The sequence below is a fragment of the Rhinolophus hipposideros genome (assembly GCF_964194185.1).
Source record: "Rhinolophus hipposideros genome assembly, chromosome: 2".
In the NCBI taxonomy this organism is placed as follows: Eukaryota; Metazoa; Chordata; class Mammalia; order Chiroptera; family Rhinolophidae; genus Rhinolophus; species Rhinolophus hipposideros.
The window spans coordinates 85,589,594-85,877,951 of record NC_138048.1 but is presented as its reverse complement, the minus strand read 5'-3'; the positions used below and the strand labels follow the sequence as shown (position 1 = coordinate 85,877,951).

At 38.2% G+C, this 288,358-nt stretch overlaps 1 protein-coding gene and 1 pseudogene across 2 annotated transcripts; one reads left to right on the top strand and one right to left on the bottom strand.

Annotated features, from left to right (window-relative positions):
• Nucleotides 1-54,244: 54,244 nt before the first annotated feature.
• On the bottom strand, nt 54,245-54,651 carry LOC308505531 (large ribosomal subunit protein eL27-like; annotated as a pseudogene). The gene has a single exon. The product of its transcript is annotated as a large ribosomal subunit protein eL27-like (transcript).
• A 109,669-nt stretch (nt 54,652-164,320) lies between these two features.
• Nucleotides 164,321-285,397, top strand: ARHGEF26 (Rho guanine nucleotide exchange factor 26). Its single transcript, XM_081029770.1, has 15 exons — nt 164,321-164,708; nt 165,129-166,263; nt 167,646-167,685; nt 171,331-171,476; nt 190,481-190,537; nt 193,667-193,827; nt 226,416-226,568; nt 229,348-229,477; nt 232,701-232,775; nt 242,072-242,161; nt 251,230-251,384; nt 268,509-268,718; nt 280,199-280,266; nt 281,569-281,673; nt 282,161-285,397. The coding sequence occupies exons 2-15, from the start codon at nt 165,181-165,183 to the stop codon at nt 282,301-282,303; spliced, it is 2,616 nt and encodes an 871-aa protein (XP_080885896.1). The 5' UTR covers nt 164,321-164,708; nt 165,129-165,180; the 3' UTR covers nt 282,304-285,397.
• Nucleotides 285,398-288,358: the final 2,961 nt, after the last annotated feature.

Here is a 288,358-nt window from a genome sequence, read left to right as displayed (position 1 = left end):
CTACTCACATATGAAAAAAGTGTAAAAATTCTGCACAGATGCAAATAAGTTCAAGGGCCTCCTATTTCATACATTAAGTATGAGTTACAAAAACAAAACAAAACAAAACAAAAAAACTCTAACGGATAATATTCCCATCAATAGTAGGTAGAAGTTTCTGAACACTTATCTTGAAAAGGATACTCTGAAATGTCTAGATATACTTTGAAATTATAAAACTGTCCATAATAAAAAAAAGTAATTTTAACCAACATTATAGAGTAATGCCTTTTAAAATTCACCAAAAGTTAAATCTTGAACTACTTTGAAGTCAGGTGACTACAGCTTCAAAATTCATGCTTCATTGTGAATAATGTACTTTAAAAATATAATATTCTGGAGAGGTAAAGCACCTTTGAAATCACATAGGCCAATTTTACAGAAGAGGATATCAATCATCAAACCATGAGAAATATGCTGTTTTTAGTTTGTGTATGTTGGAAAATTTGTGAAATGACTGTGAGATCGATACCAAAAATTGTTTGATCAGAGGTTAGGGCAACTCCCTAATTCTGCTAAAAAGTAAAATCAGAAAAGTATCCAACTTTCCCTTGTATTATGCATTGTATTTGGTAGAAATTTATTGTTCTTTTTTTAATCATGAAGTCCAGGTCTGCTTATCTGTTGCATAACAAAGAATTTTCTCAACCATCTTAATTAATTCTTTAAAATCCTATTATTTTTTAGCTCTATCAATATATTACATAGATTTCTAAAAGGCATTACATTAGAAGCCTATAGGCCTAAATTATAGACCAATTTCTGTCAATAATACCCATAGGCAGGTGATTTAACAGCTCTGACTCAGTCTCCTTTTCTGTAAAGCGAAGGGATGAGTCTAAAGAACTCTGAGATCCCTTTCAACTTTAACATTCTATCACTCCGTTATTTTTATCTCTACTTTTTTAAAAAATCATATGAATGTGTCTGTCTATAAATAGCTCATCATTACTTTTTATGTTTTTTTCTTTCTGGAATTCTGCTGTTTATATAAAAAAAAAAGTAGCTATCATTTAAAGGAGAAAATCATCCCAAGTAAAAGAACTTAGATTCTACCGTGTTTCCCCAAAAATAAGACCTAACCGGAAAATGACCCCTAACATGATTTTTTAGGAGGACTTCCCCTGAACATAAGTCCTAATGCGTCTTTTGGAGCAAAAATTCATATAAGACCCTGTCTTATTTCCAGGGAAACATGGTAGGATATGTGATTTTGTAATTATGCTCTCTACTTGTTTTCACTTTCACATTAAACTGTTGAAATACAGCCAGCAGCAATGCCAGAACTAGAAAAGGAATTCAAAGAAATTAGGAAAATGTGCAATAGATTGAATGTCTTAAGCTATAAAAGTATGTTAAATCTCGAGAAAACTGTTATTTTTTTAATTTGATATTGCCTTGTTGCCATATGGTCTATCTCTGGCACTTAGTGATAGCAGGCAGCCCATTTCTTATCATTATTATTGTGAACAGCAGGATGTAAATGGCATGACCTAAACCAGCTGGACACGAAGGTGTTAAGTCCCTCAGTATTTAACTAGAATGCACACCATATGCATGTGTGTAATTAGCCTTATGCTTTTTGTGTCCCGACCTTGAGTCTCTTTCTTCTTTTTCAAAGATGTTATAATTTCGTTTTGTGTTTTTGCAATGATACCATTTTTTTTTCAATTGAGGAATCTTAGTTACTTTTTCCCCCCAGTCATCACCCTCTTATCTGAGTTCATCGCTAAGGAGAGAAAAATGACTCCACATTATCTTGAGTAACATTTGGATGAGCTATCCGTCATCGACTGAAATTAACCTGAACATGTCTCCAGTGAGATGAAGAACATTTAGGCATGCCAGCTGGAAGGCATTTACAGTTTCATTTTTCCAACTTCCTCAGAAAATCTTTCCAGTGCACATCTGTGAAGGTTTCATAATGATTAGAGTGATGCGAGCTTTGTGTGGCATTAGGGCACTCAGAGACATTTAAACCACCCTAAAGTGTCAGAAATGCACCCAAAAATTCAGAGCAAGAAGCTTTTCGGTTCATACATTGCAGCTCTGCCCTCTGGCTCACGATTGATTTAAAGGCTACTGCCGACTTCCTAAACAGCAGCTGAGAGCATGCAAAACCTCCTTAGTGTAGTGTTAGTTCTCTAGGATCCTTCATCATGATGATCACTAATTAGCCTTAGAACTGGAATGGCCCTGGAGATCACATGGTCCAACCGTATAATTTTATAAGTTTATGCACCCACCTTGTGACACATGAGGACAAAGCCCCGGCTTCCCTCCTCCAAGTACAATGCACTTCATACTACATCAGGGTGTTTTCCTTGTTCTTTCCAAATTATAAGTATATGAAACACGTTGATAGATTGTATTCACATGTGGAGGCTTTCATGAGTCATGAATATAAAACAAAAGTGATGGGCAAAGCAGTGTAAATATACATTTAACAACACAAGAAAATTATCTTTGGTCACTGTGAAAACTGCATTTATCTTGTAGCAGTTAGACTTTATACTACACATATAGCTAGATTATTGTAAGCAACGATTCACAATTTCTAATATCTTGTAAAGAAAATAAGAAAATGATTATGTCAATATTCCAAACAGATCTGTTCTGAAATTAGTTTCTGTTTAGGAAAAAGAGGAATTTAGCATCACCTATTAAAATCAGATTGTAAAGACTGCAAAGAGCCTCAAAGACTTAATGTATTCTTTCCCATGCTTCTAGGAATTCCCAAACTTAAACTATTCCAGATGCATAAGGATCTATGGTTTAAGGAATTTTTCTAAATAGTTTTCTTTTGGAATCTTTAAAACATAATGAAGCTTTATAACATGATGAAATCATATCTGGATTCAAATCCCACCTCTGTCATTTACTGGCCATGTGGTATGGGGGAAAACTCTCTAAGCTTCAATTTCCCCCCAAAGAATGAGAAAATATAAACAGCCAGTTCATAGAGTTATGATGAAGATTAACCGATAACCCCCTAGTTTGGAATTTAGCACAAGAGTTGCTCAAAAAATGGTAATTCCCTGTTCACTGCTCAAGATTCTTTTTTTTAAAAATACCAATCATTTGATTATTTACTGATCATACAGGAATCACAATACCAGAATACACACCTTGGGAAAGCAAAAGAAATATTACATTTTGTGCCGCCCTCAGAGTTAGGCAGACAGAGCAGAGCATCTACATTCATGAACAAACAACCAATATTAGATACCATAATTAAGACCAAATGGAGAGACCAGGCACAAGATGAATAAGGGTGGCATCTAACCAGAAACTGGATTATCCAGGAAAGACTCAGAAGACATCTAGGTTGAGCCTTACAGAACGAACAGAAATAAATAATATTCACAGCAGTCGAGCGAAGAAGACTGGGCAGGAGCAGAGACAGTGGACAGACCTAGAGAGATAATCCATGGAATTTAAACTGTTCCTATTCTCGACCTGACTAGATGGGAAGTTCATATACAATACACCATTACTGTTAGGTATCTTTACTGTGGAAAGCCCTAACAGTGGTGATGGGGAATGATTTCCTAGATATTACTAGATCATCCTGATTTCAAATAATTTCCCATTTTTACTCATACATTAGAAGATTTAAAAAAACTTGTCCTTAGCTACATTTCCCCCTTAAAATTTGTTCACCCTCAATATAAATCCTCACATATTGCTGGCAGGAATATTTCTGGTGCAAATGCTGCAGTCACTGAGGAAAGCAGTTAAATTGTTCCTAAAAAGGTGAAACAATTACCATGTGATCCATCAATTCCATTCCTCCGTGTATACCCAAGAGAATTGAAAACAATTTTTCATCTATATGAATGTTCATGGCAACGGCATTTCTAACAGCCAAAAGGTAGAAACAGCCTAAATGCCCATCAACTGATGACTGGATAAACAGAAGGCCATATAATCATATAATGGAGTATTCAGCCATAAAAAGAAACGAAGTACTGAGGGACAATGCAACATGGATGAATCTTGGAAACATTATACGAAGTGAAAGAAGCCAGACACAAAAGGCCACATATTGTATGATCTTGTTTTTATAAAATACCCAAAATAGGCAAATACATAGAGACAAAAAGTAGGTTAGTGGCTGCCAGGAGCTCCTGAGAAGGGAAAATGGAAATTGACTGAGAATTGACACAGGGTTTCATTTGGGGTTAATGAAAATGTTTCACAATTAGATAATGGCGATCAATGCACAACCTTGTGAAAATACTAAAATCCACTGAGTTGTGCACTTTAAAATTGTGAGTCTCTTATTATGTAAATTATATCTCAAATTTTAAAAATAGAATTCCAATACACAAGCAAATAAAGCTCATTTATTCTCACTGAAGACTGACAAGGAGGCCTAGCTCTCCTGGCCACGTGGCAGGCAACTCAACCCTTCTACCCTGTGTAGTACTTTCGGTGTTCCTGCCTTGGAGCCATAGCACTTCCCCCAAATAAGTTTGAAAACCGTTCCCATAAACCTTGAAAATACACTGTCTAAGGTGTGACTTCTGAGACTGCTCATCACACCTGGAAGCAAAATTTTCATCTAGTCATAATTACCAATTTTTGTTCGAATAATATGATCACCCTATCCAGGAGAAAAGAGGCTATTAAGGTCAGATTTTTTTAGAGCCTTTCAAAAGTGATTTCTTCACAAAGTCATTGAGAAGAAGAATAGATAGGGAGATGGGCAGTGAAAGTCTCCTGAAGAACTTGGTCTACACTGCCCAGCAACTAATTTTTTTTTAACTATTTTTAACTAAGTTTTTTTAAAAAACTAGTAAATTGCCTAATGTTTTCTTGGATGCTGGTCCGGAAATAAGCCTATAAATATGTGTACACACACAAGCTTGGTAAAATAAAATGGAACATATTTTTGAGGAAAGCTTGGAGGGCTGGGAAGGAGGCAGAGTGGTATCTACAAGTTTAGGTTGTCTGTCATACTCCGAAAAGTACAAAGAACGTGTGTTCACCACCAAGCCATTTTCCTTATCCAAATAAAATCATTTCTTTCCTTCATAATTTAAATGCAGCATGGAGAATTCACAAATGAATGTATCCTTTCAGCCATGAAGATACAATTTTATATTAGTGATTAAAGTAACATTATGAAGGCTGGCATTTAATGTGGAACTAAAGGCATGCATTATACCTAAAGACATATGATTCTAAAGATACTAGTTCCAAAAATATAATATGGGAGAGTTTTATATATTTTTTGTGATGTTGTTGCATTTGTGACTTCCTAAATAGCAATTCTTACCTCTATTTTGTGTGTGTATGCATGTGTGTATATTGAGTAGGCTAACCAATGCCATTGGCATTTGTTCACACACTTGCAAAGCTCCTACAGATTTATCTTTTCAGTAACTATTTTTCCTTATTATATTGGGGATATTTCAGCATGACTTCAGGGCCCACATTACACTTACCATTTTGGATACCTGTAAAGATCTACTCTCTATATCAACAAGTAGAGAAGATGTATGTAAGTAATTTAACACTTATTCTTACTTAGTACAAGCTGGTACTGTGCTGAGAACTTTTTATGCATTATCTTGTTTAATGTTCAAAGCCCTATAAGTTTTATAATGAGCATCATTTTACAGATGTAAAAAAAAAAAAAAATAGAAGCTCCCAAACAAAAACTAAGCTGTAGAACAGTTAAGTAACTTGTTCAAGGTCAGTAGTAATCATCAGAGCCAGAATTCTAACCCAAGTTTAATCTGACTGTGACACTAAAGTCAGTGACACTACAACCCTTCACTCTACATAGTCCATTCCAGAAATTTTAATGAAATTATTTTGCACACATATTCTCCTACAAAAGGAAAAGGCACACATAATGGACTATTTCTAGTGTGATAACTGCATTTTTGGCCTTCTTCATATCAGGATGGATAAGACTCAGAGGCATGAACGAACAGACACCAATTAAAAATTAGTCAAAAGTGAAAACAAAATATGAATATTTTGAAATATATATATATGAATATATATATGAATATATATATATGAATACATATATATTCATATATATATATATTCATATATATATATATATATAGTGCTGAGTGGACAAAAAGAAATGAAAGAGACCCATCAAGATGTAGGTTGATAAGACATATAGGAAAATTTCCATGTAAATGGTTTTAGCTTGAAAAAAAAAAATTTCAAAGTGCCTTGGGAAAATGCATTGTTGGGGAAGGGAGCAGCATGTGTGTGGGGCCTATCAACCCTGACCAGCTGATCATAATTCATTAGCTTTTCCAGAGGGAAAATAGGAGAAGCAAGCATTAGTTTGCCACCACACGAGATTCTCCGAGTGAGGGTATGAAGGAGATTTGTCCAGCGTTGTTTAAAGGAAGAGTGTTCTATGAGGAAGCCAAAATGTGCTACTGGAAATGTGGCCCAAATGCATCTGGAAAGTGCTTTAGCAACGACCAGCAATATCAAATTGATCGCCAGCAAGATTCAGAATGAAGACATTTGTGTGCATGCTGATATGATCACGCTAAGCCTGACAGATCAATATGAGTTTCAGTAATTTCAGTGGTGTAACATTTCTACGAGTTGTTAACTCAAGAAATGAATACCACGTGTCAACAGAGTGAAGTGAACAATGAAGTGGACTTGCAACCAGGGGTGGAATGTGTGCCGCTTACTATGCGTATGACACCTTCATCAAGGTCTTCATCTCTATGGGCCTCAATTTCAGCAATAGGAGTGAGGATCATCCAGAAAGTCTTTGTGGAACAACTACTAAGCACTCATTTCTATCGTTAGCATTACAGGATATTAAAGAAGAGTGAGACAGAGCCCATACCTCCTCCAGGATTTAGGATAATCTGTGTTCTTACTCCAGGAAATAAAAACGTCGGTTACCCATAACGTTAGCACCTCACTATTCTTTATGGAGCTGTCAGACCTCATCAATTATGCCCACCCCGTACAGTGGAGAAATATTTATTTATTACTCCTATCTTCATGAAGAATGCAAGGACTCAGTTCATTTGCTACATTCCCTCAGGAAAATCCATGAGAAAATTCTAGGAATTCAGGATGACAGTCTGATGGAATAACCTAAGTGTCATTCCCATCTTCCCATGCTTAATGATAATTAAGAACAGCCTCTGGAATCACACTATTTGGGTTCATATTCCAATTCTGCCACTTACTAACTATTGATTTGGGGCACATATGCCTTGATGTTCTTATCTCTAAAATGAAAATTATAACCACATTGTGAGAATTAATACATGTAAAATACTTTAGAAACATGTCCAACATATGTGTTAGCTATTATTAAAATTAGTGATCCACACAGATCACTAAGATGCAGAATCCAGTAGGTACTAAAATAGCTGTAGGCAGTTACGGATTTGTCTTTGCAACAACAATCTAAACACAAATCAGATAAATATCCAAGTTACAAGTTATCATTGATGCTAAGCCATGGAAATATACTTCTTACATGAGACAAAACCGAAAACAGAGGGCATTGTTATACATGACTAGGTGTTTCATAATATAATTACTACAGCTATATTTGTGCACGTGTGTATGTGAATGTGTGTGTGTGTGTGTGACTTTAGGAAAAGATAAATGGCATATGTGCTTAAGGTAAATATTAGTTTGCGCTCCTCTCAACAAAATGTAACAGTCCTTTCCTTCAATATTTAGTAGTAATAACTTCCCACTCAAATGACAAAATGACATCAAAACACTTGATTAAAATCAATAATATTCATCTAAAAATATACATTTTTAAGAACAAAGAGAGAAAGAAGTGGCAATCCAGGAGGAAAAAAAATGCCATTATTTGGCCTTTCTTTGTTTCTATTTGAAGCACTGAATTCGATTTAACCTTTAGTTTTATCTTCTCATTGAACTTGTCCAGAGAGCAGAAAGGAGTTCTGTTATTATATTTTATGGGTTCTAAATCTTGATATGTTACTCTTTTTAAATATATTAGCACTCAAAAACTTTAACCCTTTAGTTCTAAATAAGAAAAATGTCTTTCAATTAATGTCCTGAAGATTTGTACACTTGCCATCTATTATTTTCAAAGAACTATCTCTGGTACATAATTAGTTGAATACATACATAATTAGTTGAATACCTAAAGGATATTAATTTTATGTTCATTATAAATCACTTTACCATTTTACATTCATTTCTCCTCTAAGTTTTTAGGATGGAACTTATGTCATGCTTAAGATTTTTATTTCTATGTGCAACTCCCATGTGAACCTAGCAACTAAAAGTCATGACAAGATGTCACACAGTGTCCAGTGAAATTTTCCACCAAAGGGATTGCATGGACAGATAAAATCCACATTTGCCATATAACATGTTAAACACCTGGGGCTTTACAATTCCCATCAGTATATGAAAATCCCTATAAAGGCAGCTTTAACTTGTTACAGGTTTAAACTTTTTTAACCCACTGTCCTCAAACTCTTCAATCATAGAAGTTTTCTGGAGGCACCTATTAACATTTTATAGAGCTTGTGTTCTGTAGAACATATCTTTGAAAGTATAATGACAAACACAGAGCAGCACTTCACATACCTACCAAAGCTCACCTATAAAGTACAAAGCATAACCTAGAAGTGTAAGCAGGTCTCTGAAGAAGCTATAAAAAAAAATGGCTGGCACAAAGCAAATGCACCAGAGTCTGCAATGAGCTTCCCTCAGTTCCTCACCCACACTACTGTCTCCTGGAGGTGTACAGAGAGGAGAACAAATAACAATATGCAGGCAATCGCAAGAGCAGAGCACAGTAAAACTGTTTACAAACAGGAAAAATAGTCCTATACCTGCCAGTAGACTTCGAGGTATATTACTGTATTAGAAGCCACAAGAATTTATATTAATAGTGCTATCATTGATTTTTCCAGAGGAGGTCATGTTCAGTAGATAACATAATGTAAAATACACTTCAGAAAAATTTCTGTGAAAAATTACAATGTAAAACTTTTGATGCTAAAGGAAATTCATCTTTATGGGACACCTTAATCACAAATGATACGGGGAAAGTTCCTAAAGACTGTTATGGTGATTCTCTTACCCTGGGAGGTTGAACTGTGGGAATCATACTAAATATGTTTTGATTTAGACCCTGAATATAATTCGTTTAGAATGTACAGTTTCAAATAAATGAGTTAGAAAAAAACTCTGCACCCATCTGCAGATGCTAACCACAGAAATACGTTAGCTTCTCATGTTCTTAACCTAGATGGCTTACCCAATACAAAGCAGCTTTCCCCTTCCCTCACTTCTAGTGAGTTAGACAAAAAATATGGTTACCAGACTCCATTCAAAGCACATGATGCCCAGTTAAATTTGAATTTCTCTGAAATTCTCAGCAAGCCAAATTTAACTAGGTGTCATGTGTTTTTATCTGGTAACTCTACTCTAGATATAAAATATATTGGGGATATAAAAAAACCGTAAGGCAGCGAGTCTCCAAATTCATAGGGCAGCACAGAGAAAATGGCTAACTAAATAGTTGAACGTTTTAACACAGAAATAGGGAAATAGAGTGTCACCTTGTTAAACCCTGGTTACTGGTTAAGACTCAGCATAAATTTTTTCAGGCAACACCCTAAAACCAAGCTTCATTCTGTTATGTCCTCAGGACGGAAAATTTTTGCCAGATTCCCTGCAAAAGCTGAGCTGTGGTCCCAGAGAAATGACTACAAATTTCCATTGACAACCATCTTGAGAGAGAGAGTGTTTGGTTAGGAAAATCCCTGGGAATATAGGTGGGGATACAGTGCTGCTTTCTTCCTCATTACAATAAATATACTTCTGTTTTGAGAGCCTGGGTGTATGACCACTAAGTTTATCCACATAGATGTGTGGAGTTGAGTGGGAACAATTAGATGTTCCTACGAGCCTGGATATTAGGGACTGACTTAAACTGAGTAAACAATACCCAGCAAACCAAAGCCTGTGTCTGCAGTCTGGGTGAGAACAAATGACCACAGGGATTCCTGTGACACCCTGGACACCAAGATTCATGCCTAAGACTAGGCACTTGAACAGAATAGTGTTCTTGGGGAAATTGCCTCAGCAACCTCATTTGTAAAATGGATGTAATAATGGCACTTACTTCATAAAGTTGTCACGAAGACATAATGTGGACCTAGAACAGCGCCTGTCCATAACCGGCCTTCAATAAATGCCACCTATTTTCACAATAAGATTTTCCTCTGTTTTATTCTCTGTTCAACCTGGAGCTTCCCCAGAAAAGGGAGCAGACTGTCCAGAGCCAAAGTGACTTTCCTTTCTTAAAGCAACAAAGTCACCTCACTGAAATGTTTTCTATGCTCGTGACCTGAGGTATTTGGTAACTTCCGAAGAATCTTCACAGGCAATGAGTTAGGTTTCCAAACATATTTAAACCTCAGAAATTGAATTCAGTGTCCTGACTAAATGGAGGCTGGGTCTCTCCTTTAAGCCACATCGGTTAGCAAAATGGCCCCCGTATTCATAGAGGGCAAGGAGAGACCCAAGAAAAAAGCAGGCCACTCTAGACTGGTAGGTGAAAGTTTTAATAAGAAAAAAAATCTTAGGAGGCTTGTTTTAGGCGGCTAGATCTTCACACCTGCCCACAGAATCTTAAAAGTTTGTATAGAGTCCTTTACAGGGTTCAGTCATGTATACCATCTAGAAATTCTTAATAACCCCCGGTCTCTCAAGGTTGTTTCACTGAAACACCTCCTAATGTGGGAACAGTAGGAAGAACATACTTTCCTATTCCTGAAAAGCCTTTCATTAAACATTACCTGACAGTTTTTAAAAACTAATTAGGAATAGCTGAATGAGTTACTGGAGACCTTACTATCCTTTTCTTCCCCCTACCATACTCACATTATTCTGTAGTCAGAGTTCCAAAATTGGAACTCCTTTTTAATGCAGAAGGCCAAGCCCTTACCATGCTATTTCTAGCACACCATTATACATTTAGATTGGAAGTTCTCTTAATAAACACCTTGTTTGTATTTATTGCAAAAGTTCAGAGTTGGGAGCTAATGCCAAAAATGTAGTTTCTTTAATGTGAATTTGCCACATTCAAAGCAGAAATGATTTTATTTAAGATATCAGCTTAATAATGTCTTGAAAATGCACTGGGAAGTTATATTTTCTAAGTATTAATTATTGATCAACCACATTATACTAGGCAGAATAACTTTCTCATTTCTCATTGCTAGTCATTTACATAGGGAAAAAGGCAAATAAAGTAATACACGTGCAATGTTGTTAAAGCAAGAGGCCATAAAGGTAAGGTAGATGCTTATATTGTTTATAATTATAAGCTACCTAAATGAATATTCATGAATGCAGAAAGAGACTGCACGTTTAACATATTCTTCCAGTATAAAGGATATAACTGAGTAATTGAAATATTTATATGCTTTCCTTGAGCCACTAATACGATACATTTTATACTACATTATGTGACTAGCAGCCAGTGAGAAACCTACTGGAGAGACATTTTCTTCTATGCTGTTGGTTTCTGCCCTCGAGATACCGTGTTTCCCTGAAAATAAGACCTAGCTGACAATCAGCTCTAATGCGTTTTTTGGAGCAAAAATTAATATAAGACCCGGTATTATATTTATATTATATTATATTATATTATATTATATTATATTATATTATATTATATTATATTATATTATATATTATATTATACACCTGGTTTATATTATAGTAAAATAAGACTGGGTCTTATATTAATTTTTGCTCCAAAAGACGCATTAGAGCTGACGGTCCGGCTACGTCTTACTTTTGGGAAAACACGGTAGTCACAGCTCAGTACAGCCCCTTTAACTTTACAGTATTTATAACATGCCATGTGTCTCACTGGCACTGAGATAGTAACGGCTGTCTAACCCTCCTAATTAGCTTGACTGATTGGTGGAGGTCAGAGCAACATCAGGAGTCTGGCAAGGTTACTTGTAGACTGACATTCTATTGTTTTGTTTATCACTTATTAATTACTCTTAAGTATCATGTCAGAGTGATCTATTTCAAGAAAGTGGAACTACCATTAGGGTACTTTGCCTGTACGTGATTTTGTTTTCTTTTGTATTATTTTTTATTTACCCATATATAACACAACAGATTTTTGAGATCCAGTGACAAGAGTGTAGTTGTTTGGGAACATTTTTAAATTATAGAATAAATGTATTTTTTTGTTTGCAAGAAAATATATTGGTAACATTAAATCAAAGCAAAATGATGAAGGTGTTCTAGAATGGCCTTTCTTTGGTCCCATTCACTAGAACAGAAATTTTTCTGGTAAGGAATTAAAAGCACACTGTGTTTACAAACCTTGAAATAGATGCGAGTGTCATCTTCATCTTTTCTCAGAAGCAAGGAAAAGTCTTTTATGATTAAGCCATTTTACTGATTCGTGATTTTACTGAATCAAAAATTGATTTCTACTCTATAATTACTTGAGATAGTTGTCAAGAATCCTTCTTAACTGGAAAAAAAAAGGAGCAAATCAACTGTGTTTTACTTCAGTGATAAAAAGAGTAAAAATACCTGGAACAAAATGATTACTGGAAAATCACCCAGAATTTTCAGTTAGTTCCTGTGACTTGCTGGTAATTTTTCATAGGGTGACAGATATATCTGATTCCTTGTGTGAGATTGAATATGTATTAAAATAGAACCCTGACCTGCAACCTGCAGGAAACGACAACTTCTATAGACCCCAAATAGTCAAGACTTGGTCAATAACTGACAGCTTCCCTAATTTTTGCTCCCATTTCCAACTTAAGACCAATGGGATAAAGCAAAATATGCTTTTCTAACCAATCTCATAGGATGCCCTGCTTCTATAATAGTTAGCTGACATCCAGCTGCCCAGTGCAAATAGCCTTCGGTCAGGTATATCTGAAGTCTTCCCTTTTTCTCACTATAGAGATTTCTTACTCATCTGCCTAACGTAGAGTTTCTGCCAAAATGCAAACAATGGTAGCTGACTCTCTTGCTATATAGCAAGCTCTGAACAAGTAGTCCTTACTTGTTCTCATTTAAATGTTCCTAATTTATTTCCATACTTGGGAGTAGACCACATTTTTCTAAGCCATATTCTTAAAATTTGTCACCATTTTAATTAATATATTTTAATATGACTCTTGGGACAACCTCTATAAGTTAACTGCAACTTTCTGAAAAACAGGACCCAATGTTATCCATAATTTGCCAAACATAAGAGTGATTTTTTAACCCCAAAGTAATTAAAACTATTATTTTAGAAAGAATACACCTAGTTTGGTGGGTAAAACATACACATGAACATTCTAAAATAGAAGCAAGTAGTTATCTTACTTACATCTAAAAGGATGACTCAGATTAAAAATAATCTTTCCAGTGAAGTTTTTCAAAGACAGAATCAAAAAGTGGAATGACATATTCTGAATATTAAGGCTTTCATGAGCTTCATAGTTTTCTTAACTATGAAGAGAGCAAAGAGATGGATGTTAAGCCTAGTTTCAAACAACATAGAAATGTGTAAATTAAAAATAGATAAGGCAAAATTCCTAATAAGAGGTGGATCTAACTTATATACACAACTGCTTTGAGGTTTACTTGGTAATATTACCACGTTTCTCTGAAAATAAGACCTAACTGGAAAATAAGCCTTAGCATGATTTTTCAGGACATCCCTGAACATAAGCCCTAATGTGTCTTTTGGAGCAAAACTTAATACAAGACCCAGTCTTATTTTCCAGGCAACACAGTATTACATTCAGCAATTATTATAGTAAAGCCATAAATATATAACATAGCTTTACCTAAAATTAACATATGCAAAAATAACATTAAGAAAGAAGAAACCTACCAAGGCCACAAAGATTAAAGTTGAAGCCATCTGGCAGTCTCAAGAGCTCCATCTTTCTACTTGGTTCTGTATTTAAATAAACCACCAAGTATGTTAGTACAGAATACTGGAGCTCAAGAATATACTTAGTTCCTGTCTAATCCATTCATGCTGTGAACATGTGTCTTAAAAGATCTCCTGGGAAAACCAACACTCTCTTAAAAACACATTACAAACTAGGCTTCACTGGCATCATGAATACGGTATGTTTGCCTGTTGACTTTCCAACTGAATTGCCACAAAATTATTTTAAATTTAATATACTTTAGTTTAATATATTTAAAGTATTTGATTTTCTTATTTGTAGAAAATCAAATTCTTTAAAATACATTCAATACTATAATCAACAATTACTCTAAGTACTACAAACATACTTCAATTTGGTAAAATTAATTCTTTCTTAAGAAAGACCCAAAAATGCATAGCTAATCCCATCTGCTTAGGGGAAATATTTGTATGAAGCATCACTATTAATTCCCTGAAACTTCATAGCACAATTATAATATGGACCATTTAGTCTACCATTACAATGGGATTCACAGCGAAGGTCATTTTGGAGCTATCAGAGGTTTAAGAAAAGAACAAATCTCTGTTAGTATAATTCCACCCCACTTTTTATGCACTGCCATTTCCATAGTCCTTTTCAGAATTCCCTTTCCACCTCCTAGATGATTTTACTTGAAGAAATAAACTATAATGAGTCAATAGAGCATTGTAGTTACAAGTCCCAGACATATGTTTGACTCTGTTTCTTAATCTTATTAAAAATAATCAAAATAAAATAAAATGTTTCACATAAGACTTATTTAGCTTTTCTTAGTCAATTCTGACAAGTCCAATGGAAAGTATGGCTAAAAGCAAACAAAAAGTTTCAATATCATAGTCAATTCTTGGAAGACCGTGTGTTAAGAAAGTATTAGCATTATCTCCTACGAACTCTTTCTTTAAAAGCTTCTGGAAATATTTTCCAACAAAAATGAGGGAGTTGGCCAAGAAAAAGTAAAGATGTGGGATATAGGTAACTGAAGATTCAGCAAAAGAGGCAAAGGAAATCCACATAATGTTGATGAAAGAGACACCAGGATGGCATCTATGACACAGGTATAGAGAGCAACCTATAAGCCCCAATGAGAAATTTCCCTGGAGGAAAAAGAGAAAATTGAAGAACATCTGAAGCAACCGAACCTCTTGAGGGATGATTTAGACCCGAGGATGACAAACTGCAGCCCAGAGGTCAAACCTGTAACAGCAGAGTTGAGCAGTTGTGTCAGAGACCACAAGGTCTAAAGGACTAAAAGTCTATAAGATTTATAGCTTTTCATGGAAAAAATTTGCCAAAAAGATTTGAGGTTGAATTAGTGAGAAGTGCATTAGGAAATGAAGAAAAATAAAATAAGGAACAATAATTGACTTCAGTGAAAACAAATGATCATGTAGGAAAGGAAAAACTAATAGTTGGATACATGGCTCAGCTATGAACTGTATTTTATAGTTAAAATGATGCAAGTGTTGAATATTCATCTAAGCAAGATTACAATTTTGGGGGAAGATGGTGAGGACTAGGGGAGAGAACATAGCTCCATCCTTGTAATACATTAGGGAAATTGGACAAATAATGGCTAAAATTGAAAAATCAAGGAGTAACAATTGAAAGTATGTGTTTAATTGTATACATGATAACAAGAAAGTCAGCTAAAGCAGGTTAAAGTGGTTGCATATGGAAAAAGGAAAGAAAGAAAAATTTGACACTGCTGTTTTGGTAACAAAACTTATACAACTTTTTGACTCTTAAATTATGTGCATATACAATTTTGAAAAAATAAAAATAAAATACTTTGGGTCTGGCATCATATAAAAACCACTCATAAAATAATAGTCATGTCAGAAAGTTTTAGCCTTGGACAGTGTGTTGCCCATGTGCATTCAATTCTACCACTAATCCTCAGTAAGAACAATTATCCAAAATGACTAATTCACATGATCTTTGCACCCTAATGAAAAACATTTTCTGTTATATAATAATGGTTAAGTCCCACTGATTCCATGGGACTTTCAATATGATAGATATTCTGGGAATTATTTCTCCAAGAAGTTTCAGATAATGTTGGAAGTTATTTGTGTTGACACCATAAAGCTAATGTTCCTGTTCAATTTCCATGCCACTGAAATGGAAAAAAAAGAAAGGTACAGGAAAAAAAAGAAAAGAAGAGGGGTGGGGGAGAAAGAGAAAAAGAGAGAGAGAAAAGAAGAAGGAGAAGGAGAAGAAGGGAGAGAGAGAGAGAGAGAGAGAGAGAGAGAGAGAGAGAGAGAGAGAGAGAGAGAGAGAGAGAAGACACACGTACCCTAAGATTATTGAAATAAAAGATAAATAAGAATTCTTTGGTGCTAGGTAACAAGAAATTTGAAAATACTATATAAAAATAATATGTTCATTATAGACCAAGAAAAGCATTTCTGGAGCTATTCTCATTCTCTTCTGACATTTAACAGATTCATGCAGTATTCTACACAACTAGAATGAATGCCAAGCTATAACCAAAGCTTTCTTGTTTTCTGAAAAATACTTTGCAATTCAGACTGTTTTTTCCAATAATCTCTGCAGTTATTTGGCTTATACTTAATGCTTTTAATTTTTACTTTGATAAGTAAATAATATGTATACTGTTAAGACTGCCTTCAAGGAAAAGGAAAGACATTCCCATGTATGATCATCGATGTTGCACAAAATTGAGCTTTTCTTTTGTTTATGCATTTCTAATTCAAAATACCACTGACTTTTATGTTCCCTAATTCTTCTAGCAATAATCTGTCCTTTTCATATTATATCTAAGACTTGATTCTTCAACTATGAGATCATCATTATTTGGGTGCCGGCATTCTAGAATGTAAGAGTGACAGAATACAATGAGTGTTGTGTTGGAAAACTTTTACAAGCACCAAGGAATGCATATAATATGAAAAAAGCGATGAGCTCATGCATAAAATGTATTAGTGTGAACTGAAGTATTGAAAATTGGTATGCCTCAATGTCAAATAAAGATCTTTATCTCCCTTGACTCGTTGACTGTAAGGACTGCAAGATTGAATGATATAGTTACAATAATCTAAAGTCTAAATTTTATAACTTTTAATATCTTTTGTCCAAAGTGACTACTGTAGTCAAAAGAAAATGTAAGAAAACCGTGAATACTCTTTCAAGTACATTTTGTATTGTTTTCAGTGTATTTGTAAAAAATATCAAAACATCAGGGTGAAATTAAATTCAGTCACCCAGAAATGTTTGACTACATTATAACAAAAGTACAGAAGGAGGATAACAAAATATAAAACCTACAGATTCAGAGAAAACTTTTAATTTTTATTGCCTGTTGGCCTTACCCTGTCTGCCTCCGCAGGCTCCCACTTAATACTACTCCACTGAACGATTTTACTTTGTACCCTCTTTCTTTGGGGGTTCAGACTTTCTGAGTGAGAGACTGCATTTCCATTTATCTTGAGAAGTTTAACAAAATTCTTACTCTGCCTTTGTTTCTTCTTTCCAGTCTATCATTGCACTTACCCAGGTTGGGTTCATTGCTGAAATGTCTCCTCGTATCTTTTCTACTCACTCAAGGGACACACAATTTTCCTCCTTTCGATTAGTAAAGGAAAACCACCTAAAATAATGTAATTCAAACCAATCAGCACCCTTCTTTCAAGCAGAGAAGATTCACGACTTAATATATGAGTCTCCTAACTTGCTCCTGATACTGGAATTCTTATAATTTCAGTTATTTCAACGGGATCACCTAATGTTGAGCTTTAGTCCGAAGATCTCTTTTCCTTGGGGTTTTGTCTTTATTTGTTTGTTTATTGTGTTCTTTCGGATCCTACGTTTTGCTTTTAATCCATTACAAACGCATTTACTTATTTTATTTTATCTATGGCCCCTGTATGGCCCTTGGTTCCTCACTAGTCACCAAAACCTGTTGTATAATAATTTAATTATTCATTTAATAAATATTGATTGTCTTCTTTGAGCAAGGCACTATGCCAGCTGCAGTGAGGAATTAAAAAAACAATCAAACATAGATCGTTACAAAATCAAACATAGATCGTTATAAAGATCTCACAGTATAGTAAAGATAAAACTTGCACATATAAGACTAGAATACAAATATATATAGCAAGACAGATATGTAGAAAATGTGGATTCTAGGATAAAAGGGATTACTGGCATGGAAGGGAGCTTGGAACATAGCATGAGAAAATTTTTCCAAAGAAAAAGTGAAGATGGGAGAATTTCAAAACACAAGGTATGTTCAAGTTGGGGGTACGCAAGAGCACAGAGGGAAGGGGTTCAGAAAGGACAACATTCCAAGCAGAAGAAACAAGGTGAGTCATATCAGGCATAGACATCTGATATGAAACACGTTTGATTAGAGCTCAGTCTGAAGAAAAAGAAGAGCAATAACAATAAAAAGAGTAGCCACTCCCATTTCATTTCAGTGCTCTTAGTTTAAAAGAGTTAATAAGATACTTATCCACATAAGAATCAGGGACTTTTTCCATGTAAAATAACTATTAGTAAGAACTAGTATTTGGCTAGCACTTTAGGATGTGTTTGAAATCCACATGATAGTAATTAGGAAACAATTTAATAGCAATGCCCACTTCTACAGTCTCCTAGAAATGCTCAGTGGTGTTAACCAAGCAGGAGCCAGGGCTCTTCATAAATGAGGGATCCATGTTCAGTTGATTCCAAATAGGAAGAGATTCTTTTCCATGCGTAAAGGCCTTCTTAGCCTTTCGATCTTTTCATTCAATAAGAGTATTTCCAGAAGTAGTGATGTTCGTACTAACATGTAAAATATGACTAAGAACTAAATAAAGGGGTCATCTGTGGGGACCAGTGTGCCAGGGAGAGGGTTCAGGATGCACAAAGACCTAGTGGTGGGAGGAAGAGTGGCACTTTGAAGGAACTGAAAGTCTCTAGTTGACACAGAGAAGAAAGCAAGGGGCAGTGTGTGGCCAGATAAAACAGGAGATCAGAACAGGGCCTTGGCCAGGTTAAGGTTTCTGATCAATACCTGAAAATCCATGAGACACACAGAAGAGTTTCAAGTAAGAGAATAACATGATTAGAATTGACGTTTTTGAAGACAACCTTGGCTGCTATGAAGCATAGTGATTGGAGTGGAGCACAAGTGGATGCAAATCATTTAGGAGACTATTGCAATAATGGAGCAGAGAGGTGATGGTACTGGACCAGGGTGTTTGTGGTGGTAGAGGTAAAAAAAAAAAAAAGAGTAGATACATTAAAGAAGTAGTTGAAAGACAAAATGGACAGGACTCAGAAGTTGATAAAATATGGGTAATGGAGGTAAGGATTTGTCCAAAACCTTCCATGTTTCTAGGTTTCAGATAGATGGTAGAGCCATTATGGAGTAATGGGATAATGAAAGAATGTCAGGCTTGGAGGGGAAGATAAGTTTATTCTTGGATATGATGAGTCTCTAGTATTCTGAGGATATATGAGTGAGTTGCCTATATAACAAAGAGAATAGAGAGAGTAACTGAAGCCATGGGTGCAAATAGAACATTTAGGAAGAAAGTGTAAAACTGTAAGAGAAGGGAGCACAACACCAAGCCCTCAGGACTCTAGCATGTCAAGTCTGGTTCTGATGATAACCACAAAAGTGACATTCCAGAAATCAATAAAAGAAAATGCTTTGGTCACCAGTAGAAAATCTCTCTGAATGTGTAATGGTTGAAACAGTGTACCACCCAGATCTTCCTTTCAAGAAGGAGGTACTTCCTGCACAGCCCACATATAATGGTTGGTTAATTCCCAGGGACAAAAGAACAGCCCACTTGCCTGAATTAAGAATTTGGAAGGTACATTCCCAGCTCCAGAGTTCCCACTGAATCAGCTGAGACTTCTAGTGAAATTCCGTCACTGTTCAACTTCTTCCTTAGCCCAATTCTTAGGCTCACATTCCTTCACAGGTGTTGCTGGTCATAAGAACACACCCCAGTAAACTTCTTCCATTCAAAATGTTGTCTCAGAGTCTGTTTCCAATCCAACCTAATGCAATGAAAGCTAAGAGTGGTCCTAGAAATTTGATTCTAAAATGAGAGGTGACAGTAAGGATCTGTCTCTTGTGGCAGGTAGAACACAAGATAAATTATAGTGTGCAATTGTTAAAATAGTTAGCCATGGTGAACTGGGCTGGGATACTATGGAAGAGAGTGCATTGTGGGGTGTAATTCAGGTGTTTAAGAAGTTAAAGCAGTAATTTTAAGAACTATAAAATTGAATGACTATTATTGGAAGCTATTGATGCAATGAACAAAGACAATGAAAGGCTGAGGGTGAAAGGCTTAAATCACTAATTTAAGGCAAAGTGTGAATACCTGAGGCCTTCCTTGGTAGTATCTAAAGAGAGTCCCATTTCCTGCAGCTAGAGAGCAGAATAAGCTGAGTATCAGACCCAGGACTTAATTATATGGAGAAACTGCAGAGAAAGTTGAATTCTAAGTGTGCTATACCAATGTTAGGGCCACATTTTTGTTTGTTTGTTTGTTTGTCTGTTTAAGAGCAGGTTCCTGAAACTTGAAATAAGGTCATTTGGAAACATGCACTGGAAAATCTGGAATCTCTGAAGTAACCTTGAACTTGGTGGACCTACAGAATTGAGTGAGTTGTTTCTTTTGACGGCTACCAACGCCTCCTTTCTTAAAGGCGATGCCTGGTGTCTGCCTTCAAAGATGCATCAGAGTTCCACCAGAGAAACAACACCAGTAGGAAATATGTATTAAGAGATTTGTTGCAATTGTGGGTACTTGCTAGGCAAGTCCAAAATCCATAGGATAGGCTGCAAGGAAGGGCAGCCTGGGACTATTGAGCAATGACAACAGCTGCATGCAGTCCACAGGTGGAATTTCCTTTTCTGAGAAGTCTCAGTTCCGCTCTTATGACTTTTCAACTTGTTAATCAGACCCACTGTGGGGACAGAGCGAGGAGTACAGTTTCCAGGCTCTCGGCCTCACATGGAAAGGTGCTGGCTCAGGTAGTAAATGGCCATCAACTGTGACTGGATGGCCATCAGCTGTGGCTAGTCAGCCGTCAGCTGTAACCAGTGAGCCATTGGCCGCTAATATAACTGCTGTGTCTACGCTAACAGAAAATGGGGGCTAGCCAGAAGATGGTGGCTGAGCCAGCAAGCATGGATTGCAGTTAGCAAGTGGGGTTGGTTGGTTGGCAGAAAGTGGACAGCAGATTGCAGACTGTGTGGCTCCTGCTTCCTATGTCTCCAACCCAGCTTCCAGTGAGACTATAGCGGTATGACTCCCCTATCTGTGGCTCCATGGGTGTTACTTTTTGGCCTCACCATATCCTTCATTCTTACGTGGGGAACAGGAGCTGAGACCCCGCATGACATCCTGCATGACACCCACCCAGATTATGTGGGACCTTCTTCCTCACATAAAGCAAACTAAGTATAGATTTTAATCACAACCACAAAATACCTCCACAGCAAGACTTTGAGTAGAGTTTGTTTGAATAACTGGGACTACAGCCTATCCAACTTAACACCTAAAACTGACCATCACACAAGACAACATTGTGCGCCCATCAGGATTTAGCCCCATCTCTCCTCCTGGCCTCCACGCCAATAACTAGTGCTGATTCACAACATATCCAACAGGAACACTGAAAAAGATTATAAATCTAAAGAGTTCTAGGACCTAACCAACATGAACTGGTAAGAGTTAGCAGAGTATATTAGCAGAGGATCCTGAGGGTGTTGGATCCTGAGGGTGTTGGATTAAAGTAGGCATGAGAGAATAGAACATAAACGTGGATAAGAGAGAGTTTGCTGATATTGGATCAGCACTTTCCCATGATGTACAAATTTAAAACACTGACAAACAACCCAAAAGATAGTGCTAGAACAGTGAAGTAGTAATGCCAGCACTACCACAGCAGTCAGTGATAGAAGGGAACAAAAGGCTCAGAGAAGCTGTCATGACAAAATGTTGAGTCCAGAAAACCCGTCAGCTGACTGTGATCCATGAGAGTGCCCAGAGGACACTCATTTTGCGAAAGCATGGGAGGTACTGGTATGATTCAGAAGCTCAGTGGTGGTTATCCTATGGAACCTGGGGCTGACGATAGGAGATGTTGTTATAGAAACTGACATGGTACGACCCCAAAATAACCAAAGCTAGGTGATAGAACTTGGCCATCCAACACAGGCACAATTATTGGAATGAATGACAAGGTTGGAGACTCAGCCAGGGGATCCAGACCTTCAGAGGGCTATGGAGATTTTTAACAGAATGTGGTGTTCTAAGTGAAATATACATGGAAAGCCAGCAAAATATTGCTGAATTTATATAACCCCCCAAAAATCAAATGTGGTAATTAAGGCAGTTAAGGGCAAATGACCCAAAAAAGTCATGATTCCTTACCTAGTTTCCAGATGTAGGTTTGGAGTCTACTGACTGAAAAAGAGGTTTGGTTCTCATGATAAAGAACCCTTTAGTACCACAGCAAACATATAAGAAAAGGATTTTTCCTAGTCCTTCCTAAAGGGAACTAAGGCCATTTATTTGGGTAGCTACACCCCAGGGAAAATTAATGGCCAAATCTTTTGAGAATGTTAAGAGTCTGAATTGATATTGATATCCAGTGACCAGAACTATTATCTTGCCCCCCTTGTTAGAATGAGTATACATGGGAGTTTCTTGATCACAAGTCAATGCCCCCCGGGGAGCCATGGGAGAGGCACTAAACAACCAGGTAGACAGAATGTCTTGGCCAGCTGATGTCAGCCAGCCACTCTCAGTTACTTCCAAGAGCCTCTGCTAGCACAGTGGCTCATGAGAGCACAATGGAATAGCCATGGTAGCAGGGATAAAAACTATGCACATGGTTCCAACAGCATGGAGTTCAACTCACCAAGGACAATTTACATTATCCTGCTGCTGAAAGTTCAATCCACCAGCAATGGAAATCAACACTGAACCCCTGATACCGCTCTACCCCTTCAACCCTTGGTGGCAAGTTAGTTTAGACTCCATCTACTCTGAAAAGAGCAGACATTTCCTGGACTGGATTTGGCACCTATGTTGAGTATGGATTTGCCTGTTCTGTCCAGAGGACCTTGGCCAACACCGTTACCTAAGAGCTTACAGAGCACTAAGCCACTGACAATAAATACATATAACACCACCTCATACCAAGAGACCCACTTTCCAGAAAAGGAGATGTGCTGGTGACCATAACTTCCACTGATCCCACACCACGTTACTCTGACCAGAAGCTCCCAGCTTGATAGAACAACAGGACAATCTTTCCAAGGTGCAGCTGAAACAACAAATGGAGACTACACCTCGTGAGGATAGGGCACCATCCATCAGGACAGAAGATACACCCTATCACAATGAGCATTATATGGTGCTATGTCCTCAGGAGGCACATGGGTCCAGAAACCAAGAGTTAGAAAATAGAAGCGCTCTCACTATCTCTCCCAGTGACTCACTTGAGAAAAGGGCTGCCACAATTTTAGACATTGTAGGTGTAGAGGTCCTATTTCCTAAAGAGAAAATTCTTCCATGAAAAGACAGAGCAGGGCTTCCATTTATCTTTGAGTTATGGTACTATCTAGTCAGTTCTGGTCTATTGTACCAAGAGACGGCAGGTCAGGAAAGGAGTTACCACCTGACAATGGTAATTGATCTTGATCATCAAAAGGAGGCAGGGCTGCTGTGGTACAATGTGGACAGGGAAGACTATGTCCAGCACCCAGCTAATCCCCTGGGCCATATCTTGGTGCTCTCCTGCCCAATTTTGAATGGATGATGCAAATGGACAAGTGCAGCAACCATAGCCTGAGCACGGTGTGGTGACTTTGGTGGGGAAAATGGATATTAAAGAGGAAACAATGAGAATACTTTGTGGCCTCAAGACCAGCTACATAGTTGGAGCTGTAATTCATCCTATTAGGTTGGTGCAAAAGTGATTATGGTTTAAAGGGTTAAAAATAATTGCAAAAACTGCAATTACTTTTGCACTAACCTATTATTAACAATCATCTTGTAAATTTTCCCAAGAGACAAAAGGAATCCTGAAGCAACGGTACCGTGAACTTTGTATAGGAACCAAATGGGTCTGAGCAGTATAAGGGATATAGGTCCATTCAGATCCGCCCTTTCTGGAAGAGGCACACAATCCCCAACCTGCCTGAAAGGTTTGGAAGCTGCTGGGCCTCACAGCTGTATTACTCTCTGAGAAGTGCCAAAGGGAACCTCCTTGCCCCAGGTTTCTCCCTTTCCTGTTCAATGACTGGTCAATACAGTAAGCAAAGGACCTGCCCCCTCACCTCAATTTAGAACAGCTTGGCTCCAGAGCTCTCACTAGACGAGGTAAGGCCTCTGGTGCAAATGTATCACTGTAATACAATCTCTCCCTTCCTCATTCCTGTACAGTCACTCCTGAACACACTCTCCGATAAACTTCTTACACGCAAATTTGTCTCTAAAAGTCCATGTCCCAAAAACCCAAACTAAGATGGAAGGTTATTCTAAATAGCCACAGCTGTCTGCATAATGGGTGTAGATACCAGATGGGAATGCATTAAAGAGTGGGTAGGAAAGGAAGAAGTAAAATAAAATTTGGCTTAATAGAAGAAAGCACTACAGTAGCTGAAGGAGAAAGTTCTCCAAATTTCTCAGTTGTATAATGGGGATTAATAGTAATGCTCTGTCTCAAAGATATTTTATCCTTTTGTTAGGACTGGGAGGATAATGTTGCTATACCCCATATTTTTACCAATCATTATTCTACTAGTTAGGAAACTAAGTACAGAAAAGCTATGATTTGTCAAAATCATAGACATATTAATGGGCAGAACCAGGATAAAATCTCAAGCAGATCTAACGCGAAAGTCTACGCATAGACTCACAAGTCTTTATTGTTTCTTCAAAAAACAGAAAGGATTACCCAGTGATGTGCTGAGGTGACTTGTGCTGGTTTGCAAGAGCCTATGTGCACATCTCTTTCCATCCATCATTCAGAAATGTCATATTGGTACCTTGAAACCGTTAGAGTAGAAGTATGTATACCACAGAAATCAATAAATAATAGAAATCAGGACTTTATTCTTTCTTTTTCAAAAAGCAGGTTATTAAACATTTATCAGCATACTATTGGATTGGCCTCAAAAATAGGAACACATTCTCAACAATAATAGGAAGGAATAAGACATAATAAAATAATAGAAAGCAATAGGAAGAAATAAAAAGGAAGAGGGGTACAGGTTCACACAACCGTATAGGTTCAATGGTAGGAAACCAAGGTGGTTTTTATTTTCTCTGTGAGGAAGGTAGCAAGATCATCCACTAAGAGTGAGGGGACAGGTATGGTGTCAGGTGTTTGTGGAGAAGATCATTATCACTTAATATAATTCTTGCAATCACAAGGATTAACTGGATGATGGCTATTATAACTGTATGTACCGTTGACCATTCAGAGTTTGATTGTAATTATGAAATAGCATAGAATTCTTGTTACAGGGTATGAATTTATTCTCAACCAATCCTTTTCTTTTACAAGAAAGAACTAAAGATCTAGAATTAAAGATCTCCTTCAATTATCATTAACTATAAATTGCTTAATCAGATGGACACTATTTGATTATTAGATTTAAGGTTTTCATGCCCCAAATGGAATAACATAAGCAGTTTTCCTTTGGAAATTCATCAAGGCTTGTTTTTGTCTAGGTGCTTTGCAAGTTACTATTTCTTCTATTTTATCTCAATGGCTCGGATAAGTGTGTGTGTGTATGAGATTTCTGTTGCTATGTATCGCTTTCCTTTTACTAGTTACTGTACTTTGCCATGTATAATGCACACTTTTTTGCCCACATTTGTTGAGGGAAAAATAACAATGCACATTATACATGGGTAGTACTAATTCCATATCTATATAAATATTTTTAATTCTTTTATTTATGCTTATGAGTTAAAAGTATAACCCTAGTAATCAATAATGATATCCGGATGCAAAATAATACCCTGGAATACAATGAAGAGTTCTTGGCCTTCTATGACGTTTAAATATCGTCAATTTGTTACTGGTACACAAAATTTCTTGTACCTTGTATCTGTTCTTGGGTTTTGTAATTATTTGTTACATAAAATTTCTTGTACCATAATATGTAAAAAAGATGCTAATATTCCTTTAAAATACATAAAACAAGTAGTTAAATGTAAACAAATAAAAATTTGAATTCAAAAATTAAAATGAAAGATTTCTTTACCCTGAAAGTTTGGGCCAGAAATGTGGGTACACATTATACACAGGACCGCATTACACACGGCAAAATATGGTATCCCTCAGATTTTTAAAATGCAGGCTATCCTCTGCATTTTACAGTGGTGTAAAAAAGAAACAGAGAAGCGGGTAAGAGGCAAAAAGACTATGACTTCCTAACAGGCATATTTGGAGGGAAGAGAAAAATCTCAGGGATCTGAAGGTTTAAGAAAAAATTGAGCCAAGGTTAATCCCTGAAATATGTAGGACACTGAAAAGAGCGGAGTTGACACAAGCTGACTGTGGGGGGCTCAGTAGGCAGTAGCCAAAAATGGAGCCTTTTAATGGCTGTGATGGTGTGTCACCTACATAAGCACCTGTTTCTACATAAGTCACTGGTTTTAACATTCACTGGTGTCTGTGACTCTGTCTTTGGATTTTATGGGCTCAAAATAATCTTCTGACATATATGGCTTGTCAGAGACAGTGAAAAGAAAATGAAAATTTGCAAACCTATTAATGTCACCTACCATCACTTTAAAAAATAATTCAGTGTTTAAAAATTGTGTTAGACACATTTTGGGTTACTATTTTTAGCGAGAGCAGCAATTCTTGGCGAAAAAATCTTTATGTAGTTCTTAATCCTGTAAACACTTTATCAGTGAATTCCATAATCTTGTAAGCTAGGACAATCTTATTTTTCATAAAATAATGACTTAGCATTAGCTTCATCATTATAATTCAGAGAATTGAGCCCTAAGGAGAAAAAATAAGCTTTGTCCTCATAGGACTAAATTATCTCTAAGGTCTCCTCCACCTGCAAGTATAGAACATACCTGAGAGTTTAAATTCCTTTTTCCATACAGTTCTTTTAGAAAGAGGAAAGACCAAGCATTAATGATCACAATAGCTATTTTTAGAGTTTGGCAAATAATTAATCTGATTCAAAAATTGGACACGTTCTGAAAAGTCCGCTTCCATCCCAGTGGTAATACTGCTGCATTTTATAACCGTTTGCATAGAAATTTACAAACATTTACTGGTCTAACAATGCAGCAAAAGCCAGGACTTTGATTTGGTACAGAGAAATGTCTAGTATAGAAGTGAAATGAAGAGACGAGAAAGAACTATTAGGTTGGTTCAAAAGTAACTGCGGTTTTTGCAATGATTTTTAACCTTTTAAACCACAATTACTTTTGCACCAACCTAATAAAAGAAAATAATTCTGAGACCAATGGTACAACCGGTGGGTCAGGTCAGGAGTATTGCTGAACATTTCATCCTGTTACACCTTACATTTACTTTGTATGAGCTACTTTTCAATACAATTGTGCTCACTTATTCAGGAAGGACTTAGCAGGCCCCTTCTTTGTGCCAGTCACAAGAGTTGAGCTCTGTGGCTACAGCACCAAGTGGCAGAAATGGTCAGATATAGAAATAACTACAATGCAATTTCAAAGAGTGTTCCATTTCAGTACAATTCCTCTCCCATCACCAAGAGCAGCCTGTAGTCGAACAACGAGCCTTGGTGTGTCCCCTAATCTCCTCTGGAAATGTGGAAAATGACACATGCATGCTTATCTCATTCAGCTCAAATGCGTAACTTCTAAGTCTTCAATCATATAGTAGGAGGCAGTGTATGTCTTGATGCCCAATGTTACCAGTAGAATGAACCTGAGCTGATGCACTGAAGCAATCTAGAAGAGTACAGTCGCCATGGGCAGAGAGAACATGGATAAAGCTAGAGACACTGAACTGTGCATGTCTTGCCTGGGATTTGCTGCACTGGTTCCCTCCTCCCCTTCCTTCCCTCTTCTCTTTGTGTTCCCTTCCTTACACTATATAAACTGACCTGATCTTATTAAGGGGTTTGTAGGATAAACTAGTAGCAATCAACCCTTGCTCTAGATTGCTGTCAGTTCATTGCTTGTGTGACCTGTCTGACGTAAGTCCTCAGAAAAACCAGCTCACTTTGCACAGAATAAGGACTGAATCATTCAGCCACGAAGGTCGGCCTCATGGAGTCTGAGATGTACCATTTCTAACCTAATTCAGTCAACCAATTGGTTCATCCAACTCACAGCCTGTTGGTTCTGTACAAGTTCAAAAGACTATATGGTTCTCCAACCTCATCCTCACTGCACCTACAATCCTTTTGCTTGAGGTCTCACCTACCTCACTCCCACTACTTCCTCACATACATATGCCTCTGCAGCTTTATCTATTCTACAGCTACCCTTCACATCCTGACAAACCACCACATACATCCCTGCCTCCTCGGGATTGTTCTGGAATGAAGTGTGACTCAGCAAACCTTCCAGATCCATCCATGCCAAGCTGAAGGCCCTCATCAGGGATCCCCAGACCCATTACACTCTCCCATCACTTATTAGTTCTCCCTAGAATAGGCTTCATCTACTTTCAAATCCTGACTTGGAGTCTATATGACCTTGGGAAGATTGCCAATCAGCTTGTTTCCATTTCCTCCTCTGTAAAATAGAGATATTTTCACTTATCTATGGGGTAGTTGTAAGTATTAAATGAGATAAATGAAGTGCTAGGAGCAGTGCCCGGCATACTAAGTGCATAACTGTTGTCTTTTATTAGCAAAAATAACAATGACAAAAGTTATAATTAATTAAACACTTACTATCTGCCAGATGCTGTGCCCTGCAAAACCTTGCAAGGCAGATATTATTATAATCAGTTTGTTCATGAGGAAGATAAAGCCCTGAATGGTTAGGAAATTTACCAAAGGACACACACTGACTAACAGAGCTAAGACTTTAAGGTACTTCAGCCTAATTCCAAAGCTGGTAACTTTTGCTTGTTTGTTTTTAATTTCAGCACAGTGCCCTCAGTTATTAAAGTAAAAAAGAAGGGAAATGACGTTTTTAGAATGCTTTACTTTAGGCAGATCCTAACCTGGTCCCATTACTGTCCAATCAAATGGGTGCTTTTATGGGTAATACAGGTGGGAGCTGAGGTCACTCTACCCTTTGAGAAATAAATAAAAATTTCTAGAACTTTTTAGCCCACTCCTTACTGGAAGGACAGTGTCCCAAAACTGTAATTCCTCCAGGAGGGTTCTGGCTTGGAGTTCCAATGCCATGCCTTGGCTTCAACTTCTGGGTATTGCAGAAACTTTTGGTCTCATTCTTGTCTCTCCATCTTCACCTGTGGTGTCACTTCCATATTTACCCACATATTTTAACTCCTTGGTGTTCCCCTAAAACTAGGACATAAGAAGACTATACTTCATATTTGGAGAGGTGAAGGATGTTTAAATCACATAAACACAAACAACACTAAATGCTCAATTTCCTTGGTCTCAAAATACCTGTAGTCTTCCAGCCACTAAGAATCATTCATTTTCCCATTTTTCTCCAAGGTCTGTCATCTTGTCATGTGGCTTGACTACCTTTCTTTCCCTCAAAACTCTCCTAATATTCCCTTTCGTCTGAAAGACTTTTTAAAATTTCTGTCCTTTTATCCCTAAGAGATATCTAGACTCACTATATAAATTTTGTCATCATTTACTACCATTAGAAGGAGAGAAGTTTCTACAATTCATTTGCATTTCATACGTCAATGTTTTCCCACTATTACATAGACATTTAAGTGTACTATCAGCTAACACTTTTCACCTATAAATATCATGTAGTCCCACTTCAGTCTTAAACTCTTTGAAAGAGCCTTGTAATACTACTCTCTTTCCCCTATCGTATATAGAGCAGATTATAGATGATAAGAATGTGGTATTGACTGTTCTGTTAGATAATACCCAAAATGTTGTAGAGCTGTAAAAAATTATCCTTCTATCTGAAAATCTTTCTAGAAATCAGAAACATCATCAAAACTCGATGTCACCAGAAGTACACTATTAAGAATAATCTAAAGAAATGAACTGAGTCTTGGTGGTGAACACACAATGGGATTTATAGATGATGTAATACAGAATTGTACACCTGAAATCTATGTAATTTCACTAACAATTGTCACCCCAATAAATTAAAACCAATAAAATGAAATAAAATAAAGAAATGAGAAAGAAAGAGAAAATGGAGATGGTAGAGAAAAGGAGAAGAATAATGAAGATTAGAGAAAGGAAAAGAATGAGATGGAGGTGAGAAATCCTACCCAACATTCATTATGCTCTTTTTCCTTTTCAATAAAACTGTAGGTTTGTACAGGATGTCTCATAGGAATTTGGGGATGAATTTTGGTTATTTTAAACCAATTATTGTAGTCTCATTGCTCTTGCTAATTAACTAGTTAGGTAGCCACACCTGATGCCATTCTAGCCAGTAATATGTGAGAAGAATTATGCTGGCGAGTGAATCTTAGAAAGGTTTCATCAGACTTTAAAAATGAGAAGCACAAAGAAATATTTAGTTTCTCTGTCAGATGTTGTTATTTCCAGACAATATGGCTAGACTGAGACTGCCATCGATTTTGTGACCATTAAGAGATCCAACTTGAGGATGATAGAGTAAAACGTGAAAAGAAAATAGGTTCTCGAATCCATCACTGAACAACCAAATTAATCAGCCTTGGGACTACTCTACCTCCTAACTGCTGATTATTTAATATAAACATCATTTTTTAAGGCAGTATATCAAAGTTTCTATTACTTAAGTAATAAGTATGCTAATTGTAACATAAGAAGATAAAGGTACATTCATGCCTGTGTTTTAATGCAGTTAAGCTGGCTGAACTATATAGAATTCATCTGTTGGAAGAGGCAACAGAACCAGTGAAGAAGCATACTCATTTATTGAAGTAAAGTCAATGATGGTAAACATGATAATTCAGTGGGGATGGAAAGAAGGAAATGACTGAAAGTGATATTAGTAAAATCCATAAGACCTGACAACTGATTAAACATGTCAGAGCAAGAAAGAGAAAGAGGACAAGGAAAACTTAGAATTTCTGAAAATGGGGTGCCAAATAAGGAAGTTAAAAAAGGGAAATTTGTTCGTAGGGTCAAAAGAAGGTTTGTTTCAGACATACTAAGGTAGAAACTTTGGCATGGAATTTGAGTGGAGAAATCTATCAGACACCTGGAAATACAAAAATGAGGATCCCAAGAGAGATTAGAACCAATGTTGATGTTTACGCAGTGATAACAGTTAAGCTGAAGGGAAAATATGGGTATGAACAAAATAATTAGTATTGGAAAGGATAGATTATTCCTCCTAATTTTCCACATCTGTAAAACTGATAACAATACAGAGAAGTTCTAAGATGGATAAGAAATAAACAAAAATAGTAGAAGTTGGGATCATCTGTTAGGCTTAGGATAGAGGGAGGACTAGGCAGAGATTTGGAAAGAACAGAGAAAGTTTGGAGCAGCATTTTGAGAAATGCAATAAGAAGACTTCAGCTTAAAAACAGTGAACTGTACATGGGAAATTCCCACCTTGAATCTCACATACCAATAAAAACAAACAAACAAATAAATAAATAAAAGAACAAACTACTGCCATACATAACAACATGGAAGAATCTCACTGACACTGTTGGGCAAAAGAAACTAGATATAGAATACTTACCATATGACTCGATACATATGAAGTCTTTTTTTTAATTAAAATTTATTGGAGTGACAATGGTTTGTAAAATTACATAGGTTTATATGAAGTTTAAGAATAGGCAAAACTAAAACTAATCTCTGGTGACAGAAGACAGAATAGCGTTGCCTCAGTAAAAGCGTATGTAATGGGAAAGCCCTCAGGAATAGGCTTCTGGGCTCCTGAAAAAGTTCTGTCATGATTGGGGTGCTGGATAGTCTGAGTGTGTGTGTGTGTGTGTGTGTGTGTAAAACTTCACTGGGATATATTTATAATTATACTTCAGTGTAGCAAGAAAGAAAGGAAGAGAGTCAGGGAGAGAGGGATGGAGAAAACGGAAGGAGGAAGGAAGGAAGGAAGGAAGGAAGGAAGGAAGGAAGGAAGGAAGGAAGGAAGGAAGGAAGGAAGGAAGGAAAAGGAGGGAACGAGGGAGGGAAAGAGGGAGGGGTGAGGGAGGGAGAGAAGGAGGAAAAAGATGGATGGGAAAGAAATTGGGAAAGCAGAATAGCTGGAGTGGATCTTTTTGCTGGCAACCAGGAACCCTAACTAAAACAAGACTCAATAAAAAATGAATAATAGTTTAATGTATAATTAGATGGCAAGAAATTATAGTGGGCTTAAGTTTTTCTCCAGCAACACCATCAGATCCAGAGTAAAGTTCAAGGAGGAGGACTAGCATTGAGTACCTACAGTGTGTATTATTATGAGGGTGCTTTTCATGTGCCTTCTCATTTAAACCATATAATCATTCTGAGGAAGGTATTACTTTATTCATGTTTTGGAGTAGGAGATAGGTTCAGGAAAGTTAAAACATTTGTCTCAGAGTAAAGAGCTAGTTAATACTAGCATTGAAATTTGATTCCAATCTGCCTGACTTCAGTAACCATTCGCTCTCTGACTCTCTATTGGAAAAAGTAGGAAGCCTGGGCTTGGAGACGGAAAAAGTAGCTATGATGGAAGGTCAAAGGACCATAGTAGTTTAAGGGCAAACTCTCTACTGGGTCCAGTCTAGGAAGAAGTGAAAATGTCATCAGGAGATAAATTTTGAAAATAAAATTGTGTGAAAGGAGCAAAGGCCGTACTTAATGTGAAGAGCAGATGCAGTACGAGAGAAGGTAAAAAAAAAAACTTAGAATCTTGGAAATGGAAAAATCAAGAGTAATGAAACTGTTCAAGTGGTGGAGAGCAGCTGAATATATGAATACTCAAAATATATAGAATTTTACAAGCTTTTAAAACCAGATGTTGCAAATGTAGCACAGGCCTACACTTAGTCACAGTTCGTTGGCAATAAATCATGAGGAATATGCCAGAAATCACAGAGTATCTCATAGTTTCACAGCAATAAGGAACAGGCCTGGTTCAGTGAGCTCACGATGCCTCTGCAAGAGAACAATGTGGAATGGGAAGGATAGCTTATTGATGGTGTGGACAAGTAGATCTGTCTTTCAAACTCCATTTCTTTACATTTTAATTTATAAAACCACATACTTATTTGATTTGTGTGTTTTGTTTTGTTTTGCAAATAAAAAAGACCCCTTTTCTCAGATCAACTGGGTGTCTGACACCTAACATATATCTGTGGATATAAATCAAAGTGATGAAATATTTTAGTCTTTTGGCACATGCTCGAGTGTTATTTTTTACAACGACATAAGAGTTATATCATCAAATAGACACCCAGAAGAGACATCACTGATGGACACTGATGGATATGAGAGAGAACATTAGGCTGTTTGATTTTTTTTATACAATCGACTAGCAAATTATTCCAATTAGATTTCAGTAATAAAATATTCCATATTGAGTTTCCTCCACTCTTAAACACTGACAAAAAAATTTGAGTATCTGAATTTCTTGATTCAAGTCATAGCAGGTGAAGGCAGGAAAGACCCAGGGGAGTAATTAAACTGACCAACATTGAGTTGGCAGTTATACAAACTGCCCGAGGCAACCTGGGGTCATTCCTGGTGCCTGGGTCAGTTCCACACCTGCACTTAGGGCTTATTTCCAGGGGCTGTGGAAAGAGAACCGGGAACAGTGCTAGGAGTCCCCAAGGGTGACAATACAGAAAGAAATACTCGGGTCATCTCAGTTAGATTTAGCTAAACTGCAGAGTCTCTGTATTGGGAAGGTGTCCCTTTAATTGCCCAAATCACTGTGTCTTGGGTCCCCTCTGTACCAGCCCTGTGGAAGGAGTCTCTTAAGGGACACTGCAGAAGCCTAGTGGAAAACATCAAATTAGTCAAATTCATATTAAAACTTCAGATCTTTCACAAACCCATCTTTAACTTGGCTAAAAGAAGTTTGTGATATATTTTAATATTCGCACTTATTCAGATTCCTTAAAGTCAGAAACTGCATCTCATTCATTTTGTATCCTCAGTAACCAGCAGAGTCTAGCACAAAATAGGTGTTCCATCATCATCGTTTGTTGACAGCTGTTATTAGAGACATTTAACCAGATTCCTAAATATGACATTGTGCTGAATACCACTCTCCCATGTTTTTTTACTGAGTAATATATTAGGTGTAATCACAAAATATGGTGAATGTTTAAATTAAAAAAATATATTACAATAAAAGAAGCATTTCCAGTAATACCCCTCAAATATTCCTCCCTCGCTTTGCACATACTTATCCCATCGTTCTTGCCACTTTCTGAAGCAGTTCTGGAAGTCCTCTTTTGTGAGTGTCTTTAGTTGCGCTGTCGTGGCTGCCTCAATGTCCTGAATCACTTTGCCTTTGAGGAAGAGCCAGAAGTCACATGGTGCCAGATCTGGTGAATAAGGTGGATGAGGACACATCGTAATGTTTTTATTTGACAAAAATTGCTGTACCGGAAGCGATGTGTGACATGGAGCATTGTCACGGTGGAGGATGAAGTAAAGAGACTCACAAAAGGGGACTTCCAGAACTGCTTCAGAAAGTGGCAAGAACGATGGGATACATATGTTCAAAGAAAGAGGGAGTATTTTAAGGGGGATTAATGGCAATGTGTCTTTTACTGTAATAAATTTTTTTATTTAAACATTCACTGTATTTTTTTGATCACACCTCGTATCAATGCATATATAGTTCAGCAAATATATAATATCTCATTCTGATACACTCAAAAATCTAATTTATAAAATTGCCTATATTTGACCATTGTCACTTGTAAAAATGGATATTCCGTGTGGTTCAACTTCATAACTTAATCTGGCTTTAACAATGTTTCTATTTTTCAAGGCATTTTCTTCATAGAAAATGAAACAATTCTCCTCTACTCTCTTAGAGTCTCCAATTGAGCCAAAGAGATTCACAGTAGAAAAGCATACACATTTTATTAAATTTTTACATGTACAAGGGCACCTTATCAAGAAAATGAGACAAAGAAATAACCAGAACAGGAAGCTTTTATACCTTTTAGAAAAATACATCATAAACTTGTGAACAATTGAGAAGACAAAGGAGATTGAGCTAGGGGTAATAAATGATGAGTAAGTAACTAGGAAGATAGGGTTGGTTTAACAAGGTTTGTTTGTACAGATTTCTCAGCCCCAAAATCCCCATTTCTGGTGATAAGAATGTCTTCCTTCCTTCAGGTACAGGAAGGGTATCTTTCACTTGACAATTTTATCTCTTGCTTTCAGGAAGAAAAAAGAGAATCTTTCTTGCACCTGCTATTTCTTAAGTGCCTTGAATTCAATATAATCAATATGCCAAAGAGGCATATTTTAGGTTTCCTTCACCACATATATCTAGTTTTTACTATGAAGTCGGTTAAGAGGAGCATGCTTATTTCATGATGAAGCCCAGACAGGTAAATTGCCTTCCAAAGGTTTCCCAGCGTTACTGACAGAGTCAAGGTTAAAATCAGTTCTCTTGCCTCAGTTAGTGCATTCCACTATCCTTGCCAATAGTTCTAAAGGTAATAAAAAAGTATTTTTCTTTCTTTGCATATACAATTCTCATCTAAAGATGATCAGATTCTGTGTGTTCAAGTTGGAAAGGATACCTGTCATTTTAAGAGTTGATGGACTAATGTGCAGTTTGAACACTGAAAATGCATATTTTAATACAGAGCAATAGAGAACAAAGCATTATAACCAAATCACTATTCAAACCATTTAAAAGACTAAAAGCCTCAAATCCCAACAAATCTTACAATCACCCTTACTAAAACTTATAATCATTTTTAAAGAGATGACATGTTTTGTTATTATCCATCTACACACTTATTAGGTTTCAAAAATGACATTATAATAGATTTCCCACACCCATCCTCTGGGAAATTTTCAACTGCCCAATTTTATTTTTTACCCATAGGCAACTTGAATTAATTTACATAAAATATTCCTCCAAGCCATTAACTATTTAAGCATCTTATTCCAGAAGTAATTGTCTTAAGCTTTTCTGTTTTGTTTTGTGTTTAAGTATATTCATGGAACAATTAATTCCATCATTTTTTCAGGAAGAAATTTTGTTCTTGATAAAGGTAAAAGTTATTTTCATCTAAAAATCTGATTAAAGTGGAAAATATAGTCTGACATAGTGAAAAACAGAAACTAAATCAAATCTCTTAGGATCAAAATTCAGATAAGTCTAGAACTAATGAGCATTTCTTTGCATTTTACTTAAATTCTAAGCTATTTTTACCACCCAAAGATTTAAATTAGTAATTACTTGAACTAAATTCTCCAAACCTTAAGTTCAGATTTTAACTTATGTCTAACTATTGTCAAATTCTAACCTGATCAAAATTTCCAAAATTAAATTATTCTACAGATATTCAAAAACAAATGTTTATATTGTATTTTTAAAAACAAACTTGAAATATATATGAGTTTCTAAAAATACCCTACAGCTCATTACGGTTTTCTTCCCCAAAGTCTGAAAGTGCAACCTGTCTTCTGTGAAGGCAATCTCTGCTCGGCAATCTTAGTTCTAGCAGACAATCCTAGAGGTACGGTAACTCTTTTTAAAACAGTAGACAGGATCCTGGGGCTGTGCGTGGAAGAGGTCGGGAGGCAAGAACAAGAACATTCTGAGCAACCTTAAAGGCTTGATTCAGTGGTCATATTTGAATAAAAGATTGGCTTAAAATATGCCCTTGAAAGGAATTTCAGCTACGAAGAACAGCATCAAAAAAAGTGCTATGGCTTCCTCCTTTCTAAGGAAGAAAAGATGAGACTTGCGAAAACAGACGTTGCTGTCTGGACAAGTGGGCAGACAAACAGCAAGCCACTCCTGTGCACACTGTGACAATCCCTTGGTTTGGCCACCCTTTGGGGTCTGCCTTGTTGCTATAAAAGTGACTGTTTTCCTTGTTTAAACAAAAAGTGTTCTAATTAGCCTTTGCTTCACAGTCCAGCCTGTCCCATGCTGAAATCTTGCTGCTTCTGCACCTCCAGAAGTGGAGCCATTTCCGTGCACTCCTCATGGTGTCACCAAATTGTCAGCAGTACTCCAGATGGTACAACACACTAGTAACTACTATGAGCTCTCTGCCACTTTGTGATGCATGCCACTGTGGCATTAACATGATCCTAATTGGGGGAGGACAGGGGGTGTGCTAAAATCCCTCATCCATCTCATCCTTATTCTCTCAGGGTTTTCCTATTCCTATTCTCAGAATCCTGAGCAGGCATATATTACCTCCTAAATATAGAATACCTTGGAGTAACTAATTGTGTGTGTATGTGTGTGTGTATGTGTATGTGTGTGATTTACCAACAAATATTTGTCAAATATCTATTATAAATACACTAGACCCATTTTAGGCAATGGGGTACAAAAATATAAAAGAAAGACAAGGTCCCTACCTGCATAGAGCTTATATTCTAGAAGAAGACAGATAACAAGCAAGAGGAGAATAAGCAAGATGATTTCAGACTGCAATTAAGTCATTTAATTCACAATGAGCTATGCTTTCTAAACAACCATTTTACATGTGAAGAAGAAATCTAACCCATAAATTGTTTTCATATGTAATGAAATTTTTATGAATACTAAATTTTAAAATTGACAAGGCTGACCTGTTACAGTGTGTAGCCACTTCCTGAATTGGTTCTTTTCCATTTTACAGTTTCCTTTTCATATTTTAGGGCCATTAGTTGCTTTTTCTGGTCAAAAACATTTTTTGTAGCCTCTTACAAAGAATCTATACAACCTTGGCTTTGTGTTCATAGATCCCAATGAATAAGCCGATTCTCCTTGTAGGTAAAGGTCTGCATTTCATGCTGAGGGTGATACAAAGATTTACTACCAGAGTTGCTCAACCTTCTGCCCCAACACACAAGGACGCACACTGCCATTAGCACACTCCCAGGGGACATTTCTAACTAAGGGACTTATCAGAAATGTCAGGGTGGTTGCTGATTAAATAAATCAGAGAAGCACATGTAAGGAAAGCCCTCAATGGGATCTATTCCCACTTTGAAAATTATTGCAACATACATTTGTAGTGACTTGTTACAGTGCTTTTTTGCTTGCATGTTAATCAGTGTTGAAAGGTTAAATAGTAGCATCCTGAGCTGTCGCTTCAGGAAGGCTGGACAATTAATACTGTTGCACAGAAAATGGGATGGTTGGTTTGTCCTGGGACTGCCAATGGGCGGATTTGTTTTTAGTTGTCCCCTAATCAGGATGTTATATTTCTCACAAAAATTAGTTTTAACTCATGACTTCCTAAAGCAGAACTCAGAAAACAAAGAGGGAAGACCCCCAGGAAGAACATAGAAAGCTTAAAAGGTCACAGGTTAGTTCAGGAAAACAGCTCAGCTTTTTGGTTCTAGAATCAGACTAGTCACATCCTAGCTGTGAGACCCTGGACAAGTTACTCAACATCTCTGAGCCTCATTTGCATATCTTTAAATGGGATAATTATTGTACCTTATTCATAGATTTGTGATCATTAAGTAAAGTGACACAGGTTTGCACCAGTAGCTCAATAAATGTTAGCTGTTATCAGAGAGTGGCGCCACTAAGAAGAAAATGAAGTCTTTGGGGAACTAAAGAACATGTAGGTAGTTGGCATTTTGCAGAGTATATTATGTAGAAATTCCCATATCAAAACTTGGCATTTGGAGGAAATTTTTAGTAATAATGTAGGACCTGATAATTTTCTTATGAGTAGTAATGAAAATTGTAAAAAAAACAAATTTCCAAATATGCTACCTCATTTCAGAGGAACTTTGAATAACGCTTATTTTTGAGAAAAACGCTTAAGTTTGAGAAAAACAGGAAAAAGTGGAATACAGTTTCTTTTACATCAATTCTTTATAGAGGGGAAACTGAAAATGGTTATTGGAACTATCAAGGTGTCAGAATTCATAGAATTGTTACATGTTAATTAACAGAATTGTAACATGCACCTGGTCTCATTCATTCTCTACTAAGCCTTATGATGTATTTTTAAAGTTTTGATTGAAAGATTCCTTCAAGCTCTTGGCATTGACAGAAACTTGGCTTCCCTGGTGCCCAGATGGCTCTGGCATCAACCAGGCAAGTTTCTAGCTGACTATACTGCAATCACGTTATACATCCACACTTGTCATCCTGTTTCGTCTACTCATTTTACAATGAGGAAACTGACATCTAGTAGAAGACCACATTAAACATCCACCTAGTAGCACAGCCATGATAGAACTCCAGACTTAAGATGGGATCTGAGGATTCTACTCACCTGCCCTGATTAACTTCAGGATAGGGAGGCGATCCTGACCAAGGCAGCAATAGATTTCCCTATGGACACACCTGATTCCAGAAACAGGCTAGAACAAAACTTCAAGCTACACGGAAAAATCATGACTCTTGGGAAATAGACTGCAAAGCATCATAAACCGAACTTACCTGAAAACGGGTATGTGCTTTCAGAAAGTTTCCAGGAAACCATCCAGACATTCATGTACTGTTTTTTTTTTTTTTTTTTTTGAATGCATCAACTGCTGCATGGGTATTTTGAGAAGCACTTTGGGAAATCACAACAGGAATGTGACTGCGTTTCAAAAGTGCCAGCATTTTTGCAGCTCAAACAAAACTTAAAAAAGAAACAGCATCATTACCTGGCAGGTTTTTCAATGTGGTTCCAGCGGGGATTCTCGTTTTTCTATCTCCAACATGCTTACCTCCCCAGCCTTGTGAACAAGAATGGTTTTCTGGCAGAACCTGAACCAAATATGAAACATGGTTTCAACATTTCCGTGCCATTTTTACCAGGAAGTGCTTTCGTTGGAACATTTTGATTTACTAAGAACATATGTACCTCTTCTTTTGAGTAACCAAAGGTTCTTTTATTTGATGACCTCAAGAGCCTTTTTACTTTCAACTGCATGACGGGAGCAGAGAAATGAACTCCCATGGAAAGGTAATTGTACATCTCTGTCACGTGGTTTCTTGCTGAGCTACATAAAGGTTCATAAGCTCTTAACTGAGACTTATAAAATGCTCCCAATTGTTAGTTCAAGGTCTGTAGCTAGCTTAGAAATTGTTGAAATGTACAAAATAAATGAGAAAAAAACAGCAGGGAAAGAAATTCTAGGTCATGCTTTTAAAAGCTTCGTAACAAAAAGAAATGTTTCTTTCAGAGGATGGGAACAATTTCAATGGGAAAAATTTCAGTTTTCTGTACCATTGGTTTTGTTGGACACAATATGGGCATCTCTGGTGCAAATGAATTGATTGAAGAGGGTTTAATTCTAGGTCCTAAGAAATGCAAATACATTGAATGGTATGGAATCCTGCCAGATACCATGTTTCCCAGCAAATAAGACCTAGCTGGACAACCAGCTCTAATTCATCTTTTGGAGCAAAAATTTATAATATAATATAATATATAACATAATATAATATAATATAATATAATATAATATAATATAATATAATATAATACTGAGTCTTACATTAATTTTTGCTCCGAAAGACGCATTAGAGCTGATTGTCCGGCTAGGTCTTATTTTCGGGGAAACACAGTACCAGTAATCTGATTGTGTAGCTCAGTGAAACCTGCATTGCACTCTCTCATATGAGTGGTTGGAAAAAGAATTTTGAATGGAGGTAAGAGACAGGAGACAAAGTGATGGCACAGGAAGAGAATATTAAATTTTTAAGACAGTCCTAAAATATCTGAAAGAAACCTGAGAAAAAATACTACAGTGCCTGTAGGAAATGACCTGCATGAGTGAGCTGATGGGGCCAGATCAGGGCATTTTCTGGGCTGGGCACACAGTCATCATTAGCCCGGTGTGGCATAGTGGTTTTCCCATTACGGAATGCTGAGCCTAAGGTTTTCCCAAAGTGAAACATTCCTGTCTCTCTGCATCTCTTCCCTCCATTCCCTCTAATCATCCAACTTTAATTAATATATGGTTACCTCTCAGATTTCAGCTGAAACATCACTGCCTCTAAGAAGCCTTCCCTGACTTGGTTTTGAGTCTTCCTATAACATACTCTTTCTAGCCCTACATAGTACATGTCATAGTTGATTTGGGATTTGTATGAGTATGGATTAATGGCGTCTCCCATAGTCTCCTGAGAGATCAGCCCAGTGCCTGACTTGGCAGGTCTTCAACAAACATTAGTTAATGAATAAATAAATGTAGCAAGGAATAAGCAAACAAATTGAAAGAAGGATAGAATGGAGGCATTAGCAGAAATGCGTCTCCTACTGGGAGCGAGAAGAAGTCAGCAATGTTGACTATGTTTTTAGAAGCAAAACAGACCAGACTATCTTAACTTTCACAATTTATGCATAAAATCCAGTAAAATTATTTCCTCTTCTCCTTCCTCATAGAACTTTGGAGGCATGTTGCCACTTTTCTGCCCATTTTAACATTAAGCCCAGTTGCCCACCATCAAAATGCACCCATGCTGTATCAAAAAATTTAAGCCATATCTGATATGTGAAATAATTATTCTGTCATTGGGATTGATGGTCCCTGAGAAGGAGACTTCAGAGAACAGAGATTGCTCAGGCAGGCAGAGGGCCTCCCGGACTCCACACTTTATCCTGTGGTGTCTTGGACATAAGCAGTGATCACACAGCTTGTGCACTGAATATCCTGGTGAGCTACTGGGAAGGGGGGAATGCGAGGGTAGACAGAATTAAGTTACAGCCCCTCTTCCTGAACCTCTGTTAGCTCAATTTCTACTGTGCATTTTTTTAATGTCCTGACTATAGAAGAATAATGTGTATATTTTTGTGGTAATCGACTCACGGAAAAACTAATAATTGCCAAGGACTTAAAGTGAGATGCTAAACTCAGACTGTAAAACTTAATTCTGTCTACCCTCGCATTCCCCCCTTCCCAGTAGCTCAGGGCTTTCCCTCTACTACATAGCTGCCTAGAAGGAACTGCGATCTACAGGCAACTTCAATGACAATCATGGGGAGCAGTCAAATATCAGGGAATACCAGTGACACAAGTGAAAACAAACATGGCTGAAGTCACAAGTCAGCAGTGATAAGTATACATAATAATCTACCTCTTGAAATGGGAAACATTGCTGTACCACTTCTAATGGAGGTCTGATTCAAAGCTCATTTAAAAGATCCATTCAGTCCTAAGTTTTCTTTTGTGTCTCTTTTCAAAAATTTTGGAAAATAAAGGGCATACTTTCATAATTCCCAACTTTTTCAGACACAGGCAGCCTTTTTTTACAAATGATCATACAATTTACAGTAGTTAGCTATCAATAGCTTCAAGTTTGATTTCTCTTTTGGAGGGGTGTATGAACTTTAAAACAGAACTTAATTATCTCAGTAACTAAGTTTTATACTCTGTAGAACTAAAGGGTTAGACCAATGTCTTGTAAAGGTCCCTTCCAGTTTTGATAGTTAAGACTAAAGAATTATAATAATAGTTTACATTGATGAATGCCAGGCATTCATCTGCTTAGCATCTAACATTTTATTTTACTCAATCTTCCCAACCATTCTACAAGGTAGGCACTATTATTATTGACATTTTACAAATAAGGAAAGGAGGCACAGAGAGGTTATACAACTTTCCTAAGATCATTCAACAGAAAGTAATGGAGCTGGGATGGAAAATCCAAGTCTGACTTAAACTACAGTATTCTGCACAGTGTCGAAATCAGAGGTTAAGGAAGTGGAGATAAATTAACCCAAATGTTAATTTTAGTCACTTGAGAAAATCTCAGTGGTATCTCTAGTTATAAATTACTATGGATTATTATGAATTATTCAGTAACATAGAAACAAAGAAAAATATTTTATGTCTCCAACACTGTATGGCCCCCAAGCTGTATTCTATCAACACAGCTCCCCATAAACTCTTCTCTCACCACATAAATATACAGGCTTATGTGTGCCCATGCACTCAGACAAAATACTGGATGCAATATATCTACTTACTATAAGTCTATCTTAAGCCACACAATGCTTTTTGTAAAGCAACCCTTATATAATAAGATTAATGTGTTTGAAATTGGATTTTTATAGAGGTAATGGTATTTTCCATTTAATTTCCACAGAAATACCTATAAAAGTACACACATACAAAGCCACTGGTCTAAAATTATTTAACCCACTTTCTTATCACCAAAAAAATTTTTCTCATCAAATTACTTCCGCTTAGGGCAGCAACAGAGGAAAATAAAAAAAGACAAATTATTGTAACATGGAAATGATTTTGAGGACTTAGATTTGACACTCAACCATGTGACCATGAGCAGGTCCTTTTGTTATATCATGCCTCAGTTTCTCCATCTGTGACATGGGAACAATGATAATATTTACCCCAATCGGTTTGAGTCTTATTAATGAGTCTATGAGTCTTATTAATGTAGACAAATATGATATAAGAAAGGATATGTGAAAAGTTGCCAAGAGAGTAGATCTTAAAAGTTCTCATCACAAGAAAAAAAAAAGAAATAAAAAGTTCTTGATTAAGGGAATATATTTCATTTTGTTATTTAATCTATTTTTTAATTATTAAGGTGGTTTATCATAAAAATACTGCATGATATGACTATAAGTACATAATTAAGAAATTTTTTAAATTATTTCTATAGAGCCAACAAAAGTTTCAGGACAAGAACAATATATTTCCTTCTAGACCTAATCATCTGAAAAAGAGAGAGCCTTTTCAAGGGTATGCATTCAGTTTGGGCCTTACAAATGCCCAAGCACCCTCACCCAGAAGCAAATTAAGTAAGATTTTGCACCAGCATAATTTTTCTGTTTCTGCAACTCCTTTTAGGGGAATTGAATGTAATCACCTTTACATATAAAAAAAAAGACACCCAATTTGATAAAAATCAATTAAACAGGAAAGTGAGGTAAAATATGGATGATCCTTATTTTTATTCCTGGCTCGTCAATTTTGAAAACAGTATCTGTAGAGGTGTTTCAATACAACATGTTGTAATATTGTTTAGCAAGTTATTCCTTCATAAAACTGAAAAAGATGTGGGGGAAAAAAATGTGTATAAATTGCCAGTCACTAGCTTAAACAACTAACTCAACTATTAGAATGTGTATTTTCAATATATTCTGGTAATAATTCCTCAGTTAACTTAATAACACATTCTCATTTTATTTCAGTAATTTCAGATTTAATTAAAGAAAAACAAAGAATATTTGAGAGTTTAAGAGTGATAAATTTAGTTTTCCTTTAGGCAAATATGAGTAATTAAGAAAGAATTACATACCCAAATATTGATTAGAAATGGATTGAAAAAATAATATATATACAGAAATAGATGTAGATATATAAGGTCAATCAAGCATTTAAAAACAAATATTTTAGAAAACTGAGTATTTTTCAAATCTGTAGAGGAAAATGCTTTCTGAGTTTAAAATTCATGCAAAAAATCTCTGAAAATAAAAGTTGGGGAATTCCATTTTCGAAAACAATTGTGTTAGGTAACTTGGACCAGCCCTTCTACTGAGAAATAGAAAAGCTGAATAAAATACAAAACATATACTTGAAAGCCTAGAAAAGCTAAAATACAGTGAAGAATTGGCTGTCAAACATCCAGGGGAAAAGTGACATTCAGAGAGATGAGCCTGTCATTTAAGGCCACTTTTTGCCCTGGGTCATGCAGCTGAAAGGCTGAGCAGCACCTCTGAGAGCCTCATAAGGTGAAGAATTACAACAGCCAAGCATGAACTTCCTGACACATAATAAACGCTATCAAATGTTTATTAAATAAAATTAACATATTTAAATGTCTGGTATAACTAATCCTGCTTTGTTATGTATTATTCTCTAAATTTTCCTGGATACTCTTCTATGTTTATTTTCCACATGATCCTCAAAGATCAATACATTGCATTTTTATTGCAATTATCCATATTAAACTTATGGATTAACTTATGTAGTGTTGGTATTTGTATAATAATGTCTTTCTCTCCAAGAACGAGGTATGTAACATTACACTTGGTCAAATTTTCTGGGGCCCTGAGGGCAATTTAAAGTTATTTTTACATAGATCTGACAAAGTTCTATAAGGTTTATTCATACATATTTTATTTCATTGGTTGTTATTGTAAATGTAATCTTCCCGTTATGTTTTGTCAGTTTGGTTTTTTTTAAGTTGTACAACCATTACTTTTTGCATATTAATATTATAGTCAGCTGCTTTAAGGAGTTCTTACCTATTCTATTATTTTATCAGCAAATTATTTGGGGGAGATACACATATATATATGTGTGTGTGTGTATATATATGTGTGTATATATATACATATATACATATACATATACATATACATATACATATACATATATATATATATGTATATATATATATATATATATATGTTTTGGAGAAAATAGTATCCCCCTAAAATCCCTATGTTGAAATCCTAAGCACCAATGTGACAATATTTGGAGCTGGGGCCTTTGGGAGGTAATTAGGCTTAGATGAGATCATGAGGGTGGGGCCCTCGTGATGATATTAGTGTCCTTATAAGAGGAGACACCAGACAGCTTTCTTATTCTCTCTCTCTCTACACCATGTGAGGAAACAGCAAGAAGGCGGTCTGCCAGACAGGAAAAGAGTTCTCACAAGACCCTGACCATGTTGGCACCCTGATCTCAGACTTCCAACCTCCAGAAGTGTAAGAAAATATATTTTTCTTGTTTAAGCCACCCAATCTATATAGTATTTTGTTATGTCAGCCTGAATGGACAAAGACAATAGTCAAATCATCTGCAAATAATTGTCATCTGCCTCTTTCATCCCAATTTTTTATATTTCATCTTTTTTTCACTTAATTGTATTAGCAGGTACTTCCAGAAAATATTCAATATTAGTGATAATAGAGTGGCTCTAATAACTCACTATTAAACATGATGTTTGTTTTCAGTTTCTGTATAATGTAACTAATAATAACGATGATAATAGCTAATACTTACTGACTGCTTAGTGTGTTCTGTGCCTTTCATATACAGTGATTAAATTAATTGTCACATGAATTCTCTGAGGAGATTCTATTGTCTCCATTTTACAGATAAAGGAACGGGCACAGAGAAGTCATGCAAAACGTTCAAGTCACACATCCTCCTCTAGCTTCCCACTAACTATAACATTTTACTTATTGTTTTATGTATCTGTCTTCTCACTATTCTATACTTCTGGAAGGTTGGAGCTCTTAAGATAAAGCCTGGAATACATTAGACATTCAGTAAGTGTTTGCTTGGAGAAGGAATGAAGGAGCTGGTTTCTGAGAAAACAATGGATTCTATTTTGGATATGATGAAGTGAGTTGCCTGCAGAAATTCTGGGGGCAATGTCCTACATACAGTTGAATTAATACATCTTGAGCTGGGGAAACATCTTGGCTATATCTAAGATTTGGAGTTTAATTTCAGTTTAATTATGATTTTTGCTCACACTTCCTAACATTAATTTTACAGTTTGTTATCAAAGATGTAGAAATATTAGTCAATAGAGAATTCCATTTCATAAGGGCTTTCAAATCATGAGAGTGGTAGAGAGCACACACAGGACACGTAAAGTAAGCAAAAATGGTGAGGAAGGGGCACATCATATATTTCCTGCCAGTACTGAGGATATGGCTAAACAATATGCTTAGGAAACTGGGAGGGCAATTTCATGCCAACACATTCTTAATAGATTTTCTCAAGGGAAATTACATATATTTTTAAACTATTTTAGTCTGAACAAGAATAGATAGTCTGGAAAAGGAACTCTTTCTCAGCTCTGCAGGTATATTCTGTTCTCTTAATTCGTCCCATCAATGGCCCTTATTATTGTTTTTCCCACTGCTGATATTACTTTATCTACAGCAAATGCACTTACCTACTGCTTTATTTTTTACTGCATCACCTAAGTTTGCCCCCAGTGTCTTTAGTGCTCTTTCTTTGACACAGATAACCAATTCATATCTTAAAATCACTGATTTGTCAAAATAAAACATGTAAAAATCTGGCATGCCATACAGTTGCATGTTCACTGATGGGACCAATTTTAATAAGAGGAACCAATGCAAGGTGCAAACCAGGTATCAGGGCGTGGATAGTCAGGGGAGTAGAGATAAGGAAACCCGGCCAGATGACATAGTAAACTGGCAGGGCTCCAGGGCTCTGTATCAATTTCTGTTTCTCCCTTGTAATACTAAATTTCATCACCATGGCCTATCTCGAATTCCCAGAAAACACGTTTTTTTTCAGAGCTGAGTTTAAAAATAAGCTAGTGTTAAGAGAATTCCAATGTAAAATCTAAAATTAAAAAAAAAATAATCTTAACAAACTGACTTCTATGTTTTTACCCATAATGCCATTTGTTTGTTGTTTGTTTGGTGGATGGGTGGGAGGGAGATTTTTTTTGGGGGGTGAGTGTTTTGGGATTTTTGCTGAAAATAACAGAAACCCCAATTATGACTGGGTTAAGCAATAAGAAAAATTTCTGTTACATAAGGGGAAGTCTAGAGCTTGATGCAGTAGCCTGATGATATTAGCAAAGTTACAAGCTCTTTGCATTTTTTTGCTCTGCTGGCCTTGCTTTCTCCTTCTCTCTGAGGCTTAAACCACCTCTTGGTCAGCCCTGGTAGCCAGAAGGAACTGGGGCTTCCTTAATCACATACTGCAGGTGGCAAAGAAAACATCTCCCCCACTTAAAGAATATAAGATGCTCATTCTGTCGCATTGGGCAAACCTAAAACACATGCACCAATAAAAGCCATTAGTTGTATTCTATGTACTCATCCTCATTTAGAATAACCAAGATTCAGCTCTAGGGTTTTGGACAGGAAATATACATAAAAGAGGGGTTTCTTCGTGAAAAGATGAAAGAGGAAATTGAAGCTAAATAGGAAACAGATCAGGTCTTCTACATCCCATCAGAAAATCTGAGGTAACAATAATAGGCACAGAGGTTATTGTGATTTTTCTAATCAAGTATATTCTATCAATTCATTGCTATGAAAGCATTTTAGCTGTATAATAAAATGCCATAGTTTATTTGAATGTTCTTATGAAAATACTGATTTTCCTATAAAATCTTATTACATTTTAGAGCCATGTTGACCAGAAAAAAGTACTACTAATTTTCTAATGAAGTTCAATGTGAAATCCAGCAGAGATCTAGCAATCAAATACTTCTACATTATGGAAGGTAGAAAGATAGAGAAATCTTTAAAAGAATCACTATTTTCTGAGTCAATCAATGGCATCTTTTATTTATTTCAGTATTTCTTGTGGTATATATGCCCTTTACCAGTGGTTTTCAAAATGACATTGGCACAGGAACACTTTCATGTAATCTTGCATGAAATGCCAGTATATAAAACAAGCAAAAAGTGGAATTGCTCTGATTGAAACAAGAGTTCCATTTACTTTTCCTGTTTCTTTAGTCAAAACCCTACCATTATAGAGGAAGTGTGTGTGTGTGTGTGTGTAGGGTTTGTGAAGCACTTTGAAAAAAAATTGTCCTGCATTATTGTCAAATATCATGGGAGAAAAAAGTACAGTCCTCTTACTTGTAGAATTAAAATGACATTGCCCACAATGCTAATTTTTATATGAAGACTCAGATTCATTTTCTTCCTAATATTAATTTTTTATTGTATTATTAAAGATGTAGGGATACTAGACAATAGAGAATTCCATTTAATAGAATATCAGGTAGACATCAAGAGGACGCTGTACTGTGAGTGCTATGGAATAGTAAACGATGTTTGAGTATATGATAAAGAAATATGAATAAACCTAGTGTTAAAAAATAGTGATTCTTTTGCAAATGCATATTATATACTCTTTTGTATGTTAGGTTACGTTCTTATTACTTCATCATATCAGTTATGCACTGCAGATCAAATTCCATCCAGTTTAGTTATGATTTTGCTCACACACTTGCTGTTACCAAATCAATATAACAGAGCATAATGCATTATGTATAAACATGCCAGTGTGTGTTTAGTGCTCTAGGAAATTCCAAGGCATTTGTTGGAATTACGATAACTCTTCTTCAACATGATGAAGAGTGTAGTCTATCCTTGTGTTTAGGTACTACATGTGTGAAAGCTGGGATGGCCCTTCAGATTTGTAACGATTTAAGGAGAGCAGGTCAGGACTTTGTCCTCCCACATCCCAGTGACCAGTCTTTGGATGTGCCTGTCCCTAGGGAGCAAAAACGTGGATAGGCAGCTTCTTCTGCTTAGGCCACTGATAGGGATGGCTTAGCTGTGAGCCTGAAGCATCCACCCTTTCCCATATCTCGGGTAATGAGCACCTCAGTCCTGAAGGGATATCTGTGGTGTGCCACAGAATCAACTCCTCACTTCAACTCTTTCCCCTAAAAATTGATCATAAAGAGAAATAATTAGGCACTTATCCTGCCAATGAACTGGTAGAATAACCACATAACATTAATGAATAAGGGGAAGCTCTTCTGTAAAAAAGAATTTCAATTAACCAATGTAAAAGGAATGAGGAAGCTGGAAATTCAATATTTCATAACTCGTAACTAAAAATTTGATTCAGACAATGGTCACCACAGATGCCAAAATTATTAATGGTATATGGTGAAGGAAATTTTTATAGAGAACTCACAAATTCATCTTAGTATCATAAATTCATCTTAGCATCACAAAAGTGGGACATTATATGCCTCCTGACTTGGGCAAAATTGAGGCACACATGCCATTTGTGAAGTATTTTGGTGCAAAAGAAAAAATGGAATCTGACTTTAGATCTAACTTTAAGTGTATACAATAAGAAAAACAAGTTAAATTGCACCATAAAGAAGAAACAGCCAAATCCAGGAAGTGGGACTTTGAACAAGTCAAGAACCCAGTTTTGTCAATATGCCAAGGACTTGAAAAAATAAGTTGGGGGAAGACAGTAGTGAAGGGAGGAAGTCTTAAGAGAAATAACTATAAACAATGTGCAAACTATCTTGTTTAGATGCTGATTTAAACAATTTTTTAAAAGATATTTTAAAGAAAATTAAAGTTGAACATGGAATGGGTATTAAATAATATTAGAGAATGACTTACTAGTTTCATTAGGTATGTTATTGCCATTCTGGCAACATTACAAAATGTTCTTACTTTTTTGGAAATGAATGTTAAAGTATTTAGGAGTGAGATAACATGATATTTTGTATTTATTTTAAACTACTCCAGTACAAAAGAACAAATGGTAAAGTTAGATGGCAGGGGTGGGGAAAATAAATGAAATAAATATAGCTGAATATTGTGCAATCGGTATAGCGGTACATAGGATTTTGGCTCTACTTTTTGTATATTTAGAAATTTTTATAATACATTTTTAAAGGAAAAACTTACTTCCCAAGTTTTGTGATATTTTTTCTTTCTCATTCTGACAAGGAATGGAAATATTGGTGAATTTATAATGCATTTGAGAACATGTGTGCAGAATGGTTCCATTATAAATATAACGCACACCTCTGAATTTATTCATAATTACATAAGAAATATGTGGCAATTTAGAACTTTCATTATGTGAAAGGCAAGGAATGCTCATTATTTCTTCCTTGATGCATATGTCGACTATTCAATCATGCAAATATTGTGTAAACCCAGAGCAAATGATGGAAGAATATATTTCCTTTAATAAAACGCCATTATACTGTTTGTGAAGAAGGGATTATATCTCAGACTTCTAGCCCCAACATGAAACTGCTCCAAATCATTAACATTTTAGCCCAATCTGCTTTTTAACTGAAACTCCCATTAAAATGTGCAGGAGAAAATTGTACTTTCATAATCCACTTACTGCATGTCAATTTCCAAGAAGGAATCCTCTGACTTTATATTTGTACTCATTTCTACAAATCTAGAGGCATGGTCAAGTTGTAGACTGAAGTTAATTAATATATTTTTGAATCCTTTGATTGAATTTTTAGATATGGTAGCACAATGTTGACTAGAAAGAAGCATTATTGGTATCAAATTCGGGGAGAAATAATGGAAGATGAAGGATACTGAGTATGATTGGATTCACATGTTCGAGCAGAAGGAAGGTATCAGACTCCTGGCATCATAAGCCTTTAGACAGAATAGACTCCTGGCATCATGGGCCTTTAGACAATACCAAGGTGTCTTAATTATACCACTTGCGATAATTAATGAGGTTTTATGGGATAATCCTTAACCATTGTAGGGTTTCAGACCTCTTTGAGTATCTGTATCAGTCAGGGTTCTAGTTGCAAGCAACAAAAGCCAATTCTGCCAAATTTAAGCAGAACATTGATTCATTAAAGAGATATTGGTTAGTTCACAGATTAGCTGGGTATGGTGAACAATCATCTTTGGAGCTAGGCAAGCAGGAATTATGTCCACAATCCCTCCACAGACTCGGTGCCAGTGAGGACAGCACTGGTGTGGTCTCTGACTTTCTCCACAGCCTCAGGACTCTTGTGGTGGCTGCCACCACCATCGGAGAGTTCCCCACACCTCCTCTCCACCATGTTTGCAATTCTTTCTCCCAATTCCAATTCGGGAACAGAGGTAAAGGAGCAAGTTTCACAACCAACTGCACGGGAGGGTGGGAGAGCGTTGGTCTTGTAGTTTCATGTTCAACAGTGGGAGGTGAATGAGGCTATCAGTTCCTAGGCAGATAAAGGCAAATTAAAAGGATAAACATCCAATACAAAATCTCTAATGAATTTAGATTCTTTACAGAAAAGAAAATACACATGCACACGTTTTTAAAATTTATTACTGAAGGTTCTTGAACCTTCAAGACCCATCCATTGGACCGCTAGAGAGAAAATGGGTCCTGGGGTTGGTGGTAGTGGTGGTCATTATTGTTGTTTGAGAAAACAAATCCTGCTATACAATATAGAGCCTAAAGAGAATTAGTTCTAATTTTTCTAAATCAAATATTTAGACTTATTTATTGAATTCTAGATGACAAGTGTGGGTATGGCTATGTGTTTAAAATGAGAAAAATGTATATAAATAATCTCTTTCCTTATGAGTTTACGTCCATAAAAATCCTCAATTACCATCATGTTAATGAAAGGAAATTGTTATTATTACCCATGTAACTATAATATTAATCAGGGACCCATGTGCCCTGCCCTCAGCTGTGAGACATATATATGTGTGTGTGTGTATGTATGTATGTATGTATGCAATCAAACTATCAAAACCAATTTCAAATGAATTTCAAAATTTTAGTTGTACCTCTCAAGAAATATTAAGGAGGATATAATTCACAATCCATGCAATACTAATTAAAAATCTCCTCTCCTTTCCTTCCTTCCCTCAGTCTCTCAAATTCCTCAGATTCTCTAAAGTTGTGATCTCCAATAAAGTGGCCACTAGCAACATGGGGCTATTTAAATTTAAATTAAATAAAATTTAAAAGTGCCTCAGTCACACTAGCCATAGTCACGTGCTCAGTAGCCACATGCAGCTAGCGGCTACCATATTGGACAGTTCAGACATAGAACAATTCTGTAATTGCAGGAAGTTTTATTGGACAGTGCTGCTCTAGCCCCTCTACCTCCACAAACCACCAAACTCTTTTTGACACCCACCCAAGTAGCCATTTGTCACCCACAACTACCCCAGCTCTTTGAAATGAAAGGCTCTCTGCTTCTACCCTTTCTCTTTTCCCTCTACTTCTCAGGTTACCTCCATCTCTACTGTCTTTTTGTCTAATTTTACATCACAAATAGATGCAGGAACTGAGCTGCCAAAGATAGAAAGCTCTAGGGGAGATGTAAGAATGAAATCAGGCAGCAAATATTTACATGTGAAGATATGTTTCACAATCACATCGACATAATAATTGCTATTATTTACTAATGTCTTTTGATGTACTCATCACTTCTAATGATTATAATAACGCTTCAGAGTGAAAATTATTTTAATTTCATTAAAAAAGTACTGAGGCTCAATCAGCTTAATTCTTTTACTTACAGGTGTACAGCTATTATAGAGTTAAGGCCAGGGGTAGGTCCATTATTTCCTAACTGTAAGGCTCAAGTTCTCTCTGCTCTACCACCCTGAAAAACAATATCTCTCTGAAGATATAAAAATGGACATTCCCATGGCAACACAAGCAGACAAGGGTAAAATTCTCAAAGAACTCCCGTAGATACGCTAAATATGAAGCTTCTGTCATAAATACATTTTTGAATAAACTGTTTGAGGAAAGAAAAACCTACTTGATCATGTCCCAGGATAGTCTGGCCATGGGCATTTTAGAGATTCAAAATTCATTATAAAAATGACTAAGAAATGCTTTCTATTTCAGACTTTAACACTTTCCAACTCTTTTAGTTTGGCCTTGAAAATAACTACAAAACATATAATCAAATAAGCAGATGGATAAATGCCAGTTTTACCCTCATTACTGATAGCTTATGCAAAACCATCTGATTTTAATCTTCCCACTTGGTTTATCTCATGTTTTAAAAATTCACCCAGCCAGTGAGGAAGAAATGCAAGACAAGTATAGCGTTATGTTCTAGGATTTGCCAGAAATTCAAATATAGGCATTACCAGTTTGCTATAAAAATCCAGGTAAGAAATATTTTAATTCCACTAGGAGAAACAAAAATGTACTTATTTCCCCCTCAAAAATCACGTTAAGAAAAATATTTTCCTCTTCTGGAATTTAAAGAAAGCTTAGTGCTTTTTTTTATTTCGTTTTGTTTTGTTTTGCTGTTGTTGTTTTTCATTTTTAACAGCTTTATTGAGGTATAATTGACATACAATAAATTGCACATATTTACAGTATATAATTTATTAGTTATGACATATGTATACACTTGGGAAACCATCACTGCCCTGTCTTGACTATGCAGCTTTATATTAAGTCTTGAAATCAGGTAGGGTAAGTCCTCCAATTTGATTCCTCTTTTTCAAAGGAGTTCTGGCTAATCTAAGTCCTTTGAATTTCTTTTCTTTTCTTTTTTCTTTTTTTAACTGTTAATGACAAATAAGACCTAAAACTGCAGCTTCTGGAAAAACCCTTTGTTCTTGCCCGTCTTGTACCTCTCTTCAAACTTGACCTTGGCCTCCCATCAGGCCTTGCATTTCAGAGCAGGGTCTCTGAAGACGTCTTTGTTAACGACAGTTTTGTCCAAGGGGATATCCACAGAGAACCTTGTGGGCATGCGTTGATTGTAGTTATAAACTTTTACAAAAGATTTGATCTTTGACCTCTTTGCAATTGTCTTCGTGCCCATGGCAGTTGTCACTTTTCGGGGACAGCGATCAATTCCAGCCACCAGAGCATGGCTGTAGGGGCAGTCTGAGATGCCATCACCAATGTTCTTCCCGATGACCGCTTTGCGTCAGGAGTAGCACCCAGGACCAGCACCACTTTTCCAGGTTTCATAAACTTGCCCATTTTGACAGCAGCCACTGGGGCCTACAGCAGAAAGGGCTCCAAGTCCTTTAATTTCCATATACAATTTGCAATCAGTTTGTCTATCTCCATGTGCAAATAAAGATTGCTGGGGATTTTGATTGGGGTCTATTCAAGCTATAGATCAACTAGGGGATAATTAACTTCTTAGCAACTTTCAGTCTTCTTTACAAAATTTCTATTTTTCTATCAAGCATTGAGAGAGAGATATTAAAATCCATGAATTAAAATTGTGGATTTGCCTATTTATTGGAGTTCTATCAATTTCTAGTGTCATGTATTTTGGAGATCTGTTATTAGGTGCCTAAGCATTTAAAATTATTATGTCCGCTTGATAAATTAAACCTTCTATCATTATGAAATCACCTTTGTCTCTGGTAAGATTATTTTCTTTGAAATCAACTTTGTCTGATTTTAAAATAGTCACTCCAGATTTCTTTTGATCAGAGTTAGCATGGTATGTGTTTTTATTCTTTTACTACTAACCTATCCGTTACTTGATATTTCAAGTACATTTCTTGTAGGCAGTATACATAATGTCTTGCCTTTTTCTATAATCTAAAAAAACCTCTGCTTTTTACTTGGTGTATTATGAGTATTTACATCAAATCTGATTAATATGATTAGGTTTCCTTCTTCCTATTTTTTTCTATTAGTCTCATCTTTCATATTTCTTTTCCCTTTTTTTCTGCCTTCTTTATTATAAACTAAATATTTATCTGAATCTACTTTATCTCTTTTGTTGGTTTATTATTCATAATTCTTTGTCTTGTTCTTTCAGTGAGGATTTTTATTGCTTTAGGATTTATAGTACTCCTCTTTAATTTATCACAGTCTACTTTCAAGTGATATGCAATTCCTAAATAGCATAATATCCTTATAATAGTATATTTTCTATTCTCTGCTTCACCTTTATGCTATTGTTGTTATATGTTTTACCTTTACATATGTTATGAACCCACACTATGTTGTTCTTTTTGTTTGAACAGTCAATGATCTTTTGAAGTTATTTTTTGTTTTTTTAATTTTTTTTCAGTTACAAGTGACATTTAATATCATTTTATATTAGTTTCAAGTATACAATATAGTGGTTAGACATTTATGTAATTTGTGCAGAAAAAATAATAATACATTTAGAAGAGGACAGGGAAAAATGCACCTTGCTAATCTTTCTGCTTTCCTTTTCCCAATTCTTCATCACATTTCCATTTTGCCAACAATAAAATGGTTTTTTAGAGGGCAAATTGAACTAAATTCTAGGCTAGAATATTGGTATTTATCTCTTACTGGCTTAGGAAGTGTATGTGTACTCCAGACAGAATTTAATACATTATTTAATCAAGGAATACAACTGTTTTGCATGTAAAGTGAATTTGGGGAATTACATTCACTAGTGTCTGAGAATTCTTTACAAGCACCATATGTGGTTTCAAATATGAGCAAGAAGTGTTGAATGAGGATAATATGATTTCCAAATACTCTATCTTGTTTAGTGAAGAAAGTATAGATTAGACTTTACTGAATCTTGATAGACTAAAAAATGAATTTATCCCACTCTTAAACATGAATTATCATAGAGCCAAAATAAGTAAAAGAGACTTAAGAAGAGGCTGTCACAGCTACTTTCAGGGCAGATACAAACCTCTTCTATAGGCTGCCCCCACTGCCCTTTTTTCAGTTTTTTTCTCTCTTTTTTTGTTTTAACTAAGAACCTGAAATATTTTCCAACTCTACTGCCCTGGTTTGGCACTTAGCAAAGTATTAAATCCTCAGGATTTGTAAACAAGTTTTCTAGTTAGTTTACAAAGTACAGAAATGGTTCTAACAGTGTTTTAGAATTAAAGGTAACAGCATGTCACCAAACTGAAAGTCTGACTGTAGTTACCCTCACCTCTTTTCCAGATCCTACTCAAATGTCACCTTCTCTTCCCTGACACCCACATTCAAAGTGGCATCTCCTTCCCTGCTATCTGCCACCATCACGTGAGCTAAGGCTGATAAACTCATGAAGAAAAGGAATTTATTCCAAGATAAATTTGCATTGCAGTTTACCAGAAGGCTAGAGATTTCCTGGTTCAACAAATTCAACCAAAGCAACCAAGTTAGCCAGAGGGGTCAACAATTACTTCATCCACAATTTCAATACTTGAGTCACTCTGGAAGACAGTCCAGTAGGCATGACCTGGTTCAGAAGGTCGTTCCTTGACTAGTTAAATGCAGAGCACCTTGAGTACAGGCCCCTAAGACTGACAAGATAATTCCAAAACCAGAATTGGGTACTGTCTCGAAAGGACGGGGAATACTTAATGGACCAATGCCACTGCATCTTTTATTTGACAATTTCTCAGGTGTTGCCTACCAGTGCCCTCTGTTTTTTATCCTCAGATATTATTTAAGTTGCATTTTGTTATATAACTTTTGATGAATGTATTCATGTTTCATCTTTCCTACTAAACCGTTAGCACCTCCAAGGCGAAAATAACATGTCTTTAAATCACCTACATTGCCTTGTACAAAGGAAGTGCTCAAAAAATAACAAGAAATTCTAATTTCTTAAAGGTTTGTTTTACATTCAGTAAAATCACTTTCTAGGTTTTTCCATCACTTATTTTTGAAACCTCTTAAAAGCCAGGTTTTTAATATTTGCAGCTGCTTGTTCTTTCTGCAATATTTCATATTTCCTTGGCAAGAGAAGCTGCTGGAGTAGCTGCTGAGCACAGGAAAAATGTGTCAACAAATCAGGAGCTTAGCATTCACATAGGGCTTATTTTAATCTTAAATATTTACTTCACACTCTAAAGATACCAGCTATCACCAAGTAATGAAACTGTGCCCAACAAACTATGGGATCTGGTCTCCAAGAGTCAAGTTCTGTCTGGCCATTTTCGATTCTCCACGAAAAAAACCACACATTAGACCCAGGTTCTAACCATCTATACTGAACAAAAGGCTCTGTCCAAGTGGTTATCAAGCAGAACCCCAGAGGCATGTCTCTCACAGCTGCGCTGCACAGACAAACATTTGTCTGAAAGGCAAGCGATGTAAACATCACACCTGCCTTTTACACTAACTGGCTCTTTCACTCTGAGTATTGTTTACTACCTTTGGTCTTCAGTTTCCTCTCCTGTGAAATGAAGATACTATGCAGAGCAAAACATTTCTATGGTCCCTCTCAACTCTGGCCTCTGAATCTATGTTTCTATGGATCTCATCTTCAAACGTGCACCAAAGTATTCTTTATACCTAATAATTAAAATGTCTAACATTTACTTAGTTCACACTGAACTAGGCTGAAAGTTTTACATAGTTTCTGTTGTTATTTGCCACAATCTTATCATGTAGCTATTAATATTATATGTGAAATTTATATAAAATTAATTTCCTATGTGAAAAAAATGAAACTAAAATCTATTTATGAAAAAAACTGAGGTTGCAACTAAGTAGCAATTTACCTAAGATCACAATGCTAAAACGTTTCAGGGTCAGGATTCACATCCAAGTCCATCTCTAGAGCTTGAGCTATAATTGCTATATAATCTACAGCCTTGCAAATGTCCATGGTCCCCATACATTCAGCCATGTTAAATCAGTAGACGAGAGTAAATCAATAAATCAGTAAGTGCCTAAGCTGCTGACTAAAGACAGTGTTTAAGAGCATTGAGCAAAGGTCAATCAAATATCCACAAGTATTTTAATACCACAGCATGGATCTCTCTTTACTATAGCACATTATCATTTCCCCAAGCTATTTCACTCTTTACCATTATGTTCAAATGACTGGAGTGTGAAAGATAAGTAGGTGAGAAAGATAAGTAAGTGAGAAACCGTCATGAAGCCCACCATCGTCCACGAAATGTCTATTTCCATGGGTTGTATTTGTCTGGAATGAGGCAGGAGATTTCAATCTTAATTACTTAAAAGTAATAGTTGGTTTTTATAGGTGATATCTCTGGAAAGGAAGATCAAATCTGTGTTTGGTCATACTTTGGGCTGAAACAAGGCCTTATGTCAAACAAAATGGTACAAAAGTAATTGTCACCCTCATTTTCTCAATGCTGTGCACAGTTCCCTTTTTCAGTAGTGCTTCTTCTCCCTTCTCAGGCTTTATACTCTCATCTTTTGTCTTTTTAAAAATCTGTTCTTGAAAACCATTGAGACACATAAACATTTCATGGTATTCAAGAATGAAAACAATTAAAAGGTATTAGTGCTGAGACAGTCTGTGCTAACATGGATTAATTAGGAGTATAGACAAGCTGTGTCAACATGAATTAGTTGTTTGTTCCAGGAAACTTTACTTGTAGAAGGAAGGGAAGGAGGGAAGGGAGGAGAGGGGAGATGAAAGGAGAGGAGAGGAGAGGGGAGGGAAGGGGAGGGGAGGGGAGGGGAGGGGAGGGGAGGGGAGGGGAGGGGAGGGGAGGGGAGGGGAGGAGAAAAAAGAAACTTTGCTGTTTGCTTCAGGAAATTCCCTCATATCAATTATCAGGGACATGAGTCCACTCACCTTTGCAAACACTTGCTTATCACACCAAGTTTATTTATCAAGGCTGTTTCAATATCTTCACTTCACAGGGTCCACCAATTTTAAACTGTTATATCACAAACGTTGTCCAATGCAAAACAATTCATCTTGAAAGACCAACCTGAAACCACTTAAGCTCTGACCCCAAAGCCCTAAAATTATACCACTCTGGCTTCCTTCTTGTGAGACGCTGCTAGGACTGGCCAGATGGTGGTCTCCCTTACGACAGTAAGTTCCAATAAATGTAGCTTTGTTTTATTAATAGGGTTTCTGGTGATTTGGGGAAGAGTCCAACAATAGTACTACATGTAACATGATATTACTTGTTTTTCTAGGTCACAGAGGCCTGGGAATAAAACTTTCAAGGAATTATATACTCTGACTTCTTAGTGGCAAAAACTAGAATCAAATATGCCCATCTAGTCATAATTGAAGAACCTCGAGTTCTCCAAAAACTATTTCTAGAAGACCTGAGAGGTGTTTCATCAGTACTCCTGAACAAATCTCTTCACTGCTGAGCCTTCTGCTGTATGAGTATTCCAACTTAAATCAAAAAGTTGCACTATAACCAGAATCCCTTGTCAGGCTTCTCCTTTGGCTTCGGAAACTATTGGCACCCACTGAAGTCATTAAGTCTCCTGCCCACCAGTTAGGTCATTGCCATTTCAGCCTTCTGAAGCTGATCTTGTGCCCAATGCTGGCCAAAATTAGTGCTGTTAATATCATTGACTCCAGGGCTGAAGTTGGGGAGGATTCCCAGTGGGGGATATGTTCAAAACCACGAGTTCAACTGTATAAGCCAATACCTGCTCCACATATGTTATGACCAGTAGGAGGCCACACATCATCATTATTGATGCACATTTGGACAATCAGGAAAATAAAAAGAATATAAAGAATCAAAAAATATGTCCATTGATTCCATCTTTCATGTATACAACAAATATTTGAGTGTCTCCTGTCTATGACAAAAAAGGAATTTACTAATGGCGTTATAGTGTTGGTATTTATCCAGTAGTTTTGGCATCTGTTCATCATTCACCCCATATTTACTCGGCACCTTCCACGTGTCACAGACAGTGTAGCACTGGCAATAAAATGAATAAGACAGACAGTCTTCACCAAGCCAAAGGCAGAATAGAGAAATAGATAATGAAATAATGAGAATATAAAATGATAAATTGAATGCAGGGGGAGTAGAGAATGACATACGAGCAGAAAACAAGGTAAATAAATCAAAATTTAAAACCAAAGAAAGCTTCCTAGAATAAGTGATCTGTGAAGGTTCAGCAGCAAAAGAGAACATCAGTATTTAAGGAACAAAAGATCAGTATGGCCCAGCGTATCACGTGAGTCCAGGAGATAGGAAATAGGTGGAGCTACAGTCTGGGCAACAGACCATGGAAAGTCCTGTTGAGAAGTTTGAGATTTATTTTTTGGGAGGAAAAGGAAGACTATTGATGGCTTTAACCAGGGGCATAAATCTATCAAATTTTCACAATGGTTACTCTGATGACATTGTAGAGAATGAGAGGGAAGTAAATAGGAGGCAGGAAGACCTACTAAGAAGCTGTGGAAATGACTCAATGAAAAATTAAGGTCTCCTGAACTAATGTGGTGATAATGATGATGAAAAAAACGATGGGACAGATCTGAGAGATAGGGAGGAAAGAGAATTGATAGACCGTAGTGATTGGCTGATGGGAAGTCGATGTTCTCAACAGATAAGTCAAGTCACATAATCCTTGGCTTAAAACACTGCATTGACTCCCATATCACTCAAAATGAAAGCTGAAGTCTTTACAATGGGCTATAAGGCTGACAAAGTCTATACCACACACCCCTATCCTAACCCCATTGCCCCTCTGACTTCACCTCCTACTGCCCTCCTACGTGACCCACACCAATTTCCTTGTGTTGCTCAAACATTCTAAGCATGATCTTGCCTCACAACCTTTGCTCTTGCTATTTGTTCTTCCCAGATAGCCATATGGTTCACACTCTTGCCTTCTTCAAGTCTTTGTTTAAATACAAACTTTTCAGTGACACCTGCCCTGACCATATTAGTACAGATTTCAACCTCCCCGAAACTAGTCCCAAGTATTCTCCTTAATCACTATCACTTTTTGATTTACAGCCTACAATAATGTACTTATTTATTTTGGTTATTGTCTACCTCCCACTTCTAGTATGCAAGCTCCTTAAAGTCAGGGGTTTTTGTCTTGCTTTGTTCACTGCTGTATCCCAGTTCCTAGGACAGTTGGGATGTGGTAATCAATCAATATTTATTGGCTGAATTAATGAGCAAACCCCATGTCTGTAGTCTGATCACCCTGTCAGATGGTAGTTCAAATACTGAGATAGGAAGTACGACAGGTGGGAAAGGTTTGCATAGAGAAGGTTATGAGCTCAGTTTGGGATCATACGGTACCACAACTATAATATTATAAGCATGACACTTTCATATAAATGAAAACTATTAGTAAAATTTCAACTTTTCTTAGAACAACAGGAGCAATATACTCTTCTCTAAGAGAACAACATTCAGAATTCAGTTATTCTCATTGATGGGGCAACTGCACTGGTTTCCTGCAAGTCAACCAACATCAGTAAGACAGCGCATCAACAGACATTGAAAATATGCCAGTCTCTCTGCACTGTTCAATTTGGCACAGGGCACATTATAGTCAGAATAGAAATAAATACATTTGGGGGACTCTATTTGAGGTCTTGTATATCTAGACAAAGGATTAAATAATCATCAGATAATGTTGAGGTAATTTACTCAACTTCATCTAGCAAGGGTTAACACTTTTTTCCAAAATTCTAAGTCAGGTGTCAAATAAGAGATACATTAATAGAGAATATGATGGAGTATAAAGCAGATAAAATGCTACAGGTGCAATTAAATTCTTGGTACCTAAATCTGTTTTAATTTGGTAGCAATTTAGAAACCCCAATCAACTCTGTACAGTGTTTTGCAGCCCCAGCTAGGAACAAATTTTCATAAATACACACTTTTCAAATTTCAGCATGCACCACAGTCACCTGGCTAATCAGGCTCGTTATTGCTGGTCACCAAACTTAAAGTTTCTGATTCAGTAGGTCTTGCGTGGGCCCCAAGAATTTGCATTTCTCACAAGTTTGCAGGTATTATAAATGCTGCTCATCCAGGAAACACACCTTGAGAACCACTGTAGGTCGACAAGACTTTCCTTAGCCATTTTTTGACCAGTTTGACCATTTCCACTGGGCTCTTTGCTGACTCCCAACGGAAGTTGGTTGAATTGAATATCTAAATGTACAACCAAATGGTATAAAATCAATTCAAATTATTTTTTAAACTTTTATTTAATTTGATTTCATTCCGATATTTTTCACAGTATCGTCTGTCAGGCATTTGTTTTTCATTTTGTTTTGCAGTTAGGGGTTAAAATGGAAGTGAGCATTTACATTTGTATAAGTGGTCAATGTTCATTGCTGAGCTCAGTACTATACTAAGAGCATTACGCTTCCTCGCTTAGATGACTTGTTTTCTTCTAAAGTGAGTAATTGTCTCAGTTTCAATTTGCTTAGTTTTCTATGACCTATCACTAGGCCTTTCAAATACTTATTATAATATTTTAAAAATGATCAAACACATGAGATGATCAAATAGCACTTTTTCTTCCCCCTAAACACTCCACTCCATCTTCCTGGTCTAATCTGACAGGTAGTTTTCTGGGTTTGCTGCACAATTGTTATCCGAAAACTTCCTTTGTCATTTTCCTGCGTTGGGTCCACTATTTCCTAATCCCATGCCTTCCTATTTCTTGATTTGCTTTCCTACATTGTTTAAGCACATACTCCAGTGGCATCAAAAGAAAGGCGACAGGTGAAGTAAATTTTGAGTTGTTGCATGCCTGAAATATTCTGTACTCTTGATTAGCTGAATACAGTATTTTAGACTAAAATTGCTTTTCATTTCAATTTTTAAAGGCTGTGCTCTATTGTTTTCTAACTTCTGGTGTTGCTGGTGAGAATTCAGATGCTATTCTAATTTTCTTTTTCTTTTATGTAACTTTCAACTTTTCTTTCTTAAACTGTTAGTATCTTCTCTCACCAGCTGTTCGGAACCTTCACATTAGTGTCCCTTATTGTGAAACTTTTCTCATGGTCTGGGCACTGAGTGGGCTATTTCAGTCCAGGGACTCACATATTTCAACTCTGAGGAATTTTCTTATATTGTTTATTTGACAATTTCCTATATATGTCTGTGGAACTCCTGTTAAAGAGATTTTGGAGGTCTTATATTAATCCTTTAAATATCTTATCCTTTCCAATTTCCCATCTCTTTGTCTTTAAAAAAAAAAAAACCTTATAGGTGCTTTTTGCAACTTTGTCTTCCAACCCTTCTACTGATTTTTTATTTTAATTAATTAAATTTTATTTTACATACAATTTAATTAAATTAATTTAATTATTTTAATTAAATATTTGTTTTATGTTTAATTTCCAGGAGCCTTTCTTATTCCCTTTCAGAGCACTCTCTTAAATCTTTGGGATAATTAATTAGAGCTTTAGATAGTCTCTGCTGCTCCATGTATTATTCCTTTCTCATCCAGCTTCTTTTTCTTTTTTTTATAATTTGTTTATTTGGTTTATCTTTCACTTGGAAGCTATTTTTCTACATCAGCATATCTCACACATTACCCTGCATCAGAATCACCTGAAAAGCTTATTAAAGCATAGGTTACAAGGCCCCATACCCAGAGTTTCTGATTCAGTACGTATGGGGGAGGGGGACAAAAAATTTGTATTTCTAACAAGACCCCAGCGGCTGCTGATGCTACTTGTCCAGAGATCAATCTTTGAGAACTATTATTTGGGGTTATATGGGGTTGTATGCCTCAAAGAATGAAGATGCCTTATTTGCATAAAGATTAAAAACCTGCTGTTGGGTTCTCTGCCCAAACCCTTCCTCAGCACAAGCCCTGAGGCCTCAGTTTTAACCAACCCCAGAATTCAGTACTTTGAGGACTGGCATCAGGAAGGTAGTGATATAAAATTTTGCAACATATTCCACATCTTGAAAAACAAATTGCTGTGCAAATAAAATATGTAACATGCGATATTATAATGCTATGATAATTCCAAAATTTGTGCTTGTAAAATAGAATTTTCATAGAAAAAATCAGAGAATAAATTACCAAGAAGTTTCCAGAAAGTGTTCAGGATTTAGGATGTCATTCTGACTTTAGCTACTGTAATCTAAAAGAATGAGCAAATTGCATAATGCATCCTGATTATTCTTTATTAGCTATTGAAATCTTCCTGGTGATGAGTGGAAGTTTGAAAACTGAGTTTCAGCCTCCCGAGTGATGATGACACTGGGCAATCTGGAAATTATGTATTATCAGAAGAAAAAGGACACTAAGTGCATACTTTAAAAGTGTCTATCTCATAAAAGATACCATTTATACTTTTCTCTTTTCATTGGCTCCGATACTCGAAATCCCAAACGCTACAATGGTCAAAAACAAGACAAACAGCTCTGTCTAGTGGCAAATTTGATCATTGCAGCCAAAGTCAAAAATACTACTAAGTCAGACCCTTTTTAAAAAAAAATCTGTTTAAAACTTGGCAAGCAACCTTGACAGGAGGTGTCTGTTTTCTCCTAGCTCAGGAGACACAATGGATAAACCCTTAAAGCTATCAGTCAGGTCATCCCCTGAGATTTTCTCAGCAGTTAAGAGAGACAGGTGCAAAACCCAGCTCAGTAATTTACTTTAAAAGGAAAATATTTTTATTTGTGAAATTGTGCTTTTTAGATAACTGTGTCCAAAATATAAGTACACACCTTAGCCTCCTCTTATCGTTACTCTCTTTTCTTCCCCCCACCCCCCCGCCTTTAAGAGAAATCTGGAATTGAACTATAATTCAGAATCCTGTCATTCCTTATATGGCAGAGAACCACCCCATGCCAGCAGGGATGCCCTGCCTTTGACAGTTGTTTCCACAAAGCACTCCAGCAAGTGAATAGAACACCGCATGGAAAAATGAAGAACCGCAGCTATTTGCTCCTGGTTCCCCAATAAAGCATCCAGAAAACAACGGTCTTTTTCTTGCAACCACTCGTATATCGGGACAGAATCTTACTATTTTTCATACCTTTTCACTTCCAAAAATAATGGGAAGTATCTTGGAATAAATAAAAAAGAGTAAATAAAATCAGGTAAAAAAGATAAAAAACAAAAGATGAGGAATCCAACCATAGACTAAGACTGGGGCCCATGGTACTCCTGGGTGTGGAATGGAAAAGGTATTTGCTGAATTGAATTAAAATTGATTGGACATGGAGAATGAGGACTGGGTTGCTTTTTAATACATAACAGTTACAACATATTGAGCCTATAGTTGAATCCCCAAAGTAAAATGATCAAAGGGTTAAAATATCACGTGTTTTCTAAATATTCAAGAGTATAGCTAATATTGAAGAAGTCAATTAGAAAATTACAGTGTAACATATATTCAAGATATATTCCAGCATTAAAAGAACATTTACTTTCTGAAGATAAATGCTTGTTGTCAAAAAAATTACAGTACCAAAAATTATAAATAATATAAAAAACAGCCATAATACAAAATTTACCAACAAGTGCTATTAATATTTAGTGTAATTCTTTTAAGATTTTATTCCTATGGGGGAAAAAGCTATTTGCATTCTGAGGGGAGCAGTTATTCTTTTGTATGCATTAATATTATGCACATGGGCACAGACTCATGGTAAACATAAGCCTTTTGATTTAAAGTGCAATTTAAAACAGGTTATACTTGAAATATATCAAAAGGATGCATTGGTGGAGACAATCCACATTATGAGGTCAAAAATGTAAATGAGAGACCCCCAAAATGGCAATGATGCACACGCTGTCAATTTTGACATTACACTAAGACTGGAAGAAGAGATATGTTCTAACAAACTTCCCCTTAGTAGTAATATTCTAGGTGCTTAAGTTATGAAATGATGACAATATCACATAAGCAACAAACCATGAAGTCTAAGAACCCTGAGCATAATTTAGTGTTATAATCAAATAAAACCTACCACAAGGCTAATGTGACACGTATTTAATGGTATGCATAATCACTGTAGTATTACACAGCAATTTGGTATAAATGGCAAATGATTACATAAATGACTGAAATTAGCACGACTTTCACACAGCCAAATTAAGCATTTCTGGGGTCAGCTGGGGAGAGAATAACAAGACAGATTAAAAAGCTGCTTCGAGACCCTGCCAAAAAAAACCAGGCAGCTGGGTCTCCCTCCTTCTCTGATGACAGCACAGGGTTGAAGAGAAAAAAGGTGTGGGAGTCCTAGAAAGGAATCAGGGAAGTATGTATCTCCCAGCTACTTTCTCTTGTTTATTCTCATCTGAGGGTTTCTAGAAAATTCAAGACTATGATTTTTTTCCTGTCAGATAAATAATAGGACCCTCCAAGCTCCAGATCTGGATTTAAAGACAAAGAAGTCTTTAAAGCCAATACCTATCTTCACTTACTGTTATTGCCATGCTCATCAGAACCCCTATACAAGGTCTGAAATAGCATCATTTCTTCCAGTTAACACATAAACAGCCCTGGGATGGTTACTGGATGCACTGTTGGATGTTCAGGTTTGGAGACAGCAAGAGCCCTGTGAGTTTTGGTTTCTGGGAAGGTTATTACAAGGGGAAAGAATAAAGACAGCATAGAGAGTAAAAAAGAGAAGACAAAAATCTCACCTTCCTCAAAAATTTGCTTAGAGCTAACTCTGCCTATTAAGGCATCGGAAAATAAAAAAGAACATAAGACTTTGAAAAATCCAACTCGTGACTGTACAATAGCTGTGTGAGCTGGGATAAATTACTCAACCTCTCTGAGCCTCAGTTTCTTTACCTAAAATAAATAAGAGGAGTATACTCATCTAATTCACAGAAATGCTCAGAGAGTAAACTGGTTAGTATACATCTCCCTTCTCACATGCTCCCACCAAAGAATCTGTCTTGGCTTGGGCTGCTATCGCACAATACCATAGTCAAGGTGGCTTAGACAACAGACATTTATGTCTCATGGTTCCAGAGGCTGGAAAGTGCCAAGATCAGGGTGCCCGCAGATTCAGTGTCTGGTGAGAGCTCTCTTCCTGGTTTACAGGCGGCCATCTTCTCACTGTGTCCTCACATGGTAGAAACCAGAGAGGGAGAAAGCAAGTTCTCTCGTGTATCTTCTTTTTTTTTTTTTAACTTTTTTTTTTTTTTATTAGTTTCAGGTGTACAAGGGCATCGATACGATTCATGAAGACTCCACTCCATGACCTAATCACCACCCCAAGGCCCCCATCTCTAAACACCATCACACTGAGGATTAGGCTTCAACACATGAATTTTGAAGGGACACAAATATCCAATCCATAGAACCCAACAGCAGTTGAGAATATGTTCATAACTATGGGGATTCTGGGAGCAGAGCCAGTCCTAAGGGACCCAGCCCATGTGCAAAATTTATTTAAACTTTCATACTCTAACTTCACTATTTGTACACACGATATTTTCCTCTTTGTGCATGTGGTTTAATATAAAAATAAATGTTTTAAATATTCACATCATGTAAAATTGTATTTACCTTCTGATTTAGTGTAGCTCTGGCCCACACTCCAGTTTGGGAAAGTCCAAATGTATGTAAAAGTGCAAAAAGAATGCATCCAGTATACAACAAATGCACAGTAAGTGATCTTGTACCTGTTCCCTTCCTTCCCCTCTCGTCTCAGAAAACAGGAGCACCTATCTCACCTTCAATGAGGACAGGTTTCTCGGCTCCTCTTCCAGACCAAAATGCACAGATGAGAACAGAAAATGAACCAGCTACTGGGTAGTTCTCAATCAAGAGTGATTTTTACCACCAGGGGACATCTGGGAATGTCTGGAGGCATTTTTGGTTGTCATAACTGGGGAATGGGGGCACAGAACATGGCGCCTAATGATACAGAGCAGGGAGGCTGCTAAGCATCCTACAGTGCACAGGACAGCTCTCTCAGCCAAGAATTCTTTGGCCTAAAATGTCCATAGTGCGGAGGTTAAGACACGCTGAGTTCCAGGGAAGGGCCCACTCTGACCAGCAGAAACCCAGGCTGGCTGAGCCATGAAGGAGTATTTCATGCTTTGCCAGGCTGTGGCATGCCCATGAGTCCAGGGACCCAACTTTAAACTTGAGCTGTTAAAAAGTGATTCTGCATCTTTACTCGATTCTGATTTTGTTCAGACATGAAAAGTTCACATATCCATGAAATTTAAAACAGAACTTTGCCAAATAGAGGCAAAACTTGCTTCATCCTATATTTTATATTCCCCTGCAGAGTACTGAAAAACCTATAAGCTAATCCATGTATGTTCTAAGGGGGCTTGGCATTCTAAACTTAAGCTTTCTGCAAAAAGTGTGAAATATAAAAACACTTAGTTTGATGCCAATTCTTGATTCAGGAAGACACACACACACACACACACACACACACACACACACAGTCTCTTCAGGGAATTTAAATAATGTTCTTCACCCTCAGACACAAAGTGGGACGTGACATTTCACAATATGGTTGCTGAAGAATAAACTTCCAAGTGTATCTGCCCTTCTCATTCCCAGTTTCTCAGCTTGGCATTCGAGATCAGCTCATTGACATAATTCCCATGCTGTTCAGAAGCCCGTGCGTCAATCGGGCCTGAGCTCAGAAGTGTTTCAGAAATGAGACTGTCCTCAAAGGGAAAAAGAGATGTGAAAGCATCTCTTTAATGAGTAAGACAAGTCTAAATGGAAATTAAGCAAATAGACAGTTGCTTGATAAAAATGACAACATATGCATTCAATTCCCCAAATTACGGTTTTATATATTAAAGAGTGCCACACCCAGCTTCCATGTATGTCTGAGTATAGACGATTTCCTTTTCTAATAGCCTGGTTGACTTGTCTATGTTTGTCTCCTCTCACCTCTGGGCAAAACACTCAAACACTCAACCTAGTCAGTAAGAGCAAACCAAGAAAGAAACCTTCAGAACGCAATGTAAGCTAAAAATGGCCAGCAAAGTTGAGTCAATGAATGAAATACCTGCGCTTTCCATAAAAAAGCTTTGCTCTGACAGAAACTACTTGTTTTTCCTCTCAATGATAAGAACTCCTAGATTCATGTTACAGAGTTCAGAATCAACAACTACCTTAGGCCTGGGAAACGGCACAGTGTCCTAATCCCCATGCTCTAGAAGAATCCACCCTGGTCCTCCTCGGGTCATCCCCACTCTGAGAGGTGAGGAGTCAACAGGGCTGGAATTGCCCACCTGCCCACAGACCACCATCTGGATGCTCAGGATCCAGAATTCCTTGCTTGAACAGTCCTCACCATACTTCCAAGGATGACATAAGCCTTTCCTCAAGTCTGTTCTTTCATCCCAAGAAGCACCTCCTCCTGAGGAGTGAGCAAAGGGCATTATTTGAGAGGGCGTAGGGAATGAAACTTGGGTACACAAGCTAGGTTGCCCACAGTTAACAAGGTAGGCCCTCCAGGGCAGGACAAAACAAGAAATGGAAAAGAAGGGCTGGGTGGCAGGGTGAAAAGAGTATATGCCAAGGCCCTGGGGCCATGAATCAGCTCTCCAAATCCCTCCACATTCTGGTGAACTCCAAGAAGTCAAAGAATTCTAAAAACATAAACCGAGCCTTCATAGTCTTTCAGGAGGTCTTCTGTCAAGGTAGGCAGTGAGAACACTTCAACAGTTTGGTAGATGATTTGTAAATTTAAAAATATTTATCTGCATGGTATGTGGACTTGCATTTGATCTCTGGTCCCAGACTCCACATATAAAATGATGTGAGACTTGTTTTCACCCTGCTCCCCCTGGCCCTGTCCCACCTTCCATCAGAGCCTTTGCCTCGGCAGGTTCAGAGGGGATGGTTTTGTTCACAACTCCATTATAACTCAGCTATGTTTCCCCTGCCTCTGGGCATTTAAATGATGATATCTATTTCCATTTGTTGGGTGTTTTCATCCACAGTTTGCTCTCTGAAAATTTGCTAAGCAGCTCTGTCTCTAGGCGGCTTCTTCAACTAGCTTCAAACTTGTATTTTTGAAGCTGCTGTGTTTTGACCCTTTTCGTCCTCTTTCACCCTGTTCTGTCCAGGGTGCCCCTATGCACGCTTTATTTCTCCCTCCCTCATAACTCCTTTTATAAAGTCTGACTCATTTCAGGCCCTTTGTGTGTTCTTCTTTGGCCTCATCTATTGTAATTCCTTGCCAATTTCTAGCAATCTTTGTCTGCTCCTCTGCTCAGTGTACTTTCTGGCTGCTTCCCAATTCTCATTCTTTAGCAATTTCAATTGCTTTTCCCAGGGAGCATTTCCCTCCTCCCTTTGCTTCTTATACTTTTATAGGAAATAGGGAATTAATTGTTTTATTCCCAATTCTGGTCTTTTCCTTCTGTCTACCTCCCAGATACTGAGTCTCCACCCCACTGGAGAAAAAAAAAAAAAAAACTTACAATAAAACTGTTTTTAACTCCAAGACTGACTCAATTACAACTGGCTTTTAAAACTGGGGTATTGCCATATTCACCAGTGATTTTTCCAATCATTGCTCTACTTTCATTTCCTCTCAACTTCATTTTTTTTTTCTTTTAATGAAAGTTGCCAGTTATAAAGTCACTGGAAATATACCTAAATTACGGTAAGCTTTTGCCTCACACTACTTTACAAATCTAAATATGAGTTACAGAGATGACGAAGAGGCTTCCTTGCTCTTTGCGTTTATGTGTTTTATTTCACAGGTAAGATTATTGTTTATTTAGGTTGATGGGATGACATGAGACTTTTTTGAAATTTTATCTTAGAATTCCAAGACTGTGCAGGAAAGAACCTTAGAGATTACCCAGGTCCGATCGCTTCTTTACAACTAGAGAGATTTAGAACAGAGACTTTAAGTGGTTTAACAAATAATAAATAATAGCTATTATTTTTAACTTATATGCTATTTAATATTCAAAGCAAATCTGTTCTATAATAAATATACTATTTGGGGCGGAACTTTAGAAACATTTCCATTAAAATTAGGAATAAGGCAACGATCCTGTTATCACTGTCACCCTTTGATCCTGTTCTAGAGGGCCTAACCAACACAATAGAAAAATATTTTAATATATAAGAAGGAAACATCTAGAAAATAGTTTTTGATATCCAAAAAGTGAAAGATTGACAGATTTGAACCATATGAAAAAATAAAATTTTTATATTTAAAAACCTGACAACATCAAGTTAGGAAACAAATGGGAGATAGTGGGGTATATTTGGAGCTCATATGTAGACAAAACATTAATATCCACAACATATAAATTAGTTAAAAAGAATCAAATACCCAAGAGAAAAGTGAGCAAAAAATATAAGTAGTTAATATAACAGAGGAGAAAAATTCAAATGGTCAATAAATGTAAAGTGCTAAATTTCAGTTCTTTGTAAAACTTATCAATATTTATTTTCTCTCTCACTCACATGAGATTTTTAGGGTTTTTATGGGGGGTTGTTTTTTATGGGGGGTTGGTATTTTTGTTTGTTTTTAACTTGAAGTTGCCGGACTAATATGGTAATATTCTGACTGTGATCCCACTTCTGATAACCAACTAATGTTTCTGGGACCAATTTCAACATGCAGATGTGGGGAGTTTTCCACACCACCAAGCAACTCAATTCTTGCTCTATCTACCAAAATATAGCATTAGATTCCACAGGTTTAAGGGCTCAGCCTAATAAGACTGATACCCCGATACCCCTACCACTTCAGACACCAATCCCAAGTTCAGGTTGTTACCTGTGCTCGTTCTGGTCATTCTAAGTAACTGGCTATAGATGGGAAGTTCCAATGACAATACCACCCCCCCACACACCTTGGGTTTCATTAATTTGCTAGAGTAGCTCAAAGAAACATTTTACTTACTAGATCATCAGATCAGTTTGTTATAAAAGGATATACAAGACCTGACAATTAAGTTTGAGAACATGTTGTAATGATGTTGTAAACCTTTTTTTATATCAGAGGGATTATTCATTATGAATTTGTACCAACTGGATAAACAGTTAACCAAGTTTACTATTTGGAAATGCAGAAGAGGCTGCATGAAAAAGTTATACGACCTGAACTTTTCGCCAACAATTCATGGCTCTTGCATCACGACAATGCACCAGCTCACACGGCACTGTCTGAGGGAGATTTTAGCCAGTAAACAAATAACTGTATTGGAACACCCTCCCTACTCACCTGATCTGGCCTCCAATGACTTTTCTTTACCCAAAGAGAAAGGAAATATTGAAAGGAAGATATTTTGATGACATTCAGGAGATCAAGGGTAATGCTACGACAGCTCTGATGGCCATTCCAAAAAAAAAAAAGAGTTCCAAAATTGCTTTGAAGGGTGAACTAAGCAACTGCCGTTGGTACAAAGCTTCCCAAGGGGAGTACTTTGAAGGTGACCATAGTGATATTCAGCAATGAGGTATGTAGCACTTTTTCTAGGATGAGTTTGCAAACTTCCTTGTCCAGCCTCATAACTCAGGAACAGACAGATAGAAGAGATGCATGGGGAAAGGCAAAGGAAAGTGTGCAGAACTCCCATGCTCTCTCTGAGCGTGCCACTCTCCCCAAATCTCCATGTGTTCGCCAACCTAGAAGCTCCCAGAACTCTGTCCTTTTGAGTTTTTATGGAGGCTTCATTACATAGACAGGGTTAATTAAATCACCGGCAATCAATTCAACCTCTAGCCCCTCTCGTTTCCCTGGAGGTCATGGGGGTGGGAATGAAAGTTCCAAGTCTTTAATCACATGGTTAGTTCTTCTGGCCACCAGCCCCTCAGTCTGTACACTTTCCAAAAGTCACCTTATTAACAGAAACCCAGTTGTGGTGGAAAGGGGGTTGTTATGAATAACAAGACACTCATTTCAACTTTATGACTCTGAAGGGATTTCAAAAACAACAGACCAAGTATTATAACAAAAGATGTTCCCACTGCTCTTATCTCTGAGGGAATTCCATGTGTTTGGAGAGGTTTGAGGCAGAAACTATGGACAAAGACCCAATATATATAAGAAATATATACTGTTAGTATCTGAATGATTAAATATATATTTCTTCTAAATCCACAGTACTGGATATCAGAAGACGAAACTCTTGATCTAATCTTTTCCCTGAAGCTTTTTAGTTACCTAAAAGTTTTTCAAGGCCTTTGCTTCCAAATGCCTTGTTTAATGATCTCTTACAGTTAGGATCTCAAAGCATTTGGCTTTTCCGATAATGCAAGACCATGAATTCCCTCTATTCACCAGAACGCTTTACTCCGCTCATCTCTTTTTAATAATAACTTGCTGCTTGGAACCAATAGCACTCAGCCTGCACAATTCATGTTGTATTTTCCAGCCACTTCCTTACTTACTAGCCTTCTGTATTACCAAACATGGTAGCTTTAACATATTTGACACTGTAACACCATCTTTCCATCCTCCAATACAAATTTCTTTGCAAACTACTACCTGACAGTGCAGCCAATCACACATATTTTTGGTGTTGTTATGGCAACATCCTCCTTTCAATACCAAATTTTGTAGAGTCAGGGTAACAAGTTATGCTGTCTTAAGAAATTTACCTTGTGACCCTGAGAAAGGTATATTTCTCACTCAGACAGTGTCCACTGTGCATTTTGCAAATCTCAAGAGCAGTTTTCTCAGAGGTTGTATTCACCATCTGAACACAGAGCCCTGCTGAATGCCATGACGGGCAAAGAGGTGGAGCTGAAAGTTCACGCCCTGACTCATCTAAGGCTCAGCCCAGAAGTAACACAGGTCATCTATGCTCACCATCCGTAGGTTAGAGCTGGTTTTGTGGCATCTGGCCATTTGTAAGCTCTCAATGACTCTGCCAAACCCCTTTTATAACAAATGTTTCCTAATACCCTCTTAACTCACCTGAAAGAGATAATCATAGATCATTTCACCTGCCTACACATATCTGTATTAGTTTGCTAGAGCTGACGTAACAAAATACCACAGACAGGGTGGCTTAAACAACAGAACTTTATTTTCTCACAGCTCTGGAGGCTGGAAATCTAAGATCAAAGTGTGAGCAGGTTTGGTTTCTCCTGAGGCCTCTCTACTTGGCTTGCAGACAGCCCGTTGCTGCTGTGTCCTCATGTGGCCTTATCTCTGTGCATGTTCATCCCGGGTGTCACTTCCTCTTCTTATAAGAATACTAGTCTCACTGGATTAGGGGCCTACTCTTAACACTTCATTTAACTTTAACCACCTCTTTAAAGGCCCTAACCCCAAATATAACCATATTGGGGGTTGTACTGGGGCTTAGAACTTTAACATACGAATTTTAGGGGGACACAGTTCAGTCCAGAATAATATAAAAGTAATCAGTATAATATCCTAATGATAAGTGAAAGGAAAATAAAAGGAAGTAAATTCATATCTTTTTCAATGTCTAAATTCTTGACCATCACTACAATAAAAGATGTATTGAAGTAGTCAGATACTTGCATCTACTTATAATGAAAATATTTAGATTAAAGAAAATAAGATGATCAAAAGCTAACTCTATGAAGTAGTTGGAAGAAAAAAGAGCAGCAGCATTAGTAAGACTAGAGTAAAACCTATTAAGATAAATAGTAACAGACCAGAATTGTTTATATGAGGGAAAGAGGAAAATAACATTAGATGAAATAGGAATAAACGCCAAAATTAATTACAAACTGTCAAAGTATAAAAAAATGAGTAAATAAGATATTCTCACAAATGAGCTAGACCATATTTTTATTTGTAACTAAACACTAATTTATAAATGTAGTGTTAAAGTAATCCTTTTGTTATGACATGTGATGAAGTAGCACAAAATATCATCTCTCCTGAAATTTCCCCACATGTTGAAGCATACATTTAATCTCAGAATTTACAGACTCTAGAAACAATAGCAGAATAGATCACAGTTTTTAAAAAAGGAATTTACGTACAAAAGACTACAGAGAACTAATAGTAGGTCTCTAGAGACAGTATCAGAGGAATCTTGAAAAGCAACAGGCAGCCCCAAAACAATATTTCCAGTATGTAATCTTCAAAATATATATTTATCATTTTGCATACACACATACACACATGTGTGTATGTGTGTGTGTATATAATACTACAATATGCATCATTTAAAAAAAACTCTTAAAATTCAGTGAGATCCTCATGTTTCATGTGATTCCATTAGTTATATGATTATTTTAAGTCTGTTCAAAATTATCCCTTATTTATTATATTGAACACGAAAATCACAGATAACAAAATGGTCCAGATTTCTCACTTTGGAAATTTATATACCATTATCATTGTTACTGTCAGTAAATTGATTTTCTGAAATGGTGAATAATTCTTGGTGGTGTTACAAATACCACAAAGTATAATCTTCACTGAATTTAACATGGTAATTGTATTCTTGGAAATTTCAGTGTATAATAAAATTTTGTGGAAAAAAACAGTATTAATATGTAAAATAGGTTCTTCACTTACATAATTTTAAATAGGTGTTTCACCCACATGACTGTATGTCTGGGGTATTTAAAAGTCATTCAGGACATAGAATAGTTCTTCATTGTTCAAGACCGTTCTGCACATTCTAGGAAATTCGCCATGGCTGGCTCCTACCTACCAAATATCAGAAGCTTTCTCCTATCTGTGACAGCCAAAAATACTACCATCTATTTCCAAAATACCCCCTAGGGGGCAGTATAAACTTATTGAGAACCACTGTTACATCTGCACCCGGATACTGTTTTCTAAATCTCTGTAATGTATCTCTCCTCTATTATTCCTGTCACAGACCATTTTTTATTTTTTCCTTCTGGAATCCTCATGAATAGAACTCATGTCTCAAGCCTTAATGCCCTCTAATCCACTACACACTCATTTCAGATTTATATTTCTACAACATAAATCTGGACTTCCAGTCAAGATGGTGTGTGCGACTTTTACATGAAAGACCATCCTTTCCCCTCTAATCTCCATGCTAAAGTAACAAAGATATAATACAAGAAAATATGCAAACATATATGCATCCTCATAAACAAATGTCTCCACAGGGAGGGGGAAAAAATAGAACAAAAATTCAAGAAACTAAGCAGTGGCTCTGAGATCCAAAACAGGCAGAGAATTTTCACCTCTACTGTGGTAGTTGTGCTGGAAGTCCCCAGTCACTGTGGGAAAACAGAGCAGAGAGACGAACTCTGCCCAGCATGATTGTCGCGCCATGGGGTTTCCCCATGCATGAAACAAAGCTAGTGCTATTATCTCTGTAGAAGCCTTTCGGGAGTCGCTGCCTAAAGTGACCAGGAAGGAGCAACACGACCTGGGCCAAATTTCTTACTATCCAGGAAATTAATCTGCAGCATCTCTTCAAACAAAAATCCTGATCTACCAATATAAGACTATTTTTTAATGAAGGACCCTACTGAGATGAGTGGAAGTGATTGTAAATCTACCAGACACTAAGAGAGGGGAAGATGATGGGAAAATGGATAGGTGGAAAGGGAAACACAAGAAATTTCTACACAAGATAAACATGCAAACAAAAATTCTAGAGCACATAAACATAATACATTAAAACATAACTAAAATAAATTAAAACCACTCAGCAAATGGGAAGACTCAATTCCAAGTAAATGCAAAATCAGAAAAGTCTTCTAGAAAAATAAATGTCCTTAAAGTCCTCAAAGCAATTTTAAAGAAATAACATCCCACAAAAAGCCAAAATAAAAACTATATAACAAGTAGCTATGCATCAAGAATAGTAGAGATTTTGAAAATGCATTAGGGAGAAAGAAAAGGAGAAGGATATGAAGAGCAGAAGCAGCAGCACTTATAAATCCTAGAAACTAAAATTTTAATCATTATGATTAGAAAATTAATAAGTGATATAAATCCTAGCAAAAAAAAGAGTATTAATAAATTGGAAGAGAGTACAGGAAAATTGAACCAGAACTTCCACAAAAACATAAAGAGATTTTTATTTTAAGATGAAAAGGATTTAAGAGTCCTGGAAGACAAACTTAAATGCTCCCACCATAAGACTAATCAGAGTTCCAGACATGAAAAATAGTGAGAATCAATAACACGGACAGCTGAAAATAAAATGCTGATAATTTTCCTGAACTGCAGAAAAATGTAATCCTTATGTGTAATGTGCACAATGACTCTTGAGTAGTACAAATAAAAGTAAATCCACACCTGAACATATCTAGAATAAAGACAGACAAACAGAGCAGGGAAATAAATAGAGAGAGTCCCCAAAACAGTCCATTTTTATAAGAGAACTTGATAATGTGACATAGGGAGTGGTACAAGCCAGCCAATTATTTTTAGCTTTAAAAGTTTAGCAACAGTCTATGAAAAAAAGGAACTCCCACTCCATATTTTAATACATGTGTATTAGAGATTTTTGGAGAGTGAAAGGAGTGAAAATAAAATTGCCCTATCACTTTCCTATAGTCTCCCTGTAATACTATGAGAGCCTTTTAAATACTTTATGAAATAGCCATTCTCTAATTTTTCACATCAATGAAAGCCATTTGAGGAAATATCGCCCATTTTTCTAAGTGGTGATGGAATTGAGGGCATGATGTCTGGACACAACCGAGAGACTAGCAGAAGAATATTTTAACTCTGTAAAAAGGATAAAACCCACTCTAGGTTTTGTTAATGATTATTATAATTCCCAAAAAACAGAGAAAGATAATCTACATGGAGAAAATTAAAGTCCCAATTAAAATAAGTAGAGCATCAAATTAATCATGGTTTATTTCTTGTCTAATGAAAGGAATTTCAGCCAAACTCCTTCTTAGAAGAACAGAGACCCCAGCAATTTGCATTCCTGGAGATGTGTACTTGGTTTAGGTACTGGAAGACGGAGTATCCGACTTTCCATGGACAAAAATCTTACAGGGAAGAAGAGAAATTAGCGAAACATATAGATTATAGTATTAAAATTGATAAAGGAATCATATCCATGAAACAATTAAGAAATCCCAACTTGTAAGAAGTAAAAACACAATGCTACTTAAAAAAAGCAATTAAATTTTAAAAAGACATAGAGGTGAGAGTACGTCCAGTGTAAATCTCATCAGAATACAAGAAAACGATAGAAGAAACAATGTAGAAGTAACTTTTAAGACATGATTATCCAATAGGATAAATTCCTACTAAAACTGTAACCATCAAAGATGAAGGGTTAATTCTAAAAGCTAAAACAAATAAATTTCCTTTTAGTGGAACAAAAATTAAACTACCAGTGAGCACTGAAACAGTATTACTAAACTAGATAAAAGCAATGCACAAAAAGAAAAAGAGAAAATTATAGACCAATTACACTCATTAACAGAGATGCTAAAATCCTTTTAATATATAGCAAACAATTGAATTCAGCAGTACTTTTAAAAAACATCATGAACAAAAAGCTTTCAACCAAGGAGTACAAAATGGTTTATTTTCACGTGGTAAATTTAATATACCACATTAACAGAACAAAAGAGAATTAACACATAAACCTCTCAATAGTTATTCACATATGGCAACTCAAAACCGAAAAGTATTGATAAAATATAATGCTCACTCTGATATTAAGACAAAACAAAACAAATAAAACCATTAAGAAACTAGTGGATTGGAACTGTTATAACCTGATGTGTTAGTCAGGGTCCAGTCAGGAATACAGAGCAACCAAATAGTTCTACTGAAGGAATTTAATTTAGGGAACTAGTTACAGAGATGTGGAGAGAGCTACTAAAAGCCAAAAAGTTGACAGAAATTAGGGAAGCAGGAAGCTATCGCATCCCTAGTGGAGGGACAAAAAGAGAAGGTAGTGTAAATAGATTTCAAGACCTAAGGGCACCAAGCAGCTGCATCTACATGGAAACTCTCTGGTACACAAAATAAGGAACTGTCTAGTACAAGATGGTATCATGGCAGAGGTGGAGCTCTGGCACACCAAGAGAAGGAGAGAAACTCCCTGACTTCTTCATTCCTTCAACTCCAGTCTCCTGGCATTGCATTCCTTTGGCCAAAATTAGCCAAAAGCCAGTTGGGAGTGTCTGGGAGATGCAGTTTACAAGAAAAGGGCAGAGATCTAAAAGCAAAGACACACATGACCAACATACCTAATATCTACTGACAACCTAGACACTTTAACGTTGGAAGTAAGACAAGAAGAAGGTACCCTCATCACCACTTCTATTCAACATACTATTGAAATACCTAGAAAACCAAATGAAAGATAATAATAGAAAAGGAATCTGCAAAACAGTCCATATCTGCTGACAATATGATTGTCTCCATAAAATACTCAAGAGAATTCTTAGACCTATCATTCAAATTAATAAGAAAATTCAGAAGGGTTAACAAACAAAATCAACAAACAAAAATAGCCTTTCTATTGCCATTAATAAGGAGTTAGAAAATGCAATAGAAAGACAGAGCATTCTTTATTGCAATAAAATAAAAAGTATCCCAAAATAGAATGAACTGTCCAAGATCTTTGTGAAAAAATTGAGAAGCCATTATTGGAGATCTGAAGAAAAACATAGCAATACGCTATTTATGGATGGCAAGACTCACAACCTGAAAAATGTCAAATGTTCCCAAATTAATATATTAATTTAATGTAGTTCCGATCTAAATCCCAATAGGGCTTCTCATACAACTTAAAAAACTGATTCTAAAATCATATGAAAAGTCAAAAGGCAAAGACAAACTGCTGGAAATCATTGAAAGGACATGACTGCCAGTTGACCCGAGAGCTGGACCCTGGTGATAGGAGGCTCCTCACCTCTTACCTTGTCCTTGGAGTATATATTCTGCCCAATGTTCCAACAGCCAGAGCCAGTTCCAAGGATGCAGCCTTGAGAGAGCAATGTGTTGTTCAGATCCTCTGGACTGTATATGTGAATGAAACCAGTTAAGGCCTCTAAATAAACTATCAAGATTCTGGTGGGTGGGGGCAGAAATCTGCTCATCTTGAGGACTCCATGACAGACCTCGTATGTAAGTGTTCTTGCTTTTAACCTTACCACCCACCATGAGCAGTCTGCTCTTCCTTCAGTCTCTCCTTGCCCTACATGCACAGGGCTAATTTCAGAATTCACCCAGGAAGCTCCTGAGCTTGTGAACTAACAATAACAAAGAAAAAATTTAAAGAACAAGGACTAAAGAACAGATATTTATTTTAAAGTTTTATCATTTAACCTAGGAAAGTATTGACACAGGTAAAAGCTAATAGACCAGGAACAGAATAGAATCCAGAAACAGACATAGAAATATATGACTTGTTGTATGATAGAAGTGACATTGCAAGTAATTCAATAAATGGAACTAGGACAATTGGGGGAAAAATTAAATCACATGTCCACCCTATGCCACACACGAAAATAAATCCCAAAGGATTAAAAATCAAAATGTAAAAAAAAGAAACTTTTTAACACCAGAAAGATAATATATTTTTATGATCTGGTTGTAATAAAGAAGTCTTCAAACAAGACACAAATTACACACTTTATAAAGAAAGTTATTAATATATTTGACATTAACAAAAACTTCAACACAACAAAGGAGAAAGGACTAGGAAAAGATATTGGCAACACATGTACCTGAAAAATGACAGGTATGCAGAATAAATACAATAATTTCTAAAATTAATAATAATCGCATTAATAACCAAATTTAAAAATAAGTAAAGAATTGAAACAGGTATTAGTCACAGAATAGGAAATCTAAATGGCCAACAAACGTGAAAAGGTAACCACACTGATCAAAAATCGGAAGAACGCAAAATAAGCCAATCAGATACCATTTCCCACCTATCAAATCAATAAAAATGTTACAATCTACCAATACCGAGGTATGGTAAGTATGTTTGGAAGCAATCATAGGAATATAAAACTGGTACAAAGACCTTGAGGATCATTTGGGCAATATCTAATAAAACTGGTGTACATATCTCGTGTATCAGTTAGCTATTGTTATAATGATGCTGTATAACAAACCACCCCAATAGTCATTAGTGTAAAGCAATAATTATTCTCAGTCTCACAGCTCAGTGGGGGAGTGGATGAATGTTACAGTATTCATACAACGTCTTCCTATGTGGAAGTTTAAATGAGTGAACTAAAGCTCTATGTATCAACATAAATCAATGTATAACATATAATGTGGAGGGAAATGAGCAAGATACACAAGAATAACATTGAGTATTGTACCATTTATATTTAATGAAATTTTAAATTCCAGCTAAATACGGCAAAAGCATTTTCATGGCCCTGTGTGTTTATTACAATAGCCTTCCTGACAAATAGATTAGCTGACACAGAAACATCATTTCCAGAAAAATTTTTTTGAGAAAGCCCGTGGATATTCTTATGGTTTCAAATTCCACATGTCGTCCCTCTAGGCAGTTAATGTGCAACACATTTTATGTCGTTGCTGTAGGCAGCTGTCCTAGAACCTATAGGCAGCTAACAGTCTGTTAGCTTTTCTAAAGACCTAAGTAATAGTTTGAGGTCATGCTGGGAAAACTCAGAGCCAATAAATTACAGCCCACTGTACTTATGGCATGGCCTCCAGATGACTGTGCTGGCCTGAGGTGCCCATTTACTGTACAGCAGGCACATGAGAAAATAACACAGACCTAAAAATACCCATACTGTTACATGTTTTCTTATGACACAGCCACCACACTTGGAAGAATCAACCGTATTGCAAAGAGGAGGCTGCTTGGTTTGAGACAAGAATTGGGTGTGCCCAGCAGTGTCAGGCTACTGCCAGATGGGAAGCTGTGCTTGGCTTCAGGAAAACAATCTACCAGGAGTGAGCCGTGTCCCAGCCACAGACTGAGGTTCAGGGCAGAGCTCAAAGCCACAGTGATGATGGAGATGACAAGACACAAAAAGGCCAGGACACCAAAGAAGAAACTGAGCACCAGCCATTTTGTAAGACAGGACCTGGGGCACCAGGATCAAGGCATTTAGGCATCAGGCAGTTGTCCTGCAGTCTTTTACTGCGGGCCTACTATGTGCCAGGCTCGGTGCTGGGTATTGGGCACAAAGACCTGCTCTCTTTGTCCATTTGGGCCTAAGAATTCCTATATTTGCATATGAAGGTAACAGCATTGAAAGTCTACAAGTAAGAGAGATTATTACTAGTGAACAAAAGGTAAGAATTGGAGGTTAAAGAAACAAATATTTTACCTTTGCAGTTTTGGTACTACTTGACTTTATTACTACACGTTTTTATTACTTGAACATTAATTTATAATCACATTGCCTCTTAAAAATAAAGTAATAAAATTATTTACACATGTCAGCTTTACACATGTACGAAGTGAGGCACAGAGACATTAAGCAACTTATACAAATTCTTGTGTCAAATTAGTTCCGGAGCCAGTGGTAGAATTTAGGTCTCCTGTGTTCCAAAGTGTTTTTGTTTTGTTTTATGCTACACTTTCTTATCAAGGTATATGCTATAAATATAAATACATTCAATCAGATGTGGCCAGTATTCCAAGAAACATTATCTCCAATTTTGAGAGTTAATGAAAGAAACTATTTGATCTTTAAGTATGATAACTTCCTTTTAAGGCGTATTTCTCTGTTTGAGAGCCAAAAGTCTGCCTTGGTTTTAATAATCACATTTATATCTGAATTCTATAAGTATTCTAAAGTAATGGGAATAGCATGGAGCCAATATTATAGAAATGCACCGGTATTATTTAAGATTTGATAGACAGCTTTGACTTTATAAGAAAAAATTAAAACAACGTCAAACCTAATTCACTAAAAATTTTTCCAAGTTGCTTCAGAAATTGTCTCTAAAACATCAGAAACAAGTCTTGCTTACCAAGTTTTGATATCCAGCTGGGATTTCTAATCACTTATTCCTGTCTTATCCTTCCTGGGCCACATCCACCTTCACACTCTCCCACTCTGCTTTCCACTCCACTTCCTTTGCTGATCTCAGTCAATAACCATTACATTCAAGGGAACCTGCCCACATTAGCCTCTTAGTAATAGCTGTTGGTTTGCGATTCCCATTTCTGCTTTAGCTTTGTATCTTTAGTCTTAATTCATCGACTCTTTTATCTTTTATATCATCTTATTTCTTGATTATCACATTTAGTCAATGAGATTATAATTTTGATAATTTATATTTAACATCCAAAAATATACCACTGTATTTTTCTTTTATTTTAATATTGATCAAAATTAAATGGGGACACTGAAAATGATGAGAATGTACAATGGCATTCAGGGGAACCCCCAGCAGAGAACAAGAGATGACACCAAAGGAGCATGGCAGGAGGCAACAAGTGAGCTATTTGGTAAGGAGACAAAGTTCAGTATTAGGGTTTCAGTAGCAGAAAATAGAATGGGCAGAAGTCAAGAAAAGGCCGGGTGTCAGAGAGATCCGGTAGCACTTATACAAAGATGTAAGAGTATAATGTAAAGAATGATGATTGTCAGTGTCGGCTGCCTATTCAATATCCATTTGCACCTTTCTTTCCTCACAAAAAGGAGAGAAGGAAAAAGAAGCGGGAGGGGAACGAAGAAGAGAAGGAAGAGGAATGGAAAGAGAAGGAGAAAGAAGAGAAAAAAGAAAGAAGGAAAGAAATAGGGTTATTTCACTATCAGTGTCCCCAGCTAAATGCTTTTGTTGTCCAGCCTCCCTTATAGCTAGGAATGGCTATGTGGCATGGTCTGTCTATGAAAATCACATTAAAACTCCAACTCTTCACCCTTATTATGGCCATGTGGTTTGCCTGTACACCTGCTGTGCTCTCCTAATCAGAGTATGAGCTCATCCATGTGATTTGCTTTGGCCAATAGGATGGTCCTTGCCAATTCTTAGCCTTGATCTCAAAAGATCTTGCATGTTTCTGCTTTCTTCTCTTGCATTTGTGCTCTGCCTGAGATAGTTGACTAGTTCCAGGAGAAAATAAATCGACCATGCAGAGCTGCCTCAGCTAATAAGCCGGAGGCTTAGTCCAGCCTAGAGCAGAGCCTCCAGCGAACATGCAGATGCAAAAGGGAGCTCAGCAGAACTCAGCAGAACCACCCTAGAGAGCCCAGTTCTTACCAGCAGCACCTCATAGCATAATATACAGGTGGTCATTGTTGCACTCCACTGAGATTTTATAGTTGTTTGTTATGCACCAAGAACTGATACACTAATCAATGAGACATACATTCATATTTGATGGGAGGGAGAGAAAAAGCATCAAGAAGGCCTTTGTTTCCCTAAAACAGCTATACTCCATTTACCCTTTCTCCCTCTCCCTACCTTAAGCTCACCCTGAATGTATGAAAGTGTAACAGCCATCTTGTGAACAAATATATATACGTAAAGATGCTAAAAAGGATAGAGTCAAAAGATAGGAAAGTTCTGAATCTCTGATGGCACTGCTAAGCAATGTACCAGTCCTGGATCGTCTAACTCTGGATTTCTAGAGTTTTTGAAATATGCGGCATATAGTATAAACTTCCATTTTTTAAGCCATTGTATTCAGAACTTCACTATATGTAGCCAAAAGTATCCTTAATGCAAGAATGAAAGTATGACTCAATTTATAGACTTGGGTATATGGTAAGAGCAAATGGTGAGAGACCAGCGAGTGGAAATAAGAGCAAAGGCAGGATAGAAAGAGAAGCAGAGCTGACCTGACACCAGACCACTGCTACTGTCCTAGAATTCATCATTTCCAGTTTGTAGTGACCCGATTAAGCCCAGAGAAAGAAAGAAACTAAGTGAAAATGTTTAGAATCTCACAGAGATAGGGAACCAAACGAATAATTACAATGACATTATGAGGTGTAATCTGTCCCATTGGCCACATCTCTTAGGCCTCTAGGCTATTTGGGAGCTTCACACTTTTCTATTTCCTTTAAAAAATATTTAATTTCTCTTTTCTTTCTAACATTCTTCCTTTAATTATTTCTTTTGTTATCCATACCTCTTTATTTTGGTATTGTTTTCACAACATTCCATTTTTATCTCTCAGTCCAGTTAACATTCAGCAAACACATTCCTTTATGCCAAGAAGAAATATATATATATATATCTTCATATATATATATACATATATATATATATATCTTCATATATATATATATATATCTTCATGACATATATATGTATATAAAAGAAATATACACTTTTACAAGTGGGATTTTAAAGTAACACAGAAACGGCACAATATGGCTAATGATAAATGGTCAAAAGGGCATAATAACTTATAGTAATCAAAGAAAAAATAAATTCTATTTAAAATCAGCTGAAATTTCACATAAGCTTTTTTTTTAATTTATAGCATAAAAGTATGATTGTATTTCTAAGCAATCTTAAGAAACCACCAATATGGCATAAATGCGTGAAAATACAAGTCAAACATGGAGAAACATCTGAGAAATACCATAATATACACCTTGCGTGTCCCCTTTGCCAACATACTTTCCTGGAACTGGCTCGCTCTGGGCTACCGGACAATAGCTCCGACTCTCAAATGCTGTACTAGCGCTTCAACCTGCTGGAATATTTGTTATCCCCTCCAAATATGGCTAATGTACAAAAACAGGATTGATCTCCATGTCCTTTTATCGCTGTTCAAACATAGTGTTTGGGATTTCATGAATGCAAAAATGAACTGCATTGAATATCCTATGTGTTAGCATTTGAGCCACTGATCAGTGAAATCAAAACAACAGGGAAAAAGCTTGGCAAAGTCCCACCAAATTCTTCTTTACAGCCTTGAAACACTGGGGACTTTGCGGATAGTAACAGGATAAATATAGGATAACTTTAGTGGATATAGAATTGAAGTTATTTCTATACAGTTGCATGAACGTGTCATTTAGGTTTCTTTGGCTGCAGACAAAGGAAAAGAACTTGCTACCTTGAGGGGTGGGTGAGGAAGAAATATAGTGGAAGTCTATAGAGATAGTTCAAGGTATTGAAGGAAAAGCTGTAGGACAGGCTGCAGGAAGGACAGGAACCTGGGAAGCTCCAGGGATCTCAGTATCAGTAACAGGCTGTTTCTTGAGAGTATCAGTATAAAGAATAAATCAGCCTCAACTGGGTTTTGTCCAGGAAGAGAGCATTGGATGCCTAGGTGAGACTGAGGTACTAGCAAAGGGAGTATGGGAGTCCCCCAAAGGAAATTTAAGGGCTACGTGAAAGGAACAGGCCACAGATGTTGGACAAAGTCAAGAATTGTTCACCATAATTATAAAATTCAAAGTCCCAGGTGTCTTGGGAAGAACAAAACACCAATAAGGACAATTAAGTGCTACACAGAGACCCACAGTCAAAACAGAGCTTGCATTCTATTCAACAGATTCATCTATTTTATTCTTCCTAATATAAAGGATAAAAATTAAAATAGATAAAAGAATTTCCACTTTCTAAATTAGCATAAACTGTCTTTAGAATATGAAGAGCTAAAAGTTAAGTTTCTTCAATCTTTCTTTTCTGAAAGCAAAATACTGTTTTTTAAAACATTTTCCCTTGGACGCAGATAGCCACATAACTTTCATATTAGAAATGAATGTTACTAGTTATTATTACATCTGTATTATGAGACGATTTCAGAACTTTTATTTTCCATACGTATAAGGATAAATGCAAAGTGGGTTACATTTTATAAAAGCAAAGTTGTTATTTCATTACATTAAACTAGTGGGAGAAAATTAAATGCAGACATTAGCACAATTAACATCAACTAATAATTGTTTAATATCTTCTGGATACAATTCAATATTTTCATATAATAACAGTAGAATGCAAGTACAATCATGTATTAAATGTCAAGTCAATTAATTGTGTTAAAGGTGCTGATTAAAAGGCCAAAAGGATTAACATGACCTTTTCTTTATCAAAAACTGTGGATTTTTGATAAGGATTTAGGAAGTACTTTCCTGTGCATACTTTAAGACTTTCAGTAGCTGTCGTACGGGGTCTCCTGCGGGGTCTCTGCTCCCGCTCCCCACATAAGAACGCAGGACATGGTGAGGCCAAAAAGGAACACCCACCGAGCCATAAGTAGGGGAGTCATATCATTATATTCTCACTGGCGGCATCCGCCTCTCTGCAATCCGCTCTTGCTAGCTCAGCCACCATCTTCTTGCTAGCCCCCATTTTCCTGCTAGCGTAGTCACAGCAGTTATATTAGTGGCCAACGGCTCACTGGTTACAGCTGACAGCCAACTAGCCACAGCTGATGGCCATCCAATCACAGTTGATGGCCATTTACTACTTGAGTCAGCACCTTTCTATGTGAGGCCGAGAGCCTAGAAACTGCTTTCTGGGGCTTTGTCTCCACACCACAATTTTGATAACTGTTGGATATATTTAAAATGTTTATATGATAACTTGTATTTTCTCATGATAGCATATATTGATAGCATGTTTCCATATGATAATATACATGTTTAAATGCATATCACGTGGTAAGCATATAATTGAATTTAAAATTTCCAAATAAAAAACAATGGAAAACACGGAAGACCCAAAATAATATTTCTGAAAAACGAAGGTAGATAAGATTGAATTAGAACATGAAAGCACGATGCAAAGCCAGACAAAAGAGAGACCTGCTGCAAACAAAGTGGGAAAGCTTAAGAACTGCACCATTCTTCCCAATTGTGAACTAGCTCTCTGACAATGGTCAGAGCAATTGATGGGGAGACTGCTGAGGTGGCAGCCATCCAGTTTGCTAGATGCCACCCCCGCCCTCAACCAGCAGAAACCAGTTGGTTACCAAGATGTAGGAGGAAAAGGCAAATCTTTTTAACTCCTGACGTGTCATGCCCTTGCTATATGTGCTACCTCTACCCCATAATTACTCAAGATAGGCTGAAGTATACAGCATGGTGCTTACACTCACAGGGTAAAAAACATCTCAAATACAAAGATAAGCGATTTTTTTTTTTTAAAGAAAAGCTAACACTATTAAAGTGAGGTATCAAAAAACAAAGTAGAATAAGTAGCATCTGAGAAGTGAAGATAATAGAACAAAAGAGAAAGTGTTCAGTTAAGTATAACATTCTGAGATAAATACAAGATGATACCACTTCTGTGAAAACAGTAACAGAATCATTATAAAATATAATTATTCCAAAATAACAATAAAAATATTCTAATAATATTTCCATTTTTGTATAATTAAATATGCATACTAGGAAAAGTAAATAAGAAATTATGCTGTCATTAAATTAAGATTTTTAGTAGGATAGAAAATAAAATCAAAGAAATTAAGTAAAAGCTCTGCTATATTTTGCTAAAAAATCCAGTAAAAATTGCTTTGAATTGGAAATGTCAGTAGGTACATATTTATTAGGTCTGTCTGCTTAAAAGGCATGAAAGCAATAAAAATTCAGTAGAAATAAGTATCCCTGACACCAGATTGTGGTGTCTAAATATCTTTTCTCACCAAAAGGAACCAACGTTTCTTGGATAAGGCCCAGAAGGAAGCTGGGCAGAGAATGTATTAAATAAGCTTGGAACATCTTGTCATGCTACTGAAAGCAAGGAAGCTATCTGGGACTTTTAGTGACATTTCAGAAAAGACATAAAGCTAATTTTGACTCCATTAGCTGAAGAATAGAAATTTAAACACCCAAAAGGACTCGTGATTATAATGGATAGAAACACATCAAATATATAAAAATCCATGAGTTCATAATAAAACTCCAAAATTCTATGTCTAACAACCTTTGAAAGTTGTTAGGAAATCAGTTTTATTCTGAAAAAAAAATGCGAAATCAAGTAAAAAATAATTAGCATTTATCTTATATTTTCTGTACAAACTATTTCAGGGTAACTAAGAAGTTGATAAGGGAAAGTTCTCCTTTGTAGAATAATCATCTTTATGATTAGAAAACTCAACATTTTTCTGCCTTTAATAATACTTACTACAACATTATTAATGGCTGCTAAAAATAATAGATAAAAGGTTGATAGGGATCTTTGAATGAATGGATGAGGCAGACAATATCTGGACCCAATGATTGATCTTAACATCACTGAGAGAGAACAAACTATCTTTATTACACGTGTAGTACCACCTATGTATTAATCTTGCCAAAAATTGAATCTGAATCTCATCAAGCAGCTAGATCAAAATATTAGGTTACAGAAAATTCAGGTAACCGAAAAACATGTTAAGTGATACCACAAAGATACAATCAACAAAATCCAAAATACATAAAGTTCAATAAGACAAATGACTTCAGTTCTTCAATAAACAAGTAACCTTTTTTAAAATGAGTGGGAAATGCTGTAATGGAATATAGGGACTTATTCTTATTTGAACAAATCAGCTGATAATAGATACTCAGAGGAAACTGTTCATGAACTACATATTAAACGATATTAAGACCAAACTGGGTGGCTGGTTAAGTCAGTCGGTTAGAGAGTGGGGCTGATAACATAATGATGCCGGTTCGATCCCCACATGGGCCACTGGGAGCTGTGCCCTCCTTAAAAAAAAAAAAAAGGTGTTCTTGCTACTTCTCCTTAAGAGTGATAATGATGCTATAGTTATATTGAAAATAAAAATTCTTACCTAGTAAAAATATTTAAATGTGTACTGATAAAGTGATATAATGTCTTAAACTTGCTTTAAAACACTTCACAAAAAAAAAACACTATATGTGTATATATAGTACAGGTACAGGAAGAGATCAAACAAAGTGGAAAATGTTGAATGTCCTTGAGTTTGGTTGATAGGGTTTCATTATGCACATGCAGAAACACACACATTTACACACACACAGTTTTAATATCTTACTCAGAATGAAGCACCAAAGGACCAAGAAAGAAAACAGATCAAAAGGTTTTGAAAATCTCACTGGAAATGCAAATAGAAGGAACAAAGAAAATGGAAGGGGAAATTTTTGTTTTAATTTCAGAATTTTAAAAAGGCAGGAATATTTCAAGTACTTAGTAGAATAAATAAAAAAAGATCCATTCCCTGGATACATCATGGTAAAATTTCAGGACATCAAAAAAATGTGAAAATCCTTCAGAGAGAAAAGAGATGCGTACCTATTAAGGAGCAAGAATTGAAATGACATATAATTTCTCATTGGTATGAATGAATACATAGCAAAGAGAATGTATCTCCAATGGTTTAAGAGATAAATAATTATTTCAGCTTTATTGAGATGCAATTGACAACACTGTAAGATTTAAAGTGTAAAACATGATGATTTGGGGCCGGCCCGGTGGCTCAGGCAGTTAGAGCTCCATGCTCCTAACTCCCAAGGCTGCCAGTTCAAATCCCACATGGGCCAGTGGGCTCCCAACCACAAGGTTGCCAGTTCAATTATTGGACTCCCACAAGGAATGGTGGGCAGCGCCCCCTGCAACTAAGATTGAACAGGGCACTTTAAGCTGAGCTGCCTCCCGGATTGCTCAGTTGGTTGGAGCGCGTCCGTTCAACCACAAGGTTGCCTGTTGGACTCCCCCAAGGGATGGTGGGCTGCGCCCCCTGCAACTAGCAACGGCAACTGGACCTGGAGCTGAGCCGCGCCCTCCACAACTAAGAATGAAAGGACAACAACTTGAAGCTGAATGGCACCCTCCACAACTAAGATTGAAAAGACAACAACTTGACTTGGAAAAAAGTCCTGGAAGTACACACTGTTCCCCAATAAAGTCCTGTTCCCCTTCCCCAATAAAAAAGAAAAAAAAAACCCTTTAAAAAAATGATGATTTGATATCCATATAAATTGTAAAAGGATTCCACCCACCTACTTAATTAATACATCTATCACCCCACATATCTAACCCCCTTTTATTGTGAGAACACATAAGTTTTACTCTATTAGCAAATTTCCATTATACAATACAGTGTTGTCAACTATAGTCACCATGTCACATATTGAGGTCATTAACTACATTCATCTTATTACTGAAATTTCGTACCCTTTTGCAAAATTCTCCCTAAAGAAATAATTTTGAAGCTCGAATTTTGTATCATTTACATAAAAAGGCAAAACATAAGCATTTTTAGATATTAAAGTGTAATTCTCACAAACCCTCTGTAAGAGATTAACTAGGGCATTTACTAAGAAAAAAACCAGTAATAAAACAAAACCAGTAATAGTAATTAAGTCTTGATTTTAAGAAATAATAGGGAACTAAAATCCCAAATGATCTAAACATGGGAAGGAAGTGAAGAAGGAAAAAAATGTATTTGGGTGCTATGAATACGATTAACTCAACATTATTTATAAAACTATATTTAAATATGCATTAAAATTTTAAGCTTTAAAATGTAAGCGCTAAAATGAAAAAGACATGCAATGTGAAGTGTTTGTGAGGATGTGGAGCAGTTAGAATTCTTTGTACACTGTGGTGAGAGTTCAAGTTGGTACAATCACTTTGGGAAACTGGCAGTTGTCTACCAAAGTAGAACATACACATGCCGTATGACGGACTGATTTCATCTACAGAAATACAATCCACAAAAATGAGTACTAATGTGCATCAAAAGACTATTCTACTAGACTATTCATGACTACATTACATGGAATTGCTAAACACTGGAAACGACACATACTAATTAAGAGCAGAATAGGTAAAAAAAAATGGCATAGTGACACAATCAAGTACTATACAATAATGAGAATGAATAAACTACAACTACATGCAACGATGAGGATGAATCTCACAAACATAATGTTAAGAGCAAAAAAGACCGATACTGCATGATGCCTTTCATATACAGCTCAAAAACAGGCAAAACTTATGTTAGAAGTCAGGACAATGGCTGTTCTTGGAAAAGGGATAAATAAGAACTGGAGTAGGGCTCAAGGTACCTCTGGGATGCTAGTAACATTTGGTCTTGATCTGGATGTGAAAAGCATCAAGTTGAAGAACTCTTAACATTCAACAGTAAGAAAACAAACACCCAATTAAAAAATGAGCCAATGACCTTAACAGAAACATCACCAAAGATGATATACAGATGGCAAATAAGCATATGAAAAGATGCTCCACATCACAGGTCATCAGGGAATTGCAAATTAAAACAACAATGAGATATCACTACACACCTATTAGAATGGCCAAAATCCAGAACAATGCACTATGACCACTTTGAAAGATTGGAGGTTTCTTACAAAACTAAGCACATACTCACCATATGATTCAGCAATCACACTTCTTGCTATTTACTCAAAGGAGCTGAAAAGTTATGTCCACACAAAAACCTACACACGGATGTTTATAGTAACTTTGTTCAGAATGGCCAAAACTTTGAAGCAATCAAGCTCTTCTTCAGTAGGTAAATGAACAAATATGCTGTGGCAGAGGACCGGAGCAGACATTTCTCCCAAGAGGACATACAGATGGCCAACAGACATATGAAAAGATGGTCAAAATCAATAACCATCAGGGAAATGTGAATTAAAACCACAATGAGGTAGGACTATCATCAATCAATCAACAAACAACAAGTGCTGGCGAGGATGTGGAAAAAGGGAACCCTCGTGCACTGTTGGTGGGATTGCAAATTGGTGCAGCCATTGTGAAAAAGAGTATGGAAATTCCTCAAAAAACTGAAAATAGAGCTGCCATACAATCCAGAAATTCCACTTCTGGGTATTTATCTGCAGAAAACAAAAACACTAATTCGGAAAGATATATGCACCCCTATGTTCATTGTAGCATTACTAGTAATAGACAAAATATAGAAGCAACATAGATGTCCATCAATAGATAAATGGATAAAGAAGATGTGGTATATATACAATAGAATGCAATTCAGCAATTAAAAAGAACAAAATCTTGCCATTTGCAACAACATGGATGGACCTAAAGGGTATTACCCTAAGTGAAATAAGTCAGACTCAGAAAAACAAATACCATATGATCTCACTTATATGTGGAATCTAAAAACCAAAATAAATGAATAAACAAAACAAAACAGAAACAGAACCACAGATAAAGAGAACAAGCTGATGGTTGCTAAAGGGGAGGGGATGAGAGGATAGGAAAATGATTAAAAAAAAAAAAAAAAAGATGTACTTCAATAGGTGAATGGATAAATACACTGAGGTACATCCAGAGAATGGAATACTCAGCACTAGAAAGAAATGAGCTTTCAAGTCATGAAAAGATATCAAGAAATCTTAATGCATATTACTGAATGAAAGATGTCAATTTGAAAACACTACATACTGTATGATTTCAACTATATAAGAGTCTGAAAAAGACATAACTATGAAAACAATAAAAAAAAATCAGTGGTTGCTGGGGGTGGTGGATGAAATGGAGAGCACAGAGGAGTTCCAGGTCAGTGAAAACACTCTCTATGATGTTATAATGATGTATATTTGTTGTTACACTTTTGTCCAAACCCATAGAACATACAACACCAAGAGCAAAACCTAAAGTGAACTATGGACTTTGGGTGATTTTGTTGTGTCAATGTAGGTTCACACTTGGTAACAGTGTATCACTTTGGTCAGTGGTGTGCATAATGGGGGAGGCTGTGGAGTGGTGGGGGGCGGTACACATGGGAAATCTCTGCACCTTGCTCTCGGTTTTGTTGTAAAACTAAAACTGCTCTTAAAAAATAAAGTCATTTTAAAAAATAATCAAGTTGTATGTTTATAATTTCTTGCCTTGAAATCAATAAAATTTTCAACAATTTAGGGAATCCCTAAAAATAAAATTTATTTTATAAATATAGAACTTCCAAACTATGCATGGAGGTAAAAATAGAATAATTGATCAACCCAAAAATAAATAAAAAAGGAAACCCCAAGCAACAAAAAGGATGGTAAATAGCGTAAAAAACATGATGTGGAAAAAAATCAGTCCAAACTTACCAGTAATCCAAAAAAATGTGAATGGTTTAAATTAGTACAGGTTTAAACAATAAATTTCAAAATCATTTAAAGTAATATTTTGGAAAGAATATTGCTAAGCTGAGTTAACTAAAACTCTGAAGCTTTGAGTCATTATTGCATAAATATGAACATATGTTTTATGTTGAGGATGAATTTATATTTATTCATTATAGATGCTGCTTTCACTCTCTGCTTAATATAAAAAAATTACCATAAAAAGTGAACGTTTTAAATTTACCTTTTAAAACACAGAAATTCTCAGACATAGTTCAGTTTTAAATCTAGTTTATATGACTTAAAAAAGACCTTTTTTAAACAAAATGACACCAAATATTAAAACAGCAGATGAAAAATTTGTGATAGGTAAATGTTAACAAAAATAAATCTGAGGTATTGATATTTCATAGCCAAAAAGTAGATCTTAAAAAATGAAAAGGACAAAGACTTTAGATTTTAAGGAAATAATTCACCAAGAAGGATAAACAGTCAAAGTATATATATAAATCAGTAGAGAAATTGACAAGGCCATAATCATGTCAGGAAACTTTAATATGGGCTCTCTCAAACAGAAAATATGTATCTACTCCAAAACAAATGGGACATTTACAAAATGTAATTATATACTACAAAATTTTACTTCAAGTCCTATAAAAATGAAGTTAAAAAAACACTTTACTAAAGATAAAAACCCATATTATCATATAATTATAGATGTGTGTATGTATCAATCATGAGTGAACAATTCATCACTATAATAATTACATGTCATTTTTTCTGTCATAACTGCAGTCTGGTTTATTAAAGAATAAAATTATACAAGACCATGATAAAGCTCTTGTTATTATTGTCCAGGGCTGTCTGAGTGAATATATATATATATATATATATATATATATATATATATATATATATATATATACATATATATATATATAATTTCATTCATATATATATAATTTCATTCATATATATATATATAATTTCATTCAAATATATATATATTTCATTCATATATATATGTGTATATATATATATATATATATATATATATATATATATGATTAGAAATATGACCTCAGTCTCACAAGTTTTCTTATTAAGTAGCCTGTGAGAAAATGTTGGACTGTACTGGTCTGCATATCAATCTTAGAAATCTCTACACTCAAGAAGTTTTAACATGTGAACTCTGAGACGGAAGAGGGAAATCTCAGAGTTACATTTTTGAACCCTATTTAGGCACAATAGATGCTAATGTCAGCTATTCACACATTACCCAGTCTTGTTGCACATAATGGCTCAGGCAGTAAATGTGTACAACTCCTAGTACCACCACCAATATTGACTCCTTACTTTTCCTGTGCGTGTTACATTAGGAACAATAAAGGCCTTTGTAACTGGGAACAACGTAAGTAACAGTATTTAGAGCAGTGTGCCTTGAGGCTAACTCTATACTGGCGGAATAGCACTGCAATTCTCATACTTTGCCAAGAAACATAGCCTCACATTACATGGAAACGGAGTCTAAGTTTGGGCACCTTTTGGAGGCAAGAGGAAGAATCATATCAATTTCCCCTACAGAAGATAGTTGCTCAGTTATAAATGGAGCCCTTTTTTATTAAGATAATAAACCAGTTATTCATTTTCACTGAACATGTTTTCAATTGGAGAGAAACTCTAGAACTGCATGTTGTAAAGTTAATTTATACATTTCCTATAAGACATTCATCTTTTGTCTAGCCTTCATCTTTCTCTCCCAAGAATATAGTGTATTTGATTCACAACTTCACAGAGAATTTTAATTGCCAATTAATTATTAATCACTGAAAATTTCACTCCTACCCATGTGAATGTCACTGAGTGTGTGTGTGTGTGTGTGTGTGTGTGTGTGTGCATACACCACATGATAGTGGTATGCAGGTTAATATTTAAGAACTAGGCTCTTTGGAGAAAAGAAAAGGTGGTGACTTGTAGTGTTTGCTGGTTCTGTCGTATGAATACTGCCTCCACGACTGATTTCAAACTACCAGCGTGATTCCTAAAAATTTAATAATCAACTTTCACAAACTAGTGCAAGCCAGTTCCAGCACACCACTGGAGGGAAAATGCTCTTGAACCATCAACATTGAATTGGTGGCAGTATTTGCATCTTGCTATTCTGAGTATGTACTAGTTTAGGGTATATGGTTTATGGCAAATGTAACTTGATATTCTACTCAGTTATGTATTTTACTTAGGCCAACATTCAGCAGCACAACCTCAGCAAAGGACAGTTGAACATAACAGTACAATAAGAAAATCAAAGCTATAGTAGTAGGTAACTGCAGAATAAAAGCAGGTTAAAGAAACATTAAAGGGCTCTTTAAAGCAGAACCTAAAGACAGTAAGTAAGTCTTTGTGTTGGTTTATTTCTTCTTTATAAATGTGAGGTAGATAATAACCATTACCTCCATGCTCCATTCAGCCCTGAGAAGAGCTTTTCAAGCTGCATTTCAGATATGCAACATTAAAGTCATGCTGAGAGCTTTTCCTTTTAAAGCGGTGGACGTCTTTTATAGATGGGAGGAGATGGCATTCACTGCACTCTTGGCCTGTGTGACTCTGAAAAGCTTTGTATGATTTTCAAATAGGAGAAATGATCTTACTGACATTTTTTCCCAGCATAGAAATGGGCTCCCTTTAATTAGGAAACTAGAGGGCATGGAGACTCAGTTTTCCCCTAAGTTATTGTACCATCTAATTGCTATTCAAATTTTTGAAGTAAGATATCCTTTTCCAAACATTGGTAAATTTTGTTCTATTCAATTTCATGCATTATAACAAACAACACACACACACACACACACACACACACACACATACACACACACATACACATGTACAAAAAAACACTAGAACTATATGATTATTTTTTGCAGTTAGGAAGTATTCAATTCCTCTCCTTAAAAAATTTAGAAGGAACTAAATCTCTATCTATATCTTCTGTGTCTATATCGAGAAAGATTTTAGGAATTGTCTCACATCATGGTAGGGCCTGGAAGTCTGAAATGTATAAAGCTGGCTGACTGGCAGGATGGAAATTCAGGTAAGAGTTAGTGTGACAGTCCAGAATCCTCAATCTGCTGGACAGGACAGCAGGCTGGAAACTCAGGCAGTTTTTCCGTGTGGCAAGTCTGAAGGCAGAATTGCTTCTTGCGAAAACCTCCCTTTTTGTTCATAAGGCCTTCAACAGATCGGATGAGGCCCATCCAAATTGTAGAAGCAATCTGCCTTACTTAGGCTCAACTGATTATAAATGTTAACCATCTCCACAAATGCCTTCACAGTAAAATCTAGCCTTGTATCTGATCAAAAAACTGGGTACCAGAGTCTAGCCAAGTTAACACAAAGTTAACTGTCACAAAAATCATATATTAGTTTTTTCATATATCACTATATCACTCCAGAATTCAAAAACTTAATGATACTGTTGTTAACAAAACTTCCATGCCTATCAACTTATTTAAATAGACATAATCTTTCCATTTATAAATATGAAACTTAGAGCAGAATTGATGTCCAACCCTGCCTCATTCTAGCAATATATAGTATTCATCCATGTCTACATAAGGTAATTTATACAAAAAAATTCCATCTGTCTCTTTAAGAAATGCATTTCCTAAATAATTATGTATCAAAATTTAGAATATATTTATGCTAGTTAGTTCAATTTTGTACTAATAACTGTAAGGAGGACTCATTGCAAAAATTTTGAATAGTTAGACCCCTATAGATACCAATCTTTAAAAATTATTTCCAAACGTATATACATACTTTTATTACAGAGAAAATGATACTTAATAAAATATTTTAAGCATAAAAAATATAAAGATAAAATTTTCTGAGAGGAGTAGAATGTAAATACAAGTACAAAGCAAAATAAAAGTAAAATTTCTGGTTTGAAAAGTTTACTCACCAATTTCTGAATGGACTATAGTTAGTAACACAGTGCTTTGGTTTTCAGGTTATACTCAGTGCTTTTTAAAGGGTTTTATTTTAAAGGTCAATATTTACATTATACTAGAAATGACATCTGTTACAACTGTTTATAATTATGAGAAAATTTAATTGCATATTTAGATGGACAAGAGGATATACAGTTTTTCAAAATTCTTTTAGCATATATTTAAGAGAAAACTATTAGAAGACTAGTGTCATAAGTTATATGTCTTGGGAACACAGAAGATACTTCTATCTAAAAATAACTGTATTAAACCAAGGAAATGCTCAACTCCACAGAATATATGCTAAAATGGGTGGAAGCTTCGAGATCATCTAATTCAATTCCATTACTACAAATAAGGAAATTGGGCCCAAAGAGGGTAATAAGACGTTCTCTTCACCTATTCCAGTACCTTGGACTACATCATAATATACAGACGTCTTCACAAGGATTGGCACATCCTCTCACTATTCAGACAAAAATGTAAGAGGCAAATGCACAGCCTCATAATGTTAAATAGACATGAACAATATGAATATTATAGTAGTATCTCATTAAGAAATTTTATTTACTTATCACTTTCAAGATTATCATTTTTTTCTAAGGGAAATTTAGACTTCATCCTTGGACTTTCAGAATTTAACAGATATTAACCCGAACGTATTTGATTCTGACATATAAACTCCTGAAGTATACAAAAGAGCTGCTAATAATCATCCTTCTTAGATGTCAAATGCCCTGAGAGCCATTGGTTAAAGTGGGAGAGGAACCTGAGTTCTTTATCTGAGGTAAGGTGTTCAGTGCAATAATTATTAGACTTTTATTAAGCCAAAAAAAATAGTAGAGAGAGAAAAGAGCCAAAAGAATATAATATTCACTTGTAGCAATTTATACCAGGATAATATTATTGTAAGTGGTGTTTTCCTTTTTTTTCTTCTCAAATTTTACTATAATAAAATTAATGAATTTTACAATGGAAGACTTTTCAGGAATGTTCAGGGAATGTACACTGCTCTAGGTTCACAGCATTTTTAGAGTTTAGACAAAAGAGAAATATTGGGAAGGGGGAGATATCTGAGAGCTTTAAATAGAGATGTACTAAGGGATATAAGTATTGATAACAAATAAATGAGTATTACAGGCATTTACGTACGTCTTCACATTTTTAATAAATTTATTCCATGTAATCAGTGGAAGAAGAGATGAAGCCTAAGCCTGTTGGGTTGTAACCCAGCAGGTTTAGCCCCAGAGTAGCATCTGTCTAAGACACACAGTCCAAACTTTCAAAAAGAGATTTACATGAAATCCATTCCCTAGTTAAACTTCTGTAAAGACAGTAAATGGACTCCATTTCTAAGCACCAGCAAACATCACAGTTAACATGTCTCACTTTCCTCCCCCTTCCTCCCCAGCTCTCTCACATTCCATACCCATGTGAGACTTTTATTTGCCAAAACCAAGGGAAGAGAAAAAGGAAAACCAAACAAAAACAAAGAAACAATACTTTCTCTTCAAGCCCTGGTCTAGACCTGTTTCTCCGGGATCACACCACTGCCTGACACTGCTGCACAGGAGCAAAAAGGAAACCATTCTTACCTTGATTTAAAAAAAAGAAAAAACTCAAAGTAATGAATAAGCTTTAAAATACTTGTAGAACAATTCCATCATTATCTTTCAAATAAACGATCTATGTAAATAGATTCCGTTTTTTGTTTTGTTTTGTTTTGTTTTTTTATGGGAAGAAAGAGAATATATGAAAGGGGAAGTAGCTCTGGAGAGAGATACAGGCAAGACATTCTAGATTGGCCCAAAATATCGTCCTTCACTCTGCCTGACCTGTCTGATTTAATTAACCATATTACATAAAACTCCACTATTAGATATACTTTCAGGTCAACACGTATCTTCCTTTAAAATACAAACAATCTTGGAGTCTTACATTTAAATCAGATTATTTTTACACTAAAATGTAATTACAAAAAGTTTCATTTGAGAGGTGTGACGAGTCTGAATAGGGAACCATAGTGAAGCTAGGAGGCCTTCCGTGAGAAAGGCAAGGTAAAACAAGCTAAAGTTGACCCTTAAGTAATGCAGGGGTTAGGGGTGCCAATGCCTGCACAGTCAAAAATCCACATACAACTTTGACTCTCCCAAAACTTAGTTGTCCCTTGGTATCTGTGGGGTATTGGTTCCAAGTCCCTCATGGATACCATTTTCTGTGGATGCTTGAGTGCCCTACATAAAATGTCATAGATCAATACATACAGTCAGCTCTATGCATCTGTAGATTTCCAACTGTCGTGCAGGGTGTCAGGCGGAGTCTCAGCTCCCACTCCCCACATAAGAACACAGGATATGTTGAGGCCAAAAAGGAACATCCACGGAGCCATAGATAGGGGAGTCAAACCAATACATTCTCGCTGGTGGCTGGGCTGGAGACACAGGAAGCAGGATCTACATAATCTGCAACCCGCCGTTCTAACAGCAGTCCGAGCTTGCCAGCCACCATCTTCTTGCTAGCCCCCATTTTTTCTGCTAGCATAGCCACGGCAGTTATATTAGTGGTCAATGGCTCACTGGTGACAGCTGACGGCCAACTAGCCACAGCTGATGGCCATCCAGTCACAGTTGATGGCCAGGACCTGTGCTGTTCAAACCTGTGCTATTTGGGGGTCAGCTGTATAATTAGGAACCTAGGAAGGTACTAGAGAGAGGTCCTGCAGAGGTTGGAAAGGTGTATGAATAGGGAGGTAGGATACAAGGAGATTTGGTGAGCACCACAGCTTTGCCTATGGCCAGTGTTTTGCTAAGGAAAAGAGGAGAAAATACCCTTCAGGACTGAATATCACCCTCAGATTCTCTCTGTGGACAAACCCTCCTTCCTGACTAGCTTCTATTCAATTATTTGCTTTTGCATCGTTTATGAGTAGTCCTCTGTTTATACATTACAAGAGAGTTAAATAGCTATTTTATTTTATTTTTTTATTGGTTATTTAAGCAGGTAACCATCATTTACAGCTTTACTTTACAGGGAAATGTGTACCAAGTACCCCAAAGCATGAACTTGACTTGTTCTGAGAAATCCATATAAGAAAGAAAAAAACAAGTTTTAGAACCTTTATAGAGAACATGCAGAAAGAGGAAAAAAAAAGGATTTTAAATAGCTAAATAGAATGCATAAATTTCATTGTCCTTTCGAAACAACATATTCAATGAGTTGTTTATACAGTAATGCAAAGTAGTGAAATGTGATTAGTTTCCTCTTAATTCTTAGCTGATGACAGGAAAGGGATTTTTTCTTTGGTACTGAGACCTAGCAGAGAAAAATTTTGCAGCATGGATCACTTTGGGAGGCCTTAGAGGCAGAGACACAGACATGCGGGGGGAAAACAAGCAAACCCTAAAGATCTGCTAAAGACCTAGTAAGAACTCAATCATGTTTTTGGACAAATAGGCTATTTATGATTAACTCAGGATTTAAATATTAAGTAGTGAGATAAACCCCCTCATTTTTATTTATCAGGGACTACTCTACAGAAGAAGGGGGAACACATTTAAGAGAAGGAAGGATTGCTAGCTGGTTTGAGGAAGAGGTGCTGTGAAGTGGTATGGAAAAGGGCAGGCTGAGTATGTCTTACCCGATGCATTATCCCAGGCAGGGCAAAGGGAGCAGACAGAGGTGAGAGGACGTTTATGGGGTTATATTTCTTAAAGTAATTCAATACTAGCATTAAAGTTTTAAAGAAACTTATTTTTAAAAGGAATGAGAAACTGAGCCATAAAATGATTTAACAAAATATATTTCACACCCTGAACTAGGCCTCTTATTTTAGATAAGTTGTAGATCCCTTAGTTTATCTCCACGTATAGGCAGACGAACACACTAAATTAAGCCATTAATGAGACACACCCAACGCAGTGCCTTCTCATTATACAATACCATAAAAATTCTTTCTGAGAAAAGTAACACTGTCCTTCGATATTTCAGTTGTTGGATGTTGTGCCGGATTAGATTGCAAAGATTACACAATCTCTCTGAGGGTTGCAGGCCTTTCATCCTCTTTGCTGGCAGAAAAACAGCGAAACACTGTCAAAAAGAGCTGGAACAAATATATGGGTATATTCTATCGCTTCATTTATACCACAGATCTGTAGCTTTTAAAAAATGAACGTGATTGATCCTTCATCCAAGTAATGTTCTCTCATGATCCAAGATTGGGCGAAGTAAATTCTGATTTCAAAAATTTTTAATCTCTTGAAAGAAGAATTCTTCAACAGGATCAGGATTATAGAATATTAGAGTTGAACAAGTCTTAGGGTTTTTCCAATCTAAGCCTCGCTTTTTACAGATGAAACCACTGAAGACCAGAAAATTATTTGTCCGAGATCACACACCACACCTAGCTAATGGGAGAGACCAATTCTTAGCCTTTGGCATCTCAGGTTTACATACTTATACACTCAAATTGAAAGACTTAAACTCAAGTAGCAGTGTTATAGTTCTCATACCTGGCTATGCAATGGAATTACCAGAAGAAATTTTTTTTTATTTTAAAGTGAAGTCCCGGATCCCACCCTAGACAATTCAATCAAAATCTCTGGGTGGAGAGACCTATATATTATTTTTAAAGTTTCCCAGAAACATACAATGTGTAACCAGCTTGAAAACCACTAGTCTAGAAAAAGAGCCAACCATCTTTGGTTAGAATGCCTGTACATTCCTCTGTCCCCAGCACGTTTTTGGTGTGCATCTATTATCCCAGGTCTCATTATTAATAGAGGCCCTTTTCACTCTCAAAAGTGTCCCAGTGTGTGTATGACAAGATACTATATCTTTTAATCCACCTGACTTGTAAGCATTAAAATAACATCTCCAATGGCAAAGGCAAAATTCTTCTTAGAGTGTTCATAAGTGAAAATTAGAAATCATGATGCCCATAAAGAATGAACCCAGTTGGCTAATCTGAAACTCTTCCCTTAAGGATGAGAAATTCCATCTCCATAATGACTTTTGGCTTCCAAAGTTTAAGGTGACAATGTGGCCAGGTTATGAAAGAATTTGGGAAGGGATCTGCTTAAACTTAATATTATAATATTATAAGAGTTCCCTATTTCTCTAGTCAAGAAATCTCAATTTATTAATGTTGGATACATGAGTAATAAAGGAATCCTGACATAAAACCAAGGTGTAAAGGAAAATGACAAAGCCTGTGACTTACTCAAAAAATCCATTTACACAATTAAAGGGATTATTAAATTCCTGCATGTTTTTTACATTTCCATTTCTGTTTGTTGTTGTTACTGCTTATTTTTAGTCTGGACGTTTTTAGCTGCAAATAGCAGAAACCAAATTCAACTAACTTAGGTTAAAAAAGAAAAAAAGAAAGAAAATTATTGACTTATATAACTAGGAAGGGAAAGAGTGGACACAGTTTCAAGCATAAATATATCCAGCACCAGGTCATTAAAATCCTTTCTCTCATGTATCAACTCTGCTTCCATCTGAGACTGGGCCTTATTCTCTCCTATCGTTGGCAGACTCCGTTTATATCATGAGAATGATAGTTGCCAGTGATCTAAGATTCACATCCTTCCAGCAAGTGAACTGCAGAGGTAAGAGAAAATTTTCTCCTTTGTCCCACCAGAAATATCCCAAGGAGTGTGAGTAGTTGGATGATGTCATTAAGTTACTTCTAAACCAATTTATGTAGCCAGAGGGATGGGTGTTTTTATTGGACAAAACTTGAGTCTCATTCTTATCCACTAATATTGTGGTAGATAAAGAAAGAGTCCATTATATGAAATTTGGAGGTGCACATAGGAAAACTTAATATAGGGCTAAAAACAATAACTATCACATAACAATGCCACCATCCTCATAGATCTTTAAAAAGAAGAGGCTTCAATTCAATAGGTAAATAGAGGAACTCTCACAATAGTTTTGGGGGAAGTCTTGCTTATTTTAAAATTGAAAGTAAGAGGGGATGCTGGGTGGGAAGTATAAAGCTTATTCTCCTAAATGCATTATTCCAAATTAGAGATGTAGTGAGAATGAACTTTCTACACAAAAGCACCTGCACCTCTGTTGGGAAGCTGTTTTCAGAAATGCAGTTACATACCAATGAAAGAAAGCTACTGAAATCTCTCTTTTATTCTGGTAGAACCCTGAGTGCAGGTGGAAGAGCATAAAATTACACAGGAAGTCTAGAAAAGAATGAAATCCAGACCCAGAATGTCCTAACCCTTCCCTGACCCCTAAAAACAAAAATCTTTTCAATCAACACTTTAATGTTGTGTTATTAAAGTATCAAGTGGTAGCATGAGTTTGTGGATTACTGAAATGGGGCCTGAAGAAAATGGAACAAAGGTGTGAAGTTAAGTAGTTAACTCTCTCTCTCTGATCAATTTTAGAATATATCTCTTAGCCCTTTGTCTGGAAGTTGGGAATAGATTCAAATGTGAAAGACATAAATATTGATTGAACACAGATGGTGAGCATTTTAATATTGCAAGTCCAAGAGAACGAAGCACAAGCCCATGAGTTCCTCTCCAGTGTAATCTGTTTGTTATCAAATGTTTTAACGTATTCAATCCCATTCCAGGAACGCACTTTCAGCACTTTGTAAATAAATATGAAATAGTGTAAATCCATAATTAATTCACAGAGAAAAAAACGGAAGTATTAAGAAGTTGGGCTTTTTCTGGGAATTACATCAAATTATTATGGAGGTTAGAAACTGAACACTAAAGGAGGATATGCTCTGGTCAATGTCATCACAATGTTCAAAGAAGGACTCAACTGCTATCTACCCATTCCCAGTCTTCAAGGGGGCAGATCATGATTCTTCAGATTAAGATTTCTCCAAGTTTGAGATACTAGTATAAAATTCACATTACTGGCTATCACTCCATCTTTGCTGACAGGATCTCTTGAGAAAGTGACCACCCAGAAACCTTCATGTTATTAAGCACCCTCAGGTAATTCTTAAACAAGCTAAACTTTAATAATGACTTCTTTATTGTGTTTATTAATTATGAGTAAAATATTCACCAGTTCCGATATCATTTTTTCCTTTACACTTGAATATTGATAATAACATAATACGAGTATGTATATTCTAACCAAGATTCGTATCCAGAATATATTAAAAACTTCTACAAACCAATATAAGAGAGAGATGATCACACTAGAAAAAATGGACAAGAGACTTGAATTGGGGGGAAAAAAGAAAGAAAAGAGAAACATCCAAATGGTCAGCAAACAGAAAAGGTTCTCAACCTTGTTAGTAACTAGGGAAACGCAAATTAAAGACACAATGAGTTCTCAATACATGCTTATCAGAATGGCTAAAATGAAAACAATTAATTGGTCAACGATTTGGAAAATCATTTGGCATTAACTACCAAAGTTGAAACTACACATATTCTATCACTGAGCAATTCCACTCTTAGGTATGACCCCAACATGTGCTTCAGGAGACATGTGCCAAACATTCATAGTAACGTTATTCATATCAGCCAAATACTGAAAACAACTTGTCTCCGTAAAAAGGAAATGGATGAATAAATTGTAATACATTCATTCAACTGAATACCAAAAGCAATGAAAATAAAGAACTTTAGAAACAATTAGAATGAGATGAACTAAAATTCCAAAGATAGAAGAGTCCTTCCTAGTGAGATGTTGATCATTGCCACAGGCGATTTTCTTCTCTGGGGGCCTTTGCCAAATCTTGGTAGTTGCTGAGAACAAAGTCAGATTCAGTCAGAGACTCTGCTACCAAGATGCAAACAAAGAAAGAGAAACCAGCGAAAGTTTGGTGGTCTTGAGGGGTTCCTGCAGCACGTTAAACACTACATTAAACCCAATTTTTAGCACAGGATATGTTTTTTAGGATATATCCAACTTGAACATGTTTTGTATTTTTATACTATGTTTTTTGCTTTGCTAGATTCTATTTGCTAGTATTTTGTTTAGGAGTTTTTGAATATATGTTTTGGAATGAGATTGTCCTATAATTTTCTTTCATTATAATACCCCAGCCTGATTTTAGTTTCAAAATTCACGAGCCTCATAAAATCAATTGAAGAGTGTTCACTCATTTTATATTCTCTGGAAAAGTTTTAAAGCATTGCAATTAACTCCTCCATGAAGGACTGATAGAACTTGGTAGTAAAAGTGTCTGTGTCTGGTATTTTCTTTGTGAGGATTTTTTTAACTCCTGCTTTAATGTCTTAATAGTTATGTGAGTACTAAGATTTCTTATTCTTGATTGAGTTTTGCCAAGTTCTGTTTTTTGGGAAATTGTTCATTTTGTCTATGATTCTTTGTTCATTGGCACATATTTGTTCACAGAAATCTCTTACTACATGTTAAATATCTGTCACTTCTCCAATGGTATCCTTTGTTTTTGACATGTTTTTTTATTATAATATTTTGCACATACACAAAAGCAGAGAGATAGTGCAAACCGGAACGGTCACCTTAGAACTGTTTTTGTCTTTTCTTTTGTACCTTTTTGTGTCTTTTTGCTTTTGGGATTACTCTTGGACATAGCATACACTAGACCTTTTTTTTTTTTTTCTTTTTAACCCAAGATGACAACCTCTGTCTTCTAAAAGGAAAGGTTGGCCTCTTTTTCCCCTTTCCTTTTTTATAATTTTAACATTATAATTCCAATCTTTTACTTATATGGTTTTAAAAACTACATATGATATTTTCAACTCATTTAATTGTTAATTTTAAAATTTCAACATGCAAACTTATTTTAACATCTAATATTTTTCAATATTTTAAACCTCCTTCCCAATCTTTAACCTTTAACTCCTATCACCTCCCCCTCATCGTACATGTTACTTTTGCTGAATATTTTATTCTATCTTAATGTAACTACCCAAATAAAATATTAATATTTATATCATCAAATTATTTTTCGAGATTTACCTACATATGTCCTAGGTCCCTTGCTCAACAGTCCTTCTTGCATGTCAGAATTGCTTCTTGGGCAATTTATTTTCTTCCTCAGGAACATTATATACAGTACCAGTACATCAGCTTTAGTGAGACATAATTCACATAACTGTATTCGTTTCCTAAGGCTGTCATAACAAATTACTACAAACTTGGTGACTTAAAATATTAGAAATGCATTCTCTCATAGTTGCAGAAGCCAGCAGTCTGAAATCAAGGTGTTGGTTGGGCCACACTCGTTTCAAAGGCAGAAGGAGAGAATCCTTGCTTGCCTCTTTCAGCTTCTGAAGGTACCCAGCGTTCCTTGTCTTGTGGCTGCATAGCTCATTCTCTGCCTTCACATAAGCTTCTCTCTCTGTCTCTGTGTGTCTTCTCTTCTTATAAAGACACCAGTCACTATTTAAGGTTTGGGGCCCACCTTAAATTTTGAGATATTTATCTAATTTTCAGGCTGCAGAAACCCTATTTCCAAAATACGGTCACATTCTGAAGTTTCAGGTAGACATGAATTTCTGGGGATCACCTCAACCCTCTATATCTACCATACAATTCACTCATTTGTACATAATAAAGTATACAATACAATTGGTTTTAGGATCTTCAGAGTTGTGCAACCATCAATACAATCAACTTTTAGAACATTTTTTATCACCTCCTCCTCCAAAAGGAACACTGTATTCTCAAGCAAATAGTTTAAATTTTCCTTCAGTGAGGACCTAGTGGTTTTCTTCAGTCTTTTATGTTTGAAAGAGTCTTTATTTTGTATTCGTTCTTTAAAATTTAGCAAAGATTACAATTCTAGATTGACTTTTTTTCCTCCTCGACAGTTTAAATAAATTATTCCACCATTCTTTGCATATGGTATTGTTGTTAAGTCTGCTGTTAGTCTAATGGTCATTTCTTTGTAGCATCTGTCTTCTCTGTTTTTAAAATCTTTTTACTTTTAGACTTTTGGAGTTCCACCATATGGATCCAAGTATGATTGGAATTTGTTGTAGTTATTGAATCTTTACATTTGTGTATTTCATCACATGTAAGGAATGATCAGCCATTATCTTTTCACATATGGCTTCTTTTCCATTATTTCTACTCTGTCCTTTGGGTGATTTACATGAGGGAGAAAATTAACTTCTGGTTAGCTTAGCAGATTGCTGTGTTCTGGTCCCTTTTTTAGTGGAGGTGCTTTCTGAGACAGCACTAAGACTGACTGTCAGCCAACTCACAAGTACGTGCAATTAGTCACCAGGGAAGTGGTCTTGCAGAAACATGACTTCCTCAACATAAAGCCTTTCTTCCATGCCACTGAGGGAAAACGCAAAGCCTGTGCTTCACTGAGAATGGCAGATACATTAAGCCATTGTTTCATATTAAGGACTATATTGCTGTATCATAAATGAAGAGAAGTGTGTTCATTATTAAAGAGAACTAAAAATAATTGCTTAGTCTGTAGATAAATGTTAGAGTTTGGCAACTGATCTCTATTGATGATTTCCCTACATGTTCCAGAGAAAAGGAGCTACAGAAATCTCATCAATCATACTTTGCTGTTTTCAAAGAAAACACACGATGTTAATTGAGCAGTTATTGTAGCCAATATCCCAGTATATAATTCCAGTAATTACTGCCAGTTAATTATGGTTTTTGACAATATTTCGCTTTCAGTGAGCAAAACTCAGGCTCAGAATAAGACATTATCTTATTCATTATGCCAGAAGTGAATTCCTAAAATGGATGATTAAAATAAACTCCTATAAATCCAACTGCCTAAATGGAAGTTATGTCTTTGTCATAAACCTTACTCAGGATATGTGGAAACTGTAATTTGAAAAACAGAAATCAAATGCGTCCCAGGGCAATGGTACATTCATCAGAACATTTCTTTATTTTACATACATACTTTAATTTGCTCTCCCTAAGTAATAAAAGATATTTACATATGTTTGGCAGAGGTTATTGCTGTATTAATGTGTTTTTTCTTCTGTATTTTCCCTTCCCCCTTTCCAAGAAGGTAGACAGGCTCTTTTAATATCTTTCCCTTAGTGTGGTGGTCATTGCCAGGCCTGCCCACAGTAAGTCCCTAAGCAGACTTAAACGAGAAACTCAGATAAGGAGAGAAAGTCCCTGTGCTGGTAAAGCCACAATTGCAAGGCCTGGAACCCAGATTTTTGATCTGGGTCACATGGCTTTCTAAAGAGGCTTTTATGGTTATATGTGATTTCTGGGTGCTGATATGGCTGGAAATATAACAGACAGTTTTCCTACCTCCAACATGGCAGACACTTCTCTTTTCAGGGCCTACCAAGGCCCCAGAGACCGGGCATTGCATCTGTCAGACACAAGGGAGGTTGTGTCACAAGGAGCTGCACTTACACGTCTGTAACCCCATCTTTTTGTGTTTATGCTCTGCTTTACGAGTAAACAAAACCCAAGTTATCATCCTTACCTATCCTCATACCTGATGCAGACTCCATGGGGATATTTGTACAGCCAGAAGCAAAAGCTGCTGGAAGCTTTTGGGAAATCTTTAGGGAAATTCTATACTCATCAGATATATTATGCTAGCTCTCCTGGAGTCCCTTTGAACGTGTTTTTGTGAGTGTGTCTGTGATGTGGGGTGGGGAATGGATTTGGGGGATAGGTTTGGAAGGCAAGTGAGTTCTAGAAAATCTATCACCTGCTCCCTGGTAAAGTCGTAGGGCCAGTGACTAGTCCATATAGGAGTTTTGTTCAACACATGGCAATAAAGCACAGAACTACTGAATTTCAAGGGTCCCTGGGCGCTTGGGTCATGAGGATTTCAGCAACAACCACAGTGGACTAGAGATGGAAACCTGCGTAAGGCCCTGGATTCCTGTGTGATCCTAGAGAAGGGAGAGAGTCATAACCAGGATACAAACTGCATTTCTCAGCCACTTCTCGGAATGGAGAAACCAGGTTAAGGTTTAAGTTGATTTCAAGGAAACACAGTAATATATTATTTCTTAAACATCTGATTATGTGGCTTAAAATTAATACTTACTATATATGGTATATATTTAAATTCATCTTTCAAACTGACAAAGTTTCAAAAATATTATCTATCACTCTCTTATAAAACACACACACAAAGGCATATGTACATGCACACAGACATACATTTCCCTTATTCTGTTTATCTTTCATATATGTGTACATGTGTGTGTTTTTATATATTTTTCCTTTTTCACAATATCAGGTTTAGGATGATGTTCACCCTCCATATTGTGATTCTCCTGTCTACTTTGTCTCTCTTTCTTCAGAACAGAATCTATACGAACTCTCTGCAGACGCATTCTCTCCACTCTGTCCTTCATCTTCATCCCTTGAGCTACCAAGAGCCTTGATAACTGGCTCCACTGTTTCATCTTTAGCTGAGGGATAATGAGAATTGCGGTGTCTCCTCTTTTGCATGATTTTCGTTTCTTTTGAAATGATACACTTTTTCTTTCTTGCCTTAAAACTTTAAACATTTAACTCATGGATTGAAAAGATGAAGACTTTTTTTACAGGAAGCATAGCAGTGAAATGAAAGAAATAAAAATGTATGTTTCGTTGTAACAGCAAATGGGAGAACAAGGTATTTTCAGCACAGAAGAGACATGAAGAATGCTTCTCCTCAGGAGGAAAGAAGTCAAAAGAGTAGGAAGGACTGAATATGTAAGAAAGAAATAGATAATTAAAAAGCCAATTCTTACAGGAGGCAAGAAGGAGTGGAATCAAGGGCACCTTGAAAGAGAAGGGACATTTTAAAATTAGAATAAAGAAGAAGAGATAATTACTAAATAGACAATTTGATGTAAACTTGAAGTTAGTTAATGAAGTTCATATCCCTTACCTCGATGTTTTTAATAGAGTAGGAGTTATTGTCACTGCTGAAAATAAGATTATAGCTTAGAGACTGGAAAAGGTTTGAAGTAACTGCCCTGAGAAATTATATTGAAGTAGCAATAATATTAACAATAACCACAACACTAAAAATAATAATAATAATAGCATTGTAATATAATAATTGTAGTCTTCTCTTTTGCCGCTCCAATTCACCTTAGCTTCTGTCAGATCCTTCCACTTCCTCCAACTGTGCTCCTACTTAGGGCCTTTGTTCTGTCTGCCACAAGCCTGTTGGCCTCATGTATTTTGGTCTTTCCATACATTGGCTCCTCTCTACTTTTTTCTTCTTTTCCTTGTCTCCTCTAGTCACTAAGTGTCACTGTTTCCTTTTGCCTGCTAGAGCTTTCTTCTCATTTTCTGCTAAACGTCACATTCAATCCCACCTTCACTTTCCCCCATGTCCATTCCAAACTTCACAACGAGCGTGCGTTAATTCCTGAATATCAACTTACTGTTTTTCTCCTTTCTTTCAAGCTCCAAGTAGCTTCTCTTTATTCATTTGGTAGCTGTTACCATCTCAATTGTTTTAGTTTTCCTTTATATTCCTAAAGCTAGGCCAGCTCTTTCTACCTCCTCTTCTCTTCCCAGGGCAATCCTGAGCATTTACACAACAAGTCCTCTTTTCTCAGAGGTTGCCACAGTTTCATCTCTTAAAGAAGAACTGGAATATACTTTCCTTCCATAACAAAAGATCAATATTTGGCAACTACGTAATTTCTTGAGCCACAGTAAAAAAATATTTAACCTTAAACGTTTTCCACCCAAACCATATCTATCTTGCTCTATGCCCTCGCCATAGCTGTTATCCAAACTGGTCTCCCACTTCTCTTGAGACTAGTGATTTCTTTAAACAGGACTTAGCAGCTCCTATATTCAGCCTTTCCTGCCCAAAGACAAGGAACAATCTTCACAGTTGGTTGACTAAGTGAATCGCCTCATAAACGCCTGGCATACTGTAATTCTCTCACTCCTGAAAGCAGAGGGGGAGAATATAAATCTAGGCTGCAACCCATTCTGCTTGCTGCCTGAGCTGACAGACTTCTTTCTCAGATGAGTCTGTGGCAGATTTAAGATGGCCTCAAACTCTCTGATCTTCCTCTCATCAAAAGGTTGGATCTATGTCCATGTCCCTTGCATGTGGGTAGGTTCTGTGATTGCTTTGACTAATAGCGTATGGCAGGTAATGCTGTGTAAGGTTCTGGGTTCAGGCATAAGAGACTGATAGCTTCCACTCTCTCTCTCAGACGATGCACTCTTGCCATCCTGAGATACTAGTAAAAACGGTTGATGGAGAGACCAAGTAGAAAGGCCTGAGGCCAACTGAGGAGAAGGACCCAGCTAAATGTAGCCTTGCAGCCATACCTCCCAAAGCCCTAAGTGTTTGTAAAGCCTCTAGGCCACATCAGGCACCAGCTGCATGACACTGAGCACCCCCGCCAACACTACTGAAGCAGAAGCATCACCGAACTGAAGCTCGCTTACATTCCCGAAACACAAAGTCATGTAACATGTAACATTATTGTGTGAAGTCACAGAGTTTGGGGGTAATTTGTGATGCAGCAATAAGTAAAGGAATAGGATCTGTTTGGGCACACCCAAAGGAATATCGCATATGAGAAAATAGATGAGGCTCATTTGTTCTTCAGTGACCTTAGAATATAGTGTAATATTATCCCCATTGTACAGACAAAAAAAAATAGGAATCACACTGTTGGAGTCAGGATAGTCTGTAATTAAGAGTGTGAGCTTTGGAATCAGACTATCTGGTATCAAAACCCACTTTCGTCACTCACCAGTTATGTAACCTTCCTTCTGAAGCTGAACTGAGCTTTAGATAGTGTCGAAATGAGCATGTTACATTGAATGATAGACTATCAAATGTGGAAGGGATTTGGGACCATCTGTTCCAGTGGCTTTCAAAGCATGATTCTGGGAGCCCTTTCAAAGGGAGGAGGAGAGAAAGGTGGGTAGACTCAACCTCACCCCCACTCTGTTGGTCAGAGCAATTACCCCTTTGTGTGTTTTATATATTAGGCTTTCAGACAGAATTTCCTTTAAAAGACTGCTGCTGAGACAAAGTAAATTACTCAAATACACACATATTCTAAACTAGTCCCCAAACCCCTTAATTCAAAGATGTGGAAAATTACTTCTGCCTGGAACCCTCTTTCCAACTAACTTTCTTCCCAAACTTCTGCTCACCCTTCCGTTCTCAGAGCAGACCTCACTTCCTTCGGAAAGACTTCTCCACTTTGAACGACCATTTCTGTCTTTCCCAACTTCTTTATCAAAGTGCTTGCTGCTACTTTTCATGAATTCCAAGGTGCACATTTTTTCATATTTTTATATTTCTGAAATGAAGATGTGTCATATAATTGATAACATCTTATAGTTGTTGCCAGCCAGGTGGCAGTCATGACACAGTCGTGTGAAAACCTGCTAGAACTTCTAAGATGATCAGAAAAGCATCAAAGCATCTGAGATTCATTGAAATGCAGGTTCTTTGTCATATAATTGCATGTTCAAATATTTCCCCTACTGGATTAGAAGCAATAAAGATACAAACCATGTCTTTCTCATTCATGTTGTAGCTCCAATTCCTAACTACGTGCTTAGTGACTACTAGGGGAATTGTCCAAGTAGATTTTACCTTTGGTTCTAAGAATGAAGAAATTGATGACATGTTTAAATAGAAACAAAAATAACAATTTTATCTTTTTTACAGTTTAGGCTTGCATTTCCATTGGGTCAAAATATTTTTACAGATTAGATATTACTTTAAGGTTAGTTTCATACATGACAGAGAAAACTTCAAGATAGCACAGAAAAACTGGTATCTAAAAACAGTGCTCATGGTTTTGTAAATTGGTGCCAACTTTCAGAAAATAACTGCAAATTTTATTAATAAGAACCACTTGGATTGCAAGTATTGAAAACTGACCGATCAGCATGAGCAAAAAGAAAGACTGAAGTGATAACTGTTGAAGGAATACTTGAAGTACTGAGGGGTGATTCGGTGTGGGACTGAAGGTGTATGCCAGAGTCATCTAGAAGCAGATTCTGGAGCATAGGGCTATTCACAAAGAGTGGTGGGGAGGACGAGTCCTGTGATACTCAAAAAAGAATCCTTTTTGGTGAATGCCAGCTAATAGAGAAGGAATGAGATAATTAGAAAATCACAATTTTAAAACCCACAGTTTTTAAATTCCTTCAGGTTGTTACTAAAACCATTGCTTATAATCCTGTTGGAGATGACTATATTCATAAATCTCACGTATCAACCTCACCAATGACTGAAAAACTGTAGAAACAAGAATATTTTTACAATGGAGAAATCTGGCAGACACTATCTTAAGCAGGTAATCAAATTAGGTTCACAAACAACGGGATACCTGACATTTGTCTCTGACTATAATAGAATACGATATGTAAAACATCACCTATATAGTATTCTTGACAAAAATATTTTGTTTTTATTGTTGAAAAATTTTAAGCAGAAAAGACAAAAATGCATAGCTCTTTATTCTACTTTAAAGTATCACTAGTCACAACAATATAAACTATTTCAGTAATTTTGCATAACCCCTCCTTGAAAATACATTAACATCTGAAAATATGTCTTTTCATAGTTCTTTCTTTTCCTCTAAATTACTTTATTCATCATCATCTGCATATACGTTTGGAAAAAAATATCTGGAAAATGACAAATCCAGTAGGGACTGAACTAGCCACTTTCACTTTAATAAAAACAAATAACCAAATAATGGATATTAAATAGTTCTCTCAAATTACAGTATTTAATTTGAAATGATAAATGTATTCATTGCAAATTCAAAATTTGAACAGTTTAATAAAATAGTGTTCTTTTTCAAGTTCTATAACCGGCAATGAGTTACCAAGTTGTTTCTTATAAATCTAACCACTGAGAACAACTAGAAAAGCTCAATTAAACATAAAATATATTTTGTGAGGCATCATGTAACTAACGAAACAATGAGAAATTGAAGAGCTAAGATTTGGGGTTGGAAGAAAGCCCAGAGAGGTGAGTCTGGCATCTAAGGCTGCTTTTTTCTCACAGGAGACTGATGATTTTTAAAGCACCAGCTAAAAGTCTGGGAAGGTGAGCATTTCTTTGGACAGATTCCAGGAACTATGGGGACAAAAACTGGGACTCAGGGGTTCACCAAGGAAAAGAGGCCTTGACAGACATCTGGGTATTAACTGGGACATGTAAGGGCTATATCCTAGGAAAAAGGGTAGATAAGAAATAGACCAGTCCTCACAGGAACTGAAGCCCAGCTTTCAATCATCACTGTACCTGATGGAATGAAAGTTTATCTGGGACTGCTAATGTTCCTGCCATAGCTGCTTGTCAGAAGCAAAGGTAAATCTTCTCTGGAGAAAGGATACTAATATCATCCACAGATTTTTAAAATAATCTCAAAATTTTTTCACATATACTATCTGGCACACAATAAAATAAAATAAAACATAACAATATGAGTAAACAAAAAGTAATCATAAGAAACCAAGAGAAAGAAATGACAATAAGACAGATTCCAGATAATGGAGTTACCATATATAATTTAAAATATTAGTATTTTCAAAGAATTATAAAACAAGTTTAATAATTTCAGTAGAGATTTGAAAACTATCAAAGAGAATTTAATGGATAGATTCAAAAGCAAATTAGGCAAAGGTAAAAAGATAATTACTGAACTGTAAGGCAGATAAAATTATATATATACATAAATAATTATATATATGTTTTACATATATGCTTATACATAAATTACACACACACACACACACACACACACACACACACACCATTAGACAAACGTTCCAAGATACAGGGAAAAGTTTGAGAGACATATGGGATAGGAAAACAAGAACTAACTTATGATTATTTGTAATTCCAGAAAGATATGAAATAAATAATACAGCAGAAGCAATATTTGAAAACATAATGGCTAAGAATTTTCCAAAATTGACAAAACACTTAAGGCCACAGACTTAAGAATCTAACTAATCTCAAACAGAAAAAAATAAAAAGAAAACCACACTAATGTACATCAACATAAAGCTACTAGAAAATACATGTAACGTGAAAATCTTAAAAGCATTGAGAAAAAGATTATCTTCAAAGGAACAGTAATGACACTGATAAGTGACTTCTCTGTGAAAATAATGCTATCTTGAAGGAAATAAAATTATATCTTGAATTTTTTTTTAAATCTAACAACCTAGAATTCTATAGTCAACAAATATTTCCTTCAAAAATGAAAAAAATAAGGACTTTTCAAAGACATATACTAAGAGAATTTTCACCAGCAAAATCACCCAAAAGGAAATACCAAAGGAAGCTTTTCTTAAAGAAACATGATTCCAGATAGAAACCTAAAACTTCAGGAAGAAATAAGGAATAATGGAGAGAGTAAATATGTGAATATTTCTAAAAAATTCATTGAACAAAATAATAATGATAAAAATTAATAATGTTTTGTGAGGTTCAAAATGTATAGGGAGCTAAATATATACTGATCTCACTTATATGCGGAATCTAAAGAAAAGAATATGTGTATGAACTAATCAGAAACAGTTTTGGGGACACAAAAAACCGAGAGTTGTTAGATGGGTAGGGAGGAGGGGGTTGGGGATGGGGGGAAGGGTGAAGGGATTGGGGGGCGGCTGGTGACCACAGGATGGCCTCAGGGTTTTTTGAGAATTACTTTGGGGAACTTATTCAATAGTGTTTGGGGATTTTGTTGGGTGTCCGATGGACATGTGTCCTGTTTGGGAGACCACCTCAGGGACTCAGGGATGCTGTGGATGCCTGGTCATGGTATTGTACACCTGAGACTGGACATTAATGAATGCCAACTATAATTTTATGTGTATAATGTGATGGCTCGGTGTGAGGTCGGGGTGGTGGTGGATGGGGGGAGGGGGGTTCACGGTGTGAGGGATGTAAAAATAAAATAAAATAAAACTAAAAATATATATATATATATGAAAACAATAGCATATAAATTATGAATGGAGTAAATGAAGTTAGAGTATTCTAAGTTTCTTGCATTGACTCTAGAGTGGCAAAAATACTAATTTATAATGGACATTAATACTCAAGGATCCATGTTGTAATGTCTAAGGTAACCACCAACTGAATAGTAAAAGGATTTATAGCTACAAAGATGACAAAGGGGGAAATGGAATAATAAAACAATTCATCAAAGAAAAGGCAAAAAAATAAAAATAATAAAAAGGAAGATAGAACAGATGGGGGAGATGGGACAAAAACAAAGCAAATTGAAAGATGGTGGATTCCACCCCAAATGCTTCAGTAGTTACAATAAATGTAAACAAACCAAACATTTCAATTTAAAGACAAAGATTGTCAAAGTGGATTAAAAAGGGGAAAAAAAAAACACTGTAAGCTACCTACAAGAAACTCACTTTATATATATAAAGATACAGAAAGGTTAAAAGTAAAAGGATGGGAAAATATTAATGTATACCATGCACATACTAACCAAAAGGAAAATCTAGTGTATGTAGCCTTTAAAGCAAGAAGTGTTACAAGAGATAAAGAGGGAATTTCGGGCCGGCCCGGTGGCTCAGGCGGTTAGAGCTCCGTGCTCCTAACTCCGAAGGCTGCCGGTTCCAGAACGCATCCTCTCAACCACAAGGTTGCTGGTTTGACTCCCACAAGGAATGCCTGCAACTAGCAGGCAACTGGACCTGGAGCTGAGCTGCGCCCTCCACAACTAAGATTGAAAGAACAACAACTAGACTTGGAAAAAAGTCCTGGAAGTACACACTGTTCCCCAATAAAGTCCTGTACCCCTTCCCCAATAAAAAAAGAGGAAATTTCATAATGACAAAAGTTTCAATTAACCAAGAAAAGGTAATAATTCTAATTCTTATGCATCTGAAAAAGGCCTCAAAAATATATAAAACCACTAAACAACAAAAGTTTTGAGAAAATTCGATTTATTAAAATTGTTCAAACACTAACACCATTTACATTTCATTACTTTAGTAACCAGAAACAAATGAAATAAATCTCATTTAAACTACAGAAAAGAAGAAATCCAATTTCAAGATTTCACATCTTAAATTTGGAATTATATTGCAATCCATTCCCATTACACTGGTGCCTTGAAAGAAAAAAAATAATCCACAATTTGTCAAAATTGTCAAATGGCTACATATTTTTGTTTTGCTTAATTATAATGATGCACTCAAAGGCATATCTATCTTCATTTTCTTAAATTTGAAGAACGAATGTAGGTTTGTAGCCCATAATGTTTAGAATGAGGCCATCCTCACGAATTGAAAGAATGTGTTTCCTGTGTCTTCTACTTGCTATTTTTTAAGCCTTGGCTGAACCTCTTTAGACAGTGGCTTATGTTAATTTGCCTATAAGCTTTACACCTATAGGGATTATGACCATAAATGAGGATAGTAGAACTATATGTTAACTGTAATTAATAATCATGTGTTTGTTCGTTTATCACGTGCTGATGCACCCTACAATTTCATCCTAAATTCTGCCTTTCCATGACGTCAAATGATCTCACTAGTGCGATATAGGATGTGTCAATGGTTAGGATTGGCTACAAAGGGCCCAGACTGGGAACTTTGACAAACTAAAGGGGATACAATAGAGTTCTGGGTAGACAAGCGGTAGAATCTAGGGAGGTTCAGCTAATGCAGAGCAGTCAGGAAGCAGAGCAGGCTATGGGTGAGCAAGAATAGAACTACTAAACCAGGATGGTAATTTCTGATCCAAATTCACAGACTATTTTGTTCCCACTCTCCATAGGTGGCCTTGGGCCCACAGGCTTTCACCATCATACGAAGCCCTGACAGCATAAAATTTGCTAGGACTAGGTTATCCCCAAGTATAAAATATTTGGGGAACTGAAGAATTTGGAACTGGAATCTTTCAAATTTGAAGTCTAACCCAGCTTTAAACTTCATTCCTGCACCCTTACTTGTTGAAACTCCTTTTTATACATCTATAATTTTGGTATCTAAAAAACCCACATGGTTTAGTTCTAAAACAGTTAAACTCCTGCATCCAGAACAGATGTTTAACAGACTTAGGAATTGCTGTGGCATTACTGTTCTTGCTCAATGGGAGATATTTTTCAGCTCAGACTCAAACTGCAAATTACTTTCCCATCATAAAATAAGTGAAATTAATCCCCTCACATTGCAATATGCAGGTAAAACACAGAGGCAATAGTGAATATTTAAAAAGAAGCTAAAAGTTGCAATCCAACAAATGAAAAGGGATGCCATTTCCATGGGAAGAAGTAGAATTAGCAGAAGGTATTTAGCAGAAAGCCCTGGATAAAAGCCACCTTCTTTAAAGATAGTTAATAGTGTTTCTATACTTAAAGTGAACTCAGCAGTAATGTTTTTTCTTTAAACCTTCTGTAATTGGTAACTAAGGCCCAGATTCAAGGATATCCCTTTCTTAGCACAGAGAGGAGATTATGTCAGAACAACACAGACTATCGAAGAAAAGAAAACAAGATCGGAATAAATGAGTAACTTGGTTAAAAGTTTCTGCAGTAACTTTAAAAAGGAAGATATAAAAATTAATTTCAGAACTAGTTCATTATTCATGCTTCAGTATTATCTCCACAGAATACTATACATAGTTCTCATTCCAAAATAAAAGTGTAGTCATTTTCAATTAATTTCTCTTTTTGCTGCTGAAACTTTTTAAGTTAAGAACCCACCAGCCTTTGGTGTAGACAATTATTTGTACTAAATGGGCCTCCTTCTTGATTTTGGTCAAGACACTGCTGCCCAGAGAGGCGAACAAGGTAAGCACAGCAGGGACCTGATCATACATGTTTGGCCATCACGGTGAAGAACAGAGAACAGCAGCACATTTCAGGTTATTCGGGGCGGGGCGGGGGGTGCAAGGCTCTCCTATTGCACCTCAAACACTAGACCTATAGCAACTAAACCAATTCAAATCTCCACCTAATGTTCATCCTGAAACTATGAATATACCTCTTGCCTGATTAGGGATTTTTTTTTTTAACACTCCTTTGAAAATCTCTTAATCTTCAGATACTTTTCTATGACTCTTCTTTATGCAAAATATTGTTAAATTGCCAGGTTGGAGTAAGTTGAAGAATAAATAATATGGGAGATGCAGGAAAAGATAAAGAGAGAGTACAGACAAGTCTCACCAGACATTCTGTATGTAAGAGAATCTTAAACACAATCTGCTGTGCTATGATTTGACAGTGGCTGCATTACTCTGCTTAAGCCCTCCCCACCAAAAGAAACCTAAGACTTAATATATCCATTCTCTCTCTTTCTCTCTCTCTCTCTCTCTCTCTCTCTCAGCCACTGTAAATCCACAGCATAACAGGAAGGCAGCCAGGGAAATATATTTAATCTCTCTCTTTTCTCCTATTGGCCAAGCCCAACATCAAGCTAGGGGCAAGGGAGTCTGGATAATAGAAATAAGTTTCCCAGGGCACAGAGCAACATGGAGAATGGTGGAAAGACAAATGTAGATTATCAAGCATACTATTCTCTCCTGGTGTTCTCCTTATTTGTCTGGTAACTCTTCTCAATCTCTTTAATAATTTCATGTTCTTCTGTCTGACCATTAAACGTGGGAATGTCCTCATACCTAGGTCCTCTTGTCTTCTCATTCCACAGTCTCTCTTCTTACTGCTAATCCATACTTACGGATGCAATTACCACCTATACACCAATGATCCACAAAAGTATCACTCCATTCCAGATCACTACCCGGTGCCTGAGACCTAAATGGCCAAATACCTACTAGACATCTCCAGTTAAATATCTCAAACTCAAAATGTCTACAACTACCTTCCCAATTTTCTCCTTTGATGGGACCCTCTTCCAGTTCTCCTTCTCTTTGAATGACTACACGAGTCAAAAATTTCTGCAATCCCAGAATCCTCTCCTTCACAACCCATATGCAATACATTACTATGCCCAAGGACTTTACCGTGCAAACTCTCCGAAATCTGTCCACTACGGTTTATATGCACCACTACCATGGGCCGGGGATGTTTTCACCCATCTCACTCCTACCTCTACTCTAATCTGCTTTCAGTAGAGTAGCCAATGTGATCTTTAAAAGTCATCATAAGCCTGGCTATTCCACTGCCATGCTTTAAAGCCTTCAGTTATTTCTCTCAGTCTACTGATCAGAATCTTTATCATGATCTACAAGGTCTCCTCCAGATCGTCTCCCACCCTATTTCCTCTCACTCTCTGAGTTCTTGTCAAACCACCCTTACTTCAGTTCCTGGGAGATGCCAAGTGTCCTCCTGCCAGAGGAGCTTTGTGAATCACTCCCTCCCCTCACTCTCACGTCACTCCTTCAGCAACATAATTTCAACTCATCTCAGATAAGCTGGAATTGTTCTGGGAGAAAGCCTTCCTGCCCACGCCCACGCCCACGCCCCCAAACTGGTATGCTCTTTCACAGCACCATGTACCTTTTCTTCATACCTCATTCCTAATTAGAAATGTGTTCGGGGTGATGATCCTGTATCCTCAGTAGACTGTGAGACCCCCGTGAACAGGACTGTGCCTTCTTTGGCTTCTCACTGTATTCACAGTGCTGTGCCTTGTGTGTGGTACAAAGTTGTCCTCGTTCAGGCTGCTGTCACAGAATACCACAGACTGGGTGGCTTATAAACAACGAACATTCATTTCTCATAGCCTGGAGACTCAGAAGCCCAATATTAAGGTGCTGCCAGATTCAGCGTCTGGGGACAGCCCTCTTCCTGGTATACACACTTTAGCCTTCTTGCTGTGTCTTCACACAGTGGAAGGTGCTAAGGAGCTCTTTGGAGTCTTGTTTATAAGGAGACCAATCTCATTCATGATGGTTCTGCCCTTGTGCCCTAATCACCTCCCAAAGACATCACCTCCTAATATCATCATATTGGAAGTTAGGTTTTAACATATAAATTTGGCTGGTAGGGGACATTAACATTCAGTCAACAGACATACTTGTAAAATGACATTATGGATAGATAAGTGGATAAGTAGATAAATAAATGAATGAATGCAAGTAGTCCATGCCAATCCTACAGCTGGGAAGCCCTGTGATTCCAGCTGGGAGGTCTTGGGTGGAGACTAGTGGTATAAGACTGAGACATGAAATAGAATGTAGAAACTGAATGTTTAATGATTTCAAGATTTGTGTAAATTAGAAAGTCTATTGAAGCAATCCCTTGGGTGGGCCCTGCCTCAAGGCATCTGGGACCTCAGCACCCCAGGTCAGAAGCAAAGGGGAAGAACCCAGGGCCTGAGAGAATCTTGCCTTGCCTATAGTGCACATTAGTGTAGGGGCTGTTGGGAGGTGAGGAGCTCTGGAAACAGTCCAAGCTGCTTAGATTAACACTTGAGTGCTTAGAGTTGACGTAGAGGTTAACACAGAGCTCAGTTTCTGTTACAAAAACCTATCCTTCAAGGGTTTGCCATACTTGTCAGTCAGTTGCAAAGAACTTCCAATCAGATAACACACATGAGAGCCTGTGGAGCTGAGGGAAATAGAAACTGGTCAAACTGGCTGTCTTTACATGGCCGAATGCTCTCATGTCAAGGAAACCATTTTGTGCATTTTAATGCTCCCACATCGATGCCAACACCTTTTTTTCCACTTCCAAAATGTTTTGGACCTGTCATGTAAACCTAGCCTATAATTCAAAATAATCAGCAAAATTATTTCTAGAAAGAAAACACACTGTTCATGTAATGTAAAGTGAGTACAAATAATCAAGAAACATCTTTTGGAATAGTACCTTTCCTCTGCATTGGAAAATAACACAAATACCGTGGTGAGAAATAGAACCTGCAGCTAATAACTATAATACTACATAAGGTTGAATTGTTAGCCTGAGGAGCGACCAAGGATATATGGAATTAGTCATTTTTTAAATGTCATGCCAACTGGCATTCTCCAACATCAGACAAATTGTGTTTTACCTATCTTCAGGAAATATCAAGTCTCAGACCCCCTGGCAACTTGGATATTATCTGTTGTTTATTTGTTTAACTTTTAGAACTTGTTTTCATTTTTTTTTACTGTATGTGATAGTCCCTTCTGATGCAGCCATTTTCAGTTTTGTAGAGCCTGACTGGACATATGCAGCATGCATACAAAGAGTGAAGGAAAGAAAGAAAAGATCCAGGAAATGCTTTCCCTCAGAGCAATGATAATGCCAAGGCTCAGACTTGACTTTGCAGTTTTCCAAACTTGTCTCTGTTTCCAATGGCAACTGTGAAATACAACCAGCAGAGTGTTTCACATTTAGATTGCTTTTGTCAGTAGGTTGCATAATTAGATTGAATGTGCTTAAACTCTCTTAGAGCTAAAACATGAGAAGATTTAATTTGATGGGGGGAAAAAAATGTGGAAAGTATTTGAACCCCAAGCATTTGTGGATTTCCAACATCATTACATAAAGTCCTTTCCTGCTTTGGTTTCAAAGGTTGCAGACTGGGACTGCTACATCTAAATGATGAGGTTTGTAGAAAAATTTGTTGTGGTTGCTTCTTACAATCAATGCCAGAATGAAAAAGGATTGCACCATAATGTCTCTCATTACAGAGTTGGGGAAAAAAAACAAAGCTATTCCATTCACCAAAACTTTCTGGGGCACCTATGATGCTGAGGCATCATGTTTAGCCTGGTGAGAAGGACATGAACCAGACAAAGTCCTGCCTCCATGAGTTTGCAACCAATTAAGGAGAATTTTACTGTTAAAAATACTAAATGATATAGCAGTGACTATTTTCAATGTTTTAAGAATGTCAAATTCCTCTGTGCTGACAGGACAAGAGAAAACTTCTTAGGAGAAAATGTCATTGGAGCTGAGCCTTAAAAGAAATGAGCAAAGGCAGGGAAGCAGGAAGTCACACAGTTCCTGCCCTAGTCTAAAATTCTACTGGACCAATGATCAAAGTGCCCATTTTGAAAATAGCAAGCAGCTTTTCTGAGTATAAACTCCCAGGTTTATCTCCAAAGACTGAGTATAAACTCCCAGGTTTATCTCCTTCCTTCCTCCCTCCCTTCTTTCCTTTTTTCCTTTCTTCCTTCCTTCCTTCCCTCCTTCTTGTTTATTTATGTATTATGTTCAAGTAAGTTTAAATATATAGGCAGAATTGGTTCCAACAGAAATAACTCTGGAAAGCACCTAAACTAATACAGAGAGTCCCATCCTTCAAAGGGAGAGATTCTTTTGTTTTCTGTTAAAATTTCAGTCACATAGATATAGTTTTTACCTAGGTAAGATTTAGATCAAGCTTAAAAATGCTCGTTTTAAAACCTTGATTTGTCAAATTTTCATCTATCTCCACTATCCCAACACCTTAAATGCTACTCTTCCATATACCTAATATATAGCTACCTCCTACTAGGTAACATTTCTGCTAAGAAATTAAGAGGCCCTTCCTCCCTTAGATCTGTTCTTCCCCCACACATGGACTTTCCTACACACACACACTCACGCGCAAACGCACACTCTCAGACTGCATGGGAGGAAGATTCTGTCCCCAGATAGCTCCTCATTGTCATGAAACTATCCTGTGGAAGCCCAAAGAAAACATGCATTATCAAGAGGGAGGGTGTGTTAATATCACATGCTAATAATAAGTTCAGACTTACAAAATCAACCCCTGATGACAGACTCAAAAAAAAAATGCATACCTACATATACATTAATTAAATGGTTGCCCAATCTCTCTTCAACTGCCTGGCAATGGAGAAGTCAATGGATTCCAAATAACCTTTTTTGCAAGGACTAATTTATATAATTTTTTTAATAATTTATTTTTATACTTAGTTTCTTCATTTATATTTTACTTTTACCACTTTAGTATAAGTTTATTGGATATTTTAAAATATAGGACTAAGCAAAAAGAATAGAAATCTCCCGCAACCCGGCCATCATGCTCTGTTGTAAAATAGTTTGTAAGGTTTTTTTTTCTTCCAGATTATAATTCCCATGAGCACAAAGAACTTATTTTGCTTTTAAATATAAACACATAACTAGAAGTTTGTAAATATTTAAACCATGAATTTCAATCTGACTGGTAGGAGCATGCAGAGAATTACATGAGAAGCTCTTTTAAACCACACAGCCTGCCACAGATCTTTCATCCACCATGACACCCTTTCCTGGAAGATTCTGGAACAGTGATATGCAACCTTAGCTGCACATTGGAATCACCCGGCCAAATCCTACACCAGGATTCTCAGCCTTAACACTGCTGTCATTTTGCCGTGGTAACTCTTTATTGTGGGGGGCTGGGCTGTGCATTGTCCAGCAGCATCCCTGCTCTCTATCCACCAGATGCCAGAAGTACCCCACTTCCCAGCTATGATAATCAGAAATGTCTCTAGACATTTTGCCCCTGGGGGACAAAACTGCTCCAACTCATTTGAGAACCATGGCTCTAAATCAATTAAATCAGATTGTCTGGGTGTGAGATCTAGGGGTTTCAAGATTTCGAAGGCTTCCTTGGGTGATTACAATGGGCAATCCAAGCAGCTCCAAGAAAATGAGACCTGACCTGTCATTCCATGTAGTCACTGTTCTATCACCAGGCCCCAGCGCAATTCCTGGTCATGGTAGGCTCTTTAAAAAGCAAGTAATTAATTAATTAATTAATAGTGATTAATTGAATGGTACATGATTACCTAATAGTAATGAATAATTAACGTGACAAAAAAATCTCAATAGGGTAGAAAGAATCGTTTGAAATATTTCATAATGTGATTCTGATGACAAAACACACACACTCCTACTGAAACAGCTGAAAATCACTAGATTGGACCACACAATGTTAGAACTAGAAGGACCTTAAAAATGACTTAGTCACTGGCTTTCAGACTGTGCTCTGTCAAGCCCTGGATTTCCTTGGTGGGACCTCAAGTGTGGCTCAGGGGAATGAAGAGAAGGCCAAGTAAGTGGGGGTCCAGACTCCACATTATCCCCCCAAAAGAGTTCTGCTTTTATTCATTAATTAAGCAAATATTTGCTGAGTATGTACATTTTGCCAGACTTATAGTATTGCTAAAGATATAGGAATGAGAAAAACAATTACTTTTCTTGTAAGTCACAATTGTATGTATTTTATTTGTCAGGGTTCAACATAAGATTTCTTCAGAAAAAGGGTTCTGCTTCAATATATAGGCAGATAGATAAATAAATACACTGAAGACCCACTTCCCCATTTTACAGCTAGAGAAACTGAGATTAAGCAAGTTAGATAATTCACCTAATCAAAAAAATGTCAGAACCAAAACGAAAGCGTACTTCCTCTAACACCAAGCCCATTGGTCTATCCATAAAACAGCCTACATTTTAGAAGTAATGATTCCATGCAAGAGCTGAGATTCATGCAAGAACAGATCTCCTAGCCATTCTAATCACCACAGAGCTGAGACTCAAGTAAAAATGGAACACCCGTAGCTTGGTATATTTGTCAAGATGACTTTGGTTGCAAATAACTAAAAATCCATCTTAAACTGGATTAAACAACACAGGGAATTTACTCACTCAAATAACTGCAAAGTTCAAAGTAGGTTTTGTTTCAGAATAAACTTGACCCAGTGATTAAAACAATGTGACTGGAATGTAGTTGCTGCCCCCTCAGTCTTCAGCAATATTTCCTTAGTGGTCCTTCCATTTCCAACTGGCATTCCTCTTGAAGTTTTAGGAAGGTCTCCAGGCCACATGTTTCCAGGAGCAAAAAAGAAAGTCTGCTTCCCACAACCGGAATCCTAGAACATAGTTTTATTGGTCCTGATTGGCCTACCTCACCAGGGCCTATTTGAGCTAATATGTTGATTGGCTTAAGGTGACCATGGACCACAGCAATCCACATATGGATGGGACATTTGAAGCATTTTTAGAAAAGAGAAAGGGAGGAATGGAGGGAACAAGGCAACCAACAAGGAAACATACCAAACTGCCTTTTCTAAGGTATTGTACGTGAATCTAACTGAGTAGCCTGGTAAGCCAATGCTAATGAGAGATGTAAACTTCTATAGTTTATTAAATATTCAAATATGAACACCGAACATTAATGGTGATAGGGTTTCTGGTTTTCTCTTTGTTACAATGTTATATATAGTTCAAATTATTTATAAAGTAATATATAAATAACCCATGTAAAAAATGTGACAACGCACATTTGTTCTAGTTATGTAGTAGGTGGCAAATAAATATTTTTGACTTATTTACAACCTTGCCTCAAAAGTAAAATAAAATTGATCTATTCTCTCCTACATGCTAAATAACCACAAGCAAAATATAATGACTAAAGAATGTCTTTTATGATTTTTCCCTTCTGATGAATGAGTGACTGATTAAACTGTAGAATGTAGGAATGCTTGGGGAGGCCAAGCACAACCCATGGAAGAATGTATATAGGAATGTTTGTTCACTATTTGGTTGACTATGATGAAGATATAATTTAAAAAGTTAACATTGCAAACACACTATTCTTTGCATGTCTTAACACATTTACATTCTCACCAACAACCTTATGAAGTATTGTCTTAATTTTATGAAAGAGGATTACTTAACACAAAGAAATTAAGTGACTTTCCCACATGACTTTTCTAAATGTCAGTTCCTATTCTTATCTGTTTAGCATGATTCTCTCAGATTATAGAAAATTGGTTCTCAACCCTGATCCTCACGAGATACATGAAAGTTATTTTTTTGTTTTGTTTTTTATATTGATAATCCTAAAATTAAAAAGACATGATACCAACTGTTGGTGAGAATGTGGAGCAACTGGAATTCCCATACACTACAGGCAGGCATGTAAATTGGTACAACCACTTTGGGGAAAAAACAATTTAATCTAGCAAGTTATTTGTTATGTTGTAAGTAACTGGTAGATTGCCTTCATCATTTTGCTTTTCTGTTATATAATTTGTAGATAATGTCTGGTTTTCTGAATGGCTCCTTTGAGCTATCCAATTCATTCCTGCTGGCATCCCAGAAAAGCTGGCCTTTAATTCTTTGCACAGTTAACACTCACTCTCTTGATTCAACTTCTTCCCAATCCTCCCTGCTCTCATCTCCAAACTCATTTCCTGTTTGCTGCCCTGAGCTCCTCCAGACCTGGTGCTCAGCCATGCTATGACGTCCCTTTCCCTTCTTAACTGTTACTTGTGTTATCCCTCCAGCTCACTGGCTTCAGCTCTTCCTAGTACACATTCCTCCTATGTCCCTACCTTGGCACAATCTATCCATGGGCAGTGTGTACCCTTGGCACTGGGACTGAAATATCAGGTTCTCAACCCCATGGTTCCAAATCTGCCTTTTTAAAACTCAAAAGAAAGGACAGGTTAGCCCCACAGTAATTTCTCAGAATTACTTCTCCAATAACTAGAATCACTTACCAAGATTTCTTTGAGACTTGTATATGCAGCCTATTATTTTGGGTCTAGTATAATCCCTAGCTAATAATAATTTACTCAAAATTTTGTAAAATTGTATTAAACAACACACTTTCCCATCAGAATCATGCATAAGTCAATTTCTTACGCCTTCTCAAAAACTGATTTGCTATTTTTACACAACATATCTTGAATTGTGTATATAAAAATACATATAATTTGAAGCTGTGTTTTTCAATTTGAATAAGTGTCATGAAAGTGTCAAATAGAAAATCAAGCAGTAAATAAAAAGGGTTTTATAGGAACAGATTGAGAGAAGTGTAAAATTTTTCTATTTAACAAAAGAAAAAATAATTAATAATAAAGCCACACAATGATATTGTCAATGATTGGCATTGACAATTGGCAATGATAGGCAATGATATTGTCAAGCTGTTTACTTCATAAACTTGTTTCTAGCAGTTGAAGCAAAAAGAAGAGGAAAATGCAGAAGTGTTTAAGATATCACTGTGAAGTACTTCATAATTAAGATAACATTTAGTAAAACAATTTTTTAAAAAATCTTCAACAAACATTTAAAAATCAAGGACATATGGATGATACAAAGCTTTTCTTGACGAACTCCTCCTGCCACAATCCCTGAAAACTCTGTTGTCCTAAATAAAACTTGTGTATAAAACTCACCTTTACATGGGCTGGACTCAGGATTTTCTAAAACGATGTGCTCTTCTACAGACCACACAAGATTCATGTCATTTTTCTTCTATTCCTAGAGCAGAGATAAGATAATTATTTTCTTCATAGTTGTTACTTTTCTATTAGTGTAGATGAAGTATGTGGGGTACATTTTAGGATTCTCAGCCTCCTAGAATCTAATGGTTGCTCTGTGTCAACCAAATATTTGGTATATTGTTGAATAAGCACATATTGTAGAATAAGCACACATACAAACACACAAACTTATACACACATATGTATATATGTATATATATATATATATTATAAATAAATATAGTACATATAGTAAATATAGTACATAAATATAGTACATATATAGTACATATATATATAGTACATATACATATATATATATATATATATATATATATATAGAGAGAGAGAGAGAGAGAGAGAGAGAGAGAGAGAGAGAAAATTATGTGTGTGTATCAAGCATATTGGTTAATACTATTCTGGTTATGAGAGAAATCCAATTCAATCTGAAAGATTGGGGGTGGGGTAAAGTGGAAAACTGATAACTGATTGCCTCATGAGACTGCATAGGTCAGGGGTACTTTCCTGACAGGAGTAGATGAGTCTTAAGGAATGACTTCATCGAAAACGTCAGCCTTGTCTCCGTGATTCTCTTCATTCCTTGGCTTTGCTGCCCTCTCTCTCCTTCCGTAGATGGCTTCCTCCGAGTACATGGCTTCCTCCGAGCCGCTGGCGAAGCCGCAGCAGCATGGCTACAGGCAACTCCAGGTTTGTATCATTCAAATCAAGGGCCTCAGAGAAAAGAGATCTTTTCTTCCCCTCAGTGCCTGCATATAAAATTTTAGGGCAGTAAGATGGAATCCAGCACTTCTTCATTAACAGATACCAGAAATGCATGGAGTGGAGGGATATCAGTTCACCAAATGAAGGGGAGATGTCATGACCTGAAACAGTGGGTAAGGGAGACTGGCCAGGTAAAGGCAGGTGTCCTGACTGCCAGTGTGGCAGATTCTGATGGTGTCCACCCCATATCCTCTTGTCCAGCCTCAGAGTTTCCCTGTACGTGTGATAGATTGTTTCTGGCATACTGGCATCTCCCTATATTTCCGGACTCTCCCTATTCCTTTGCCTGACGGCTTCCTCCACACCCTGGCAGCTTGCATCACGGCAGACAGGCACAACACAAAGAAGTGGTGACAAGTCTTGCTCTAGGGATGCAGCCAATCCTCACCTAGTGGAGAATGGGACGCAGAAGGTAAAGTCCTAGCTTTCCCATTGTCCCAGGTGACAATGCTGAGACATGTCCCACGTGGTTTTTCAGAATGTCCCCAATAGGACTTCACTCCTGTTGCCTACAATGGCAGCTTGTACTGGTTCTTTTTCCCCTGTCTCACTAGGGAATTACTCCCTTGTTTGGCCACCTTAGCTCACATCCCAAATAAACCACCTTTACACAAATCCTTATCTCAGGTCAGCTTTTGTGGGAACACACAGGCAGGCAACCAGGTTATCTATTAAATTTCCTAAACAATAATTGTACTAGATACTGGGAATATAACAACAAATAAAATAGTTATGGTCACTGTGGGAGAGGATAGCAAAGACTTTTAACCTCTTATTTTAATTGTCACCATATTATTCTCATGTGCCTTTTTGTGCCAATTAAAATAAAGAGAGAATAATTATGTATAGTTGCCTCACTTATTGGCATAGATGTTGGTTACAAAGAAAATGTATCTTTAAATATTTATTTATGCATATTTATGTTTTGCTTTGTTCTACATTATAAAATCAGAATTGAAGTCCTATTCAAAAACTTTGCGCCCAATTTAAAAAACAGAAAATCAAATTTAGGAGTACTATAAATGAACTCATGCCCAGCCTGTTTCTTAGCCCATTTTCCTCCTGTCCAATTTGTTGCCCATCTGCAGGTTCAGCTTTCACCTGAAATTCTAGAACCAATCTTAAACTTCAACAAAAGAAATTTAAATAATTCTTTCACAGTACCTTAGGATTCAACATCAGGTCCCCTCTAACCTCAAGTCACCCAAATTATAACAAGACTTTTGGTTTTAGCCCCGAGACTTGGTGCCCACCACAAATCGTCTAACAACCGAGCTTCTTCATTATTCCTGGTCAGCATCTAATGGATTATGTGCTTTCAATAACAAGTGACAGAAAATCCAACCCAAATGACTGCAATAAAAAAGAAATGCATTGGTTCAAGCAACTAAAAGGTCCAAGGGTAATGTAGACTTTAAGCGTCAAGGTTTACTGCATCCTTACAGCTTTGTCTTCATTTCCCTACTAATTTCAAGTTCTGTCCATCTCCTTTTATCAGTCATTGCTTCAATATGGCTCCCCTGGTGATACTAGAACTGGCTGCAATACCACCACAGAAAGAAAAGAGCATATGCATTTTAGAATTCTTAGTAAAAGTCCCAACAGTCACTATGATTGATTTAGCTTAGGTCATGGACAATATGCTGCTTGGCTTAAGTTATTCAGGGCTCACCCCAGGTGCTCGGTGAGATCAATTCCATGCTCACCATATAGCAGTTTCCCCAAAGAGAACTGTGGTAGAAAAAAAAGGAATGGAGGCTGGGCACCTCGGACAAATGTCTACTACACTTGCATTGTGGTTCTGTGGCTTAGTATTTTCTGTCTTAGTTCTTGGATCCTAGTCTTTTTATCTTAGTTACCTGCCATCTTACACATGCTATTGAGCACTGGTTCTTGCCTTGTTCTTTCCAACACCCTTGCTGGGAATCTAGGCCCTGGGGTCTGCTGACTAACTTCACAGAGGTTGAATTTCTGGGCTTCTGACCATCAAGCGTCATTTGATTTTTTCTTACTCTGCCCCACGAATCACCCAGTATGCCCTCTTAAAACCCCAACATTTCAATTTTCTTAGACCATACCATTTTGGAAACCCAAACTTGCTTGTCACATTAATACCACTCAGCATCTGTCACCAGGTCTGTTGATAGACCAAGCGTCAGTTCTGTTCATAGGCCAAACACTAGGTCTGTTTCCAACTCTACATGCTACGCCATCTGCCATAGTTTGTCAAGGCACTACTGGACCAAACCCAAGATATGCTACTTAAAGATAAATAAGTTTTTAAACCTTAAAATTACATATTTAGAAAGCGAGAAAATGTAATGAAAACATAAAAAAGGCTATTCAAAATAATTTACAGATATTATTATGAAAAATACTGATTTAGACTTTCTTTTCTGGAAAGAACAGTGGGAATTAGAGTGCTTTAAGAAAGGTAATTTTATTATTTACTAGTGACATTTTCGGCAAAATATTTTCAAATAAAAATATGTATGGTGGTGAAATCAGAATGCCACTGAATAACTTTTCAGGTTCCTTCCAAATACAAGAGGATTCAGAATAGGTTTAAATAATTTGCTTATGGTTCATCTGCTTATTTAAGTACATACTTAAAAGTGTTTAAGAACAGCTTGTTCTTTTTTTACCATCTTAAACATATTCTCTACAGATTCATTTATAACATTAAGCTGCTTTAAAATCCTTTCACCCTCTTTTAAATGGTTCAAAAGCAAATTTTATTGCATGTCCCTTTTGGTTTATTATAATTAGTTAGCCAAAGCCAGAATTACTGGCATTTTATGGTACCAGGAAGTAGCCCTGGGAACCAGAATACTGTGAGTGGCAAAGGCACATTACAGTTTCCCAATACTGAAAATTGTTTCTTCCCATCAAGGTAAGTATTCCCTTCCAATGTCACTCTCTTACATCTTTTAGCAAAAGAAAGAAAAATAAGCGGAGTTAAAAATAATGTTATGGTGATTGACTCAAAATAATGTGATCCTTCCATTTCAGATCCTTACATTACTGATTAATAAAATGCTAATTAAACTAATTTAGCAAGTTTGATTATACGTCTATTCAGATTTCTTTTTAATGGGATACATCTGTATCAGGAACAAAATGTTGCCTTTTTCATTAAAAAAAAAAAAAAGAAAGAAAGAAAAGTTCCAGATTTCAAAAAGGTCTTGAAAATCTTCAAACACAATCAATCATATGCCTGAATAATTTTCAAGGGTATTTCTAAAAGATTTAATTATTCCACTGAACTCTCTCCTAAAGATAAAATCTGTGTTTGTTAGGAAAGAAAAGGCAGTCTTATCTGATGATCAGTTAAAGGCCCACCATATTTTCCAAGTTTGAGAAACAAATATGAGACTAAATGCAATGTTAATCCCCTTTAATATTGGCTGAACAGGTACTCTTATCATTCTGAAATAATTTTTCCTGTCAGATGACATGGCTATTTTCTAAAGAAATAAATATTTCATTGTTTGGCAAATAATTTTTTTCTGCTGCCCCAAATATTTTCACTCCTCAGTGGAAATATTAATGAATTTATTGTTTTCCATAGTATGAAGCTGAATAAGGTAGAAAATTACTGTGTATTTCTTTAAATTTCAATATTTGCTTTAACCACTCTAAACGATAGTTGAAGCAAATATTAAAATAGATAGATAGATAGATAGATAGATAGATAGATAGATAGATAGATAGACAGACAGACAGATAGATAGATCTTACCTTCTTAAGTTTTTTTTTTTACTTACTGCTAAGTAATACTGTGTCACCTCCACCAGGATGCTTTGTTGGATGTAAGCTCCCTTAATTAGTTGCCTTACCTCTGTGCTCTCATAACATCTTGGACACATCTCATTGTATTTATCACACTGTAATATAATTATATGCTCACATGTCTGTCCCACCTAGATTATAAGGGAAGTGTTATTTACCGATATCTGTTCTAGCGAGGTATTATAAATACTAAGTATACAGATATCAATACAATATGGTTCCTGCCCTGTGGTAAATCACAGGTTTATAATCTGGCTTCTGTGCCCTTTCCCCTATGCACAGAGATTACAAATCAACAACTATAATGTATAAGAAGCCTGTCTTCTTTGACACACATAATATTTTTGAAAAATTTGAACCAATACTTAAAATGTGGGTGATTTTATACAAATCTCGGGATTTCAGCTACTCTCCAGAAATGAGAACATCTGGCAGCCCTGGGTCTGATTTCTCAGATATCATAAATCAACTGCTACTGGGCAATAGTTATTCCTTTACACAAGGCTTGTCCTTTCCTGTGTTCCTCAATCCCTTCTGCTCCCCGTTATCTCCTTGATACCAAGACCAAGCAAGAATCAGCTGCCATTTATATTTGGACTGATGTTCTTTTGGTATATCTCTTTCTATACCTTTGTTTTTAAATCAAAAAAGTTAAAGAAAAAAAGAAAAGACAGATATGGAGGACCAAATCCTTTTTAAAAATATACTAACCTTCTTTATCTGCTCACCTGAACAGTTTCAATAGCCTTCTGATTAATTCACTCAATATACTCAAATGTATGCCGTTGAATCTAACTGGACTTCTTATCCCCACTTTCTCCCCCATTCTGACCCACCCTATATATCCTATGGTGCCATTTTACTCTTCTCTAAGAACTTTGGTAGTAGTGGTACAAGAGTAGTAGTACAAGTAGTACAAGTAAAAAGTAGTTAGTATCCACTAAATGCTAATTAGCTGTGCCACACTGTTCTATGTACCTTACCTGCATTAACATTTAATTCTTATGTTAACCATGTGAGGTAGGCCTTATTATTATCAACTCTGCATGGACTCTGACCAATTCCATACAGACACAATTCAATAGCCCCTCATTTCATGCCTGCCTCGCGCACCTCGATTTTCCTGCTGAAACTGTGTAACCCCGAAGAAGAGCAGAGAATCAATGCCCCATCAGACAATCATTTGACAATTAGGAGATAGGAATCAGTCGATAAATTCCTACCCTCAGAAGGTAGAGAAATCATTTGTACGTAATTATCAAGTGGTGGTCAGCTCAATAACACATCTTCATTCCCCCATCCCATCCCCCGTTCCCTGTCTCACTCCCCTTCCCATCACCCCATCACCCCTGCTCCCTAGGACTACATTAATAAAGTAGTAAGTAGGACAGTCACATATGCCTCAGGCTCTGCTTTCTGGGAAACCCAGACTGACAGATTCTTCTATACTTCCCCCTTCCTTTAACTAATTAAGTAATTAATTTAGTTGCAAGTGATAGGAAAACAAGCTTGAGCTAAGTTAGCTTAAGCTAGTCAAGGGATTGGAAGGATACTGCAGTATTTCCCATAGCAGGGAGGAGAGGGCTACACTTGGGTCTCAGGAAAACTTGAAACAATTCTTTCTCTTTCTCTTTCTCTTTCTCTTTCTCTTTCTCTTTCTCTTTCTCTTTCTCTTTCTCTTTCTCTTTCTCTTTCTCTTTCTCTTTCTCTTTCTCTTCCCCTCCCCTCCCCTCCCTTCCCCTCCCCCCCTCCTTTCTCTCTCTCTCTCTCTCTCTCTCTCTCTCTCTCTCTCTCTCTCTCACACACACACACACACACACACACACACACACACACACACACATTCTCATCTCTGCTCTTCTTGCATTTCAGTATCATTTTCACTACTATGATCCAGTTTCTTCCACATGGTGGGAGACCTGGTGAATGAGAGTTTCCAGTATACATACATTTCTCACAGCTCCTACACGACAAGCCTGATTGCTTCTGTTCCTTAAGGTTCAGCTTGAGAATTCTCAAGGAAGGATTCTAACTTGACCCAGCTTAGGATGGGTCGGCAAGAAAAGGAGGGAAGGTCATGGAGCACTGATATGAAGGGAAAACTCTACAAGACAGGACTCCACTAAGAGCAAGGCCTATAAAGCCCAGCCCTAATGTTACTTCTTGCATGAACCTTCTCTGGTTCTAAAAGGTGTTATGTGGAAATGAAAAGACCCCAAATCATCCAGCACAAAGTGACAGCTCTGAATTCTTCACATGTATAACTTTCTGAGCCTCAGTTTCATCATCTGTGAGGTAGGTATAAAACCTACCTTGTGAGAGAAATGTTTTTTAAAGTGCCTAGCATATAACAGGTAGACAATGAATTCTATCAACCAAACCAAAATTAATGTCCCCCTTGAATATTTACACAACAAACCTTTATATCACTCTATATCGAATATTCCCTAAGGCCAGGGAGTGTCTTATTCCTCATTTTAGCTATATTAGCATGAGTACACTATCTAGTACATTGGAGTCAAAGAATAAACATTTGTTAAAAGAACGACTTCAACTGTACTTAAAAAAATCATCAGTTTTTATTTGTGGATTTTTACCACTTTTTGAAAATGATTAATTCTTCCCCTGATTCAAGCAATAGTAAGACTTTTCCCAACTGTTTCATGAAGAAAAACTTTTCCTTCTCTCAAAATGTATCAAATGCCTTTTGGGTAGCAAGTATGGTTGCAAGTACTAAGAATTAAAAAATGAATAAGACTATCACTGTCCTGAAAGAGTTGAATATTAACTTGTTCATGCTGTAACTTAATTTTCAGATGTATATTTCTATACAGTTAATTCCACATGATCCTCAGATGCCAAAAAAATAAACATCTTTCAAGTTGGTTCCTTCTCTATTCCCTGTTGTCTTCAAATCCATGCCCATAATGCAAGTGGAAACTATTCATGTGTATTTGATTGCACGAAAATAGCTTATGTATTTCCTTCTATTAATTACAAGGACGCTAAAATTTACAAACTATTTCCTTCTCTGCCCCATTTGCCATAGTCTCACAATATTAGTCACACATCCTTGACTTAACATAGTACAGAAATACTTGAGATGTATAAATGTGAGGTTTTAGTCACATTAATTCAGGGTTTTACATATAAAATGTCTTATTTCTCATAATTAAAAAAAGGTTTGTTTATATAAACAACTGAAAGAACTCATATTTTTAGTAAAGAATGATAAAATTAAGGTTGCCTGAAAAATCAGATTGAAAGAAACAGGTCATTCTCTTACACCCTTAAGGCTTACACCATGTTTTCTGTAACTATTACAATGGACTCACTGCAATTTGGCCAACTCTATTTAATTGAAGGAGCTGAGTGACATAAAGAACCCCATTCACCCTGAACACCTTAACCAAATGAGCCTCACTTCTCTCACCAAAATATAGAGTCTGCTCAAAGCTAGAAACACCAAGCCAGTCTCTTTTTTCTCCTTTCTTATATCAAAACAGCCTTTTTTATTGTGATTGTTATTGAGAGGACACAACCACCGGTTGACCCATGAACTGAACCCAGGCAGTCGGAGGCTCCTTACCCTGCTCTTCTATTTCTGGAATGTATGTTCTGCCCATTTTCCCCTCACGAGGAGCCACTTCAAGGATGCAGCCTTGAGAGAGCGAAGTGTTATTGAGATCATCTAGACTGTATACATGACTGAACCCCATTAAGGTCTCTATATAAACTCTAAGATTCTGGCAGACAGGTGCGGAGGTCTACTTGTCTTGCAGAGTCCAAGGCAAACCTTATTTGTAAGTTCCCTGGCTTATTACACCTGCCACCTACCAACCTGGAGTGGTCTGCCTCTTTCTTAGATCTCACCTTGCCCTTGTGTGTGGGGGGCGGAGGGGGCAGTTTTTAATTTCACCCGAGGAACTCCTGGGGTTGTGAAACCAACAATGATGAACAGATCCGTTCTAAATATCTGGTCTGAACATCACTGGAATCCCCTGGATGCCACCTAGAAACACGTACCTACGTAGCTGGAACAAAGCATGGAGGTCAGGTAGTCCAGGGCCTTCCCTTTGCAGATGAGGACAAAGCTCTGGCAAGATGAACACTGAAATGAGCTGAGTGACCTGACCTTGTGCACACACAGGTTAGTGAAGAAGCCTGGGTGAATGGCCACTTACCCTGTTTTAGAAGAAGGACCTTAACCTCTAAGAGCCAGCTCTCTTTGGTTCACTATCACTCCCTGTCAAAAATTCTAAAATGAAGAGAACATATGTTTGGGGTCCTGGCCCCCCTCCTCCCTGAGTGTTTTCATGCAGCCCCACACCCAAGCAGGCCTGCTTTTCCAGGTAGTGCACAAAGATTCACATTCTTTTCCACCATCAGAATGCCTTCCTTCTCTAGTCTTCCCAGCCATATCGACTAAACACTAAACCAATCCATCCTTCACTGCACATCATTGGTTTAATCTGTGCAGGAGGGTTTACTTGTTAAGAGGAGTTTTGCTAGCCCTGAGGAATGACTCTAATGATAGCACCAGGACACGACTGGAGTTGGGGCTTGGCTGCAGCTTTAAAGCTTCTGTAAAATGGATTTTAGCTTGTGGCTGTTCCAGAACTTTTATGTAAGAGGTGTTCAGAGGAGTCATTCTGGTTGGAAAGGGGTACTGTGGGGCTTTTTGTGAACCTGCAATTGCCTAGCAAACCCACTGCTTTTATACAGATTTTATAAAAAAATTTACTTGGAGTGGCTTTGGGGTCAGTGATAGAAACGAGGCCAAGCCACCCCTTGGGCACATCAGCTGATTATAGTACTTTTTAAAACTGGTAGTATTTGGTCAATGGAGCTGATCCAAAATCATATCTCACTTTCTGACAAATTCCTGCCTTCCAAATCCTGGTCACACATGTCTTAACCTTTTCCTTAAGTAAAAAAATCAGAATAAACCATGAGTAGTGCCCTAAAAACACTCTATACACTTTCAAAAGCAGTTTTAACAGAAGTAGAGAATAGAGGCAGTTTGTGCAGAACTGGCTAAACCACTTTCCATTTTATGAATTGATTTAAAAAACAAATTTAATATTATAAGTTACACAAATATTTTGTACCCTTTGGAAAGAGGGAATGAAAGGCATTGCTTAATGTATCAGCCTAGAGATCCGACATCGGCCCGGATTCTGCCTGATTCCATCTTTACATGTGGTCTATAGTGTCAGGTAAATAGGGGGAGATATTTGGGAGCAGTAGGTGAATCCACACTGTAGAGTAGCTAATTATTGACCTTAAACAGCCAAGCTACATGTCAGTCACTTTTACCAGGCCTTAGATAGCTGAAACAAATTATAAATTCCTTGAAGGCTGCAGTGAATCTTAATATTTTTTTTTCTTTCCTCTGCTTCCTACCTAGATCCCAGCACAAAATTGGAGAAATAAAAAGATTCTGAACTTAGTTTATTATCAGTTCTTCCAAAAACATATCAGAGCATGTAAGCCATTTCTCTAAATCATATCTCAGTTATCCCAGTTATTATAAAGACTATTCTTCCCATTTATATACAAGGTATGACAATTAAGTTCGCGAACTCATCCTAGAAAAAGTGCTACATACTTCATTGCTGAATATCATTACGGTCACCTTCGAAGTACTCCCCTTGGAAAGCTATGCACCGACACCAGCGCCTGGTCCACCCTTCAAAGCAATTTTGGAACTCTTTTTCTGGAATGACCATCAGAGCTGTTGTCATATTACCCTTGATGCCCCGAATGTCATCAAAATGTCTTCCTTTCAATATTACCTTTATCTTCAGATAAAGAAAGAAGTCATCGGGGGCCAGATCAGGTGAGTAGGGAGGGTGTTCCAATACAGTTATTTGTTTACTGGCTAAAAACTCCCTCACAGACAGTGCCATGTGAGCTGGTGCATTGTCATGATACAAGAGACATGAATTGTTGGCAAAAAGTTCAGGTCGTTTTCACCTAACTTTTTCTCACAGCCTTTTCAGCACTTCCAAATAGTAAACTTGGTTAACTGTTTGTCTAGTTAGTACAAATGCATAATGAATAATCCCTCTGATATCAGAAAAGGTTAGGAACATCATTTTGATGCTTGATTTGGACTGACGGAACTTTTTTTGGTTGTGGACAATTGGCTGACCTCCATTGTGCACTTTGACCCTTTATTTCAGGGTATATTGGCACACCCACGTTTCATCACCAGTGATAAACATGGCCCAAAACATCGTCTTGCCTCTCCAAAAGGTCTTGGCAAACTTCGACTCTCCTTTGCTTTTGTTCATTGGTGAGCTGCTTCGGGACCATTTTTGCACACTCCTTTCTCATGCCAAGATTTTCCTAACTATTTCTCTATTGATGCTTACTTGGTCTGCTATGCTTCTCACAGTCAGCCGACAATTTTCACACAATTCGGCGAATTTGCCATGTTTTTGAGAGTTCTGCTCATCACTAGCTGTCCTGAATTCTCTTCATCAGTGACGAGTTCTCTCCTCTCAAAAAAATGTTTAATCCATTTGTACATTGCCGTTTTCTTCATGGCATTATCCCTATAAACTTGGACTAACATGTGCTTGATTTCACTTCCACTCTTGCCAAATTTAACAAGAAATTTAATGTTTGTTTGTTGCTGTAATTCAAGCTCAGACATTCTCATGATGGCACACAAAACCACAACAATAATGAATGCCACTCAGCAAGACATCTCCACACATCAACACAAACACAGCTGTGAGACACTGATATACCAAGGTCATGAAACCTTACCGAGCTGTTTGTACAGTGCTGTCAATGTAAGTACACGGGGCAAGTTCATGAACTTAATTGTCAGACCTCATATATGCTCCATTTGCCTCTTATTAATGACATTTATAGCTTTCATAGTTTTCCATAACAATCTTTCTCATACAAGGAATAAAAAATGGAAGAGGAGAAATAAAAATACTAATAATCAAACAAGGAAAATGCTTACATGTATGTTTTAGGAAAAATATAAAACTTGTAGTTTCATATTTAAGCTTTTTCATTGGTCATAAGTTTCTGGAGATGTATGTATATTTTTTCCATATTTTATTAAAGTGTATTACATATTTCAGATATCCATAACTAATAAACCAGGAATTTTAAATAGTTATTAAGCCCTCCCTGTAGCTCCATTGCCTAGAGGTACTCTGGATAGTCTTGTGAAAACAACTTGCTCACCATAGTTTGTAAACTTTATTTGATGAATATACAGCAATATCTGACCTGCCCAGCTCCCAGTCCAAATCCTGAATTTGCTCTCATAGTTTCTTGGCAGAAAGAAAGGACTAGCACATATCTGACTTTACTATGCCACCCTTCCCCCACCCTTAGCTGTCACTCTGGATTCTATTTCCCCCTTAATTCTTAAATCCCTTTCAAAGCCTTTCTTATTCCATCTTTTCATGCCTCATTGCCACCAGCACTACACTGGGTCTCTTCTTCTGGTGGTCTAATGCTTGGCATGGAAAATCACAACGGATGAAGATTGCTCCTCCTCTACTGATGGTAACATATATCTAATCATCTTCAAGTCCATGATGATACAGTGACCATTATCTTCCCATACGCCTAGAACCAACTAGCCTTGCTCCAAAATTCACTGACCTTCCATTGAAGATCTTAATGGCTTAGAGCATTAGCTCTGGAGTCAGAATGTTGGGTTCAAATCCTGACTTACCTCTTAGCCACCTTATGACGTTGGGCACATTAGCCTCTGTAGGCCTTTGTTCCTCACTTGTAACATGGGGATAATGGTAAAAATAATACCGATGTTACTGTAATAGCTACGTATGGTGTCAGATGGGTAGTAGACTTGTTAGGGTTACTTCTTTATGAGGTGTGTAAATGTCCAGTCACTATGTCATTTATACACCTGAAACTAATAATAAAAATAAATAAATAACATTCCTTTTCTTTTAGTGATTAAAAAAAAAAAAACGGAGCATCACTTCTGTGATGTTTTCGCCAATGATGTAAAACCTAAATCTAATAATCAGCAAACATCAGACAAACCCAAATTGAGGAATAGTCTACAAGACAACTGGCTTATAATCTTCAAAGATTACCAAGGTTATGAAAGTTGAAAAAAGAGAGACTTAAAAACTATTCTTGAGTGAAGGAGACCCAAGAGAAATAGCTAATTTCCACAAATGATCCAGGAATTGATCTTTTTGCTATAAAAAGACATTATTGGGACAGTTGGTACAACATGAGTGAGTTCTAAAATTTAGATTTAGTAATACATCAATGTTAATTTTCTGATTTTGATAGCATTGTAGTTATGTAGCAGAGTGTCTTTATTTGTAGGAAATATGCATTTAAAAAATCCAACAGAGACTGGGCATTATACTTGCAACTTTCTCTTAAGTAGCCCAGGAAAAAAGAAAAATTATTTGCAACTTTTCTGTAAGTCTGTGACTGTTTAAAAAAAAAAAAAAAAGAAAATGTGTGCAAGGCATACTTTGAGATACAGTGCAAAATACCAAGTTCTAGAATTACAAGACCTGTAAACAAGGAATTTACAACCAAGCAAAGAAGTTGAGACGTGTACACATATGTTCCTGGTAAAATGAAACTGAGACAAGAGTCAAATTTGACTGAAAATTTCTCCACCATGATAGAGTTCTTTCCATAACATATATCACAAGTACAAAGGAAGGTTAATTTAAAAAATGATTGTCCCAACTTGATCCAATATATTTGCAACATTGGATCTATGATGAATACTTTATGCTTAAATCCAATCCCTTGATAACTGACCAATGGCCCAAATTTAGAAAGGAATTTAGAAGTGATGAAAAATGGAGCTCCAGTGAACAAAAACAACTTTTTGCGTCACACTCACTATACCAGTTTCCAGAGTAGAATTTCTGTTACAGAGTAGTAATCATCTCTCACAGAAAGCTAATTTCTTTTTTTTTTTCTTAATTAAAGTTTAGTAGGGTGGCGATTGCTAATTTCTTAAATAGAAGAGGTACCTGGAGTCAATTTGTTTTATTGTTTTTCAAGTCTCCTAATAAAGCAAGGGTCAGCGTGATCACTAGAGGGCACAGCTGGGTTGTTCTCAGGCATATGTGTACCAGGGAATGTCTCCAATTTTATATCTAAAGAGTTTATGCCATCACTTCACCTATAAAACACAGTAGATAAATGAGTTCATTTCCAAGTAGGCACTATGCCTGATAGAGATGGTTTAGTGGCAAGGGAAAAAAAAACATGCTATCAACAAATTAAAACACTTTCTCATTTCTGGATTCCAGTGTTACTTAAGTCTTTCTCTGGTTCCCATATCTATATCACGTTGTAGCATTTAAAATAGGACAATATGTCCACCCACCTTTGTATTTCATTATTAAGAAGCCCCTTCGCTTTTCATAACTTCTAGTCAGCACTATAGATACAATTTTCTCACTGACATCTTTCCATTTGTTTTGCCCTTCAATTTTTTACTGGGAATTCATCTTGAAGAATTTTTTTTAAAAAAAGACCTCCTCAGTAACTCAGAATGATAGATTCTATGCCACTCTCATGATTAAATTATAGAGCTTTGAAATCTTAGTACCTAATATTCTGTGGAGGTTTCTCTTTTCAATGAGATACTCCTGCTATGTTAATCAAGCAATTGGGAACAACCGTTTTCTCCATGGCTACTTCCAGGCTCAGCGGCCTTGGGTCTGTGGTAAGTGGAGAGTGGGCTGAAGTCATGCCCATTATCAATTCTAGTTACCCACTTCCACCTGCCCAACACCTCTCCACCCCCCCACATCCCACGTGCCCACAATCCTGGGCACACCTTTCCTCGGTCCTTCTCAAAACAAATCCAGCCAAAAATTAGGAATAGAGACAGTGGAAATGTAATGGCTGTATGTGATGTCACAGGGGTAGTGGATGGGGGGAGGGAGTTTGTCACTGTGTGAGGGATATAAATGATAAATGTCTAACTATTACATTGTTTTGTGCACCTGAAACTAATAAAAAATGAAAACAAACAAACAAATAAATAAATAAATCAGCACAGAGATCCAAGATGGCTGTGTGGGGACAGAGCCCCAGAGAGCAGTCTCCAGGCTCTCAGCATCATGTGGAAAGGTGCTGGCTCGGGTAGTAGATGGCCATCAGCTGTGGCTGGTTGACTGTCAGCTGTAACCATTGAGCCATTGGCCACTAATATAACTGCTGCGGCTACGGAGGGAAGCCAAGGAGAGTGAAGGAGAGTTGAGGAGAGTCGAGGAGAATTGGTCAGTTGGCAGCAAAGCGGACAGCAGGTCGCATGTCGTGTGAATCCAGCCTCCAGTGAGACCATAGTGGTGTGACTCCCCTACCTATGGCTCCGTGGGTGTTCCTTTTTGGCCTAGCCACATTCTCGTTCTTATGTGGGGAGCAGGAGCTGAGAGCCCGCAGGAGACCCCGCATGACAGGCTGAGTAGAAAAACAAAACAAAACAAAAAACAAACAAAAAAAAACATTTGCTAAGCATCTAAGCAATGTATGGAGGGATAGAAAAAAAGTAATAAATCAGGGGCACATAAGAACCTTACAATGTAGAAAGACAAAACATAAAAGTAGGGAACATGTCAATGATACAAGGCTATCTCATTATTAACAGCCATATATTCTAAATGCTCCAGAACAGCATCAATTTAAACTATTCTCATGCATTGTCCCTTTACGCGGTCAAATAGATCTTGGTATAGAGTTTAGCTATACCATCATTTGGGGATCTGAAGATCTGGATTAGAATATGAGTTTTGCCACCTATTGTGTTATTTCAGTACTCTTAATTTCTCTGAACCTGTAAAACGGGAAAAGGAGTGCCTACCTTTTATAATTAATATGATTACCTTTTCTGGAATAACATACAGCAAGTGTCTAGCTATAATAGACAAGGATATCAGCATGTGTGAAAGCGTATATTCAAAAATGTCCATTGGACAATCCTGTCGCCATAGCATACGCATCTATCAGGAACTGTGCTAAGCACTGAATAAAGATGACACACAGCCATTGCCCTCAAGGTGTTGACATTAATCTAATGTTAGTATTATAAATATGTAATGAGCATCCTTATAAACATATGTAAGTATAAATACATAAAAATCCATACAGAGGAGGCTGCCCCCAAGGTTTTGACCCATTGGGGTCCATGATCAACAAAGATTAGAGACAATTGACAGATATATTAACAACTAATTACTGTAACGAGTTAAAAGATTCTGAAGTGCTAGTGTGAATTAAGTGTACTGGGAAGGTTAAGTGTGGTTGGGAATTCACCAGTCAGGAAAATATGGGAAGAAACGTTCAGGCAGGGGCAATGAGTGTGAGCTCTGGGTTAGACGAGCTGGGTTGAAATACTACTGACTTCACTTCTAGCTGTGTGAGCTCAGTCTCCTCATGTGTGTATATGGAAATCCTACCAACCACCCAGGGTTGCCTGAAAAACAATTTTTTCTTAATTAAATAAGAAAGTACTCATTAGTTCAATGCTATTCTCTTGCTCCAGGTCTCTTCTTTCCTCCTTGTCTAAGGAGAACGCTCCTGACTAGATGTCTGCACTCACCAGGCGGGCAAAGCACATAAAGATTAGTGGAGTTCTGAACTCTTTTGTTATTATTGCTCGAACATTTGTCTGAGGTTCATGCCTGGATTTCAGCCCCAGTGACCACTCATTTTATGTGGGGTACTGGGACCTGCTGTCTGCCAGCATGGACTTGGGACCCTCTGTCTGGCTCCAAACTATTACTAACTATAGAGGACATTTCTTGTTTTTCTCTCTACTGTTGGTAGTAGTGAGAAAAGATGTGGGTGTACACCCCGGTTTCTTTTGACAACTGATGTTTTCTCATTTAGTCTCTATGGTTCTGGGGATTCTGGCCAGTCACAGCAATTTATCCCAATGGCTGGAGCAATTGGGACCAAGATGGAACACAATGTGAGTCAAAGAGAGCCAGGCTTTCTTTGGAACTTGGCAGGAGAGACTTTCTCTTTCTTCCAGACGAGAAGCTTTAGTTGCCAGAGGCCACGATTAAAGAAATACCTGGCTGAGAGAGAAGCTAGTACATTAAAGTATAACCAAAATATATAGAAAAACAGTTTTCTGAGGACTCTGTTGAGTACCCAGATCCAACAGTACCTGAAGCCAGTCCGTCTACTATTGACTCTCTCCATATGTCAGCCAATACATTCTCTTTTCCTTTAGCCCGGTTTGATTTTTCAGTCACCTGTAACTGACAATACCTAAGACGTCTCTGAAGTTTGTCAATCTTATGACTCACTTCTTTCAGTATTGGCTGCCTCCCTAGACCAAATTTCCAGCTTTTCTGCCACCACTGACAATTGAGTTTATTGTGAAGTACAGAATAAACCCACCTGCTTCCTTAGATCTGCTGAATCACAGTAATTGTGGCAATTTACCTTGTGTGTCTGGATGACTTCCAGGCTCTAATGCACATGGTACAATCCAAGTAAGCTGCATCTATCACTCCCCTACTGTTTTTGAAAGACAGTGCCTTTAACCAACTCTTCTCCCAATCTCAATGCTGCTGCTGCTGCTGTTACTACTACTGAAAACAATAACAGCAAGAATAATGGCAGCCATTTATTGAGCATCTACTAAGTAGCAGCCACAATACCATTAGTGGGTCTTCTTACGTAGGTTTTAACCATCATTAAAAATAAATAAAATGGAATACAATACAGTAGATCAGAATGGGAAGAAACTGAATTATATAGAAAATATCAGAATTCATCCAAGGTAGTAAGAATAAGTACTGGTTTAGAAATTTGTCCCCATTTATATTGTATGTCTGTGTGTGCTTATAAGCACTGATTTGCAATACAAAACACATTTTTTAAATGTAAGTTGTGATGAAAAGAGTAACTTGTCCAAAGTCACATTAGATAGTAAGTAAGAGAGCCAGCTCTGGATCTAGGCACGTAGCTTCCAGCTGACTGTCTCAACCCTATACCATTTATAGATAAGGAAATGAAGTTCAAAGAAGTAATATGGGAAGGAAATGATAATGCCTGCCATATAGAATTGTGATGATTAAATCAGACAATACATCTAGTATAAAGCATAATAAAAGTCAGTTAAACTAAATCACTTGTAAGTTGTTTTTCCAAGAACAAATCTCCATTTCTTTAAACACTCTTACAACAGCATTTTAAAGGCCTCTTATATACTCCTTTGTTTGTGTTTGTAATAATTTATTTGCTCACCCACTATATTTTGAGACACTTAGGTTGTTTCCATCTTTCTGCTATGTATCACAGCTTACAGCATAATCTCCACGTATAAATATGTCCTTAAAATAAATTCTGAGAAGCGGAATGGCTAAGTCAAAGGTCATACACATTATAACCTTCAGAAAATTTAACCCAATTTACACGTTCCCCCAGCAATTCCTGTCAATCTGACACTTGTAAAAATGAGGTGTTCTTTGTCAGGAGCTTTCTAATAATTTAAAAACCCATTTGTAGGGCAACTTACTGCTGTTATGGGAAGACCTATTAAGCTGGTTTTTGTGCAAAACTCACCAAAGCTTTCCCATGCCTCATCTTCAATTCTTCTCACCCCCACCTCTCCTTGATGTAGCTTTATCTCTCCTTACAGTACAACCATGTACCCACAAAACGTGTTGGTCAATGAGAGACCACATGTGCTAAGGTGGTCCCTTCAGACTCTAACGGAGCTGAAAAATGCCTATTGCCTAGTGATGCTCTAGCCGTCATAACGTAGCTGTCGTAAAGGTGTAGCTGCCGTAAAGTTGTCGTAAAGTCATAGCGCAACGCATGGCTCAGGTGTTTGTGGTGATGCTGGTGTAAACAAACCTACTGCGTTTCCAGTCATATAAAAGCATAGCACCTACTATTATGTACAGTACATGGTACTTGATGATGATAACAAACAATTGTTACTGGTCTGTGTTTTACTACATTTTTAATCACTATTTTAGAGTATACTCTGTATACTTGTAAAAAAAAAAAAAGTCTTGTTGTAAAAAAAATATGCCGTGTTATGCTGGCAGCGGCCTCATGTATCTGTTTACCGTGTCTCTCTTCATTGCATCATTTTCTCATCTTGGATTTAATCTCTTGTTGTTTTGTAAGACGCTGTACAGGCTTAGAGCCTGGGAGCAATAGGCTACACCACATAGCCTGGTTGTGTAGTAGGCCGTGCCATCTAGGTTTGTGTGAGTACACTCTGTGATGTTCACACAACAACAAATCACTTAAGGATGCATTTCTCAGAATGTATCCTGGTCGTTAACCAGCACATGACTGTATCCTCAGTTTCCTCACATAAATAACCATTCTTGACATCACTGGGTACACTCTCCTAGACCTTGACCAAGCCTGCCTCCTAAATGCACAAGAACTGAGCAGAACCCTATTTCATTTCCCAAGCATAATCATACTGGGGTACAACAATATTGGGTGTTTTTAACTGCTTTAGTGGACTTTGACAGCTATTATTTGTAAACACCCAATACTCTTGCCCATCCCTATTCTTCTTTTAACAGCATCCTCTTCCTTTCCCACTTCTTTCTTTTAGGGAACACCTCCCCAACTCCATGTCCTAATGAGGGTGTCCATCACAGTAACTCATCTTTCCCCTGGCAGGGGCGGAAACAAGATCCACTCAGGACTTGTAATAGTAGCCTATTCTTCCGAGCACAGATATTGGTCCAAGGGGTACACACAGGACACAAGCAAGTCCAATCAGACACTCTCTCTAAGACCGATATACAAATTTGGAGGGAAGGAACGTCTCCTCATGTGATAACTAAATTATGATTGTGTAAGCCCGGTGCTGCTGGCTGTCATCTTCTCCAGCTGAGGAGAAGAAGTCATTTCCAAAAGAGAAAGAGGCCAGCACACCAAGAGCAGAGACCAGGAGACCTTACGACATCAACAAGCCTCTCTATCCAGCAGTGCCACCAATTGACTTCTGCATTTAAACAAATATGTTTTGCCTAAGGCAAATTTGACTGATGTTTTGCCTCTAGTAACTAAAAGAGTCTTGATGGACACAATTGTAAAATAAGTGATATCTTGAGTTCAGAGGAGGGAGGCATATAGTAATGAAATACTACATGGTAATAAGGCAGGTATTCGGTACAATGATAAAAGTATATAAATAATAGTAGTTACAAAGGAATGATCAGCAATAGGCTGTACCATGTAGTTTAACTATCTCTAAAAAGATGTTTGTTTTTAAAGGTAACATAATACACTTAAATAAAGGGGGTAGAGTAAGGAACTGGTCATGGTCTCAATTCTCCCTGTGAACAGCTACATATCCCTGACCAAATCACAACATCTCTTTGGGGTTTCATTTTCTCATCTGAAAGTAAGGTGACTGGACTGGTTGAGTACTAGAGTTTCTTCTAGCTCTAAATCTGTAAACCTCATCCAGTAAAGTCATCGTGGTCTGATGTGTGTGTCTAGGAGCTGTTTGCTAATTGGCTCAGGCCTGGGTTTCTGTCTGTTTAGTGGGTAAGGGGATTATTATACCAGAAGTGTGGGTGTGAGGGTCATTCCCCCCCCAAATCACATGGTCATTATGCATTAATAGGGGAGGGGAAAAATAGATCCCGAGGACACAATCACAGTGACCATATAATACCTATTAAAAGCATTTCTGTGGTCCAAAATTACCACTGAGAGGGATAATGAAGCTGTTCAACATTTCATAAAATTAATGCAGGCTATGACTGACTAAATCTCGATTTACTGCCACCCTCTCTCAATGTCTGGCATCGTCTGGAACAAGTCTTAGGGCAGAGGTCACAAACTGGTAAGCCACAGATGGGTCTTGTTAGGATCACACATTGTTGGTCCACATAACATTTTTAAAATTTTCAATTAGTTGCTAGCATTTTAAAAATTGGGAGATTTTGCATTTAAAGAAATCTGGATTTCTGGCTGCTCTTGAATCAGCAGCTCTCTTTGTCAGTGCTGAGCCCACCACATTCCCACGTAGCAGCAATAGACTAGAGCTGAGTAACAGCTGCTCCTTTTAGATAAGGCAGGCCTCTTCCAAGTTTCCACAGATCTGTCAGGACTGTTCTGATAGGTAGGGTGCCTTCTGGCCTCTGAAGTCTGAAATCCTTGTCTTAAGGCATGGTTATGAACTTGCTCACCCACTATGCTGGTGCACTGAATATGGAAACAATGGAGCTTACCCCGTACTGATCCTGGATTCCATAAGGCAAAAACGCTGCGTATTGTGGCTCAGAAGTAGTTGCTTAGTAAAGAGCTACTTCCCAGGAAGTATCATCTGTACAGTCAACTGAGCACCCAACTTAGCATGTAAAACTGGAAAATGGAAAATTCTACCTTTCCCTTTATTATGGACTAAAAGATCTAGTAAGGCAAACATGTTTCTTTCATAGGCAAATTCTAATCCTAAACCCTTTAAATATGAATAGGGAAAAAAAATCAGTAGTCAAATAAAGGGACCAAAAGTCCAAAGGAAAGGGATTATGCTGAAGAATCAACAAATATTCCCCAGGAAGCAAATTTACTCCAAGAAACCATTTTTTTTTTTTTTTTAAATTCTAATTCATAGTCTCGGTAAGGGTGCAAAGGACATTGTCGCTTAAAAGAGTACATGCTAAGGTCAGAAAAAGTTTTAACAGCTGGAAAAGCAACTACTAAAATCTCTTTCTCTGCTGTTGAAGTCAGGTTTATTGAAGTATAACCTACACAGAGTAAAATTCATTCTTTTTAAGTGTACAGTCTCCATGAATTTTGATGACCCTTTTTGACTGCTGTGTGAAAATGGACCTGGACCCTTTATACCGGTATATTTTTTGTTTGCTAGCTAGCACTGAAGCTGTGTCAGTAGAGAGTACTGGACAGACATTACAGAAAGAGAAAGTTTTGCTTCCTGGTTCCTGTGTACTTGTTAGGCAGACTCCTGCAGTGTAAGTGGGTGGCTTTCTCCAGCACCAGACTCCTGCAGCACTTGCAACATTCTGAGGGCTCAGCTTTTTCAGTGCATGGCAGCCAGTAGCACCCAGAGGTCAGCTGCCCCCAACCCCCACCCCTTGCACTCTCCCTTGCAGGTTTTGTAGAGGAGGGCTTCTGCCTCCTGCAGTGCTGACAGCTTCTCCAGCTGCCGGCTCCTCTAGTAATTTTAGCTTCTACAATGCTCAGCTCCTGCAGTGTGCAACTGACAGAAGCCCCCCATGGCCAGAAGCTTGCCCTGGTAAACCCCTTAAGAGGTTTGTAGCACAGTGCCTCAAGTAAGACACCTTCCTGTGAATAGTTTGTCCCAGCACATTAGAGGGCAGATTTCCAGCAACTTCCACCAGCACAGCACAACAGTGACTTCTCTACTATCCAGTGAGCCAGGGCAGCACCTTCTTCAACAAGATCTGAATCTCAGCACCCACTTTCCCAGAGGTAATAATATCTTGCTTGGGTGCTCCATCTCAATCCAAAGGGTGGTTAGTGGTCATTCCTAATATTTGCTGTTCCTGTATTCTTTAGAGCTCTCTTCTTACTGCACCATTTCTAATTATTTTAATTGTGGTCTATAATTCTTTATATTAAAATTTCCCTCTTCAAGTTATTTTGTGGTTTATCTCTTCTGATTGGATCCAATTTGTTACAACGTGTATCAGTGTGAATGATACAAACCAATTCAAGAAATTTTAAGAAAAAGAACAGAACAAACAACCCCTCCCCCCCCAAAAAAAGTAAGAAAAACAGAGGACATTACTAAAGATAAAAGCAGAAGTTGTTAAATTTAAAAAGATAAGATCAGTGGAATTGATAAATAAATTTGGGAAGCATTTGGGGAACAATGCTAAATTTAATCAGACAAGCTTGTATGGCGATGTTAAATAAATAATGCACAAGTGCAGAATATTAAAAATGAGACAGAAAATATGACTGACCTTAGAAACAGAGGAAATTAACACAGTTAAGAGAAGAATTAAATGAATCTAGGAAAATACGAAAACAAAAACTGACTCAAGAAGAGCTACAAAATCCAAATAGATGAATAACCCTGAAAAGTGTATAAAGAACTACCCTGCAAAAATCCTGGTTCAGGCAGTTTCACTGTTACCTTTTCCAGCTTTCAAAAAACAGGTTTTGTGCTACTTAAAAATTTGTTCAGAAGATAGAAAAAGAAAAGCTACTTGTTTTAAGATTCTCTAGGTCTCAGTGATAAAGTACAGAGAGTAATTAATACCCAACGAAGTGATAAAACTAAAACAATGCATATAACACCTGGTTCAGTGATTTATACACTATAAGAGGAAAGGAGGGAAGGGAACAATGTTTGTTGAGGTCCCTATTACTAGTGGCAAGGCACCTATGATAAGATATGCCTCTGGCCATAAGTGTCCCAGAAAAAAACATGGGTTTTTTTTTTTTTTAATCTTAGAATGGGATAGGCCTTTCTAAGTAGGGCATAAAAGAAAATACTGACATTTTATTTAGATCTGTACAGCAATGAGCACATAAACAGTCAAAAGACAACAAACTGGAAAAATATTTGCAAAATATATAATTAACAAAGGACTATTTTTCTAGGTATGCAAAGAGCTCAAATAAGAAAAGGATCAACCACGCAACATAAAAATGCACAAAGGATATGAAAAATTAGTTCATGAAAAAAGATATATGTTACGTTATATACTCACATACACATGTTCGAGCTTTGGCCAAAGCAATCTCCTTTTTGCTTGTTTAAATTCTGTTTATCATATCCTCAGGAAAGCTTTCCAGTCTTCCCAGAGAACTCCTTTTGCATCCCTAACTTGATACCCAATATTGATATCCCCTCTATTTCATATGGAAATACTAAGGATTTCTTTGAACAAATAATATCTGCATGTGAAACAAGTAATATTACCCAAAGTGAAAACATTTTCTCAATGTGAGGTCCAAGGGCCTCTTGCTTCAAACCACCAGAAGATTCAGGGGCCCTGTGGCAGGCCACAGAATGAAAATCTGAGGACCAGCGGAAGAATGGCCTAGACGGGAGCTAACTTTGAGAGCTTTGAAAATGCTTCTCAGATGATTCCTATAAGTACTTGCCTTTGAGAATCTTGCCGCTGTGGCAAATCAATAATACAATGTCTGCCTTTGTTTTGATTAGCGTTTACAGGGCATTTTTCACAAGCATTTTCTAATTTTATGCTCACACCCAATCCAGGTGATTATCAGGTCTAGTTTGTCAGACTTATTTAAAGATAAGGAAACAAAACTCAGTGAGATTTAGGGACTTGCTCAGAGACTCACCTAGAAAATGGTGGAGCTCAGATGTGATTGTCTTTTCACAACTACAAACTCCGTCTCCACCCCACTCATAAAAACCCTTAAAATTTATGTTTTTTATGTTTGTAGAACCAACTCCTGGTGGTTCTTGAGAACAAACTGATAACCGGCAGAACCAGCAGTAGTGAAGGATAAAAGCACCCCCAGAAATCATAGCTCTATGAGGTAGGAGCCGATTTCAGATGTGAAAACTGAGAGCCAGATTGGTGCATGGTCCCACGGCTATTCCTAAAAGAAGGCAGGGCCAGGAATATGTCACCTAGAGCAGGAAACAGCAACAGAGCTAGAGAGATCCTTTGAGAAGATGAGACAGCCAGCTTCTAAAGAAATGGAGGTGCTGGCTGAAACACTCAACCTGAATTGAGCACAAGTTTAGGAGTTCAAGAACAACGAGGCCGAGCCAAACAGAAACAGACTCATCGATACAGAAAACAAATGGATGGTTGCCAGATGAGAACAGGATTGGAGGCCTGGTGAAAAAGGGGAAGGGATTAAGAAGTAAAAATTGGTAGTTATAAAATAGTCACAGGGATGTAAAGTACAGCATAGGGAATGTCGTCAATAATATGGTAATAACTATGTATAGTGCCAGGATGGTACCATACTGACTGGGGGAATCACTTCATAAATTATATAAATGTGTAACCACTATGCTGTACACCTGAAACTAATATAAATTAATATTGAATGTCAACTGTAACTGAAAAATAAGAAGCGGGGAGGGGGAAGGAGAAGGGGAAGAAGGAGAAAGAAGGAGAGGGAGAGGGAGAGGGAGAGAGAGAGGAAGAGGGAAAAGAGAAGGCCACAGACACTGCAGCAAAAGCAGCAGCAGTCGTAAGAATAGCAACAATGACCCCGGCCAGAGACAAGGAGCCATGCAAGTCACCTAGAGCTGCTGCTGCCTCCCTGGACTCCTGAGTCGGAGGCATCATGGGTTTCTGCAGCCCCTTTCTGCCCAGATGCTTGAGAATTTCCCCTGCCGCTGAACTTGCCCTCTTAATGCACAGCCAGGCATAGGAGCCTCAGCACACAGACGCCATAGAGGTTCTGGGAGCCTCAGCCGCAGATGTGTTTCTCATCTCTATGCCAGGAATTCCATGCCACTGTCTGAATGTTTCCCTGGCACTCACAAAGCCCTTTAGGAACTCTACATACACCTCTCCCCACGAGCCCCTGTGACACCTCAGCTTTCAGGTGGAGCTGGCTGTCTCGTGGGAACTATCCCAGTGTTGGGACATTTCCAAATTACTAGAGGAGTCTGTCCACTGAAATGACCTGCTGATCCCCTATGGAAACCCTGACAAAAGCCTGTCGCAGCTGTATGTTGGTGAGATTCATCCATATTGTTGCCTGAAGATGTTTGTTTGTTTTCATTGCTGTGTAGAATTCCATAGTGGGACTATACCCCATTTTTAAATCCATTCTTCTGTTGTTAGATAATTAGGTAGTTTCGCATTTAGGCATGTTACAAATGTTGTTGGTAGATTAATAGATTTCTATTTTATACCTAGGAGGGAAATTGCTCTATATACAACTCTAATCCAGAGTTATCTACACTATAATGAACAATTTATTCATTCACAGACAATATATGAGAGTTACCATTGCTCAGGGGCCTCACCAACACATAGAATTGTGAGATTTCAACATTTTGGCCAATCTGTTGACTGTGTGGCTTTAATTTTCATTGCTCTCATGACTAAATGAGAGAGCACTTTTCATATGATTTTTGGCCTTTAGTAGTTACTCTTATATGAAGTGTGTGTTCAGGTATCTTGCCAGTTTTTCTCACTGATTGGAATGAGTTCTTTACATATTTTAGATACTAGTCTTTTGCCAGTTATATGCATCACAAACATTTTCTCGAATTCTGTTTCTTGTCTTTTCATTCTTTGTGGTGTCATTTAATTAATTATTTTTTTTAAACATATTTATAATGAAACTTTTACTGTCCAGGAAATAAATGACTTGTTCTTTCACTTTAAGAGACTAAAATAAGTATTGTTTGGAGGAAAGAGATTAAAGAAGATTACACATTCTGTATTATATTTTTCTGTAACGTTTGAATTTTTATGATTATGTATTCCTTTGTTCACCACATACTTATTGAGCACCTAATGTGTGCCAAGAACTGCTCTAGTGGACGTCATTTCCCCTCCTTCTTCCCTTAAAAATAAGTGGCTGCTGATGGCATGCCACTTCCACTTCCTCCCAGATTCCTAGTCAGTTCCCTCTCCTCACCATGCACCATTACACTCAGGGGCATCCCCACTCCTGCATGCTCCTATCCACTTCCTTCCCCTGGGTGCTTTCCTGGGTGCAACCTTGGGGTGATTTCTTGTCCCCTTCCATTTGCTCCTACCTACCCACACCTTTGGTTTCCTATGCTTCAGGATACCTTGCGGGCTTAACAGCCAGTGCCCTGGGAAAGGTATTTTAGATCCATGAAATTAGCAGCCTTGGAGGGATCAAATTACTGTACGTGATGCATATTTTATAAATATTCCTCGGCTGTATACTTCAAATTCTCTCCAAAATAGGGTTGCCAGATTTAGCAAAAAAAAAAAAAAAAAAAAAATACAGGATGCCCAGTAAGATTTGAATTCCAGGTAACAAATCATTTATGAGTATAGCATGTCTGATGCAATCTTTAATCTGTATTTAATCTGCCAACCTTATTCCAAAACTAGTTGAGCAGTTCAATTGAACAGTCCTTCTAATCTGCATGTCTTTGCCCTAAAAACAAAGTTCTAATCTTCCCTTCAATGACTGTGGCCCATGCATAGCAAAACACTACACCAATTTCAAAAGTGGGCATTTTGAGTAGTCTTGGGCCAGTGCAGGAAGCGTTTCAAAGTGGTTGCTAGGTGGCAGATCTCAACACTGGAAAGCATTTTTCAAATTCTATTAGCACTGCTTGGTGAGAGTAGCCCAGTAATGAGCCCAAATATGTATGATTTATAGAGCTTTACTCTGTTACCATTTTTATTTCCAATTTAAAATCTATGGCAAAACTAAGTTTAAAGGACATTTCTAAAAAGCTTTGTCTTTTGAGCCAAATGCCAGAATGTCTAGGTAAACACAATATTAAGTAATTACAGGTCTAATTTATTTCAGCTATTTTTCCCTGCTGAAATTTTGAGATAGGTAAGACTGGATTTCTTCCAAACAAATCTGGGCAGGAGAAAGCTTGAAAGTATTGGCCAGTGTTAAGTATCCCCACATGATTCCTGATACAGTTTTTACCTGGAAAATGGAGTGCATACAACAGAATTTTTTTTATTTTATCTTGAGTTCTTTTGCAATCACCAAACTCTTCACACAAAAGCAACAGTGTGTCCTAGTCAGATACTTCTTTGTTCAAATTACTTAATACATTTCATGAAACAAATTGTGATTCTACATACTGTCATGATAATCCAGAGAAACAGCAAGGTCCAGGAAAGGACAGAAAAGTAGTGAACTAGACCCTGGGAAATAATCACCAGAGGAAATCAGTGGTAGTGATGATGGCACCCCTCATCTATTTTATCCCAAAGGAACAGAATTCTGCTTTAAAGCATTTTCATGTATAATTTTACCATTAAGATGGTATTAAGAGACAACTCTAAATTACACATAATAGAATCAAACTATATTTGCATCTTTGTTCCATAAAGTATTCTCTTTTACTATCTTACCTTCCCCAAGCATTAGGGAAACGGAACAAAGCGTTATGGAAATTTAGAGCTGGACGGCGGGCCTTTTTTCTTCTTATTAGTGCTCACATTTTGCAAAATAATAATAATAATAATAATAATAATAATAATAATTTAAATGTTTATCAATAGGTATGTAGCTCATAAATTATTCAATATTAGGTGGAAGTGTATGAACTTGCTAATATTTGACTGCTTTTGACTTACAAAAATGGCAATTCCATTTGATTCTACCTAATGCTATGAAGCCATTAAAAACCATGTGGTTGCTCTATGAGTATTGACACAGATCGATATCCCAGGTAAATCATAAGGTACAGAACTGTTATAGGCTGCTAGCATATGGATGTGTCTGCCTAGTGTATGCGGGTATATGTATGCATGTTTATGCTCACCATAATTCTGAACATGTATAAAACACAACAAACCATTAACAATGGATGCTTCTAGAGGGCCAAGTAGGAAACTAGATATAGGAGAGGGAGATATTTTTCACTTCTGTACAGTTCCAATTCTTACTACATGAACACATTAAATTTTTTAAAGAAAAACAAAAAGAAGTCAAATTACCAGGGGAACTATTGTTTAAAGAGGTGAATGGTCTGTTTCAAGCTATACAGTGATCTCCGACTAGAACCCACTGAAGAGAGTGGCTGCTCAGTTGTTTATCTCATCCCCACAATTCAAAGAACAACAGCAAACGGCAGGTCCTGGGTCCTGACCAGTTTTGGGAGTCACTCTCCACACTGACCTGGTGCTTTACCTGGGATTGCATTCACTGTCATTGAACGGAGAGCATCCTCTTAAAACACAGTGTCCCTGGAGGTTCAATATGTCAAATGTGAATCATTCTCACTGCAGTCATGGATGGGCAGATTGGATGCTGCATGCAAAGACTGGGAGCAAGAAAGAAACCCTTCTCTCCTGAGAAAATCTTGTTACCATCTCCTTAAGGGAGGTCCTGCCAAGGAGTGTCCTCTGAGCCATTTTCAACAAATTCTAACCCTTTCTCCTTATAATCTTTTTCTTTATCTTAGAGTTAGAAACAACCGCATTTTGTTCTAATTTTTTGCTGCTCAAGATAGGAAAAAAGTTAAGTAGAAATTAATTTTTGTACAATGATCTGTTCCACCCTCCCACCCTTACTTCTATATCTCATTTCCCTCCAACAATGGACCGTCCACATCAAATTATTCTAATCTATACAAGTGCTTCTCAAACCGTGCTGAGGAGAAGGAGAAACTTCATTTTGCTGTTGAAGAAACCGTGGTCTTACAGATTAAGTGGTGTGTCCTCATTCCCACAGTAAGAAGGAGACAGACAGAAACTTAAAGCCAGCTTCCTGACTTGCAGCCAAATGTCCCCAGTCTTGAAATACAACTGCGTATTTCTTCCTTTCCCTCCAGTGACTGCCCTATTCTCCTCCTCCCTTTTACTGTCACAATTCCCACACTTATACTTGACTGTCTATACACTGTTTTCACACTGCCTGCTTTCTCCAGAAGCCCTGCAAGTTGAATCCTGTGCCCACCAAGACTGAAGGTGCTGGTTGAAAGGGCACTAAGTGACCAACAAACAATAGCATTAGACGCCATCGAGCGCTCCTCTTTCCTAATAGACTATTAGCAGGGCCATGGGAAGGATCGTGCCTACTTTCTGTATGACTACAGCTAGCCCAGGGCCTGGCATCAACCAGGAGCTAAATAAATATTAGTTGCCTAACAGGACTGCTGATCTGACTTTTATTTCAGTACCTCTTCCTTTCTAAGGCTTTTGTGGTTCTCTTCAAATCGGATGACCCTCCCTTGCTCTACCTCCCCTCTCTGACATTAAAGCTGGGCATTATCACTAACCGATCAGTCTGTTCATTACTGACGCACATAGGAGATAGAGAAAGAACCAATCTGACGTTGAGGTGCTTACATTTTACTTGCAAAAAATATATATGAATATAATTGAATGATGGGATCACAACGATACGACAATAGTAGTTATGAGTAGGTTGGAGCCTGACTGACTGTGTGGGTTCTTACTCTTAATCTCTCTATGCTTTAGTGTCCTCATTGATAAAATGGAGACACTGGCAGTTCCTACCTCATAAGGTTATTGTGACGATTAAGTTATTTAATATTATTGAAGCATTTTAAAGAGGGGCTGGTATATTGTAAGTGCTCAAAAAATGTTTTAAGAAACAAAGGATAATATATATGAAAATCACTATTATAAGTGCTGTAGAAAGTCTCCTTTTAAGAGCTACTTTTTCCCTATGAGAACTAATGAATTCTCAAACTACTTTTTCGACTATCCTCTCCAGATTGTTCTTTGTCATTTTGACTTATTGTTTCATCTCTGATTCCTTATCGTACCAGGAATCAGAGATACAAAGTCTGTTCAGGGCATTTAAGCACCAAGAAAGGGAGAATTGAGAAGGCCCAGCTAACAGCCAGCACCGACCATCAGTCATGTGAGTGAGGTTACCTGTGTCCTTTCAATCCAGCCTACCCCACAACTGGTGGCCACAGCCTGGGGCAGCCCAGGGAGACCAGCAGAACAACCATTGCTAATGCTTCCCTACAGAATGGTGAGAAACAATAAATAAGTTGCTTTTTTAAGCCACTAAGTGCAGGAGTGGTTTGTTTCACAGCAAAACATAACTGAAATACCACCTTTAATTTTCCTGTCCAGAGGTGGACATGCTAACAATTTGAATATTCCAAATCTAGGTATTAAGTATATACATCATATACATAGTAGTTATTTGCATTTTTAAAAACTCAAGGAGGACATTCTGTATAATGTGTTTACAGAAACTTTTTTAACCTCTTAATATATTTTGAATTTTTGTATGAATAGTTATATTTCTATACTATTATTTTTGGTGGTTGCATTGTACATCATAATTTTTTTACTAGACGCCTATCAATAAACTCTTAGTCTGCTTCTAATTTTTTGCCATAGTAACAAATGCTTTGATAAGCATCTTTGAACATACTTCTTTTCACACATCAAGATCCGCCCAGGATTATTTCCTGCTCATGAAATTACAAGGTCAAAGATTTGTTTGTTTTCAAGGTTTTGCTTACTAGCATGTAATTACTCTACAGAAAATTTGTTCCAGTTTATACCATATTCTGTTTGCCTGAACTCTTACCAACAGAGGATATTACCTCTTTTTTTTTTTTAATCTTTGTTAATCTAATGGATGAAAAATTATAATTTAATTACTGTTAATTTTGTTTTTAGAATTGAGGGTGAGTATATTTTTACATATAGTGAATACTTGTGTCTTTCCTAAAATGTGTATTCTCAGTCTTTGTTTTTCCATTGTTAGGTTTCTTTTTCCTATTGTTTTGTGAATGATATGGATAGTAACACTTTGTCTGTTATGTATATACCTCTAAATATTTTTTCTAATTTCCCTCTAAGAGAAAATTTCCCTCAATTTTTAAGGGTTTATGTGACTTTTCTTAGTGCACAAGGACTATATAATTTTTTAGTTGCCAAATCTGCTTTTTGTTTTTTAAAAAAAAATTTGACATCAGATTATTATTTTAAAGGATAGTAGAGTTTAAATAGTGAATGTCAGTTGCCATCCAAGTAAAATTGAGACCCTTCAGCTTCTGTCACAAACCACATTGTATTCTTAACCATATCTAGTCAACTGATTTCCCATAATTTCTCAATGTAAACTATTCTTGTGAGTTTGGATTCTGGAATGTGGAGCACATGGGCTCTGGGGTCAACAAACTCGAGTTAAGATTCTGACTCAACCACTGACCAGCTGAAGGACTCTTGAGCCTCAGGATCTTCATGTTTAAGTGGAGACAGGGCTAATTTGAGATTAATTTATGTGTAATGAATCATAGTGCTTGACATATAGTTGGCACTTCATAAATATCAGTTTTCCAGCCATATCCTCCCTGTTTTAGCTCAGGCTAGGAAATCTCTCTGAGATACCCTTCTCTTTTCTCTACCTCAGAATATTTTGCCGACTCTTCTGGGCCAGTTCTATCCAGACTCCTTCACAAAGGCTTTCACAGAACTGAGAGATTACCATGTATCTTACTCGGCTTGGGTGTCTTATATTATTATTTTAACGTTTCAGATGTAGTTGATCAAGGAAGGCGTGGCCCAGTGCTTGGCACTTAAATGCACTCACTCAGTATTTGTGAAATGTATAAATAAATGAAGAAACAGTACATGAGATACTACTAGTTAATTGCAAAGAAATACTAGTAGTTAAATTGCACTTAAATATTAGCCAGTTATGCCAGACGCATAATTGGAGATCAATGTAATTTTCTTTACTAAATGTAGCAATAATTGGAATCTCGGCCTCTGGTATCCTGCACTATACCATTGAATACTTTAATAGTTCAATATGTCATTGGGGGCAATGGTTAAAGATGATCAAAAAGTGCAATCTTATAGTTCTAAGATAAATAAATCCTGGGGATGGAATGTACAGCATGACTATAGCTAACAATACTGTATCGTATATTTGAAAGCTGTTCAGAGAGCAAATCGTAAAAGTTCTCCAAAAAGAAAAAACTGAGTTGATGGATGGTAATTAAACTTATTATTGTAATCATTTCACAATATATACGTATATCAAATCAAATCATGTTGTACACCTTAAACTAATACAATGTTATATGTCAATTATATCTCAATAAAAATGGAAGAAAAATTTTAAAAATTAAAAATTAAATAAAAATGTATATACCATTGGAGTATACCAGTGGAGTACACCATTCCTGATAGTTCAATACACTATTTCCCCAGTTCTAAGGAGCATTTTGATCCTACATTTTAACACCTCTGAAACTGGGATATGTCTTATCAAAGAAATAGCCATTGGCCAAGTAGCAGTCGTAATATAGTTGCCATTGCCTCTGTATTTGTGGACATGGTCATAACTATTTGATTGTCATCATTTAACTGAGTTCAAAGCAATTTAGTACTACAGGTCTCAAATCCATACATTAAGAAGTGCAATCAAAGGAAACAGAAACTGCCAAATGTGTCATAGTAAGTGAAAGAAATTTCAAAGCAATAAGAGGCTGATATGATCAATTCATGAATCATACAGGACAACCATAAAGCATTGAACTTTAATGTGTCAGAAACTTCTTTATGGCAATTAAGAGATAAGTTGCATAGCTTGTAGTGACATATGATTCAGTTGAACAAGAAAACTATGCTTTTAGTCAAATAAGATAGAACCAACATCAAAGCTGTAGAACGAGTGTCAGTAGCTAGGAAGCAAGTCCCAGAGACACCACTGGAGTACCTTTTTAAGACATGCTGCACTATCAATGACATTGTGGGGAAAAACACACAAATTGATGCTTTGTATGAAAAGAGATTCAGAGGAAGTAGACTCAGCATACGGAATTTTTAGAAATACTTTAATCAATTCATTTTGTTTATATTTCTCTTTCTACATATGCAAATATTGAAAAATTTATGTGTAAGTCTAAAAAGCACTGTTTCAATGAGTATAAAACAAAAATCCTTTGTGATAATACGTTGTCATAATTTAATTGGCATCCCTTTTCCTTTCTTTGTTGTACACACAATCAAAGATGTCTTATATTTGAATAGATATAATAGATTGAATTAAAACAGGCACTAGGTCTGTGAATTTCCAAGCTTCCCTCAATGAAGGAATAAAGCCTGGTGTTTTGTTGTTGTGATGTTTTAGTGGGCATTATGTTGTTGGTTAGAAATGAGGTAAGAAGAAACTGCGATTTCTTCATAATCATCAGTTATACTTACTTGCAGAACCAATATAATTTGAAGAGAAGTTAACTTCTCACATCACTGTTCTTATCATAAGTCAGATTATGTCCTGAATTAAGTAACATTTCATTTGTCATTAATTAAGCCCTTTTTAACTTAAATTTATTATGTTTTTCCAATGTGAAAAGAACATGTCTTAGTATGGAAAACGTCCTGTATTAAAAATTGGGTATCAGCCAGATTTCTTCCAACCAAAATACTTGGTAAATTTCTAAAATTGTTTTCTGATAAAATTTTTGATGTCATTTCTTTTAGTTTACAAAAATATCTCAGATCAAAGTAATACGCATTCAATGTACAGCATTTGGTAAGTACAAAAAAGTATAAAGAAACATGAAAAGCATCATGCTTCATCTCACCATCTAATTTCCTCCTAGTATTTTTGGCCATTATTTTCAATGTATCTAGGGCAAAAACAAGAAGCCTAACTTGCACACAGTGAATGCTCACTACATCCCTACTGAATGCATGAATGCTGAAAGGGAGCTTGGAGAGCAGCCCACATGTCTTGCTAATAGAATTAATTATACAGATCTTATGGCTACAAATCATTTATCTTCTCAGGTTTGCCTTATTCTCACATACCGTGTTTCCCCCCAAAAATAAGACTGGGTCTTATATTAATTGTTGCTACAAAAGACGCATTAGGGCTAATGTTCAGGGGGTGTCATCCTGAAAAATCATGCTAGGACTTATTTTCTGGTTAGGTCTTATTTTCGGGGAAACAAGCTAGCAGGAGCTTGGCCAGGACACAACCAACTTTCTACTATTCGGCTTCGGATAACTCTGGGAGGGATGGTCATTGTCCTCACCTCACCCCTCTTTCATTTATTCATTCAACAAATATTCATTAAGAGCCTGACTATGTGCCTGGAATACAGAGGGGCAATAAATAAACATGGCCTCTGCCCTCATGTAGCATCCAGTCTAAAAAAGACAAAACAGATAAACACAAACACAAGTATGTATGGATAATATATATGCAAATTGTGATAAGTGTAGAAAGGAAGAGAATAGGTAGCTGGGAAAATAAATAAGCAGGTCCAGGGGTCAGGGAAGGCACTCTCTGATGCAGTGATGATTCAAAAGGTCAAGGAGGAACAGAAGGGAAGGTTCTGAGGCTGTCAAAGTGGATATGGACTAAGGGAAGGAAGAACTGATGGGGAAAAGACTGGGCTGCAGAGGTTGGCTTGTCATACAGGACTAAGGGGAGGATTTTGAATTTGGTGTATGCTTGGAAACCAATTAATACTTTTGTAATTGAAAATGGGTTTATTTTTAATAGGTAACATCAACGATTCAAAGCACACAAAACCCAAAGATTATTGAATGAAAACTCTCCCTCCTTTCTATTTCCTAGCCACTTAGTACTCTTCCTCCGAGCTGCCTGTGTGTATCTCTCCGGAAATACTCTGGGCACAAACAAGAGACCCTAACAGTCTATTAAAAAGTATTTTAAGCAGGGGAGCAAGGCTCTCGGATCTGTGTTTTAAGACCACCCGAACGCTGAGAGGAGACTGGCTCTCTGCGGTAGAGATATGCGCTTATACTCAACGTATTTCGCAAACTCTACTCTGCTTGCATTTCTCGGTTTCTGCACGGGACAACCCCCCCCCCGCCCCCCTCCCGAGGCCCAGGGCTTCATAAATTGCAATCCCGGCAGGGATCCCACGCTCGTTCCCACGCTGTGCTCCCAGCAACCACGGAGCGCACCGGTAACTCGCCCGCCGCCGCTGTCGCCGCAGCCTCCAGCCAGCACCGTCAGGCTTGGAAGCCCGTAGCTCGGCACCCAGCCCAGGTGTGCTTGTCTGTTTTAAACAGAGGCCGGGCCGGATCAAAGGCACGCCGGGGCTGAAAGGCACTGGCTGGCGGCTGTATTCGACAGAGGCGGGCCTGGGCGGGGCCAAGGCTGAGGGCGGGGTCGCGCTTGGGGGCGGAGCCGACGCCTCAGTCCGCATCTGAGCTCTCCCGAGCTCCCGCCACCGCGCTTAGGTCCGGAACCCGGGCCACCCACGGGGCGGTGGGTGCACCTTGGCCCCTGGCTCTGCAAAGCCCGGAAGGTAGGTCTGCCTAGGATCCAGGCAGTTTGAGCGCGAGGGAACCAACGACAGGGGCAGGCAGCTGGATGGCGGCGGAGAGAGCGTCCGCGGCGAGTTTCCCAAGAAAGCTAAACTTGTCCGAAGTTTACTGTGCATCAGCTTGCACCCGGCGAATTGGTGGCGGGCTTTTTCCGTGCGGGTGGTCTTTGGGCGCGGGAGAGACAAGTAGGTAATTGGATTAATCTGCTTGGGAGCAGCCCAGATTTCTGTTCCGGATTGCGCGGAGTGGTGGGCGCAGTTTTTGCCCGAGAAAGGGAGGGTAAATGACGCGCAGTTGTGTCCCGCTCAGCAGCCGGGTGACCGCCGTGCTCCGAGCGCGCGAGTCTTCACGGCGTGCCCGGTTGTCTGGAGTCAAAGGTCTGTGATTTCTTTCCTCTTTAGGCCAGACTACCTGGGGGCTGTTCCTCGTGGGGCTGACCCCCGAGGCCCCGCTATGGACGGCGAGAGCGAAGTGAATTTTTCTAGCAACAGTTTAACCCCTTTGTGGCGGAGGCGGTCAACCCCTCAGCCCCAGCTGCCGGGCCGGAGCAAGCCGAGACCTCAGTCTTACCAGAGCCCCAGCGGGTTGCTGATCACGGATTTCCCGGTGGAGGACCGAGAGCCGCTCCCCTCGGCTCAGACTCCCGCCCAGGTCCCCACCACCTCGAATGGCAGGACGTTCCAGAGGAGTCCCCTGCTTCTGTGCGTCCATCCGAGGGTCGTGGCCAATGGGAGAACGGTCTCCCCAGAGTACAGGGCAGTCTCTCCTCGGCTCCGACGGCCCAAGTCACCCCAGGCCCCCAAAGCAGCGTTGGGCGGCTCCCCGAAATCCCCAGCGAATGGAACGGTGACCTCATCTGCGCCGCAGCCGGAGGCGCTGCGCCCCCCGCGGACTCCTAATTCATCCGCCCCCTGCAGCCCGGAGGACGCGGCTAGATTGACTGCCAGCCCCCTGCCTTCGCCGCCTGCAAATGGGTTTACCCCTAATGCCGACTCCACAGGCTCCCGTTTGCAATCCGACCAGCCAGCAAAGGACTCTGAGCGGGGACCCTCGAGACCCTCCCCTGCGCCCCAGAAAAGGTCTGTGGAACAAAAACTTCCCCTCCAAAGGCTGCCCTCACAGGAGAACGAGTTCCTGGAGAATCATTCAGTGGTTTTGAGCACAAACAGCCCCGCTGCCCTCAAAGTGGGGAAGCAACAGATTATTCCGAAGAGCCTGGCCTCGGAAATTAAACTAAGTAAAAACAACAGTCAGAATGTGGAGCCCCACAAGAGACTCCTGAAGGTGCGCAGCATGGTGGAGGGCCTCGGAGCGCCCCTGGGCCCCGCAGAGGACGAGAGCGAGGCAGAGAACGACGTCGACAGCCCGGGGTCTCTGCGGAGAGGCTTGCGGTCCACGTCCTATCGCAGAGCGGTGGTCAGTGGTGTTGATTTTGACAGTCCTACCACCTCGAAGAAGAAGAACAGAATGTCCCAGCCGGTTCTGAAAGTAGTGATGGAAGACAAAGAGAAGTTTTCCAGCCTGGGAAGGATAAAGGTAAGAGTGAGCAGGAGTGTGGCACGTCACCCAGGCGTTCACTAAGTCCAAAGTGAAGGGGGTTGGGAGTAAGGAGGAGGAACTCAGAGGAAACCAGAAGTTATAGTGTCTTTTAATTCTGTTGTTTGTTGGTCAAACCTGTGCACATGTATGTGTTGGCCATTCTGTAGTTGGCAGGCACAGCCCAAGTTAATGCAGCTTTGTGGGACTAAGGGCACCTTTTGTCATTCTTTTAACCTTCTAAGATCAGGCAAAAATGTGGGGGACAAATGAGGGAAAATAGAGCAGATTCAGTATTGGCTGTGTGGGTTTTGAACAGTTTTAACACAGGTAGCTGAAACGGGGGTGGAGAGCAGGAATGGATTTGCACTCCTGGCTGTGTGGTCAGGCTGTCTGGTGCTTGTTTAGAGGTGTCAGTCAGGGGTTGCTGATTCATCACAACTGATACAGGAAAATACTGATGTCCTTTGAGACCACTGATTGTTTTCATTATTTACATTAATTATTTAATTATTAATTTGTTTTTTGAGTGGTGATCACATACTAAATACCTGAAGTAAAAATGTGAATTTAAATCAGGTGCCAGAATCACAAGACACAGAGGCACTAAAAATTTGTCATCTCTGTTACTTGTTTCTGTCAACATGGCCTTTGGTTGTATTTTATTCCCGTTTTTGCCCATTTGTCTTTGAGCGCATTTAACAAGTTGGTAGCTCAAAATGTCAGTTTCCAGTAAACTGTGGTATTGCTGCTCCCTGATAAAGGCCTAGGAATTGCTCTTGTTAAAATATTGCCAAATATGACAGTAAGAGGTAGGGAAAACTAGAGAAGGATATTTTGGAATGTGCATGAGCTGCCTTGTCCAGAAATAAAATGGATCTCAGCAAAAGGACAGAAATTCATTTTGGCAGCCACATCTTTTCTTGATTAATTGGAGAACTGGAACCAGTCTATATAAATGTCACATATGTAATTCACAAGCAAGCGTGTATTATTTTAGATCCTACGGCCTTAGAGAAATTACATAACATTCTATGTTTTTTTTTTTTTCCCCCTCAACTGCAAGTATAGCAAAGTTCAATTTAACAGTGATAGTGAATCATGAGTAGTGAAATGAGCTGAACTGCTTGCTGGTCATTTGAGGATTCTCAAACTGTTTTGACAGGGTGTGAGGGACATTGTACATTTTATTTCACTGTTTTAGTGAATTGTAGTAGTCAGATGAGTAAACCACTCCAAGGTGGATTTGCTGTATGCTTTGGGAAATCTAATGAATGGAACAATCAAAAAGTACTTTTTCTTAAAATAGTTGTATTTTCTATTTGGCTCATTCATACATAGTTTGCTTTGCTTTTTCCTTTTTTGCTTTTCTTGTTTCTTAGAAAAAGATGCTGAAAGGACAAGGACCATTTGATGGGGAAGGTAAGTGTTTGATTTTCCAGACTTATTGCTGTTTCAAGGTGGAATATCAATTATAAGTTGAAATACAGCCGCAGTTACAAAAACACTTAAGATGAGAAGAATGTCCCGCTTCTTCCCAAAATTATACAGCACAAAGCACTGCACTAAGATAAATTTTTATCTAGCAATACCAGCAGTGAATAAAACTAGTGGCTTTCTTTGTAAGCTGATAACTGTCAGCCAATATCCTGAGATTTTTAATTCTTCTCTACTTTTTTAATTCTTCTCTACTCTGCCTCTATCTCTACCTCCCTTCCCTTCCCCATCCCCCCACCCCCAATGGAAAAAGAGTAAGAACAAGTTCTAGCTCTTTAGTTAAAAATTGTGAGAGTTTGGCATTTAGATCTTAAGTCATTTTTCCTTAGATCATGTTTCCTTTGACATAATACTCTTTTCCCCATTTTAGTATATCATTTCTGACTTCCTATTTTCCTTATCAAGTTTCAATTTAGGGGAAATCTAACTCTTCTGGCCACAGAAACACATGCTTAAGAATTTGTAACCCATATAGTATTTTTGTTAAGGGTCTCAAAAACAAAAGCAGCTTCAACCAGGTGTTCAATCCCTAATCAGATTAGTGGGTTTTGTGTAAATAGATGGGTCAAGTGTCAGCCAGCTGGAAGAGCATGAAGGGAGCAGCGGCCCCAGCTGCAGCCCTTGTAGGGCTGGTGGTGTTTGGTAGAGGTGAGGGTAGTTCCTTTCTGTCATGCTTTGAAATACTAACATTTTCCAACCATTAAAGTATAATGAAGAAGGGTGTGCCTCTCTATAAGTAAATCTAATGTGAAATCACCCAGAGTTAATAAAATATATAACCTCCATGCTTATAAATAATTTCCCTATGTGGTTCTTATAAATATCATTCCCATTAGAGCATTTAAACATGACCAGTTTATAAAAATTTTTTCATCACACCAATCTTAGGAAACTATTCTCTGTGGAGAAGAAGCCCAGATGCATTGCAGTGTTATTGTAGCTGGTTTGGCTAAATTTATCTCCCTGATTTTACAATTGAGGAAACTGGAAACTCTGAGAGGTTTAGTACCTGTCCACTGTCATACAGCCAGTACTGGGACAGAGATGTGATGCTTAGTCCAGTTTGCTTCCTCTTGTCCCAATTTATAACCATGAAGTGATTAGAGCATCGACCTAATATCTATTTAGAGAGATGTTTTGCATCTTCTGGAATTTGACATTGATTCTGGAACCTTTGCCTCAAGGATTAAAAATGTTGAGCATTTTTTAAGTTAGAGGACAGATCATCCCCAGACTAGATCACACCCTTCATTATAACTAGTTTTATGTTGTTTTCCTTTCTAAGGAGCTGTTTCTGTTCAACCACTCGTCTCTTTTCAAATATGATGACCTAGAAATTCTTTTTCCCATACACGTACATGAGGAATGCAGGATTCTTACAGTTAACGACTAACAAGTATGTAACTTAGGAAGCCGTGTAATAGAATGGTTAGAACCTGTGAAGTGGGATCTGGGTCCCTATCCGACTGCTCTATTCCTCTGTTGAGTGATACTGAGCAAGAATCTTAACCTCACTGAGCCTCGATCTCATCGTGTGTAAAGAGAGGCTGACAATATACTGCCACTGTTGTGGGAATGAAGGAGAAATCATTTCAACAATGTATGCATGTATTTTGTGCCAACTGCTGAGTACTTTAAAGGGTACTAGAGGTAGGGGAAACTTAGTCTTTACCCCTCACAATCTGCTTTCCATATGCAGAGCAGAGAACTGTAAGATCTTACAGAGACCCCAGTATTCCTTTATCACACTGCATGTGGAACATACAGTAGTTGAGAGAAGAGACAGATATTTACTTGCTTCGGTAGACAGGAAAGGGGTTTCGAACTCAGTGTGTCCCAAACCAAACTGCTAATCTTCCCCACGAAAGCTCAGTCTCTTCTGGTGTTCCCCTCTCCTACTTTCCAGCTGTGGGGCCAGCAGACTAGGAAGCACCCTTACTACCACCCCCTCTATGACTCCATGTCCAGTCCACTCCCAGTCCTTTCGAAGTCACATGGCCCAAGCTCCATTATCTTTCACTGACCACTTCAATGGCATCCCCAGTGGTAGTTGATGTCTTCTAAGGAGCCCATGTTTTGCTCCTCTAATCCAATCAAACCTTTCTTTTCGGTGGATTCCCATTGCAAGCAGGACAAAATAGTCTCTCCACAATGTGAAAGAAACTCCTTTTGTACTCTGGACAAAATTCAGTTAATATTGGCTACAAAGCTCTGTTTGATTTGGACTGTCTGGCTCATCTCCCTAAACTCATCTAGCACCCATTGTCCTCTATTCACCCATGCTCAGGCAACTTACCTTGCCTTTGTTCTTCTAAGGTTCAATATTTCCACTTGCCTCAGGGCTTTTGCATATGCTTTTGCCTTTAGCTTTGTACCTTCCTGCTTTCAGTTCTTAGGTTTTCATTATTGACACCTCTCTGACGCCCAGACAAGATCACACCCTGCTGACAGTCTGTTCTCAGACCATCTGTATATAAATCTTTCAGTGTGTAGTTATGTATTTGTGTAATATTATTGTGTCCTCACCACTACAATGGCTTGCCTTCTTACTCAGAGCAAAACCCAAAGTCGTTTCAATGGCATTGAGGTAAGGCCCTACGTGATCTGCCCTCTATTCATCCCTAATCTCCATCTCCTATACTTTCTCCCCTCCCTCATCCTATTTCAGCCACATAGGCCTCCTTGCTGATCCTTGTACATACAGACATACCAAACAGAGTCCTGCCCCAGGGCCTTTATACTTGCTGTTCCCTCTGATGGGATGTTCTTTCCCCAGTACAGGTGACTTGCTTCCTTACCTCTTTCAGGTCTTTGCTTAAATGTCACCTTAATGAAGCCTTCTTCAACTACCCTGTGTAAAATCTACATATCTCCCTTGTAACATCCCTCTTCTTTACCTGTTTTTTATTTTCCTCCATGACACTTATCAGCATCTCTCATACTATGTAAGTTATTTATTGTCACTCCCCTCATTCTGATGTCAGCTCTAGGACGGTTCAGATTTTTGTCTTTTTTGTTTATTGTATCCCTAGTGCCTACCAGTTGTTGGCATCTAGTTGGAATATCAGTTGAATGAATAAATGAATGACGATTTTTCTCATTAACTTTTTAGTTCATGAGGGCACAAGAAGTGTCTTTTATTTTCTATTTACTCCCAGCCCTTGGCACATTGTAGATTTATAATAAATGTTAAACAGATAAATGAATGGTGATGGACTTTGAAGGCAAGGTAGGGTGTGAATTCCATTTAACCTGAAACACAGTGACTTAACAGGTGTGATTAGCCTTCATAGGGGGTGGTGGACAGAGACATGGACATTTTGTTCAGTTGTCATTTCATGTAAGGTCCCCTCCCCTTCCCCTGTGTATGAATTTGGGTCAGAGCTGTGTGAATGAGAAAATTAGTTTTTGGTTATTGGAATTCTCTTCAGTGACAAAATGCATTTGTCTCTTTGTTTATTAAGCTGGCAACCAAACATTCTATAAACACGGATGTTTGTTTAGAACAGATAGCATAATGATGGGGGTACGGGGGCAGTTAGTGACATGTAGCATTTGTTTTTCTTGCAGAAAACGCTGTCCTATATCAGAACTACAAAGAAAAGGCCCTTGACATTGACTCTGATGAAGAGTCGGAGCCCAAAGAACCGAAGTCAGACGAAAAAATCGTGATTCACCATAAGCCGCTGAGATCTGCATGGAGCCAGCTCTCTGCAGTGAGTTTACCTTCTTTTCTATCTGCAGGCGTGAAAAAACCAAGTTATGGAAATTATGCGAGGATGTGGTTTTAATTTTTTTCTGCCGGTGATCCTGTAACCTTAAGGAGTCAGACTCTTCTTCGATTGTGAAATGTTTCTTGAAAATCTGCAGACACCAGTGAGAATATGAACTTTGACACTTCTGATAAGGAAAATTAGGTTTTGATAAAATAAAGTGCCTTGAGACTGATGGATTCTGGAAACTCTTTTTATTCAGTATCTTTCCTTATTTTTTTATGCAGTGTACATGTAGTGGTAACTTAATATATCCTGAACTTGATCATAATTGTGGCTGTATATACTGGGGCTGTATATACGCATACATATGTGTGTGTAAGCATGTGTATGTCTCTAAGCACAGTGGGGAGCTTATTACAGTTCTTTGGAAATTTCATTTGATGAAGACACATTTTTTATTTTCTTGAAATTGATTAATGAATGGCATTCTGTTCCATCTTTCTCTGTGTGTCTTTTGTGTGCGAACGTCTGACACTTATTTTTGCACTGATGAGTAATTTCTTCTCTCTGCATCAAATATCTTTGGTTTTTAGCCATAATTTCTTTTCCTCCTGGCTTAACAGATGTCACAGTCTGATGCTTCGTTTACTTGCCATGAGTTTGGGCACAGCATTTGTGAGCATCTGATGCATTACCAAGTAGAAAGGAATTCCCACGGCTGGCTTGGATGGTGGGAGCATTGCATCAAGAAACAAGCTAGTACACCTCAGTGAGTCCTTAGGCAAGATAGGAAGAGAGATGATTCCCTCTTAAGCCGAAATGAGCCTTGTTCAGAGTCAGGAATCTCATGCAATGCATTTAGGGAGCCCACCAGTATGAGAAAAGGAGTTGCATGTGTTGGAGCTCAGAAATAGGACCATGGAAATGGTGTATTTGATGATGGGATGACTTCCGATTCAGGCTCTTCCCGTCTTCTACCCCGTATTGGAATTCAGAATTCTAGACAGCAGGCCCTTTCTCCCTGTCTCCCTCCCACCCCCTAATTTTGTTCTCTGGAGGATCTATTAATTTCCAGTGCCGCCAAGGCGTGGCACCCTTAGTGTTATGCCACAGATTAAAATGCCTACAGGGACAGGACAAGTAGTGAGAATCAATGCTGCTGGTGAGTGTGGGTCACGGGGGCAGAGGGGATGGCTGATGCGGACTGGGATGAACAGGCCTCATAGAAATTGAGCAACTGCCACGGAGCTCAGACCAGCCCAGTGTTGCCAAATCTTCTGATATTTATTATAGAAAAAGGAATACAGAAATCCAGGCTTTTACAAGGATTATCCTAATTCCAGATTTAAAAAGAAATGTTACGTGAGCCCAACAAAATATCTGCGGGCCAGACTTGGCCCCTATGCTCACTGTTTTTCAATTTCTGTGGTAGTTCTGTGATTTTTGCATGTGGTGAGGTGGTAACACCCTTCTACAGAACTGGCATGTTGGTAGCCATGTACCCTAATCTAATGACACGATATGCATCTACCAAAGCAGGTACTTGGGACAAGTGGGGACAAGGCCCGTAGAGGCAGTGTGGGCTCCGAACGGCTATCATTCCATCACTGGTATGGACCACCCAGTACTGAATCCTCGAGAAGGAGGCTGTGGCTTTTTGAGTTCTCTTTCTGCAGAGCAACTGCATTTGTTAGCGCAAGCCGAAATCTTGCTGTTTTCCTCTGAACACTACACAGACATGTGTCAGTCATGCTCTGATCCAACTTAGCTTTAGTACGAACAATCAGGCTGCCATATGTACGCCTCCTGGAGTTTGGTTTTCATTTAGATTAAGAAGTGCACATTAAAATAATACTGCAGCCTTCAATACAACTTTAAGTATGGGCATGCATTTTATTTGGCAAAACGTAAATGTACCGATGTGCCTTTTGTTAATAGGATTGGTATCAAAAGGCTAGTGATCAAATATAAAACTATAAAGTGGGTTCTGACTTTAGTGTGTGTTATCTTAGATCTGAGTTGTTCCCAGGAGGTATGTGTATATTTATAGTGTTGCTTGGCAAGCACATTTAATCACAGCGGTGTGATTGGACTTTGGCACCAGCATGCATTTTCTTTGTGCCTTTTGTGTCTCCTTTTCATGTTTAAAACATTTTACTTTAATTTTTTTATTATAAAGTACTTCAAACATGCAGAAGAATTGAAAAACATGTATGTGTACTAGATTTCCAGGTACTCACCGCCCACGCTGAACAAATATTAACGTTTAAACATATTTACTTCAGGCCTCTATTTTTTAGGCATATCCAGGTAACCACCCTCCTCTCCAGTCCTTGTCTCCTATCTGCCTCCCCAGGGGTAATCACTGTCCTGAAGCTCTCTTCTGTCCTTCCCACGTGGGTTTTCTGTCCACCAAAAAGATGCAAATGACTCTGGATTTTACGAAAGTAGATATTTTAACAACGAAACCAGCTATTACTTTTTTTAGACGCCCAGCAGTTGGTATGTCCAGGTTGCATTCAGGACCCTCCAGAGAAGGGGCTGCATGAATTATGAACAATGTCAGGATGTTTTTCATGAAGGATCGGCACCTCCATTTCTTTGTCTGACCTCATGTCCTGGTCCTTCCTTGTAAAGGGACTTCAGAGTTTGGGGCAGGTCTTGGAAAACTTCTGTTTTATATATATTTTTGACATCTTTCCATGCTTAACTTTTAATATACCAAATTAGTAGAGTAGCCCCTATTTAATCTTGCATATATCATTTTAACACAGATCTCTGCTTTAAGTAAGGCCTTGATCTCAGGAAGAAAGTGGGACAGGGTTTTTTTTTTGGCAAAAGGTTGGGTCTCAAGCATCTACCTTGACTTTCTACTTGGGAGGTGTGTGTGTGTGTGAATATTAGCTGCTGTTGGTTCTGTTATTTTCTACAAATTTCTATCTTTGCTGCACGCATGTGCCTGCCTCGGGATGATGCAACTTTTCTTACCAGTTGACTGTAAGAAGCATTCTGCATGCAAAAGACTCTTTAGAAGTGCAGCAATTAACAGTCATTTACGGTTGTTCCATAAGGTCTTTAAGACTGTAGGCTGTAATGTCATTTGTTTTAGTGTGTTTGCTTATGATATCTCTCCTTCAGTTTCATCGGACAAGCACACAAGTGACAGGTGGCTCTCCATTTACAGCACTGGGGACAGATTTAGTAGTGTTGTGGTCATCTAGGAATGAGGGAGAGTTAGAACTGTTGAAGAGAGCCCGTTAATGGGGCTTCCATAGAATAATGAAAGTTTAGACTGCCGCAGACTTCTCTGGTTGGATTACAGTGAATGAATGAATGGTGAATGGATTGAGCAGTGGGGCTTTGCCAGCAGGCTGTCCATGGAGAGGTAGGTGGGGTGTTCTCTGTAGCAAGGAACACGACCTAAGCTCCTAATTTTGTAAGATGCAGACAGGCTGACTTTCTTCATTTAATTCTCGGAGTATATTTATTCTTAATTGGAACTACAGGATTTCTTCATTCCAAGGAGTATAACTTTGTGCTGCTGTTTAGGCATTGAGAAACACTAGTATATGAGAAATGATTTAAAGGATCATGGTCTCTGTTTTGAGTTGATCATAATGGAAAGGATTTGGGGTTTTGAACTTGAAAAGGTGTTTTTTGTTTTTTTTGACCTTTGGAGATTTGTGCCAGAGACAAGAAACCTGCCACACACAGGTGAATCTCCCTGCCACTCACCTAAAACAGCAGTGTGAGTATTAAGCCAAGAGTTCTTGGATCTCTGGGTTTGAAGAAAAGTACTGATTGTGTTATTATCTGGGATCGAATACTAAGTACTTGTTACAGGTAGAGCGAAGTGTGTCGCAGCTGAGCCCCTGATGCAAAATGAGCTTCAGGTTTTCCCTAAGCTTCCTCCTTTCATGGGATCCCAGAAGTATTTAAGTATTACAGAAAATAAAAGATGGATCTTGACTGGAGTCTTCTGGCTTTTTATCCTGACTCCCTCCCCCCCACGGCCCCCCATCACGAACTGTGCATATACTGAAAAATGACTGTTGTGAACCTGGGTTTGTTTTGTTCAGTTCAGTGACAGCACCAAAGCCACACTCACCGGCCGTGCCCTGACCCCACTTATTCACCATGGGGTGTGTTTGTATAATTTCCATCACCTTGACACGCTAGGTGCTTCTGAAAAGAGTGTTCAGGCTCCAGAGGCAAAAACAAGCACGCTGGCAAACTTTCCACTGAATTCAACACCTAATATAGTCATCTCTACTGTACTCTTCATTTGTATTTGCTGACATGTGGCTTTATCAGTAACATTCAATATTTTGAATATTTCCTCAGTTTGCTCAACGGATTTAAACTCTTTCGTCAGGGACTGGTTATTATATTTTTATCCAAGTATTTCTTCAGCTGCCCTTAGTGTGGCTAACAGTGTAATAGGAGACCTAGAATTAGGATCTCAGTCTCTTGAGTGCTAGGCTCACCTCGTAAGGCACATATGGATGACTTTCTGGAATTGCCAACAGGAGAAAGGACAATTTGAAAAATGGCACTTTTGTTATGAATATAATTTCGTTCAGTTGATAATATAACAGACTCTGGAGTCTTAGGTGTTCGACTGATGGGGCTTATCCTTTTAGAATTTATACTGTTTATTATGAAAGGCATACTATTTTCTAGTAAAAATCAGCTCTACAGATGTAATAAATGTATATATCATGCTGTTTACAGAAATGCTTAATGCATTTAAAGGTCATAGACCATTTCATTCTTTTCCCTTAAATTTCTGTACTTTTCTGGAATAATTTTCAGTTGTCCAGTAACTTGCTGCCTAAGATAATCCTTCAGTTGTATAATTTTCCATTTGTTTTTACACCACAATAGTCATAAAATTATTTTTTTTACCTTAGATGGTGATTAAGGCCCCATTAAATGCCTTTCTTAAGACAGTTCTAATTCTCCCCTATTCCTAAATGACCACAACACTGCAGTTAAACCTGTCCCCAAGGCTGTAAATATTTATCTTTTGTGTTTAAAAAATAGAGAAACATTCTCATTTTTTCATGTCTGGCTTAGTTTTAGTTCTCATAGTGTAAACAGTTAGTTAGAGCTTTAGATATGTACCCGTCCACACTTTTAAGTTGAACAGTAGACCTGAAATGTTTGCTTCACTATAAGCAGAAACAGAAATCCACGTGCCTAGACCTGAGACCACAACCAAGAGATGTTATTTCAGCTACAAGGGTAGCAGCTGGGGGCCTTCTGAGCCTCAGCCAGGGACGGGGCTCTGTATGATTTTGACGTTTTAGTACAATTAGATTATAGTGTTCTCTTTAACATCTCTGAAAATTAATTTTGACTTCCATGAGCAGCACTAACATGTTCTCCAAGTGAAAAGGAGTTTAAACATTTTAGATAAGACTAAAGTCTTTTTTGATATATCTGCAATCCCAATCTTTCCCGTTTTCCATTGGTAACACCATTCTCAAAATCCACGTGTATACATTTAAGGGAAAAAATAAAGATTATGTGTGTTTACATAAGTAATACGCTGTACAGATTTTATAACTCACATTTTTTTTTTTCCTGAATGAAGTGTCTTCCATGGTCTTCAGTGTTCTTTCTAACTGCTGCCTTATTCTATAGGATGGATGGATGTTTCGCCAACATTCCTTCTGGCGGAGGGTTATACATGCTTTGAGACTAATCAAAGCTGTGAGCCAAAGAACTTCTCCTTAGAAAAATGCACACATAAGTATACATGTAAATATTTGATTATAATTTTTGTTTTTATATTTCAGTTTGAAGGCATTGTTTTTTCTTGACTGTCCAAATATTGGGAGCACCTTATTGTAGTTCTCCGTGTATGTATTGAATACAGTTTCCATGTTGTTCATATCACATTTAGAAAGTTTTCTTTTTCTGAATTATAGCAATATTGGAACTTGGACTATAGAACCCCTTGTGAAAACTATATACCTATAGATTGAGAAAAAAAAGGAACACACACAAAAAAACCCAAAAAACTACTGTGGTTGGAACTGAGCAATTAAAGGACAATTGACTGGTAGATATGCAAATCTCTATGTTATTGGTTCTCCTGAGAGAACAATGGGATGTGAAAGTGTGGGGGTGTGTGCACTAGGCCCTGAGGGGAGGCAGAGAAAAGAGACAGTTGCTCCAAGAAAGTGGGAGGAAATGAGCATAGGGATATTTAAATTTGGTTGACATAAGTACAAAAGGAGACATTTCAGTCAGAAACCTAGACATGGAACTTAGAGAAGAGGGTCTTATTTCATTGAGAGAAAGTCAATGAGAGCCATTCTTTTATTCCTCTAATCTCTACACCACGCCCTCCCCTGTTCTAGACAGGAGAGGTGGAACAAAAACAGACTTTACCTTGCTTTCATGTCCTTACAGACACCCTGAAGGGCAAGACAGACATAAAATAATCCCATAAATCAATGCAGAATTACAGCTGTGTTGATGCCGTGAAGGACATGTTTGTGCTGCTCTGAGATCCTATGGGGGAGGGCACCGGAATGAGCAAGGTGCTATCAGTGGAGGGAAGGTGGCAAAGGAGGTGACAACAGCTGCCCTCTGAGGCGTGTCCAGATAGGTGTCTGGGCAAAGGTGGGATGGGGGTGGTGGGACCAGGATGGAGGTGTCCCGGGCAGAGAAAATGTCATGCAGGTGGACCGTTTGGGGTGATGGGGGTTAAGAGGAGTTAAAACAAAGTTGGTCCAATGGAGCTTCTTGATCTATTTGGTTGCTGCAAAAGTAATTGCGATTTTTGCAATTCTTTTTTAACCTTTTGAACTGCAGTTACTTTTGCATCAACCTAATACTTTGTGGGCTCCTCCTCATTCCTCTGAGCTCTAAACGTTGGAGGGTCCCTATGCTCCGTCCTTGTGCCTCTTATCTTTGCACTCCCTTGGTGATCTCATCCAATCTGTGGCCTTAAATACATAATAGACTTTGATGATGTTCAAGTTTCTATCCCTAGGTGGGACCTTTCCTTGAAATTCCGACAAGGATATCCAACTTCCCCTTGTGATGTCTCACTGGCATCTGAAGGCTAAGCTGTCCAAAAGGTTACTTTTGGTCACTCCCTTCTCTTCCACCCAAACCTGCTTCCTCCACAGTATTTTTTTTTTCTTCTTTTTCTCAGTAGATAATAACTCCATTTTTCCAGTTGCAGAATCCAAAACTTGGGAACTCTTCCTCACTCTTCTCTTTCTCCTATAACCTACTTCCAATTTGGTGCAAAGCCTGTCACCTTTACCTTCAGAACAGAGCCTCTCTGCTGCTGCCTTCCTGTCCAACGCAGAAGTGGGTTACCCCCATTGCTTCCCAGCTCACTTGCCCTCATCTACCTGTGTCCCTTTTAGTCACTTCTCCCTATAGCAACTATCTAGTCACGTTTTAGATCTGTGAACCCGTTAGAATGTACCGAGGTACTGTTTGTTTGTTCTGAACCCTCAAGGGATTCCTCCTCCACTCAGAGTAAAAGGCCAGGCCTTCCAGTGGCCAGTGAGGCTGTGTGATCTGGCTCCTGGTTACCTTTCTGGACACATCTGTTTCTCCATCTTCCTTGTTCCTCAGTCACACTGATGGTCCTCAAATACGAGGTGAACTCTGCCTCAGGGCTTTTGCACCCCCTACCTCCTAGCTTACAATAGCTCTGCTTCCAGAGAGCCACATGGCTTTCTCCCTAACACCCCCTAATCCTCTCCGTGATACCTACCCCTCTAACATACCATGTGATACTTTTTTTGTTATTTTACTTTTTTTGTTGTTATTCCCACTGGAATAAAAGCTACATGAAGACAGAGATTTTTGTCCATTTTGTTTCCTGCTATATTCTTAGCATATGAAATAGTGCCTGATTTACAGTAGCGTTGCAGTAAATAGTTTGATGAATTTATGAAGGAAGGTATGAATGGATGATTGAATGAATGAATGAATGCAAACACCTAATCCCGTAAGTGAAAATAACGAAGTTACTCATCAATGAAAACACCCAGGAAGCTTCTTATTTAGATGCCATTTGGAGGCTGTTTTTAATTGTTATTTTAAAAGAAACATTCTTGATGGTTGTGTGGCTACACCCTGGATTTAATAAAAGTCTTTGAAACATCAGGGAACTTGTCATATTCAAAGTTTAGAACTATGTTAGCCCATGGTAGGTATCTGCACACTATGAAATCAAATTAAATTGTAGCCTCATTCCCCACTTGGGGTTTCTTTTGGAGATGTGGATGGGTGCCTTCAAGAACAATAGCAGTCGGTGGAAATACAGAGTCATTAGGTAAAAGGAGAGAAGACTCAGTTACTCCGGGGAGTTCACAATAACTGGGGAAAGGCTCTATACCACTGAACTTTGGATTGTGGAAATCATCCATCAGATTCTTATATTTGCCCTCTTGACTTTAGGTGTCCCCTGTGGTGTCCTGTCCCTGAGTCCAGTGATGGGACTCTTTTTAAGGGCCACATCCACACAGTGATTTGTCTCCAGATTATTGGAGATGTCATCACCATCAAAATTCCTATTGGATCTTTAAATATGGAAGTAGTGCTTAAAAATTTGTTTCTTAAATTGTGTCGATTTATCCAGAGTACTTGATTTTCTGCATGATTAGTCTGTACTTTAATGTCTTAAGGTTATTATGGTATTTATTATCTGTATATCTGTTGAGATAATGGCTATAGAGCCAGCGGACAGTTACTGCAGAAGGAAGTCCTGTTGACAGTGAAAGGAAATTGCAGATTATTCTTCCCTGTGGTGTAGGAGATAAACTCTGCCACTCCTCCAACCGCAGGAACACAAAGGTGGAGTAGTTTCCATTTTGGGTGGCAGGAAACCCCGCTTCTGGTAGTGATGTACAAAGGAATATGGTTGTGTCTGCTCAGCTGAGCCACGGGGAGCCCTTATATCCACCTGGGTTCAAGGTCTCAGTGTGAGCAGGCAGTGAAGTAAGTGGTTGACTTGCAGGATAGCCGTAGTTTGGGGACCTGCCATTGGGTCATCATGATATTAATTTGTTTACATGCAGTTAAATTATTGACCAAAAATTTGCAGAGACCTTACTGTACACCAAGGACCGTACTTGGTCATTTCACTACAGTTTATGTAGTTTTCGTGACAGTACCATGAGGGCAAGTGCTGTTTCTCTTTGTACATTATATCGAAGCAGCTGAGACTCTGAGATGTTAAATATGGTTGCTCTCCTACTGTTTTCATAGGGGTCCTGAGACTACCTGGCACAGCCTCGCACATTTTCCCGAATAAGGGCTACATGTGCCTAGGACTCTGGAAGAGCAGGAGCCATGTTTCCCTCTGATACTTGGTCAATATTGTGACTCAGTACTGTCTTCCTGTTGGCTCTCTTCTCATGGATTGGCTTATTTTTCTTGTTTACTATACCTGTCTTTTCTCCTTAGAGCTCTGCGTACTCAGAGTTTCTGAGTTCTCATCACTTAGACTTGAGTTTACCTAGCATGGCCCTGCTCCATCTCATGTTACCCTTTCAGCTTCCATATATAACTACCCACTTTCTTGAGAGAGATTCCTATTGGATCATATTGGCTCAATCCCCACCCCCCACCAATAGGTTACCTTATTGTCATTTGGCCAGGTGCCTAACTAGCTCTATTCCAATCAGCTTTGGCCTTCATGAGGCATTATGGTATGAAATGTGGCGACTTTGGGCTACTTCTTTCTTGGAAGCTTTGAGTAGAACAGCTTTTCTTGCACGGGTCTGTGGGAGTGTTAAGCGACATGACTGATGTATCGAGTGTAAATTTACATTTGGTGGAATTGACATTGTAGCTGTGGTCTGTATTAGTGGCCTAACGTAATGAGAAATACATTTAAGCTTGTAACCCAGGATGTGTGCATGTGTGCGATTGTGTGTGTGTGTGACCTCAGAATTCATTTCATCATAGTGAATGGGGCAAACAAAACAAACCTAAAACCCAGGACCTGTATTGCAGGAACTTAGAAGCTGGTTTAAAAGACAGTAGAAATGAAATGTCTAAATTAGTTTTTGAAAGCTGTTTTTGAAAGCTGGTTTAAAAGACAGTAGAAGTGAAATGTCTAAATTAGTTTTGACAAAATGTCAAAATGAATGACGCAGAAATCATAGAGAATAGTGAAGGTCAGAAAACTTCTCTCTAGAAAGAATGATCAAAACTATAATAGATCAAAACTATAATAGATCGAACTACATAGAAAGAAGAATAAGTCATAGAAGCCCTAGACGTATAAAATATGGCTTGACTGAAGTTTGATACATAGGTAAATGGAAGAATAATGCTGATTCTGTGCCTGTTTCTCAGCTCTCTTCCACACAATCAGGTAATTCCTGTCCAGTGAAATCATTGCATGTGTTGTAAATCCCACATAAAACATCAGTTTACTTTATTACTCGGTCTTTTGGAACAGGTTTTGCTCAGGTTAGATTTTTATTGCAACTCTAAGAAACTAACTTCAATGTCAGTGGAAGTTACTGTTTTGGAGTTGATCATTCCTGTCCATCTACCACTTTGCAAAACTAACAACAATAAAATAGCAACGAAGGTGTCGGCACCACCTTTACAAACAGGTGTTCTTTTCTGCCAGAGGAGCCACTCAGACCTGCTCTGTCTTTGTCAACCCCTGCTTGACTCACGGCTTCACTATGTGTCTGTGATGTCATGCTCAATTATGCCTCCTCCTCCCTCTCACACTTGCACACCTGCCTGTCATCACTCATTTTCAACACTGCTGCATAAGCTGCTGCTTATTTGGGCTTGACTGAAATCTTCCTTTCTCATTGCCCTCTTTACCTTCGTTCCTTTCTTTCATCTGCTAATGGTCACCTCTCATTTCTCTAGCTTTCCTTGGGGGCAACAACAAAGGAAAGCAGGCATTGTTGGCCTCCTTCAAAATTCCCTTTGTCCGCCCTCCTTTTTTTATTTTTTGAGAGAGGGACTTTGAAACATATTTTAGCTTTAATTAAAAATGATGCTTTAATGACAAAGCCAAGGCCCGTGTATTATAGAAAAATCAGAAAGTGCCAATAGAAAAAGAGAAAATGAAAAGTAGTAAAAATCCCTCCTCCCCACTATTGATATTTTGATGTATATCTTTTCAGACCATTTTTTAAAAGTGTACACATAACTTTTCTTTTAAAAATAATAATAATAATAATAATAATAATAATAATAATAATGTCTTATTACCCATATTTTCCCCTTAACAATGTTCTAAATACCTTTTCATGTCATTAAGCCTGCTGTTTTGGAACCCATTGGTTTATCTCATAACATCACTGTGAGTAATTTTCCACATCATTAAACTATCTTCCGCAGCAGCCTTTTGAAAGCCTGTACTGTATTTCACCACTTTGGTGGGTATTTGGTTCTTTTAACCAATCCCCATTGTTAGTCATTTGTTCGTTCCTAATTTTTTCAATTTAAAGATTCAAAGTGTAAAGCTGATTCACTTCTTTAAAACAGTTATATTTGAATTCTCCTTAAGAGAATTAAACATAATGGTTCACACTGAAATCTGCTCTGATTTTACCTTTGTTCCCAAGCACTTCTGCTGTTAACCACTGAATTTTTGGTCTGCTCCTCAATGTTTCGTTAAACATTCCACTTTGTAAAACTGCTCATCTTTTATTAAACAATTTTGTGAAGTTGCCCTTTTCAACTAAAACAGGTTCCCTTTTCAACTAAAATCAGGTTCTCTTTCATCCTTTCTTCTGTGTCACTAGCTTTTCATGTATTTTCTACTTTTTCCCTCTAAATTCTTGATAGATAAAGAAGAACTGCATCTCTTGCCCATCTAGGGGATAGAGAATAAGTTTGGGTCTAGGCTCAGTTTGGGTAAGGTAAGTTTGGGCCTAGGCTCAGCGTAAGTTTGGGTCTAGGCTCAGTAGCCCACAGGGAAATGAAGGCAAGTAAGAGCCATAAGACACAGAGAGGAACTTGTGTAGTGGGAGAAATATCAGGACCAAGCAGTGAGTTAAATTGCCAGGCTGCCCCACTGACAGCTTAGTTTTGAATACAGCAGAAGTGGTTTCACTACATCTCCAGGGAGGGAGGCAGTTTCCAGGGCATCCAGAGGATCTTAGGTAGCTCAGGGAAGAGTAGCTGCAGATCACAGCTCTGAGAAATTCAGAAGTGTTGCAGAGTGCTGTGGGTGGTTAAGAACCAGCCTGTGAGGGTAAGGAGACAGGCCTGGGTTTGAACCCCAGCTTTGCCCCTTATTAGGGCTAATGACTTTTCTATGATCCTATTATTTATTTGTAAAATATGGATAGTGCTACCTTCCTTTGCAGGGTTGTTATAAAGTTTCGAAGTGCTCATGTTCTGGTGCATGGCAAGCATTTGATAGCATGGCAGTTTGAGAAATCAGAGTGGTTACCAAGCAGAACTCTGAATCAGGAAATGGCAAGCTAGGGGTAACTAGCAGGCGAGGGCTGGCTGCAGTGAAGTAATGCACGCTTATCTCCTAAATCATACAAAGTGTAACAGTTTATTCTTGTCCATTTAATTAGCTACCTGTTTGTGGTTTGTACTCTCAGCCTCATATCTGTATTGAAATAATTTGGTTTCATTCAGGAATCCTGGCTCTGTCTTAGAGGATGATGCAGCAAGCAGCCCGTGGAGGAGGGGCAGAAGCCTCAAGCCCTGGCCTGCTTATCAGAGTTTGCCATCACTTTCGTACATCTGAGGTTCCCTGGAGGGGGGAGGGGAGAACTGAGAATGCTTGCTGTTTGTTGAGATATAAGAATTTTGGTGAGGATTATAGAATTAAGATTAACAACAGTAGATCAGAGAGGAGATCGGTTTTTTGAACAAATGAATTAGGAAGTCCATGGCGCTTCACTGGACATATTTTCAAATTAAGCATATGATTTTATTGAATGAGCCATTGTCTTCTACCTCTTATTTAATGACAAAAAAGTAGTGTTCTATCTGCTTACCCACCCCTCCCTAAAAATGTGACACTCCCCACCTTGACCTTATTTGTGTAATCTTTGGTTTCACAGATCTCTGGCTCTTTGAGATGGTAGGGTGATACCTTAGGGCCTTTCTTCGTGGACAGGGTGGGGCTGCAGAGAACCTAGGGAGCCTGGTTACAGAGGACATGATTTCTGGACCTGGCAGATGTTTTCAGTTTAGGAACTTTAAACATACTCTCAAATCTGCTGTCCCCATGTTATTTACGGTGAAAGAACTCTAGGTCCTTTGTAATTCTGAGGCCATTTGGGTTGTGTTAAGTCTGTAGAAAGGACCTGAGAGTAATTGTGTCCTGTGGTGTAATTTTGCTTTACAATTCATTCCCTTCCCACATGAGCTTTTAAGTGAATAGGGAATCACCAAGAGGCGTGAATAACCAGCAGGTTTTCAGCAAGTGGGAAAACTGGCAAAGTATAAAGGTCTTAGCTCACTTGAGTATGCAGCCTACGTTAGTTAGTGCTTTATGGAGCCCCGGTGATCTTGGCTTATAAATATCCAAATCTAATTTTTAACTGGCTACATTTCCAAGCCTTTTTGTTCAGTCTTTTGGGGCCCTTCCATTCTGGTTTCCCTGGCTGGTGGGTAAAAATAGAAGGAATGTGTACCCATCTTATCTACAAACAATATCAAGTCTTGGAGGGGCAGAGAACATATCCTTACTTGTTTCATAGAAAATGATCTGATCAGCCAAGAAACTGGTGTTTAAAAAAAAAAAAAAAAAAAAAAAGTAACTGGTGTTTTTAATCGTGGCTTTCTCCACAGATACAGGATTTGCTCTATTCTGTAGATGCTCTATCAATGGCAATATTGGGGCTCTACGTGGGCCTTCGAAAACTTGGCTCATACCCTGTTCTAGTCAGTGGAGTCAAAGGCCAAGGAATATTACATAAAGTTTATGGATTTCCTGACACAATTCTCTGAAAGGTGAAGCTGCCTGTAACTGTGGGGAGCACAGGAATGGAATCTGCCTAAAGCCTGCCTGTTCCTTCATAGGATAGTCATCTAAGAATATCAGATTTGCAAGTTACCAAGAAGAAAACTAGCATGAATTTTAGATGGAGTATCTAATAATTAACTTTTGGGTCTACACTTTATTAGGGAGTTTACTCTTTTATAAATTTCAAAAACTATGTTTTGGGTCCAACTAAACAATACTGTGTTTCCCCGAAAATAAGACCATCAGTTCTAATACATCTTTTGGACCAAAAATTAATATAAGACCCGGTCTTATATTATGTTATACTATATTGTATTATATTACATTACATTACATTATATAAGACCTGGTATTATATTACACCTGGTATTATATTATATTAATTATATTATATTATATTATATTAAAGACCCGGTCTTATATTAAAATAAGATCGGGTCTTATATTTATTTTTGCTCCAAAAGACGCTTTAGAACTGATGGTCCGGCTCGGTCTAATTTTCGGGGAAACACGGTAGCATATCCATGCATGGAGTATCTTGTGTTCTTTGTTGTCAGCCATTTATTAATTTCTGTCTCATTTGGATATGGGATATATATCGGTTACAGAGCTCATGGGTGAAGAATTTAAATGCCAATTACAGTAGTAAAAATATAATATAGTTGCAAGTTTAAAACTATTATAACATTACTGAGTTCTCTGCATTTGCTGTCTGGACAAGCCACATATATATGTTCACGTTTTTAACTGATGTCAGAGCTGTAGTCTTGGGCTACAATTTTGTTGTTTTATTTGAATTAATTTTTGTCTACTTACAGTGTTGAAGATACTGACATGCATTCATACTTGGAATCTAGAAACTGCTGTGGCAAGATTTGAACAGTTTTGTGAATTGGTTAGATTATATAAAATCAAGAACCACAAACTGAGTCCAATTCCTAGTGTTTCATTAAACTACTTTCGCAATTCTACTTATTGATGACATACTTAAATAAAAAATTTAGGCCAGGCTGAGATAGTGAGGAATAAGAAAGATCTGGCAAGGTCAGAAGAGACTTTTAAAAGAGTGTTGTTGCTTCTACTGTCTAAGTGTTGCCATTTGTATTCAGCCAGTGTTACCAATAGGAAATGTATATTTTAAAAATAAAGTGAGCCTGCACAATTTTAATTTTTTTAAATTTTAGATAGCGCAATAGGAATCAGTTTTCAAAGCTAATATATTATTATTTTTTTATTTATTTTCTACGTATAGAAACAAGGGCAGCATTTGAAGAAATGTGATAAACATAATATTTTAGATTCTCTTAGCAAAAACATGCAAACTGCAGAAAGCGTGTAAGATTTTAAACTATAGGTACAAATATATGCTTCATACACATATTTTTTTTTTCTTTTTATGGAAAAAAAGTCTGGGCCTTCCAGTGATTTTACTTAAGTTTGCTGATAAAGTCACTGTTTTTTAAATCAGAAAATTTCCAGAGGCATTTACTGTTAAAAACTTGGCACCCATTCCTTCTCCTTCTTTCCTTCTATTCCTCCCTCCCTCTTTCTTTTCTTGTTTTTCTCTGCTTGATCCTTGTTCCTGTTTTCATTCTCCAATTTTGTCTTCTCTGCTTTCTGCCAGTCTTTGTGGGCCCGTCTTTGTATATCACTCTCTCCCCCTTTCTCTGGTTTCATTTCTCCAAACTCCTTAGTCTCTGCAATCTTGCCTGCTCTTGACCTACTTACTACCTGCACGCACCTGCTCTCAGCTACTACTTAATTTAGAGTTGCATGTGGAAGGAGGGCTCAGGTGGATAACGTGAGTCCCCTTGGCTCTAGAGGAAGAACCTCTCCAGCCTGCCCTGTGCAGGTATGGAAGGGCTGAGAGAGAAGGACAGGCTCTGGGGCAGGGGTCAGGAGGAAATGGTTTCTCATAACTCCCCAGAGCAAACTTTCAGGCTCCCCGAATGTATTATGCTTCAGTTTTCTTATGATCCAATAATGATTCCTAGAATCCTTTTTTTTTATCTTCTGTAATGGGCTACTGGTTTCTTACTGATGGCTTTCTGGTTAAAGGAATATTTTATCTTATTTTTTGTATTAGTATTAGTGAAAGATATAATTCTATGCATTAATACTTTGCCTTTTTAAAAACGACCTTCTCTTCCCCTTCAAAAGACTAAGTCATTTTGCTAGGGATTTTTTCTTTCTCCTTTGCAATCTGATGAAGTACTCTTAATCCCTCAGTGAACTAGTTGTCATCTGTATAGGTCTCTACGCCCACATGGTTCATTCTTTTCCATTTAAGATTTCCGGGTCTGAACTCATTAGTTTTTGTGGATGGAGATGCCAGTGGTGTGGAAATTCTTGCTGATGACCTCACCTGCACAGATTGTGGGCATGGTGCCTGGATATCGATCTGCCAGGACTTTGTGTCAAGCAGGAAATACTGTGAAATTCCTGCTCAGGGTTAACCAAACGGGAGCAGCTCTGAACAGTTTCATTCTTCTGGCCAGTCTCCTCCCTTATTAAAATGTATGAAGGAGCCTTTTTAGCCATGAATTCTTGCTGACAGGCTGACCCAGGGTCAGGACGGTGGGTAAAGCTAAGAACATTCCATGATATGGGCGGATGAAAAAAGACATATGGAAACTTGATATAGAGCTGGCAATAGAAAGGGTTTTAGTGGTGATTGCCCAACCCTAGAAATAGGTTGCCTTTCATAGAGGGCAGGGGGAGGGGAGCCCTAACCCATTTAATATCATGAGTAAGAACGTGAGCCCTGGAGTTGGACAAGCATGGATGCAGGTCCTGGCCTTGCTGTCTACTAGCTGCGTGATCTTGGGTCTTAAGCCTAAATTGTTATCCTCATCTGTGAAATTAGGATAAGAGTAGTATCAGCTTTCAGGAGTTTTTATGAGGGTTCCATGGGAAAATGGATATAAATGCTTAGCACATTCCCCAGCATACAGTTAATGTTTAGTAAATGAGTGCTGATTTTACCACTGATTTGGGCTCTATCTATTTTTGTACTGCTTTCTTTTTCCAAAAATTAAATTAATGACAGTAACATGTAATTGTCTTTGTTTCCATGACAGCACGATATAGAGAACTGTGCACAGTGGTCTTCACACTAGGGTAGCATCACACCCCTGGAATTCACGAAGACTCCTGCATTCATGAGAGGTGGACAGGAATAGTTTTAAGGCTGCCATTTTCCAGATGCTCCACGCCTAGTTATTCTCCTTTCTAAAACTGAGAATGCATCTTGCAATTAAAGTGTTACACCGTATCTTTTTTTCCAGCTTCCCCTTTCACAATTGCCCTTTTGCCATTTTACTAAAGAAAGGCATCTCTCTTGCCCATCTCAAAGCTTATTGTAGGGTTCATTGCCCTGAAGTGTCAAACCACTGGGGCACAAGATAAAAGGTCGTCATTTTGAAATATTGTTTTCAATGAAGCCTCCTATAATGAAGCCACCATAACCTACCCCCCCCATCTTACTAAGAGTTGCATTCTCAGTAATGTTTTATGCTTAAGGGATTAATGCATTAAAATTGGAAGTAACCGTGTTGCTTTGATCATAGGTTACTGATGGTGTTTGTGGTGATTTTTGTGGCGATTATAGAATCCGCAAGAGTCTCCTTTATTCTTAAAGCTCAACGGTCACAGGAAATTTTAGAAAATTACATTTAAAAACATGCGTTGTTTGCTTCAAAGTATACTACTGTGACTAATAAGATACCCTAACACATAGAATTGTATTACATCATGAAATTTTGGGGGAAAATTGACATAGAAATTTGATTTCAAGGAGAAAGAAGATTAGTGTAAAATTACCGACTGTTAAGGGAAGTTTATTTTTAAATGGATGATGGTGGATATCAAATCAATACGGTTTTTACATTCCTTAGGATATATTTAGAAGAGTACAGTAACACACATTTAAAAATGTCTAGATCAACAATTAACATGAAAGTGCATCTTTAAAATTCTTTAAACTTAAGATAAAAAATTTGAGATGTCAACTTAAAAATGGGCCTAGGGGAACATAGTTTTTTAAAAAAAATTTAGGAACTATGATAGCAAAATGTTTGAAGACCTTTATATTTTATTATATTATTATATTTTGTTTTATTTTATTGCTATTTCTAACACAAAGGGAGGTCACTGTCTTTCTTAACTGTTCTTCTTTCTCTGAAGCACAGGATTTAATTGGTTGGTATTTTACTTATGTTGTACTTTTTGCTAATTTAACCTTTAACTGAAAAACATGCATGTCTTTCATGCGCCAGATTCAGTGCCAGGTGTACCAGAAGAGACACCAGGTCCTCTTTTCATGGAGGTAATAGTCCAGCTTCGAATCTGTGCTTTAGAAACTGAATTATGATTCAGGAACTTCAGCAAGCAAATAAAAAAGCGTGGCAATGGAGGTAGTGATGATACTGACTCAGTTAAATGACACAATGGCAGTATTCTAAGTGTGACACTGATCTTCTTGGTTGTTAGGGGTTCTGTGGCTTCTCTAAGTCAGGCTAATATCCTTATTTGTCAAAATTAAATATGCTGAAAAGACTGCTGAAATTGGGGCAGAGGATTTTGATTTCTTCTTTGATTGGGTTTTTTTATAAAGAGCATTGGTATTCCACGGAGTCTGTATGAAAAATGGTGTTAACATTACGCTGTCACTGTGTGGTCCTGGGCAGTAAACTCTCAGAGTGGTGGCTTCATTTGTTTACTATTAGATGTCTGCATTTATGATTTGGGAGATTAATTTGATACGTATTTTAGGAATATCCAGAACTAAGACTGGAACAGATTAGCTCAGCCTGATAGATTAATGTTCTAGACACTTGTCAGTTCTTTATTATTGAACTGTGCTAATTTACTAATGTGATTAAATACTATTTGAGAGGTGTGAGACCCCAAAATTCCTTTGTGCTGAATCCACCATTTTGTATAATTTATCTTAATTCATTTTTGAAGAGCTTAAAAGTTGTGCTTTACATAAGAAAGAAATTGTTTGTTAAAGTGAATGACCTCAGAACAGTTTTGTTTTTCCCCCTAGGTGAAAAGAAATGGATTATCTCAGACAGTTAGCCAGGAGGAAAGAAAGAGACAAGAGGTATGTTTTCTTCCAAGAAGATGCTTTAGTGCTTTGAAGAATGCATGTGCTTTAACCTACTATATACACTTGTCCATGTGTTTTCCTTTGAAAATGTATAAAATGAATACGTGTAATAAAAGAACAAAATGAGTTCTTTTTACAAAAGAAGTATTTGTTTATTGTCAAATAAAACTACACATAAGCCCCCAGAAAAGAAAATTTTAAAATATCCCAACATTAATTTAAACAACAAAGCACCTGGTCCAAATAGTTAAACTGGAAGGAATATGTTGAAAAATGAAACAGACTTTAGATCCTGGAGGTGAAAAACGCTGTTAGTGGAAAAATTGGTGAAATCTGAATAAAGTATATACATTTGTCTATAGACAGAATGTAATGTACCCTGGTTAGGGGAAGACGGATTGAATGAAACACAGGAATTCTGAACCCTCTTTGCAAGATTTCTATAAATCTAAAATTATACCAAGCTAAAACTTCACTTAATAAAAAATAAGACAGATAATAATAGGGTTTTACAATTTGAAGTTTAAATAAATGCAGTTTTAAGAAAATTTCTCATTGTAATAATATTGGGAACTTCTCAAAGCAATCTCTTCCTGTCTTATTCATGTTAGTATGGATATATATATAAGTGTATACATTAATTCCACAGAGGGCATGAGGTATCCTTTTCTTACTTCGTTGGCATGGAATAATGCAAAAATATAAAAGCACATTATAGTGCCATTTTTTTTATGTTAAAAAAAAGAAGAGTACATAACATTGGTGTACCAATCACTGACAATGATCAAATTTGTTACATTTATAATTAATATTTTTAAAGTAAAAAAAACAAGACTTTCAATAAAGTAGAAGTCATATTATCCTCCTAAGTTCCATTCCCTTGTTCTCCACCCCAGAAGCAACTATAATTATGAATTGATGTATTCCTGTGTTTTTAACTCATGTAGTACATATATTCATATACATATGTCTGTTTGTGTGTTAAAATATAGGTAAATGATGATTGTGAACATATTTTTTGGTTACTCACTTTTTAAAAAATTTTAGTTAATTAAAGACAATTGTCGGTAAAGTTACATAGGTTTCAGGTGTACAGTTCTATATTACTTCATCTATAGGTCACATTTACTCATTTTATATTCAACATTGTTTTTGAGATCTATTCTTGTTAAAACACATCGGTCTAGATCGTTCATTCAAACCACTATATAATATTCCATTCTATACCACCTTTTTAAATATCTACCTGATAGACAGGTGATATGCTTTTTTCTTTATTGTTAATATTTTGGCATAAACCGTGTTTCCCTCTTTCTGGCAAATTCAAGAGCTTCTCTAGGGTCCTAATTCCATTTGAACATTTCTGATGTCTTTTAACCTTTTCTATTTAAACCTATCCTAGTTCCCTTAAATTTTGAAAATATTTATTCAGATTTGTGATATAAAAAAGTAATGATAACAGCAAATTTAACCTTAGAGTTCCTTTCTATTTCTATATAGCTATTTTTAGCAAGTGTAATCTGGTTTGTTTTTAAGTAGTTGATGGCTCTATTGCAGGGTGTTTTAATAATTATTACATTACACCTATTATATTAAACTACCGCTTAGTCATCTTTTCCTGTGATCTGTTCTGTATAGTTCATTATACATTTTTGTTCAAATCTTAGTATTTTTTATTTGATTATAAAGCCTTTCTTTACTTTTGAAAATATTTTATGTCATTCCAAGGTGCCATATCTATCAACAACTTGAAATCCATTATTTTTGGTTAGGAAGTAACAATCTTCTTTAATTTGCATTACATTTCCTGGAGATGATCATTGATAAGTGTGTAATAGAATTACACAAGATACAGGTTAGGTAAGACTTAATGTTCTTCCTCTTTACTCTTTAGATAGTTATATCACTTGAAATTCCTGGAGCACAACCAAGGCTAGAGCAGCAGATTTAAGTAAGATTTCCCTAAAAGTTTATGGATGTTAAAAAGGGAGGTGACTATTGAGATTAGCACCACTAATCTGATTTACAAACGTGGCCCACCCACCAGCAGCTGGGCATCTACCTGTCTGTGCCTGCCCTGCCCCCATCTACCCTGCCCCCACCCAGCCTCAGCAGTGGCACAGGAAGTTATGGGAAGAATCCTCTTCTGGGCCAAGGTCTTGAGGGGAAGAGCTCTGGAGGCCAAGGTGATGATGGCAGTGTTACTAGGGAGGTCTTCAGGAAGGATGTCAATCTCAGGCCTGCAAGGTTGTTCACCACCACTCCCTGAGCAGGAATTCTCCCTGAGTTGCCATTCTTGGAGGATCTGAAGTTGGTTTTTTTAAGGAGCTAGATGAATTCCTTACACAGGGTGTTGCTGTCCATCCACCTATGTGGATTGGCATTTCATCTAATGAACTCTTATCGGGAAAACCACTGTGTGCCTGACACCAAGAGTTTTTGCAGAAGGTCCTTTGCTTCTTCTTGAGACACCGATGAGAGCAGAGATGGTGGCTTGTTGAACAGACAGAATTACTTTCAATTCATATGAGTTTATAAAAAAGAATTCCTGTGGCTGATAAGAACCTTTTAAGGGTGGGTACAGTCATGCTCTCTTAACACACCCAGAATATTTGCTGTTATTGACTGCCAATTAGTCAGATTAAAGCAGAGGGTGAGAAAGGGCCCACGTGAGAGAGGAAAGAAGGAATGCATTTGTGAGAAATTTTTTCTGAATCCCAAGTGATGTCCATAAATCCTTACTGTTCCAGAGCAGCATGCTTTGAAAACAGGGCGGAGGAGCTGACCCCAAAGGTTAATTAATGTGACACTGAGATTTTATGACATGGCCTAGCTTCCTTCCATAGATTCCACTCCTTGCCAAGCATGACCTCGGGATGCAATCTCTAGTCATCAAAATGCTTTTATTTGTTCATATTTACAGTATGGGCAGTGACTCTATTTCTCAAGATTTGGGTATGAGTGCCTCCTATAAAGACAGTAGTTTGGGGATGCAGTTTTCTTAATGCTAATCTTTTCGTATTTTTCAAGGTATTATATCATTCTTATAGTAGAATTATGAGAGCTGTATTTAGTTCTTCAATTAAAGGAATTAATATTACTTTTCTTTTTCCTTCTTACCAGGCTATCTTTGAAGTCATATCCTCTGAACATTCATATTTACTCAGCTTGGAGATCTTGATACGAATGTTTAAAAATTCTAAAGAACTGAGCGATACGATGACCAAAACAGAGAGCCACCATCTTTTCTCCAATATTACAGATGTCTGTGAGGCAAGCAAAAAGTAAGTTTAGTTCAGTTTGTCTTTGGTCATATCAACACAACATGTTACTTACTAAGAAACATTTGTGTTATCCCAAAAGGAAGACATTTAGAGATATGAAGTCTCTCATTCACTCAGTTGGCTTTTATCTTTATTTCTTGAAATAAATTAAAGATATGTTTTAGGTTGTTGATGTATAAACAGATACTAAGTGTGTAATTAATTGTTACAGCAGACAATTATTTCTAAGGTCTCTTCATTCCTTTTCTTTCCCCACTTCTCCTTACTCTTTCGCTATTCTTCCTTTTTAATTATGCCAATAATATAACGACACTTAGTTGGGAAAGAAAAAAGTAATTTACAATGATACCATTCAAATAAAAAAATTATTTTTGTTTACATTTTCATATTCTTGTCTTTGTTCATCTATGTAAATATTATTTTTAAAATGTAGTGACCGTAATTATAGTGATCATAATGATTTCTGTAGGTTTTCCCAATTTAATATTCCATAAGCACAATTGGAAGAGTTTTCCATGTCATTTTTGTTTTTTTAATTTTTTTATTGGAGAATATTGGGGAACAGTGTGTTTTTCTAGGTCTTTATCATTTTTAATGAGTGCAGGAGCTTGGTATACCTGTGGTGACCTCCTATATCCTTCCAAGTGAATTATTCAGTCTGTACTGGAACTATGTGCCAGAAGCATACTAAATCGAACCATATGAAGTTGCTATTTTGGTAGGTCAAAATAGATTGAATATTGGCAATTTTATGTGGTTAGGTCAAAGGTGGGTTTACTGTACAACTAATAACGCATAAGCTTCAAGGCTCCTCACTTGCAAGGGTACTTTTCAGTATTTGCTTTGTGCCTACTTTTTACTTAAACAGACGGCCTGCAAGTTGTACAGTCTTTAGGGCCCACAGAGACTGAATCTGTCTCTGGTATGAGTGAGTATTCCTTTTGAGTCTGAACATTGCTCTTTTGTCACTTCAGGGCAGAGCCCCATAGACAGTGATAATAACATGTTGGTGTCTGCTGGCTCCATCACTGTGTACAGGTAGATTTTTCTTTTGAGCTCCAAGATTGAATATCCATGCTGAACAGATTAGCGTGTGAGTTAGGGCTACTTCAGAGAGCTGGAAATCGGGGTCAGATCACTGAACTCTCCAAATATTTTATGATAGTGGCGCAGCTTCAGAAGCCAGATTCTGGCACAAGAAAAGATCCGGGCGATCTTGTTGTTGACATGGATACTTAAAAATGTTTGGAGGACCGGCTGGGCCTTAGGGAACAGCGGGCCGGTGGTGTGCTGGTGGTGATTAATACTTCACCTTCGGAGTCCTCTTTCAGAAGCTGGGTTATTGCCTGTGGTCATCCCATTGGTCCTTTTGGTACCAGTTTTGCCAGTTTCGGTAAAAGAAATGAAACTTTCTTTTCTCCCTTCAGTGAGTAGGTCAGAACAAGAGCCTTAGATGGTGTGTCCTTGTTCAAAAGGTATTTAGCTTTCAAAGTGAGTCTCTTTCATTTTAACTTGTACTGTGGTTGAATGAAAACAAAGCTCCAAATTAGCACCATCACTGTCAAGAATTGTTATTGTTTTGATAACTGTAAAGTGTATGTCATGATTTTAATTATAATGTGTTTTCTGAAAACCCTGGTTGCATGTTTTTACTCCATTGTGGGGTTGTACTTTGAATCAGATGGCCATCAGTCAGCTTCTTGCAGCGTATCCATGGCTCCAGAAAAAGCTGTTAGTAAATTCTGATTATCGAGTAACAACGGTTCTTCTTGACCTGAGGATGCTTTGAGTCCTTGGCCCTCACAGCACCGCTTGTCTATTTGCATAGTCAGGGGACTGGACCCCAGCAGTCGCTTCTCCTCTGGTACCTGATTAACTTTGAGCAGGTTGCTACCTCTCCAGCTCATTTCTTATCTATAAAATGGGGATAAAAAAATCCATCATTGGTTAATCCTGAAATAAGTCATTTCATTTAAATTATAGATTCAAATTTGATTTTAATTTCTATCATTTACAAAATTTAAATCTTTTATGATTTTGTTTAAACGTTTTCATTTCTATAGTAGCTAATAGGAAGACGCTGTCCTGAACCTTTTTTTCTAGTTTGTATTCAAAACAAAACTCAGAAACTTCTCAGCCTCCATTAAAAGATAAAGAAATTTCCTCTGCTTTTTTTTTTTTTTATTTCAAGTGCAATGCTTTAATTTGGATAGCTGCCTATGTGATATTTGATCTGTTGTAATACATTTCAACTAAGAATGTTCAGCTTTTTCCTGATAATCGTGACTGTATCATAATAACTTGTATTACATAAGTTTATTTGATTTAGTTTGAAACACTCATTTCAGATACAGCCTTTTTAAAATGCAGTGCTCAGATTTGCAAAGCCCATTTGTTATGTAATGCCTGTTTGTTGAACTTCAGCATTTAATCTCCAAGAGTGACTCAAGTGGTAACTATTTAATGTGCTACCCATGAAAGAGTTTACAGACCTAATAAAATGTAAGATAAAATCTTGAACAAAACAAATGGTCAGAGTCTGAATTAGGTATTACTGATTGTGCGTGGCATTGTTGAGTGTGGTATTATCAGGATTAACTCCATTGTTTTACTTTTACCCAATGAAAATTTGTAGCTACAGGTGATGGGATATTTAGTGGAGGCTGAGGTCAGAATATGCTTGACCTTCAACTTAATGATATGGCATCTGGTTCCCTTTATAGTGGCTCAGATTCTTCACTGATTGCCCATAAATAACACTAAGCAGCCCTTATGTAAGATGACATTATTTGAAAATAGGCAGGGACAAGATCATTCTGATTCTGGGAATGTGCTTGTTTGTCAGTGGTATAACCCTACTACATTCTTTTCTTCTTTATAAAAATTGTTCCTTTCAGTCAACACTTATCGAATCTCTTACTTTGTAAGGTGCCTGGGTTCTAGAACATATCAGCTAATGGCATCTGCTCACTGGCTGCTGGTCTTCAGGTGGCTGGTGGAAAATCCCCAGTATGTTTGCAGAGGCCTCCCAGAGCAGGCACTTGCCCTGAAATGGGCAAGTTTGGGTCAGGCTGGAGGTTATAGGTTTAAGGGCCTATGTGAGAATAAAAGGGCCCTGGTGGGAATCAAGGTGAGGATGAGAGTGGATGGTGAAGGTCTTTGTGTTCCCTGCTGAGGCGTTTTCACTGTTTCTTGAAGGCATATGAAAACATTGAGCCATTAAGTAGGGGACTGACTTGGTAGCCTGGGAGGTGACAGTGTGGTGTTTGCATCACTAAGAGAGTAAAGATGGTGAAGGATTTGAGGCCATTCCAGTAATGTAGCCAGAGATGATGGGAACCTGATAGGAGGTTGAAAAGAAAGGACTTGAGGGATATTTAGAACAGAGACGACTTGGTGAGAAAGAGGGAGGAGTTTTGTCTGCCTTCCAGGCTTCTGCCTCATTCACCATGGAAGGTGCTTTTATTGGCCAGGATACAAGAGAAACAGGTTGGGGCTTAGTGAGGGAGATAAGGAACTCAAATTTGGGCAAGTCTGAAGTGACTGTGGGACAGGAGGGGAAGGCGTGTAGTTGAAAGGAGAAAAATCAGATTGGCTAGAGACGTAGATTTCAGTCATGTAGGTGGTTCTCAACACTGAAGGTTTAAATGACATACTAGAGCTTGTAACAGTAGTTTTGCAGTGGTAGTGGTGGTTGTGTTTACCCCCTACGGGCATTTGGAAATGCATGTTTGGTTGCCCCTGGGACTTGGGGGCTCTACTGGCTTTAGTAGGTGGAGGCCAGAGGTGCCAGACACTCTGCAGTTGGTATGACGTCCAACACAGGCGTGAATTGTCCCATCCAAATGCTAGTAGTGCCCTTCTTGGGTCAGAATTTTGGCACAGAAACATCTGAGCCTGTGGGTTGGGAAAGAAATGAAGTAAATAGGATAAGAGCTGCATGGACCTTTCTCGAGCTTCTTGATTGTGGAGGCTTTGATTTCTCTTTTAATGACTTCCTGTTACCCTCTCTGTCTGTGCCATGGGCCCAGCAACTGTTTGCTATGTAAGGCTCTTTAAAGGTGTATGTGGGGAGGTAGCTGGAATCCTACTGGTCTTATATTGGTCCCCTCCTACCGTGTTTCCCCGAAAATAAGACCTAGCAGGACCTAGCTCTAATGCATCTTTTGGAGCAAAAATTAATATAAGACCCAGTCTTATATTAAAGACCCGGTATTATATTATATTATGTTATGTTATGTTATGTCATGTTATATCATATATCATATATCATATCATATCATATCATATCAAACTAAAACTATACTTGGGTTCAATTTCTGCAAAACAAAATAAAAATATCCATCCTTCTGCTTTTGTGTCCTGAGGACGAGAATTTGTTCCCCACATACAATGAGTCACTAATGCCACATTCTCCACTTTCTGCTTTGTGTGGAAGAGTGAATTACAATAATAGTAAACATTCAGAATGGGACTCACCCAGTATTTGCTTTTCCAGAAGGTTTTTCCCCCTAATTCTAAACACATTATATTAAAAATGAAATATGGGACACTGAGTACTGATTTAAATGCACATGCTTTAATATTATTTTATGTAATCCCTTCCTATTACAAAATAATGACATCTTACTCAAATACTGACACAATATAGCTGTGTTGTGAAATGTGTTTTGTATTTGGTAATTAACATTCTAAACTTTAATGCCTTAATAATATAACTTCAAAAGTTTTAAAGTATTAATATTAGCATTTCATCCTTCCTGACTAATTCTTAAAGCTAAATTTTAAAAGAGCAACGTATTAAATTTAACTAGGCCAGAGAATATGGAATTGTTTATGTTGTGGAACCTGTTTAATTTTTGTCCTAAAGTATGGCTTTTGCCATTGTTTTTCATTAGCAAATGTTCTTTCCTTACTCGATACACAATATAAGTTTACCACAGAATCTTTAGTAAATAGAGCAATTGCCTTATTTCCTTTAATATAACACAGAAACTTTACTCTCTCTAAAAGTAAACTTCTTCAGCTGACAGTTGAAAGAAAGGGACATTCAAAAGCTGTTTTTTGTGACATTCCTTGACTTTGTTCTGATGAAAACATTCATTTGAAATTCACCTCAAATACTCTACGATAATGGGTATTTTAGTCCACCTTGTTCGACTTTTATCAATGACCAGTGTCTGAAGTAATAGTAAAAGAAATACGTATTCATGTGTCATTTCAAGTAGATAAATAGTCTCCAGATGTCTTAATAATAGGTGCAATCCTTTTAGTTAAGACTGCAGAAAAGATACCCCTGGTATCTGAAGGCTTGGTAAAAGCCGATGGTAGATATCAACTGAAGATGACTGATTAGGTAGATACATGACTTCACATTTCCCTTCTGAAATCCCATTAAACATGATGGGAAAGTCATTGCACAAATGCACAAGGGGGAAAAAAAGGAAAAAAAAAAGACAACAGCAACAACATTTTGGAAACTGAAAAACACTTGGACTCTCAGGAACTATTTCAGGCAATCTGAAAAAAATGTAAACCGGTGAAAAAAGCCAAGAAAGGACCAGATGGAAACCCTAGAACCTCTAGAAGGTGCAGGAATTGACAACGATGCTGGGGTACAGGTGTGACTAAAAACAGGAGTTCTGTGAAAGTCCGTCTGAGAAGTAGTCAGAGCCCAGAACCCCTCTTCAGCTGTACCCCCTCTTCAGCCAGATGATGCCCCACTTTATCCCAGCAGCAGGGCAAAATCGATAAGCTCTGGACCTGAGGACCCAGGCACAAGGGAGAAAAGGGCTACTGTACAGGTGACCATTGACACATGAAGCCTTCTGCCCCCACTCTCCTTTGCAGCACTGGTAGCCAGGCGAATGTGTATACCCTTCACCCTATTTTTGTCAAATGGTCACTGGAGTAGTTTAAATTAAGTAACATTTTATAATTTTTCAGCAACAATATATATGTCCAAATATATTATCATCATTATCATTATTGAGTTGTACAGGAAGTAACAAGCTGAAGATTACAGCCCAAATACATAAAGCCTCAAACTTAAAAAAAAAACAAAAAACTCAGTAACACGGTAGGCAAGCACTTATTAATTCTGAATCTTAGTTGCTCCCTCAGTTTAATGGAGGTGAAAGTATAGCCAACCTCATAGGGTGTTATGAGAATTAAATAATACATGTGAAGTGCTCAGCTTAGCATAGCACTATGTACACACTCAAATAGCAATGCTTTTGTTGATATTATTACTGTCGTTTTGAGCATCTACGTCGGATATTCTGAAATGTCTCTGAATTTTGTGTTGACTTTTGTGTGTGTGCCTGTTTCTGCCAGCACTGGTCTAAGATGAGATTAAATAACAGGCCTTGTTTTACAAAGACTGGAGCACAATGATTTGCATGCCTATGCTTTTAGAGATGGTTTTTAAAGATGGCAAGTTTTACGGCATTGTAACGATCGTCTTTATTTTGACAGTGAATGCAGTCAAAATAAATGGATTCTTCCCTAGTCATCAAGCATATTAGTTGTGTTTTAGGTTAGGACTAAAACCTGAGCTGTTTGCTTCCTCCCAGCCTCGTGACTGGTAGAATCCTTGGATCATTGCTTCAGAACAGGCCTTGACGTGCTCCAGCTGCCAATTAGGCTGTTCTGGTTATTTTTCCGCAGACATTTGGGGCTACTACGTGCTTTTTTGCCTTTTTGCATTGCTTTTTCAAGCTCCAAGAAGAGTCTGTGGATTCAGAGTTGTCGCATGGAGATTTAAACTCGGATAGTGGTCCTGGTTGGGACAGATGAAAATGTTACCAAGCTTAGCCATTAGCTGTTATCAATCTTGAACCAGGGTAGGATTTTGTGGAAAAAGAAACAATGGCTGGGGTTTAGTTGCAGTGTTTCATCTGCATCGCATTTACAGCTGCGGATTTTGAACCATTACATGGATTTTTGACTGCCAGTTTTGAGTTAAACAAGCAGGACCACACAGTTTTTCTGGCTGGTGGAAAAGATTTCAATGTAAACTTTGTGATCTAGCCAAGTTAAATCTAGTATTTGATTTAAGCACAAGGAAGATGGTTGATGAGTTAAGTTTCAAAAGTAAGATCTTTTAAGCTTTCTGATTGCTTGTTGAGCAGGAGATGTTGCCCCTAATTGCTATTAGCATCTGGGTATCACTTTTGTGTTTTTCCAATACTTTCCGTATTTCATCTGATTTAATCCTTTATAGCATCCTGTGAAGTACCAGCGTTTCCCTTTTTGCAGCTCAGGACACTGAGACCGAAATCAATTATGTGGATTTGCGTAATTAATTAATTAATTAATTAATCTATTTATTTAATTGAAACTAGTGCGTTTTTTGATTCTTCAGAATGCATTCCCCTGGACCACTAATCCAAAAATACACATATATTTAAAGTGCAGTTAAGGGTTCAGTCTAAAGAACGAAATTTCGTTTTAGGCCTCTGCGAGGAGTTACCCATCTGGAACATTATTAGGATGTGCTCTTTTTGGTGTATATCACCCATGGGACTAGTCATGGAGCGTGACTAGACTCTTACCTCATATTTGACTGTCTTGACCTCTTAGAATGTGGGGACCTTAAACGCAAAGAGCAGCTAGCTGTTTTTCTGACAGCCCTGTGGCACATCATAGACATCAGCGTCTTGTCATTTCCCTGTAGCCATTGTTCCCTAAGGGAAGTATATTGTCCAGTGTCTTTATCATAAGCAGTCTCAGAATGGGTCTCCCTGGTGGAAGTGGTGCAGTATTCACCAGAAAGAAGCTAATTATAAAAGTGTCCTGTGGTTCTCATGTCATCTGATGCCCTAACATGCAACAATACAATAAACATGAAAAAGACATCCAAGTAGCTTATATTAAACTTCTTAGAGTACTTTTACAGGGATTTGAGGAAGAAAAGGTTTGGAAAGTGCTGACTGAATTCAGATGATAACTTTCTGCTGCTTCGTCTGCAAAACCTGTTTTCAGCACAAACTTTCGCAGAGAATGAGTTTGCAAGCCTTCCTTAGGACTTAAATGAAAGAATTCTTTTCCCCTTAGGTGGTAATGTAAATACTGAACAACTTCATGGCAAAATATTTTAATTTTTGTAAATGTTAACTTTGGGTAGAAGCTGTGAAAATATGATTTTCTTAAAAAGTTCTGAAATCACTTTCCGTATGCTAAGAAGGCAGGTGAATACTGCTTTAACTATTAATTCAGTGTATTATTACCACAATCTCGAGTCTAACTTTTTTTTAAAGAATGTGGATTAAATCATAGAAGCCTTTCAACTTTAGATTTTATGTGTATATTTATAGAAAAATATGTTGAGGAAAAGGTGTATCATAAATGGTATTTGTTCAAGAACTTAACTGATACTTTATCTATACAGAGTTTTCTTTGGATTTCAAAAAGGTTTCGGGAAACGATTTGAACTTGGAAAAAAATTTGGTGGAGAGGTTCCATAGAAATGTCAAGATTGGTTAAGATTGACCTTGTCACTTGTGGGGGTTTCAAACAAAGGTTCCTTTGTGGCAAGAAAACTTTCTCTGTATTGGCGGTTCATTGGATTTTCTTTTCTAGCAGAGAAGAGTGATATGAACGACTGGAACAGGGCACAATAGCAGTGTTTGTATTAATCTGCTGAAGCAGTCCTGTCATGTAACTCCTACTTCTTATTCTCTTGCAGCTTGTGTATATTTGATGCCCAACACTTAATTATACATATTTCTGTATGTATTTGGGTATATAGGTAGATATCTCTGAAAAATCTGCTGGTAATAAGATGTTTTCCAAGACATCTGTGATAGCCATTCTCTCAAGTTGAAATTTTACTTAAGTCTATTCTAACGAACAGAGAGCAGGAATGACTAAGCCATGAAATTCTTCTATTGGATGTCAGTAAGTAGCATTAAGTTAAAGATCTTTGGGAGGACTTTAAAACAAAAAAATGCTGTTTTAACAGATTTAGCTACCTTTTCTTTAATTTTGAAACATCTCATAGAGTCACTTGAGAATTCATCTTTTGCAGGTTTTAAAACACATTATATATGGGCAAAGCATTGAGTTCTCTTATTTGTGTTTATGCTTTCCCCGGGGTCACTGTAAGGAAGTGCCTCCAACTTGAACCTTTCTCTTTTTCAGTCTTCCTGGCCAATATCCAGTTTACTTCCACAAAACAGCTTTTGTGATTAGAAGGTAATTTTATTAATTTAGAATATCTGAATATTATTTTATCCATTAATACATTTAGAGATCAGAATATCATTTTATAAACATTTCTGAGAGCTACACACTAGGTGATTTTCTGCTTTTTCCTCATGAAGTATCCTTTCCAACTTGGGGAGGGGTGGGGGGAAAGTGTAATTATGTAGACTCAAAACATTCTTCCCTCACATACTGTTGAATAAAACATACTCTTTTGGACTCTTTAAAGACCCTTACATTCGGAAACTCGGATGTTGAAACTGGAGAAACGTTGGCTTGCTTTTGCCTGTTTTATTGCAGACTTTGCTGCCATGTACTAATTCCTAACTTTGACGACTAATTTTTATTGATTACATTTCTCTGTCCTGAGGCTGGAGCAAGGAATTCTGGTCTCATCCTTAGGCAGATCTCTTTATTCCTCTGCACATCAGCTCCTAAGTGAGTTTTCTGTCAGCACGAAGCTAACGTTTATCAGACTAACTAAGGAATCTAAAACTAGGACGCTGAGGTCCACGCCGGCTGTGAGTCTGTTATCACCAGCTCACCCTGGAGAATTACTTATTCAGATCAGTGCCTTTTCTAGACATTATATTATCCCCATGGCGTATGGTTGGGGAAAGTTGGTCTCACAGAGGGTGGGCTCAGAAGTCTGACTTACATTAGTGCCTGGATGTGGTAAGAGCCTTTTAGCAATGGTATGAAAAAATGTAGCTGTACACATTGCCAGTACTTTTTTTCTTAATGTGGGAAAGATTGGCTAGAGTAAAGATTTGAGTAACCTGCTAATATGAGGATAATATATGAAAATGGTTTTCTGAGAGTGAACATCCAAGCTATGAAAACCAGATGGGGCAGAGGGCACCAGAAACAAAGCTGACTTTTCCTTTCCGCGAGGAACCCTTGAACACTATATTTGAGGAAAACGTGGCATGACATTTTGATAACCTTAGTGGAAGTATTTTTTTTTTTTTAACAAGCCTGGAATTGATTTATTTTATTTTATTTTATTTTATTTTATTTTATTTTATTGGGGAATATTGGGGAACAGTGTGTTTCTCCAGGGCCCATCAGCTCCAAGTAAATTGGTTGTCCTTTAGTCTAGTTGTGGGGGGCGCAGCTCAGCTCCAAGTCCAGTCGTCCCGTTTTTAATCTTTAGTTGCAGGGGGCGCAGCCCACCATCCCATGAGGGAATCGAACCGGCAACCTTGTTGTTGAGAGCTCACGCTCTAACCAACTGAGCCATCCGGCCGCCCTGGAATTGAGAGTTGAGGCAAAGTTTGACATGATAAAAAGTTGTACTTGTCCAGAAACTGCGTTGGTCCTTATAAAATTATGGCTTTTTTTTTCTCGTGAGCCGTGTACATCCTCCTCGGCCTGGCTCACTGTTGATTCATCTAGAGGCTTTAATCCAAGAAACAGTGGGCGACAGGTCCCGCCTACCACTGCCCAAAATAATACTTATACACGGTGAAAAATTCAAATTGTGCCAAAGGCTGTGCAGTGAGACGTCCCCCAGTACAGCTGGTCTGTGGTGTAGCTGCTTGAGATGTGTTCTGCATATACAAGCAGGATTTTTAAAATGCAGTGACAGCCCGCTGTACACATTCTTGTGCACCAGAATCTAGTTACGTTTCTTTTACTCTGTCACATAGCCAGAGTCTTAAATGAAAAATAACTGGATATCTTTTTTTGGTTTGTTTTTTTTATCCTACTACTCCCCAAATAAGCCAAGGCATCCCCTATCTAGTTTCTTCTATTCAGGAGCTTTCAATCAACAGTTTCACATGATTAATGAAATTGGTTTTGGGGGGAAATAGTCATTGCTCTGAATATGAGATTTTTATTGAGCAGTACATCTTATTCTTTGATAAATTATTTTGAAAGGAGGTTTTTTTTTTATTTTAGCATAATTCATAGAGCAGCTACTGTGTACCAGGCAGTGTGCTAGGCATTGGAAATATAACAGTCAATATGACAGGTAAGATCCCAGGTAAACATACATGGAACAGGTGCCTGAGGAACAGGGTACCCCCTGAAGTAGGACCTCGGCATGGCCCGGGGAACCCGGGAAGTATTCTTTCTCTAGCCCTTAATTACTCTTCTTTCTTCAGAAGCTCTCTCTTCATAGTATTCTCGTAGGATTCATGACCTGTAGCAGATGTTTTAATTCAAATATAATTCAGTGTAGGCTCTTAAGTATATGCAGAAATACCATACTAGTCATACGTTGTTATTTTGTATTTGCAAGTAATTTCATTCAATGGGTAACTGGGATGTATGGAACAGAGCGTACTCAACCAACATTTTTGCAATGTAATTAAATGATCATTTAACTGCAATGTGAAGAGTTTTATTTAAAGAATAACAAAGCCTGGATTATGTCATGGTTCAAAATACTAAACATACCTCTAGTTTGAATACATAACTCTGATTTGCTTGCCTCTGAATAACTTATAGATCTGGGAGATTTGGATACTGTCAGTTTATCTGATTTGTACTTCAGATTCACTAGAAAGTCCTTTTATATCATGTTCTTACGTAATGTTTAGTTTTGTTAAAATTCCGTGACTCGTGATTACAGTTTTATTTTTCAAACTTCCAACTTATTCGAAATAGAAAATAGAAATTATAAAAAGTATCAACCTTATTAGATCATTAGTTTTACTAACTATATAGCTCACTTGCTATATAGTTATATATGACTGTATTCCCTATGCTCTACTTTACATCCCCATGACTATTTTGTCACTTGCTGTTAATTTATTTCTCAAAGTAAATACTGTGATACAACTGAGCTCAGTTTGCTCCTTTACTTTTTGTGATCAGTAAGCTATTTCCATAGAATTTGGGGATTGAGAGGGAGCTTAGAAGCCCGCGGTGCCATTCTGGAACTTACAGGCAGTACCCCAGGCCTCACAGCTGATTAGAATCAGAACCCAGCACTTCTGACCTTAACTCATCATTTTACAGGAAAGGACATTTCATTGTGTTTTTAGTGAGTTATATATTTACATGGCTTAAAATTGCAAACACTGTCAGATGGTGTGGACTTATATTCTGAGATGCTTTGCTCACCTTCCCATCCCCATCGGCGCTGCTCTCCCTCACCTTCAGTTAATGTATTAGATGTCTGGTTTCTCCTTCCAGAATGTCTTTGTGCAAATATAGGCAAACACAAATAGTTTCTCTTACTTATTTAGTTTTTAATAATTATTTTTCAGTTATAGTTGGCATACAATAATCACTAGGTACAACATAGTGATGAGACATTTATATAATTTTTGAAGTGATCAGTCTGATAAGTCTAGAACGCATCTGACACCGTGCATAGTTATTACAACATTATTGACTGTATTCCCTACACTCTACTTTACATCCCCATGACTATATTGTAACTACCAGTTTGTGCTTCTTAATCCCTTCCCCTTTTCACCGGCCCCCAACTCCCCTCCCAGCTGGCAACCATCAGAAAGTTCTCTGTATCTATGAATTTGTTTCTGTTTTGCTTGCTTGTTTGTTTTGTTCTTTAGATTCCACATATAAGTGAAATCATATGGCATTTGTCTTTCTCTATGTGATGTACTTCACTGAGCACAAAGTTCGTTTCTGTTCCCCGCTTTCTTAAAAAGTAGTATATTGACTAGATACACTCTTCTGCATCTTTTTTTCTCTCATTCAGTGTAAATTCAAGCTCCCGAGCGGAGTCAGTGTGCCTACAGGTCCCACTTTCTGTGCTACAGTTAGATCAGAACAAGGTTGCAATATTTAGCCTGACTCTGTAGCATATGAGACCTATGGGACCTTAGCTCTATAAAGTCTACTATGTAGTGAAAAATGATTAGAAATGGAAAATAAAACTCAGGATGAAAAGTTATTGCGGTTGCCATTATCTGACCCAAAGAAGAGAAGGTTTGGGCATCATTACTTTATAGATGAGAAAAGGAATGCTCAAAGGGAGGTAAAGTAAGTTACAGCCGCCCCCAACTGGTGGGCGTCTGAATGGGGACTTGCACTCAGATTTGCCTGTCAGTATTGAAGTCTCGGTGCTCCTTCTGCTGCAGGAGCTTGCTACCTGTGTGAGTGACATGTACAGTGGATACTCATTATTTGTGGATTCCATATTTGCAAATTTGCCTACCACTGAAATTTATTTGTAACCCCTAAATCAGTCCTTAAAGTGCTTTTTCAGTCATTCAGACATGCAGTCTATTTAATGCCACCTGTTTTTTTTTGTTTGTTTGTTTGTTTTTTAGCTTTTCTCTGTTATTTTTGGTGCTGATTTTGCTGTTTAAAATGACCCCCAAGTGTAGTGCTGAAGTGCTGTCTAGAGTTCTAAGTACAAGAAGGCTGTGACGTGTCTTATGGAGAAAATATGTGAGTTAGATAAGCTTCGGTGAGGCATGAGTTACAGTGCGGTTGGCTACACTAAGGAAGCAACCATCATATTAAATAAAATGTCTAGTTGGGTTTATTTCTTCCTATTCTACCCAAAGGTACAGCAGGAATAATTTTGATCAGATGTAAGAGAAAAAAATTTCCCAGTGATGAGATAACTCAAGACTGTGAAGAACTACAATTAAGTTTTAATTGCTTGTTCTAAAACATTGTAAAAATTGAAACTTTTAGTATGTTGCCAAGAATAGTGTTACAGTATAGCATGGTGACTAAGTAACTAAGAGCATCATCAATTGGCCTGGGTTCCAGTCCCTGCTCTACCTCTTGTCCTGTGTGACCTTGGGCAAGCTTCCTAACATCTTTGTGCCTCAGTATTCATGTATGCAAAATGGAGATGATAGTGGTACCTACTTCTTTGGTTGTTGTGGAAATTAAATTAGTCAATACATGAAAAGCAGTCAGAATAGTTCCTGATATACAGTTAGTGTTCATTATATTATTAGGATAATTGCACATCCTTGTTTGTCCAGAATAATTTCAGTTTTGGGGGATATAATTATTAATTGTACATTTTCATTCTCAAAAGGTGTCCCAGTTTGGAGGATAAATTATGTGGTCATACCAGCTGGCTGGGAGGGTGATTCTTTGTTACTATCAGCTGACACCAAATCAGGGGCTACTTCTGTAAATACAAGTTGTGGTGATTAATTTCTTTTTCCTCTTCAAGAACTAAGTTGAAAATTCCCTCCTAATTTTGGAGGGCTTCTCAGAGAAGAGGGAACAAAGAGGAACAGGTTGAGTATTCAGATATGTCATGAAGCTTTGTGTTTTTAACTCATTTTCTTTTCTATTCTATGAGTAAGAGTAGAGTGGAGTCTAGTTCTGGTTATTAGCATAGAGGGGATGTCTTTCCCACTGGTCAGTTCTTTCTCCAGTAGCCAAGAAAAATTTGTGGGAAACATTACTGGTCAAGGAATCTAAGAGATCAAGGTTTTGTTAAGAAAGTTCCTATGAAACTCATCTTAAATTTTAACCTCATGAGAAGAGTCCGGGTGCCTATGGATTCCATTTGACGTAAGCGAATATAAAGTGGTGGCACTTTACTGAAAGACAGCACTGCTACTGAAAGATGATTAGGACCCTCTCTTCTGGAGATCTTTAGGAAAAGCACTATATACGTTTCTAGGTGGGATGCTGCTATTACACACTGATACAGAGGAACAGAAATTGACTGATGTACTTTTAGAATGCCTCTCTTCACTTTGCTCATTCACTGGTGAATCATTTTTGTTGTTGTTGTTGTTTTTTAGAATAGTTTTAGGTTACAGCAAAATTGAGTGGCAAGTACAGAGATTTCCCATATATCCCATGACCTCCCACTTGTACAGCCTCTCACTAACAACATCCCACAACAGAGTGGTACATTTGTTACACTCAATGAACGTACATTGACACATCATAATCACCCAGGGTCCTCGTTTACATTAGCGTTCACTCTTGGTGTGGTCCATCTATGGGTTTTGACAAAGGTGTAATGACATGCATCCACCATTATAGTAACATACAGAATAGTTTCACTGCCCTAAAAGTCCTCTGTGTTCTATCTATTTATCCCTCCCTCTCCCCAACCCCTGACAACCATTGACCTTTTTATTGTCTCCATAGTTTTACATTTAACAGTAGTGTTCAGTTCCTAAGTGGTCATTTGCTCCATGTGCTCTGTACCCTTTGAGACGACTATGAGACATCTAAAGGCACTGCCGAACAGGCAGTTAGATATGTAAATCTGGATGAGGGCAGTTTGAAGGGTGGAGACATATTTGGGAGTGGTTGGCATATAGATGGAATTTCAAGGATGGTGTTGGATGAGGTTACTGGGGAAAGACTGGAGATAGAGAAGAGAATGCCTAGCACAAAACCCTGGGAAGTTCCAATACCAAGAGCTTGGGAATGAGAGAGGGGCCAGCAAAGGAGTCTGAGAAAGAGCAGCGTATGGAGATAGAGGAAACCCAGGAGAATGGTGTGCTCTAGAAGTCAAGTCCCATTGAACTTTTCTTTCTTTATATATTTATAAAGGAAAAATCAACATAACTTATGAATGACTTTAATCTCTTGTGGAAAACTGTCGAGGGTCCATATTTTGTACAGTGCATGTGAGATAACAAAGTTCTGCACGAGAAGTAGTTACCCAAGGGTCACTTAACTGTGGGATCAATGGATGAATGACAGGCCTTCATAACCCCTTAGTTTCAGCCTGCTTGTGTGCCTTCCGGGGATTATCAAAGTAATTGGCATAACTTCCAAAGAGACAAAGGAGAGGTAAAGTGCTCCATTCTAGATGGCAACGGTGCCGCCATTGTTGAAGTTCCACTGTGACCCTCCGGACACAGATGTTTCTTCCTGGTTTCATTTGTTTTCTGAATACAGGAAGTGCAGGTTGTGTTTAAAGACAGTTTGGCCTAAGGTCCAAATGTATAGAGCAGATCCCTTCTAATGGGGAGCATTTCTACCCCCAAATTGCCTTTTTTTTTTTTTTTAAACAACATAAACCATCCAAGAGTTTTTGGGTCATCGGTAGTGATTTGATTTACAAAAATAGTACCTTTATAAAAACAGGTATTGCATAAAGAAGGTACCTGTTTTTATATGATAACTTCATGTTGCTGTTGTGTAAGGGATAGGCTATGTTTTACTACCAGTGACTTTGAAGGAAAATGCTTATAAGGCTCATACTTGAGCCTTAGTTTATACCAATTTTCACATGTGCAGTAGCCAAAATCAACATTTGAAAAATTGTTAAAGCTTTACAGCACACTGTAGCTATCATCAGAATATGCTGTGTTCAACCAGGTGCTGTTAATACCTTTTTATAACCTTAAATATGCCATTTCAAGATAATTCATTAGTAAGGTTTCTTTCCATGGATTATTTTTCCCTCCTCCCTGAACCCCTTTAAAAATTCATTATTGTACTGCCTTGGACTTTTGCCAGCATGCTATAAATAACTGGACTTAGCATCTCATCTAGTTTCTTCTGGCTCAGATTATGGATGTAAGTTGACCAGACTTTTCTACTGATTTCAGTTCAGCAAGATTGCATTGAGATTATGAAGAGATGGCTGCGTATCATTTTTCTTCCTTTATTCTTTCTATGATTGAACTGTAACCGGTCCCGATTAATTACAGTTGTTATAGAGGTATCAGTTATTGCAATTTGCAGACGCCAAAGCTGTCATAATGAAAGACGTACACTTTACAATCATACATTTATTAAAACTGGATGCTAACTGCAGCAATTAGTTCTTCCTCGAAGTTTAAATAACATTTGGCAGGTTTATAAAACTTGTATTTTTTTCTTTTTATATTAACATGAGAAGTTTTTCAGGGACAAAGAACAGATTGATGCATGAATAAAACTTATTTTTGATGAAGAATATATGTCTTTTACTAGGAACTGAGTGAAAAACCAGAGGTTTGTTTTTATTTTTACCACATACTGTGTTTCCCCAAAAACAAGACCTAGCCGGACAATCAGTCTAATGCGTCTTTTGGAGCAAAAATTAATGTAAGACCCGGTCTTATATTGTTGTTATATGAACAAGAAGGAAACTACTTTTACGCTGAAGCTCTGGAGGTTTTAGATGTAGTGATAACGCCCTTGGCAGGCAAGGTGTGATTTGTCAGTGAAGGGTCTCCTACCTGTAATACTTCTGGCATCTCCTGTTTAAAAAATGAAATTTACCACTCTGTCATAGAATATAGGGTAAAGTGCAATTTTGACAGTCTGAGGAACACTGATGGCATCCCTTTCATCTTGTTTTAAAGGTCTTTATTATAGGTAATGGTTAGATTTTTTTTGACCTCTGTCCCTAGACCTGTAGCTACACTTAATCAAACTGTTTAAGTCTGACTTGGCCTGCACGTATAGCTCAGAGCGTGAAAGCCACGTAGCACAGGCCATTTTGACTGTTGTGTGAATTCTTTTTACCTAGAACTTCACTTGTCCATTAACTTTCCAAGGAAATAAAATACTTTCCTCTTCTTTTTCTATTGTTATCTTCAAGCTCACCTTAAAAAACAAACAAACAAAAAAGTATAAGGAATTAATATACAGTAACCAGAAGATTTGTAAAAGAAAAGCAAACTGTAAAACAATTATATTTTTCAAAAGTCTTCAGTTAAAAAAAAATTCCCTAGACATAACATAGTAAAGATAAATTCTGCATACTTTTTATAAAGCTAACTGCCTCTGTTTTCTTAATATGTGACTGATTAATAACAGTAATAAAATCTACAAATGATTTTTTGTTTCAGAGACTACTTCTCATGTAACAATTCTTTATAGCTGAATTATGGTTTTTCACTTAGCCAAAGAAAAGAAAGTATTTAGACTATATGTTTAGTTTAGTTTAGTTTTATTTTAGAAAGAAACTGGTGGGTATTTATTTTGCATAGCTATAATGAGTTCTAAGGAAAGCCATTGGAAAAAGTACTACTGTTTAATGAAAAGATGTATAAAACTACTTGTAAACTGTAAAACACTATACAAGGTCTAGTTAAACTCTGGTGTAATAACAGATAACAATTCTGTAGTTGAAATTCGTGCTGACCTTGTTAGTATTGGTGCCAAGGCATTTTGAGTTTCTGATGTATTCCAGAAACTAGAATAGCTGCTGACAACTTGAGCAGTCACGTGCCTCGGCAGAGCACGGATCCCGTAGCCCAGCTCCTCAGTAACAAGTCCCTTCCCTCCCACAGGTGTAGGCTCCTGCATTCCTTTTAAACTGGAGACCGTCACCTTGTGAAGGGATCATGGTGCAACTGTCCCTTGAGTAAACCACAAGAAGGCAGTTTCTTTGGTTTTCCTTAAATTTCTACAACTAGCTAGGAGTCAGCTCCGCTTCTGTGGCAGAAAGCGAGGATGGAGAATATGGTTCTTTTCTGGAGAAGTGACCAAATGCGAGTGTATATGCATATTGGCCAAAGTCCAGATTAGTTTTTCGCAGTAGTTTGCACCACAAGTATTAAGATGTCAGTTAAAAAAATAAAGGAAATCTAGAGAATGAAAAACTCCCTGCAAACTATAAGTGGTCACATTTCCACAAGCCAGCTACTGTGTAACCTGGCGACTGACATAGCTGTAGTGAACGTCGACATAGTGTCGACGTTCTTAGCAAGTAATAAAAGATGTTTCTGCGATGGCATTGTCCTTGCACAGTATGTAGGTGGGTGCAGGCGGGTAGCTGGCTTTATAGTGGCTCAGAGAGCTGGCAGGGAAGGAACCAAGCAGAGGTGTGCATCCGTGGGTTTTCTGGAGAGGAAGTTGTGTGGGTAGAAGCTAACAGTTCGGAATTTGGTTTGGACAGCTGGGTCCCATTGATGGTTCAGAGGACGGGGAAGGTGAGGCCAGAGCTTTAAGTAGGAGATTTAGTAGATTCTTTAAAAGTAGATTGAAGCAGGGGAAAACGAGGGGGAGGGGTTACCATGAAGAGCAAAATACCATTACAGAAGATGCGTGTTTTGGGGCCAGGGTTTTGGTAGAGAAATAAGAGAAGGGAGGAGTGCATGTATAAAACAGAACACAAACATTGGTGAAATGGGACTGTTCATGATTTATAAATTACTGGCTGGCAGCAGGAAATGTAGATTTAAGAAGTACATCTGCTGTAGACATTTCTCTAAAGGAATAGATAACATATTTTGTTTTTTGTAATTCTAAATTCATTATTAAAGAAAGTTGAGAGGCTGCCACATTTTGGTTGTGATCGAATGGTAGGCAAGATTTTTGAAACATTGCCATCATTGAGCCTCTCTGAAAGCCTCCTGGGAGGGTGTGAAAACCAACCTTTCTATAAATGAACCCTTTACTCCTTCCTACCGGGGACTCTTCTATGGTGAAGAAGCAGAAGGATGACAGCTGTTACTTGGGTTAAAGGCCTGTGAAGTGGGGCAGGACTGCTTTGGTGTGGACATACTGTCCCCAGTCCCCTCATGTGACTTGGGAGATCTTGGCTGGCTTCCCTGTCACTGCTCCTAGAGAGAAGCTTAACATTCCCACCTCTCTCAGTCCTCGGGGTCTGCAGAGCGGTTTCAGGTAGCGTTCTGCAAGGCCTGGAATTCCCTGAAGGCGTGCCCGGGTCGGCCAGTTTGGGTGTCAGGGAAGCCAAACAACTGGACTCGGGGCCTCCTGACATTGCCTCAACCAGAACAGTTCTTTATTGTTCAAATCCTGGAAGAGAGGAAACATACACAATCCATTCTGTGGGAAAGTAGGAAAGAGAGAGTTCTATACATGAACAGAATTAGTCTGTACTCAGCTTTTAGTCCTCTGTCCATTTCCTAGGTGCTGCCCTTTTTATTAAAGAGCTTTATTGAGAGAATAGTTCAACCACCATATAAATAACCCATCTAAGTTGTATTTGGTGGCTTTTAATATATTTACAGATTGAGCAAGCATCACAATCTATTTTACAACATATTCTTTATCTCAAAAAGAAATGCTGTACCCATGAGCACTCACTCCCCATTTGCCCCCAGACTTCCCCACCTGTGGGCAACCATCAGTCTACTTTCTGTTTCCATGGTTTTGACTATTCTGGACATTTCATATTCATGGAATCATACAATATGTGGTCCTTTATGACTAGCTTCTTTCACCTAGCATAATGTTTTCAAGGTTCATTGACGTAACGTGTCAGTACTTTATTTCTTTTCATTGCTGAATAATGTTCTGTTGTGTGGATATACCACATTTTATTTATCCATTCATTAGTTGGTGGAAATTGGGCTGTTTCTCCTTTTTGCTATTATAAGTTATGCTGCTAGAAACATTTGTTTACAGGCTTCTGTGTGAGCAGATGTCTTCATTTGTCTTGGATATGCACCTAGAAGTGAGTCATGTGGTAACTCGGTGTTTAACATTTTAAAGAACTGCCAGCCTCCTTTTCTCTTAAGTGGATTATGTGTGTAGACTTGTGGCTGGTCTCTTGCCTTCTTCTTCAGACTTCAGGTCAGCCTTCAGCTCTCCATCCTGTCCTTTGCCCTGCTACCTCTACAGTTACTTTCCTAAAATACAAGAAATCTCAGTGGTTCTCTATAACTTAAGGAAGGAACTGGAGCTGCTTAACATGGCACTCTGAGTTTATCACCATCTGGGCCCAGGCTACATGTATAATTTCATCTTCTAGTAATTTCCCAGTGTTTGTGTATCTTTCTGTGTTAGGTGTTTTCATTATACAAAGCCAGTGCTTCTTCAACTTTTGTGTGTGTCATAGACCCCTTTGAAAGTCCTCCATTAACAGACCCTGAAATCCACCAGCACGTTCCTCAGACGCAATCTGCAAGTTCCCATCTTTGCTCATGCCACACCTCGCCTCGCCCATCCCCTTCCTCCTTCCTGCAATCACCTCATGTGAAAATGTCACTTGCTTTTGAAAATGTCTTTTAGTGGATCTTTAAAGGAAAGTGTTCTTCTATTTCTTTTCTTTTTTTTTTTTTTATAAGTGGTGCTAAAAGTTTTTGGGTGATCTTCCAGGAGGGCCCCAGGGGAGTAGAACAGGGAGGGCTCACTGCTCTAGGAACTAGATTGTCAGTGCCATGAAGGCCGGGATTTGTGTTGGAATTTCTCTGTGCTGTGTGTTCTGTGTGCCCAGAATAGAGCCTGGAACATGGTAAGTGTTCAGTTAAAAGTCACTGAATGAATGAGGAGGGGAAGCGAGGAGGTTGGGTCTGGAGTCTCCAGCCTTCTGGAATTGATGAAACTCTAAAGTCAGGCCCAGGAGTAATCAAGGGGCTGGTATGCAGATGCTAGATATTGGTTATATTAAGGAGGAAACAAAAGGTGAGAATACAAAGAGGTCTAAATTGAAAATGGATAAAGGGGATGTATTAGTTTCCTGTTGCTGCTGTAACAAATTACTGTACGTTCAATGGTTTAAAACAACACAAATTTATCCTCTTAGAATTCTGAAGATTGTTAAGTCTGAAGTCTGTTTCACTGGGTTAAAGTCAAGGTGATGCTGAGGCTGATTCCTCTGCAGGCTCTAGAGAATCGGTTTCTGTGCCTTTTCCAACTTCTAGATGTCACTTGCATTCCTTATCTGATGACCCTTTTACCCATCTTGAAAGCCAACTTCATCTTCTTTCCTCTCTGATTTCTGCCTCCATCCTTCTCTCTGATTCTGATCCTCCTACTTATAAGGACCTTTGTGATTACATGGGGCTCATCAGGATCATGCAGGATGACTTCCCATCTCAAGGTCCTTAATCATATCTGCATAGTCCCTTTCGTCATGTAAGACAACATAGTCACAGGACGTGGACATCTCTGGGGACCCTTATTTAGCCTACCCCAGGGGGCTCTAAAAATAAACATGGTGCCCTTTGTGTTTTTGCCAAGTGTGTCTGTGGCTTGCCTGGCTTCAAGCCTCTTAATTGTGACATGACTTCTTCCTCACAATAATTAGGAGGCACGGCCAAGAACAGTGTTTACATGTAAAGAAATGTTCCACCGCTTCTTGGCAGAAAATTGTGAGTTTGCTCTGGTTCATTGCTTTCCCACCTGTAACTCACCGAGGAGGGAGGCCCCAACAACACATAGGCCCTAAAGAGGACTGAGTTAGATCTTCCTCTCATTTTGGCCTTGATGAATAATACCTGTTAAGCATTTTTACAAGTTGATGAGAAAGTATGTACCTGTGATTTTGAGAGGATTTGGTATATGGTAGGATTGTACTGCACCGATTTAATTGATGGAAATAGAGGAGCTCGGCTTGCTGTCCTTGAACAGAGTGCACTGGACAGGCAAGAAAGCCCAGTGGCATTCTTTAAAAGACATGTGAATTGTGTGAATTCATATAGGACAGAAAGGCACTCTGTTGCACTTTAAATGGTAATTAATGAGCATGTGCCATGTGCCAGACCATGTTCTAAGCACATAATATGTCTTTAATTTGTTCAGTCATCATGAGAGCCATATGAGGTCATACCATTATTATTCCCATTTTACAAATGAGGAAATAGGGCATGGAGACATTAAGCAAGTTGCCTAACGTTCCATGGCTAGTAAAAGAGGAGGCTGGGATTTGAACCCGGGCCATCTGGCTCCAGATCTTGTACCTGTAGCCAGTACCCTGCGTAGATTTTCCGGAGTGTGATGTAATGGTACAGTGTGCAATGGACTTCATCTGGAAGTGTATTCATTTATACACTTATCATTATCTGTATCATATGATACATAACTGTATCATATACAGTTACTATCTAGTTGTGAGGTAAGAGGCCACGTATCACTACTTTTGAAGGAAAACATGAAGGTTGGGAAAGACAAAGTGGGAAGCCTGGTCTTTGGTATTGAGGAGCTGATGTAGAGGTTTAATAGTCACCAATCTCTCTTTTCACTCCTTCTCGCCCCCCTGCCATTGGCCTGTAGGATCTTTTTCTCTTCCTTCTGGTGTGTTTCCCTCTCACCGTGTTGTCTGGGGTCTTTCTTGAGCTAATGACTGTGTGTGGCAGGACTGAAGGTTGGTCCGGTCTCCACTCAGTTGTGCATTTTGTTTTACCAAATGAAGAAACAGAAACTTATCATGATCCCAGATTGACGTAAAGCCAACGTGAGATCTTGTTTACCTCATGGGTCCTAGTCTTCTGTCTTTTGCTAAACAGTGTTAATAACCATCTAAAAAGAAAGCACTATGTTAAAAATCCCTGATGAAAGTTGGAGGAGAGGGTTGTCTGAAAACGGCATACTGGGTCAGGTAGACCAAGTTTGAAAAATGTCAGAGAGGACAGGCAATTCTATTTCTTTCATGAATACAAGCATCGTTTTTCCTAGAATATTATAGAAACTGACCTCTAGAGTGTTCAAAATTCTGTGTCCTGGTTCCTTTTTTTTGGATGAAACTGATGGGAGCCATAGAAAGCTTTTTTTCATTTAGGAAGATAACCTTTTGGAACATATTTAACAAAGAAAAACCAACATGCAAAGATTTGGGGTTAACTTGAAATATTATTCTTCCTTGGATTGAATTCTGACTTGAAATATCATGGGGCTACCTAATAAGGGTCTGGTAATAATAGTGCCTGAAGAGAAACGTGTTGTCCCCTCTGCTGATGTTATTTCGGAACGACCAGCCCACAATAGGAAATGGGGCTTCAACGTGAAAAGGCTTTTTTGTTTGACTTGACTTTGTTCCAGTAGCCTATAAATTTATTCTCGGTGCTGTTTCCAAGCCCAACCAAGAATCCACATTTTCCTGGTTTGTTTATAATTTATAATTTATTCTCTAACTGCGTCCACAAAAGGCTCAAGGCAACTTACGGTAAATGGCAAGCGCACAATGAGTCTGTTTAAGTGGGAAGCAGAAAACAAGGGGGGAATGAAGAGAGCCCACATGCCCAGCGGCTTCTCCTGGTAGTTACTACGAGTGAGGGCTGTGCATTGAAAAACCCTCTCACGCAGCCAAGGTGACAGGGTCACAGAATTGGTTTTGTAATTATCATCTAATAGTTCCTCAGAAGTCATAAAACTTTTCTAGGTTTTGAGTTTTCAAAGAGTTTTTGCCAGGCAATGGATTAGCAAAACTATTCATGAAGTCACAAGCCTGGTGTTTCAGATTTCGTGTAAGCATATACAACCGCCTTTGATATTTGCCAACCAGCAGAGCCGTTCAGTGCCTCCTCACCCCCACCCAGGCCCATCGTGAGCACCCTGATAATTTAATGTCGTTCTTAAATCAGGCCTGGTCGATACTCAGGCCTGGTCAATACTCGCTTCATATGATCACTCACTGTTCTTCTCCTTGGAAGGTGGCACTTTAACAGCAGGGAAAGGAGGAGGGATAGGTGTCTAGTATTGATTCATTCAGCACACTTACCGAGTGCTCATGCTTTGCTAGATCCTAGAGATCCAAGGGAGAACCAGATTTCAGTCTTCAGGGTCATATATAAAATTGCGGGTTCGGGGGGGAGATTTTCCATGAGATGTAAATTAAGAGTTGCGCTCAAATAAAAAATCATGAAGAACTGTCAAACTGTGCGGAATAGCCCAGAGTATCCCAAGCCCAGGCACACACAGGCTTTCATTTCTTTGACGGACGTTTTGATAAGAGTGCTGGCGCATGCTTTCTGGCATCCATTGATGGTATCCTCATTGCTGGGAAAAGTTAAAATATGATGAATGCATGTGAGTAGCACTGGGACAAAAGAATCAAGTACACCAAATGTTACCATGGGAACAGTCACCCTTTCCTCCAGTTTATTTTTGCGAAGCAGTTTCTGATGATAAATACTTTAAATTCTCATTTTTATTAAGTGAAAACTCAGTCTAATAGTATTAGGATTTCAAGGACTTTTGAAACATTGTTTTTCTGTCTGTGTATGGTCCTGTTCATACTCCTTCTGGCATGTACATTATCAGCGAGAAGGACTAAGGAAACCCAAGCCCTGATACGGAGGAGTCTTGGGGGCACTTAGTTCTGTAGTCTGTCTTTGCCTTCCCTTCCCCCAGCCCCCACTTCACTTTCCTCCTTTGGGATTTGCTGGCTACCTTGAACTGAAGGTATCTGGGGAACTGGATTTACTGAGCAGGCTCTGTGTTTTGTGATATTCAGGATAAGAAAAGCCTTCGTTTATTTCTTTCACCTCAATCTGTTCTGCCCTATCTCCAGGCTCATCTTAAAGGTTTTAATAAGGTGATAAGGATCTTTTATCGAAAACCATCCTGCAGATTTCAAGGATCAAAGAGTAGCTATCAGAATGGGAAGGAGGGCTACCAGAACATTTTTGTTTAGAACATATTTTTTCTCACATTCCCAACCACTTGTATTTGCAACCTTTAGTTCCTCCTTATTAATCTGGAGATGGAATTCCAGAAGAAAATGCTAGAATAGAATGTGAGAAAACATATGGTCTGCTAAGGAAGAAACCTTGTGAGACCTTTACCAGATCAGGATGTAGGTAGGGTATACTCATTGAGAAACAACAGTTGTGTGTTTTTGTCAAATTAGGAGATTTCCTATCAGTTAGTCTGGTGAAGGATTCATAGATGAGCTTCATCTTGTTTATCATCAATATTGATTGACTGGTAATAGTTGCCTGGAGTGCCAATTCTGAATCCTGGCAGAGTGCCACATGCAGTTAGTAATGCCTGCCATGGGTTAGTGGTGGTACTCTTGCCATGCTTTGGCAATCCCTGATCCAACGTATTAAAAGAAATTGATGCTGATCTTTAGTGTCAAACTGACCACCAAAAAAATCCCCATACATATCCCGAATCTCACATATCCACAGCAGAATATAAATTCGTTTTGGTAGAGAACAGAATGTTCTATCGGTGTTCTGTTAGGAAAATACTTCCAGCAGCACATAGTTTGTTGCCACTTATCTGGAATATTTCTTTGTTTAGTGAAGACACTTTACTATATAAGAGCAACTTTCGACATGTGAAACCTGCCTGGTATGTTTCATGTCTCCAGCATAAGTGAACATGACCCTCTCTGGGATGCTGCAGCCGCTTAGATTGACAGCTCATTCATACGAGGAAGAAGTCCAGGAATGATTTGCGTTACTTTAGGCAGATGGATATTAATGAAGAAAAAGTACCTTGAAAGGATGCCATTCTGAGAAGGGCACAGGATAGCACTGATTATAACCAGATCCCTGCTTTCTGTGTTTTCCCTGCGTGAGTGTCGAGTGCTGAGCTTCTTAGCCGTTCTGGAATCCTTCCTAAATGGGGTGGGGCAGGAGTTGATCTGGTAGGTTTTTCAGTAAGTGCAGCTGGTTGGGGTCTCATGTTTGTGACCTTCCTGGACAGGCTTGTAAACGTTCATGCGGGGACTTTGTGTCTTCACTGGTGGTCCTCACTGCACCTACCATAGTTCTGGGAACCCAGTTTGAGGTTCCCAGATACGTTCCCAAATATATGCTGACCAGTGAGGAAAGCAAGGTAGACAGAGACTCACCAATTTGTGGGTGTTACATACTTGGGAAAATAGCACTAGAACAAAATTTCTTGACCAGGTTTCATCTTTATAATTTTCTATTTAAAACACAAATTTGATTTGTTTGCATCACATATTTGACTCTCTCCTGTGTTCCTGGTACTGTGCCCAGGACCTGGGCACCTAGTGTTGTATTGTACACAAGAGCCGTGGCCTCTGTCCTCCAGACCTTGCTAAGACAGCAAGTGTAAACCAAATCATAATATAATTAATCATGGTCATTATATTATGATTTGGTAGGAATACCAAAGACGAAGTAGAGGGGTTTATACGCACATAAAATCGGGGAGCTTAACCGAGCAGGACCAGAGAAAGCTTCCTGGAGGAAATGAAATCTAATCCAAGACTTGAGGGATGAGTGGGGCAAAGAGGAGGGCGGCAGGATACAGGAAAGGCCAAAATGAATGACTCCCAGAGTTTCACAGGGTAACTGAAATCCCCTGTTTGCTCACACTGTGTCGAGCAGGACCAGAACACACCACTGGCCATGACCCTCCCCTGGAGGCTCACCTCAGGCAGTTGTTGACTCTTCTGGTGTCCTGCTCACCTTGCCGCAGAGTGAATCCACTATGGAAGTCTTGACAATGTCGATGTGTGTAATTTACATGCTGAGATGATTCCATAGCTTGTCTTCTTGGAAAGCAGTTTTAATTTCTTTCTCAGTTCAGCTGTCAGTCTTCTTGCTGCATGTCTAGTGTGAGGGCTGGATCGTAATAACAGACAGGCAAGAAGAGCAGGTACCTGTGAGCAAAGGCTATAGGTGTGATGGTTTGTTCACAGGCTCTGGACTCAGACAGGCCCTGGCTCTGGGTTCACACGGAGGCTCAGTTGTTTTGAATTTTGACATAAGGTCCCTTAGCCTTGGTTTTCTTACCTGTAAAATGGGTATAATGGCCATCTCATAAAGTAGGCTTGAGGGTTAAATTAAATGAGGCAGTGTACAGGAAGCAGGTAGTCCTGAACTTGGCCCAATGAATGGTGGTCATAATTACGGATTGTTTGCTGCTTGACATCGGAAAAGCCTGTCATCCTCTGCTAGACACATGGAAGGAGATTTTGTTGGTTTGACTGATTTAAAACAGATTTATTGTCTGTATCAAATAAGTTTTAATCTCCCCTGTAGATTGATGCATTGACTGTACAGTCTTCAAGAGCTATCAGGAACGCTCATATCTGATAGGCCCGTTATATTCCCAGTTGAGTTTTAAGAAGGCTGTTAGTAACGGTATGGGGATATTTACACCTCACATTTTGTAGGTCTTTTCTGCTTACTACTGAAGGGCGAAAGTGAAGCTCTAAAGTACATGCACTATGTGGCTATCTCACAGTTGACTTTGTTTTCCCCCAAAAAATGCAGTGCCACATTTAAGTCTATCACTTGATAAAGCAACCAGAAAAAGCCTAAAGCATATACACAGTCCCTGAATGAAGTTCTAGGAAATATTAGAGGAGAGTTTACAGGCCATGAGCAAGCTCTTCAAACATGGACTTGTAGTTATCACCTTGAAGTCCCACCTCCTGGGAGGCCGCCCTGGTGTTCTTGGTGGTCTGACTATTGCCTGCACAGGCAGGAGCTCCCCTGGGCAGGCTGCAATCTCTGAAGCACTCATTTGGGGCGGTGATGGTGAGTCAACAGTCAAGCTGGGCTACCTTGGGTTTCTAGTCAGGAGGCAGTGTTTTCAGGAAGCCTTTTCTGGTTTATCAGAAGTTTCTCAAAATCTAGACTTTAATGATAAGATTAGAATTTTGGTAGAAAGAAAAAAAGAGGGAGAGGTTGTGTAACACGATTGGTTGGAAAATATGATCATTTTGGTAATGCTACAAAGAGGAAAAATTGTAAAAAATTATAGCACTGAAGTATATTTCTATTAAAAAGTTAAGCCTAAAATAAGCCAAATTACTTTACAAATTCACTCAGGTTTCATGCAGGGAACCAAAATGCTTTTACTTTTGCTTCAGATTTTATTTGGATCAGCAGCATTCTTGGTTATGGGAATAATACCTCATTCTTCAGTAACACTTTCTTGGTCTTTTTGTAGCTCAACTCACTTAGTAAAGTATGCAAAATTTGCCAAAATAACCAATAGATAATTGAACACAGAAAGCTTTAAATTGTGTCTTAATTATGCTAATGTCAAAATATAAGATGAGTGGCTTAGTTTATATTATATTAAAGTAAGTAGCATAAACATGTATTTCATTAGTACTTTGTTTTTAATCTTGTACTTTGGCAAGCCTTTTACTGTGATAAATGAATTTTCCTTTTCATTTGGAAAAGCCAAGTTACTGTTGTTTTTGGTTATATAGTTGCATTCCTTCAGATTGTGACAGTTAGCTAAAGACAAGAAACTGCAAAAGACACTTGTCTCTAAGCTATTTATTTCTTAGATTTACATGATAATGACCTTATGAATGGTTTCTTATTTTTTAAATTTTCTGTAAACATTTTCTTAAATGACACTTGAAATTAAAATAAAGTACAAATATTTTGCATGTATATGAAAACCAGTTAAAAATGAGCTGGTCCTCTGACTACATACTATGTAGAATTGCTATGGCTCAGAATTCTCACAGATGTGTCTTTTCAGCTGTCCGTTGGACATCTGCAAGGCAAACTTGCACTGCTTGCGTCTTGCTCCTCCTAAACCCCTGTCTTCATGAATGCTTGATGACCCAATTTGATGCCTCGGTAGAAACCTTAACTAGAAATTCTTCCTTGACTTTCCCATCCAATGAGTTTCTCCATTCTATCCACTTTTCCTCCAAATTCGTTCCCTAATCTGTGTCCCCTCTTTTTAATTTCCCACTGCCAGTCTTTATCGTCACTTGCCCAGTGTAACCATCTCACTAGCCTGGTTGCAGTTTGTCTCTGCCCACTTGGAATCCGTCCCTCCGCTGCCCTAATTTTCCCTGATTGGGTGATTTATTGTCTTGTGGATTCCTATGGTCCACAGATGAAGCTCAAGCTCCTCAGTATATACAGTCAAACCTTTGCAGTCATCTCTGACCTGCTGTTCAGCTGACGTTCTCTGCCCCTGTTCCTCCTGTGGTCCACACCTCAGCCTCACTCAACTACTCACGTTTTCTTGAATGAGACTTGTGGCTGGGCCCACGTTGTTCACCCAGCGCATGGTGCTGTGGCCCTTTGCTTCCAGTCATGACATTCTTATCGCTGAAGACCCGCCTCACACCTCCCTTACCTGTGTCCTGCCTTCAGGACTTTTCATGTATGCCTGCCTCTGTTACAGATCTTGTTCTGTCATGAATTGGTCCATACCTCCCAAGGGCCACTCCACTGTCTGTGTCAGGAGGGAAGGCTTCCTTCTTACTCAATTTTCATTTAACGAAATAATCTCCCCTTGACATATAACACAGCTACCTCTGTATCATTTTGGTGTATTATACTGTCTTCTCTTGTGGACACTGCTGTGGCACAGAGTCCGTGAAGCTGGAATTCCACCTGTAGGTATGCATCTAACCCAGAGATTTGAAAACAGGGACTCAAACAGACACTTGTATGCGAATGTTCATAGCATCATTATTCACAATGGCCAAGGATCTATCAGCAGATGAATGGATAGCAGATGAATGGATACACAAAATCCGGTACATACATACCAAGGAATATTATTCAGCCATAAAGAGAAATAAAGTTCTGATACATGCCCCAATATGGCTGAACTTAGAAAACATTACACAAAGTGAAATAAGCCAACAATAAGCACAACTATTGTGTGATTCCACGTCTATGAAATATCTGCAGTAGGCATACACAGAGACAGAAGATAGATCAGAGGTTATCAGAGACTGTGGAGAGAGGGAAATGGGAGTTACTGCCTAATGGGAATAGCCTTTATAGGGTGATGAAAAGATTTTGGAAATAGATAATGGTGATGGTTGCACAACATTGTGAATGGAATTCATACCACTGAATTGTACACTTAAAAATGGTTAAAATGGCAAATTTTATGTTATGTATAAAAAATAGTTCACAATGGAAAAACTATAGTTCATGTAATTTTAGAAAAAGATACTACCACCAACAAACACCCTTATGCCCGTATGTCTCAACGTGTAGTTGTATGCAAGAATGTTATCTTTCTGTATCATCTATGTTTATCATTCTTACCTTCCTGATATAGCATACATTTCTTTAAGTTAGGGACCAGTCAATATAGGAAAATATCCTTTAAGAAACATGGCTTTTGTTTGGGAGTTTAGAATTGGTTGTTTTTGAAATTGCTGAAATTTGCAGAAGCAGGTTTGATATTTTATTTGAATATGAATAGACTCAGTCCTGACAAAGTGTCATGAAGCCGTTGACTGGGTTTTGGCACATATTGGTGTGTTTTCTGGCCTACACTCTAAGAACTGTGCACATTAACTCTCATACCGTTGGAAAGAAAGGCAAACGGTCCAGCAAAGTCAGCTTTAAGTTTTTTCTCTTGCTGTTTTAAAACAAAGGGCTTGGATGAGTAGGCCAGTTACCATCTGTGGAGGGGAATCATTGATTATTTTCTCTGTGTCCTTTTTAAAGGAAATAAAAATTCAGTGCTTTCTCAGAGTATAAATGATTTCACTCTTCTAGGAAGTTAAAATGTAGTTTTCTTTTAAGCTCCTATGGAAACTTGAAAATCTAAAATAAGTATTGAGGACAAGCTAATACTACAATTTATTTTAAAATGACTTTTTATGTATATGTATATATATAAAACCAAAGCCGCCTACTGTCGTGATTGTTTTATATCTTAGTGTCAGGATTTTCTTTGAAAATAACTGAGGAATAAATGTGAGAAAAGAGTAGCCCATATTTACTATTGCCTTGTATATAATTTCTGTTGTCGCATTCACTGTCAGCCTTGGATTATGATTGAATCCGTCCAGCAAGCTGATAAGGAGCAATGATGTACTTAATTCTAAAGAGCTTATTGAAAATTAAATTTTCCTTGCATTACTGTTCCAGAAGTCAACATTAGAAATTACTGTTGATTTTTACCTTCATCTCCCTTTTTTGGAAAGTGCTTTGGTCTTCGTGTGATAGTTATTTCTAATAGATTTTCCTGCCACTATGAAATTGTGCGGGAAATGGGCTCTAGGGCAGTTCTCAAATTTTACTGTTCATTTAAATCAGCTGGAGATCTTGATAACATGCAGGTTCAGATTGAGGGAGGTGGGTGGTGAGATTTGCATTTCTAAGAAGCTCCTGGGTGATACCAGTGCTCCTGGTTCATGGACCACATTCTGAGCAGCAATACTTTGGGTGGAAACCTGGCACAATTACAAATACCTGATTTTGATATTCTGTTAAAATTGGATGCAACCTAGGGTTGCCAGATAAAATACAAGATGCCTGAGTTGTTCCATGCAATAGTTGGCACATACTTGTACTAAAAAAATTATTCATTGTTATCTGAAATTTAATTTTAACTGAACTGAATTGGACTCAATATCTGCAGACACACACACACACACACACACACACACAATCTGGCAACCTTAAATTGCAATCTAAATAATTTTTGAAGATACTTAAATGCTGTGTATATTATTAGATTTAAAATACGATTATTTTTATTTTGACAGAAAAGACACAGAATTAGGTTTATTTCAGACTTGATGCTTGAGCACTTACCTACATGTTTTACTCATATGCTTTCCAATACAATAAAATATGTAAGCGTCAACCTCTCCCCTCAATAATTAGGTAGTTCTTGAAAAATAGTGAAATCTGTATATTCTGAAATATACCTGAAAGCCCAGGAATGCACTGGATTATCAATGTTTTAAACTGACCACTTGACGTTATAAGGTATCAACATGATAGATTTAAATTTAGACATTTCTGATAGTTTTTTTCTTGTATCTTTTTGAGTTAGTACGGGTACGGTTGATATTTTCAAACCCTGAATAATCGCATCACGTGAGGATAATCTGTTGTCAATTAAAGCATATGGAAGAAAGTATAAATGCTGTTCTTTGTTTTTTTCAGATTCTTTACAGAGTTGGAAGCCAGGCATCAGAATAACATCCTCATAGATGACATAAGTGACATTGTGGAAAAACATACAACATCAACATTTGACCCGTATGTGAAATACTGCACAAATGAAGTTTATCAACAACGAACACTACAAAAATTGTTGTAAGCTATATTGAATGTTACAGCTTTAATTGTCTCACCTTGTTGTAATTGATTCGATCACATTGATTGAAATTAAGTGATCTCCTGTATCATATTTAGAAATACTTCCTATTTGCCAGCAAGAAATGTTTAAGAGGATTGCTTTCAGGGTGAAGGTCTTTGAGTAGGAAAAAATCTAGTCTGTGGAGAATTTTCTCTCTCAAGCAATTAATGAAATTATAGTTTGTTGTTGTGTGCCTTGCCTTTTTTTTTTTTTTTTTTTTTTTTAATAAATTGTTGTGTTGCTGTGATCTTCATTTTACCTTCCCAGTTTGCTAAACCTTTAACTGGCCATTAAGTAGTTTGCCTGAGGCCCAGAGAGTTTTTGAGTAGGTTGAGTTAGTGCCTAGGATCCAGAGTTTTCTCTAGTATCCTAAGCTTCCTTCACTGAAATGACAAAAGCTGTTTATAGGAATAGCTGATTTTCCCCTTTGGGTAGTCTGAGAAGGGAAGGTCTGAAGAAAAACAAACAAAAAGTATTTAAAGACTTTAATTATAAAACAAAGAAAGAGTTAAGCTTTACATTTCTCCTCCACACCTTTTCCCTTTGTCCAGCTAGGCTACTCAGAGCCATCTGTCTTTAAAAGAATCAACAATTATTCAGAAATCTCTATATTGTTTTATTTTGGAGGGACTTGTTTATTACAAGTAGCTGTTTGTTTTACAGTGCAGTTGTGCATTGCTGTGAACTTCGTTTGGGGATTTACTGGGGCTGTTATCATTCTCATTCCCTCTTATTAGTTGTGGCATTTGTGACCTTAGCTTAGAACTCTGGGCAGCATCCCTGCAATGGGTGAGCCCCATGATGAGGTGGGGGCTGATGATGCTCACCTTATGGCTGCTTGGAGAAGGTGAGAAGGGCTGATTATGCCCTTCCCCCTCCACATCCTCACGAAGCTCTTGTGCAGGGTGGGAAAGTCACAGCTGCCAACCCCCAAATGAGGTTTCTGGTACACAGCAGGGTTTGTTAGCACTACTGACATTGTGGGCTGGAGAACTCGATCTTGTGGGGCCAACGTGCACATCGTAGAGTGTTAACAGCAGCCCTGGCCAGTAGGTGCTGGGACATCCCCTCACTCCAGTTGTGTTCACCAGAAATGCCTACAATGGCGCCATGTCCCTTGGGGTGGGGGGAGGGAAATCATACCCCTCACTTTCCCTAGCCCCCCTACTGCTGCTGGGAACTGCTGATGTAAAGGTTGCTCTGTAACTTAGAAAACACCAAGTTACATGTTCAAAAACAAAGCCTTAAATTAGAGCGAAATTTCATATTCTTTTCTTTTTTCTTTTTTTTTTTTTTGTAGGATTTAAAAAAATGGGAACAGGAGCTGCTGTATATTATGTAACTGAAAACAATAAAGGTTTTGTTTAAATTCGCTTAATGATACCATCATTTGAGCTTTCACCTGGGAATTAGTAGTGGTGTTTTCAGGAGCTTTGTAGCAGTTGATGTGAATTTACACCTAGAGCAATGACATCCAACCTTACCTGCATTTTGAAAACTCCTGGGAACCTGAAAACAAGCAAACAAAGCCCAGGGTCCATTGCCGACTATTCAATCAGAATCTTTGGAGGTGGGGCTGGCTGATACCTAAGTGATTTAAAGATGCAACTGGTTTAGAGTTTGATTTTTTTTTTTTAAACTTCCTAAAAATCTTTTCAAAACTAGCAAAGAAGAAAAATTAAAACTCATTTTAAGACAGTGAACTTAAATCATGTTTGTGTAATTTCTTTTAATTTAATTACTCTTTTAGATATTTCCTAATTTATTTTTAGCAGATTTGAACCAAATCACCTAATTTTCAAAATATATGTATTTTTTGAAAAAGTCACAATTGCCACTACTAGCCTGCTTCTTGGCCTCCCCCTGCCCTCCAATGTGGGATTACAGTATCCCGGAGGACCATCCCTTCCCCATGTCCTCCATGCAAGTCACAGTGGAGCTCCTCAGTGCTCCTCTTGGGGTGAGGTGAAGTGAGAAAGTCAGAGAGACCTTGGTTTGACTTGTGTCTTCATCAAACACCAGGTTATTATCTGGCAAATCAGTAACCTTTCTGGGTCTCCATTCTAATTGGAATCCCCTCTTGGCCTCCCTTAAAAGTTGTATGGATAGTTCCACATAAAATCATATATGTTGGTGTATCTTGCTAAAGTCTGTAAAAATGTGACAGTATTATTGCTGTTCTTGTGTCACTGGGAGAGAAGAAATACTCTGGACGACATGGTAAGGTTTTCTGTCTTAGAAGCTTTGAGCAAATCTAAAAGCTTCCTACTTAGTAAAGCCGGTCTGACATTTCTTGCTTAGATTATTGTCTAGGGCTACAGAAGTGGCCTAAACCAAATCACTTGTTATCTTTTTAATGGAATGTTCATAGATTATGAGATATGAGGTCTAGCTTGTATACTAATTTGTGATTGATATGTTCACCATTATGATACCATTTCCTCTTCATTTGTTTGCTTTCCACTTCTACAAATATCTAGCTCATACAGTTCCATCTTATGGTTCATATCATCATCTTAAACTTATATCTTATAGTCAGTCTTGATTATAAAAGGCAGACAAGCCATCTATGTCTGCCTGTGTAATTATGTATTCATGTTGTTCTGCATATTTAAAAATCATTGATAATATATGAATTTATCACAATATTTTGTTATAGCATTTTTACTTGCTTTTTAAGTTGAGGAGGGAGTTTTTTGAAGTTTCTTCTTTCTTTCTTTTTTTCCCCCCCCGCAGAGCGACCAATCCATCTTTTAAGGAAGTATTGACACGAATCGAGTCCCACGAAGACTGCAGGAACTTACCCATGATCTCTTTTCTCATTCTCCCCATGCAGAGGGTAACCCGCCTTCCCCTGCTGATGGACGTAAGTCATGATCTGGTGGCTCTTTCCTCTCTAGATAAATGCACCGCCATAAATCTGATTAAGAAAATTATTCTTATCTCACTCAAATTGATGCATAACCCCTCCACAAAATCCTCTAATGAAGAGAGACGGTGTTATTCGATTGGAAAGCCTCCCTTGTGTCTGTCTTCGGGAATTATCTTCAATTTAGGTTTGTGTGGTCACTGTAAAGAATTCAGATCACATCACTCACTTGCCATTTTTTGAAATGGAAAGAATATTGACTTCTTGAAGTCAGGAGTCCTGGATTTCGGTTCCAGCTGAGCCACTAGGCTCGTGACCGTGGGCGAGTCACTTAATCTCTTTGGGCCTCAGTTTCCTCAGGTTGATCACTAAGATCCCTTCCCTGTAATGTTCCACGATGCTTCCCTTTCACATGAGGGAAACTGAATGAGGATGGGACTGTCTTCAGCATCACAAGGCACACTTACTTACCTCTATGTGAAATTGTGCGAAGCGGATGAGAAAAGTCCAGCATCTTCTCTTCACATAAATATTGGGAAACTTGCAGAATTTTGAAAATTTAGCTCTCTCATTTTGTGTATGTGTGGGTGAGTTAAAAGGGTCTGTGTGTGTGTGTGTGTGTATTTGTGTGTGAGAGAGAGAGCGTGTGTGTTTTATTTATTAAAGTTTATTGGGGTGACGATGGTTAGTAAAGTTACATAGGTTTCAGGTGTACAATTCTGTGATACATCATCTATATATCACATTGTGTGTTCACCACCCAGAGTCTGTTCTCGTTCCATCACCGTATATTTGACCCCCTTTACCCTCATCTCCCACCCCCACCCCCTCCCCCTCTGGTAACCACTGATATGTGGGATATAGAACTGAGAGCAACAACAGAGGAACAAGACAAAGAAATAAAACTCATAGACATAGACAGTCGTTTTGTTTTTGGCTTAACAAAAGTTTATTTTTACGTTCTATCTCAACTTGCTCCCTAAGTATGCCCTGACTTGCTCACTCTGCACTTTTGCTCACATTGTTCGTGGCTTCCACTTCTCAACTTTCCTTTTCCACATGATCAAAACAAGTACATCTTACAAGCTCTAGCTCTAGTGCCCCTTTTTTTCATAAAGCCTTACTCGATTCTCTGCCAACCAGGTTTATCCTCCTTCCCATCTGAACACGCACAGCGCTCTGAGAGAAGGGACTCTGACATGTAAACTTGGTGTAGTGAAATCCTTTCGTGGCTCTGGAATAAGACAGATGTGGGTACAAATCCTGGCTTAGCCACATACTGCATGATCTCAGGCAAATTGCTTAGCTTCATCTGAAATCTAAGTGTAATATGTACTTGCAGGGTTGGCATGAAAACGAATGAAATAGTAAATGTTAAGCTTGACAATAATAGACAATGTTTCTTGACTAAATTCATAAATCTAGCCTACAGGCTTGTGCTGAGTTATATTAATATTGTGAAATTTTCCTAAGATACCTTTAAGGAACAGTTACTGTGCTTTCTTCTGTAAGATTTTATCAGAAGTTGTTTGAAAAAAGGTTTATTTCATGTGACTTCTAAGATTTTTATAAAAATATGAAACTTTGATTTATATAGGGTAATATTATTTCAAATTTTACTATATTTTAACAAGAAATGGGTGCTTTCTAAATGTAACATTTTTTGTAATGTTATGAATTTTTTAGGATTCTTCTTTTTCTCCTTCTGAAAACACTTTAACCATGTTCTTTAGATTCTGTATATGCTGTGATCTCTCAGCCGTTGGTAGTCTCTCGCTGTTTAATTTTGGTAAAATTGCTTGAATAGATTGGGACTCAAAATCTAACATACGCTGTTGGAGGTTTATGCCATGATTGCCCAGTGGGCTTTACATTTTTGTGGGTCAGAGACCCTTTTGAGATTTTGAGTAAAGCTGTAGTCATTCTCCCTAGAAAATTCAGTATGCACAAAATTTTACATAAAATTGATGTGTACGAAGACACTATGCATTCAGCGTGCCTGCTCTCTGAGACATGAACCAGTAATGTTCAAACTGTTTTCATACTCATTAGTGAGTTGTGAAGTTGCTTTTTTGAATCATGAGCAATGTTTTAAAAAATGAAGTGGAATAGAACATGCAGTATATGATGTGTACATGCTTCATAATGTGGTTAAATATTTCATTAAAAAATGGTTTCATTTTTGTGTGTGCATGTATTGGTTACAGTCTAAACATATTTCTATCAGGGTTGTAGTAAAAAAAAAATTGAGAACCATTAATATAAACCCACAGGTGGCACACTGTGTGCTTCTCACATATCACATAGAACAATCCTACAACTGTCAGATTTATAGGCCTGGTGCTCATCTGCTTGTCAGGTGCCAGTGGTTTGCTAGGTCCCAATACCCTGCCGCTTATGCTTGATGCCTGTTGCCTTAATCTGTGTGCCCAGTGTGAGAATCTGGCCACCTAGACAGAATCTAAATGTACTTAAAACAGTGTCTTCCATTTGACTTCATTTAGAGATTTAGTTAAACTTGTTAATTGAGGTGAACATTTTAAACAATTAAAATGGTCCCTATGACTTGAAATGAGTAGTTTCAAAAGTTACATGTAATTCAGTTGACCTTGAATGGACGCTCTTTGAGCTCAATTTTATCATCACAAAAAATCGCAGTATAACTATATCAAGAGCAAATCGAGCAGCCTTTTTTTCTTGATCTTTGCATTCAGTTGCATCGTTTACAAATATTGTTAGTTACCTTTAATAATAATGATGGTAAAGTAATTTTATCATTTATCGAGGACCTGGTATATGCCAGGCACTCATGGAGAACTTTATATCTATTGCCATTTAATCCTTGCAACAACCTTGTGATGTAGCTAGCATTGGCCTCATTTTGCAGGGGAGAAACTGAAGCTTATCGAGACCGAGTACATGATTTGCCCAAGGTCAAACAGCTAGTTAAGGGACAGAACTCAGACGTGAAACCAGGTTCATCCACCTCTGAAATCTATCTTCTTACTTAGCCATTCCTTGGATTTCCTTGGATCCTGTGTGTTTAAAGACTATTTTGTAATTTTGTAACTGGATTTTAATGTCATTGTCATACTCATCCATCATATTTTGTTCAGCATTGTTCAGTTTGCTCTGTATAAGACGACATGTCTTGACGTTGGTTTTATTTCACTTACTAAAACAAATCAATTGATTTTGTTCCTCTTTTACTTCATTGCAGACTATCTGTCAAAAAACACCTAAGGACTCTCCCAAGTATGAAGTCTGCAAAAGGGCCTTAAAGGAAGTAAGCAAGGTAACTCTTGAGTAATGTATCAGCCAATAAATCATTCAAATTCCTCAGAAGAGAATGTGTCTGGGTTTGATGCTGAAAACTGGTAAATGCTCGTAGCCATGTGCACAGCATTCTTTAAGTAGCTGAAAGACAAAATCGTGTTTGCTGTACTCAAATGAAATGTGTGTCTTTACTGTTTCAGACAATCTTGCATTGAGAGCCTAGATATTTTCTGGCGGTGTCTGAAAAGCTGTCCATTCATTCTCTCATTAAATAAATATTTATTGAGTATTGATTACTGTGTCAGACATAATGCTAGCCCTTGAAAAACGGTGATGAACAAGACAGTTGTCGTTACTCCCCTTGTGGAATTTGCCTGTAGAGGGGAAGGCAGACAGTAAATAGAAAGTACAATAAAGGATGGTGAGTGATGTGATCGGGGAAAACATAGTAGTGTGTACGCTGAACCTAAAGCAAGAGTAGCTGTAAGCCAGGGATTAAGGGACAGAGAGTATCTCAGTTATACATAGAGATCCAAAGGCAAGAAAATGTTGGAGAATTTGAATAACTGGAATGTTCTTCATTTGACTATGGAGCCTAGTCTAGGAGAGAGTACTGGGGGGCTATGTTAGAGAATTGGGGACCTTATCCTAAGATTACTCAAAAGCTACAGATTCACGTCCTGTGAAGGTGATAATGGGGATGGGACCAGTTGTGAGGCTTGTGTAGTTGATTAGGGTAGGGATGACAGTGATGTGATAGGAAGATGGTGAGAAGCAAACCTATAATATTGGGGAGGTAGGCATGGAAATTGATTGGGTGAGCATATTGGGGTCAGAAGTCAAGGAATATAGTCTCTGGCTTAGGCAACTAGGTAGATGCTGTTACTTATCTTTATAATAGAAACAGGGAGAAGCTGATGAGTTCCACTTTGGATATGTTGTAATTGAGATTCCTATGGAATCTCCAAGTTGGCTGAATAAATAGGTCAGGAGCTCAGAGGAGAGACTGGAATTGGAGACATGCATTTGGGAATCATCAGCATGTGGGTGGTTTTTGAAGATGATTTTGGGAGAGTAGCTGAGATTACCCAGAAACAGTGTGTAGAAGACAAATAGTGAGTCTGAGATACAGCCATGAAGAACACCAACGTTCGTCTTGTTCAGGGAGAAGGAACCAGCAGAGGAGACTTAACAAACTAAAGAAATCCGACCAAAGAGGGAAGAAAACCATAAGGTTCCTGGCAAGTAGCAAATGATTTGGTGAAAGGAAGATGAGACCTGTTGAGTGCTCTTGAAAGATAGCATGAAATAATGAGTAAAGCATTCATGGGATTTCTCATCCGGTAGGTCGTGCCCCGTCAGTGGTGGGCGCGGAAGCCAGATTGGAGTGGGTTGAGGAATGAGTGGGAGGTGTGAATATGTAGCCAGCCAGTGTAGCTAGCTGTTTCAACAAGGGGGCTGTGAGTGGAAAGAGAAAGAAAGCTATCACTGAAAGAGAAATGGAGGGTCTTTTTCCATTTAAAGATTAGAAAAATGTGGATATGTTTAAATGCTGATAGGACTATCGAGCTGACAGAAAGCAATAGAAAGTTTAGGAGTCAATGAGTATAATGTATGAGCTGGGCACAGGAGAGCAAAGATCATGATAGCATCAGAAGCTTCGTAATCATAGTAAAGCTATGCACCACTTTGAATTGAGCAAGTCTTTACCATATTACTACAAAGTAATTTAATCAACTTTGAATTGACTCAATTTTACTTATGCTCACCTTTGCCAGTAATTACAAAATCATATTTTTTATGAGCTAGTTATTTATGACATGTATGTTTATGTTAAAAATAATTTTATATGTGTCTCAGTTCATTTGGGCCACCATGACAAAATACCACAGACTGGGTACCTTATAAATATCAGGAATTTGTTTCCCACAGTTCTGGAGGTTGAGCAGTCCAAGGTCAAGGTGCTGGCATGGTCTGATGAGCACCGTCTTCCAGGTTGCATACTTCTTGTTGTAGCCTCACATGGTGGAGGGGGCTGGGAGTTCCCTGGACTCCCTTTTATGAAGCACTGATCCCATTCATGAAGGCTTAACCCTCAGACTTCTAAGCACCTCCCCCAAAGGGCCCACTTCCTGGTACCATCATCTTTGGGGTTAAGATTTCAATACAAACATTCAAACCATAGCAATCTGAAATTCACCTCTTGCCCCTTCAGTGGTCTGCACATCCATTGGGGAAACACAAAGTGAAGAAACTTTGCCTGATACGTGCGAGGTTACCTGAAGTCCTACCGCCAGTGGATCTCTCCTCTGGGACCCCAAACCTTGTGCTACCTTCCTAGAGGACTGGGGAAGGGGAGGGTCTTTAGGACAAGCTACTAGAATGTTCTAGTCTTGGACATGCAAGAGATTTTTCAAATTTTGTTTGATTGTTACTGAGAAGTTGAAAAAGAATTCACACAGATGAGAGAAAAGAGGAAGATGGCAATGATTAGTTGTTGAATTAGACTGAATGATATTAATTTTTTTTAAAGAATTTCACATTGCAGTTACAATAGACGACCATGTTCCTTCAGGCAACTCTTGTTCACTTGATTCAACAATTGTACTTTAGGAGAAAGGCTGGCAAAATGTCATAGATCAGTAAGTTGCCTTACTTTGATATAAATTATAAGTATAAAAAAGCCTCTCTGTGAAGAAATGCTGTTCCATGACTTGTTTACTCTGTAGGGCAGCATTTCTTTCTCTCTTTCAAGCATGAGTCATGAATCTCAGAATTATTTCCCTAGTTTCCTAGTGTTACATGGAAACTGAAGTCACTAGCATGTGCAGCTCAGGAATTCATCTTTTTTATTTGTGAAAGTTACTGATGGGGTTTTGTAGATTCTGGGAAAACAGTATCAGCATTTTCAACAGAAAGATTGTGCATATAGAGCATTTACAGTTCACAATTAAAATGCAGAATTTCACTTGTTTGTTTTATCTGAAATGAAAGAAATTGGGAGTTCCCAATATTTATTTTAGAGAGTTTTTGCAACCAGACTCCACCTAAGGCCCTTGGGCAAGTCTCTCTAGATAGTCCTTGCTTTTCTTTTCTTTTCTTTTTTTTTTTTTGGGGGGGGGAGGAAGCAATCCCTCTTTGATAATTAAAATACTAATGAAATTTATTTGTAGTGTGAATAATACTTCAGTAAAATTGCTCATGCATGTTTCTGAAGTGACTGTGACAACTTAACTGAAATTGGGGCCTTAGGAAGCCTTCCTGCCCTAGTCAAACAACAAAAAACAAGGAAGATATTTCTGTTAAGTGAAAAAATGTGTTTACTTCCTGATTTTCTGTTCACATTGTGAGGTGGACCTGGGGGCAGGGAAATTTCTAGGGAATCTGATGGTTCAGCTTGTGCAAAGTGGTGTCTGGTGTGTAAGGAGTGGTGGTCAAGAGATGGTTTCTTACGCCAATGAAATCTTCCCTGCTGCTCTGTTCTCTTTACTCTCCTGTGGAAAGAGAACTGCTTTAACTCTTACTTCGTAAAAATCTACTTATATTTGGAGGCGGTATTAAGTTATATGCCTTTCTCCTAGTGGCAAAAAACACAAGTCTTTAATCTTGTCCTGTGACTTTTGCTTCAGCCATTTACCAAGAGCTGGTGTATATCTAGTAACACGAAAAGATCTCTAAGCTACATTATTAAGGGAGGAGCATCAAGTGGCGGAATAACACGAATAGCGTGACGGCATCTAGATAATAAAATATTTTTATGCGCATGTATGTATGTTACCGATATATAGAAACAGTCCTAGAACTGTACGCATCAGACTTTCAACCGTCACTACCTGTGGTAAAGGGGGCCGAATGTGGAAAGGAGGAATTCATAAGATTTCTATTTTTCACTCTGAGCACTGCTCTGTAAGAATGTATTGAAAGTTTACAAAGGTATATATTTTAAAGTAAACTAATAAGTGCACAGTACCCAACATTTGGCAAATTTAAGTAAGAGACAGAAAATAAAATGTATCAGTAATTTTATCAAAAATCATGACTATTGCCATTCTACTGGATAGCCTTCACGTTAGGTTTTTATCCAATACTAGTGTATAGATGTTCGTGTATACTTCATTTCATTTACTATTCTAAACGATCATGCTCAGCTGATTACTTCTAAAGATACATTTTGAGAAGTGGGTCTATTGGGACAAAAATGTAGGTGTTTTAAAAGGTCGCCCCAGGCCTTGAAGAAAGAGTGTTCCCATGCCCACAGCCACCAGAACTCTTTGTAATTGTCTATCTTACTACACACTTCCCGGCATCACATATTGTCTTAATCTTTGTGAACTTGATTGAAAAGATTTTAGTTTTGTTTTAATTGATAATTCTTCATTAGAGGGATTGAGCTTCCCCCGCCCCAAATAAATTTGGCATAAAACAAACAAAAAAATTAGTGAGTTAAATTTAATAAAACTTTGACAGATGCTGAAGGAAGGCCCAACTTTAATATACTGAGGCTAATTTTAATGAAACCACCAGACCACACATACCCAAAATAGTGCTTATCCCTTCAAAATAGTCATTAATTGGAGTCCACTGATGATACCATTGCTTAAGATATTTTGGGAACATTTTTGTTTTTAATATGCTTTCTGAAGTGGTGGCATGACTATCTTTTGCTAGTGGAGTCAATATTTGGAAGTTTAGGAACTAAGATGATAACCCAAACTTAATAATTCCATTTTTTCCCCATTCATTTTAATATGGGATAATTATAAAGGAATTGTTCTTTTTTTTTTTTTAAGTGACTTATACATGGTCTCTGGAGGCAGTTTGTTTACACAGAAACATTTACTGAGTGTCTGTTGTGTATCAGGTGCTGTATTGGGATAGGCACTGGGCTTACAAATAAGAAAATGTTGCCATCTTTGCTCTCTAATCTTTTTGGAGAAGTAATGTCCAAGATGAGTCCTGAAATAGAAGTCCAGGGGAATCCGTCTAGATCAGAAGGGGTCAGTGGGGTAGAGTGGGGTGAAGGGTGATTAGGCAGAGGGAAAAACGTGTAAAATTGTGTAGGCAGGATGGAGAGTGGCACTTGGCTTGAAATTTGGTAGGGTTCAGGCCCAAATAAGAGCAGTGAGAAGTTAGGCATCAGTAGGTAGGTGCCAGATCATGGTCATGCTAAGACTTAATTCTGAAAGCTGTGGGGAGACTTTTTAAGGATTTTAAGCCCCGGAGTTTCATGATCAGATTTGAACTTAGAAATATGGACAACATTCTTTGGAGGATACATAAGGATAGGGCAGAAGTGATAGCAGACAATCAGGAGGCTAGGAATCCAGGGAAGAAGGGGTTTGAACCTTCAGGGGGCAGGGCAAAGGGACCAACGTGGACAGCAGGACAGAAACATGAAGGAGACTTTATGACTGCTTGGAGGTGGAGGACAAAGGAGAGGGTGGTGTCTGAGGACCACGGCGTTTGACTTGGGGACGTGGGCGATGCTGGGATCTTTATTACTGAGAGAGAGAACACTGGGCCAGGAGGTAGGGGGTCGAAGGAAGTGATGCTCAGGTTTGGTCATTCTCTGAGTTTGATGTGGCTATGGGACATCCAAAAAGAGATGTGATCTAGGTAGTTGGATGTAGAGCATGGAACAAGTCTGGGAGCATAGATTTGAAAACTATGAGCATATTTCCTCCAGAGAAAGCATACAAATGCCCTGAGCAGTGGCTGCCCGATTGGACTGCACTCTGACACGTCTCAACTCTTGCAAAATATTGCAGTTTCAAGTTGCCACTAACCCCAGCGAGGGTATTTTCAGTGGCTAGCTTTGATCAGATTTAGCTGTCAGTCCCTGATCAGTGAACTCTTCAGACCAATCAGACCTAAAAATGCACTGTGACAGAAGATTGATGTAGCCTCCAAATCTAGAAATCTGTTCAGCAATTGGAAATCATTTAGGCCTCCATCAATAGAGATTGAATAAATACACTGTGAAAAGCCCATATGATCATAGCATAAATTGCATCTTATCACTCCCGTGTTGAAAGCCTACAAGTGGCTTCTCTTTGCACTTAGAATACAGTCCAGACACCTTAAGAACCTGCATGCTCTGACCCTGGCCTGTCTCTCTAGCTTTATCTTGTGCCAGCTTCCGTGTGTCAGGGTCTTTCCCTTTCTTGGCACACCAGCACTTTCCCATCGTTGGCCCTTGGTGTATGGTGTTAGCTTTGCCTGGGCTACTGCTCTCCCTCTTTGCCTTCAGCTTTTAGTTCACATGACCTCTCGGGAGAGGCCCCTGGCTCCTCTTTTATCATGTCCTCTCTACCTCCCCTGTTTTTTGCCTTTAAGGTCTCCGTCTATAATGACTGTTTTTCTCCTCTGTCCTTCTCTGAGGACTGATATTGTATGTGAGGATCGAGATTGTATATCCCTTATTAAGTGTTGGAACCCTAGTACCTGACACCTGCCAGGTACAAAATAAACACGTTTTCAGTACATGTTATATATATTAGGGAAATATTGGTAGTGGGAAAAAAAAATCAAGTAACAGACAAGCATAGAATGTCCTTTACAAAAGGACATTCCCTTTACAAAAATAAAGGAAAAACTTCTGCACATACAGTATATGTGTGTTTACGTGTTTATATAAGCATAGGAGAAAAAGAGAAAGTGTATAACCCAGCCTTTTTCCAATTATCCTGTGGAGCGGGATCAGGTCAGAACCTTTTAGGGCCTATTTTATTTACTTATGTGTTTATTTTATTTATTATTTACTTTATTTTATTGATTATTTTACAGTGATCATATGTTATGTAATATAACTTACTTCATAAAGCAGTAATATTAAAAATAAATCCAATTAAAATTTCCAGCTTTTATTTTTAACAATCACATTTGTCTTTACGGGCAGTGTACCTTGTTGTGGACATTTTGTACAGATTTCAATTAATAAGAAATTGGACAAATTTTAGTTTAAGTCATTGAACTAAGTATGCGTTGAGTACGGTGTGAAGGATAAACTCCTGTGCATTTCTTCTACTATCAATACTCCACTCATAGAATACTTCACTTCCGACACTTCTGGTGGCCAAATGTGCGCGTGTGGGCGTGGTTCTCCACACCAAACAGTTCTGCTGTACCAGCGGGGTATCTTACAATTCAATGCAGTTGTAACTCTATCTGGAGAGAGCATCAGATCCCACAGGATGAGGGCTCAGTCCCACAAGACTACCCTCCCTGCCACGTGGGCTGCCAGTTTTAAGTGCAGCTTGTCTCCTGTGCTTCTGACTGACTGCCTATAAATCAGGGGTTCCTACCACCCCCACCTGAGTTTGATTAATTTGCTAGAGCAGCTCACAGAACACCAGAAAACCATTTACTTACTCCATTACCGGATTATTACAAAAGATATCAAAGATACGAGTGAACAGCCAGATGAAGACACAGGGTGAGTTTTGGACGGATCCCGAGCACAGGAGCTTCTGATCCCACGGTGTTGAGGGTACAGCACCCTCCCGGCATGTGGATGTTTCTATTCATCAACTGATGTACAGGGATTTTTATGGAGGAGGCTTCATTACATAGGCATGCCTGATGAATTAAGTTGTTGGCCATTAGTGAGCAAGTCAAGCTCCAGCCCCCTTCCCTTCCCCAGAAGTCTGGGGGATGGGGAGAAAGGTCCAACCCTCTTTCTAATCACTTGGCTGATTCTCTTGGCAGTCAGCCCCCATCCCATCCTTAGGGGCTTTTCAAAAGTTACCACATTAACATAAACTCAGGTGTTTTTGAAAGGGGCTTGTTCTGAATGAGTATCATAACTGAAGGTGCCCCTATGGCTCCTACATAGGAAATTACAAGGGTTTTACATGCTGTGTGTTGGGAACTGTGGACAAAGACCAATAACCATATAGTTCTTGTTATAAATCACAATATTATAGGCCCTCGTCAAAGGGCTGTGAATGCATTAGCTTTGTAGATGATTCAGTGGTTCTAATGAAACTGAATTTCCCTTTGGCCATCCTTGAAGAATCATTGACCATCAGATTCCACCTGCTGAAGACTTCCCTTTTCAGCATCCTGTTTACTGCTCCCGGGCTTTGCACATCCTACTCTGCTGAGAATTTACCTTTGAAGTTGGTAGTTTGCCTCCAGCTGCTCTGATTTGGAAATGAGGAGGAAGGTGCATCGTGCCCTGAGGTTGGATGAGGTTCCCACGGTGACGGCGAGGAGGAGGGGCAAAGAAAAGGAGCAGAAGGGACAGAGACCCGAACTGTGTGAGGAACCTGTGTGCGAAGGGTGTGGTGTGTCAAGGACACTCAGAACAGCCCAGGGAGAGGGAGTGATTTGACCAATATACGACAACTCCTCAGCTGTCAGAAATGAGTCGCTCGAGCTTCCCCAGTGCTAATTGTTTCTTGTGAAAGATCTGCAGTAGCCAACATACAGAAGCAACCTAAGTGTCCATCAATAGACGATTGGATAACGAAAATGTGATACACACAGACACACACACACACACACACACACACACAGTGGAATATTACTGTGCCATGAAAAATGAAATCTTACCATTTGCGACAGCATGGATGGACTAGAGTGTATTATGCTAAATGAAATATATCAGACAGAGAAAGACAAATACCATGATCTCACTTATATGTGGAATCTAAAGAACAAACAAACAATTTTTTAAAATTTCTTTTTGTTTGTTTAAAGAATAAACAAACAAAACAGAAATACACTCATAGAGAAAAAGAACGAACTGATGGTTGCCAAATAGGCGTGGGATGAGGGGACAGGGTGAAAAAGGTGCAGGATTAAGAAGTACAAATTGGTAGTTACAAAACAGTCACGGGGATGTACAGTAAAGCATAGGGAAAATAGTCAATAATATTGCAACAACTATATAGTGCCAGGTAGGTACCGTGTTTCCTTGAAAATAAGACCGGGTTTTATATTAAGTTTTGCTCCAAAAGATGCAAGAGGACTTATGTTCAGGGGATGTCATCCTGAAAAATCATGCTAAGGCTTATTTTCCTGTTAGGTCTTATTTTCGGGAAAACACAGTAGTAGACTTAATTGGGGGGGATCACCTCGTAAATTATATTATGTGTCTAACCGCTATGCTGTGTACCTGAAACTAATATAAAATAATATTGAATGTCAAGTGTAATTTAAAAATGAAAAAAAAAAAAAACACTTCCCATGTGCCAGGAACTGGATCACACACACACACACACACACACACACACACACACACACACACACAATCAAAGAGTGAGGTTTCTCTCCTTGACCTCTTAACCCTCCTTATTCTTCTGTTCTCAGTTGGTTCGTCTGTGCAATGAAGGAGCCCGGAAGATGGAAAGGACTGAAATGATGTACACAATTAACTCCCAGCTGGAATTTAAAATTAAGGTATTCTCATACTTTTTCATAAACAGATTTGTGACTGTTATTACTTGTTATTGCTTAAATCTTATGTAAATAGAGAGGCAGTTGACGGCAACAAATTGAATAGGAATTAACTTTCCAAAGAAGGGCCATATATTGGTTAGAGAGAGGCTTGCAGAAGGAGTAGCAGGTGCTCAGGGTGATTCTGCTTTTGCTTATACCGGATGAAGGGACCTTTCTCTAGGCCACAAAGTTCGGTATTCTCTAACTAGCACATCACCTCCCGCCCCAGGAACACACCAAACTTGGGCAAAGGCTAGTTAAAAATCGTAGCATTTTAGTATGGAAAGGAGATTTCTTCAGTATTCTCAAAGCGTCCTGGAAAACAGTGATACCCCATGAGCTGGAGCAGGGTGTTCTTCTAAATCAGATAGGGACCCTCCTTTTCCAGTTTCCAAGTATTGTTAGTGGGTTGTTCTTTTCAAATTTGTTTTGTCCCACAATTCTTGATTGAATATGTGCTGACTGTTCTGCTTAGCTGACACTGGTCAGGAGTAGATGACAGGATGATCACAGAAGAAAAGGACCCTGGATGGCCTGTTGAGGCCACGCTCAGTCCTTTGTCAGTGCACAGCTGAGTTCTTAATGGATGTGAATGCTCACAATTGTGATTCTATTTCGTTTTGTACCATGTAGATTTAATTAAGCAACTTAAAGTGGGTGCTCATACTTCTTTTTATGGTATTGGTGCAAAAGTAATTGTGGTTTAAAAGGTTAAAAATAATTGCAAAAGCCCCAATTACTTTTGCACCCACCTAATAAAAGTGTTCTAATCCATGCTGTGGAATTAGAGTGATCAGCATTTCATGGCAGGCTGCACACAGCAGAGTCTCGGCCATGTCACGGAATAGGAGGACCACTGCTAGAGTACGGCGGCACCCTTTTATTTTATAAATGAGGAAAACAAAGCCCAGAGAATAGTTTGCTGTTAGCAGGGTAGCTTGTAGTGGTGCTAGAATTGTGACTCGGGTCCAGATGCCCTGACTTGCAGATCAGTGTAAACTCTCCCACCACGGCATCTTAACAGTTTCATTGCAGAAACATCATTCACCGTTCTTAAAACAAAGGTGGGTACTTGTTAAAAACAACACAGACACATGCATACACTTAATAGTTATAATGTTCTCTTCGTACAGAAATTCACAGTAATGTCAAAACGCATCTTTCTGCTGTCTTTCAAAAATAATCTTATCCTTCTCTGTAATTTGTTTCTAAATATTTTAGAAAACATATCTAGTGATTTGTATAGCCAAGACATGCCATCAACAGCAAAGGTAAAATTATCCTTTGCTTGTAAAATTTCTCCTGGGAAATCTTGGTGGCTCCTGTATCTACCAAGCGGAGTAATAGGCTTACTGTCATCCCACGCAAGCACATCACACCATCAGCATCACCTGGATAAAATCAGCAACACATCAAACTGGACCGTTAACACATCTACCTTTGGCTGATTCAACCACACCTGCCTCATCCTAGCCCCACAACCCCACTAAATCTCACTTGTAAATCATATAACAGCAATGACTTTCTTTTGCCATCAGGGCATTCAATTTCCCTGAAAACATTTGAGTAGCTTAGAGCTGTGGCATGTTCCAGCCAACATGAGCCTTTGAGACAATTTTATTCAGTATACAGATATACTGTGTTTCCCCCAAAATAAGACAGGGTCTTATACTGTGTTTCCCCGAAAATAAGATCGGGTCTTTGTTGGCACAGAGTCCCAGAAAGCAGTTTCCTGGCTCTCGGCCTCACGTGGAAAGGTGCTGGCTCGGGTAGTAGATGGCCATCAGCTGTGACTGATTGGCCATCAGCTGTAACCAGTTAGCCATTAGCCACTGATATAACTGCCGTGGCTATGGTAGGGAGTTGGTTATTGGTTGGCAGGCAGAGAAGTAGATAGTGGATTGCAGCTAGCAAGTGAGGTTGGTTGGCAGAGAAGCAGATGGCAGGTTGCAGATCATGTGGCTCCTGCTTCCTGTGTCTCCAACCCAGCCACCAGCGAGAATGCAGGGGTATGAATCCTCTATCTGTGGCTCGGTTGTTGTTCCTTTATGGCCTCACCATATCCTGCATTCTTGTGCGGGGAGCAGGAGCTGAGTCTCTGCATGACAGTCTTATATTAATTTCAGGGATGTCTTATTTTTTCATGTACAACAATCTACATTTATTCAAATACTGTCATGTCATCTTCTGGAACATCGTCATAACGTACTAAATGCGTCAGTCTGGCTGACGATCTTAACTGGGGCTTATTTTCAGGGTAGCTCATTTTCGGAGAAACGTGTCATGCAGGGTGTCATGTGGGGTCTCCTGTCCCATTCCCCACATAAAAACGCAGGACATGGTCAGGCCAAAAAAGAACACTCACGGAGCCATAGATAGGGGAGTCATACCACTATATTTTTGCTGGTGGCTGGGTTGGAGACACAGGAAGCAGGAACCACACTATCCGCAATCTGCTGTCCACTTCTCTCTGCCAACCAACCTCATTTCCTAGCTGCAATCCACTGTGCTAACTGCAATCTGCGCTTGCTAGCTCAGCCACCATCTTCTTGCTAGCCCCCATTTGCTGCTAGTGTAGCCACAGCAGTTATATTAGTGGCCAGTGGCTCACTGGTTACAGCTGACGGCCAACTAGCCACAGCTGATGACCATCCAATCACAGTTGATGGCTATTTACTACCTGAGCCAGCACCTTTCCATGTGAGGGTGAGAGACTGGAAACTACACTTCTGGCTCTGTCCCCACAACATGGTAGCAGGGAGAACTGAGGCCCAGGGAGAGGAGATGAATTGGCCAACATTACATCTTGTTTGGCATCAAAGTCAAGTCCAAGTTAATTCCTAGTCTGGGGCTTTCTCTTTTTGTTAAAGCAAGCCATCTCCTTAGATTAAAAGTTACTTCTTTTACTCTACACCTACTAAGGTCTCTTTATCTGGACCTTTTTTTACCCCCTCTCCAAGAGAGAAAAAATATATATGAACATCAGAAGTTTTTTTTTTTATTCCCTCCTTTATGAAGATAACCAATCCCTAAGCATTTTTCTTTTTAAAGATGATAAGTCCTTCCCTAACTATTTTTTTCTTTGCTGAAAATCAATTGATTTAAGATATTTTTAAGCTCTATTTTTCTAGAACCCAAAATTAATTTGTAATTGAAAAATGCTTACCCCAAAGGTCTTTAAAAATAAGTGATTAACATCAACTGAGTTCATCAGTTTTGGTTATTTTCTTCTTTGGATTCATGAGTATAATATTTGCAAGCTTAAAGGAAAAAATATTCTAAGTTTGGATTTATGATGCAATTAATTTGGACCACTTAGAAATACTAATAAAATCTTAGGATCTTATTTCCATAACACTTTATGGGTAACAATGGACATTTTTATTTAGTTCATCTTCATGAGAAGGTGAATGTTCAAAGAAGTTAAGTGATTTGTCCAAGCACATGCGTTCTTTCAACAAGTTTAATGAGCACCTTCTTTGTGGAAGGCAGTGGGAAGACAAAAGCGTGATTCCTGCCCTTGGGAAACGTACAGACTCCTAGAAGACTACAGAAATACAAAGGAGTCAGTGAAATCTGCAGCCATCACAATAGATGGAAGACTATTGAGAACACTGAACATGAAATTGGGTGGTTAGTTCTAAGATTGAAGGATAGAGGGCAGAGAAGTCAGGCAGGGCTTCATAGTAGAGGTATGTTTGAGCTGAATCTTGAAAGGTGAGTTAGGAAGGGTCTTCCAGGAGTAAAGAGCAGGACCAAATGCACAGGGCATGGTTTCAGCTGCTGTAGCCCAGGAATTGTATGCATTTGGTGTGGATAGAGTTGTGGTGCGAATCCAAGAGAGCAGAATGGGTGCGGCAGGCAGAAGCTCATGTGGAGGGCTTTGTGTTCCAAGAAGAGTTGCTGAGCATGGTCATTTGGGAGGCACTGAAGCAGGGAAGTGACACGATCAGATGTGCGTCTAGTAAAGATGACTTTAGCAACATGGGGGAAAGGCCTTTCAGACTTATTCCAAATATAAAAGTCATTAACAGAAAAATTGATAATTCATTTATATGAAAAAATTTTAAACATTTTCTATAGAGGAAAAAATAAGGGGAAAAGGAAGTAGCAAACTAGAAAACAAATATTTGCAACTCACATATAGACAAAAGATTTAATACCCCCAACATATAAACTCAAAATAAGAAGAAAAAGATAAGGAAAAAATCTCATTAGAATTTTGCACATTAGAAAACTTCTACCAGAAGAGGGAATACAAATGACTACTAAGCATTTGAAAAGATGGTTTACTTCATGCAGAAAAAAATTGCTAATTGAAATGAAAATAATGTATTTTCTCTCCTAGATTTATAAACAATTCAAAAGTTTGATAACATATTTTATCAGTGAGATTGTAGGGAAAGGCACTTTTATATGTTGTTTGTGTGAGAAATGGTTATAACCCCAAGAGTGGGCAATTTGGCAATAACTATCAAAATAACAAATGCAAGTTACTATGACCCAGTGATTTTTACTTCTGAGAATTTCTCCTGTACATATAAATGTATAAAATTACACACAGACACACACACACACACACACACACACACGCACACAACACCTACAGTTACTCATCTCACTTTTATTTTTAATTGCAAAAAGTTAGAAATCACCTAAATATCTATTAATTGGAGACTGATTAAATAAATAAATAGTACACCCAAATAATGTAATACTATGCAACTAAAAGAAAAAAAAATGAAGGAGAATTTTAGGTACAGATATGGAAAGCTTTCTTCTGTATTATTAAGTGAAAAAAGTAACGTGCAGACCAGTAGGAAAAAAGAATATAAAATTTGCTTATCAGAAGAAATCTCTGGAAGATGACAGAAGAAACTAATAATGGTTACTACCTTGCGGTGGGCAGTAGCCATTGGGTGGGAACTGGGTAGATAACAACCAGGGTGGAAAGGAGATTTTTTCACTTAGCCCTTTTTTAATAGTACTTGTTTGTTTGTTTGTTTGTTTTAATCGCCCTGTACACACTGAATTAAATTTATTACTTAGAAAAGTGTTATGGTAACTATGTGGAGGATGAGTTGGGAACGTGTGAGACCGGAGACAGAAAACCAGTTAGAAGACTGGAAGTAGATGTGGAGAGACTGGCAGGATGCCTGGAGGAGGGCAGTAGTGATGGGGCCACAGGGCTCTAGTCTGATTGGCCGGGTGCAGAGCTACACCATCCACTTAGAAAGGGAAACCTTCTCCTCAGTAGGGGAAGGTAGTGAGTTCTGTGTGGCTATATTTGGTTTATGGTACTGTCATAGCTGTTACCACTATGAAAAGAATGAGTATTTATTATGTGCCATTTTCACACAGTCTCATTTAATTCTCACAGGGAATCCATAAAGTATGGTATTAATAGTCCCATTTTAGAGTTGAGGAATCTGAAGCTGGAGATACTAAATCATGTGCTCAAAGTCGTACACCAAGAAGGTATTGAACCCTAGATTCAGCCCTGCAGCTGACTCCAGCGTCCACATTCTTAACAAGGACTATAATAATGCTGGTCTTTCTCTAATTTAAAGAGAGAGAAAAAGTGTGTGTGTGTCCGCGCACGTGTGTAAGTATATATGTAATACACTATGTATGTGTGTGTGTGCATAAACACACTTGCATAAGTTTTTCATTTTTAAATATGTGAGTTTCTGGAAGAGTACCCTGGGCAACACAGTGGTAATATGAGAGGGGGAGAAAGACTCCACTGGATTGGTACTTCAGAAGCCAGTACAAATTAAAGGCGTGGACTCTGGAGCCGGCCTGCCTGAGTTCCATCCGTAGCTCCACCGCTTGCCAGCTGTATGGTCTTGGGCATTGCTTAACTTTCATGTCTTCATTTCCTGACCTGTAAATGGGTGATAATCGTACTTTCCCTCACGGAGTTATTGTGAAGATTAAATTAACTAGTAGATGTAAAGGACCTGGTAAACACATAGTTAAGTGTCATTGGGATGCTTTGCCAGATAGTTTCACAGACATGGTGGGTGTGTTGCAGCATGTTAAAGAGTGAACAGGGGTATGAAATGGTGTAAACAGATTTGAGTTCCTTCAAGACGCTTGGTGGGCAGAAAGGAAGATGAGGAAAACACGAAATTGAGATCAGAGACTAGAGCTTCGTTTGTGTCTCAAATCCAGTGGTTCTTCTCACTAGACTTCAGCTTTCTCTAAAAGTTGCCTCCGCAAAGTTGGGAGGATTCTTTTCGGTTTTATAATGGAAAGTCTGACCCTATAAATCAGCACGTGGAGAAGTTGAGGATTCCCAGGCTACTCCATGAGCCATGATTTAAGTGTGACTGAGTAGGATAATGGTGTGTTGGTTGGTGGATGGGTTTGCTGCTTGGTGTCTGGGGACCTTGCAAGCAGAAGTCCAAGATATACAGACAAAATTGAAGAATTCTAAGGTGTTAACAAGTCTTTGCGCTGTAGAGGACAGTTTGGTAGTTCCTCAAAAAGTTAAACAGAATTCCCATACGACCCAGCAATTTCACTCCCAGGTATATACCCAAAAGAAATGAAAACAGTTGTTTGAATAAAAACTTGCACATGAATGGTCATGGCAGCATTATTCCTTATAGCCCAAAAAGTGGAAACAACCCAAATATCCATCAACAAAATTGGTGAAGTGATAAACAAAAGGTGATATAGCCGTATAATGAAATAGTATTCAGCCATGAAAAGGAACGAAGTTCTGATACCGGCTATATCACACATGATCTTGAAAATGTTATGCTAAGTGAAAGAAGTCAGACTCAAAAGGTCACATATAATTCCATTTATATCAAATTGCCAGAATAAGCAAATCCATGGAGTTAGAAAGTGCAATCGTAGTTGTCAGCGCGGTAGGAGAAGGCAGAGTGGAGCATGACTGCTTCCTGCATATGACGATTCTTTTTATGGTAGTGAAAATGTTCTGGAATTAGTGATGATCATCGCACAGCATTGTGAATGTGCTAAAAGCCACTGATACACACACACACACACACACACACACACTTTTAAATGATTATCTCAATTTTTAAAAAAAGTTTGCTCTTCGGCGTCTTTTTCTTATCTCTCTGGCCCATAAAATTAGTTGAATTTTATACAGAAGCCAGTTTTCTAGGATGCTAAGTAACCCAAAAAATAATGACGAGTCTTTTCTCCATGGGAGTTACTATATCAGTTCCTTTAAGGATTGTATTTTTGTTCATGAATTTTTTTTTCTGGTTTTTGTTTCACACCTGGATTCTAGTCTTAGAGTTTTGAACGCTGGGAATTCACTTATGCTTATTTTGGGTTGTTCTGATTCTTTTCTTTTGGTTTTTTTCATAATTTCCTCTTTAAAAAAGAAGACTATTTGAATGAGTTTAATCTTCTAACAGTAAATTCTGAATAAAAAAAAAAGAGTTGATAATATTGGATTTTTGTTTCCAAAAGAAGCACAGACATATTGAAAGCCACTGTCAATTTTAGACATTCATTAGAAATTGATTTGTACCTAGCAGAGTGTGAGGAGTCCATAAAAATCCCTCTGTTTTAAAAACAACAAAAATAGTTTTAAAAACTTTCTGCCCCTGTCCTCTAAACTAAGAAGAACCATAGGGTGGCATGTACACTGGAACTTAACCATAATGCTGTCCTTGGTTTATCCTGTAGGGTTACATGCAATAGTAAGATAGCATTGTGTTCTCGGTAATTACAGCCCTTTGGCAGGACCCAACCTGACATGCGATTCTTTGTGGTGACCTCTTATGTGTGCTGGTCGGGTTCTCCAGAAGTATCTAAGCAATCTGTCTGTCTGTTGGTCTTTTAAATCTCAGCCATCCCTGTTGGATAATCGTCTGATTTGAGATTTGGGGGCTGGCAAGTCTATGAACTTCCTTAATAGCAAGTTTTGCAAGTTTGAGGTCAGCCATATTCTTTCATCTTCCTTTTTAAACCTTCAGGAAAATAGCATACTCGTATAACTGATGAGCGATCTTGTTATAAATGTCCTTTATAGAGTTACGAAGAAACATGAAATCCTTTCTTAGCCTTATTTCCTCCCTAATACCTTCGATTCCTTTAGCTATTTATAATCATTATTCCCTGAAAAGGAAGACCTTTTGTTGCACTATACCACGACAGTTATGTTTTGTGTGACTAAAATTTTGTGCTTCTTTTATGGATATAGTTTTGTTTTTTTTTAAATCATATTTTTGGCAGGAGCATTTCTCTGGTAACTTAAAAAAAAAAAACAAGGGCTCTCAAGGGTAAGGATTATTCTGTGGTTTTGAGAGTTTTCCAGTTGGAAACTGGAAACTGAATTAAAAAAAAATGTATGTAATTTCTTGTGTACAGCCTTTTCTATGAGATTAAGATGGATTACTTTGGAAAAGCTTCATTTCCCTAGCCAGAAAATGGCATGATGTTTCTCAGGGATGAACTTCCATGAACTTCCATGTAATTGCAGGTATTCTTCAGAGTATGGATAAGTAGATAATTAGTAGACAAACCAAAAATTTGTGGAGATTCTCTTTCTTTTTGATAAAGTCTTTTAGTTCGTAAAGTGAGTGCAAACTTTTATGTTTATCTCTTGTTAACTACCGCTATCTATGTTTCTCCGTATGTTTAGATTTTGATTTGTGGTACTTAAAATACCTGCAGTTGATACTGCTAGATTTCATTTTAGCCTTTTCTGTTTTTAGTGACTTCTCACCAATCTTCTTTTTCACTAGAGAGTTTGTGGAAGAAGAATACTTTTTGGCTGTCCCAATAACATTTTCTCATTGAGTTTTTATTGTCATATAGGCAAGTGAATAGGTTTTTTTACGATGGAAAATAAATTGTTCGTTTTCATTTTCTGTTGGGGAATTACTACACTTCCCTAATTATATTTCACGGTTATATACCTATAAAATAATGATGTGTACCATAACATGTGTCATTTGTTTGAATGCACATTTTATATTTTACTTTGGATAAATGGACTTTTCACTGTGGGTGCTGAGTTTTTTCTCTTTTTGTAGCCTTTCCCGCTAGTCTCCTCTTCCCGGTGGTTGGTAAAGAGAGGAGAGTTGACAGCCTATGTAGAAGACACTGTGCTTTTCTCAAAAAGGACATCCAGACAGCAAGTCTACTTCTTCCTCTTTAACGACGTGCTCATTATCACCAAGAAAAAGAGGTAAGCTTTTATGTGGTGTTGCTGGCTGTACGTCCTCTGTGCACTCTGTAACTTAATTGGCTCAGGAGGTGATCATCCTTTAAAAGCCTGAGATGTTAGATGTGTTGTTTCTACACATGGAATCATAGTAGCACCTTTGCTTCCTTTTCTTTAAGTTACCTGTAGAATAAAGACTCAAATCGTCAGCACCGTCATTCTAGCCAGCCTATATGTATATGGAGCTTTTACAGTGTGCCACTTTTCTAAGAATTTTTACACTTTTATATCACCAAGTTTTCATGACATCCCTGGCAAGATAACACTTATTCCCAATCAGCATTTTTCAAAGTTCTTCTCCATAGAGCTTTTGTATAAAACAGATAAATTTTGCTTTAGTTGAGAACAAGCTGTGGCACAAGCCTAGTGCTCCTTGTAACATAATTAAAATCCACTGCTCTTGATAAGATTTCTTTTTTCTTTATGGCTGCATAATACTCCATTGTATAAATGTACCACAGCTTCTTAATCCAGTCATCGACCGATGGGCATTTCGGTTGTTTCCATATCTTGGCTATTGTGTAAATTGTACACCAGAGGCTGGACATTAATGAATGCCAACTATAATTTTATGTGTATAATGTGATGGCTCAGTGTGAGGTCGGGGTGGTGGTGGATGGGGGGAGGGGGGTTCACGGTGTGAGGGATGTAAAAATAAAATAAAATAAAATAAAACTATAAAAAAAATCCACTGCTCTTAATGATTATTAGTCTAAAATACTTCCCCATGACTGGGAAGATGGTAGCAATATTCCAATACACCTTCTTAAGGAAATGAAGTAAATTAGTTGATTGGCAGAGAGTTTATTCCTCTTACTTCAGTCTTCTGGTTGTGTATTCATGACCAGCTCTAGGGAGACATCCGGGAGGAATACTATATAAGCCTTTTCTTTACAGTATTTTTTCTAGTTGTCCTCTCTCTCTCTCTCTCTCTCTCTCTCTCTCTCTCTCTCTCTCTCTCATATCAGATCTGCCTTTCTCTAGGGAACATTATTAACTGTACTCAATATATGTAGGATTGTAAAATATTTTCCTGCTGGTCCTTTATAAATATTCCATCTTTCCTAGAATATGAACTCAGAGGAAAAAAAAACCAGTAAATTGGTGGTGTGTTATTCCCACATATGAAGGCAATAGTGGTGGGCTGAACTGCTGGTATATAATAGCAGTAAGGCTAGTCCATGGGGTACAATTTAGACAAGGTGAAGAGAATCACGGAAACAGGCTTCTATGAATGTGTGAAATAAATTTCCAAACTTAGGAAGTATTTATTTAAATTCGGTTAGGTTGGTGCAAAAGTAATTGCAGTTTAACAGGTTAAAAAAAAAAAAATGCAAAAACCGCAATTACTTTTGCACCAACCTAATACTTCTGAGTTGGTGACATTTTAGCTGGAAAATTCAGACTAATTTGAAGTAGAGGTGGAGCTTTTTCATTTTGCGCCTTTTAGACAGACTGTATTATGATTTCAGATGCTTGGCTGCCTAGCTTAAATGCAAACTTTGTATGGTTTACCCTGAAAAGCTATAATACAACTATGATAAATCCATAAAGACGCTGATGATTATTTTTCATACTTAGGAAAATAGTGTTTCCCTAACTTTAAGAAAAAATTATTATTTCTCTTACCAAGGGGCAGTTTACCTAAGTAAATTTTACAAATAAAGATTAGTGAGGCATTATAATTTTTGTATTTTTTATGTTTTGTTGGTTTCCTATGAGATACCATGTTTCTTTGGCTTTCTTCGAGATGTTTTGTTTTTAGGGCAGAGTAATTATATATGACTCTTCAAAAGCCAGAGCCCTTGACTTTTAACATCTTCCAGCTGTTGAAATATTTGTTGTCTCAATGGACCAAAAACTTTACCTAAACGTTTGATTTTAATGATAAAATATACTAAAACAATTTTAGATATAAATATAATATTGATTATGATGTCCTCAATGACTTGATGAAGCCATTAAGGATATGTAAACCAGTATAGTACAACTTTTATCCTTGAACTTGCATAGAACTACCCAATAAATACTTTTGACTTTTGAAAGTTAGTGTTAAGCTAGATGCTATTCTACTTAGCAGCATGCTTTGCCCCCTGAGGAGATCTTGCCATTACATTTAATGCTTTCCTAGCTAGCCCACATTTATTTACTCAAGTATATTTGAACTTGTATTATAAGAAAAGGAAGAGCAAAATATACAGCTCCAATGGAGAGAGCAATCTGAGTACCTAACTTTGCCTTTACCAACACTGGAATTTTCTTTCCCTTACAATTAGCTCATCATGTTTCTAAAGTACTCTTGACTCGGAGAGGAGGCTCAACTTATTTATGACCTGAGTATGTGGTGAGGGTGGCAAGCAGAGCACAGAGGCTTGATAAACAGGCTTGGTTAAAAATGTACAGTATGCACAGCCGTATTTACTCTGGAGCTTCAAGGAGGCAACTGCAAATGCTTCGCATGCCAGAGGCAGCAGCGAAGGAGATACAACAGCTTTGAACACGGCAGTAATTTAGGCTTGGTGACCAGGTACAGATAAAGGATAAGTACCTGTGCCAGCTCTGTAGGACTGATCCAACCACTCACTGCCTAATTGTAATTTCGGAGTTCAGTCAAGGAGCTTAGCTGCTGGGTCTCCAGTGGTTTGCAGCTTTAGGGAGGATCCCCAGCCGGCTACCAGGAGAGACAGCTTGGGAGAAGACGTACTCTTCCTCCTCCGCCCCAGCCTAGCAGATGGTTCATGCTGAGCACAGCCCACACATGGCTGGGGTGAGGCCACCTCAGCTTGCCGTGAGCCATTCCTGCTGGTGCTTGCAGAGCGGTTAGTGACCACAGGGCTGTCTTCTAGGGCAGGACTTTTCACTTTTTTTAGAATTTCAAAAGGAAGTTTTAAAGTTTCCATTAGCTCTGGGCCATTTGTGAGTCACTGTATTAATAATCTCTCTTCTACCACATTTCAAAAGGATATATGATCAGTGTGACCATTTTGGATGAGAAAGTGAATTCTTTGGTAGCTGATGCTTTGCAGACTACCTGGGTACTCCTAGAGCAGAGTTCGCAATTTGGCACTATTGAGGCCTAACAGGTTTTTGTTGTGGGGCTGCCCTGGGCTTTGTAGGATGTTTTTAGCAGCAACCTGATCTCTGCCCACTATTTGTTAATGGCCCTTTTCTCCCAGTTGTGACAACCAAAAATGTCTCTAGACAGTGTCATATGTCCCTGGGGGACCAAATTGCCTCTAGTCGAGAACCACTGTACTAGAGTGATGGCACACTGCCAACCAGCATTGCCTTCGGAGTAGAAAGGTATGCAAGCTTATCAGACCTGACACAGCAATAACAGTAATATTGTAATAAAAAGGAATAGATTGCCATGCTGTGCTCATAGATTAATGAATAACTTATTATAATACGTACTCTTTGTCTAGTAATAACTTACTTATAATTATCCATTAAAGAGTGCAGACTATACCCCATGTACAGCCTTAGGGATTAAGTACTATTATCCCCAGTTTTGAAATGTGAAAACTGAATCCAAGACCTAAATAGGTTCAAAATCCCAAAAGACTTGTAAGGTAGTTCACTGTCTTATTATTCTCATTCAGTGCCGTATATCTAGCTTAGGTCTTCCCTCCCAATTTCTTCTGCAGCTAAAAATAATTTTTTCTCCCTATATTAGTTTCTTACAGTTGCTGTAGCAAAGTGCTTAAAACAATAAGAATTTATTGTCTCACAGTTCTGGAGGCAGAAGTCTGAAATCAAGGTTTTGGCAGGGCCACGCTCCCTCTGAAGGCTCTAGGAGAGAACCCACCTTGCCTTTTCCAGCTCCTACTTGCTTCTGGGATTCCTTTGCTTGTAGCAGTGTAACTCCAACGTCTAACTCTGTCTTCATATGGCTTTTTCTCTCCCCTGTTTCTGTGTTCCTTGAAATCTCCCTCTCCTTTATAAGGACACTAGTTACTGGATTTAGGGCCCATTTTACTCCTAACTTGATTACATCTGCAAAGACCTTATTTCCAAATGAGGTCACGTGTACATGTACCAGGGATTAGGGCTTCAGTGTATTTTTTTGGAGGTCACAGTTCAATCCAATACACTCCCCCAGCCCTTCACCACTACCTCCCTTAAATGCACTGTAATGTTTTAAGCTAGTTCCAGAACATACTTTTATTGTTTTTTAACATCGATTGATGCTGTTTTTCATAATTTCGGAATGTCATCATGGTCATGTGACTTGAAAAGCTCTATGTGGAGGTCTTGTAGGTTACCTTCATTGCAGTCTTCGCTTTCAAACCTGTTTCTCTCCAGAGTCTGTTCCCTCCTCTGTAAAAAGGCACTCTGTCTATCTGGCTGCTCTGCAATAAACCTGAAAGACCACTTTGACTCCCGGTTCTTCACTGCGTTTCCCTACCCAGCCAGTCACCAGTCTTGTAAGCAGCCATGAAATTGCCTCTCTCTTCTCACATCGCTGCTGCTCTTGTACCAGCCACCTTGCATTTGCCGTAAGACCCAGCTAACTGGATTCACGCCATCATCCTTCCCTCCATTTTACATCGCACAGCCAGAATGTGCTTTTGAAAAGACAGATCTGCTCAGTTCATCCCTTGCAAACTGCCCTTCCATCCAGTACTTAGCATAAAATCTCCCTGAAGCACCTTTCTAGCCACCAGGACCTGGCAACATGTTTCTTTCTCTGCCTAAATACTTGCCCTCTCCCACTAATTCCACTCTATCCCAGACCTTTTCTAGGCCAAGTCCCTTTCATTGTTTAGGTTGTAGATTAATTTTCACACCTGGATAAGGGGCAGTTTTTATCCAGTCCTCTGCAGTGGATTTATTTCTGCTTCTTTGTGGTCCCATAAAACCCTGTACTTACTCTGCTATAACATTTGTGTTACTACCCTGTTTCCCCTAAAGTAAGATGTAGCCAGACAATCAGCTCTAATGCATCTTTTGGAGCAAAAATTAATAGAAGACCCGGTCTTATTTTACTATAATATAAGACCGGGTATAGTATAGTATAGTATAGTATAGTATAGTATAGTATAATATAATATAATATATAATACCGGGTATAATATAATATAATATAATATAATATAATACCGGGTCTTATATTAATTTTTGCTCCAAAAGATACATTAGAGCTGATTGTCCAGCTAGGTCTTATTTTTGCATTCACGTCTGTTTGAATCCTCAGTGTATAGCCCAGTGCCTGGCCCATAATGGTCATTTATTAATATCTGTTGAATGTCAGCCAATTGTGCATATGACTAAATATAAACAATTTTATCAAATGCATTACTCAGTGGCCAGCCTCCTGTTTTACCCCCAAACTAAAATTTCTTTGAATTCTCCTTTATGTTTAAAAGATATGTGATATTTGTATTCTGTTCCATTACATATTCATTTTTAAGTAAACATATTTAATTAATTTTGGCAAAAACTCTCTGGAACTCATCACTGGTTTCCGTGTGGCTTATGTCCTCTGGAGTTTTACCTATAGAATACGGCTGGATCATTATTAGGTCTATGCTCTATCGAGGAAGAAGTGTTTTTGGCTTGCTTTTTCATTTTGTGCTATTGTGTCAACTAATGTTTTGAGCTGCAAGTCAAAGCATACTCCTACAAAAGGGTTTAAGCAATAAAAATGTTGAACTGCCACACACACACACACACACACACACACACAATAAGAAATCTATAAGTTTGGGGAATGCTCCATACTCTGCGTATTTATCTTTGGGAGATTCACTATTGGATCACTTAGAAAGCTTTTAGGTATATGTAATAGAATTCCCAAATAACTATGGCTCAAACACTAAAGGCATTTATCTCTCTCCAAACATGAAGACCGAGCATGGGGTCTGTCAGGGTCCAGTGGTCCCCAGAAATCCAGCCCCTTTCTATCCTTCAGCCGTGCTGTGCTCTTTAAAAGACAGATCTACTTTTTGTGCCCTGTGCCTATAGCTTCATGGTTGCAGAGGGTCCTGCAGGTCCAGGCATCATCATTTCATTCAAAGACATAGAAGGAAGGCAAGGGTGAGAAGCTGAGGCTGACCAAAGGGACTCTTCCCTCAAGTGGCTTTTCTGTTTTTATCAGCAGAGGAAAACCTTTCCCAGACAGTCCCCAGAAAACTTCTTGTATCTCATGGGTCAGTCTTGGGTCATAAGACTTGTCGTTCTAAGGGGGGCTGGGAAAGCCTGCATATGACAAAGGGGAACAGGGGAGCCATGATTGTTTGGGTTCAGCCATGATGCGTCCCTTGGGGCTAGGCACACCGAGGTGTGATGGCTAGGAGCAGGGGAGGCTCGCAGCAGATTAGATAAGAGACATTTCCAACCACAACTAGGAAATCCTCTTTCCCACAGAACACCACTTAACACATGAGGAGTTTGGGAAACAGGAAGAGCTCTTTAAAAGAACTAGCACCTTGCCTTCAGGATAAATGTGTGTGTGGCGGGGCAGGAGATGTGGAGGCATTAGTTTCAAAGGAGACGGAAGTGTTTGGAGATTTAGAACCCACTTTCTTTTGTCTGGTGTTCGTCGCAGAGCTGTGATACACTGACTATGTTCTCGGTGGTGCCTTTTGCTTCCAGCAGGCTAGGTGTGTCCTTCAGCACATTTAAAACACACAGATAGGTGGGCCTGGTTTGAGTTGGGCACAATACCAAAAGAATGCTGAAATCAAGTCTAGTCTTGTTATCTATAACAGTAAATATAATCATGTTCCTATTTGTTTTCTTTTCCTGAGTTCTCTACCCACAAATGATCTAGCCATGGTGTTTTCCAGTATTCCCTGTAGTTACATAAGTAGTAATAATAATAACAGTGGTAACCTATATTATCAAGCATGCACAGTATGCCATTCACTGACCTCAGAGTGTACATGGAACATATCATTGAGTTATCACAGCAGCTTTGCATTATTTCCATTTTACAGATGAGGAAACTGAGACAGAGAGAGAGGTCAAGTCTGTTTTTTAAGGTCTCAGCAAAGCTAGGATTCTAATGTGTCTCTGACTTCAGAGCCTTCTCTCTAAACGATTTATTTTATGTCCATTATTCTTGACTTCATCTGTCTAGAATATTTTCACCTTTCCCCATCCTGTAATCTCATTGGGAACAATAGCCTAGAAACTTGCACCTTTTTTGTTTGTTTTGATAAACACCTTTTCCAAAGCAAGTTTTGGTTAAATGTGTTTATAGTTGTACTGGTTGTAGAAGAAAATTAGAACCAGTACCAAATTGCATTTGTGAGCTTTCCTCTACCTTTAGCTAATCTAGCATCAGAGTGTAAAGAAAAGATTCCTTTTCATAACATTTCCTTCCTGTAGACATTCAAGACAGTAGATTTCCACTTCCTGATTCCTGTTCCATAAATATTGTGTATATTGACATAACTTGAACTTTGTGACACGTAACAAATCCTCAGGGTTTAAAAAAAAAGGTTTGTGGATACCTGATCATGGCATTGTACACCAGAAGCTAAACATTAATGAATGCCAACTATAATTTTATATATATAATGTGATGGTTCAGTGTGAGGTCGGAGGGATAGTGGATGGGGGGAGGGGGGTTCACAGTGTGAGGGATATAAATGATGAACGTCTAAGTATTACCTTGTCTTGTACACCTGAAACTAATAAATAAATTAAAAAAAAAAGGTTTTCTAGAATAGACTACTACCAGATCATTATCATAAGTTCAGTGATATAAGTTACAACTTGCATTTTCCCAACTAGTTTGAATGCCCAGGCTTACTTACAGCTGTGCATGTTCCCTGGAAAGGATCATGACCTGGTTTGGCCCCACTTTGAGTTTTTCCACTCGGAAGTCTTTCCCATTATAGAAAGATGAAGTCGCCTGACATTGTCTCTCTTCCTCTGAAGAATAAACCCCTTCCTCGGGAAATTAAGAGTCTCTTGGACAAACGAAAGGCAATAAGACTCTCTGACTCATCGTGCTTTTATTCCTGGAGCATAAAACTTGGTTATTTTTGACCACTGTGGTGGTCAGGTTCTAAATTCAAGATGGTAAGATGGGGTGGAAGAAAAATGAGAGCCCCATTTCCGTTTTCCTCTGGCCACTCCACATACCCTTGATTCCTCTGATGTCATGAGGAGTAAAGGTATTGTTTCCTCTAGTCTGTAAGAGAAGTTGATGTTGCCATTCAATGTGGAAAGCTGCGGTGCCTGAGAAGCACACTAGTGATGTCTGGAGTCAGACAGAACTGGGCTCAAGTCCTGGCCATGTGATCTTGGACATGTTACTCTTAATCTGTCAGAGCCCCAGTATTCTCATCTGTAGAATGAGTATAAAAATCCGTCATCTTCACAGGATTTCTGTGAGAATGAAATGAGATAATGAGAATTAAATGAGGAATGTGAAGCTCTTAACACAGTGAATAGTCCCTGCCAAGCAAGTGACTGATACACTCTGAGTGTCATTATTATTGCTAGTATTGTCTTTTTCTTTCAAGGTCAAATGATTGCCCTTCTGCTTCTAGAATATGTTATTGTTTTAAAAAAAAATGATTTGAAACCTTTAGCCATTGCTATATATCTGAAGGTCATGCTGCATTCTGGGGTCAGACCGGGACTTACGGCCTCTGAAATATGGCCTTGAGGATAAATGCATTTAACTCCACGCCTCTCCCTCCCCATCAAGAACCCGTGTCAGATGGCAAGTTAGCGAGAAAACCACTGATTTACTTCTATTTTTTAATATGATGGGAATCATATGTACACTTTTGTAGTAGTGATGTTTTTGTAACACCCCTCACAATTGAGTAGGAGACACTATAACTCTGTGGCTGAAAAAAGGGAATTCAGTATATTTTTCCCTTTCATTCAAGGAAGTTGGTAAAAGTAAACTTAAATTGGAATGTGTGGATTACTCCGGTAATTTGGAGTAACCTTGTTACCGGCTTAAGAAGCTGCCTACTTGTTCTTCAGATCTTGTTTAGTTCTGGTTATGCCAGGGAGTAAGTTTCAGCAAGGTGCTAACAGCCTCTCCGACCTACCCATCTTCTCTGTTAAGGACCATGGGTTCAGCGCCTCCGTGGTGACAGGACTGGGGCTTTCTTGTCCTGTCGCGGGTCACTGGCCATCTATTTGGTGACAGGAATCACAACAGATCTTTATCTTAGCAACGAATGTGGTCCTTGTCTGCACTGTTTGTTATATTCTTGACAATGAGATAGGAAGCATGTGGCATGTTTGTTAGTCTTCAGAATTATTTTGAGGAACAGAGCAAGTAAGGCTATTTGAAATCAGTTTCTGGATAAATACCATGTCTTGATTTGCTGGTCAGAACACTTGCCAAATTATCAATTTCTCAATATAGGTATTTAGCTGTAATTATGGAACGTCTACTTGCCCATTTGCAAATCGCCTGTTGTTATCAGTCTGTTAACAAAATGTCAGGGAATTTAAATGCATGAGGATCTGTAAGGAAAATTAAAAGTAATAGCTAACTTTTACTGGTTGTGAGCCAGGCATGATTATAAGGGCTTTACATGCAATAAGATAATAAATGTATTATCTCATTTTGTCCTCAAAACAATACAAAGAGGTTGGTATTGTATCCATATGAGAAAACTGAAAGAGAGGCTCAATAACTTGCTCAAGATCACAAAGTGAGTGAGTGATAGAACTGGGATTTGTATAGACATTCTAAATCAAGTCTGTACTTGAACTATTAGTAAATATTTATTTCTGTAGAGTCATTTATTATTTCACTGAAAATTTGTTGGTATAATTCTGAAATTACCTTTGGTTGTGCGAGTTTTGACTTCTTAGAACTCAAAATAAGATTCCGTGAAGTCCAATATACTCCATCCCAAAAATGTTTCACTGTCGAATATTTTTATTCCAGTTAAGCACAAGATCAGATATGGGGATTTAGAAATCATGTTTTCAGGTGGGGAAGAGAAACACGCTGAAATCTGCGGAGGAAGAATTGTCACGCATGAAGGAAAGTAGGAAGACTCTCCTTTGATCTCACAAAACCACATGGACTTGTGTGGATCAGAACACTGGGAGAATGGCAGGGTCATTATTAACCCTCGAGAGAAAAGCAGGAGGGTCTAGGAGAGAATCTTGGAGAAGGACTTGCAGGAAGGAGGACTTAGCAATGTCACAGAGCCATAGAAGAGGAAGATAGAGTTTCAGGAGGTCACAGGTACTCAACATCCTCAAATTCTATGGATTTCAGAAATGGTGGTGAAATCCAGGTCATTGGATTTGGTGGGGTGTTGGGCCACGATGACCTTGGGGAGCAATTTCAATAGGCACAGGCAGCTGCTAGCTGAGGAGACATTTGTCTTGGCACCAGCAGATTCAAGCAAAGGTATTTCAAGATAGGGAAGCTGTGTGAATGTTTTATACAAAAACCTGTGCAACGGGAGCTACTGAATAGGTAATAAAATAAATGTCAGTATCTTGGCGATATATGCAGAACATTGTATTTTGTTTTGGAAAATACTGGACAGCATATTTTTCTTTTAAATTTGATTGAACTCTTTTACAAAAGGAAGAATTTGAAGTGCTGGTTGGGTTTCCATCTCTCAGATTTGGGCTCTAAAATAAAGTTGCAAAGCCAACGCCAAGGTGGAAGTGAGACAACTCACAGTTAGGGCTGAGGAGCAGGGGGTTGTGGGAAAGCTGGCCTTGACAATCTAACTCTTCCCCCTCGTATGTTTTTACTATATCATAGGCTGGTTCACTCTCATTCTTTTTCAGCCTTTCTGACTGTTTTTATATGTTTATATTTTTGTGTGTATTTTAGAATCAATTTGATTGTTCACCCTCTTCACCCGTTTGTATTTTTTGGTGGGATTGTGTTAAAATTATATATTAATTTAGGAAGAATCAGTACTTCTATAATATCAAACTTTCCTGTCTATTCACACCTTCTTCTGAGGTACAGTATTTGAAGTCTCTCTTCATAGAGCAGAAACTTGTTAAATTTAATCCTAAATATTTAATATGTTTTGTGGCTATTATAAATAAGGTTACTTCTTGTGTTATGTTTTTGAGTGTCATTTGTATATAGGAAAGCCTTTGTTTTTTAACCCAACCACTGTACCAAATTTATTCTCATCTTGTAATATATTTTCAGTCAGTGATGTCATCTGCAAATAAATCAATTGTTTATAGGGAAAAAAAATTCCATTGTCCAGTAGTTACTTCAGCTACATCTCTAGGCATCCACAGACACCTGGAATTATGGCAGTTTTCACTCTATGTATTTATTACTTTTTAATTTATTTTTACCTTGAATTATGAAATATTTAAATCATACAGAAAATTATCAGGCACTAACATACCTATCATCCAGATTTAAGATACTAACGTTTTTGCCATATTTATGAGATATCTCCTTTATAAACATAAAAACTTGATGATATAGGGGACGGCCGGATGGCTCAGTTGGTTAGAGTGCAAGCTCTTAACAACATGGTTACTGGTTCGATTCCCACATGGGCCAGTGAGCTGTGCCCTCCACAACTAGATTGAAGTCAACGAGTTGCCACTGAGCTTCTGGAGGGGTGGCCAGATGGCTCAGTTGGTTAGAGCAAGCTCTCAACAAGGTTGCCTGTTCAATTCCCACATGGGATGGTGGGCTGCGCCCCCTGCAACTAAACATTGAAAACAGCGACTGGACTTGGAGCTGAGCTGCGCCCTCCACAACTAGATTGAAGGACAATGAATTGGAGCAGATGGGTCCAGGAGAAACACACGGTTCCCCAATATTCCCCAATAAAAAAATTAAAAACAACAGCAACAATAAAAAACCTGATATAATACTGCAGGTGTATCTAAAGTCTTTCCACAATTATCCCATCTTCTGCCTCTTTCTTCCCAGAGTAACTCCTGTGCTGAAGTTGGTGTTTGTCCTCCTACACTCCCTACCACATAAGTGTATATGTAGTTTGGGTGTTTTAAAAATGTATGTTGTATGTAGTCATCAAATGCTGTCCTGATTTAAAAGTAATAAATATATACCTGTTATGGAAAATTCCAACCTTTCTAGAAATTTATGGGACAGAAAGTTAAAAGGGCTCCATAATAATCTCTTAAGAAAGCTGCTATTCACAATAAGGTGTATCATTGTTTCAAACCATGCTACTTGGTCACATATAGGAGAACCAAACACTAGCTGAGCTGCTTAACAAAAGAATGCCTTCCCCGGGGAAGAATAATTGTGGTATGTGTTTACCACCATATCCTGTTCTCTACTGATAGTTCTTTATCTTGTTAAAAAAAAAAAAAAAAAGACAAGACAGGAATCTCAACAAAGGTTACTGGACTTTAAATGGGTTTCAACAGGCAGAACCTTCATTGTTTATACCACAGAGCAACAGACTTATATAGATTTGATTGCTGCACCTGATAGGAGCCGCTGCCTGCACAAAGCAGACAGCCTTGATGAGCAGCTGGTAAACTTGGAGCACGTATAAGACAATCAGAGGAAGTCTACATATAAACCTCTCCATGCAAGGAAAGGTGGTTTTTCCATTTGCCTTTTTCTGAGCAATTTAACTTCCTAATTACATGATTCAAATTGTTTCAGAGACTATGTAAACCATATGTTTGCTAAATGGTAGAGACAAACATGGGGAAGTGTGATTAGCATCAACTTCCCTCAGGAAAGGGGTTTCTTTCCCAGCCCAGCTTAGCCTGCTTTATCCTTCTTGGACATGGGTGAGCAGAGGAGGGAAGTAGGATTGGGAATAGCTGCTTCTGGCTGTAGATTCTTCCATCTGCCTTCTGCATAAGCACCTATTTTAACACATATTTTACCCTTCGGTATCAGCATGAGAGAGAGAGGTGCTGATTCATACTAGGCGAAGGAATTTCATTCAGTATTTAGCAGATTTGGAGAAGGGAAAGTATGATTATTTTGAACCTTTACTTTATGAGATTGTGTAAATGTGTATGTGTGGGAGAGAGTAAGAGCAATGACCAGGCTAGCAAGAGTGAGCTACTTTTTAGTTTTTGTTTTATTGGGTTTGAATAACAGTGGGCAAGAATAAATAATTTACTAGAGCTAAATTAAGTTTTTTAAATATTAAATTCATTAAGAATTGTGAAGAAGTTGTATATGTTATTTATTACGTGATGAAGGTTACAGGTCTAGATAAAAATAATGATACTGGATGATTGCTATTGCATCTGTTTTTTTTTTAAAAAAGGCAGACAGATTTCCTGCATCCTATTTTTGGATTCAGAAATTGAAACAGTGGGAAAATTCCTTATGCAGGCCTATTCAATGAGACGGATGTACAGATGTGTGGCAATGAACACCTGGAGGTGAACTCACATAGCTATGAATGAGGTGGCTGCAGTTCATCATCCAACCTGGCATACGCTGTCTCAGCGGTCACGCTCGCTTACTGGCATAGTAGTTGTTACCACTTAGGAGAACAGTTAAAAACACGCTATTGATTTTATTGGGTATCCGATGGACATACGTCCTATTTGGGATACCACCTCAGAGATAATGTGGATGCCTAATCATGGCATTGTACACCAGAAGCTAAACATTAATGAATGCCAACTATAATTTTATATATATAATGTGATGGCTGGGTGTGAGGTCGGAGGGATAATGGATGGGGGGAAGGGGGTTCACAGTGTGAGGGATATAAATGATGAACGTCTAAGTATTACCTTGTCTTGTACACCTGAAACTAATAAAAAAAAAAACACGCTATTAATTTATCTACTTCTTTGGTCTCTAATAACCCCTAAAGACAAAGATTCAAAGCATGGATGAAACACAATAGCTGGTACTGTTTACATTAGACAGACACTGGGGAAAATGTGAACTCTGAAAATTAAGAGGGAAAAAAGAGACGTCAGTAGTTTATTCATATTAGTTTACATTCAGTTTCCTGTGAATGCCTAGTCTGGAATTGTACTGGGTGAAACCACTTCATGCTGAAGATGTTTTGGAACTTGAGTCATCTTGAATGATGGTTTTACAGCATAACATTTCTTTGCCTTTTATTTCTTTGGAAAGAGGGACTACCTATGCAGTGTCATTGTTTAGAGCACTACGTAACCACCTCATGTGCACAGCATTAGGGTACTTGGGGTTTTCTTTCTGAAGCACAATTATTTTTCACCGGAAATGGGTGTCTTTGACTAACAGGTCGTCTTTTTGAACTTGTGAATTGGACCAAGAGTAACAAGAGGTGCAGAGAGAGGACTGTTTTTTCTCGTTTTTGACGTTGTTGAGGTTTTGCCTTTGTTTATTTTTGCTGTTGTATGTTTGTTTGTTTGTTTTATCTTGAGTCCTGGGCTATTAAATCCCTATGTGAGATACCTAGAAAAACATTAAAAACTTTTTCTGCTCTGCCAAAAACTGACTGCTTTGTTTCTGGTAAACATGGTCTTTAAAAAAGATAACCTTATTTGTTTATAAAGCCTATTATCTGGCTTCCTCTTTCTATAAAAATCTTGTGAGCTTTGATAAGTCTCATTTTGATATGAGAAATACTTTATATATCCTCAGTGTGGCTGTGCTGGTCTGTAGGCAGTTTCAGGAGTCTTTTGAGATGATTTTGCCATGTAAACTTTCAGTAAATATAGATTATGACCCTAGCAACAAAAGGCTAGGGTCATAAAGTAGTTTTTGCTTTTATATATGATAACTGTGTTTGCTTTTTTTTTTTTTTTTCCAAGGGGAGAGTCTATCAAACTAAGTTTTAGAAAAGATCATCAAGTTTTTCAAGGAGAGTTACAAGGGGAGTGGTTGACAGGCAGATGTCCACCACATAATGAAAGAAATTCTAAGAAATCTTGAGCAAAATGGCCTATTCTGAAATTCCTAGTATAGTTGACTGGGCACAGGGTTATTCGTTTCTCTTAGGTCCCCTTAGTTCATACATGTGTATTTATCATTAAAGTAGTTATCTGATATTGTTCCTAAAATATATTCTGGTTTATTGCACAGTCATCCATTTATTCTAGAGTTATTTACTGAGCTCTCCCATGTTCAGCTGCAAGGGTCCAGATTCACAATAGAGGGAAAGCTGTATTGAAACAGGGCGGGGGTGTTTTAAGGAGATGAGTGTGTATGCAAGGCGTGATTATACCCGAGTACCAAGAAATCCAAGCTGGATAATTGAATAAGCATGAATGAGTGGACATGAAGGGTTTAAGGATGGCGGAAAGGTGTTAGTGTCAATGTCTTATAGGCGGTGGTGGGACAAAGATTTATTGGGGTCTTGTTATGGAAGGCAGTGTGGAGGTTCCTCAAAAAATCACGAATAGAATTATCATATGACCCAGCAATCCCTCTCCTGGGTAGCTACCCAAAAAATCTGAAAACATTTATATATAAAGACACGTGTGCTCCAATATTCATTGCAGCTTTGTTTACGGTGGCCAAGACATGGAAACAACCAAAATGTCCTTCGATAGATGAATGGATAAAGAAGTTGTGGTATATATACACAATGAAATACTATTCGGCGGTAAGAAAAGATGATATAGGAGCATTTGTGACAACATGGATGGATCTTGAGATTATAATGCTAAGTGAAATAAGTCAGATAGAAAAAGCAGAGAACCATATGATTTCACTGATATGTGGTATATAAACCAAAAACAACAAAAGAACAAGACAAACAAATGAGAAACAAAAACTCATAGACACAGACAATAGTTTAGTGGTTACCAGAGGGTAAGGGGGGTGGGGGGAGGGAGATGAGGGTAAGGGGGGTCAAATATATGGTGATGGAAGGAGAACTGACTCTGGGTGGTGAACACACAGTGTGATTTATAGATGATGTAATACAGAATTGTACTCCTGAAATCTATGTAATTTTACTAACAATTGTCACCTCAGTAAATTTAAAAAAAGATTTATTGGGGTTGATTAGAAGAGTCGGAGAGACAGACGGTGCTGGTTAGAGAGTGGTTATTGACATTGGGATTACAGAGAGGTTGTGGTTGACAGTGATCACAAGGTCTGTGGTATGATGATGGAGGGGTGGCTGAAAGAGGGCAGAGGACAAGATCGTTAGAGAAGGGGACGTCAAGGAGCTGAGAGGCCAGGGTATTGGAACATCTGCTACATGGAAATTAAGAAAGTAGTGTTGGGGAGAGACAGTGAGCCACCAATTGAGTCATGAGGGAGGATAAGAAGTGATCCCTGGACCTGGAAATGACTGTGATTAGGGAATGGAGACTGATGGCATGAGCTTCAGAGCTGAGAATTTTGCGGGGGAGGAAGTGGTCATTGTCAGGAAGTAGCAATGAGAAGCAAGCAGGCAGAGAGCCTGCAGGTGAGGCAGTGTTCTCTAGGGAGAGCCAAGTTTCTGTTAAGGAAAGAAGATAAAGAGAGGGTATACAGAAGAGGCTAAATACTTAGGAGACTTTTGCTGATTTCCTTAAATGATGGGCATTTCCAGAGGACACAGTGGAAGGGGTTCAGGAATCAGCGAGGAGCTCAGGGAGGTGGGACTAGATTAGTTCTGTTCACAGTGCTAGGGGAGGAGAGTCCAGGGTAATGATGAAAGCTGGGCGTCTTGGGCATAAGCAGTGGGAGAAGGATTAGTCCTTGTGGTTTCTGAAGCAGGTGGTAAGGCTGTACGCGTTGAAGAGAAGGATGGGTTGGGCGTCCTGCCAGAAGCAAGCAGACCTCAGGGGCTCTTCTTTCCTGCTGTGCCTGGTGGTTTGGAGGCTGGGATCAAGTCCTTGTTACCCAGGGCATGGGTACATTTGGGATTCCCGCCTCCTTCTGCAGATGGAGGCAAGACTTGGGGGTATGTGCACTTATTTGAGCATTACCATGATGCATGTGTGTCTCACTTATTTTTTTAAACATTGCTTTTATACAATTTAGTATATCACAGAAAAATAGTAATGAATAGGTTTAATTTGGGGTGGTTAATTGATTCATGATCAGTAGCTATAATTCCAGATTCCATTTCATACTTTAAAGTAAATCATTCTTTCCTTGTGCTCCCCTCTCTCCCCTGCCATCGCTCCTCAAACTGTGACTTGAAAAGTGACGATGTCACAGTCTTATCCACTGAATTATTGACATGTTCTTTTCCTGTTTCTTTATAGTGAAGAAAGTTACAACGTCAATGATTATTCCTTAAGAGATCAGCTATTGGTGGAGTCTTGTGACAATGAAGAGGTCACTTCTTCTCCAGGGAAGAACAGCTCCACAATGCTTTATTCACGACAGAGCTCTGCCAGTCACCTCTTTAGGCTGACGGTCCTTAGTAACCATGCGAACGAGAAAGTGGAAATGCTGCTGGGGGCTGAAACACAGTAAGTATGTACAGGGAGAGGGTCTCAGAATACCTGGTATCAGTCTTCCCTACCTAATTGCCCTCGGTCTACAGACGCCCTAGAAACAGTACATAGTAGCTATTTACTGTTTTTTGTTCAATACCTATTATGTGCCAAGCCCTGGGTCTAGCTGCTGTATATAGATCGCGGCTTTTCATTGTGACCCTTTCAGTGTCTTGAGAGATGGATATTAGTTTTGTCTCCATGAATCCTGATGGGTGCATTGTACAGCACTTCCCCCTTATCCAAGTGGGATATGTTTTAAGACCCCCAGTGGATACTATCCTGCAACCGCAGATAGTATTAAACCCTATGTATACTATGTTTTTTCTTATACATACATACCTATGATAAAGTTTAATTTACAAATTAGGCACAGTAAGAGAGTAACAACAATAACGAATGATAAAATAGAACAGTCATAACAGAGTACCGTCATTAAAATTATGTGAATGGGGTCTCTCTCTCTCTCAAAATATCTTACTGTACTGCATTCATCCTTTTTCTTGTGACCTGTGGGATGATACAGTGCCTATATAATGAGATGAAATGAGGTGAATGACGTAGGCATTGAGACATTGACTCTCTGATGATAGTTACTGGAGGTGAAAGGGATGATTCACATCCAGGGTGGGACCAGGTGGAACTGGGTGAGATTACTTTCCGCTCCTCAGAATAGCAAGCAATTTAAAATTTATGCATTGTTTAGTTTTAGAATGTTCTGTTTAATATTTTCAGACTTCTGTTGACCACAGGTAAGTGAAACCACAGAAAGCGAAACTGCAGATAAGGGGGGACTACTGTATTTTAGGTGATGTAATTTTATATTCAGAGAGTGGCTTGACAATTATTTTATTTTAATCGTTGATAAAAGATATGATGCGTGAGCCCTAGTAATATGACTTAATTGGTAGTTTGAGGCTAGGCCATAAGTGTTCTTAGATAATGGAACTGAGGTAATTTCTCAATCACCTACCTTCAAGCCGTCAGCAAAAAGCTCAGTGATTTCTGTCCAAAGAGATACTCAGTTTGGAGAAACGTACTGACAACTCCTCTGTCCCATCCAGAGTTTATGCAGAGGCTAAAGAGTCTTCTTGTTTGTGCCTGCAGTTCTGCGAGCTGTTAGTGTGCATTCCATCCTCACGCTGCATGAAAGGAAGGGGGCAGAATTTTCACATCCAGCATTGTGATTTGGTCCATTTAGAGATACTTGACCAATTTATTTGTTTGGACACTGGAAACCTGCTCTCAGAACCATTGTTACAGGCAGGTATTATGTTGGGTAAGAAAATGGGTCGGCGGAAGGAAATGAGAGGTTCCCTAATTCTTTCTCCTCTGCCGTCCCTGGGCACATCTCCCACCCATGACCTCCAAGGTTCCCACATGGTGTAATTAAAATGGATCAGCAGCTGGTGAATAACGATCCGGAGACTATAAAATCTTAGTGAAAGTAAACCCAACAAATATCTCTACTTTTTAAGAGCATTCTAACAGTGTTCCTGGATCATCAGAGACATACATTAAAAAAAAAAAAAAAAAAAAAAAAAAAAAGCGGGGGGAGTTAAAGGAGAAAGGCTTCATATAAAACGTTAAAAAATTTGATATCCCTTGGCACTAGAAATAACTTTTCAAAGCTGGAGAAAACAAGGAAGGATAGGTTAATGGAAAGCTATTTGAGGGTTGAAAACAGCCAAAATAGAGTATTCCAAAGGAACCTGAGAGTTAACAGAGGGGATGAATCAGAAAAGGAGCTTCATCCTACGTGTTTGTTTATAAGACAAAGCAATGCCTTTCCCTAAAGATCCCAGAGTTCTTCCTGTGAAACTGCTGAGAAGCCCTGACACATTCCCAAGCCTGCCCCTCTGTGTTTGCCGCTCTGGCGAGGGGACTTCGGGTGGGTGTGGTGCTTGCCCGTGTGTGCAGGTGACACACCAGCAGGAGACACACCCAAGACCAGGGCCCAGGAAGGCATTTCTTTAACTTTAAAAGTGATCAAACCCCTTGTTGAGAAGTTGCTATGTCTGAGCTTTGGATTTTCTATGACTTTAAGGATGAAAAAGTTTAAACACTTTGGAGATGAGTGCTGTCCAGATGTTCCAGAAAATTCTCAGAAACGAGAGATTTTCTTTCGTCGTTTTCAGTTCATAAGGGTGAAAGTGCAGTTGGTTTTGCTTTGTGTTTTCCTTTTCTCTGTGTTTATAAGCATTGTTTGCTTCTTATTCAGACCTTGCCAACATATCAGCAGAGCTCTTCCTGACTGTCTTATTCATAAGTGATGTAATCCGCACCACTTGTGTCTGAGATTACTTGAAGAGTAAGAATTAAGCCGACATGCCCAGTTCTTTCTTCACCAAGGCGACATCCTTTCCTGGGACACTTGGTAGCATTTGTTCTACCCGCCTGCTTTTTAATCTTGCCATGGGCTTAATGGATGTTCATTTCCTCAGTTAGAAATGTTTTCAGAATGTCTAGTTATGTCACCCGTAACCCCATGGGTATGACTCATATTTGCAGTTCCTTAATTAATAGCAAGAGAACATTCCATAAGGGGCAGGGGGCAGATGTCTCCTTGCGTACGGACAGAAGGAGTGATTCCCTCATTCTCCCCTACCACCATCTCAGTTCCAGTGAAAAGGAAATAACTGGGCAAATACTTTTAAGCACACCAGGCCTAAAATAGCATTGATGCTGAAAGAAAATATAGCCAAGATGCACTTTCCTTTAACACACAATTGGCTGTTTAAAAGTCTAGCAAATTGTTATATGTCGTGTTTGGAAATGTGCAGATTATCACTGGTCTATCTGGTTTTGAGCAGTCAGAGTTTTGGTCTATGTAGAATGCAAAATGCATGGATAAGTATATGTTTTGTAGGTTTTCTCTCTCTTAAATGTGGTTAATATTGTTCGTTAGCAATCTAGTTAAGGAAACAAGGTTTTCACCGCCATGCTGGCCTTGAGTAATTGCAGAACATCACACCAGTCTACGTATATCCTTTGGCTGCTCATTCTTTGGTTTGAAAAAGAATGGGGTTCATACTTAACTATTTACCTTCTTTGAAAAGCTATTTTTAGTAGAGACCACCTGGGAATACACAAAATATAAAATCAGCAGTAGACAGGGTAGCTGTTTGGTATAAGGACAACTCCACAATCGCGACAGTGACATTGTGGAAGAACAAATCGATCGCTTTGATGACATAAAGAATGCGGAAAAGCTCACGCAAAGGAAATGGGGCACACACTTGGTCAGCATCTGGGATGTCCCAGGCACGGAGCCAGGTATAGGGCAGAAGAAGGGACCCCAGGGCTGTTTCTAGGGAAGGATAAAACCTCAGAGCTGAAGGGAGCATCTGAGTAAGGTGGTTGTAAATCCCGTTTCCCCAGGATTCACACCATGTCTGTTGGTCTGGCAATATTAAGGGTGCTGCCCTCTTTCACTCTCAAAAGTGTCTTATTTGGACAATACAATAATATGGTGACCCTGATTATATAAGATCTCTAGTCCAACTCCTCCCCCCGCCCCCGACATAAAATGAGACTCACAAAGGTGAGGTGATTTACCTAATGTCGCACAGGAAGTGAGTTGTTGCCAAAGCTGGGACTAGACCCTGGCGCTCTGAATCCAGTGTTTCTTTTCCTGGTAACAAAGTTTAATCTTGTTACTGAGACACCACCAGCCGACAGACAGTTCTGCCCCTATCTTCCTGCTTCAGTTGGCCCCGTTCTGGATTTGAAAGGGAAACTAGGAAACCAGTTGCTATGAAACATGAGAAACTACTACTAAAATGTGGATTTTTTGTTTTTAAGTCCATGGACTCTAAAAAGGAAATCGTTTGTAGAAACTCAGATGGTAAATTTAGGGGATCATATGGTTTGAAATACTTTATAATAGAATGCCAACTAGATATTGTATCCCCCAAATTATGTTCCACTTAAAACGACCTCTTTTGGTTCCTTTGCCTGTGATTGTCCCACTTCCTGGAATGCCCTCAGCAGACTTCCTCGAATTACCCAGAGTCCCATTTCTCAGGGCCCATGCTAACTCGTTCCTCTACCAGGAAGCCTCTCAGTGCCGATCTTGTCCCCAGGAATGACGAGTGCTGGCTGTGTGTGCCACACTGGTTAGTTCATTTTTCTCATGTTTTCTGTCTTGCCCATCCGTCCTCCACTGTAGTGCTCCCGACCCCACCTACCCCTGAATCTCTCCTCCCCGTTACAGCTGAACTTCTCAAGAGAGCAGCCTTCATTCCTCCCTATTAATTCAGTGCTTTTTATTGGGCACCTGCACCCTTTCAGGTGCTATTCTACGAGCCGGGATGCATAGTACAGAGGCCACATTCCTGCCCTTTGGGGGCTTCTGTTCGAGTGAGCCACTTATGCCTGTGTGCTTCCCGCCCTCAAGGACAGTGACTGTGGATGGCAGTGAACTTTTGCCAGTCTGCTTGGGCACATGGCCTGCAATGAGCTGGGACAGTGGGGAAGTATTGCTTCTTGGTCCAATTAAAAACATGTATATATAAGTGCCATGAAGATAACAAAGCCAGTTGACGTGACCTGGAGGGAATGCCGAGTGCTGGGGATGGGGTTGTGTTCTCTCAATTAGATGGTGCAGGAGGACTTCTTTGAGGTGACATTTGAACTGAGCCCTGAGTGACAAGAAGCAGTTTGCACGGCCAGCATGTTCTAGGCAAAGGGAACGGCCAGTGCAGAACTCCTAAGGAAACGTGTCTGACGTCGTCACACTTGGCCGTGAACGTACTGATTGTGGCTAGACGCGAATAAACCAGGGAGAGGGTGGTGGTCCAGAGATGATGGGTGTTCCAGACGCCAGCAGAGGCCAGCGCGTTTCAGAGCAGAGCTGTCCCAGGGTAGTTAGTCTGTGGGCTTTCAGCCTTCACACCGTTACCAGCCTGGCACGAGGGAAGCAGTTGTAAGCTGACAGTAATTTGACCTTTGTGTAGCCTCAAAGCATGGGATTGTGTTACCAGGCTTTTATTTTTATTGGATTTCTGAGAACGCTTGGTTCACGGTGGATTTGGATGATGAAGACCGTTTCTTCACCACAGATGTCTTGAGAAGCACTGACCTAGAGCCTTATCAGCCATAGTCAGGAGTTCCCTGGAAGGCTGGAGTGGAGGCAGAAGTTTCCATGGGGAGAACAGTTAGGGCCACGCCGGAGTAAGGACAGGGAATTCTGGTGGTGGCTTGGGCTGTGGTATATGAAAGGAGATGGAAACAGTATACTTTGGAGGCAGGGACGACAGACCGCCTCATGGACTGGATGAGTTGGGGTGACAATGAATGAAAGGAGTCGATGACGTTCTGGATTTTTGTCATCATATATCAACTTGCTCCTTAGCCATGTTCAGTATGGCTTCTTCTGCCGCCCTGTTGAGGTCACTCCCTCAAAAGATTAGCAGTGACTTCAAAGTTTCCACATCCAGCAGTCGAGTCTTCCTCTTTCTTTACCTCTAATATCTTCGGCTGCTGTTGACCATCAGCTCTCTCATGCTAACCCCTTTTTGAACTTCTGTCTCAACCTGTTACCTGTGCTCACTTAGTTTTCCTGCCACGCCTAACCACTCCTCTTCGCTTTCCCTTCAGACATACAGACTGTCGAAAGCCAGTCATCACTGCTACCCACTGCCTCCCTAACATGCACATTTCTGCAAATGGTGCCATCGACACCAACTCATATTGTCCAGTCTGGAGACTTGGTTTCATTTCTGGTGTTTCCAGGTCTGAACACATCCATCATCGGCCAGTTCTTCCTGTGCAAAAGTCTACTGCAGCTTTCCACACGTTTCCATCTCACCACCTCCTTCCTAGAACAACCCATGTATCGCTTACTTTTGGAACCACCCAATAGCATCCTTCTGTCCTGTCAATGCCTCATGGTTTTATTACTAATTGCCACACTCAGCTCTGGTTTTATCCTCGTCTCACTTTGTACATAGCAAGTTCCCAATAAATATTTTTGGAATTGATCCACAACTAATAATATACTTAGCTTTTCTATATCCAAGGCAAGGTAGACTAGTAGCTACATATAGGGAAATAAGGCCTCTCTATCAATCTTTACCATCCTTTTTGTACTGCAGGAGCATGTTTTCTCCAAGTTCTACTTGTTTTTCAACGTTTGCTATTAAGGATGTGGTTAAACTGTTTTTAAGAATATACATTAAAGCCATGTATATTCTGTTATATCAGTTTGCCCGTTAAAGATCGTAAGTCATTGTATTGTTAGTGAGACAGTAGTCTGTGAAAAATACAAAAGCTTACCCTTTTATATAAAAGGACAAAGGAAGAATGTTTTACCACTGTCATTTCTTTTCCCTCCGGGTCTTTCAAGAGGAATGTGGGAGCCAGAGAGCCCCCTTTGTCTGCCTTCATTAAAATGAAGCACAGACAGCTGCAGCTGGCACAGACCAGAGGCCACGGCAAGTGGCGTCCTTGGCATCCCGCATTCACAGTGGAATTTGGATAGCATTTCGGTCCAGTATATGCAGTGATGGGATATCAGGACATGTCCAGTGATGAATGCAAACTTTCTGCACCCATTATATTTAGCTATAGGATATAATCACCTTAAAGTGTAATCAAAGAGTCTTCTCAAAGTCTCTCTCTCACAGAAGGAACTACAAGCCTAATGAATGTGCTTGGTCCTGTCAGCCATTCAGACAAAGCAATTCCTGGGCCTCCTGATAAAGGGGCATTGTTTGCAGGGAGTCTTTTGCGCTCTTCCTGCTTCTGTTAATGATTTAATTCACAGCAGGAAGTAAATGGGATGGAATAAAATTGTAACTAGTATGTGTGACATACTCGTTTACTTCATCCTTTAAGAAAAACCCACAATATCGAGATGACAATTTATATGGAAAAATATGTTTATTACAAGTTGTAGTGTGTTTTCCTCATTCAATCTGGAATCTATGCCCAGTAATGGGCTTGTACATTTTACGGAGCCTATCAGAATACTTCATCTTGTGTAATCCTCACTACTGACCCCGATAAAATAGGAGGACAGGTGATGGTATGGGTCTTTTATTATCAAGGAAACAGATAATTGACCCACGTTAGGTTAACTCCAGGATTCTGCACCAGATGAGGTCTCTAGAGCTACTTAATATGATAAATAAGAAATGATTGATTTACCTTTATCACATGCCACAAAGTCTAAATTTGAGAACTCTTTTAGTGGGCTACGATAATTATTTTGCTTTGGTCAGATTTTGTAAAGTAGGTAAGTTGAGCTGGTGTCCAGCTTTCTCAGGCTTTGTCACACAACATTCATGATGACATTTCTTAATCCTATGGGCTTTCTTGCATAGATCAGTTTATTGAACTCATCTCTTTGAATGTTGGAGAGAAGGAACCAAAACATCCTCTCCACATTCCTGCTCCTTGTGAAGGCTTGGGAGACTTTTTCCCAAAGGCTATGGGTATAGGAGTTTCAAAAGGAATACAGGTAAATTTGTAGGCTGTGAGAAGGAACACAAACGGTATGCGACCAAATGCCATTGTAAGAAGGATACAAGGAAGGTTAGATAGCAGCTGAGGTCTCTTGACTTCTACTGAAACATCAGGAAGATTCCGTCAGTGACGAAGTCCTCAGTGGGCCCTCCATTCCATTCTCACGCACTGTCCTGCTCTGTTCAAAGTTCACTTTCCACTTTCTCAATAGGTATCTATCTTTTCTAGCAAATGCCTGCTATTCAGTGAAGAGTCCAGCTTTGCTGTATCTCTGACCTTCATGCAATTAAGTTGAAACCTACTATGCTTAATTAATTACATGAGAGGCAGAGCAAGCTGTTTACCACAGTTAAGTCCTGTGTAGGGAACTGTCGGTGTGTCATTTGATGCTATGCGCAGAGAACTTGGGCGTTATGAAAGGACTGCTTTTAAGATATTTATGTTAAAAGAGTCTCTTCTCAGCCCAGTCTTTCTCCCCGGGTTTTGTGTAGAGCACTGTATCCCAGCACGTCGCATGCGGCGTGTTTGTTTTCTGCTCTGTCTGCTCCTTCACACTGAGGGCTGTGAAGAGCAAGAAATCCTGTTTTGCTCACTTTGCAGCCTCAGACTCGCACAGGGCCCCTGCCCAGGCAGGTGTTCAGTGAACACTGATGAAAGGAGTGGCCGGTAGAGTCTTAGAAGTTGATATGCCCAGGTCGACATTAGTGTAGCCCTGTGTATTCTATGGCTTTGTTTGGACAAAGGGAAAAACATTCTATGAACTGGGTGTGGGGGGATTGTGACTTCATGTCGATTGTTTCATAACGTCCCTGGAGAACATAGCTGTCTGGAGTCAGCCCTGGACTTGCTATCTAAGTTTAAGAATAGGTATGTCTGTGGCCTGGTTTATTCTTGTTCTTAGAATTCCTTCTCATATCGAGTCTCCTCCCTGCTTTAGAGATGCAAAGCTTTCTGCTTGCTGATGGGAGGGAGCTCCTTGGCAGGGCTCTTGGAAGCCCCCGGGGAAGTCGTGCGGCTTTGACAGCCTCTGACTCAATTGAAGCCATTTCAAGAAGGGGCTCCTTTCAGCGAGGGCAACAAGGAGTGTCTTGTTCTGTCCTCTGGAGTCCCTGTGAGGGGCCGCCGTGTCTAAGGGATGCCATTAGCATCCAGGCAGCATGCCACAGGAGGGAAAGATTTCATCTGGACTTCTGGAAACTGGCTGCAGGCTGAGGCCGCCGCTGAAACTGGCCACTCGATGCCAGACAAGGGCCAGGCTGGGGAAATCTTACAATGAATGGCTGCAGACAGCAGTGAGGCCTGTGGAGAGATGCATGGGAAGCCAAAGACGAGTGAGTCTGACTTGTTTGGGTATAGACAGACGCAAATGGCCATCTTAGATTTCTCTTGGGGAAAAGCGCTTCCATCCGTAAGATGATTTTTCGTTTTCAGTTGCCTTTATACTTGGCAAATTCCAGTTGAGCCTGAGTTAAAAAAATAGAACTTACCCAACAAAGAGATGCTATCAAATATTTGAGTATTTGCTTGGGATTATTTTAAGGGAAGTTGTGCTTTACGTGTTCCTGATAAAACCATCCTAACGCCCTTTGTTGTTCTGTATTAAGGAGAGACAAAGTTTTTAAAGGCCAGACAGTATCATCAGTTCCTATGTAAATTGTGCATATTGCTCCTTGACACGCCAGCGTGTCCAGGCCCAGCCTCATTCTTTGAAAAAGAAGTCTGTTTTTCTGCACACTGCAGTTTCCACGCCTCCTACCTTCCCTCATTATTTTGTAAGCATCTGCTAGGGGACATTGCCTCTCGGCTTTATATACTGACTGCACCACTTGGCTGTTTTACTGTGAGTAGGCACTTAACACTCCAGACTACAGCTCTGTCCTCTGGAAAAACAGAAATAATTATGGTACTGTCTTCTTCCCAGATTGTTGGAAAGATTGGATTAGATGATACTTGCAAAATAGAAAAAAAGGTACCGCACCTGGCACATGAGTGCTCCATAAGTGTTACGAACAAGACCCAATTCTTGCCTTCTTGGGAGTGATGTCCTGGTAAGAGACACTGGCGATATTATGCAGTGAACTTTATAGATACCGTGTTTCCCCGAAAATAATACCTAGCCGGACAATCAGCTCTATGTGTCTTTTGGAGCAAAAATTAATATAAGACCCCGTCTTATTTTACTATAAGACCGGGTATAACATAATATAAATAACATAATATTATAATGCCTAATATAATATATATTAATTAATATAATACAATACCAGGTCTTATTTTTGCTACAAAAGATGCGTTAGAGCTGATTGTCCGGCTAGGTCTTATTTTTGGGGAAACTGTACAAGACGCCTGCCTCCTGAGGCTTACTGTTGGCCCGGAGTGTGAAAGCGCCGTGCAGAGCCGTGTGTGGGAACAGGTGTGTCAGAGTGGGATGGGGCAGAAGTGTGCGTTCACGCATCAGGAAGCACCTGGAGGAGGTGAGGCTTGTATTTGCAGTGTGGAGTGGATGTGTTGAACCAAAGAAGCCAGATACAAAAGTGGACACCCTATAGGATTCCACTATCAGAAAAGACAGGATAGGCCAAACTAGTCTATGGTGCTGGAAATCACAACAGTAGCTACCTTTGTGGGAGGGGATTGATTGGAAAGGGACAAAAGGGAACCTCTTGGCAAAAGGGAAACCCTTGACCCGGCAGCATGTATACATGGATATACCTAAGTAAACACTCACAGAGCTGTATACACGTTAAGATCAGTGCTGTGCGTTAAGTATGGTCTTCAGTTGAAAATTTTGAAATAGTGATGATGAGTGGGCCTAACTCAGTAAAAACAGAGGGAAGGTCATATTTGAGAGTGTGAAGAGCAAAGAGGAAAGGGTGTGGGACAGCATGACATGTTCCAGCGCTGTAACAAGTCTGTTCTGTTTGCATGGAAGAATAGAGATATATGGGAGTGATGGTGGGGTGACAGTGGGAAGCATCTTTTAGGTGCTTATGGAGAAAAACGTTCAAGTACTGAGCATAAAACGGAAAGGGGCCTAATAAAAGGGAAAGAGGGCCTAATAAAAGTTGGTTAGAATGGCGGATGTTGGGAATTCTGTGTAGTATTCTCATTCTTCTCACAGGCTTTTGGGAGAATTACATGAAATGATGGATGTCAAGTGCTTGTATCTGCCAGGTAATATGGGTTTAATAAATGCTTCTTAAGAGAGCTCAAAGTATGCATGGGTGTGTGTGGTTCGCTTAATTGCAATCCTAATATTTGACTTTCCAAGTCAAAACTGAAGGTGATTGTATTATGGAGTAGTGCTTGCTTATCTGAAACTTTTGATCCTTTAGTTATTACTTTGTTCCATGTAACTATAGCTTCATATTGTATAAAATGTCTTGTGTTTTTTTTTCTTAAAGAATTATTTTTGGCTGTGCTCATTAAACCATTTTAAGCATTTGAGAACAGTCTAAAAAAGGTCAAAGAATTTCTATTTCAATAAGGCTCATATTTGGCAATATTAGTTGTATGGGGAACAAAACAACTTTAAATATGTCAAGTTTCTCATCTTTTCCAAAATAGTTTGGGGGTGGGGAGGGGAAAGAGAGGGAGTGAGGAGAGACTGATGAAGATTTTAAAAATAAAATTTAACTTTTTGAAAATGTTAAATGTCAGATCCTAAGTGTACTAAACATCTTTTGGAGATTACAATGTGTTAGTGTAATCAGCTCTTTATTAAATGTTAAACTGTCATGTAAGAAGTTCCACTGAATAACTAGCCGTATTCATTCCGTGTTTTTTGACAATGACTAGTTTTCGGCCTATTTTCGATTTCCCAGATTATCATTTTTAAACTCTTACCCTTGTTTTGAAGGCCAGCCTCGTACCTCTATAGAGAATGTCCTCCCTGTGTTTTGGAAATGGCTTTTCATTCTAGAACATTCTTCATGCTGTGTCTAAACACCTTGAATCTCTCAACCGGATATGCCCTCTGTGTTTAGGAGTGACCGAGCCCGCTGGATAACTGCCCTGGGACACAGCAGCGGGAAGCTGCCCCCGGACCGAACCTGTAAGTACGTCTGGAGCTGTCTGCTCTGGAAGGTGGAACGTGGAGGGGTTCTGCCCTCTGCTGGTCGCTGCCGTCTTAATGGTTATCACCACGCTCCTCCCTGCTTTATAAGTTTCCCCCAAGATTTCCCTCCTGCCGCCCTACATCAGAACTGGGTGAGCCCTGCTTTGGAAGTCAAGGGGTCTGAATTCAAATTCCAAGTGCAGTTCTTTGTTGTATACACATGGTGAATTGTTGCATATCCTTCTTGAGCTTGTTTAATCTGCAAGTCAGGGGCATCATTATGTGTACAACACAGGGTTATTGTGAGGATGAAGTTAAATAATACACATTGAAAGCCCTGCTTGAACTGTAAAGCTCTGATACAAATTAATAGTCATTAGTTGCATGTTTAAGCCTTCCCCATACTGACTGAATCTAAGCTGAAATGCATTTTTAACCTTAAAGAATATAACCACTCCCTTTGACCTTTTTTTATTAAAGTGATAATAGTAACAAAATATGTATTTCATTCTTCTAGAGAGCTAGGAGCTGGTGTGGTACAGGGTGGTATCATGGTATTATTGGCTCCTTAACTTTGATGATATGCCTCTCTGGCTGATTCTAGCTGGAAGGTCAAATTCAAAGAATTAGGGCAGCAAAACTGCTTATCCTAGAGCAACAATCATAGCTTTCAGCTTAGAGCCACAGCTAAAGTGATTGGTGTGAAAGTTCCCGAGAATCAAGTTTTATGAAGTCACGTCAGTCATTAACAAATCCCCGAAGTTAATTGTTTTATTATGAGTTAGCATTTTGGGGAAACCCTGAAATGTTTCGTAACTTTTGGTTACAGATCTCTTTATTTCTAAGCTTCTTCAGCAGCCTCCACGTGCTGCTCCTGAAGGGCTGCGGCAGCCTCCCGGATGACAGCCTGGAGAACTGGATATATTACGGATTTTATCACCAGTTGCATGCCCTTGGCACGTTACCTATTCTGTCTTGCCTTGGTTTCCCCAATGCACAATGGCGGTTTTCTGCTCCATGATGTGACATAACTAATGACTCCTTCTCAAGGCTGTTACTGAGGGAGTCCATACATTATAAAAGGCCTTTCGATTCCGAGCTGCTAAAATTCTAAAGCTCTTAGCCAAGTAAGAGAGTTCTTGGAAAAGATTTTCTGATTCTTGATAGAAGCCTGGCTTGTTTGGATCAATGCTGGCCCTGAATTGCACGGAAAGACTGAGTAAATGTACACTATTGATTTGTACCTGTTTTGTGTTTCGTTTGCCACTGGAAGCTCAGTGTGTCCCCTTTCCCCCGCAGCACTCACCCAGGTGGAAATCATTAGATCGTTTACTGCCAGGCAGCCAGATGAACTGTCCCTCCAGGTGGCAGACGTGGTCCTCATTTACCAACGTGTCGGTGACGGTGAGTGGGGGTGTCCTTACGGGACGCTGGCGGTCTAGCATTCAGAGTGTGAAGAACTGAGAAGTCTCCTTTTCGTTATTAATGTTCATTTTCCACATCCCTTCGGTTTTCTTAGGCACGTGCCTCTCCGCTATCTACACTTTACTGCTTTTACATGTTTTCGAATAGGGATGCAGTCACATGGTTTGTTATTTAAAAGGAACCATGAAGAGCCTCCCTTCTCAGCTCCCCCAGTGACCTAGTTCTCATTTCCAGCGGTTCTTCCTTCCACAGCTCAGCCAGGCTCATGCAGTCTCTCGGCTGCCTCACTTCAGGGCCTCCGATCATGTTCTGCCTCTGTGTGTCACTCATTCTCCCTTGAAACCTTGCCCTCTGTTCCACCTCTCTCCTCACCTTTCATTATCTGTCGTACCCAATATCCTCCCCGGAGCCAAGCATGGTCAAGAATCATCCAAATGCTTCATGAGGATTCTGTTTTCCTTTGCAGGCTGGTATGAAGGGGAACGACTGCGAGATGGAGAGAGGGGCTGGTTTCCTATGGAATGTGCCAAGGAGATAACCTGTCAAGCTACAATTGATAAGAATGTGGAGAGAATGGGACGTTTGCTAGGACTGGAGACCAACGTGTAGCCTCTCTGATGGCCTTTTGTTACTGCGCGATTTGCACTACGTCATGGTGGGCTGGTTGGTTCTGGGCTGGTTTTGTTAATTTTAACACAGCCTATTGAATTAAAAGAATGAAAACATTTGCCTTTAAGCTTGCCAGGTAGTTATGTTCTCTCAGGAGAACAGCTACTGGATAGTTAGTTCACAAAGCTCAGTTTGTGTTCCACAACCCTCTTGCAAACCTCTAGGCAAACAGAATAGCTGAGCCGTCCACCTCAGGGACCCGGCGGCCTCAGCTCCTTCTAGCTGCACCATGTCTGACATAAAAAAAGCATGTAAGATGCTGTAGCCTGATTTTCACTATCCTCACTTAACCAAGAACGTACTATCCCTCTTTAAACATCTCCTGTATATGGTTCTCCTAGTATTAGCAAGGTTTTGTATCTTTAAGGCGTGCCCAGTTTTATAAATATTTTTCTGCCTCTGGTATTATAGATCTGATTATAATGCTATGTTGATTTGAAAAGGAACTGATCGAGTTCTGAGAATGAGCTACGTTTTTCTAAACCTCTTCCCAAGAAAGGGAAATGGTCACTTGAATCTTTGCCACCTTTCCTCAACAGAAGGGAAGGAGCCTTAATTAAAAAAAAAAGTCATGTCACCCAGTGTTTGCCATAGATAAGTAGTCTATTACAACCTAAGCTACTCTAACATAGAATTTAGATGATTCACATGTGTGAGAAAATCTTGACTATAGGACAGGGGTCCTATATTTAAAAATAAGCCCAAATGAGCTGATAAACTGACGTGAGGCTGCTTTGCCTTCAATAATGCAAGGTTTTTGACTATTCCTGGTCCCATTTCCTGGGAAATGGACTGAAACACGCTTTAACTGTCTCAAAGAAGATAAATTTACGTCTTACAAGGTATCAAAAGGCCAGCATGGTACTTAATTGAAACATAACATTTTGACTTTGATGGGAGCCCATTTTATTTTGCGCTGAAGGCCTCATCTGCTGGATTTGGAGTCTCTCTTTACTGCAGGTTTCTGCAAAATGATTTCTTCCACTAGTGCAGGAAGAGAGAAAAGTCAGTTTTAAAGTACATTTCGTAAACAGAATGAGGGTGAAGTGATTTTTACTGGCAGCTATGTTCCCTTTCTACTCCATTCTATTCCACAAAGAGATAAAACCTGGCAAAGGATACGTTATTCAAGACTCAGATCTTTGTGTGACACGTCCCAGGTACTGTCTGCCAACCAGTTACCCAAATTGAGTCAAGTTGCAGAAACCTAGTAGTACAGAGGTAAACATGCTTAGCTCACACGCCCTGCATCCTGCCATCTCAACAGTGAGCCACGGTGGGGCACCCTGGGCTTTCTCGCCCCTGGATTGCTCTTCCTTCCCTATGCATACATTTCTGGGTGCAAAATACATGCTAGGCCCTGAGTTCCCTGAGGTCCTAAGCAGTCTGTCAATGAAGTAACAGCAATGGGCCACAGCGAGAGATTTCTCCACCTGGTAAATCAAGAAGTCTGTTCTCCTCTTTTGTGTCACAGGCTTTGGGGAGGAGAAGCTAACAAGTTGTAATCTAATCTAATGTGATGTTTTTTATTTAGGAAGGAAGGTAAATTTGTTGCTTTGCAAAGAGATCATTTTGTATTATTTTTGCTAACACCCAGTTGAAGCTAAGAAGCAACTGTACGAATCCTGTGAATTAATTTATAAGTAGAGATGTTAAACGGTTTTGGAAATGTGTGCATCTTATAAATCAAAGCCTTATTTAGCAAGAAGGTTAATGCCGTTAGTGGAAAAAGAGTTGTTTTACGGCAGGTATTTAAGATTCACATGGTTAAGTTCAACCGTGAATTGTCATTTTTACATGCCACAGTATTGTTTTCCAACCTAGTTCAGTTTCTTTGACTAGCTTCTCTGAATTGTACACTATCATTCAGTGACCTGTGGAGAACAAACGTACTCATTTTTGTCCCAGTGAATTGAGACTGCTAGTATACTTTTGGCAAAATATGTGAATTTATAAAGATTTTGTATATACTTTTTTGTGCTGATGTGATTTATTGCAGGAGGTAGTTGTTTAAGTATACAGTTTGCTGAATTCTTGGCCAAAGTTCTACTCAAAAGGTCCCTGTAGCTAACACAGGGGGCACTGGCCTTTCTTCTCTGGGTACATGTTGCCATCCGCTGCCCTGGAAGGCTGGAGCATTTTTAAGAGCTGAGCCTTTCTGTTTCTCCTCATAGTTGCCACAAAGCTGCATGACCACATAGCTTATCTTAAATAGTTCCTAGTTCCCTAACTGCTCTTGACCCCTGCAGTGTATCTTCTTCATTTTGGCCATGCGGTATCTGAACTTTTGTGCTTGTGAAATTTCATCACCTTGTGAATCGTGGTGGAGGCCAAGAATGACTTCTCTGTTTTTTTTTCTCCTAGTTCTGTCAGAAGTCGAGTTTTCTGCTTAGAGTCTCACAGGCTGAAACCAAAAGTGTTGGCTGGCTGCTTTCTGAACTGGAGCTGGGTGTCTTCTTTCCAGTCATACCTGCTATTCACAGAACTCAGTTCTTTGTGATTACAGGGCTAAGACCCGTTTCTTTGCTGGCCGCCAGTGGGGACGGGGGCGATACAGCTTCCAGTGACTCTTCACATTTCTTGTCATGTGGCTTCTTCTCTCTTTAAGGCAGCAGTAGTATGTTGAATCCTTCTCCCACTTGGAATATTTCTGACTCCTTCTTATGCTACCAGTTGGAAAAAAGAAACCTCTGCTTTTAAAAAACTCATGTAATTATATTAGACCCACAGGATAATCTCCTTTGTGAGTAACTGAAAATCACCTGCTTTGGGGTCATAGTTAGATGTGCACAGTTCCTTTGCCATGCTATGGTACATAATCACAGGTGCAACACCAAGGGAGCAGAGAATTCTGCCTACGACACCTGACATCAAACGAAAATGCTAGATACTATGTTTCCTAGATCCCTTGCAGTTAAAATACAGCCATAATACGGTACTAAGCGCCTGACAGGAAATAAAACCTTGTTCTGGAAGAAGCTAGCGTCATCTTAGTTCTCAGTTACTTCCAAAAACAAATTCTCAAAGGTTCAGCAAAAAAAAAAAAAAAAATCACAGAAAAAACCTGACAAACTCACAGGGACCCCAGATACTGAAATCATTAGAAAGAGGCAATAAAATAATGGTAATACTGGTAGCTATGTCTCTGGAGAGAAATAGCCAAATTTTAAAATTCAATACAGAACTACCAACTACAAGAAGTGACAGAGATAAAAACAACTAGAAGTTATAGACGTGGGTTTAACATCAGATTAGATTGTTAAAAGATATCAGTGAACTGGAAGAGAGGCTAGAAGAAACCTACAAGGAAGCACAGAGAGAAGAGAGATGGAGGATGCAAGAATTTAACTGGAGCCCCAGAGGAGAGGCAGAGGGAGCGTTGGTAAGGGGACTGCATCTTTATAACCCTGCTCTGACCAGTCATAGGATGTAGACTGTCCCCAGAGAGAGGAAGTGGCCTTGGGTAAGGTGACTCCCGTCAGCTGAGGACAATTCCTGAAGAGGGCTGATGGGTGAAGCCGTCATCTGGTAGCACTTCCAGTGCTCAGGGAGGAAGCCTGTCCGTCCTGAGGGAGGATCTAGGCAGAACACAACATTCACTGCCGGTAGCCGTGTCGGTATTAGATAAAGCGGTCAAAGATACAAGGTACGACTAGGGACAGTAAGCCTTCATAACGATGAAAGGTTCATTTAACCAGGAAAATACAATTCTAAATATACATTCTCCCAATAACATGATCTCAACATACATAAAGCAAAAACTGTCAGAAATATAAGAAATCCAACATAGCATGAGACTTGAACACACCTCTCACTTGGTTGGAAAATAGATAAAAATAAAAGTGCAGAAGTAGGTAAAAATCAATTAAAAATAGAAGATTTGAACTATAACAATATGCATAATAGGACACTGCAGCAATTTTAGCATATACGTTCTTTTCAAGCACACAGAATATTTACATTTCCTGGGTCGTAAAACAAGTTTCAACAAATTTTACAGGATTGAAGTTATACAGGATGAGTTCTCTAAGTTAGAAATAAGTATCAAAAATAAAATTAAGAAATACCCATTTATTTGGAATCTTAGACCTAAATACATGAAAAACTATAAAACTAGACCATTAACATAGAAGAAAATCTAGGTGATCCTGGGTTTCTAAATGACTTTTAAATACCACACCAAAAGCGTAATTAAAGAAAAAACTGGTAAGTTGAACTTCATTAAAAGACAGGAGAATGAAGAGAATCTATATGAAGAACTCTTAAAACTCAACTATTAGAAAACAACCCAATTTACAAATGGGCAAAGGTCTGGAAAACTCACCATATACCGATGACAAATAAGCATATGAAAAGATGCCCAATAGCATACATCATTAAGGAATTGCACATTAAAACCACGAGATTACCATTACACACTTATTAGAAGGGCTAAAATCCCAAACCCTGACAACACCAAACACTGGTAAGGATGTGAAGCAACACGAACTCAATTCATTGCTGGTGGGAATGCAAAAGCCACTGGGAAGAGTTTGGCAGTTTCTTATAGAACTAAATGCTTGCCATATGATGTGGCAACCACATGGCTTGCTATTTGCCCAAATGAGTTGAAAACTATGTCCACACAAAAATATGCAGCTTTATTCATAATGGCCAAAGCTTAAGATACTCAAATTCAACAACTTGGATAAAATGGATGAATTCACTGTAAACCGTAAACTACCAAAACCTCAATAGTCCTGTTAACTACTAAATATGAGATCTGACAATTAAGTTCATGAACTTGTTGCAATGATGTTGCTAACCATTTTTGATATCAGGGATTATTCATTATGAATTTGCACCAAATGGACAGTTAACTAAGTTTACTACTGGGAAGTGCTACAAAGGCTGCGTGAGAAGTTAGACGAAAGCAACCTGAACTTTTTACCAGCAATTCATAGCTCTTGCATCACGACAACGCACCAGCTCACACAGCACTGTCTGTGAGGGAGTTTTCAGCCAGTAAACAAATAACTGTATTGGAACACCCTCCCTACTCACCTGATCTGGCCCCCAGTGGCTCCTTTCTTTACCCGAAGATAAAGGAAATATTGAAAGGAAGACATTATGGTGACATTCAGGACATCAAGGGTAATATGATGACAGCTCTGATGGCCATTCCAGAAAAAGAGTTCAAAAATTGCTTTGAAGGGTGGACCAGGTGCTGGCATCAGTGCGTAACTTCCCAAGGGGAGTACTTCAAAGGTGACCATAGTGATACTCAGCAATGAGGTATGTAGCACTTTTTCTAGGATGAGTTCGCAAACTTAATTGTTTGACCTTCATACTTTGAATTCTTAATTTAAAAACTTCTGAAAAAGAAATATCCAGGTGAACATGGTTTCACTGAAGTCTTCCAAACATTTAAAGAATTAACAATTGTATACAATGTCTTCCAGAAACTACAAGAGGAAGGTGACACTTCCGTACTCATGAGGCCAGCATTACTTTCACAAAAAGAAAACTATAGACTGGTATCCCTCATAAACAGAGCAGCAAAAATCTTAAACGAAACACTACATCCAGCAATATATAAAAATAATTACACACTGCAATCAAATGGGGTTCATTCCAAGAGTGCAAGACTGGTTCAATATTTGAAAATAAATAAATGCAATCTAACATTTTAACAGATTTAATTAGAAAAATGAAAATACACAAGGTTATATAAATTGAGGGAAAAATATTTGGAAAAAGTTGAAATACGTGGGAAAGCACTCAGCAAACTAGGGCTAGAAGTCATCTTTGATATTTTACTGACCTTCAGCTGTAGGAAAAACATGGTTTATGCCATTTCTTATTTTGTTGTTATGAATGTATATTTGTCAAGTTAGGAGGATAGAACATATTTCATCCCAGTCTGTTAAATTGATGTAAACTATAAAAATATTCAGACTTCTGGTATTTAGCCTCCATTTGTATTTTTATTCCAGACCCCACTAAAATGTTTAAC

What these genes read in the sequence shown, in the direction of transcription:
- ARHGEF26 (XM_081029770.1), top strand. Translation starts at nt 165,181, where the DNA reads ATGGACGGCGAGAGCGAAGTGAATTTTTCTAGCAACAGTTTAACCCCT. An exon ending in CATGGAGCCAGCTCTCTGCA is followed by an intron (nt 171,477 to 190,480) that starts GTGAGTTTACCT and finishes TTTTCCCCCTAG; the next exon opens with GTGAAAAGAAATGGATTATC. An exon ending in GTCTGTGAGGCAAGCAAAAA is followed by an intron (nt 193,828 to 226,415) that starts GTAAGTTTAGTT and finishes TGTTTTTTTCAG; the next exon opens with ATTCTTTACAGAGTTGGAAG.